This window comes from Homo sapiens, chromosome 11, assembly GCF_000001405.40.
Source record: "Homo sapiens chromosome 11, GRCh38.p14 Primary Assembly".
NCBI lineage: Eukaryota > Metazoa > Chordata > Mammalia > Primates > Hominidae > Homo > Homo sapiens.
Window position 1 is genome coordinate 45,055,769 of NC_000011.10, and position 282,461 is coordinate 45,338,229.

General features: G+C 47.0%; 2 protein-coding genes and 1 long non-coding RNA gene across 21 annotated transcripts, besides 27 other annotated features; 1 reads left to right on the forward strand and 2 right to left on the reverse strand.

Moving 5' to 3' along the window:
* Window positions 18,850-19,465: an enhancer, noted in NCBI's record as "H3K4me1 hESC enhancer chr11:45096169-45096784 (GRCh37/hg19 assembly coordinates)". NCBI's record gives its function as "activates a minimal SCP1, AML or CMV promoter by ChIP-STARR-seq in primed H9 embryonic stem cells {active_cell/tissue: H9 hESC(primed)}" and the evidence as "EXISTENCE:reporter gene assay evidence [ECO:0000049][PMID:30033119]".
* Window positions 19,466-20,080: an enhancer, noted in NCBI's record as "NANOG-H3K4me1 hESC enhancer chr11:45096785-45097399 (GRCh37/hg19 assembly coordinates)". NCBI's record gives its function as "activates a minimal SCP1, AML or CMV promoter by ChIP-STARR-seq in primed H9 embryonic stem cells {active_cell/tissue: H9 hESC(primed)}" and the evidence as "EXISTENCE:reporter gene assay evidence [ECO:0000049][PMID:30033119]".
* Window positions 24,301-24,370: a silencer, noted in NCBI's record as "silent region_3283". NCBI's record gives its function as "represses an Ori minimal core promoter by ATAC-STARR-seq in GM12878 lymphoblastoid cells {active_cell/tissue: GM12878}" and the evidence as "EXISTENCE:reporter gene assay evidence [ECO:0000049][PMID:35858748]".
* Window positions 26,486-27,363: an enhancer, noted in NCBI's record as "NANOG-H3K27ac-H3K4me1 hESC enhancer chr11:45103805-45104682 (GRCh37/hg19 assembly coordinates)". NCBI's record gives its function as "activates a minimal SCP1, AML or CMV promoter by ChIP-STARR-seq in primed H9 embryonic stem cells {active_cell/tissue: H9 hESC(primed)}" and the evidence as "EXISTENCE:reporter gene assay evidence [ECO:0000049][PMID:30033119]".
* Window positions 27,364-28,239: an enhancer, noted in NCBI's record as "NANOG-H3K27ac-H3K4me1 hESC enhancer chr11:45104683-45105558 (GRCh37/hg19 assembly coordinates)". NCBI's record gives its function as "activates a minimal SCP1, AML or CMV promoter by ChIP-STARR-seq in naive H9 embryonic stem cells {active_cell/tissue: H9 hESC(naive)}" and the evidence as "EXISTENCE:reporter gene assay evidence [ECO:0000049][PMID:30033119]".
* Window positions 31,498-32,234: an enhancer, noted in NCBI's record as "H3K4me1 hESC enhancer chr11:45108817-45109553 (GRCh37/hg19 assembly coordinates)". NCBI's record gives its function as "activates a minimal SCP1, AML or CMV promoter by ChIP-STARR-seq in primed H9 embryonic stem cells {active_cell/tissue: H9 hESC(primed)}" and the evidence as "EXISTENCE:reporter gene assay evidence [ECO:0000049][PMID:30033119]".
* On the forward strand, window positions 38,391-179,341 carry PRDM11 (PR/SET domain 11). 14 transcript variants are annotated; one of them, NM_001359633.2, is made up of 8 exons: window positions 38,391-38,426; window positions 39,971-40,133; window positions 125,993-126,117; window positions 126,478-126,581; window positions 127,093-127,355; window positions 148,943-149,010; window positions 163,802-163,989; window positions 168,449-169,320. In NM_001359633.2, exons 3-8 carry the CDS (start codon window positions 125,999-126,001, stop codon window positions 169,138-169,140), a joined length of 1,434 nt encoding a protein of 477 aa, NP_001346562.2. In that variant the 5' UTR covers window positions 38,391-38,426; window positions 39,971-40,133; window positions 125,993-125,998; the 3' UTR covers window positions 169,141-169,320. The 14 variants fall into 14 exon arrangements, with proteins under 14 accessions (NP_001346562.2, NP_001371577.1, XP_011518527.1 ...); NM_001384648.1 differs by lacking the exons at window positions 38,391-38,426; window positions 39,971-40,133 and adding exons at window positions 90,871-91,109; window positions 170,227-179,341 and having other exon boundaries at window positions 168,449-169,075; XM_011520225.3 differs by lacking the exons at window positions 38,391-38,426; window positions 39,971-40,133 and adding exons at window positions 90,871-91,109; window positions 170,227-179,341 and having other exon boundaries at window positions 125,998-126,117; window positions 168,449-169,075.
* Window positions 45,415-45,955: an enhancer, noted in NCBI's record as "H3K27ac hESC enhancer chr11:45122734-45123274 (GRCh37/hg19 assembly coordinates)". NCBI's record gives its function as "activates a minimal SCP1, AML or CMV promoter by ChIP-STARR-seq in naive H9 embryonic stem cells {active_cell/tissue: H9 hESC(naive)}" and the evidence as "EXISTENCE:reporter gene assay evidence [ECO:0000049][PMID:30033119]".
* Window positions 45,956-46,494: an enhancer, noted in NCBI's record as "H3K27ac-H3K4me1 hESC enhancer chr11:45123275-45123813 (GRCh37/hg19 assembly coordinates)". NCBI's record gives its function as "activates a minimal SCP1, AML or CMV promoter by ChIP-STARR-seq in naive H9 embryonic stem cells {active_cell/tissue: H9 hESC(naive)}" and the evidence as "EXISTENCE:reporter gene assay evidence [ECO:0000049][PMID:30033119]".
* Window positions 47,290-47,584: a silencer, noted in NCBI's record as "tiled region #3485; HepG2 Repressive DNase matched - State 12:CtcfO". NCBI's record gives its function as "represses a minimal TATA promoter and a strong SV40 promoter by Sharpr-MPRA in HepG2 cells {active_cell/tissue: HepG2}" and the evidence as "EXISTENCE:reporter gene assay evidence [ECO:0000049][PMID:27701403]".
* Window positions 49,932-50,021: a silencer, noted in NCBI's record as "silent region_3284". NCBI's record gives its function as "represses an Ori minimal core promoter by ATAC-STARR-seq in GM12878 lymphoblastoid cells {active_cell/tissue: GM12878}" and the evidence as "EXISTENCE:reporter gene assay evidence [ECO:0000049][PMID:35858748]".
* On the reverse strand, window positions 50,717-91,015 carry LOC105376652 (uncharacterized). Of its 3 annotated transcripts, XR_931241.3 has the most exons (6): window positions 89,286-91,015; window positions 86,099-86,229; window positions 84,794-84,992; window positions 55,253-55,408; window positions 51,340-51,552; window positions 50,717-50,990 (listed from the first exon to the last, which is right to left on the reverse strand). It is a non-coding gene; the product is annotated as an uncharacterized LOC105376652 (long non-coding RNA). The 3 variants fall into 3 exon arrangements; XR_931239.3 differs by having other exon boundaries at window positions 50,717-51,552; XR_931240.3 differs by lacking the exon at window positions 89,286-91,015 and adding an exon at window positions 87,519-89,193 and having other exon boundaries at window positions 50,717-51,552.
* Window positions 54,870-55,164: an enhancer, noted in NCBI's record as "tiled region #15340; HepG2 Activating DNase unmatched - State 12:CtcfO, and K562 Activating DNase unmatched - State 12:CtcfO". NCBI's record gives its function as "activates a minimal TATA promoter and a strong SV40 promoter by Sharpr-MPRA in HepG2 and K562 cells {active_cell/tissue: HepG2 | K562}" and the evidence as "EXISTENCE:reporter gene assay evidence [ECO:0000049][PMID:27701403]".
* Window positions 71,849-72,349: an enhancer, noted in NCBI's record as "H3K4me1 hESC enhancer chr11:45149168-45149668 (GRCh37/hg19 assembly coordinates)". NCBI's record gives its function as "activates a minimal SCP1, AML or CMV promoter by ChIP-STARR-seq in naive H9 embryonic stem cells {active_cell/tissue: H9 hESC(naive)}" and the evidence as "EXISTENCE:reporter gene assay evidence [ECO:0000049][PMID:30033119]".
* Window positions 72,350-72,850: an enhancer, noted in NCBI's record as "H3K4me1 hESC enhancer chr11:45149669-45150169 (GRCh37/hg19 assembly coordinates)". NCBI's record gives its function as "activates a minimal SCP1, AML or CMV promoter by ChIP-STARR-seq in naive H9 embryonic stem cells {active_cell/tissue: H9 hESC(naive)}" and the evidence as "EXISTENCE:reporter gene assay evidence [ECO:0000049][PMID:30033119]".
* Window positions 91,272-91,351: a silencer, noted in NCBI's record as "silent region_3285". NCBI's record gives its function as "represses an Ori minimal core promoter by ATAC-STARR-seq in GM12878 lymphoblastoid cells {active_cell/tissue: GM12878}" and the evidence as "EXISTENCE:reporter gene assay evidence [ECO:0000049][PMID:35858748]".
* Window positions 91,432-91,621: a silencer, noted in NCBI's record as "silent region_3286". NCBI's record gives its function as "represses an Ori minimal core promoter by ATAC-STARR-seq in GM12878 lymphoblastoid cells {active_cell/tissue: GM12878}" and the evidence as "EXISTENCE:reporter gene assay evidence [ECO:0000049][PMID:35858748]".
* Window positions 125,754-126,485: an enhancer, noted in NCBI's record as "H3K27ac-H3K4me1 hESC enhancer chr11:45203073-45203804 (GRCh37/hg19 assembly coordinates)". NCBI's record gives its function as "activates a minimal SCP1, AML or CMV promoter by ChIP-STARR-seq in primed H9 embryonic stem cells {active_cell/tissue: H9 hESC(primed)}" and the evidence as "EXISTENCE:reporter gene assay evidence [ECO:0000049][PMID:30033119]".
* Window positions 153,632-154,379: an enhancer, noted in NCBI's record as "H3K27ac-H3K4me1 hESC enhancer chr11:45230951-45231698 (GRCh37/hg19 assembly coordinates)". NCBI's record gives its function as "activates a minimal SCP1, AML or CMV promoter by ChIP-STARR-seq in naive H9 embryonic stem cells {active_cell/tissue: H9 hESC(naive)}" and the evidence as "EXISTENCE:reporter gene assay evidence [ECO:0000049][PMID:30033119]".
* Window positions 154,380-155,127: an enhancer, noted in NCBI's record as "H3K27ac-H3K4me1 hESC enhancer chr11:45231699-45232446 (GRCh37/hg19 assembly coordinates)". NCBI's record gives its function as "activates a minimal SCP1, AML or CMV promoter by ChIP-STARR-seq in naive H9 embryonic stem cells {active_cell/tissue: H9 hESC(naive)}" and the evidence as "EXISTENCE:reporter gene assay evidence [ECO:0000049][PMID:30033119]".
* Window positions 155,128-155,874: an enhancer, noted in NCBI's record as "H3K27ac-H3K4me1 hESC enhancer chr11:45232447-45233193 (GRCh37/hg19 assembly coordinates)". NCBI's record gives its function as "activates a minimal SCP1, AML or CMV promoter by ChIP-STARR-seq in primed H9 embryonic stem cells {active_cell/tissue: H9 hESC(primed)}" and the evidence as "EXISTENCE:reporter gene assay evidence [ECO:0000049][PMID:30033119]".
* Window positions 156,452-157,314: an enhancer, noted in NCBI's record as "H3K27ac-H3K4me1 hESC enhancer chr11:45233771-45234633 (GRCh37/hg19 assembly coordinates)". NCBI's record gives its function as "activates a minimal SCP1, AML or CMV promoter by ChIP-STARR-seq in naive H9 embryonic stem cells {active_cell/tissue: H9 hESC(naive)}" and the evidence as "EXISTENCE:reporter gene assay evidence [ECO:0000049][PMID:30033119]".
* Window positions 157,315-158,176: an enhancer, noted in NCBI's record as "H3K27ac-H3K4me1 hESC enhancer chr11:45234634-45235495 (GRCh37/hg19 assembly coordinates)". NCBI's record gives its function as "activates a minimal SCP1, AML or CMV promoter by ChIP-STARR-seq in naive H9 embryonic stem cells {active_cell/tissue: H9 hESC(naive)}" and the evidence as "EXISTENCE:reporter gene assay evidence [ECO:0000049][PMID:30033119]".
* Window positions 163,238-163,799: an enhancer, noted in NCBI's record as "H3K27ac-H3K4me1 hESC enhancer chr11:45240557-45241118 (GRCh37/hg19 assembly coordinates)". NCBI's record gives its function as "activates a minimal SCP1, AML or CMV promoter by ChIP-STARR-seq in naive H9 embryonic stem cells {active_cell/tissue: H9 hESC(naive)}" and the evidence as "EXISTENCE:reporter gene assay evidence [ECO:0000049][PMID:30033119]".
* Window positions 163,800-164,359: an enhancer, noted in NCBI's record as "H3K27ac-H3K4me1 hESC enhancer chr11:45241119-45241678 (GRCh37/hg19 assembly coordinates)". NCBI's record gives its function as "activates a minimal SCP1, AML or CMV promoter by ChIP-STARR-seq in naive H9 embryonic stem cells {active_cell/tissue: H9 hESC(naive)}" and the evidence as "EXISTENCE:reporter gene assay evidence [ECO:0000049][PMID:30033119]".
* Window positions 179,342-184,533: 5,192 nt separating the features above from the next.
* SYT13 (synaptotagmin 13) lies at window positions 184,534-230,573 on the reverse strand. Of its 4 annotated transcripts, NM_001247987.2 has the most exons (8): window positions 230,257-230,573; window positions 213,639-213,740; window positions 202,613-202,728; window positions 199,898-200,123; window positions 198,502-198,636; window positions 196,653-196,954; window positions 190,615-190,744; window positions 184,534-188,588 (listed from the first exon to the last, which is right to left on the reverse strand). In NM_001247987.2, exons 5-8 carry the CDS (start codon window positions 198,611-198,613, stop codon window positions 188,284-188,286), a joined length of 849 nt encoding a protein of 282 aa, NP_001234916.1. In that variant the 5' UTR covers window positions 198,614-198,636; window positions 199,898-200,123; window positions 202,613-202,728; window positions 213,639-213,740; window positions 230,257-230,573; the 3' UTR covers window positions 184,534-188,283. The 4 variants fall into 4 exon arrangements, with proteins under 4 accessions (NP_001234916.1, NP_065877.1, XP_047283295.1 ...); NM_020826.3 differs by lacking the exons at window positions 202,613-202,728; window positions 213,639-213,740; XM_047427339.1 differs by lacking the exons at window positions 202,613-202,728; window positions 213,639-213,740; window positions 230,257-230,573 and adding an exon at window positions 219,120-219,143.
* Window positions 187,863-188,363: an enhancer, noted in NCBI's record as "H3K4me1 hESC enhancer chr11:45265182-45265682 (GRCh37/hg19 assembly coordinates)". NCBI's record gives its function as "activates a minimal SCP1, AML or CMV promoter by ChIP-STARR-seq in naive H9 embryonic stem cells {active_cell/tissue: H9 hESC(naive)}" and the evidence as "EXISTENCE:reporter gene assay evidence [ECO:0000049][PMID:30033119]".
* Window positions 211,157-211,657: an enhancer, noted in NCBI's record as "H3K4me1 hESC enhancer chr11:45288476-45288976 (GRCh37/hg19 assembly coordinates)". NCBI's record gives its function as "activates a minimal SCP1, AML or CMV promoter by ChIP-STARR-seq in naive and primed H9 embryonic stem cells {active_cell/tissue: H9 hESC(naive and primed)}" and the evidence as "EXISTENCE:reporter gene assay evidence [ECO:0000049][PMID:30033119]".
* Window positions 229,968-230,754: an enhancer, noted in NCBI's record as "H3K4me1 hESC enhancer chr11:45307287-45308073 (GRCh37/hg19 assembly coordinates)". NCBI's record gives its function as "activates a minimal SCP1, AML or CMV promoter by ChIP-STARR-seq in naive H9 embryonic stem cells {active_cell/tissue: H9 hESC(naive)}" and the evidence as "EXISTENCE:reporter gene assay evidence [ECO:0000049][PMID:30033119]".
* Window positions 242,923-243,467: an enhancer, noted in NCBI's record as "OCT4-NANOG hESC enhancer chr11:45320242-45320786 (GRCh37/hg19 assembly coordinates)". NCBI's record gives its function as "activates a minimal SCP1, AML or CMV promoter by ChIP-STARR-seq in primed H9 embryonic stem cells {active_cell/tissue: H9 hESC(primed)}" and the evidence as "EXISTENCE:reporter gene assay evidence [ECO:0000049][PMID:30033119]".

Here is a 282,461-nt window from a genome sequence, read left to right on the forward strand (position 1 = left end):
CGATCTGAGACTGAGTAATTTATGAAGAAAAGAGGTACACCAACATGGCACATGTATACATATGTAACAAACCTGCACATTGTGCACATGTACCCTAGAACTTAAAGCATAATAAAATATATATATTATATATATATATAAAAGAAAAGAGGTTTAATTGACTCACAGTTCCACAGGCTTAACAGGACGCATGACTGGGAGGCCTCAGGAAACTTACAGTCATGGCAGAAGAAGAAAGGGAAGCAAGGACCTTCTTCCCATGGTGGCAGGCAGGAGAGAGAGAGAGTGAGGGGGGAAGTGCCACACACTTTTAAACCACCAGATCTCGTGAGAATTCACTCACTATCACGAGAACAGCATGGGGGAAATCTGCCCCCATGATCCAATCACCTCCCACCAGGTCCCACCGCCCCAACACTGGGAATTACGATTTGACATGAGATTTGGGTAGGGGCACAGAGCCAAACCATATCAGACCCCAAAACCTCAAGGCGAGATTTGAAAAGTACTAGAGCTGGGATGGAGCCCAAATATAATCTGTCTTGAGGTTTTAAGCTCTTTTTTGATGTTCACATTCCCTGGACAAAAAGCAGGTGGTAACAGCCCAACACATTAAACAGGTAAAGAGGAAAGGAGCTATTCTAGCTGAACTCTGTAAGGGTCTGTCCTGGGTCCTGGCCCACCCCAGACTTCTGTGGACCCCCAGGGCTTTGAAACCCAGACAGAAATTCCTTTCCTCTCTCCATTCTACAGAGGAGGAAACTGAACCAAGAGAGGATAAGACCCTTTCCCAGGGTACAGGGGGGAGGGTGGATCCCTGGGGGCCCCTGGGAGCCCCTCCTCCTGGCTCCCCATCCTCAGACCTCCATTTGCATAAGTTCCACATTCCTGCTCCTCCAGGCGCCTCACTTCAGCCAGCCCACTTAATTGAAGCCAATTATTTAGCACAAGAGAACAGAGAATGCATCAGCTCATGTCTTTGTCCCCCAAACAGGGCCCTGAACAAGGAGCTCCAGCTGCCTTTGTCTCCCAGAGATGCTTATTAGAGATCAGCTGAGCTCAGCCTGTGGGGGTGACACTGGGCATGCCAGGGGCACAATGGTGTGTCCAAGGCAATTTGTGAAGGACTTCTGGGGCAGGGGCCTGGCTGCAGGCACAGAGTTCTTGACATGGGATAGACAGCTTCTGGAAAGTCGGTAGGCCAGGGATGTAGGAGTCAGAGTGACTGGGAACCTCAGGACAGTCATTCTCCCTGGAAGCCCCAGTGTCCTGACCAGTAAGTTGTTGACAACAGTGGATACGTAGATACCTGTAGAATACTTAGCACGGTACCTGGAATGCAGTACCTGCTAATTGTTAGCTATTATTACCATATTCACTTGTGATGATTATTTGGTTATTATCATTAATGTACAGTGCTCTTAGCTGTGGGGCGAGGAAGATACTATGGGTAAAATCACAGACTTTGGCTTCGGATACAACCGGGCTGGTGTCCTGTTATTGCCGTTTATCATAAACATCACACCTCTCCTCCAGTTTGGAGGTGATTCCCTACCTCAATCCTATGAAGGAAAGGAAGTTACTGATATTGATGCAGGTAGAGGAAATCAGGGTAGTCTTTATGGAGGAAGTAGTATCAAAACCTGGAAGGATGGGTTCAATTTTAATAGTCAGAAATAGGGGAAGGGAAAAGCAGGGGAACAGCATGCAAAAAGCACAGAGGATGAAACTGCTGGCACAATCAGAGGCTGGCACGTGGTCCCTCTGGTGAGGTGGGGATGGAGTGAAGGGAGTCATTCAAAACTAGGAGGCCCTAACAAGCCTGGGCCCCTGAAGCCTTAAGTAGAACCACCTTCAAAGAGACCTCTCCAGCTCCCTTCTTCCTCAGTGTCAGCTGTGACAGCAGCACGTCCATGGGTGCTGGGCCCACTTCTGTATCAGGACCTTAACAGCTGCCTGAAACCCTGACTTGTTGAGACAAAGCCCTCCCTTAATCTAGGCTGGGATTTCTCCACTGCATACTATTGACATTTTCAGCAGGACAATTCTTTGCTGTGGAGGGTCTGTCCCGTGCATTTTAGGATGTTCAGCAGCATCTTTGACCTCTACCCACCAGATGCCAGTGGCACCCTTTTTCAGCTGTGAGGACCAAAAATGTCTCTAGATATTACCAAATGTCCCTGGGGGTGGGGGCACAGGAGAATCACTCCAGTTGGGAACCACTGCTCTAGGGCCTCCCTCCCTGGGCCCGGGCTCAGACCTCCTGGATCCTGAACGCAGGAATAGCATCCTCATACACTCTTAGGGAGCAGCCCTCTTCCCCACTTCCAGTTGCTGCTGGGTGATGGGGCCTCCCCAGAGAACAGGCAGCAACCTTTTCTAGGGCTGACATCATCATCTGCTATGAAATAGACCATAATTGCCTAATTGTAGCGTGCCCTTCCAAGATAGATATACCTCTCTCACCCAAGCACCCACCCTTGCCCTCAGCCATAACATGCAGGGTAAACACACACCACTCTGGGACCTGGGGCATGAATTTTGGTAATGATGATCAATCTCAGTGATTTTCCAGAAGGTTAGCAGGCCTGGGGCAGAGAGGTAACTTGGCTGTTAAACTCTGATAAATCATCCTCATCACTCCACAGGGAGAACAAAGCTTGTTTTTTCTTTGTTGTCACAGTTTTTATCATAAAGGCAGCACTATTACAGAAAGTTTAGGAAGTAGAGAAAGCAGGATCACCCATCATGCCTCTGGGACTGATTCTATTTCTGCATACTCGGCAGGGCGTAGGCCAAGTCTTCCTGTAATTACAGACAAGGGTATAGGCAATGAGGATATTTTGTTTTCTTTCCTGTTTTTATTTCAAATTCCCTATAATACCAAAAACATCTCTTTGTGTTGCTACATGAACACGATCTTCCCAAGAATGTGGCATTTACCCAAAGTGCAGCTCAGGCCAACAAGGGGACCCTCTTCCTGGGTGGGGCCCTTGAGGGTCCGTGGCCTGGTAAACATAAGGATGTGGTGTTTACCCAAAAGCGGGTCTTGGAAGTGTGGTCAGGTCCTTGGGTGGACCCTGAAATCCTGCTATTTTGTAATTACAAAAATGTAGTGCTTACCAGAAGGGGTTTTCAGAGGACCAGAAGGGTGGTCAGTTCCCTTAGGGGAGCCCTTGAATTTCTGAGGTTTCAAGATTATAAGGATGTGCTATTTGGGATCACAAGGCCCTGTGGGTTCTAAATTTAAGAATGGTGCATTTTCCTGCAGGGAGGTGGTTGGTTTCTGAGGCAAGGCCAGAAGACCCTGGGGCTGGAAAGGCCTTGGCTATCAAGTATTTCTGATCAGATACACGCCTCCTGGGGGCCTGGAGAAGGCATGTGATGTGCAGCTCACAGGGATGATGCCAAGCCCGGTGGGAGTGGCACCTGCAGGAGGCACACGCAGCCTCGTGAAGGAGGATGAGTGGTGGCTCTCCTGACCTGGGCCACGCACACAGGCTCCTGCTTCCATGGGGCTGAAGGAGTGAAGTCCAACAGGCCACTCCAGCTGTGGGTTGCTCACACACTTAGCAACAAGTCTGTATGGAACCCTACTGTGTGAGATGCTGCTCCAGACCTCAAGACCCACAGGTGAATAAATCCAACACCGACTTGCCTTAAAGACGTTACAGTCCAATGGCAACACTCGTCAAGTAATGCCATGAAGGATTGTTCCATTGGAATCCATATGAACTAGGCAGGCAACTCATCAGGGGCTCTGATGAAGAGATGGAATGATTTAGGGGTAGTAAGGGGAGCTATATGAGCAGGCGGAATTTCAAACTGAGACCTGAAGGATGAGGAGATGAGAACCGCTGGTGCAAAGCCCAGAGGTGGGACAGGCTTGGTGTGCTGGAGAAAGGATGAAGGGACCAGCACGGCTGGAAGGAGCAAGTGAGGGGAGAGAACACGGGATTCTAGCCAAGAGGGCCACAGGGACAGGCCAAGGAGGGCCTTACAGGCCACTGGGAGCAGTTTGGACTCAGTCCCGAGAGGAACCGAAAAGAAGCAGAAGGTTTCATCTTTTAGAGAGAGGAATCTTGTGCCGGGCGCAGTGGCTCATGCCACCCCAGCACTTTGGGAGGCCAAAGTGCTCCCAAATAATCCCAGCATTTTGGGAGGCCGAGGCGGGTGGATCACCAGAGGTCAGGAGTTCGAGACCTGCCTGGCCAAGATGATGAAAACCTGTCTCTACTAAAAATACAAAAAGTAGCCGGGTGTGGTGGCACACGCCTGTAATCCCAGCTACTCGGGAGGTTGAGGCAAGAGAATTGCTTGAATCTGGGAGGCAGAGGAAGTTGCAGTGAGCCGAGATTATGCTACTGTACTCCAGCCTGGGCGACAAAGCAAGATCTTGGGAAAAAAAAAAAAAGAAAAGAAAGAGAGAGACAAAGAAAGAAAGAAAGGAGGGAGGGAGGGAGGGAGGGAGGAAGGAAGGAAAGAAAGAAAGAAGGAAAGAAAGAAAGAAAGAAATGAAAGAAAGAAAGAAAGAAAGGCAGAAAGAAAGAAAGAAAGAAAGAAAGAAAGAAAGAGAGAAAAGAAAGCAAGGAAGCAAGCAAGCAAGTCTCTGGCTGTGAAGAGGAAAGTGAGTGATGGGGTCAGGGGTCAATGGTGGAAAGGAGGAAGGAAGGCAGGCAACCCCTGGCTTCCTCCAAGTAAGAGAGGACAGTGGCTGGAGGAAGGATGGAGCAGTGGGCTGGGGAAGATATATCAATCCTCATTATTAGTAGGTTCCATATTTGCAAACTCACCTGCTCATCACATTTTATTTGTAACCCCAAAATCAATGCTCGTGGCACTTTCCTGGTCATTTGCAGACATGCAGACATGTCCAGGACGGTGAAAAATCTGTGAGCAACATGCACATTTCCAGATGAAGCCAAACAAGGTGACACTCTGCCTTCTTGGTTCAGTTTCGCATACTGTAAACAAGGGTTCTTTATGCTGTACAGTCACATGCCACTTAACAACAGGGATACAACGTTCTGAGAAACGTTAGGTGACTTCCTCGTTATGTGAATGCTATAGTGTGTACTTACACAAACCTAGATGGTACAGCCTACTACACACCTAGGCTATATGATATTGCCTGTTGCTCCCAGGCTGCAAACCTGTACAGCAGGTTACTGTTCTGAATACTGCAGGCAATTGGCATGCAATTGTAAGTATTTGTGTGTCTAAATATGGAAAAGGTACAGTAAAAATATGATCTAGGCCAGGGCAGTGGCTCATGTCTCTAATCCCAGCACTTTGGGAGGCCAAGGCGGGCGAAACACCTAAGGTCGGGAGTTCGAGACCAGCCTGACCAACATGGAGAAACCCGTCTCTACTAAAACTACAAAATTAGCTGGGTGTGGTGGCTCATGCCTATAATCCCAGCTACTCGGGAGGCTGAGGCAGGAGAATAGCTTGAACTGGGGAGGCTGAGGTTGTGGTGAGCCAAGATCACACCATTGCACTCCAGCCTGGGCAACAAGAGTGAAACTCCGTCTCAAAAAAAAAAAAGATATAAAAGATAAAAAGTGGTACACCTATGTAAGGCACTTACCATGAATGGAGCTTGCAGAACTGCAGGTTGCTCTGGGTGAATCAATGAGTGAATGTGAAGACCTAGGACATTACTCTACATTACTGTAGACTTTATAAACACTTTAGGCTAGACCAAATTTATACCAAAATATTTTTCTTTCTTCAATAATAAATTAAGCTTAGCTTACTATAACATTTTTACTCTATAAACTTTTTAATTTTGTTTAGCTTTTTGACTCTTTCCTGATAACAGTTTAAAACACAAAAACATTGAACAGCTGGGCAAAAATATTTTCTTTATGTCCACATTCTATAAGATTGTATGTATTTTTAAATTTTTTCTTTTTACTTTGTAAGTTTTTTGTCAAAAACCAAGACATGGGCTGGGCACAGTGACTCATGCCTGTAATCCCAACAATTTGGGAGGCTGAGGTGAGTGGATTGTTTGAGTTCAGGAGTTCACGACCAGCTTGGGCAACACGACGAAACCCCCATCTCTACTAAAAATACAAAAACTAGTTGGGCGTGGTGACGCGTACCTGTAGTCCCAGCTACTGGAAAGGCTGAGGTGGGAGGATCACTTGAACCCAGGAGGCTGCAGTGAGCCGTGATCGCGCCACTGCACTCCAGCCTGAGTGACAGAGCTGGGTCATCCATGACTTCTTACTGCTCCCGTAGTACAGGGACAGTGTGTGCTTACTGATATCCTCAAAGGTCCTGGGTTTCCCACTATGTCAGATCAGAAAGGGTTTCCATTTGCAGCCTGCAACATTGTCCCAAGCAAGACTGTAATCCTGTCCTTCAAAGCCTTGAAATCTGGCATTGACTCGGCTTCCTTCTGGATGAAAGTCCTTTCAGGCCTCCTTTTCCAGAATAGGGAGCTTTCATCCACATTGAGGATTTTCTCTGGCAAGTAATTTCCCTCCACCGTCAGTTTATGTTGAGTTTCCACAAATTCTTTAGCTGCCTTCACATCAGCACTCACAGACTCACCACTCACTTTCACATATGTAATGAGTAACAATTCTTGAATTGTTTAAACCACCCAGAGCTAGCAGTAAATTCAACAACATAGTTGGGTCCAGCCTTGTCTTTCAACAGCAAACTTTCTTTTTGGCCATGATCATTAGGATGCTGAGAGGGATACGCTTCTGTGTCTGATCTTCAATTCAGGCTGTTAGAAGTTTCTCCATATCTGATATAGGCCCTTCTCAAGTTTTGTTATTTTCATTGTCTTCAATGAAGCAGATTCTTTTTTTTTTTTTTTTTTTTTTGAGAGAGTCTCGCTCTGTCGTCTAGGCTGGGGTGCAATGGCACGATCTCAGCTCACTGCAACCTCCACCTCCTGAGTTCAAGCGACTCTCCTGCTTCAGCCTCCCGAGTAGCTGGGATTACAGGCACCTGCCATCATGCCCGGCTAATTTTTGTATTTTTGTAGAGACGGGGTTTCACCATGTTGGCCAGGCTGCTCTTGAACTCCTGACCTCAGGTGATCCGCCCTCCTTGGCCTCCCAAAGTGCTGGGATTACAGGCATGAGCCACCATGCCTGGCCCTAAAGCAGATTCTTTAACAGCTTCCATCACTTTGTCCTTGTTCTTCAAGATCATAGCTAGGGTGAAATGAGACATGCGTGACTGTCAAGCAATAACCATCACTGGTTTTCCACCTTCACAATCCTTAATCACTTTCAATTTTGTTTCCAGCTCAATCACTTTATGTGGCCACTGACTGGCAACATTGGCTATGGATTTTGTACACCTAGGAGCCGTGATGAGCAAAACAACATAAGATTAAATCAGGCACAAGAGAAAATGATGCAATCAAGAGACCAAGCAAACATGAGATGCATGTGGCGGCTGCCAGCATAACACGGCATAGTTTCACAGTGAACTTTAAAAAATAAATAAATAGGAGTACACGCTAACATAAAAAGTGTAGTACAGTAAATACATAAACCAGTAACATAGTCATTTATCATCAGGTATTATGGACTGTATGTAATCGTATGTGCTGTACTTTTATAAGATTGGCAGCACAGTCAGTTTGTTTACACCAGCATCACATGAGTAATGTGTTGCACCATGGCAACATTACAACAGCTATGGCATCATTAGGTGATAGACATATTTCAGCTTCATTATAATCTTAAGGAACCATTGGCATACATGTGGTCTGCTGTTTTCTGAAATGTCCTTCTGCAATGCATGACTGTATATTTAGTGCCCTGTTTTTCACGTCTGTGCTTTTTATTGGTAATTTAGCTGTTTAAAATGGTACTCACATGTAGTGCTGAAGTGCTGTCTAGCATTCCTTAGTGCAAGTATTCCCAAGTTCCTAAGTGTCATATGGCTTATGGAGAAAATACATGTGTTAGATAAGCTTCTTTCAGGCATGAATGATAGTGCTGTTGGCCATGATTTCAATGTTAATGAATCAACAATGTGTATTAAATAAGATGTCTTTAAGCAGAAAACACACATATAACAAGGTTAGGTATAGATAGGTTGATGAAAGTGTTGTGACCGAAAGCTCACAGGAACCTAACCCTGTATTTCCCCTAGGAGCAATGTTTCAGTATTCTCCAATTCAGTGTTTGCAGCAACTTTACAGAGGATAAGTGCTGTGAATGATGATATTAACTGTATTTTGGAGGTCAAGTCAAAAGGACTTGCCAACAAAATTAAATGTGGAGGGAGGAAGAAGAACCAAAGAGGTCCCCCACATTCTTGGCCTGCTTGCCAGGCAGTGGTGATACCCATGCTCACCTCTCACGTTTGGGGGCCTGGGGCAAGAGTACCAGTGGAAGCCACTGGATCAAGGGCCACTCCCCTTCCCTTCCCACCATCAGGTTTGTCTCTCATTGCAAGGGGCTCATACACATCACATCCCAGCAATATCCACACACACCACCCAGCAAACAGTCACACTTTGGCTGGCTAACCTGGGCCTAGGATTGAGCACCAGGACAGATGTCTGGAGGCTGGACTTGGGGAAGAAGCCCAGGAAATCCCTGGAAGCTGGCATGGAGCTGATGTTCAGAGTATTCAGAACACCTGGGATTCATTAGGCCCCTAGAGTCTGGCCTAGAAAAAGGTAGTGGGAGCTACAAATGGTGACATCCTTTTTGCTCCATGAATTCCTTACTCCACAAGAGAGATGCAGCTGGAGGGGACCAGAGAAGGACCAATTAAAGCTGTGCTGTCCAATATGGTAGCCAGTTGCCACAGGAGGCCATTGAGTACTTCAGACAAGGCTGTCCAATAGAAATGGGCTGTAAGTATAAGATACATACTGGATTTTGAAGACTTAGTATGTGAAAAATATGGCTCAGTAATAATTTTTACATTGATTACTTGTTGAGATAATATTTGAATATATTACATTTAAAATATTTTTAGCATTAATTTCACCTGTCTCTTTTTAATTTTTTTAAAGGGCCGCTAGAAAATCTAAAACTACATAAGTGACCCATGTTTTATTTCTATTTCACAGAGATGCTCTAAAAGTGTGAATCCAAGGGCAGGGGCTTTAGTTGTGCAGCCCTAAAGTTGATAAAGGTGGCCAGTCCCAGAACTAGAGAAGAGAAGACTGGGTTGAAAACAAGAGGTACAGAGATGACTGTGGTAGTGCTGGACTCTGTGTGGTCACCAACCTGCTGATTGCTGTCCTTCCAGATTAAACAGTTATCAAGATTTTGTTGTATTTGTGTCTTATCCAGGATTCATTGATTTGTTTGACAATAGTTAAGATTTTCCCAGATAACACTTGGATGGGTAGTATGGAGGACTGCAAAAATGGCCACGCAGTCTTTCCCTCCCATCAAGAAGTAGAGTCTATTTCTGCACCCTTTGATTCTGGGATGGCCATGCAACTTGCTTTAGCCAATGGGCATTAGTAAACAAGAGGGTGCTTGAAAAGTGCTTGTGTATTGGATCTTGCTATTTCTTGCTGCTGTTGGAGTACTGCTGCCTTGGGATGAAGCATTGATAACCCTAATTAATATCCTTCCTGTAACCACCCCCTTTGCATGTGATTTCCAAGTTTCTCCCACCAAGAGGTAGAGTTGATTCCCCCACTCCTTGAATCTGGGCTGGCTTTATAATTTTCTTGGATCAACAGAATGCAGTAGGAGTGAGTTGCACCCATTCTAAGCTTCTCTTTCTTTTGAACTCTGCCAGCTGTCATGTGAATAAGACTAAACCAGCTTGCTGAAGGATGAAAAACCATGAGGAAGAGACCCAAGTCAGCCCAATTCTCCCCGCTGAAGCCACCTCAGACCAGCCATACCCCAGCCGACCCACTGATTGCAGATTTGTGAATCAGCCCAGCAAAGATCAGCCAAGCTGAGCCCAGAACTGCCAAACTACCCAGCCAATCTGCAAACTTGTGAGCTAAATAAATGCTTTACATAATTAAGTTTGGCGTTGTTTGTTATGCAGCAAGAGCTAACCAACACAGTGATACAGATACAGATAAGATTTGAACTAGGGTCTGTCAGACCTGATTCCAGAGTTGAAGATCTTAACCACAGCACTCTACCATTTACATCCAAATTTTGCTTATACCCAAAGCTTTGAGTTGAAGAAAGTGAGGGGAAGAAAGCCAGACCTAATGATGTGGGAGTCACCACTTCCCCCACTAGCAATAAGAATGGCTGTCTCATGCTGTGCCACCTTCAAAAGGCACACCATCTGAACTTTTGGTTGAAGGATTAAACATTAATAATGAGACTTCTCTGTCCTTGGAGATGACAATTACTCTTTGAGATGCCAACTTCAGTTATCTTCCTCCTTAGGGATTATTAACCTCATTTCTCTGTGTCTATTGTTAGGACCCAGGAAGGAGCTGCTTTGCCTGTTCTGCCTCGATAATTACCCATCATGAGAACTGAGCATCTCTAATGGAAGTCTTCCTAATTTCCAGCATTTATCAAGTGCTTTAGATTTTATATTTGCAAACTTTCCCAAAAACTTCTATTCATCCAACTCATTAGATTGGCTTTTTGGATGAATTTAAAAATTACTTTGATGATATAATCACTATACTTCATTAGCAATTTTCTCCAGGATATTAGAATAGTTTATAGATAGTTATCCAGTTCACCTCACTGCATCCCTGTGAGACTGGTGGGTAGGAGTCTGGGGGAAAGAAAGAAAGCAGTTTTCTGTTTTTTGTTTTTTAATTCTGTCTTGCCAAAAGTGAAACTTACACAGAGAGGTTTTCTATTGCTGCATAATAAAATACCATGAATTTTGAGACTTAACACTACACACACATTTATTCTCTCACAGTTTCTGTAAGTCAAAAGCCTGCATGTGGCTTAGTGGGGTCTGCTTTAGGGGCTCACCAGACTGTACTCCAGGTGTTAGTTAGCCACGGCTGCAGTCTCATCAGAGGCTCAACTGGGGAGAGATCTGCTTCAAGCTCATTCAGTTTGGTAACAGAATTCATCTATTTGTAGCTCTAGGACTGTGATCACCATATCCTTGCTGGCTGCCAGCTGCAGGCCACTTTCAGGTCCCAGAAGCCAGAAACATTCTTTGCCAAGTGGCCCTTTCCATAAGCCCCCTCACCACATGGCAGCTTACTCACTTCTTCCAAGCCAACAAGAGTCATTTTCTCTTCTCTTTCTCTCTCTCTAGTATGTGATAGAGTCTTATATACCTTTGCCATATTCTGTTCCTTAGTAGCAAGCTGAAGTTCCCATGCATTCTCAAGGGGAGGAGAGATCACAAAGGTGTGGACACCAGGAGGCAGGATATCAGTGGGGGTTCCTTTTGTCATAATAAGCAAAGAGCCCAATGTCACACAGCAAGGTAGTAGTGTGGTGCTCTGGCAAGCATACCACAGCACCTTGGACATCTGTGCTCACTGCTCATGATGGTGGCCTTCTGTATCGGGGCCCACATGCATGAACTTACTCATCCCCACTTATGTAGTCAGGCCACCTGGCACACAGCACGCTCACCAACAAGCATTTCCCAGGATCCAAAGTCTCCTGGTCTCCCTTCAGAAGTCCAGATGAAGCTATAGTGGGGTTGAAGAGTGACCCTCCCCACCCACGTAGGCCTCATGCTGAGCCATGGTCACTGAGTCAATAGAAGCAAAACACTGAGAACAGAACTTGGCACCCAGCAAGTGCTCAGTCCCTGTTCACATTTCTACAAGCTCCTGGAAAGGAGCTTGTAAGTCAAAGTTGGACCAGCCTGACATCAAATGCACAGGAGGTATATACAGGCAGTCCTGGAGTCCCCTTGGATGATTTGACTTAGGATTTTTTAACTCTACAATGGTGCAAAAGCTATAACAAGTTCAAAAGAACAGTGATAAATGACATGAGATGTTCAATACTTTATTATAAAATAGGCTTTGTGTTAGATGATTTTACCCAACTGTAGGTCGATGCATGTGTTCTGAGCATGTTTAAGGCAGGCTAGGCTAAGCCATGATGCTCAATAGGTTAGTTGTATTAAGTGCATTTTCAACTTAACAATATTTTCAACTTACGATGGATTTATCAGGACACGACCCCATCACAGGTGAAGGAACATATGTATAGTAAAGGACTGTAACTGTGGGAGTGACTTTTCTTAAATATATTTTTATAAGGCAAAGTATCACTCCTTTATTTTTGTTTCTTTTGCATTTTCTTGTTGGGGCACTCAGGCAAGTACTCATATTATATTACTGAATTCTCACAGTGACTGTTTTAGAAAGTAAATTGTAATTTACAAAGGCTTCCCAGATAACCCATGAGGCTGAGTGCCTTGCAGAGGCCACATGGACTACAGGTGGCTGAGCATAACCCCAAATCTAATCTAGGCTCTGAAACACACAGCTGGCCTGCCTCTTCCTTTCTTCACCTTCCATCATTCAGATTTTGCCTCAGCCCATCACAGTGAATCTTGTTTGCTCAACCAGCTTCATCCATGGCCTGTTCCCTGACCTTCCTTGGTTAACCTCAAAGAATTAGGATTCAAGCTCCCTGTCTCGGTTTGTATCTCTCTCTCTCTCTCTTTCTCTCTCTCTCTCTCTCTCTTTCTCAGTTTGTATCTCTCTCTCTCTTTCTCTCTCTCTCTCTTTCTCACACACACACACACACACACACACACTCAAATACTTTCAAACACGGCCTCTTTGAAAGAAGACAGATCAGCTAGGCTCAGTGGCTCACTCCTGTAGTCCCAGCACTTTGGGAGGCCGAGGCGGGTGGAACACAAGGTCAGAAGTTTGAGACCAGCCTGGCCAATATGGTGAAACCCTGTCTCTACTAAAAATACAAAAATTAGCTGAGCACGGTGGTGTGTGCCTGTAGTTTCAGCTGCTTGGGAGGCTGAGGCAGGAGAATCGCTTGAACCTGGGAGGCAGAGGCTGCAGCGAGCTGAGATCACACCGCTGCACTCCAGCCTGGGCAACAGAGCGAGACTCCGTCTAAAAAAAAAAAAAAACAAACAAACAAAACAAAAAAAACCAGAAAGAAGACAGACCAAAAGAAGAGTCCTCTATCTTGTTTGTTCTATCAAACAGTCTGAACCAAGTAAATGCAGTCATGACCCATTTTCTTTTTCTCTCATCACTGCCCCAGATCTGCTCTGTCTACTCTCCTCTCAAGACCTTTAATGTAATCCAGGCAGGTCCGACACCTTCCCAGGCACCTTGCACAGCTATAGGGCCCAGCCCAGAGCCACGCAGGTTAGAACTTCAGTGTCTACTTAAAGAATAGCCCAGCTCAGGCTTGGCTGGGGACCTGCCCCTGGAAGAGAATGCGTGGAGGATAGGAAAGTCAGCTCTTCCTCATCCTCTGCAATGCCCTAGTGGAGCCACCATATTTAGCTCAGTGGAAGGACCACCCGTGGAAGGGGATGGAACAGCCATATCACACCCCCGACCCCTGGGCTGATGACGTTCCTCAGAAGAATTCCTCCTGCTTCCCAAGGCTTTGGTTCACATGAGCTTGATGGTGTCTGTATTTGTGTGTGTGATGTGGGTGGGGGCTGTTTCACCTGCTCTTAGTAAGTCTGTGGCCCTCTCTTCTCAGTGGGAGACCATCCAGCATCCCCTGTTTTCAGCTTGGTCCTTTGGGCAGCAATTCCAAGGCCACAGAGAAGCCTCAATCCACAGCCTGTACCCATCCCTGGATGCTCTGCTTTACCCAGCTCTCAGCCCCAAAGGAGCAAATCCAGCTTTTTTCTCACAATGTAGGCACTAAACTCAGCGCTGATTACATCTTTCCTTGGAGGAAGCTTGTCTTGCTGTGCAGGAGGCAATTTGCTGCAGGCAAGATAGCAGTGTCCTGCTGCTTGCCTGAAACTGGCCATTTCCAAAAGAAATCCATGGTGGTCCCGGGTGAGGGCGGAGGTGAGAAGAGTCAAGTGGAACAGTAGAGCCTGGGGCTGGCAGCTTTGATCTACGAGGCTGGTGGGTGTTGGAGGTCCAGTGCTGTGCCTGGAAAATCCAGCTCCTGGATGGCCCCCACCCTGCCATGGACCTTCTGGACAGTGTGGTTTTTAAAGCCACCATTTTTTTCCCTCTTAACAAGAGTTGGGCTTGCCAGGTACCCTGACATGTAGCATTTCTTTGAGTCTTGCTGACAGCTCTGCAAGGCAGAAGTCACCTCTCTCATTTTACAGAAAAGGAGACAGAAGCTCAGAGTAACTTTCCCAAAGGCAAACAGAGCAGGTGGTAATGATGAAGCACAGCTGCAGGTATTGTGTACTGCTCAGCAACCTGGAGTTGTGCAGTGCCGAGCTTGAACAACCATATGTGGTGGTCCCGGAAGCATTTTGCACACTTTGTCTTACTGTTCCTTACAGGAGCCCTATGTGGGCAGTGCTACCCATCCCGATAGGTCCAACACCTTCCCAGGCACCTTTGCACATCTACAGGACCCAGCCCAGAGCCATGCAGGTTAGAACTTCAATGTCTACATAAAGAATAGCCCAGGGCCCAGGCGCAGTGGCTCACGCCTGTAATCTCAGCACTTTGGGAGGCCGAGATGGGTGGATCACCTGAGGTCGGAGTTCGAGACCAGCCTGACTAACATGGAGAAACCCCATCTCTACTATAAATACCAAATTAGCCGGGCACGGTGGTGCATGCCCGTAATCCCAGCTACTCAGGAGGCTGAGGCAGGAGAATCATTTGAACCCAAGAGGCGGAGGTCATGGTGAGCACCACTGCACTCCAGCCTGGGCAACAAGAGCGAAACTCCATCTCAGAAACAAAACAGAATAGCCCAGCTAGTGCTTGGCAGGGGACCTGCCCCAGGAAGAGAATTGGGGGAGGATAGGAAAGCCAGCTCTTCCCTGTCCTATGCTATCCATCCTAATAGCACTGCCCACATAGGGCTATTGTAAGGAACAGTGAGACAAAGTGGGTAAAATGCTTCCAGGATATTAGGATATCCATTTCGTAGAGGAAGAAATGGCGTTTCTACACAGAGAGACTGTGTAGCAAGCCCAATGTCAAAACAGTGAGGTAGTGGCCAAGTTGGGATTCAAACCCAGGGCTGCTTAAACTCTGAGCCAAAGCCTATGCTGCTATGCTCTAATTGCAAGGACCTTCAGAAGGTCACATAGCAGAGCGTTTAAGGTACAGATTTTAAAATCGGCCTCATCTGAAACCAAGCCTGGCTGCACCCAGACCTGGGGAGTGCCAGCTCTTTCCCTGGGCATCCAGGGCCCTCCTGGGCTTGGGACTTTACATACCTTGGCCCTGGCTAAGAAAGCATCATCTCTGGCCAGAGCAGCGAGGTTTAAAGGATCTGTTCCTTGTCGCTGGCACCTCTGCCCATCTCCAGATCCCACCACAGAAGCCAGGGCAATCAGCTGCACTATTTCATTCATCCATGCATTCACTCATTCATTTGTGGACACCTCCAATGGCTTCCCAGCATTTAAAATAAAACCAAACTTTTAGGTTGGCATCCCAGACCCCCATGACCTCTCCCCATCTCTGACCTCCCCGCTTCCATTCTCCCCCATCACTGCCTCCATCACAGCACACACATTCCCACCACTGGATCTTTGCCCATGCAGTTCCCTCAGCCTGGAACACACATTTCTGGGACATCCACAGGGCTGTCTGCCTCACAGGTCTTTCTTCTGACCTTGCTGTCCAAAAATAGCCACTCTCTGCCCCTTAACCAGTTTCACTTTTCCTCCTGGCATATTTCACCACCAGATATTCTGGTCTATATTAATTTGTTTATTGTCTGGCCTCTACTAACATGTACCCTCCAAGACACAGAGACTTGAGTTTCTCCACTACTTCATCCCAGCACCTAAAACAGGGCCTCTGACACCTAGTGGGCCCTCGAAAGCACTTGTTGAATGGATGAAGGAAGGAATAAATGAATAAGAAACATGTACTAACTACTTTTCATGGGCTAGGCAGCATGGCCTGGTGGTGGGGAACACAGGGTCTGGAACTGAGCTGCTGAGGTTCGACCCCACTGCCCAGCCTCTTCTTACACCCGTGTGATAATCTTGGGCAAGTTACTTTACTCTCCTGTCCCTCGTTTCCACACTGGTAAAATGGTGATTATAATATTTTCTTCACACGGTCATTTCTTGGGTTAAATGAGTTAATTTCTCTACAATACTTTGAACTGTACTTGGCATACAGTAAGTGCTCAAAAAAATCTTAGCTCTAGCGCTTCAGCGGTGTTTAAAGCAGACGCAGATCCTGCCCCATACAGGGCTCATAGTCTAGTGGGGGAGGCAGACACGGATCAAATAATAGCACAAGTGTGTGAGTTGAATTATGGTGGGTGCTGTGAACAATAGGAGTTTGGGAGCTCCAGGGAGGTAGTTGGCAGACTTGATCTTCTCCATGGAGTTGCCAAAGTCTTCCCTAAAGAAGTGACGTTCCACTGGGGGCAGTGGCTCATGCCTGTAATCCCAACACTTTGGGAGGTCAAGGAAAGCAGATCATCTGAGGTCAGGAGTTCGAGACCAGCCTGGGCAACACAGTGAAACCCCGTCTCTACTAAAAATGCAAAAATTAGCTGGGCATGGTGGTGCATGCTTGTAATCCCAGCTTCTTGGGAGGCTGAAGCAGGAGAATCGTTTGACCCTGAGAGGCAGAGTTTGCAGTGAGCTGAGATTGTGCCACTGTACTCTGGCGTGGGCAATAGAGTGAGACTCTGTCTCAAAAAAAAAAAAAGAAAGAAAGAAAGAAAGAAAGAAAGAAAGAAAGAAAGAAAGAAAGAAAGAAAGAAAGAAAGAAATGACATTCCATCTAATGAATGGGAGTAACTAGGCAGAGAGGTGAGGAAAGGGTACAGCATGAACAAAGGTCCCCAGGTGGTGGGAACCCGGATCATTCTATGGGGCCTGGCCAAGGCTAGTGTGCCCAGAGCACCAGGTGGGGAGGGGCAAGAGGAGATGGAAGAAGACACAGGTGGGGCTGTTTCGAGATTCTGCTGCTCACTTGGGAGCAGAGGGGAGCCAGTGAACTGTTGATGGAGTTAGGGATTAATGGAACTGCAGGCACTATAGCCTGAACCCTCTCAACAGGCTCTGCCCTGAGGGCTGGACCAGGCTAGAGAGGGATGAGGAAGGCCCTATTCCAGTACACAGTTAGAATCAAAAAGTGCACATGAAAAGGGAGGGAGAGATGGATGGAGGGAGGAAGGGAGGGAACTGCTTCCTCTTTTTATAGAACAGCTACTCATCCCTCAAAGTCTAGCTCAAATGCTAACTCCTTCGAGAAAGTCTCCTTGGACTCCATCAGGTAGAATTGTTTCCTCCTGTGCTCCCAAGGCACAATGTGAGAAGCCCTACAATGTCACTCATTGCCCATAATGATAAGAAGAGCTGTGATTTATTGAGTAGCTACTGTGTCCAGCACTGCCCTCTGCACTTCACATCTGCTGAGTTGGCCTTCTCTTCCAGCATCCACACAGCCAGCATACCTGGATCTCCAACCTCAATACTGCTTCTCCTTAGCCTTCTCTGCTGGGTGCCCTTCTGTTTCTCCAAAATGTAAAGGTATCTAGGATGGGGTCTCAGTCTGTCTTGCTCACCTGTGTTTACAGGTGTGCATCTGGATGTAGGAGGGTCTCGGTGAAGATGCTGTGACCAGCTGACCAGCTGCAGGACTGACCTATTGACTTATGTCATCTTCACTGCAACCTCACAAGGCAAGTGCCCTCATTGTACAAATGATGAAAGCCCAGAAAGGCTTCCTAAGTTACCCAAGGCCCAGGTCTGCCCTCTTCACCACCAGGCCACAAAGCCCTAGGCTGAGTTTCACTTGGGATAAGCAACCTCCCTCACTAGCTGGACCAGAAGGAAGCTGGCATTTGCTGCTCAGAACCAGGACAATTCATTCGAGTCTGTTTCCTAGCATCAGGCTATGGCTTGCCCAGACAGAGCAAAGCGGAGGTAAGAGCCTCATGTGTGGGTCTCTCTGCACAGGAAGCGCTTGTCTATTTCTGGCAGGGCCCTAAGGGAGGGGCAGGGGTGGGAGAGGAGGGGACAGTGCGGAGTCAGCATTCTGAGGCACGAAGAGGCTAATCACAGCTAATCACGGTCCCCGAACCTCATTGGGGGCCAAAGGGTAGTTATAGCCCAATTATGGGCCAGAACAACTAATGACAGCTCCGGGCTTAACTGAATTGCCTCGACTGTGATTCTCAGTCCACCCCCGCCCCAGAGCTCCCTGGGTTGGGCTGCTTCCCACAGAGAGGCAAGAGGCTTGGAGGCCTCTTTACACTCTGGGGCCAGGGCCTCGCAAGCTGTAGAAACATAGCCTGCAGCATCGGCAGCAGACCCAAGGGCCTCAACTGGGCTCCACCAAGCAGCCCATGAACCAGGGCCAGCCAGCCAGGTCCAGCCTCACCGTGCAGCCCAGGGGTCCTCTCTCTCCTCCACACCCAGGAAGGAGAAGGGGTAGAAGACCCCCATTTCTTGAGCACTGGAGTGTGCCGGGGAATTGATTTGGTTCATGGGTGTAATAATCCCCAGGACAACTCTACACAGCTCCATGTTTAAGATGAGGAAACAGAGGCTCAGAGAAGTTAAGTGACTTGCCCAAAGTCACACAGCTAGTGAGTTCAAGGAACTAGATTGGAACCCAGGTCTCTCTGACTCCAAACCCATGTTCTTTTCAGGATCCAGGGTTCTGCAACATCCTTAAGGATTAAGGAAGTCTCATAGTACCTGGATGGAGCAAAAAACTTCAAAGTGAAGAGTCTGGGCCCTCTCTGGATCTGTTAAAATGGCCCAGTTCCTAATGAGACACCAGGGTGAGCATGTCTAGGTGAAATGATTCCCCTCAACCCCTTGTTAGGAAAAACCTGCCAAGCTACATGTGTGAGAGGCAGGGCAGAGGGGCCATCCACTCTCACCTCCCAGTGCAGAGCCAGGATCTGACATCAAGGAGAACGAGGGGAGGGGGCAGAGGAACCTGCTTCCCCAGCTGCAGAGGCACTGGACAAAAATCAAAGGCCTTTAACCACCCTCTCCACCACCCACAGATGGTTCTGCGGATGACAGGGCTGTTTAACATCACTTTCTTCAACATCTTTTCACAAGGATTCCAATCATCAGATATTTACATATTACCTCTAATAATCACCACCCAAATACCTCCCACTTCAGCTCCCTTCTCCTCCCCACACCCAGCCACCTTCCTCATATTGGCAATGCTGTTTTCTTCCAAGTAATCAAATGCCAGCGTCGTGACTGTTTGATGGTCTGGCTGGCTTCAAGGACAAGAAGACCATGGAAGGCAGTGCAACCCTCCCTGCTTGTTGGGCACCTGGGCTCAGGGGGGGCAGCGGGAGGAAGCCATGAGAACACCTGGAGCGATCCTTGGAAGGGTCCCATGGGCAGGGCTGCGCAAGGAAAGGCTACTCCCACTGCAGTCTAGAATATTCTGGAGGCTCCAGGGGAGCTCTACTGTTTGTAAGGTCAGGGGCTGCCTGGCGTGACTTTCGGGGTTTAAAGTAGAGAAGTCACACCAAAAGGGGGTGTCTTCTTCAGGGCTCTGGTTTGAGCTGCTTCACTGCAGGGAGAAGCAGGAGAAGCAGCAGAAAGAGAAAGAAAACTCTCTGTCCCTTAAGGCCGAGCATGGATCCGGGAGCATCAAGTGACAAAATGCTTGTATGATTGGCTTGTATGTGATTTGGGCCTAGAGTGCTCTATACTGAGGATGAAAGAGAAAGTAAGGGAGGGAGAAGGAAGGAACAAAAGAGGTGAAGAGGAGCGAGGAGGCACCATACTGAGTATAATACTTGCTGTCTGGTTTTCAAAAGAGCCATTTTCAACAGGACCTCCAAGGGAAGAGAAGGCATTGTATCTTCAAGCCCACCTGATTCTGTCACTAAGATGTGCACTTGTAGGTAGCTAGGGCTGTGAGATGCTGTCAAAACAGCTGACAGAGCAACCACTTTGATATCAAGTCGAGGAGAGAAAAGAATCCCATGTCAGCTCCAAGGCCATATTCTATGGAAGCGAAATTCCCACCCACCCTCATCCCTACCCTAATCTTCTAGGTCCTGGCTGTGGGAAGAGCCCCTAGGCAGGCCATCATAGGATCTGAGGGAGCTGAGGCCCGAGGTACACTTACCCAGAGCTGGAGAAGATGACGGTCAGTGGGGAAGTGTGTGTGTTTGTGGGGTGGGGGGGTGCCTGGAATGGCCCCACCAAAGATGTGTCTCCCAGCCTGCTCCATGGCATTGCACTGCCCACTGCCCCAGACCATCAGACTCCTCTGAGCCTCTGCTTTGTCAACTGACCTCAACCAACTGGGTCACAGACACTGGACTCGCTTCAATTAATACTCATAACTTCTCATAGCTACAGGGAAAGGAGGGCACCTGTTGCCATTCCCACAAGCCTGCCACTAGGGCAGTAAAGTATAATGAAAGCAGGTCCCACTCCAAATTTGCACACATTTATTAGCAAGTGGGCCCCACATCCGCCCGGTCCAGAACTCCATAAAGTTCCAGCCATATGCCCTGTTAGATGTTCCCGTAATGAAAAATGTATCCAAAGTCCCAGCCATCTCCCTATTAGATGTTCCGTTAATGAAGGGTAGAGGCAACAGTATTCCAGTGCAGAACTCATCTGACCTTCTATGGAGTCAAGTAATTGGCCATGCACAAGACTAGAGGGTGTCCTGAATGTGGAGCACTTCTGTAGGCTATTGGACCATTGCATTCTAAGACCTTGTTCAGGCAAGAGTGACAGTACCCGTATTGTATCTCCAGCTAATTATGCATTGTTTATCCTACTGGATCACCCATGAAAAATCGTTTTATACCCATTATGCAAATGAACAAGCCCTCTTGTGCTGATTGGAAATAAAGACAATGGAAACCCTTATAGTTGTCCCTGTACATTGTGGGCTTCTCATGAGTCTTTCCAATGCTAAACACCCATCCATGGAGTATGTAGTGTTTCTATTCACGTTAACTGACTATCCTAGAGTATCCTAGAGTATAGACTCAAAATATGTCCCACTGCCTATTTGAAATATTTTAAAGTAAATCATAGACAATATAGGCATGCTGTTTCAAGAAAAGAACATGATCTGCAAAGCCCAAGGCATTGAAAGTGGCCTTGGGAGTTGGAAATGTGCCTTCTGCCTAAGGAAAGATACAGGCATGATGCGTCATTTCATGAACATTCCTTCATGTCTTTGGACTATGACTGTTCATATGCATGTTCATCTGAGTTTTTTAGTGTCTCCATGGGCCGTTGTTAATGCCCAGAAAAGACTACTCAGACATTTACTTTGAGTTTAAATAATTGGAGTTCAATTTACTAAACTGACACATTCACAACCCTAATTCTCTCTTAAGTGTTTAAGTCTGCTTACAAATCTTTGTTCTGTTGATATCAAGCGGGTTTTAGCAGCTGCTTCTAAGAAGTCTTCGAACATTTGATCGCGTTTACAAACGTAATTAAAGACATCTCAAACAATTTATATTGCCTTTATAAATGTAATGTTTGGAGTGAGTGGTTTCCCTTGGAGGGGGACTGGCTGCAGGAGGGACCTGCTGAGAGGTTTTCCAGGTTCAAGTATTGTGAGGCATCTTGATCTGGTGCTGGTTACATGGATACCGGTTCACTTTGTCATCTCAGGACTTGTCAGAGTATATGATGTACTTCAATAACATCTTTAAAGTCATCTGTTGGATTTCCTTTTAAACTCATTTGCCTGTTTTGAGCAAAATCTCCCTGGGGACATAACTAATTCATTTACAGCTAGTAAATTAAATGTATATATACTGTGAACCTAAAATGCTCTGAAATATTCTAGGACTGAGCATAAGTTTAGTAAGATTTCAATGTAAACTCACACATCTAATTGCTCAATTACATTTTAAATTAGGATGATTAGATTCTCACTTTAATAGGCAAAATTATCTTAGCATTACAAGTAAGTGTATAACAGAAAAATAAAATACTATGGTTTTAATTCCCATAAGCCTGTCTTAACATAACCCCAAATCTCCTGGAGTGAAAAAAATGTACACCCACAAAGAAAAAACATTATCTCAGTTAACTGGGGTGGCTTAGCCCCCAAGAAGGCCGTTATGAGCCCTTCAGTTGAGGTTGCTTAGGATAGGGAATTTCTCCTGGATGTGGTGGCCTAGGGGGACTCCCTAAGTTCTATGTCACAGGCATAAAAAAAAATGAGGGTTTGTCTCCCCAGCTCTTCAGCCCAATCCCTGGATTCTGGTAATCCACACACTCCTTAATTCTTGTCTATGCCTACACAGGGTTGATCATGTGCCTGCATTTGTAGGTTTCAACTCTGACCATATGCACATGTATTCACCCTTTCAACTCTTAGGATTTTTGGAAGTGGGGGGAATCTTGTATTCTTTTGTACTCTTAGGTCTACCAACTCTTGAAGGCATTTATGAGATAATGAATTGAATTTTCACTTGCTTGGTCACAAGGTCCCAGGTCACTTTTCTGAGGTGAGTGGGGAGGGAAGAAAGAATTTTAACCCCCTAGGGCTCAGATCAGCTTGTTCTGGCCTCCACAGTTTCTGTGACTACTCCTCTCTGCTGGCTAGAGTCCAACTCCATCTGCAATGATTGTGATGGAGTCCGGACCCTTCTGAGGAACCTCCCCGCTGAACCCAGCTCCCAAGCGCCATTAACACTGACTCCCTACACCCTGGTTCATCCCGACAGGCTCTGGATTCTTATACATAGAAGACTGCTCAGCAGTCGTCGGAGAGCCGCCAAGTCCGTGACAACCTGTAGGCCCATCACAGCTGACGACATCCAGACAGGCTCTCACTGGCAGACTCATCTCTCGCCTTTCCACGGCAACTTCTATTTTGACCACGCACTCACATGGATCCTTCTCTTATTCACTCCTACAGTTTCCAGCCAGACTGGCCCATGGCGGGAGGTGGCTCTGCGAAAGTAAAGAAAACAGAAGGCAACCAATAGCCAGTGTGGCTTTAACCTGAAGAACAGCTGCATGTTCATTGACTGCTTAGTGCATGCTAAATGTTTCACATGCACTTACTCGATTCATCTTGACAACAGCCCTGTGACGTGGGTGCCTTAGTCCATGTTTTTTTTTTTTTTTGGAGGAGGAAGCTGAAGCACAGAGAGGCTAAGTAATTTGCCCCAGGTCACACAGCCAGTGAATAGTAAGCCAGGATTGGCACACAGGTCTCTAATTTTAATCACTTCACACTTAATCCCTAAATTATATGCTCTTTAATTAGGAGAGGGTTTAGGATTAGCCCAGAGCCAGGCTGCTGCAGGGGAGAGGCCCCCCCCTGCTTAGGGGCTGTTGGGGGGTGGAGCTCCAGCTGTCTCTAGGGAACAAACACAGCTGAGAAGGAGAAAGGGGAGGAGTGTCTTCATCGGAAGACACTAAAGAGAGGAAGCAGTGGGAAGAAGTCTGTCTTGTAACACTCAGGAGAGCTCACCAAGCGCCAGGCACAGCGCTGGGCCCCTTCCATCCTGTACCCTGGCACTCCTCAAACCTCATAACTCGTGCAGTCTTTGAAAAAAGTGAAACACTCTCTGGCTTTTGTATTCATTAACATCTCCAACAAGTGACTACTGCAACTAAAATGAATCAAAGCAAAGGAGGAAGGCAGTGCTTTGTGAACCTCATGTCCTCTGCCCCTTCTCCGAGATGCTGTCCAGACACCCCGCTCCCCAGCCAGGAGTGAATTTCACTGAATCCTCCCTGCAAAGATGCCGACAGATCTGCTCATTCTATAGACAAGGGCATTGATATGCCTGTGGCAGAGGTGGCTTTCAGTGAAGGTCTGTGACCCCAAAGCACAAGGTTTCTAATCATGACCCTATACTGCCTGTTGGGGTGACATGGGCCTCTAGCTGACAGACCACTCAGATGACCAAGAAGCCACATCCCTTGCTAAGTGTCAGAAAATTTGGTTTAAGCTGGCAATTTTCCAGGTTGTATACACTGGGGGAAGCACAGAAAGGGGAATGGCTGAGGCTCAGAGAGGGTAAGTAACTTACCAAGGCCACACAGCAATGGCCTTGTCCATGGTGTGTGGCCTCAGGACTGGAACATAAGTCCTGTCTGCCCCTGTGTCTTCCCTGCCCCCCTCCCACGCCAGCACACACCCCACACCTCTGAGATACCAGCCTGGCCTGCTGAATAAGCTCACGCAGACTGGATTCTGATGAGTGTGTTTCGCTTTGCCTGGCAGGCTGCTTAGTGATTGTTCTAAACCTGCGTGTGGGCTTCTCCACTCCCCCAGTCTTCTATTTCTTTCTTCGCCCCCAATGCTTCCCCATCCCTCACCCTCCCCCCACCAGCACCCAGTACAGCAAGCCACACTCAGCAGGTGTTCAATGAACACTTGCTCTGCCAACGAGGCATTGGACCATCTGTAGGGGGCCGGAGTGGGTGTCAGGCTCCCACCCCCACCCCAGCGCCAGCTCCAGGGCCCAGGACGGGAGTCCCTCTGCAGGTGAGCCTGACAGCACTCAGGCTGCCGTCCCACTTGGGGGAGATTGTAAAGACTGTGACTTCCGGGAGGAAGTGGTTCAGAGGCCCAAGCTGTGTCTGGAAAGTCAGAGGCTTGCTCCAGGCCAGGAAGTCACCCAGCTTGCAACAGGGCCCTCGGGTCCCATCCTCACCCCCTGCCTACAGTCAGGGAAACTCCTGCCAAGCCCTAGAAGGATGTGAGCCCAGACCCCTCTCCAGTGGCAGGCTTCTAAGACCTGGTGCCCAGGAAAGGGAGTTGGTAAACAGCTCAAACTGCCCCACTTTGAATTTAGAAACTGCGGGGAACGTGTGAGCAGTGTGGGCAGCTGGAGAGAAAGGAGTGAAGACGCAGGCTTGGGCTCGTTCACTGGCACAAACTGTGAATCCCTGGCGTCCCTCAGGGAGTCTGGCAATGGGGTTGGGATGGTACCAAGGATTCCTGGTCCTAAGGGCTTTCCCGTTGCTGTTGCCCCGTGAGTCCCACAGTTTACTAACTCGAGTGTGCAGGAGTTGCTTGGGAAACTTGCGGTTCCTGCACTCCCAGCTCCAGAGTCTAACCCGGTAGGTCTTGTGTAAGACCCAGGAATTTGTATTTTCATCGATGAGCCTCCTGACCCCCACCCCCAGGTGATTCGGCACAGGTAGTCTTTGAACTACACCTTGGAAGCACTTTCTTGAGTTTTCTTCTCCAAGGGCTGGAAACACCGGTGCTTAACTAGAAGCGGTCTAGTTGTGAAGGCTGAGGTCCCATCCGCTTGCCGGAGGCCGGCCAGCAGGTCATATGGTTCCAGTGTCTCTGAAGGCGGAGGCTGGTCACTTTGGAAGTGGACCCATCTAGGGCCTGAAGCTGGTTCCTGGGACCCTCCCATCAAGGGCTAGCTGAATGGCCACCACCCCAGGCTGTAGCTATATCTCCTAAGAAGGAACAGAAGAAAGGAAGGGGCCTGGAAAGGTGGGGAGGAACCTGCCACAGAGATTGGAGATGCACTGGGCCCCCAGGAGAGGGGTTATCGTACAGGATAGCAGGGGGACTGGCCTATGCCCCACCCCCGATGCTGACTCCCCTGGGACAGCCCTGTGGGAGATCCTCACGTTGTGCAGAGCTGGGAGGGCTGGATATCAGCTCTTCCCTTCACAGTGGGCAGATGAAGGTTCCAGGAGTTTCCCTCTTAAGCACTGGGATCCTTCCTGCTAGCGCCTTCCTATGCTGTAAGTCATATGTATTAGTCCGTTTTCAGGCTGCTGATAAAGACATACCCAAGACTGGGTAATTTATAAAGAAAAAGAGGTTTAATGGACTCACAGTTCCACATGACTGGGGAGGCCTCACAATCATGGCAGAAGGCAAAAGGCACTTCTTACATGGCAGCAGGCAAGAGAGAATGAGAGCCAAGTGGAAGGGGAAACCCCTTATAAAACCATCAGATCTTGAGAGACTTATTCACTACTAGTACACTATGAGAGAAACCGCGTGATTCAATTATCTCCCACCAGGTCCCTCCCACAACACGTGGGAATTATGGGAACTACAATTCAAGATGAGATTTGGGTGGGGACACAGCCAAACCATATCATCGTATAATGCAACAAATTCTGGTGTCAGTATCAGGAAATGGTGAGCTCCAGCTCCATTGAGTCACTGAGACCCTGGGAAAGACTTCCCACCACCTGGATTCACTGGCCCCACCACCTGCCATCTACAATGAGGAGACTGGATTAAAACAGGAGAAGCAACAACTGATTAATACGGCTGCCCTGAGCAGTGTCTTGAGAAGCACTGGGGTTAAGTGTGGGTCTAGAAAAACAACCAAACACTTACAGACCACGTGCCCAGTACCACTGCAAGCATTTTACAGATATTTATATAAAATTTAATTTAATCTTGTTTAAAAGCTCATTTAATTCCGCAGCAACAACACCATGAAGTCGGTATTAGTACCTCCACTTTACAGATGAGGAAACTGAGGCACAGGATGATTAAGGATCTTGTCCAGGGATTCCCAGTACATGGCACAGCTGGATTCTGCACCTCTGTAGTCTGGCTCTAGACCCTGCCTCTACTCACCTCATTCTTCCTCCAAAACAACACAAAAGCTCATTATGATGACTTAATGGCCGGTGTCTGCCCCCGGCATGGCAGGGACAGAAGAGTACACAAACCTCTTATCAGCCTTTCCTACCACATTTCCAGTCTGCGGTTCTACCACCCATAAACAAGCCCATAGAGAGTAGAAGCAAATGGAGCAAGATCAGAGTGGGCCAGGGAGCACTGGAGCCCAGGCGGGACTGGACTCTTCCATTTGAGTTCACCGCACCACTTCATGCCTCCCCTGGACTGACCAGCATTTGAGCCCAAACCCACAGGGCACTGCTCACCATTCCTCAAAAAATCTCAGCTCGTTCCCACCTCTGGACCTTTGCACATGCTGATGTCTTCCTCAAAAACATCTCCTTTTCTTCAAATTTCATCTCAAATGCCACCTCCTGCAGAAGCTCTTCTAGATTCTCCTCCAACCAAACAGAGCCTGCCCTTTCTCTGGAGCCCCAGGCCAGGGTCCCATCCCACCACCAGCAGAATAGAGGCCACAGCTTCCCAGCTCTGCATGCCCAGCAACGGGTTCTGGCGCATAAGGGATTGAGCGCTCAGTAGGGGATTGAGGCACCAGAAGGAAATGAAAGCCTTCTGAGTTCTGACTCATTCACTGACTCGTTTATTCTATCAGGCTTTTTTCCTTAATTGAAAAAGAAAGAACTGAATTCCATACCTGCCTATAAATAAGGATTTAAAATCACATCAGTCACAAGAGCCCACTGTTTTGTCTCCCAGGGTCTGGGCTGCTGATCAGTTTCCTTTGTTAACCAGATCCGGTTTGTTTATCAACATCAGGCTGTAGAATTTGCAGGTCAGGCCACAAGGGTGTGAACCTTCTGCCATCCCCTCTCCGACAGTTGAGGAAAGAGGAGAAACTATAAATAATGTTCCTCTGCCCTCCAGGAACTTCCAGGCTAACATACAGGCTGGGCATACAAAATAAGTCCGCACCTGTGTGCCCGCCAACGCTGCAGTGGCAGAGGGGCATGCGGTCCACAGCCCCTGCAGAGAGGAAGTGTCTGGGGCAGACCTTGCCAAGCAGCCAAGAGTCTTCTCCATTTTCCCCTTGCTGGTTTTCTTCTCACTTCCCCTTTGTTAGAACTGTCCTCTTCTCTGCAGATCCTTGCTGGGGAGGATAGACAGAGGCAGTGGGGTAGGGAGGCAGGAAAGGTGGGATTTGAAAACACCAGGCTGAGCCAGAGCCTGGAGCAGCCGGGACCTCAGCAACACTGTGGCTGCCCATGGAAACCATCCCAGGTAAGATGATGGTCCCCGGGCTCAGCCAGCAGAGGGCCTAGCTGAGTCAGCATCTGCGCATCAGTGAATGAAGGTGTGAATGAATGGAGTGGAAGCTGGAGATGGGATGTGAAGTATGTGGGTCTCTGCTGGGAACACCTATGAGTCCTTGCCCTTTGCACCTGGCATTTGTGCAAATGACTCACAATCACAAGTGAGTCCTTTCTTTCTTCTGCTTCCTACCTCATCTTTCAACCCCTGACACAACACTACACCTACACATACACATACAGGTGCACACCTACACACATACCCCAGACACATACAGTTGTACACACTCAGAACTAGCAATAGACTCTAGACAACACTTACACTCAATAATACAATAATACCCATACACTAAACACAATAATACACATGCACAAAGCAAACAATGCCTATATCCTTACATGCCTGCACACACACCTACTTGTGCACACACATAACCTCACAAGTGGCACTCATATACATATATGCAGGCATACATTCACAACAGGCAAACAGACATACCTTAAAACACAGCCATTGAATCATGTGTTCATCTTCTCTTTCATCCAGAGGCTTCTTTCCTTTACCCTGGATCTCGCTTTACAATTCACAAAGTGCTTTCCTTTGTTTACTCACTTCCCTAACCTTTTTGAGGATATCCTCTGTGCTAGGCAACACATGGAAGGTGAATAGGAATCAGACCCTACCCTCCAGGAGGTTTCTAGTTTAGTGGAGGAAACAGACACAGACAGTGACAAACATAATCTGGTGTGATCATTCAAATCAAAAGCTGTTTCACTCGAATCAAAAGCTAATTTTTTTTTTTTAGATGAATTCTCACTCTGTCACCCAAGCTGGAGTGCAATGATGTGATCTCGGCTCACTGCAACCTCTGCCTCCCAAGTTCAAATGATTCTCCTGCCTCAGCCTCCCGAGTAGCTGGGATTACAGGCACACACCACCACGCCAGGCTAATTTTTGTATTTTTAGTAGAGATGGGGTTTCACCATTTGGCCAGGCTGGTCTTGAACTCCTGACCTCAGGTGATCCACCTTCCTCCACCTCAGCCTCCCAAAGTGCTGAGATTATAGATGTGAGCCACCGTGCCCAGCCAAAAACTATTTCTTGAGCACCTACTGTGTGCTAGATCCATGCTGAGCTTTGGGAATACAGAAGTACATAAAGGTCTAGTCTCCCTAGCCTCGAGCAACTTTCAGACTGAAGTGGAAAGAGGCAAAGATATAAGTAGAATATGTGCTGTAATGTACACACTACAGCGGCAGCCCAGAAAAGGGAGTGATTAACTTTGGGGAGAGAATCAGAAAGGGTGTCTTAGTATGTTCAGGCTGTTATAACAAAATACCATACACTTGGTAATTTACAAACTACAGAAATTTATTGCTCATAGTTCCGGAAACTAGGAAGTCCGAGATCAGGGGGCCAGCAGATTCAGTGTCTGCTGAGGGTCTGTTCCTCATAGATACGTTCCTCACAGTTCCATCTTCTATAATATGTGTTCTACATGGTGGAAGGGCAAAATGGCTCCCTCCAACCTCTTTATGAGGGCACCAATCCCATTCATGAGGGCAAATCGCACCCCCCACGCCCCTCACCACCACCCCCACCTGCCACATCACCTAATCACCTTCCAAAGGCCCTACCTCTTAATGCCAACATGTTGGGGATTTGATCTGAACACATGAATTTCAGAGGGACAGAAACATCCAGACCACAGCTGAGACCTTCACAGAGAAGGTAGCACTGGTCTTTGTGGGATAAAGGGGAGTTCACGAAAAACATGGGGCAGTTTGGTATTTGATGTAAAACCAAAGCAGAGACCTCAGAGGGGTTCATCAACAGTTCTCCATTCCTGGACTTCACATGTGAGTGTGTGTGACTGCAGGAGGGAGGGAGGTGAGAGTGGGGATCTGGGGTCGAAGATGAGGCTATAAAGATCATCAGAGGCAGAGAACAACATCTGCATGTTACAGCGGAGAAAATTGAGGCTCAAGGAGGTAAATGAGGATGTCTTATTCTTCCACTGGGCTCTTTCCTGCTCTTGGGGCCTGCCACAAATTCTCCTGGCCTTTCTTTCTGAATCAGACAAAGCTGCTTGCTAGTGGCTGAACAAGTTAAAAGCTCAGCGCAGGTGGGAGGCATTACTATTGACTGTGATGATTATTCTCTAAAATCCAGCTTGGCAGGATTTCTGCCTCGGATAATCAGCAGCTCAGCAGGTCCAGCCCAGGGCAATTTGGGCCTTTGAGGCTGAGGGACTCCCAGCCCTTGCTCCAGTCCCCTGCCTGAAGCTGGGGGCAAGCTGGGGGCCTGGTCAGCTGAGTCCAGGAGCCAGCGCCTCCCCTTGGGGATGCCTCACCCTCCCCTTGCTGCTTTTTACCACGATGTGCCTACCCTCAGTCGCCCTCTCATTAAGCTGACCTCCCCCTTCCATGCCAATCATCTCTCCCTCTGGCAACCAGCATTTGCCTCCTCCTCCGAGGTTTCTCCTTCCCTCAGTCTGTGCTGGTGGAAGGGGCGGAGTCATTTTCCTGAAAGGAGTGTTGATTGAGGAAGCACGCGCCTCCCCCAACCAGCCGTGGGTCTCAGGCAAGCCACTCCCCTCTCCAGGCCTCAGTTTTCTCATCTATAAACAGGGCCCACCATTTCCTACAGTCTCACACTAGCCACCCCACATGGCACCTGAGGGCATCTGAGTTTGAGATCCCTGGACTAACTGGTCTCAAAGGTGCCATAAAGCGAGTCTCTGGGTTTCTGTGGCTCTGGATCATGGGACAGGCAAGAGAGAGATGACTGGGCTGGGCTGAGAGGCCAGGTACTGCAGGCAACTGATCCAGTGCAGGCCACTCACCCAGGGTCTTCCTTCCCCAGTCCAGATTCGCGGCATCTCCCACCTGCATTTTGCCCCGGCCTCCTCCTGCTCTCTCCGCCCCCAGCACCTCCTGCTCTAGTCTGTGCTGTCTCATCAGGGTTCCTCTTAAAAAACTCAGATTGGATTCTGCTATTCTGTTGCTGGACAGCACCACCTATTTGCCCTAACTCCTTACTTGGCATTCAAGGCCCCTCCCAAGCCAGCCCCTGCCTACCTTCCTGGCCTTATCTCCCATTTCCCCTCACCCTCACCCTCAACTTCCTTAGTGCCACCCGGCCCATGAAGCCCCATCCTGTGTGGTGGCCATACCTTTGCATACACTAATCCCCCCACCTGGAATTCCTTCTCAGCCTTCTCCACTCAGAAAAGCCTTCAAGGCCTTGTCCCACGTTGCCTCCTCTGGGAAGCTGTCCCTGACTGTCCCTGGGTGGAGGCAGAGGCATACCTCAGCTAGAACAAGTGCCAGGTGATAGTGGAGTTAGGTGTGTAAGCTCCTCCTCCTAAACAATGAGCACCTAATAGAGGCCACAGCTTGAGCAGCAGGGCAGTAGCCCTGCCCTGGTCACCTTTTGTCTTCAGAGCCCAGAAAGGAGGCTGGACATAGTGAGCAGGTGGTCAGTACACCTTTGCTGTAGGAATAAACAACAAATAATGTGTTAGGCATTGCCCCACTCCACCTAACTCATTTAAAGTTCAAGAGGCAGGAAGATGTACACAGGTGAAGCCCCACACTGCGGAACAGTGATTCCCTTCTTCCCCTATTTGCAGAAGTCTAACCATTTACAAAGCACCTTGCAGCCCTCCCCAGCGAGCCCCTGCAAATAGTGCAGACCTCTCATTTATTATCTCTATGTTGCAAAGGAGGCCCAGAGAAGCAGAGACTGGCCAGAGGCCCCTGACTGGAGGTGGTGGAGTTCTACACAAGCCATGGCCTCCCTGGAGACACTGCTCCCTGCTGCTTGTCCAGCTGCAGGCTGCCTCCCTCCCTCCCTCTCAGGGTGGCTGCGGGCCTCTGTCTTTCTCTTGTCACGCAATGTGTATTTGAATCCATCTGGTTGCTTCTCTGAGTCTCTCTTTGTCTTCTTGTGTTTCTCTCTTACCTCAATTATTTATATTTCTGTCTCCAGCTCTCCGGGCTCCCACTCTTCTTCTGTGTGTTGGCCTTTGCCTTCTCTCTCTCTCTTTCTCTTTCTTTCTCTGTCTCCCTCTCTGTCTCTATCTGTTCCTTTCCCTCCATTTATCTTTTTCCTTCGCCTGAGCCTGTCTCTGTCCACCCTTCCCTCCATAATTAGCCTCACTTCTAGCTTTTACTCTTGGGCCCACTCTCGGGTGGGGGTGGGCAGGGGACAAGGAGGGAACATCTTTCCAGCATGCAGAAAATGGACCAATTAAAGCCACAATGCTGCTCAGGCAACTGAACAAGAAGGAAGCAAAAATAGCCCCAGGCGGGTCGAGCTGGAAAGAGGCACAGAGAAAAAGACAGAACGGGCGAAATGAATGCAGAGGCCAAAGTCACAGTCGGGCCATCGAGGGGGAAGCTCCTTCCCACCCATATCTGGAAGCTGGACTCCGGCTGCAGCATGGCAGGGTGGACCTGCCTCATCCTCAACCCTGGCCCAACCCTTTATCTCACCTGAGGACACCCTGGAGCCTGCCAGACCTCTCTGGAATCCCAGAGGTCCTGAGCTTCCTCCCAAGTTGACGCCCACCTCCTATCTCTGGACCCCTTCCCACCAAGTGGCCCAGGGGTGCTGGGAGAGGCATCCACCCCACCCTGTCTAAGCCTGGCTTTCATCCATCCTCAGGTCCCCAGGAATCCAAGGCCTGCTCTATACGGGATACTCGAGGGTTGTAGACAGAATGGTGAGGCAATGGTATGCTTAGCAAATGCCATCCCCCACCCAAGGAGCTCACAGGCTGTGGGGAAAACCAAGCAAAGAAACAGGCAGAAAAAACACACCTCGCCACACTAAGCACAGCCTGGGGAGTCCAGAAAGGGGGCTCAAGGAATTGATATCTGCCCCCAGCCTGCAGAGCCTGCAAGGGGAGCCTGCGCAGAGTAGGCAGTGAGGGCTGGAGATGAGCCTGATCAGAGGAAAACACAGGGAGCCCTCAGGAAAATGAGAGAACTCCCATGAGGCCACGGAGGAGTTGGGGGAGAAGAATGTGAGGGCTGCGCTTTGTCCAGGACAAGGTCTTGGAAGTTATTCTCAGAGCACTGGGGAGCCAGGAAGGGTTTTATGCAGGGGAGGGCAACATGATGTGCTCCTTTTTCTTGTTTGTTTGTTTGAGACAAGGTCTCACTCTGTGTTGCAGGCTGGAGTGCAGTCATGTGACCGTCACCTCACTGTAGCCTCAACCTCCCTGGGCTCAGGCGATCCTCCCAACTCAGCCTCTGGAGTAGCTGGGACTACAGGTGCACACCACCATGCCCGGCTAATTTTTGTATTTTTTTGTAGAGCCAGTTTCACCATGTTGCCCAGGTTGGTCTCGAACTCCTGGGCTCATGTGATCCACCCACCTTGGCTTCTCAAAGTGCTGGGATTACGGGTGTGAGCCATCACACCCGGCCATAATATGTTCCTTTATGGAGATTCCACTGCCTGCAGGGAGGGGAAGATGGATGAGGCTAAAGCAAGGAGAGCAGGCCGGATGCTACTGCAAAGCACTGGGGAAGAGCCAATGGGCCCTAAAATGGCAGTGGCTGTGAGATGGAGGGAATGCAGGATATGGGAGATGAGGTAAGGTGAGGTCGGGGAACCCAGCCAGAGTGACTAGGCCCCTCCTCAGCTGGAACCACTTCAGTACATAGGAATGGCTCACAGACTTTGAGCCATCTGAGGGCAGATTTCCATCCTTTTTGTACCCAGCCCACAGCCTGTGGCCTGGAACATATTAATGCTAAAAATATTTGTTAGATGAGTGAGTTACTCAATCCATCATTCCCCAGCTGGCCTCCAAGGCCAGGGCTGTGACCTGGCCCAGTTCCTCCCTGGCTTTCTCCCCAGCCCTCTTTCACGTCCTACTCCCTGCCCTCCAGCAGGCTGGATTCCCTGAAATTGCCTGGATTCATTCCATTTCTCTGCCTGGCTCATTTGATTGTGTCCTAGAACACTCTCCTCTCATTTTCACATGCCCAAGTCCTACCCACTCGTCAAGATCCAGTTCCAGTGCCCCCTCCTACATGCAGCCCTACCTTCCTCTCTTCCCTCCAGGTGCTCAGAGCACATGACCTGGGCCTCTCTTATGGCAGGGGCCACAGTGGGCCTCCTGTATTGTTCTCCACGCCTATGCTAGAATCCCTGTATACACTCAGAGCAGCTTTAGGGCAGAAATCTGGGTCTGATTCTACAGTCTTCAGGACAGGCCTGCCCCAGAGAGAGGTCTCCATGAAGACTTAATAGAAGAAGGAAGGAAGGGAGGGAGGGGAGGGGAGAGTAGACGTGTCTGTGCTGGCCATGTGTGTCAGCCAGGGGGCGAGGGAGGCTTGAATTGCTTTAGCTTCTGATGCATAAGCCATTCCTCCATCAGCTCTGCCACTCCCTGCTTGGGTGTGCCCACAATGTGGTTCTGGTTTTCTGAGCCTGATCTATACCTTACACCAAACCTGACATTAACATCAGAAATCCTGATTTTCTTCTTTCGCTAAAACCCACTGCGACTTCAACCTCACTGTTTCTGCTAGTCACAGAAATATATGGATGGATGGATGGATGGATGGACAGATGGATGAATAGATGGACAGATGGATGGCTGAATGGATGGACAGATGGATGGATAGATGGATGGATGGAAGGATGGATGGATGGATGGATGGATGGATGGATGGATGGATGGAGAATTGGTTGAATGGATGGAGTGAATGACCAAATTAATGACTAAGAGGAAATCATCCAAGAACTATGAATGATGGACCATAGGTGATGGGCTACCAGAATTTGGTGAACCTCAGTCAAATTCTGGCTATGTGTTCATTTATTCACCTGGCATTAATGGAGCACCTGCCATGTGTAAAACATTATGGTAGACCCCAGGAATCTAAACGTGGTCCCTGTCCCCATACAGCTTATAGTCTAGTGAAGGAGTCAGACAAAAAAACTGAGGAATTACCAAGATAATATAATGGGATAAAAAATATGACAGAGAACATGTGGGAAGCTGCCTGGAGCATCACTCATTCCAGAGCATCTGGGAAGGCTTCCTGGAAGAAGCGACATCTAAACTGTGAAAGGCAGGACTGATGAGTACAGGGTAGGGAGTGTGAATGAGGCTGGCAGAGGGAACAGTGTGTGTAAAGGGCAAGGAGCAAAGTTCAATCAGGGGCACGGAGCACTGGGGACAGTAGATGAAGCAGAAGAGGAAGACAGGAGCCAGATCTTTCAGGCCCTCGTGGGCTCCAAAGGAGTTCAGGCTCTGTCCTAAAACAGGAGGAATCCCTTGCAAGGTGTCAAACATGAATGCAGGAAGACTATTAATTGGAAAATGTGTATCAAAATTTCTTCTGTTAAGCAGAAAGATTATTTTCTTCTGGTGTTTTCCCATAAATAACACTGTGCTACATCTATAAATCACCTGGGAAATTTAAAAGCAGGAAACCTTGTACTGCTTTTCTTGGCGATGAAAAACCAAGAAAATGAAAACAGAATTAACCTCTTAGCCTGAAATGTAACGTTTCTCATTGACCAAGTTGAAATTGTCCTATTTCCTTTTTCATTAAAATATGACTCCATTTCATATTTATAACCCATAAGGTTAAAAGTTCAGAAATCAAAGCCCATGTCTGTTAAAATAATACTATGCTTCATTGAAAAAAAATAACCAGAATGCCAAAGTTTGTTCTTTTGGTTAAATAATACATTTTCTAGCATGGCTATGTCTCAGAAACAGTTCTCAAGTGTTCACAATAGCTATAATGAGCCTATTGGAGGAGGTATAGTTCACATGTTAAATAAATAACTACATCAAATAGCTTAGGGAAACACAGTTTTAAAATTACCGTTTGATTTTCTGATGTGGCTACAAAAGTAAACTGAAAAAACAGAAGAAATCACTGTTTTAAGATATAGCAGATTCCTCTCCAAAGGAAACCTACAACTACCTATTCCATAGCTTGCAGACTTCATTCATTCAGCGGGATGATGTAAATAACAATCGGGGGTGTGGGAGGGGCTGGTGTGGATAGGGGAAGCATGGTCAGGAAGTAGCATTCACACCTGGAGAGCGACAAGGTGCTTGTCACTAGAAGAACCAAAGAAAGGGGGGCCTAGGCAGAAGGAACAGCAGGTGCCAAGGCTCAGAGGCAGGAAAAGACTTAATAGAAATAAAAACAAATAAGCAGGTTGGCATTCCCACGGTTGTCCCTGATTTGCTGTGGGAATGCCCGCCTGCTGCGTGCTTCTCATGTTCCCTGTCTGGGCCTTGTGCCTTCTTCCTGAAGTGGAAGGGGGGTCCCAAGGCTTTTTAGAAGCTGCCTCCTTGCCTAGCTTTCTGGCTCCTCTGTCCCCCGTCCCTGGACTCCTCCCAGCCCCCTCCCGTCTCTTGCCTGCCCTCCTGCATCCGATGCCCTGGCTGTCAGGGAGAGGAAGTTAGCTGCAGGCACATACATTTTTTAAAAACCCAGCCATTTAAGGAAACTATGCCTCTAAACAAACACTCAAAGGCCCCCACCTCTTGTCCCTAAGGGAGGCAGCACCAGGGCCAGGTCAGGAATTCCGGGCATGTGGGGAAGGCCCTGAATGGAGGGGAAGGCAAGTTGCTGGTCAGACCTCCTCCCCTCAGAGGGCCTCGCCCCAGTCCTGAGAACCAGCCCTGACTCCTCCAGGACCCCAGGGCTGCTCTGCTGGTCCCAGGCCAATGGGGCCCAGGAAAAAGGCCAGAGTCATTCCCTGGGCATCTGGCAAGAATATGGCGTCTGTTGTTGTTTTTTTCTTTTTTATTAACTTTTTAATTTTTACTTCTTTTTTTCTTTTTTTAGAGACAGGGTCTCGTTCTGTCATCCAGACTGGAGCATAGCGGTGCAATCATGTCTCACCACAGCCTCCACCTCCCAAGCTCAAGTGATCCTCCCACCTCAGCTTCCTCGGTAGCTGGGACTATAAGCATGTGCCACCATGCCTGCCTAATTTTTTTTTTTTTGGTAGAGATGGAGTCTCGTTATGTTGCCCAGGCTGGTTTTGAATTCCTGGGCTCAAGTGAACATCTCACCTTGGCCTCCCAAAGTGCTGGGATTATAGGCATGAGCCACTGTGCCCAGCCTATTTTTACTTTTTACTGTGAAACATACATATAAAATAATCTATATAACGTACGCACATTTAAAAGACTATGTTAAATCGTAAAATAATAATAAATGAAGGCTTGTATAAGCCCAGACTAAGAAACCCAGCCTAAGAAACCTTCCCAATGCTTTCCAAGCCCACGCTTGCCCTGACCCTGTGGCTGCCCCATATCCCCCTGCCCAGGTTAACCACTGGGTTCCGTGTTGTGCTGTGGAAGCCCATGGCCCAGAGACCCAAGAACATGATTGCAGTAAGAAAATGGGAGGTTTCGTAAGCTTGTCGCTGCAAGGGAGTGCACAGCGCAGGGAAACCTCGGTGGTGTCTCAGGGAAAGGGATCTGGAAAGCCCCTGAGAAGATCTAGGCTTGGCTGGATGATTCCAAGGAAAACCAGGAAAGCAAGTCCAGTTCTGGACTGAGTGCATGGGCACTTAATAATTTTGATCTTGGAGGCAGGAGGGTTAAAACCGCACCGGCGTTGTCTGGTGAGCAAGCCACTGTCACTCAGAAAGGCAGTGGAGAGGAAGGGGTGTTTCACCGGTGCTTACTCACTGGTGGGGTCTCACAGTTAGCCTGGTCTGTGTCTATGAGTGTGGTTTGTGGTTTCTTGGAAACGTTATCTATCTGTGAGCACAATTTGTCATTACTCAGTGTTAATCATTGTGCAGCTTTTCTTTATAGTTTGCATGTATACTATGTATCTTGTAGATTTATGTGTGGCTAAATGATATGCTGTTTGTCATCACCACCACTACCCCACCACTGCCACTACAACAACCCCACCACCTCCATTGCTGCCACCATCACCACGACAGCTACGCCCTCACACCCACAGAAGCGGCGGTGTGGGAGGCCACATGTGCTCTAGCTGTTCCATGTGTGGGGTGTGTATCTGTGTATGCTGGGGTGGCTGTGGGGGGAGAGAGGCTATTTAGAGAGTTTCAGGCTGAGCAGCACTGAGGAACCAAGAAGTTGGCTGCAAAGATCTGGGCCTACTGCAAAGATCATTGAGTACCTCCTGCGGTCCCAGTCTCTCTTTCTCTCCTTACTCCTGGATTTATCTGAAGATGAGGGCTGAGTGACCAAACAAGCATGGGATCAAGGGCCAGAAAGTAGCATCAGGCTCAGAGCTGGAGTCAGGGCTGGCACTGGGAGGCCCCGACAGCAGGAGCCTCTGATCCACCTTGTTCCAGCTGTCTTGAGGACCATCTCTCCCGGCAGCATACCGTGTGGCTTCACACTGCTCTGCCTCTCTGAACCTCGGTTTCTTCATCTATAAAATGGGAATAAGAGTAAGCCACCTCAATGGACTGTGGGAGGCTTAAGTAAATTGAAGTGCCATGCAAGTAGCTAGCATGCAGTTGCAGCTCAATGAATGTGAGTCCCTTGTCCTCCTCTGGGGGTGGGCTGGAATCACAGGGTAGTGGGTGGCAGGTAGCAGGAGGTGAGACGATGGGGTGCCATGACCTCTCCTAACACCTGATGCTGGACAGGAAACAGGAGGCTTCTGGGAAGGGCCCGGGACAGATGCGACCTGCCACCCAGGCTGCCCCTGAATGTCCTCTGCCCAGTGCTGCCCCAGCTGCATGGAGGGACCCCAGAGTGGGGCATGGGCTGGGAGGGGGTGGGGGAGGCTGAGAGAGCAGGAGAAGGAAGTGAGTCATGGTGGGGAAGAGGAGAAAAGGCAGGAAGGAAGAACATGCAGGAAGAAAAGAGGGAGAGAGGGATATGACGGGAGGAAAGAGGAGAGGAGGGGAAAGGAGAAGGAAAGGGAGGGGAGGGGAGGGGAGGGGAGGACTGAAGGGAGGAAGTAGAGGGAGCAGAAAATGGGAGGGAGGAAAGAAGGAAGGAAGGAGGGATGGAAGGATGGAAGGAAGGAAGGAAGGGAGGGAGGGAGGAAAAGACGGAAGGAGGGAGGGAAGGAGGGAAGGAATGAAGAAAGGGAGGGAAGGAATAGAGGGAAGGAAGGGAGGGAGGAGGGAGAGAAGGAAGGGAGGAAGGAGAGAAGGAAGGGAGGAAGGAGGGAAGGAAGGGAGGAAGGAGGGAAGGAAGGGAAGGAAGAGAGGAGGGAAGGAAGGAAGGGAAAGAAGGAAGGGAGGGAAGGAAGGGAGGGAGATGAGGAGACACTGGCAGCTCAGTACCTGGCAGAAGGAGATAAACAGAGTCTGGAGCCACCACTGCCCTTGTCCAGCCACCAGCACAGGCATGGGGGCAGGGAACTGGGCCGGCTGGCCTTGCCAACTGCTTAACAACGCCCTTCCCCAACCTGCCACCACAGTGGGATCCCGCCAACCTGCCACCCTGTCTGCTGGGAACAATAGGGAGCTGTCTGAAGCTGTGTCACTGGCTGCCTCCCCCAAAAGAAGGTGACAGCGATGTCTCCCTGCCATGGGCCTCAAAGCCAGCTGCCAGCCCTTCTAAGCCGTGGGGACAGGAATCTACAGCTGGGCCTCCCTCTGTAACAGCTCCCCCTTGGAACCCCTCCACACCCACCTCCTCCTTTTATTTCCTCCAGCCCTCAGCTCCCTCAGCCTGATCTCCCCAGGCATCCCCTGACATTTGGCCTTGCTCCCCGCTGCTATCTGCTCATCATGTTGGGGACAGGAGATGGGAAAGGGCAGTAGAGACAGTGCTGGGGAGTCAGGACGTGGGGTTTCAGTCTCGCCTTTGTCACTGTGGCACAGATGGCCAGCCGTCTCTCATCATCTATTCTCCCCTCTTCCTGATGAACGCACCCCTAATTTGGTGTCAGGCACATGGCAGCTGAGAGTAGAGGCCACATTTCCCAGACTCCTCTGCAATTACATGTCACTATGTGACAAAGTTCTGACCAATGCAATAGAACTGCAACCCCTGGGACATGTCCTCTTGGGGAAAGGCATTCTCTTTTTAACCCTTCTGCTTTCTGCTCTGGAATGCAGATTATGATGGCCGCAGATACGATGGCTACAGCTGGGGCACCCATTTCGGGTCACAAGGTAGGGTTCAATGTTGAAGATGGCAGAGCCAATTGCATCCCTGATGATCGTGGAGTGCCGGGCCTGCCTGAGATGCTCACCTCTCTTCCTTTACCAGAGAGAGAAAGTAAGTTGTTTAAGCTGCTAATGTGGGGGCTCCTCAAAACGCTTGCACTTGCTACTACCTCTCCCTGGAATACTCTTCCTCCAGATCTTTATTCAGGCCCCTGCTTGTTGTCATCTTCTCATTAAAGCCCGCATTGTCCTTTCTGTCTAACATTACCACCCTCCACTCCTTCTCACTGTCAAGTGGAAAACTCTTTATAGCACACGCTGATAGCTCCATTTTCTTGTTTGTTACGGGCTTCTTTCTCTTTCTGACTTCTGCCAGTAAAATGAAAGCTCCATGAGAGCAGGCACCTGCCATGTTCACTGCCAGATCACTAGGACTCGGAACAGCACCTGGCACATAGTAAATGCTCAATAAATCCTTGGTGAATAAATATAGGTGGAAATGAAAGGACTAGAAGTGAATTGACATTTATTGAGCACCTATTGTGTGCAGGCACCGTGCTGGATGCTTTAGGTAAACCATTTCATTCACACGTCTTAACATTTTTAGGTACAAATTGTTACTCTCATTTTTTCACATCTAGAAACTGAAGTTGTGAGATTATAGGTGACATAATCTCAGATCCCAGAGATCTAAGCAGGAGGGTTGTGGGGGTGCAGGCAGGGTCCTGGGATGTAAGCTCAGGTGCCTTGAATCAAGCCCAATGGGTTTTCATTATTCTGGCCAGGCTCTCCGAAGATAAAAGACATCCTCAGATGTTCCTAAAGCCTCCCATTCAGCTTATTCTCTCACCTGCTTGCTAAGCAACTCTGCACCACCTCCCAAGCAGCCTCTTCACTGGCTTTGATTTTTAGTGTCTTTCTGATTATTTCCTGAGGAGATTGTGCTAGAAGCCTGTGGAATCACAGAGGCACTGGGTAGCGTGAACAGAAATGCCTTTTTCTACTCTGAAATGTGAGGACTGACTCCTTCAGGAGGGAGAAGGGAACGTTGTCATTTCCAAGTACATTCTCTGCCAGGCCTGTTTCAGGAACTCCTGCCTGCTCATCTCACATGATCTTCATGCCAATCCTGGCAGGGAGGCAGCTGCGTGGCCATGCACCAGTCTCCTTGCTCCTCTGAGCCTCCTTTTTCTCATCTGGCAAACGGGGATAATGAGGCTACCAACCTGGAAATGTGGCTGAGAGGTAAATGGGATGAAGATGAGGCCAGGGAATTTGGTTTTAAGGTTCAAATCAAGGATATTTCCTGCAGCTAAATAGAAAGCACCTTTACCTTCATCCTGTATGCAGCCCCCCATACCTCCAACTTCAGCATCCTGGTGACTTAATGCATCAATAGCTCACAAGTTTGAAGATTCCCCTGCTCTCCTGAGTCCTCTCCCTTACTGGCCATGTGACCTTAAACAAGTCCTTCACCTGGCTGAGCCTCAATTTCCTTGTATGTAAACTGAAGGCACTGGACTAGGTTCCCTTCCAGTCTGAAATTCACAGGCTTCTCTATCAAGTAAAGTCTGAGGAATAGTAGCTACCAAACGTGAGCATTTGTTACATGCCGGCAGAATTGCCAGCACATTTACCTACATTGTCTAATTTTGTCCTCACCACAATCCTGTGGGAAAGCTTTCATCCCTCCCATTTAACAGGTGAGGAAATTGAAGCTCAGGGGTGGAACAAATCACTCAAGATCACACAGGGGTAATGGGATTCAAACTCAAGTGTCGCTCAGATGCTCAGACCATTGAACTCTACTGCACACATAGAATCAGAATTTATTTTCACTACCATTTTTTCTGGCCAGGCTTTTCCTGTTTAGCTTGTCCTTGAGGACGGAGCTATTGGGACACATCCAGGGCTTAGGACCACCTGTAGGTGAGACAAGCAGGCTACGGAAAGCATGGAGCCGCCTTGTTGGCAACTGGGGCCACAGGCTGTGTTCCACTCTCTTCAGTCCACATCTCTGGGTGATACACTCATGTTTGGAGGTGCCTGCAGTGGCAGGAGGAAGTGGGGAGTGGGGAATATGACAGTTCTCCAAGGAATTTGGAAGGCAGGGGAAAGAGCTGCACAGGCACCGTCACGTCATTGGCAAAGGTGCCAAAGAAATGTCAGAACAAAATGTGCTGGCTGGGATTGGAGATGAAAAATCCATTCGTGGCTGCCCTGAAGCAAATCCCTTCACTCCCCAACTACCATCTCAGAAGGAGGAATTAGTCACGTGACAGAGCTCTTCAGCACCATGGACAGTGCCCTAGCGGCACCTTCAGGGAACCCACCCAGGCCTCAGAGTATCAGGCCCAGTGACTAGCACCACAGCTGATGGAGGGGATGGCCTCGTTCCCCTCATCCCCAGGGACTTATCATCTGGGGCCAGGAAGAAGACTGACATGCAAGGAAAACTCACACAGTGCTGGGTGTTCCTGTGTGCTAAGGAAGGACCCTCTGGCCAATGTTGGCCTTGACATCCATTCCTGCATTTGGCCATCATTGAGCAGGGGATGTGTACCTGACTCTGCACCAGACACCAGGGAAGGAAGAGCACAGATGAATGGAGACTGTGCTTGCTCTTGAAAAGCTTGGACTTAGTCGGGGAGACTGGAAACCAATCATTACGAGATAGAGGTTGGCATGAGATGAGGTCAGTGAGGTTGCTACTAATGCTAGTTCCACTTTACAGGTGGGAAACCAGGCCAGGTGACTTGCCCAGGCTCGCACAGCTATGAGGAGGCAGAGCTGGGATTTGCATCCATGTGGTCAGGTCCCAGGATCCATGATTTTAACCACTACCATGACTATGGGGTGGTGGTGGGGAACAATTCAATTAAGTCTAGAAAGGGGCAATGGAGAATTCCTGGAAGGAGTGACACCTGGGTTGTATTTTCCCAGGTGAGGAAGTTGGGGGAGGTCAGAAAGAATAGCACTGTGAAGCCTGAGAAAGGTAGTGCTCCATAGTGGGTATGGGAAAGGGCCACACAGAGGATGTGGGAACAGGAAGGCGGGCGAAGGTGAGGCTAGAAGACCCCCAAGGGTGGGCTCCTGAGGAGTGTTGTACTAAGCAAGGGAGTTTGAGCTGGATTCTGCAGCTCTAAAGAGTCAATGGAGTGTTTCAAGCAACAAAAGAAGGTAATCAGATTCTGGAAAATGGCTGATAGTGTATTGAAGTGGACTGGAGAGGGATCATTGGCAGGAGGGATGTCTAGCCAGAGGGCTACTGCAGGAAGCCAGCTGAGGGAGGGAGGGAAGGCTAGACTGGGGCAGGGGCAGTGGAGCAGCAGGAATGGCACGCGATGCCTGATGGCCTTGAGATTAAGATCACAGGCTCTGGGCCGGGTGTGGTGGCTCACGCCTGTAATCCTAGCACTTTGGGAGGCTGAGGTGGGCAGATTGCCTGAGCTCAGGAATTCGAGAGCAGCCTGGACAACACAGTGAAACGCTGTCTCTACTAAAGATACAAAAAAATTAGGTGTGGTGATGTGTGCCTGTAGTTCCGGCTACTCCAGAGGCTGAGGCAGGAGAATTGCTTGAACTCGGGAGGCGGAGGTTGCAGTGAGCCAAGATCGTGCCACTGCACTCCAGCCTGGGTAACAGAGTGAGACTCCATCTTAAAAAAAAAAAAAAAAAAAAAAAAATCACAGGCTCTGGCCCCACATCTCCTGGGTCCACAGCCAAGACCAGGAGTGAGGAAGCACCTGCCTTACACTGCCTTTTTTTTTTACTTTTTTTATTTTTAATTTCTGTGGCTACATAGCAGGTGCGTATATGTATGGGGCACATGAGATGTTCTGATACAGGCATGCAATGCGCCATAATCACATCATGGAGAGTGGGGTATCCATCCCCTCAAGCATTTATTCTTTGTGTTATAAACAATCCAATTACAGTGTTTTCATTATTTTAAACTGTACAATTAAGTTATTACTTACTGTAGTCACCCTGTTGTGCTATCAAATAGTAGGTCTTATGCATTCTTTCTAGCTTAGACTGCCAATTCTGAAGCTCATGCACTTTACTTGTGAGCTCTTCAGCCTGTCTCAGGACCCAGTTACTCTTACTTCACCCGCTGTTCTGACAGAGCTGTAGGTCTGACTCTCAAATTCACAGCAGATTAGAAGTAGAAAGTTTTATGGGATGGGAGAAGAATTGAGAGGCAGGTGCAGTGACAGCAGGGAGGGATGCTAGCTAATGTCGGGAAACCAAAGATTTTTTATTTTTTTTAAGCATCATAAAATGGCATCATTTGGCAGATTCTGAATGCATCAACACATCCTACATCAATTACACTATGTAATAAAGTCGGGAACTCTATCACATTTCTAAAAATATTTCCATCCAAGGGCTAAAATGAAATTTGAAAGTTTGAGTAATTAAGAGCAATCCCTCAGCCATACTGATTCGCTAATTGTCCTTAAAATCCGAGTGACTGAGACCTCTTTGTACCTTTCAGAACCTTGTCCTATCCATCAGAGTGATGGGGTGATCCTCACACTCACCCCAGGAGAAAAAAATAGGCAGAGGGGCCACCCCATGTCATAGGTGAAGAAACTCATGCTCAGCCTTTCACAGCCTACACAAATGGCTCTTCATTTTCAGAGTCAAGCTGGGAGCCCAGATGTCCTGATTGGCAGCCCTGAACTCCCAGTCCTTCTGTCTGTCTGCTGCTTCTTTCCTCCCTCCCCTTCTCAAGCCATACCCACCCACTGGTGCTCATCATCATCTGCTGCTGCTGATTGGCTGGTGAGATCACCCTGAGCAGCAGCCCTCTCCTCCATAGGTCCGTGGTATGTTGACATCAGAGAGGTTATTTGCATACCCATCAGCCAGTCAACAGCTTCCCATCCTCAACCGGGCAGTTCCTTTCTTTATGGAACTGAGGCTTCTCACTGGGACTGAGCTCATAAGCCACAACAGAAGCCGCCTTTTATTGAACACTTATTATGGGCCAGGCCTGTGCTATATATTTTGCATATTTTCTCTCATTGGATGTGCACAATAACCAGCTTGAGGTAGGAACTGGGTTAGTCCCACTTCTCAGAGAAGAAACTTACAAAGTTTAAGTATTTGCCCAGGGTCATGCAGACAATAAGTAGCAGAGATGGAATCTGCACCCAGGGATATCTAATCCAAATGCTGTATTCTTAACCAGCTCCAGAGTCTTCCAACAGAGGGACAAGTATTGTGGCTTTGTGTGTGTGTGTTGGAAGTGGGGGGGTGGGGATTAATAGGACTTTAGCCAGGGAAAGCAGCTTCTCCCTTTCCCCACACTTCTTGCACCCTAGTCACCTTACTGGGCTGAGAGGTGTGTCTGTTCCATGAGAGGAGAGAGCTAAGGAGAACTTCCAGTTAGGGAGGGGGTGCTGTCAGGCTGCAGAGCAGAGACTTGCCCAGTCCTCAGACCTGGGAGGTCTCCTTCAAGTGTCAAAAGAAGGTATTTGGCCGGTCATGGGCTCACGCCTGTAATCCCAACACTTTGGGAGGCCGAGGTGGGCAGATCACGAGGTCAGGAGATCGAGACCATCCTGGCCAACATGGTGAAACCCTGTCTCTACTTAAAATACAAAAATTAGCTGGGCATGGTGGTCTGCACCTGTAGTCCCAGCCACTCAGGAGGCTGAGGCAGGATAATTGCTTGAACCCAGGAGGCTGAGGTTGCAGTGAGGTGAGATTGCACTACTGCACTGCAGCCTGGGTGACAGAGCAACACTCTGTCTCAAAAAAAAAAAAAAGAAGAAGAAGAAGAAGAAGAAGAAGAAGAAGGCGTTCAGGGCTCAGAGCTAGAGGCTGAGCAGAGGAAGAAGAAGGCGTTCAGGGCTCAGAGCTGGAGGCTGAGCGGAGGAAGAAGAAGGCGTTCAGGGCTCAGAGCTGGAGGCTGAGCGGAGGAAGAAGAAGGCGTTCAGGGCTCAGAGCTGGAGGCTGAGCGGAGGAAGAAGAAGGCGTTCAGGGCTCAGAGCTGGAGGCTGAGCGGAGGAAGAAGAAGGCGTTCAGGGCTCAGAGCTGGAGGCTGAGCGGAGGAAGAAGAAGGCGTTCAGGGCTCAGAGCTGGAGGCTGAGCGGAGGAAGAAGAAGGCGTTCAGGGCTCAGAGCTGGAGGCTGAGCGGAGGAAGAAGAAGGCGTTCAGGGCTCAGAGCTGGAGGCTGAGCGGAGGAAGAAGAAGGCGTTCAGGGCTCAGAGCTGGAGGCTGAGCGGAGGAAGAAGAAGGCGTTCAGGGCTCAGAGCTGGAGGCTGAGCGGAGGAAGAAGAAGGCGTTCAGGGCTCAGAGCTGGAGGCTGAGCGGAGGAAGAAGAAGGCGTTCAGGGCTCAGAGCTGGAGGCTGAGCGGAGGAAGAAGAAGGCGTTCAGGGCTCAGAGCTGGAGGCTGAGCGGAGGAAGAAGAAGGCGTTCAGGGCTCAGAGCTGGAGGCTGAGCGGAGGAAGAAGAAGGCGTTCAGGGCTCAGAGCTGGAGGCTGAGCAGAGTCACAGGCTCTTTGCCGAAAGCCTGTGTGACCTGGGCCGATGTGTGTTTAATGATCCCCAAAGGCTCTTCCTGTCTTAGTTTCTGGAAAGCTGGCTTTCCCGGGGAGATGCTAGCTGGACACAGATGAGGAAAGACTAAAGTTCAGCCTTGCAGCACTCCCTGGGGCCGGCATGAGGGGAAGCACCCCAGCTGGGGCCCCAACACTGCCCTCTGCAATCCAGCCACTCCCAGGAAGGGAGTAGAAGAGCAATAACGTCTTCTGTGGGAGCCTCCTTCACACCGTGCCACAGCCTCCTTCCCCCATACCACCCCAGTCCATTAGGTCCAGCCCCCCTTGCACCGTGCCACAGCCTCCTTCCCCCCTGCCATCCCAGTCCATTAGGTCCAGATGACCTGTGACACACACCCTGGGCCCCCAGCCCTGTGCTGGCCGCCCTGGTGGATGCTGGAAACGCCAGGCGAGCCTCTGGCCACAGAAGGTGGTGCCTGGCCCATTGCACAGGGGCAGCCAAGGTAATCAGTTCAATGCCAGAGCAGTCAGGGAAGGCTTCCTGGGAATGGCAGCAATTGGGCTGGGCTTGCCAAGCTGATTAGTGTGAACTGGTCGACCGAGGAAGGGAGAGCAGGCCTGATGTACAGAAGAGCAGATGCAGAGAGACAGGCAGGACTGTTTACCCTGGAGGGGGAAGGCCCACTCACTGTGTGGGCAGGAAGCTGACTCAGAGTGTGATGAGAGTAACAGAGAACCCAAGTCTCTCTACTCCCAGCCCAGTGCTCATATAATCGTGAGCCCTAGCCTTGCATTTTCATTCTCTTGTCTGGTCATCACTGGACAGTTGCCTCTGCCATGTCTACTGGACAGGACTCAGGATGGTCACCAGCAGCTTTCCCCTGCATCCCTCCCCAAAGCCCAGAAACCCTGACCACCCCGCCGGGCCTGCCTCCTCCCCGGCCTTGGAGCCCAACCTGGACTCTGCAGTTGGTCCTTTGGCGCCATCTGATGGTAGACATATGAAACTACAGCAAATGGGGGGACTGGTGAAGGAGGAAAAGTTGGAGGAGGAAGAGGAGGAAGATGAGAGGGAGATGAGGAAAGAGGAAGAGGAAATAACTTGTATAGCCTATATGGATCACCATGTGCTTTGGTAGAGACAGAAAAATCTAGGCCCTACCGTTTTGCAGCTTTGTGACTTTGAGCAGTTCACAGTTCCTCCCTGAGCCTCAGTTTCCCCATCTGTAAAACCAGGAAAAATAACCCAAACTTAAGTGTTAACCTTTGGCAGGGTATTGACCAAGAGGGAGCTTGAGGGGGCCTTTGAGGGTGTCAGAAATACTTCTGTCTTGATGGTCACACGGTTTTAAAAAGTCATTGAGTTGTACACAAAGTTTGTGTACTTTACTGTATATATAATATATACATTATATGTAATACTATATATAGTATATATAATATAAACATATAATATATAACATATATATTATATATAAATTATATATATAAAAATTATACCTCAACAAGAAAGGAAGCAATAACACTAATCTACCTTTAACGGTGAAAACCAAGAGAAATCATGTAAGAAAGGGGCTTAGCTCAGGGCCTGGCACCAAGTCAGGATGCATTGAGGGCGATGGTTATCCCTGCTGTCACTCAGCACTTTCAAATATAGCTGTGCTTTATTTTGCAATGACCCTGTAAGTTGACTTACTTTTTATAGCTGAGGGATTGAGGCTTGGTGAAAACTTGCTCTAGATGATCTAATTCCGTGCCCTAGACTTTTTCGCCTGGGCATAGCCCTCAAGCTAGGATAGGCTGAGCAGGGCCCAGGGCAACAGAGCTGTGTGGACAGGCTAGCCCTCAAGGGCCACTGCACCTGGCAAAGCACAAGACCAAAATGTTGTCCACTTGTTCCCAGGAGACCTGGCTCTTCCAGGTGATGAGGCACCAGAGGAACTTCTCTCAAGAAAGCAGGCATCAGCTGGCCAGAAGGAGTAAGGGCAGAAGAAGGCAGCAGGGCAGCACAGGGCACAGGGCTGGACAGGCAGATCTGGGTCTGAATTCAGGATCCTCTGGATGAAAGGGGGCAAGCTGCTTCTCATCCATGGGGGTCGGGTTTCTCATCTGCAAAATGGGGACGAGGACACGTGCCCTTCCTGCTGCTCAAGGTTGCTGTGATAGCTGAGTGAGACCATGGAGTGAAGACTCTGGTCCTCCTACTGACCTTACAGGATGGGCAAGAGCCTCTCCATTTTGCAGATGAGGAAACTGAGGCACAGACACTTCAGACCCCACCCAGCTATGACCCATCTCCCACCTGGGACCTCAGCCCCAAGGTGACTCATGGCAGAAACACAGCCCAGGGAAGAGGAACAAAGGTTTTGGGGGGAGGTGGCCTAAAACCTGCCCAGAAACCTCAGTGCTGCAGATGACACAGAACCACCAATACGGCTAAAGGGACTGGGTGGGGCACTTTAGAAAAGCAATAGGAATATCATCCCAGCCCTGAGGTTAATTCAGATCGGGGACCCAGAGTTGGGTTCTCGATGCCTTGTGATGTCCAAGCAGCTTCCCAGGCCTCCTTCCTTCACGGAGCTCCTGGGACCATCTCCTCCTCCTGCATCCTGGACAGGGGTCATGTAATTCCACCCCATTCCCATCACGGGGCCAGTGGCCCCATGTCTTAGTCTGCTTGGGCAGCTATAACAAAAATACCATAATCTAGGTGGTTTACAAAGAGCAAACATGTATTTCTTATAGTTCTGGGAGCTGGGAAGTCCAAGATCAAGGTGCCCCAGATTTGGTGTCTGGTGAAGACCCACTTTCTCATGTACAGATGGCACTTCTTGCTGTATCTTCACAGAGTATAAGTGATGAAAGAGCTCCCTCAGACCTATTTAATAAGGGCACTAATCCCAGTCAACTGTCCTCATGGCCTAATTGCCTCCTCAATGCCCCACCTCCTAATACCATCACATCGGTGATTAGGTTTCAATGTGGGAATTTGAGGAGTACACATTCAGACCATAGCACCCCATGACCTACCTAAGGCCACCCAACTGGTCATAGCCACCAGGTGCTGCAAAAGCCTTGAGCTCATCTAGTGAGAACCCTCATCTATCAGAGAGGGAAAGGGCTTGTCTGAGGCTGCACAGCAGAGCTGGGACTGGAAGCCAGACCTCTGCACACCAGGCCTCGAGGGGAACCACAGGTGCTCAGGCCTTCTGAAAGCCACCTCATCACTGTGAGAGGGCCTCAGCCTCCACTGCTACAGCTGACTCTGCAGCCCCTCCCTCCAGCCGTGGTGACAGCAGAGCCATGGAAGCAGCTGGGCCTCCCAGTCCAGGCCCCTCTGGGATTGCCCTTCCCAACAGCTTGGCATGGCCCTGGCCCGCCACCTGGTGGCCACAACAACAATTGCCAGGACGTAGCCTCAGGCTCTGATCCCACCTCCCTCTCCCTGGGGGCAGCCTCTGCTACAAGGCAGTGGAGGAGCCCATGGCTCTTCCCAGAAGCCCTCTGCTCTAGTGGGCAGCATTTCTGAGACCCCTACAAAGTGCTTGGTGCTAAGCCCCAGGGCCACAGAGGCCTCTCCAGGGGTGAGGGTCACACATCTCTGAGACCATGAAGTCAGGCTGGACCGACCCTTCTAACATGATTTCCTTTAGGCAACAAAGAGTTCCTGGCACCGAGAAGGCTTTTACTTTGCAAACTCAAATGTGCAAGAAATCATCCGTTTTCACATTTGCTTTCAAATTTTCTCTCCAGTTCCTCCTCCTGGGCTCACCCACGCCTGAACTTCCCCCACCTGAGAGAGCACAGATGACAGCAAGTGTCCGTGGCCCCAGAGGGAAGGAAAGGGCCTCTGGGGTCACTGCAGTCCCTCTGGCCTCAAGCCCAGGCTGGCCATGTCTGTAGAGGTAGGAGGTCCCAAGCTCCTGCGCTTCCAGGGGCTCAGCAGTTTACACCCCGTTGGCAGCCCCAGCTTAAGGTGCAGGCTCCCTCGCAAGCCACACAGCCGTTCTCGTTGGAGGCCCTGCCACCTCTTGGGGTGCAGGGATTGGTTTCCTGTCACCCATGGGTCCCACCACCCTCAGGGCCCTTTATAGGCTGGGGTGATTTTTGCTTTCTTTGCTGGTTCTCTCACGAGCTAGATGTTCTAGTTATACTGCTATGCTACAAACCACCCCAAAATTGAGCACATAAGACAGCCATTTTATTATAGCCATGGATTCTGTGGGTCAGAAATTTGGAAAGGGCATCATGGAGACAGTTTACCTCTGCCCATAATGCCTGAGGCGCCGGCTGGAAGATTAAGGCTGGGGTGACTTGACGGTGGTGGCAGGAACCCTCTGGTGGGCATCCTCACGTGCAGGTCTGAGGCCGACACGGGCTGCCACCTGGGACACTGACCCATCTGCTCCACTCCACGTGGTCTGTGAGTTCTTTTTAGCACAGCAACTGGGTTCTAAGAGTGGATGTCGCAGGAGAGCAAGGCAGAAATGCGTGGCATTTTCTAGATCTAGCCTGGGAAGTTACAGAGCATCTTCTGCCATACTCTACTGGTCAAGGCAGTCACAAAAGTCTATGAATCAGAGATGTGGGGTGGAGTTGGGCTCAGATTGAGCACTGAGTGAAAAAGCTTCACTGCAAACAGGGATACCCCCAGAACAAAGTCCAGGCTTTGTGGGGAGGAGAAATGAAGCAGATCTGCTAAAGCCAAAAGATGGAGAACTGCTTCTGTCTGTGAGTGGGGTGGGTTGGCCAGCAATACCTGGGCTTCACAGGTCAGTATGGGGCTGGCTGAAGGCACCCACCTGGTGTTTAGGGGGCCCAGGGGCCTCCATAGAGCAAGATAAGTGCCACGTTAGCACACCAGGGTCACCAGGCAGCCAGGACAGGTGACTATCTCAGGGTCTGATGGAAGCTCAAAGTCCAGATGCTCTGCTCAGCCCACTCCCGGGCTCCACACTGGTCTCCACCATCTGTGTGACCTGGGCTGATGACATCTTCGAACTCCACTTTCTCACCTGCAAAACGGGGCTAATTATAGTTCAATGAGTCATAGCCCATTTCAGGGGCAAGTTCTAAATCAGTAAGGCAAAAATTAGGTACACACAAAACGACCCTTGAGAACCTCTTATGCTCCCCACCAGCATGGATACACATGGTTTTGTGTATACAGTTGTGAAGAGTAAGTCTAATGAATGTCAAATGTGGACAACTGATGAAGCAGAACAGAGGGTGGATGGGGTGCAGTGGGAAAGCCAAGAGGGAGGTCTGGACTTCTGTGCCATCTGCCTTTAAGGAAATGCCCATCTCTAGTTGAGTGGGGGACAGGGCAGGGGTAGGGGTGGGGTTCCTCTAAGCCTGTCAGGTTTGCTGACTGGCTTTTCCGTGTTGCTTTCACACCAATCCTCTGTAGTGTTAAATGAACTGATAGATTTGCGTGGCATTGTACAAATTAAACTAGTTAATATACATAAAGGCTCCAGCACAGTTCCTGGCATATAATAAGTGCTCAATAAATGTGGGTTGGATTTTTTTTTTTTTTTGTGAGACAGAGTCTCGCTCTGTCACCCAGGCTGGAGTGCAGTGGTGAGAGCTCAACTCATCGCAACCTCCAACTCCAGGGTACAAGTGATTCTCATGTCTCAGCCTCCCAAGTAGCTGGGACTACAGGTCTACACCACCATGCCTGGCTAACTTATTTTGTGTGTGTATTTTGTATTTTTAGTAGAGACAGGGTCTCACCATGTTGACTAGGCTGGTCTCAAACTCCTGGCCTTGGCCTCCCAAAGTGCTGGGATTACAAGCGTGAGCCACTGCACCCCGCCCTGGATTCATCTTAATCTCGCTTGATCAGACCCATGCACGTGGCTCATTTTCAGCCAGTGCTGCCATCCTGGTTGTTAAAATATCAGCATGTGTCCACTCCAGTTGGTAAATAGCTGCTGTCTAATTCCCCATGAGTGTGACCCGCTGCCCTGCTGCCCTGGCCTCTTACGTGGGATCCCCGTGTCTCCCCATGATGCAGCAGCTTGAGGGGTGGCCTTGGTCCAATTGGGCCCCTGGGACCTGCTCAAGTACCAGGCCAGGTCTGTTCTGACTGTTGGTCCCATGAGCTTCTGGGGTTAAATATTTCAAAGATCACTCCTGCCCATGTGCCCACTGCTCTGTGAAAAGCTGGAAGCAGCAGCCAGGCACTGCCTCCTGCACTCTCGGCTGGCATTTCCTGCTGGGGCCCACGGATCCCTTGCTCAGCCTGGGCTCTGGCTCCTGCCCTTGGACAGGATTCCAGAGGCAGGTGTGTCCTCATGGTGGGGCCTCACTCCCGAGTGAGGACGAGCTGCCTCCTTTCAGGGAATGTGGTGCCCAGAGGCACCAGGGGCCTCTCAGTGGCAGCTGTCTTTGAAGTCCTTGGACCCATTTCTCCCCAGCCCTGCCTGTAGCTATGTGGGGACCCAGGCCCAGTGCCACTCAGACTTTCTCAGCCTGCCCCTGAAATACCCACTAATGCCAACCAAGAATTAACACATGCACCCGCAGGCCAGGCAGCCTGCCTGAAGCAGCTGACACAAGTGTGAAATTTCTTTGAAGTCTTGGGTTTTGTCTCAAAAAATACACGCAGATTCTGCATTCTGCTCCATAATGTTTCCATTTTTGTTTAAATCTAAAAATAGGGCTTTAAATGACTTCCAGTGAAGAAAGTTGCCTCTCCAGGAAGATGTCGGGGCTTAGCCTGTGAGACTGTCAACACCCCTGGCCACAGGCCTCTGGGCACTCAAGGCTGGAAACCGAAAAATGTTGTCCCCGCCCCTCAGGAAAGGTTGAGTCTGACTTTTCACCTCTGACCTGTGCTTAGGCACCCTCTTTGGGTCACCTCCTATTTCTGTCCCTCTGAAACTGCAGTTGGCCCTGACCCAGAGTGGTGAGGAGTGGCGGTCTCTTGCTACTACAGGTAGGATGCAGGCTTGGCAATGCCAGTGGCCATGGTTCTACCCACCCCTGCCTTGAAAGGAAAATAGCACAGCTCAAGAAAAGGGACACCCAGAGACAGCAGTGCCCTGACAACATCACTCACTCTCCTTGACCCAGCATCACCTTGGATGTCGCAGGGCTATGTGACCAGAAATTCCTCATGTTGCCCCTAAACATGGTGAGGCCCTGTCTCTACCATGCACAGATGAAAAGAGTCCTAATTAATCAACTCTCCCTAGAAAGGAGACCACTCGGAGGAGCCCTACTCATTCTCAAAATATTCAGAGGCTATCCTGCGGAGGAGGGAGAGTATCTGTTCTCTGTGGCTCCACTGGGCCACAACCAAGACTGAGGTGTGGGAGATGGAACAGGGCAGATTTAGGATGGTGGGAGGAAGTGCTTTCTGAGTCAGATCTTTCCAGGGAAAGCAGGGCCTGCTTATCAGGTAGTGAGCTCCTGTCCCTAGGGGTATGTAAGTGTAAGCTGATAACCTTCTGGTAGCAAAAAGGTAGAAAGATTGAAGCACTAGATGGGGAAGGGTGGGCTTTTGTCTCTAAAATTCCTTCCCTTTCTGAGTCTCTGGTTCCATGATACTCTCTAAGCCCTGTTCAGGGATGTTTCCTCCCCATTCCAGTGTCCAGGGTTGCTCACAGTCACCACTCCTTTCAAAGCTGGAGGCACTGCAGCAGTGAGCAGGTGGGCATCTGTGCCCTGTGTGACCTGCTGATAGCATAGACGTGGTTATCAGCCCTCTATATGTCAGGATTCTGACTAGGAAAACTCAGTGACCCAAAGTGACCTTCATCCAAACCTCTCCTTTATTTCTGTAGTTTATACACTTTGCGTGCAAACACCCCTGGGAGGGACAGTACCTACACCTTTGGCAATGCTAAGCTTCACACAAAGAATTTTTCATCTCCTTTCTTGGATCGGGGTGGCTTTTATTTTTCTTCCAAGAACAACTAATCCTTATGCAGACCCAAGAAGTGGCAGCTAAGCTTCGGAGCCAGAAAAATGAGAGCCCTGAGTACATGCCCTTACAGAGATCTGGCTTGCCCACATGTCACCCCCAACCCTAATTGAACTCACCAGGAAAACGTAAAAGGGGGGTGGGGATGAGAGGTGGGGCATTTAGATAGCATTACAATTTTTCTAAAGGGCCAGGTAGGAGTTTGAGGAATTTCTTCTAAGCCAGTCACTGATGGGGCCAGGTAGGAGAAATACCCTGAAAGCAACATGCAGCCGGACCCAACTATCTGTGAGCTGGAACCGCCAAGGGGCTCTCCTCTGACCTGGGGGCTAAAGTGCCCAGAAAGAGGACAGGCCGCTGCTCTGGCCTCCCCGGCGCAACGACCTCACCAAACAAGGCCCCTTCAGGAGTGTCCTGGACCGGTGGCCACGAATTGCAAGGCCTCGCTTGCTCTATACAGGTTGTGCAGGACATAATCCAGGTGCGGGGTGCAAGGAGCTTCACATCCCATTCCCTCACCCATTTGTAAAGGTGTTACTTCATTTGTCCAGCAGATGGCAGTAAAGTATCCCAAACAAGAGGCGCCTTTCTTTGCGTTGCCCAGAAACCACTGGTTCTGCTCCTGGGTGGCAGAAAACTTGGAGAAGACAATCAGCTCTCCAGATTCCAATCTAAGAGTCAGATTCCCCCCTTACCCCCCTTTTTTTCTTTCTATTTCCACAACTATTTTTAATAAAAGCTTTACAGTTTTCGACGTCCAATGGTTCCCCGAGACTTACCATAAAACTCAGCTGCCACCTCCCCACCTCATCTCACCAGCTCTCTGGGACAGGCGACCACTTGCAACTCTGGGAGGTGTCTCTTCTGTTTTTAAATCTCCATAATTCTAAGCACTAGTTCTTGATTTCACCATTTTCGACACCATCTTTGACTTACTGTGATGGAAGATGAAGATTTATCTTTCTTACAATCCATCCCACCCTGTCCCTCCACCACTTCCCCTCCCATCTCTCTCCCAGCATGTCTCCCTATTTTTGGTTCTTGATATTTACTCGTCTTCTTTGCCATCTCTGGACTTACGGGGTGCCCTCTATGCCAAACGGCATTCCACCCAACATTGCTTCGGACCAACGAACCCATTTCACAGCGACAGGACAACAGGGACCTTGGGCCCGTGGAAATCGCTAGTCTTATCATGGACTCTCTCTCATCTGGAAGCAGCTGGCCCAACTGAAGGGTGGAATGGCCATGTGAACACTCAGTTAAGGTTCTGCTTGAGAGACAATGGCCTGAAAGGTTAAAGTTCTGTCTTACAGGATGAAGAATATGCTTTGATGAGGTGACCAGTAGAAGGTATGGTTCCTCCCACATCCACAATAACAGGGCCCCAAATCAGAGAGTGGGAGTGGCTTTCCTCACTATTACACCTAATAACCACATGCACTCGAACCCTCCGGGCTCTGTCGATTTGAAAGGTTTTGTTCCCGAGGGAGAAATGCTTCCATCGCGGAACACAACCAGGGGCCCATTGAGTTGGTCCATGAGACTGGACACTATGGGTGCCTCCTGCCACTGAACTGGCAACATGGGAGGAAGTCACTCTGCTGTGTGGCACATTTGATCCTGGTGATCAAATCAGGCTGATACTGTACAATGGGAGACTATGTCTAACACCCAGACAACTTTCTGAGTACCTCTTTTTTTAGCTTTAATTTTTATTGTAATAGTTTTTTGGGGTACAGGTGGTCTTTGATTACATGAATAACTTCTTTAGCAGTGATTTCTGAGATTTTAGTGCACCGGTCACCCAAGCAGTGTACACTGTACCCAATATGTAGTCTTTTATCCATTACCCTCCCAACCTTCCCCCACAAGTCCCCAAAGTCCCTTATATCATTCTAATGCCTTTGCATCCTCATAGCTTAGCTCCCACTTACAAGTGAGAACATACAATATTTGGCTCTCCATTCCCAAGTTACTTCACCTAGAATAATGGCCTCCAGCTCCAACCAAGTTGCTGCAAAAGACATTATTTCATTCTTATGGCTGAGTAATATTCCATGGTGTATATATAACACATTTTCTTATCCACTGGTTGGTTGATGGGCACTTAGGTTGGCTCCATAACTTTGCAATTGCAAATTGTGAGGCATAAATGGGTGTACAGGTGTTTTTTTCATATAATGATGTATTTTTCTTTGGGTAGACACCCAGTAGTGGGATTGCTAGATCAAATGGTAGTTCTACATTTAGCTCTTTAAGGAATCTCCATACTGTTTTCCATAGTGGTTGTACTAATTTACATTCTCACCAGCAACATAAACGTGTTCCCTTTTCATGACATCCATGCCAACACCTATTGTTTTTTGACTTTTTAATGATGGCCGTTCTTGGAAGAGTAAGGTGGTATCTCATTGTGGTTTGGATTTGCATTTCCCCGATGATTAGTGATGTTGAGCATTTTTTCGTATGTTTGTTGGCTCTTTGTATATATTCCTTTGAGAACTGTGTATTCATGTCCTTTGCCCACTTTTTGATGGGATTATTTGTGTGTGTGTGTGTGTGTGTGTTTCTTGCTAATTTGACTGCCTTGCAGATTCTGGATATGAGTCCTTTGCTGGATGCATAGTTTATGAATATTTTCTCCCACTCTGTGGGTTGTTTGTTTACTCTGCTGATTATTTCTTTTGCTGTGCAGAAGCTTTTTAGTTTAATTAGGTCCCATTCATTTATTTTTGTTTTTGTTGCATTTGTTTTGGGGGTCTTAGTCATGAATTCTTTGCCTAAGCCAATGTCTAGAAGAGTTTTTCTGATGTTATCTTCTAGAGATGTTATGGTTTCAGGTCTTGGATTTAAGTCTTTGATCCACCATGAATCGATTTTTGTATAAGGTGAGAAATGGAAATCCAGTTTCATTCTTCTACATGTGGCTTGCCAGTTTTCCCAGCACCATTTATTGAATACAGCGTCTTGTCCCCAGTTTACGTTTTTGTATGCTTTATCAAAGAGCAGTTGGCTGTACTTATTTGGCTTTATTTCCGGGTTCTCTATTCTGTTCCATTGGTCTACATGTGTGTTTTTATACCAGTACTACACTGTTTTGGTAACTATAGCCTTATAATATAGTTTGAAGTCGAGTAATGTGATGCTTCCAGATTTGTTCTTTTTGCTTAGTATTGCTTTGGTTATACAGGATTTTTTGGGTTCCACAATTTTAGGATTGTTTTTTCTAGTTCTGTGAAGAATGATTATGGTATTTTGATGGGAATTGCATTGAATCTGTAGATTGCTTTGGGCAGTATGGTCATCTTCACAATATTGATTCTTCCTATCCATGAGCATGGGATGTGTTTCCATTTGTTTGTGTTATCTATGATTTCTTTCAGCAGTGTTTTATAATTTTCCTTGTAGAGATCTTTCACCTCTTTGGTTAAGTATATTCCTAAATTATTTATTTATTTATTATTTTGCAGCTGTTGTAAAAGGGAGTGAGTTCATGATTGAATTTCAGCTTGGTTGTTGTTGGTGTATAAGAGTGCTACTGATTTGTGTGTGTGTGTGTGTGTGTGTGTGTGTGTGTGTGTTTTGTTTTTTTTTTTTTTTACAAAAAATCACATTGATTTTGTATCCTGAGGCTCTACTGGATTTGTTTATCAGATCTAGGAGCTTTTTGGATAAGTCTTTAGAGTTTTCTAGGTATACAGTCATATCATCAGTGAATAGTGAAAGTTTGACTTCCTCTTTTTCAATCTGGATGCCCTTTATTTCTTCCTCTTGTCTGGTTGCTCTGGCCAGGACTTCCAGTACTATGTTGAATAGAAGTGGTAAAAATGGGCATCCTTGTCCCAATTCTCAGGGGAAGTGCAATAGAACCACTCATGTCAAAGATGTTAGAATTAGCACAGGGAATTTAAAGCAGACTTTATAAATATGCTCAAGGACTTAAAGAACAAAAATGTTTATAATGAATGAATAGAGGGAAAATCACAGCAAAGAAGTGGAAACTCTAAACAAGAACCAAATAGAAATAGAAATTCTAGACTTGAAAAGTACCATATATGAAATTTAAAAAATTCACTGATATGCATAACAACAAACAAACTGGCAGAAGAGTCAATGAACTTGAAGCTTGATAAATAGAAAGTATCTAATCTGAAGTGGAAAAAGGTTTGAAATAAACTAAACAGGGTCTCAGAAATCTGTAAGATAATATTAGTTTCCTTAACACATGTCATTAAAGTCTTAGAAGGAGAGAAAATTGATACCAGAGCAGAAAAATTATTTGATAAACTGTCCCAAACTTGGTGAAAAACACAACTTATATACTCAATAAGCTCACTGAACCCCAAGAAAGATAAAAATAAAAGGAAGCAGTTCCTAGGCACATCATAGTCTAAAGATCAAAGAGAGAGAAAATCTTGAAAGCAGCCAATGAAAACAAAAACCAAACCAAAACAACCAAACACACAAAAAAACCATATCACACATAGAGGAACACTTGCATGAAGAATGAATGAGTTATCATCAGAGACAATAGAAGCCAGAACATAATGAAATACCATCTTTAATGTGCTGAAAGGGAAAAAAAAACTTAGAATTATATATCCAGAAAAAAATCCATAAACATGGGGAAACAAAGATATTTCAAATAAATGAAAATTGAGAAAACTCACTGCCAGTAGACCTGTTTCACAAGAAATACAAAAAGAAGTTCTTTAGGCTGAAGGGAGATTACACTGAAGGATACTCAGATTTACAGGAAGGAATGAAGAACATTAGAAATAGTACACATGTAAATCGTTATAAAGGAAAAAACTTTATTTCCTTAATCTAAAAAAGATATAATTATTTGGAGCAAAAATTATAACACGGTATTATGGAGCTCATAATGTATATAGCATGTGTGTGTGTGTGTGTGTGTATGTCTATATATATATAAAATAAAATTAACACAAAGCAAAGGTTCTTACTTTGATGTGAAGTGACAAAATATCTATGATAAGGTAAGGACTCATATTAAAATTGCTAGAGGAAATATTACAAATGCAAAGAGGTTTTGCTAATGCAAAGAGGTTTTGATAAAAAGTAATAGAGAAAAGGTTCTTTAAAAAATGTTTAACTCAAAAGAAAACAAAAAAGGAGGAAGACAGGAACAAAAGATTCAGGTGACAAATAGAAAATCAACAGCAAAATTGATAGGCCTATACTCAACTATGTCAATAATTATATTAAATATAAATGGATTAAACACTCTAGTTAAAAAGCAGAGCTTATCAGACTGAGCTAAAAGAGAAAGAACCAATTGTGTTCTCTATAAGAGGCACTCTTTCAATAGAAATATATAGTTAGGTTGAAGGTATAAGAAGACAAAAAGTTATATCATGCAAGCATTAGAAAGCTAGAGCAGGCCAGGTGTGGTGGCTCATGCCTATAATCCCAGCACTTTGGGAGGCTGACGGGGGTGGATCACCTGACGTCAGGAGTTCGAGATCAGCCTGGCCAACATGGTGAAACCCTGTCTCTACTAAAAATAGAAAAATCAGCTGGGTGTGGTGGCAGGTGCCTGTAATTCCAGCTACTTGGGAGGCTGAGGTAGGAGACTCACTTGAACCTGGGTGGTGGAGTTTACAGTGAGCCAAGATCATGCCATTGCACTCCAGCCTGGGTGACGAGTGAAACTCCATCTCAAAAAAAAAAAAAGAAAAAAAGAAAAAAAAAAGCTAGAGCAGTGATATTATTATCAGGTTAAACATGTTTTAAAACAATCAGTATCAGCTGAGATGAAGAACACTTTATCAGAAAGGCATGACAATTACAAACAATTACAAATATCAGAAAGGTGTAACAATTACATACAAATGTGTATGTGCCTAATAAATCACCTTCAATATACATAAAAAAGCAATCCTGACTAGACTAAAGGGAGAAATAGACAAAATGTACAGTCATGTTTGGAGACACTACAACCCCTGTCTCAGAAATTAACAGAACTAACTGACCAGAAATCAGTTAAGGTATAGAAGATTATGAATAACACTATAAAGTGCTTTGATTTAACACCATTTATAGAACACCACGTCAAACATCTCCAGAGTACATATTCTTTGCAAGTACATATAGAACATTCACCAAGACATACCACATACTAAGCTACAAAATAAGCCTTAAAATTTTTCAAAAGATTGAAACTTTACAGAGTATGTTCTCTGTCAACAATAGAATTAAGTTGGATAGCAATGACAATAAGGTATCTAGAAAATCCTCAGATAATTAGATATTAACATATCTTTAAATAACTCCTTGGTGAAAGTAGAAATCAGACAGAAAATTATAAAATATTTTGGACTGAATAATAACGAAAATATATCTCAAAATGAGTGAAGTGCAGCTAAAAGTGCTTAGAAATTTATAGCTAGAAATGTGAGAAAATAATTTTTTGTTGTTTAAGCCACCCAGTCTTTTGTACTTTGTTATGGCAGTCCTAGAAAACTAATATGATGTATCACACTTCAATAAGAATCAGGGCTCCTTGGACAAATGGCTGATTCTAGAACTGGGGAAGGAAATATATGACATGAGCCTGGAACATCTTGTAGCTCTAGAAAGTAGGGAAAGGCTCAAATGCAAGAAAGAAAAAAATACTCACAAATTGATGAGCTGTCAAAGGAGAACAGGAGTCCACTTAAAGAGTTCCCAATGCCTCCGGGTGCAATGGCTCACGCCTGTAATCCCAGCACTTTGGGAGGCCAAGGTGGGAGGATTACCTGAGGTCAGGAGTTCGAGACCAGCCTCACCAATATGGTGAAACCCTGTCTCTACTAAAAATACAAAAATTAGCTGGGTGTGGTGGTGTGCGTCTATAGTCCCAGCTACTTGGGAGGCTGAGACAGGAGAATTGCTTGAACCTGGGAGGCAGGTTGCAATGAGCCGAGATAATACCACTGCACTCCAGCCTGGGCAACAGAGTGAGATGAGACTCCATCTCAAAAAAAAAAAAAAAAAAAAAGAGTTCCCAGTGGCCAACGTGGAAATAATTTGAACAATAAAATTAATAAAGTTCCATTAGATGATAACCCAAAGCATAAAATAAATATCCATAAGTCCATACTGATATAAGTCACTGATGCAATAAATTCATAAATGGGAGAAGGCAGATAAATCTCTCATGCAGAAGAATTCCAAATAATTTATTTAAAGATGCTCAGCCCTCAAAGAGGAGAAGCAGGTTGAGTGTGGTGCTAATGCCTGTCATCCTAGCACTTTAGGAAGCTGAGGCTGCAGGACTGCCTGAGGACAGAAGTTTGAGACTAGCCTGAGCAACATAGCAAGAACCCTCCTCTACAAGAAAAAATATAATTAGACTGGTGTGGTGGCGTGCACCTGTACACCCAGCTACTCAAGAGGCTGAGGCTGGAGGATCACTTGAACCCAGGAGTCTAAGGCTTCAGTGATTCATGATCACAGCACTGCATTCCAGCCTGGGTGATAGAGCAAGATGCCATCTCAAAAAAAAAAAGTTAATTTAAAAAGAGGAGGAGCACAGCTCCCCACTCTTTAGGTATTGGCTGCAAATAGTGACTTCGTTCCGACGAGTACAGTATGGAAAGAAGGGAAAACGAGTAACTGTACTGTGGGAAAACCTGACCAACACTAACTCAGCCAGGTCTCTAAGGCCAACATTAACAGTTATAGATAATGTTGACAATATATATACTTGATATGATGTGGTGAAAATGGCACTTTAACTGTGATTTTCCACCCAATAAACCATAACCACAGTCATGACATTAAAAAAAAATTGAACAAATTCCAACAGTGGGACATCCTACAAAATGCCTGGCCAGAACACCTCAAAACTATCAAGATCATGAAAAAAAGAGAAGGAAAAGAAGTCTTTGAAATTGCCATAACCAAGAGGATCTTAAAGAGACTTGACAGTTAAATGCAATGTGGTATCCTGGATAAAATCCTAGAAAAGGAGAAAAACAACAAAACAAAAAACCAGGTGAAACCTAAAGAAATATGAATGAACTATGGACTTTAGTTAATCATAATGTATCAAAATATTGTTTGATTAACTGTAACAAATATAGTTATGTAGGATAATAGTTAGGAGAAATTGGTTAGGGGTGCATAGGAACTCTGTACTGTTTTCCCAATTTTTCTGTAAATCTAAAACTTCAAAAAATAAAATCTACCAAAAATAAAAAATATTAGCAAATTAAATTCATCAACACATAAAAATGATGACACATCATGACTAAGTGAGTTTCCTCCCGGGAATGCAAGTTTGTTTTAACATTCCAAAACCAATTCACCTGTTAATGGAATAAAGAGGAAATATCATACAATTATCTCAACAGATGCAGAGAAAAAGGATTTGACAGAATTTAACACTCATTTGTGATAAAAGCATTCAGCAAATTAGCAGTAGATGGGAACTTCCTCCATATGATAAATGAAATCTATGGAGATATAATAAAATACTGTAACTCATTTCATATTGGGTTAAGTATGAATGACAAAATGTTTTTCCTCCAAAATCAGCAATAAGACATGAATACTCACTCTTGTTATTTCTACTCAGCATAGCACTGATAGTTCTAGCTAGGGCAATTAGGAAAGAAGAAAAAATGCATGAAATTGAAAAGGAAGGAAAAGAGCTGTCAGAGTTTGTATGGGGTTGAAATAGTCCGTTTTGGGCATGGACTGGCAGTCTGCCTTGGCCCAGTCAGAGAAACTCCACTGAGGGAGAGAAAAATTATAATCCCTTTTGGTGGTTGCTGGGTCAGCTGCAATGATTTATAACCTAAAAGAGGTCCAAACACAAGACCATATTCTTCCACAGAAGTTTTCTGTGTTCTGGAGCTACAGCAAGCTGAGGCTCTGATCTATAATGACAAAGGAGAAACTCTTGCATAGGTGGTTAGGAGACCAAATCACACTAGACCAGGGACCTACTTGCAAGAATCACAAACTAGTTTCCTTCCTGAAACATCTGTCAGATTTTGAACTTGTGAGAGTAGGCAAATGAAAGAGGGAAGCTCAAAACATTCCAAGGTCAGACGGAACTTTCAGATTCTCAATGAAAAACCTGGTAAGGCGGCCGGGCGCGGTGGCTCACGCCTGTAATCCCAGCACTTTGGGAGGCCGAGTTGGGCGGATCACGAGGTCAGGAGATCGAGACCATTCTGGCTAACACGGTGAAACCCTGTCTCTACTATAAAAAATACAAAAAATTAGCCAGGCGAGGTGGAGGGCGCCTGTAGTCCCAGCTACGCGGGAGGCTGAGGCAGGAGAATTGCGTGAACCCCAGTGGGTGGAGCCTGCAGTGAGTGCCACTGCACTCCAACCTGGGTGACAGCGAGATTCTGTCTCAAAAAAAAAAAAAAAAAAAAAAAAAAAAAACACCTGGTAAGGCCATACCAGGAAGAATAGGCAGGTACCAGTGGCGGACTGAGTCTTACTAATACTGTAATGCAGCCACAAGATTATCAGTCCCTTACCCCATTTTCTTAACAGAATAAAAGACTAAACCCTAATTACTGAAAGATATTATCTATAGCCTCTATGGTCCTTCTATGAGCAGCATCTGGCAGTGACAGTGACAGTGACAAAGTAGGAGATGAGCAAGGAAGGGGGAAAATGTGAACAAAAAATAGCAGAGCCACTGCTGACCCAGTTACTGGAGTTAGCAGTAAGGACATAAAAACAGCCATGATCAGCATGTGAAAATAAATACAGGAAAAGATGCGCAAGATGGATTAAAAAGTGGAGAATTAAAATAGTTAGAATATCTCTTAAAAATCCAATGGCCATTCTAGAATTGAAAATATATCAGAATTTTAAGAATTTGTTGAATGTATTTAACAGGAGACTGAACACAGTGTATGACTGGATAGTGAACTGGAACTCAATAGAAATTATCCACACTGAAGCACACAGAAATAAAGCTGGGAGGGAGAGGGAACAGAACAGAGCATAAAGGCATGTGAGGTACTAACAAAAGTTCTAACATACACATATGTGGAGTATCAGAAAGAAAGGAGAGAGGAATGAGGCATAACCAGTATTTGAATAAATCATGCCTGAGAATTTTCCAAATACCACAGATTTAGTTTTATAAAGCAAGGCAAAACCCAAGCAGGATAGATACAATGTAAAACCACATGCAGGCTCATAATAAACTGCTGAAAGACAAAGACAAAGACAAACAGTAAAAAGCTGCTAGAGGAAAAAAGGAACCATTACCTTAAAAGAAGTAACAGTAAAACTGACCACTGGTCTTCACTAGAATCTATGGAAGCTAGAAAAAGAATATTGCCAACTTAGAATTCTATATCCACTAAAATGTCCTTTAAAATTAAAGGTGAAATATATTTTCATTAAAAAAAAAACCACATACAGAATCATCACCAGCAGACCAGTATCACAATAAATCAAAAGAGAGTCTGTCCTTCATGGTGAAGGAAAATGAGCCCAGAGAGAACAGACCACAGGAAGGAGTGAATAGTACCCAAGACAATAAGTATGTAGGTAAACATAAAACAATATTGATTACTTAAACCAGCAATAATGACAATGTATCTTCAGCTCATAATATATGTATGAGTACCAATATATGACAATAATAGCACAAAGGGCAAGAGCAGATAAAGTTGAGTTAAACTGTTGTAAGGTTCTTGCATTGAAGGTTCTTGCATTGTTCAAGAAGAAGTAACAGTGCAACCTTAAGGTAGACTGTAATAATTCAGGGATGCAGTTTAGATCCACTGAAAGAAAAAAAGAACATATAACCACGAAGCTAACAGAAGTGACAAAAATAGTCGATAAGTCAAGAAAGGCAGGAAAGGAGGAATTAAAAAACGAAGAATAGATGGTTCAAATAAAAATCAAATCACACGATGGTAGTTTGATACTACCAACTATATCAGCAATTACATTAATTATAAATGGATAAATAGTATAATATGAAATAATTGTCAGATTGAACTAAAAAAACAAGATGCAAATATTAGTTGTTTATAAGAGATACACACAATATAGGAGGACACAAGTTGAAAGGAAAAGAATGAAAAGATATTGCTGGAAACCATTAACAAAAAGCTGGTGTGGTTATATTACTATCTGATAAAGTAGACTTAAAGAAGTAACTTCCCCATATTAGTATGCTCCTCATTTCAAAGCTTCAAATATGCAAAGCAAAAGTAACAGAATTTTTAAAAAAGAAATGGGCAAATTCAAAATCAGAGTTACAGATTTAACACACTTCTCTCAGAAAATGCTAAAACAAGCAAGCAAACAAAAAACAGTGAAATACTGAATATTTAAACAACACAATTAAGCAATTTTATCTGGTTAATGTATATACAACATTATATTGAATAACTGCAGAATGAATATTATTTTGAAGTGCTTGTGGAACATTTACCACAATAGACTACACAATGGGTCATAAAGCAATTAACACAAATTTCAAAGAACTGAAATTATACAGAATATGCTCTCTAACTGGAGTGGAGTTAATTAGAAATCTATATAAAAAGGCAACTAGAAAATCTCTAAATGCTTGAAAATTAAGCAACACACTGCTAAATAGTCCATGGGCCAAAGGAAACATTACAACAGCAAATATTTAGAGTGGGATAATGAAAATTGTGAGCTGCATCTAAAGGCTGTGGTTACAGAAACATTTATAGCCTTAAATGCAATTCTTAGAGAAAAAGATATACGGAAAATTAATGAATCTAAGCTTCCCTCTCAGGAAGATAGATAAACAACAGCAAATTAAACCTCAAGAAAGTGGAAGGAAAGAAATAGTAAAGATGAAAGCAGAAATCAAATAGGAAAAAAAATACACAGTGGAGAAAATGAGCAAAGATAAAAGTTAGGCCTTTAAATAAGTAAATAAAATGTATAAACCCCTACTAAGAAGAGAGACACAGACAGACACACACACAGACACACACACACACACACACACACACACACACACAGAGAGAAACAGAATATCAGCTAAGAAAGTGGGTTATCAGTACAGGTTCTAGAGACATTTAAAAGATATCATGGTATTTTTTTTATTATTATTATACTTTAAGTCTTAGGGTACATGTGCACAATGTGAAGGTTTGTTACACATGTATACCATGTATACATGTATACATGGTATACATATGCCATGTTGGTGTACTGCACCCATTAACTCGTCATTTAGCATTAGGTATATCTCCTAATGCTATCCCTCCCCCCTCCCTCCACCCCACAACAGTCCCTGGAGTGTGATGTTCCCCTTCCTGTGTCCATGTGTTCTCATTGTTCAATTCCCACCTATGAGTGAGAACATGCAGTGTTTGGTTTTTTTGTCCTTGTGATAGTTTGCTGAGAATGATGACTTCCAGTTTCATCCATGTCCCTACAAAGGACATGAACTCCTCATTTTTTATGGCTGCATAGTATTCCATGGTGTATATGTGCCACATTTTCTTAATCCAGTCTATCGTTGTTGGACATTTGGGTTGGTTCCAAGTCTTTGCTATTGTGAATAGTGCCACAGTAAACATACATGTGCATGTGTCTTTATAGCAGCATGATTTATAGTCCTTTGGGTACATACCCAGTAATGGGATGGCTGGGTCAAATGGTATTTCTAGTTCTAGATCCCTGAGGAATCGCCACACTGACTTTCACAATGGTTGAACTAGTTTACTAGTCCCACCAACAGTGTAAAAGTGTTCCTATTTCTCCACTTCCTCTCCAGCACCTGTTGTTTCCTGACTTTTTAATGATCGCCATTCTAACTGGTGTGAGATGGTATCTCATTGTGGTTTTGATTTGCATTTCTCTGATGGCCAGTGATGATGAGCATTTTTTCATGTGTTTTTTGGCTGCATACATGTCTTCTTTTGAGAAGTGTCTGTTCATATCCTCCCCCCACTTTTTGATAGGGTTGTTTGTCTTTTTCTTGTAAATTTGTTTGAGTTCATTGTAGATTCTGGATATTAGCCCTTTGTCAGATGAGTAGATTGCAAAAATTTTCTCCCATTTTGTAGGTTGCCTGTTCACTGTGATGGTGGTTTCTTCTGCTGTGCAGAAGCTCTTTAGTTTAGTTAGATCCCATTTGTCAATTTTGGCTTTTGTTGCCATTGCTTTTGGTGTTTTAGACATGAAGTCCTTGCCCATGCCTATGTCCTGAATGGTATTGCCTAGGTTTTCTTCTAGGGTTTTTTATGGTTTTAGGTCTAACATGTAAGTCTTTAATCCATCTTGAATTAATTTTTGTATAAGGTGTAAGAAAGGGATCCAGTTTCAGCTTTCTACATATGGCTAGCCAGTTTTCCCAGCATCATTTATTAAATAGGGAATCCTTTCCCCATTGCTTGTTTTTGTCAGGTTTGTCAAAGATCAGATAGTTGTAGATATGCAGCATTATTTCTGAGGGCTCTGTTCTGTTCCATTGATCTATATCTCTGTTTTGGTACCAGTACCATGCTGTTTTGGTTACTGTAGCCTTGTAGTATAGTTTGAAGTCAGGTAGCGTGATGCCTCCGGCTTTGTTCTTTTGGCTTAGGATTGACTTGGCGATGCAGGCTCTTTTTTGGTTCCATATGAATTTTAAAGTAATTTTTTCCAATTCTGTGAAGAAAGTCATTGGTAGCTTGATGGGGATGGCATTGAATCTATAAATTACCTTGGGCAGTATGGCCATTTTCACGATATTGATTCTTCCTACCCATGAGCATGGAATGTTCTTCCATTTGTTTGTATCCTCTTTTATTTCATTGAGCAGTGGTTTGTAGTTCTCCTTGAAGAGGTCCTTCACATCCCTTGTAAGTTGGATTCCTAGGTATTTTATTCTCTTTGAAGCAATTGTGAATGGGAGTTCACTCATGATTTGGCTCTCTGTTTGTCTGTTATTGGTGTATAAGAATGCTTGTGATTTTTGTACATTGATTTTGTATCCTGAGACTTTGCTGAAGTTGCTTATCAGCTTGAGATTTTGGGCTGAGACAATGGGGTTTTCTAGATTTACAATCATGTCATCTTCAAACAGGGACAATTTGACTTCCTCTTTTCCTAATTGAATACCCTTTATTTCCTTCTCCTGCCTAATTGACCTGGCCAGAACTTCCAACACTATGTTGAATAGGAGTGGTGAGAGAGGGCATCCCTGTCTTGTGCCAGTTTTCAAAGGGAATGCTTCCAGTTTTTGCCCATTCAGTATGATATTGGCTGTGGGTTTGTCACAGATAGCTCTCATTATTTTGAGATACGTCCCATCAATACCTAATTGAGAGTTTTTAGCACGAAGGGTTGTTGAATTTTGTCAAAGGCCTTTTCTGCATCTATTGAGATAATCATGTGGTTTTTGTCTTTAGTTCTGTTTATATGCTGGATTACATTTATTGATTTGCATATGTTGAACCAGCCTTGCATCCCAGGGATGAAGCCCACTTGATCATGGTGGATAAGCTTTTTGATGTGCTGCTGGATTCAGTTTGCCAGTATTTTATTGAGGATTTTTGCATCAATGTTCATCAAGGATATTGGTCTAACATTCTCTGTTTTGGTTATGTCTCTGCCAGGCTTTGGTATCAGGATGATGCTGGCCTCATAAAATGAGTTAGGGAGGATTCCTTCTTTTTCTATTGATTGGAATAGTTTCAGAAGGAATGGTACCAGCTCCTCCTTGTACCTCTGGTAGAATTTGGCTGTGAATCCATCTGGTCCTGGACTTTTTTTGGTTGGTAAGCTATTGATTATTGCCACAATTTCAGAGCCTGTTATTGGTCTATTCAGAGATTCAACTTCTTCCTGGTTTAGTCTTGGGATGGTGTATGTGTTGAGGAATTTATCCATTTCTTCTAGATTTTCTAGTTTATTTGCATAGAGGTGTTTGTAGTATTCTCTGATGGTAGTTTGTATTTCTGTGGGATCGGTGGTGATATCCCCTTTATCATTTTTTATTGCATCTATTTGATTCTTCTCTCTTTTCTTCTTTATTAGTCTTGCTAGCGGTCTATCAATTTTGTTGATCTTTTCAAAAAACCAGCTCCTGGATTCATTAATTTTTTGAAGGGTTTTTTGTGTCTCTATTTCCTTAAGTTCTGCTCTGATTTTGGTTATTTCTTGCCTTCTGCTAGCTTTTGAATGTGTTTGCTCTTGCTTTTCTAGTTCTTTTAATTGTGATGTTAGGGTGTCAATTTTGGATCTTTCCTGTTTTCTCCTGTGGGCATTTAGTGCTATAAATTTCCCTCTACACACTGCTTTGAATGTGTCCCAGAGATTCTGGTATGTTGTGTCTTTGTTCTCATTGGTTTCAAAGAACATCTTTATTTCTGCCTTCATTTTGTTATGTACCCAGTAGTCTTTCAGGAGCAGGTTGTTCAGTTTCCATGTAGTTGAGCGGTTTTGAGTGAGTTTCTTAATCCTGAGTTCTAGTTTGATTGCACTGTGGTTTGAGAGACAGTTTGTTATAATTTCTGTTCTTTTACATTTGCTGAGGAGTGCTTTACTTCCAACTATGTGGTCAATTTTGGAATAGGTGTGGTGTGGTGCTGAAAAAAATGTATATTCTGTTGATTTGGGGTGGAGAGTTCTGTAGATGTCTATTAGGTCCGCTTGGTGTGGAGCTGAGTTCAATTCCTGGGTATCCTTGTTAACTTTCTGTCTTGTTGATCTGTCTAATGTTGACAGTGAGGTGTTAAAGTCTCCCATTATTATTGTGTGGGAGTCTAAGTCTCTTTGTAGTTCACTCAGGACTTGCTTTATGAATCTGGGTGCTCCTGTATTGGGTGCATATATATTTAGGATAGTTAGCTCTTCTTGTTGAATTGATCCTTTTACCATTATGTAATGGCCTTGTCTCTTTGGATCTTTGTTGGTTTAAAGTCTGTTTTATCAGAGACTAGGATTGCAACCCCTGCCTTTTTTTGTTTTCCATTTGCTTGGTAGATCTTCCTCCATCCCTTTATTTTGAGCCTATGTGTGTCTCTGCTTGTGAGATGGGTTTCCTGAATACAGCACTCTGATGAGTCTTGACTCTTTATCCAATTTGCCAGTCTGTGTCTTTTAATTGGAGCATTTAGCCCATTTACATTTAAAGTTAATATTGTTATGTGTGAATTTGATCCTGTCATTATGATGTTAGCTGGTTATTTTGCTCATTAGTTGATGCAGTTTCTTCCTAGCCTTGATGGTCTTTACAATTTGGCATGGTTTTGCAGTGGCTGGTACCGGTTGTTCCTTTCCATGTTTAGTGCTTCCTTCAGGAGCTCTTTTACGGCAGGCCTGGTGGTGACAAAATCTCTCAGCATTTGCTTGTCTGTAAAGTATTTTATTTCTCCTTCGCTTATGAAGCTTAGTTTGGCTGGATGTGAAATCCTGGGTTGAAAATTCTTTTCTTTAAGAATGTTGAATATTGGCCCCCACTCTCTTCTGGCTTGTAGAGTTTCTGCCGAGAGATCCACTGTTAGTCTGATGGGCTTCCCTTTGTGGGTAACCCGACCTTTCTCTCTGGCTGCCCTTAACATTGTTTCCTTCATTTCAACTTTGGTGAATCTGACAATTATGTGTCTTGGAGTTGCTCTTCTCGAGGAGTATCTTTGTGGTGTTCTCCGTATTTCCTGAATCTGAATGTTGGCCTGCCTTGCTAGATTGGGGAAGTTCTCCTGGATAATATCCTGCAGAGTGTTTTCCAACTTGGTTCCATTCTCCCTGTCACTTTCAGGTACGCCAATCAGATGTAGATTTGGTCTTTTCACATAGTCCCATATTTCTTGGAGACTTTGTTCGTTTCTTTTTATTCTTTTTTCTCTAAACTTCCCTTCTCGCTTCATTTCATTCATTTCATCTGCCATCACTGAAACCCTTTCTTCCAGTTAATCACGTCAGCTCCTGAGGCTTCTGCATTCTTCACATAGTTCTCCAGCCTTGGCTTTCAGCTCCATCAGCTCCTTTAAGCACTTCTCTGCATTGGTTATTCTAGTTATACATTCGTCTAATTTTTTTCAAAGTTTTTAACTTCTTTGCCATTGGTTTGAATTTCCTCCTGTAGCTCGGAGTAGTTTGATCATCTGAAGCCTTCTTCTCCCAACTTGTCAAAGTCATTCTCCGTCCAGCTTTGTTCCGTTGCTGGTGAGGAGCTGCGTTCCTTTGGAGGAGGAGAGGCGCTCTGCTTTTTAGAGTTTCCAGTTTTTCTGCTCTGTTTTTTCCCCATCTTTGTAGTTTTATCTACTTTTGGTCTTTGATGATGGTGATGTACAGATGGGTTTTTGGTGTGGATGTCCTTTCTGTTTGTTAGTTTTCCTTCTAACAGACAGGACCCTCAGCTGCAGGTCTGTTGGAGTTTGCTAGAAGTCTACTCCAGACCCTGTTTGCCTGGGTATCAGCAGCGGTGGCTGCAGAACAGCGGTGGCTGTAGAACAGCGGGTTTTCATGAACCGCAAATGCTGCTGCCTGATCATTCCTCTGGAAGTTTTGTCTCAGAGGAGTACCCGGCCCTGTGAGGTGTCAGTCTGCCCCTACCGGGGGGTGCCTCCCAGTTAGGCTGCTCAGGGGTCAGGGACCCACTTGACGAGGCAGTCTGCCCGTTCTCAGATCTCCAGCTGCGTGCTGGGAGAACCACTACTCTCTTCAAAGCTGTCAGATAGGGACGTTTAAGTCTGTAGAGGTTACTGCTGTCTTTTTGTCTTTGCCCTGCCCCCAGAGGTGGAGCCTACAGAGGCAGGCAGGCCTCCTTGAGCTGTGGTGGGCTCCACCCACTTCGAGCTTCCTGGCTGCTTTGTTTACCTATGCAAGCCTGGGCAATGGCAGGCGCCCCTCCCCCAGCCTCGCTGCCACCTTGCAGTTTGATCTCAGACTGCTGTGCTAGCAATCAGTGAGACTCTGTGGGCGTAGGACCCTCCGAGCCATGTGCAGGATATAATCTCCTGGTGTGCCGTTTTTTAAGCCCGTTGGCAAAGTGCAGTATTAGGGTGGGAGTGACCCAATTTTCCAGGTGCTGTCTGTCACCCCTTTCTTTGACTAGGAAAGGGAACTCCCTGACCCCTTGCACTTCCTGAGTGAGGCAATGCCTCGCCCTGCTTCGGCTCGCACACAGTGCACTGCACCCACTGTCCTGCACCCACTGTCTGGCACTCCCTAGTGAGATGAACCCGGTACCTCAGATGGAAATGCAGAAATCACCCATCTTCTGCGTCGCTCACGCTGGAAGCTGTAGACCGGAGCTCTTCCTATTCAGCCATCTTGGCTACACCCCGCGCACCCCCCCTCCCCCCGCTGATATCATGGTATTAACAACTTTTTGTTGATACATTTGGCAACTTAGATTAAATGAACAAATTCTTTGAAAACACAACTTACCATATAAAAAAAGTAAAAAATACTGTAGTCTAATATTCATTTAAAAACTGAATCTGTAATTGAAAATTTTCCTACAAAGAAGCTTCCAGGGCCAGATAGCTTCACTGGAGAATTTCCACAAATATTTAAGGCAGAAACAGTGCTAATCTTATTTAAACTATTTCAGAAAAAAGAGAAATAAAAAACACCTCCAAACTTGCTTTACAAGACCAATATAAACCTGATTTTAAAAATCTGACATTTTATTATTATATTTTATAAGAAAGGAAAGAAAAAATTGCAGGCCAATATCACTCATAAGCATAAATGTGAAAATCCTAACTAAAATATTAGCAAATCAAACGTAGTGACATACAAAAATTATATATCATGACCACATGGTGTTTATTCTAAGAATGCAGTTACTTTAACATTATTTTAATGTAATTCACCACATTAACAGAATAAAGGAGAAAAAGCATATAATCATCTTGATAGATATAGAAACATTATTTGACAAATTCAACACTTTTTCAAATTAAACTACCAGAAAACAGGAATAGAAAGGAACTTTTCTAATCTAATGAAGGATATCTACAAAAACCCTTAGCTAACATCTTTTAACATAAACTAGTGAATGCTTTTCCTCTGAGGTTAGGAACAAGACAAGGCTACTATCGCTACTTCTATTCATCATCGTACTGAAGATCCTAGCCAGTGCAATATGGCAAGAAAAAAATTGAAAAGTATGAGACTTAAAACGAAAGAATAAAACTATTATTTGCTCACATACATGGTGATGTATGCAAAAAATTCAAAAGGGTCTATAAACAAACTATTAGAATTAATAAGCAAATTTGGAAAGGTCGTTTAAACAAGGTGACTTTTCAGAAATCAATTGTATATTTATATACTAGTAAAACAAATTGGAAATAGAACCTTAAAAACCACCATTTACAACTGAATTTTTAAAATCAAATAAGAATACATACAATGAAAAATTGCAAGATATCCACCCTATAAAACAGTGTTTAGAGAAATTAAATAAGACCTAAACACATGGATTTACATAAACACTTCATGTTTACAGATTGGAAGAATCAATATTGTTTCTCTCCAAATAGCAATCTCTCTCCAAATTGATCTACAGATTTTGTGACATCTCAATCAAAATACTGGAAGTAAATTGAAAAGCTGATTGTAAAATATACATATAAAAATGCAAAAAAAACCCAGAATAGCCAAAATGATGTTGAAGAAGAATAAAGTTGGAGGACTCGTACCATCAGATATACTTATTGTAAATCTACAGTAGTTAAGAAGACTATGTGGGTTTGGTGCAAAGACAGATAAATAGAAGAATGAAGTAGGATAGAGTCCAACAACAGACCCACACTTACATGGTCAACTGATTTTTGACAGTGGTGCCACTGCAATCCAGTGGGTGGAGAATGCCTTTTAAATAAATGGCCTAATGTCTTAGATCAATTGGATATTCATATGGGAAAAAAATGAAGCTTGATCCCTACCTCACACCAAAATTAATTTGAAATGGATTCTAGATCTACATGTGAAAAACAAAACAATAAAGCTTCCAAAAGAAAATACAGAATCATATCATTATGATATTGGGATAGTTAAAAAGTTGTTAGAACACCAAAGCCATTACCCATAAAATAGGCCTCATTAAAATTAAGAACTTCTGTTCATTAAAAGACATCAGGAGCGTGAAAAGGCAAAATATACACTGGGATAAGATATTGGCAATACATATATCTGAGAAATCAATAAAACAAAAAACAATTAAACTTTGGGCATAAAACTTAAGCACTTCACAAGAAAGGATATTCAAATGGCCAATCAACACATGAGAAGGTGTTCAACATTATCACTCATCAGGAAAAAGTCAATTGAAACCACAATGAACATCACTACAAACTTTCTAGAATGAGTAAAAAGAAAAAGATTGTGAATATTAAGTGTTGGCAAGAACGTGGCACACCTGGAACTCACTCATGTATTGTTTTTGAGAGTGTAAATTGATACAATTACTTTGGAGAACTGTTTGGAAATTTCGTATTAAGTGTACACCAAATTTTGATATTTACAGCTAAAAGCATTCTAACTGTTGCAAATAGGGTCATATTGCTTATATTATTTTGAGCATGTGCTTTCATTTTACAATATACCATGAACATTTTCATCCGTCAATAACTTTTTCCATAATAGGATTTTTAATGGCTGCACTGTATTCAACGTGTTATGAGACGTTTAGGTGTTGCCAGTTTGAATTAAAAATTTAAGCAATTTGAATTGTAGGTAACTACCCAAGATACATTAGAGTACACATGTCCATCAAAAAAGCATGTATGAAACTTTACAGCAGCTTTGTTTAAAATAGCCAAGAGTTAGACACAACTCAAATGTCCATCAACAGTAAAATGGATCATTGGTATAGTCATATAATGGGGATACCACACAGCAAAAAATGGAACAAACCTACTATTCTCAACAACATGAATGAATCACACAGATACAATGATGAGCACAAGGAGTAGGTGTAAAAGTCAACATACATGTAATTTCATTTATGTGAAGTTCAAGAATTGGCAAAACTCACTTGTGGTGATAGAATCTGAGTAATGGTTACTTCTGTGGGTACTGGCTGGGTGGAGGAACAAATGATTCCCCCATGACTCGAAATGCTCTGTTTCTTGATTTGGGTGTTGGTTATATGAGGGTTTTCAGGTTGTGAGAATTAAGCATGATTTGTGTAATTTTCTGTATATACGTTATACTTCAATGCAAAGTTAAAAATAGAATGCTAACAAGGAAAGCTGGTAACAATGGCAGATTACAAATCAATGCAAAGTTTTGGAGGGAAATTTAAGGAAAAGCCTTGATAATATATACAACCATTACCCAATATTTTGTTTCTAGAAAATTACCCCTGAAACCAAACAAATATGCAAAGATTTGTGCAGGGTGTTGTCACACCATTATGTATAATGGCAAAAACTGGCAACACCTAAATGTCTCACAACATGTTGAATACAGTGCAGCCATTCAAAATCCTATTACAGGAGTAAGTTATTGACTTTTGAAAATGTTCATGGTATATTATGAAATGAAAGAGCATGCTCAAAATAATACAAGCAATATGATCCTATTTGCAACAGTTAGAATGCTTTTAGCTGCAAATAATGAAATACCTTTCTAAAATAAGGGCAGATTATTATCTCAAATAACAGGAGTCCAAAGATAGGGCAATTTCAGGGTTGGCTAATGAAGTTGCTCAAAAATGTTATCCGGGATCTAGATTTTTTCTTTGGTGTTGGTTTTTGTTTTCAGCCTAGTTCTTCCTTGCTTGCTGGATGGCTGCAGCAGTTCCCTGAATCTCCACCTTATAGAGCCAAGCTGAGCAACAGAAAGAGGACCATCATCTTCTGTGGACCTCTAAGAGCAAGGAAAACATTCCCTCAAAGTCATTCTTGTGCATCTCACTGGCCAGAACTGTATCACATGTCCAATGTCTAAACTATTCACAGAAAAGGGAAATGGGATCACTGTCATTATCTTAAACCAATCATGATTGGATTCCCTGGAGCTGCGCTGTGCAGGGGGTCATTTTCCCTGAGCCCATGACAACAAGGAGCTTGAACACTTCTACAAAACAAGAGCTTTGCCAGCCAAGAAGAAGTGAGCAGAAGTGAAGACAGACTGCCACTGAATAGGCAACCCACAGTGTTCACCCCATCAAATACATACCAAAAAGGCATAAACCAAGCTCTGAACTTGCTCATAACCCTCACCTCTGGGTAGTAAAACTGTGGTTGATTTATTTTAGTGTTTTGCTCATGGTTTTTGTCACTGGACATGTATTATGTTATAATAAAAAAGTCTTAAATGTTATTTTTAAAACAATAATTTAAAAATAAAAGGGAGCTTGCAGATCATTAAGCACATCCCCAGCACTTTGCAAATTGAAAAGACATGTTCCTGAAAGGTAGAGTAATGCTTATGAAGCCACAGTCATTTCCTTTCTACTTCTGTTTCCATTCTGTTCCTCCATCCTTTCACAATCTGCCTCTGAGCTACTCAAAGTCTGACTTCAAAGTGATGCTGGATGGAAGGGACCTCTAAGGACATCGAAGTCAACCTCTTACAGGAAACCCAGAATGACAGCAGCTTACTCAAGGTCACCCAGCTACCTAGGGAGAAGACCCAAAGATAGTGATTGGCGCTTTAGAAATCCTCTGATGAGTATACTTCTCCAATTCCTAAAGCCAGCCCAGGGACAGCAAAGATTGAGCAAAACCCAGGAAAATACTGATGGCTCAGCCATCTTGCTGTGGAAAGAGGAGCAACACCCTGCTTAAGAATGTGCCACACATACCCCATCCCCATCCCCATCCCCAAATTAAAGTAAAAGTCCTCTTTCTGGTGTTACCTCTCTGCTGTTAACCTTGCCTTCTCTGCCAGCTGCATTCCCATAAGCTGGAAACACATCCAATTTTCTCCCAACCTTTAAACAATAAAAATATTTAACTCTGCCTTCTCTTTCTAACACTTTTCATCCAAATAGCTCAAAAAGATAATCTGTGCTTTCTTTTTCTAATTCCTTACCTCTCATTTTCTCCTCAACTCATTCCAATCTGCTATACCACTTCCATGGGGTAATACCACTAAAATTGTTCTTGTTAAGGACATAAGTGACTCCTATCATGAAATCTGAGGAAATCCTTAAGTTCTTATCTTACTGGACCTCCCTGTTGCATTTAACCCTATTGTCCACTTTCTCTTTCTGAATGCTCTGCTCTCTTGGTTCCCAAGATGACTTGCTTTCCCCAATTCTCATAACTTTCTGGCCATAACTTTTTCTTCATAGGTGGGAAGATGGATAAAGACATATTTCTGATGATATTGTTTTAACAGCTTGATCCAGCCATGCCTGAAGCCTGACCCAGATTTTTTTAGTTATAGGAGCCAACACGTTATTCTTTTTGCTCAAACCAGTGTTCGCTGAGTTTCGGGCACTGGCCAGTGGAGCTCAGCACAGCAGTGGAATCCTCTCCCTTGGTAACTCCTTCCCTTCTTCTACTGGCATGTGCAGCACTAATGATAGTACTAACTAGACACAGATCCCCAACGGGCACATAGTGGAGGCTAGACATACAGTTAGGGAGGAGTAACTCAAGAATGGCAAATTTGGATCCTCCAAACAGAGCAGCTTGCCTCAACATACACCCCAGCTCACGGGTCTCATTTGATGCAGAGAGCAGGCTAAACCAAATGGATTTTGCCAGCTAAGCACTGCCACAGCCATCAGCACTGTTTGAGATGGGCCCCCAAATGCCAATCTGCTTCCTGGCACAGGAACCCTGAAGGGCAATCTCTCTGCCAGCCTTTGCCCTCTGCAGCTGGGTGAAGCTCACCTAAGACTACCCTACATCTCTATACACCCCCAGAGGGCAAGGCACACATGGGAAATCAATGACTCACCTACACAATTGCTGGGAAAGCTCACATCAGCTACCAATGGTGATTAGGCGAGTCCTTTGTTTAAAAATGGGAAGAGACAGTGAAAATTTTCTGGACATGCAAGGAGAGTGAGTCAGTGGCCTGAACTGAATACTCGGACCAAATAGCTCATGCTGAAATAGGGTTAATGCAGGAGATATAGAAGAAAACTTTAGTCTTACGATCATGTTCCTTGAGACTCATAAGCGTACTCCCCGACAAAATAATCTCAGGCAGTTACAAAAAAAGTTATAGAGACTAGTATAAACTTGAGTTCAAAACTAACAAAGCCCACTCACACAAAAACTTAGAATAGCAGACAGGTGTGGAGGCACAAGCCTGTAATTCCAGCACTTTGGGAGGCTGAGGTGGGCAGATCGCTTGACTCAGGAGATTGAGACCAGCCTGGGCAACACAGCAAAACCCTGTCTCTACAAAAAATACAAAAATTAGCTGGATGTCGTGGCACGTGCCTGTAGTCCCAGCTACTTGGGAGGCTGAGGTGGGAGAATCGCTTGAGCCTGGGAGGTCGAGGCTGCAGTGAGCTGAGATTGCACCACTGCACTCCAGCCTGAGCAACAGAGTGAGACCCTGTCTCACGAAAAAAAAAAAAAAAAAAAAAAAAAGAATAGTATTTCAACATTATAATTAGCCACACATTTTTTTTAATTTTTAAAAAATGTATAATAGCAATTTGATGCAGCAGCATATTAAGGAAGAACTTGACATATTTTATCCTAGAAATTCAAAGATGACTTAATAATTATCAAATCCTATAATGTTTTCCATGTTTGCAAATTATTGCAGAGCAATAATCATTACATCTAGAGGTTAATATGGAAAAATAGGTGCTGATACTGATAGATACAAAAAAAGGCATTGGTAAAAATTCCATTTTAGCTGGGCACAGTGGCACACAGTTGTAGACCCAGCTACTAGGGAGGCTGAGGCAGGAGGGTAGTTTGAGCCCAGCCTGGGCAACATAGTGAGACCCCATCTCTAAAAAGAAGAATCCAATTTTAATTATACTCTCTCTCTCTCTCTCTCTCTCCTACTAAAATAGGAATAAAAGGACATTTCTAGAATGTAATGAGATTATCAGAAGGCTGCAGGAAACATCATGAAAACAGGAGAAAACCTGCCTTAGCAAACAAGAATGCTTGCTGTCTCCATTCCTAATCATTGTTTTGGAGCTTCTAGCTAATGCAATAATATAAGAAAATTAACCAAGATTCATAAATATTTTTTAAAAGGAAGGCACAAAGTAATTATTTGCATGAGATACTCTTGTCTACCAAAAAAGTCCCAAAGAATCAACTCAGAACTAATGAAAACAATATGTGAATTTAGTAAGATAGCTGGTCAGAATATACATTTATAAAAATCAATAGCTTTCCAAATCCTAGCTTTCCAACAGCAAGGACAATTTAGAAAATAAATGTAGTTGAAAAAGATCTTACTCACAATAGCAGCAAAAACTATCACGTACCTAGAAATAAACCTAAACAGAAATATGTTAGGTTTATAAGAAGCAAACTATAAAACTTCACTGGAGATCATAAAAGAAGACTTAAATACGATGGAAAAATGCACCAGGTCCCTGAAGGAAAACTCAATATTATGGGAATGTCAATTCTCCTCAAATTAACCTATAAATTTAATGGCATTCCCATCAAAATCCCAATGGCTTCCTCTCCAAAACCCATAATCCGAGTCTAACGATGAGAAAAACATCAGACAAACTACAATAGAGGATTCTTCCACAAAAGGCCTGCCCAGGACGCCTCAAAAATGAGCTATCAAAAACAAGGGAAGTATGAGAAACTGTCCCAGCCAAGAGGGGCCTAAGAAAACAGGATGAGTAAATATAATGTGGATGAGATCCTAGAACAGAAAAAAGTACTTTTAGTAAAAAGCTAAGGAAATTGGAATAATCTATGAACTTAATGTAGGATTTTGGTTCATTACTTGTGGCCAATGTATTGTACCAATGGAATGTGTTAGTAATAGGGGGAACTGGGTACAGGGTATATGAGAACTCTTTGTAATAGCTTTGCCATTTTTCTGTAAACCTAAAATTGTTTTAAAACATAATATCTAGTTTTTAAAAGTTCCATTGGATTTTGAAGGGGAAGAAGAGAAAATGTTTCCATTTTTATTTTAAATGTTACCTGAAATGATAACAGAGTGATAACAGGACAGAATTCCTATTTTAAAATTAATGTGTGCCTAGTAAGCCAAGGTGAAGTGAAAAGGTGTCCATCTCCTTCTCCTCTTGAAAAACCATCCTGGAACAAGCAGAACAAAAAACACAACACAAAATCCACCTTGGATAAAACAAGGAGGCATCTAAAGTATTACCAGATTGCAACATAGGCAGGTGGAAGACAGCTGGAGGAAGGGCTGCCTTAGTAGAGAAGATGGAATCAAATCTGAGTACCCAATGCGGGGCACTGGAACACAGAAAGCCAATTTGCCCACAAGGAATCACAGGAAAGGCTTAGAAATGGCAAGAACCAGGTCCCTTAGAAGGCCGAGGTGAGGGCTGCGGCTGAAAATAGAAGGATCATTTTCCAAACCTTATTAAAGAAGCACTGAGACCCCCAGATTGCCCATCCCAACCCCACCCAAGGCAGTTCCCTTGCTGTCCCTGTGGACCACCATAGTCCTTTCCTAGAGCGATGGTCATAGACAGACTTCTAAGTTGTTTTCACCAGGCACTGAGGAGGGTGGGAAACTGCTGAATCAAAAACAGATGGGGGCCGGGCACAGAGGCTCCTGCCTGTAATCCCAGCACTTTGGGAGGCCGAGGCGGGTGGATCACTTGAGGTCAGGAGTTCGAGACCAGCCTGGCCAACATGGTGAAACCCCTATCTCTACTAAAAATACAAAAAAAAAAAAAAAGAAAAAAAATTAGCTGGGTGTGGTGGCAGACACCTGTAATTCCAGCCACTCGGGAGGCTGAGGCAGGAGAATTTCTTGAACCTGGGAGGCGGAGGTTGCAGTGAGCTGAGATCGCACCACTGCACTTCAGCCTGGGCGAGGGAGTGAGACTCTGTCTCAAAAACAAACAAACAAACAAACAAACAGATGGGGCCGAGGCAGGCAGATCACTTGAGGTCAGGAATTTGAGACCAGCCTTGCCAACATGGTGAAACCCCGTCTCTACTAAAAATATAAAAATTAGCCAGGCTTGGTGGCACACGCCTGTAACCCCAGCTACTCGGGAGGCTGAGGCAGGAGAATTTCTTGAATCCAGGAGGCGGAGGTTGCAGTGAGCTGAGATCGCAGCACTGCACTCCAGCCTGAGTGACAAGAGACTCCGTCTCAAAAAAAAAAAGAAAAAAGAAAAGAAAACACAGATGGGAGGCTGGGTGTGGCGGCTCATGCCTGTAATCCCAACACTTTAGGAGGCCAAGGCAGGAGAATTGCTTGAGCCCAAGAGTTCCAGACCAACCTGGGCAACATGGCGAGACCTCCTCTCTACAAAAAATAAAATTAGCCGGGCATGGTGGCGTGCATCTGTAGCCCTGGCTACTCAGGAGGCTGAGATGGGAGGACTGCTTGAACCCAGCAAGGTTACAGTGAGCTGAGATGGTGCAACTGAACTCCAATCCAGCCTGGGTGACACAGTAAGACCCTGTAAAGAAAGAGAGAAAATAAGCAAGCAAGCAAACAGATGGGTAAGGAGCTGTTTGAGCCCTCCAGTTCCTTCCCGACTCGGGTCCAAAATTAGAGATCCCTTCTGACCCAGCATTACCTTGAAGTCAGAGCAGGACTAGACTTATGACTCTCAACCCTTGTGTCCTCTCTCTGCGTGCACACATACACACACGCACACATACACACACATACACACACGTACGTGAGAAAGTGGAGGGTCATTCTTTGTTAAAGAAAGGAAGACCTACACCACACGGGGAAAACACAGCTTCACCCTCCAGTAAAGCATTCAGGCTGTGAATCCCAACCACCTGGGTGTACCAAGCTTGTTGAGTAACTTGCTCTCAAAAATGAAAACGCAGCCAAGGATCACCAGATATTTGAAGAAAGCCACTGCCTGAAAGGGAGCCCAATGAACAGGGGGGAAAAACTTGAAGAAGCAGGTAATACAGAGAACAGAAGGAAAAAAAGATATTCTTAGAGAAGAGAAAACATTGCAGTCATTCAAAATAATGGAAGGAGGCTGGGTGTGGTGCTCCCGCCTATAATCCTAGTATCTTGGGCAGCCGAGGAGGGAGGATCACTTACACTCAGGAGTGCAAGACCAGCCTGGGGAACATAGTGAGACCCCATCTCTATAAAAAACTTTTAGAAATTAGACAGGTATGGCGGCATGTGCCTGTAGTCCCAGCTACTTAGGAGACTGAGGTGGAAGGATCGCTTGAGCCTAAGAAGTTGAGGCTGCAGGGAGCCATGACCATGCCACTGAACTCCGGCTTGGGTGACAGAGCGAGACTCTGTCTCAAAAATAAATAAATTTAGTGCATGATACACATGGCACTACAAAATAATGAGGAATAGATGGATTATTCTATAATTGGTGTTGGGGCAACTCTCCACTAAGGAAAACATAAAGTCACATCCCTATGCTATACTCTACACCAAAGTAAATTCCAGCTGTGTCAGATATTTAAACAAACAAACAAAAAGAGCAATCAGAAGAAAATCTAAGATTTTTTTTTTACAATATACTGAAGAAGGCCTTTCTAACTATGTTCACAAAACTATAAAGGAAAAACAGAAAACATCTAAATTTCCATACAGCAAAAGACATCACAAATAAAGTTACAAAAATTGTTTGCATTGAGAAAACTGCATTACATATTTCAAACAAAGCATTCTGCTATCCTTAATATGTAAACTACATTTCTAAATCAATAAGAAAAATAAGGGCCCCAATTTTAAATGGACAAAGGACATAATCAAGCAATTTGCAAAAGAGGCATGAAAGATGAGTAAACATATTAAAATAAGCTCATCTTGCTAGTGGTGTCATATAATTTAAAACAACAATGAGATACATCAGTTGCAGAGCAAACCACTGAAGATTAAGCAGATTGATGGTGTTCAGCATAAGGGTGTCGGGGAAACAAGCAGGCTCATACAAAATCAATGAGAACTGACACAGGCATGAACACTTTGCAGGACAACTGGGCAAAATGTTTTAGGACAACTGGGCAAAATGTTTTAGGCAGTGGCTCACGCCTGTAATTCCAGCACTTTGGGAGGCCGAGGCAGATGGATCATGAGGTCAGGAGTTCAAGACCAGCCTGGCCAACATGGTGAAACCCCATCTCTACTAAAAACACAAAAATTAGCTGGGCATGGTGGCAGGCTTCTCTAATCCCAGCTACTTGGGAGGCTGAGGCAGGAGAATCGTTTGAACCCAGGAGGCGGAGGTTGCAGTGAGCAGAGATTGCACCACTGCACTCCAGCCTGGGTGACAGGGCGAGACTCCAACTCACAAAAAAAAAAAAAAAAAAAAAAAATGTTTTTAGGATGTAAAGCAGGGCATATCCTTTGACCCTGAAATTTCATTTTGGGAACTCATCTTAAGGGAATAACCAGAGAAGCAAACAAAAGATACAACTAAGGATGTGTACTGTCGTATTTTTATGATAAAAAATGTGATCTAACCTAAATATCCATTCGTTTATGTGCCTATGTGTTGGTCTTCCTTGGGATACTCTGAGCTTCACATAGGAAGGGACTGTAGGTGTCTCACTCATCTTAGTGGCTCTCGTGTCTGACGTGTCAATCAGTGTTTTAGAAATGGAGGGATGAGTTCAGGGAAAGAGAGAGAAACAATGTTGAAGGTTATTTGGAATCATTAAGCCCAGTGATTCCTATATTTCTTACTTTCATAACTGGAGGGAACTACTGTAGGTTTGTCAACCTTTTATTTTGCCAAGTAGGGTCCCTCAGAAAAACAATAACACCATTTTCATCTTCTACACATGCTATTATTACCCTTGCATAAAAGAAAAAGGACATTTGAACACCAAAAATAGTAGGAAATATATTATCTCAAAATGAAGATCATCCTTTAAATTGAATAGCTTTAGCTTTATGAAAACAATGCTACATTGCTTTATGGTTTTCATCTTCTCAAGGACAAGGGAAATGTTCTCTGACAAGGGTGGCTGTATGGATTGACATGTGGAAACTGGTCCCTCACTTTACAAATTGAGAGAAAACCAGTGAGGCTCTGAGCAGATACAGGATCTGACTGTAGTCCCCCAGGAGTCAAATAACAGGGGTGGGACTAGAACCCACATCTCTTGGCTCCTGGCCCAGATCTCTATTCTTTCACGACAGTGCTCTCCACCAGCAATGTGGCTGCACCATTTCTGGAATCAAGAATATTCCCCTATGGTGGGACTTTGGAGATCATTAAACATAACATCTACCTGGGCATAAATTATCTTCAGAAGAGCCCCCAACCTTGGCTTACACACCTCCAGTAACAGGAAGCTCACCACTTGCAGTGGCAGCCCTTTTTGTTGGGTGGCTCCATTGTTTCGGCACTTCTTATTTTCCTGGAGCTTATCTGTCTCATTGTGGCTCCACCCAGCAGTCCTAAAGCTGCTCCCCAATCTGCATGAAGGTCTCTCAGGTTTAGGAGTGTGTGGCATTCAGGAGTCTTCCTGGAGTCTCCTGGGACAAAAAAAAAAACAACCTCTCTAATGCCCCAGTCCCCATCCCTTTCTCTAGCAACCCTCTACAAGACTGAGAACATACTTCATCTCTTGAATGATGATTGAATCCAACATTCCCAGCCCTATTTACAGAGAAGGAGACTGAACAAGTGCTGGAGAAACCATCAATTCCAATACTCAACACCATTGAGGACTTCCAAAATGGAGAGAGTTGCCCAGAGTCCCAAGTTTGGAAAGAGTACTCCACAACTTGTACTCCAATCAGTGATTTCAACCTCTTTGATTTTACCAGTCTGCCAAGGTCCTGTCTAACAAGGCAAGCTCTACCGCTGGCTCTCAGCTGATATCTGGGGGTTTCCTTTGCCTATTCTCCTGGCTAGACACACTGTTAAGAAATTTTGGTGAATAACTGCATGATCATCTACAAGCTCCATAAAGTCTTGGTTTTAATGTTGCAAGCAACAGAAATTGCTCTGGCTGATTTTGGTCACCAGCCTCCAAGGTGACCACCAAGGATCCCTCCTCCTGGTGGCTGCACCCTCGTGTAGTCCTCTCCCACACTGTACCAGGGTTGGTCTGTGTGACCACAGAATATGGCAGCAGTGATGTCATGTCACTTCTGAAATTAGTTTATAAAGGGCTGTGGCTTTCCTGGCCTGTCAGAAACTGTGTGATAATAAATGTTTACTGTCTTCAGCTGCTAAGTTTCAGGCAATTGGTTATGCAGCAATAGACAACTTGTAAATTGAAAAGGAACACAGTGAAAGGATTTCAGGTAGCTCATGATCCTCTGGAAGGCTGGAGAAACAGGTGTGGGGTGCACACAGCCAGAGCCACAGCCAAGATCATGCTAGAGACCTGATGTGGTAAAGACATTGCTCCCCAACCTGACCAACAGATGCCAAAGCCTGCACCACCAGCCCTAGGCCAAAGCTCTGTTGGATCCAGCCACTGACATTACTGCTCCTGAGAACGGACTGCACTGCACCCCACCCATGCCTGAAAGGACTGTCCATGATCCATGCTTCTATTATCTCTAGCTCCCAATTCAAAGTCAGGAAGATGCATCTGATTGACAGCCTGGGTCATGGACCAGTGCCTTACCTGCAGGGAGGCCAGGGAAGGGAGTTTTTGTTGTTTCAGCTTCTCCAGTGGGCAGGGAAAGGGCACACTCTGCTTCTCCCCAAGGCTCAGAAGGTGGGATGTTCTCCAGCCACTGGAAGGGGAATCAGATGCTGGGAAGCCAGAAAAAAAGACACACGTTTGCTTCAATCTCATCTAGAATTCAGGGATAATTCAATGAGATGGTTTATGAGCATGCCTACAAACTCACTGGGACTCAGTAAATGTTTATCATCCAGATGGCAACCAAGGTGATCTCATGAAAACAAATCAAGTTCCGGGTCTCCCCAGCTTAAAATTACCAGTGGCTTCCACTGCACTTCAAAGAAAGCCAAACTGGAAAACCCTGGCAGAGATCCCACCCACTTCTCCCCACATCTGCTTCTTGTCCTTCTTGCCACACTGCACCCTGGGCACACTAGCCTTCTGCCACTTCATAGAACAAGCCAATTCCATCCTGCTCAGGGCCTTTGCACTGGCTGTGTCCCCTTCCCAGGAATTCTGCTACTCAACTCTTGGTGGAGCTGGCTCCTTTGTATCTAGCAAGACCCCCACTGAAATGCCACCTCCTCAGAGATGCCTTCCCTGTCCTCATGATCTAGGGATGCCCCTCACTCCCACGCCACTATTCCCATACCTCTCCACCTTTCCATGCCTCAACAGGAGGGACTAATGGGGGAGATTTTCTGGAGCACAGGTAGGGGATAGTGGTTTGGGCCTCCCAGGGAGCTGGTAGGAGCAAGGCAAGCTGCTTGTCAGTAGAGCAAAAAATGGCGATGATGATCTGACCCAAGGCATTTTGATCTTAGCCACTGTCAGCAGCTGGATGAGCAATTCCTTGGGCTTAAGCCAGTCCCTCCTTCCTTCCAAGAGACGGATCCCTCAGCTGTTGGGTGAATGGACAAGATCAGAACAGAACTGTGCCTGGCTTAACATGAGGCCTGTGGAATCCAGGTCCCTTCAGCAGCTCTTCCAAATGTGGATTTATTTAAAGCATTTATCTCTTACCATTAAAAAGGGGAACATCTTTAATAAAAGGCAGAGAAAGCAAGGCTGAGCCAGTAGGATTAGAAGCAGTAAAGCAGTAATAAGGATGCAACTGCCAAAGCTGTTAGAAGTGAAGGTGGAATTTGGCTCTGAGCTTCCTGGCAACCCGTGCAAGAAGGGAAGGCTGATCAGTTACGGAGCTCTTCTTATTAGCAAGGAAGATGCTTGCCAGTTCCTTGGGGAAGATGCAGTGTGTTTCAGTCTTAGTTTTTTCCAGGTACTAAATCCTTATTGAAATTTTGCCCTTGTGCTTTCAGGAAAGGTCATATGTGCAATAAACAATGTCCTTGTTTTACAACAAATGTGGAAGTGAATCCCCAGTGACTCTTCCTTCTAGGATCCAGGGGGCATTTACCTTGGAGCTAACAGGAAGTATTTTGCTTGGTGTCATTATTACTAGTAGGGGGTGGAGGGAAGGCCTCAGATGGACTTTTCCTTCTAAAGAGGTGAACTCTATTCATTTAGAGTATCTCAGTAGCCTTCACAGGGACCTGGAGGTGACTGGGATTGTTAGTACATTTTTTGCAAGAAGAGGTCATAATGTACCTGGCCTTGAATCACAAAGTTCTGGTCAGCTCCTTTTTGTGAGATACGCTCAAGGGAGAAATTAAGGAAATATTTCACCACCCATTAGGCTGAAAAGCTGCATTATGGAAAAGGACAATGAACCAGAAATGACTAACAGCAGATGACACTGAGCAATGGAGTCAGGCAGACCTATGTTTGAATCTCACCCTGCCTCAAACTAGCTGTGTGACCTTGGGCAAGTCTCTTAACCTCTCTGAACATGGTTTCTCTGCCTGCAAAAAATAGTGATGATGATATCCTTCTTGGATTATTGAGATTATTGAGTATAGATGGTAATAACCCAGAAGGTGTGTACCATATGCCCTATTCGCTTCAATCCTGTTCTCCTTCCCCTTCCCTTAAGTTCTCAGGAAATGCCAGTGGAGCTCTTATCTCATCCCTACTTCTGACTTTCAGGCCCAACTCAGCCCACAGAGGGAAACTGAGGCACTGCCTCACAAGACGTGCTTTGTCTAGACTGCTTGTCCGTGGTGATCACACTCAGGGTCTGGGACCACTTTCTGCCCACTTTCTGCCCACATTGACCCAGAGCACATGTGTCAACCCTCCAACTGCCTAGGGCTTCCCTTCTGAGATGTTTCCAACAATTCCCCCAGCCTTGTTTCAGATTCCTTCCTGTGCCTTGGCCTTGACTATGTAACTACAGGGGCAGTTTCTTGAGGGCAAAATATAGAACCCCTGGTCCCAACTCTTCATGCCATGCAGGAAAACACTGGCCCCCAAAGAGGACAAGTCAAATGCCTCAGGCGACAGGTTGGGACTCAGACCTGGGTCTCTGGATCACACCGCATCTCTTTGCTCCCCACAGCCCCTGGACAAGTCCCAGTGTGACGCCTGAAGCGCTGACTCCCCAGCCTGCAATGCCTGAGGACCCAGTCTCACCCTACAGATGCAGCTGAGGACCTACGGCTTCCTGGCAAAGGAAGCCAGGATAGAAATGGATGGGGAGATTTAAATAGAAAACCAATGCCACAAGAAATTCCCTCCTTACCTCACTTCCAACTTGCCAGCTCATTCTCTTAAAGATCTTTTTGCTCTCTGGAGGATGGGACCACTCCCCTCCTTTATCTACTTCTCTTTTTGCCCTCATCTCCGATATCTCTGCCTCACCCTCTACCCCAGTCACTGCAGGACACATGTCCAACACCCTGGGTACGTTGACGCCTCGAGGTCTTTGCTTCTGCTCTTTGCCTTCCTGGCAATGCCATCCTACCATTGGTGGAAATTCCAGGCCTACCTCTGACATTACTTCCTTGGTGAATCTTTCTCCTCAAAAGGAACAACAAATGGCTCCTTCCTCAGTGCTCTTTTCTCGGCCGGGCACTTGGCATCCAAAACCATGCTCAGTGCAACTGGAGGTGCATTCAGTTCTGAATTAATTGAAGTTATCTGCGAGTGCCTTCATCTCTTGGGCAGACCAAGACCTGCCTGAAGGATCTTGTCATTCTAATCGTGGAACCCCTCCCCCAACCCCCGTCCCCCAGTACCCGACACTCTGCCTGGCACCAAGCAGAGAAATACTCAGGAAACTTACAGTTGCATTGAACCTCATATAACGATAGGGTTGTTACTGTCTCTTGAGCATCTACTGAGAGCAGCTGGGTGCTGGGCCCTTTAAATACACTCTCATGGCTCCTTACACAGAGCCAGGAACGTGGGTATTACTGTGCACCACTTTGCAGATGTGGGAAATAAAGGCTCAGAGAGGTGAAGCCAGTTGCTCCAGATCACACAGCCAGTAACAGGCATGAGATTCCAAGAAGCTGTGTTTGTGACGCCAGAGTCAAGGGAAACAAATGATGTGGTACCCACAGTGCTCCCTCCCTCATCACCCCCACCGCCTCCAGCTCCACATCCAGATTCCAAAAGCCATGAGCACCCCCATCTGACCATGAACGCCCATCTGACCATGAACGCCCATCTGCGGATCGCCAGCAGCAAGGTTGACACGGAACTCCTTCCGCCTTGGGAGGAGGCTTCCCTGGGGTAGTACCCTCTGGGGGCCGTCTGGGCAACTCTTGCAGGGCTTCGTGGATGTTTGGGGAAAGCACTGGACAGCGCCTCGCCCAGGTGCCTTCCTGGGAATCACCAACTGGGGTTTACTGCCCCAATTTTGGAGCTTGCACAGAGCATCCTCCCTTGGTAGGAGAGACGTCGCCATTGGGCCACAGGACTTGTAGAGGACGCCACGAGAAAGGGGTTGATTGGGGAATGGTTGTCCTGGTTACGCCACCCTGCAGTGTCCCTTGCCCTCCTCCAAGGCTTCCAGCCCCATCGCAACCTGTCAGTTTTCCAGGCGCTCAGGAAAGCATGTCAAGCACTCAAGCACTCTGTGACAATTCCACCCCCGGCCCAGTCTTTCCCTCTTCACCCCCTCTCTGTGATGTCGAATCCCATTTCACAGATGGAGAAACTGAGGAATCGAGCAAGTGAATGCCGCTTAAACATCTTTTCCAAGCCAGCCAGGGACCAGCCCCTCCAGTTCTCAGAATCTCTCTCCCTCTGTAACATATTTTGACTTGAAGAACATGTGCGATTCGTGACTACAAAACCGCAACCCCACATAAAGAGTTAATATTTTTAACGAACCCCAAGCCCCTCACCCTCAGCCTTCGCGGGACGCCTGCGTCTCGCAACTTCAGTTTGTATCTCCAAACTGCTGAGCATTCAAAGGGTTAAATGGGACCGGGAGGGGGCCAGCCGCGGAGCCCTGAAAGGGTTAAAAATCCAAACGCGTCGACTCCCCCCGACTATTTGGTTCCAAATGGACAGCCACGCGACCGGGAGAGCCAGGGAGCCCCCCTCACAATGACTTTATTAAAATTTGAGAACTTTTACTTCTGACCCCAAAAAAGTATCCCAGTTCGAAAGTTCTCTCTTAACCTTTTCTTTTTTTCATCTATTTTTTTCTCGATTTCTCCACGGGCTGGATTATAAAACGCTCCCTCTCCCTTTGGGTTTGGAGAGCCGGGTTCCCCCCTCCGGGCAGGGCGCGGGCCTAAGGGGCCCCGGGAGTTTTCTCCGGGGCCGGGTCGGGACGCGGCTGGTGAGTCCCGGCTCCGGCCCCTGAATTGGGGGGTCCGCGTCTGCCCCAAACGCCGCTTTCTTCCGTTTTCCATGTCATTTCCTGTACTAATAAGATGGTGGTCAAAGCAGGGGAGGAGAGCAGCAGCGAGTCGCCGCCGCCGCCGCGCCGAGGCTGGCGCTGAAACTTTGCCTCGCCGGGGACCAGCGCGCCCGCAGCGCGGCCGCTCCCTCCGCGGGGGCCGCCAGCCGAGGCCGCGCCGCCTCCGCCGAGCCGCCCGCCGGGCCGCTCTCGCCGCCCGGGCCCCGCGGCTGCCGCAGCATTCCCGGGAAGGTGAGTCAGCCCCGGTAGCCAATGTGGCCATTGAAAATGGCTTCGGAGAGCGCTCGGCAGTTTGCCAGCGAGCGCGGGGGCCGCCGGTGCGGGGGCCGGGAGCGGCGGCTGGGGGCGGGGGCGGCCGGGGGTCTCGGCGCGGGCGCGGGGCGGGGGTCCGGACGGCGCCGGCGCGGGGTGGGGGGCGGCCCGCCGTGGCCGCGAGGTGGGTGAACCCTCGGCAGGTAGCTGCCGCCGCCGCGGGAGCCGGGGGCCGCCCTCCGCCTCCTTCCTCCCAGCTCGCTCGCTCCTCGCCTTGTTACAATGTAGCCTTTTCTCTCCGCAAGCGGCGCGCCCGCTGACGGACGTGGCCGCCGACCAATGGGAGTGGCGGCCCGGGCCGAGCGCTCGGAATGAGAACGCGGTGACACGGACGGGGCGGGGCGCGGACGCCGACGCCAGAGGGCTCGCCGCGGCCGCCGGCCTAGTTCTCGCGGACGCCCTCGGCCCCGCGCCGGGGGCTGCTGCGGGGTGCTCGGGGATGAAGGTGGGAGGCGTCCTTTGGGATGCGACGAAGCCTTCTCCATCGCGGTTCGCGATTGCCCGCGAAGCGTGGCCGAGCCGGAGGGCATTTCTGGAATGCGTTTTAAGTGTCAGTTGCGGTGTAGACTCTTCGGGAAACCTCTCCGGAGCGTAGCCTCCACCCCCCACTCGCAGTCCCCAAGGTACTCTCCTATGCAGAAACTGCAGAAACTTAGCGGCCAATGACCTCTCTCCGGTCAAGGCCAGCGTGCTCTAGGCGAGTCGCTGCAAAGAGAATACCAATGTCTTGGGCGATGCTGGTGAAAAATTGCTGGTGTGTGTCTAGAGCCCAGTTGGGAGATGGGGGCTTAGAACCCCCCAGGCTGGGCTGGGATTTAGGGGAGAAAAATGTGAAACGTCTCCTCTTTCCTAGACGTTTGCTTCGTGTGGAGAAAGGCTGTGCTGTATAATTTAGAGTGGCTGTAAGGAAACACACCCAGCCCTTTGTGCGTGGGGCCAGGAGGCAATGATGAGAGATTGCTCTTGGTACCTGGAAACCCTATAAACTTTGGGGGTTTGGGGACAGAAGAATTTTCTGTGGAGCATGATGCCTGTAGCAACCAAGCTGGTCCTTGCCCACATTTCCTCTTGGGAGGGAGGAAGGTTCGGGCTTTCCTAGGGTCATTGTTGGAGGTGTAGGGTCGTAGTTGGGGAGCAGGGCACAGTCTTTGCCCGCCGACTCTCTGAAAGGTGGACAAGCAGAGTTCTATAGGGCACGTGTAGAAACCTTCCCTTCTGGGAATAGAGCCCAGACCTCTTGCTGTATTCAGTTTAATGGAAAGGCTTTCTCTCTTTGAATTCTACCTCCTCCTCATAGTCACTGTCTGACTTTGGACTTCACATCGTTGTCTTTGGCCTCTCTGAGCCTTGTGTCTCCATCCCTGAGTCCAACAAAACCTGCCCGGCAAGGAAGTTGTGAAATTAAATGAGATAGCAAAGATGAAATGCCTGTTCCAGGGCCTGGCATACTGTTTAAGAAGTGTTCTCCCCCAGAATCACGGCAGAAGGTACTGACCTGGGAATATCAGAATTGCCCCCACAGACCCCACCGTGGTCCATCCAGTCTCAAACTGACAGGGCCCCAAGGAACAGCTGGTGGCAGGGTCTCGTTTCCTTCCCTGGTGACGTTCACAAAGATGAGGGACTCCCCTCAGTTGTCCTAGGAGTCCTAGATTGGTCATGATAGCCATCACCTCTGCACTTATGGACTCATTTGACCTGAGTTACAGTTCTGTCGTCTAGACTTCTTGGGTTGATGTGTTCCATCAATTTCTTCTCCTTGGTGTCAAGTAGGATTTCTCCTATTTGGATCTGCCCTCTCCTGGACTTACAGGGAGTTTCCCTGGTTCCAGGTTGTTGGCAAGTATAAAGTAAAGAACACTGGGGTAGGAGTCGGGAGTCCTGCCTGTGGATTCAGCTGCCTTCTTGGCCTGCTCTCTTGGCTGTCTCATAGGCATGACAAACCCACAGTGGCCAAAGGTGTCCATAATCTTCCTCTCTAAACCTCTTCTAGGGCTCTGATCTTGGCCAAGAGCACACTGTCCCACTACTCTTTAAGGCAGAAGCCTTGGTGTCTCTGTCTCTGTCACCCCAATCTACTCCATCTCCAGACCCAGATAACTTTATCCTCTCAAATGAACCCATCCACTTCTCTCCATCCCCTCTTCCCCAGTGTTGTAGTCAAGCCATCGCTGTCTCTCCCCAGGACAACAGCAAGAGCCTCCTAATGTCTACCTGCAGTCACCCCCTCATGGCAGTCAGAGTGATCCATTCCAAATAGGATCATATCAGGCATCCCATTTCCTGCTTTAAACACCTAGAAGTCTTTCCAGTGTGTTGGGGATAAAGAACCAAATTGGTGTAGTGACCTAAAAGCTACCGAATGATCTGGCCCCTGCCCTTGACCTCATCTTCTATCCTCTCCTAGATCTCTCTGAACTCCATACCCCGATCTCTCCTACATAGGCTGGCCTTTCCTCCTCAAATCCTTGAGCTGTTGTCATCTAATGAATAAATTAAGGTTAGCAAAGGGCACAGTGGGATGGGAGTGTCTGGTGGTCCTTAGTGCTTTCCTCTTACTATTTCCGGTTCTTCCATTTCCACAGTAGGTTGACTGGAGCTCTACCTGCGCTTGGGTGGGGGCCCCATGACTGGCTGGTGAATTATAAATGACAGTGATTCACGTCACTTCTGGGCCACAGCATTTAATTGCTGGTGTGAGACCCTCCACAGTGCACTTTCCCTGTGGCATGGCAACTGGTAGTAAGGCGGGATGGTGGTGGCTGCTGCCAGCCTGAGTCCCTGTGTCACTCCGTGCGTGAAGCCCTTGGTGACCCATGATGGACATGCAACATGAGTGAAAACTAAACCTTTGCTGTTTTAAACTGCTGAGCTGTTGGGGCTGTTTGTTACTGCAGCATAACTTAGCCTGTGCTGACCGATGCAGGGACTAGAGAGGCATTTTAGGCAGAGAGACAAGTAGTGCATGTGCAGTTAATGCACAGAGAGAGGACCCTGACTTGGAAAGCAGCTAGGGTGATCTTTTCGACATGCATATCTGAGCTTATAAACCCCTGCCTGAAAGACCTTCAGGGACTCCCCCTGCTGTGAGGAGAATGACAGAAATCCAGCTGCCCTCCAGACTCTGCAGGGACACCATCTTTTGTCCCTCCCATTTGTCATGTTCTGCCTCACATGGGCCTTCCTCATGCTGTTCCTTCTGCCCTGACCTTGCATTCCACCCCCTCTCCTGATGAGGCCTCCTCATCCTTCCTCCTCCATCTTCACATCCCCTCTTCAGGGAAGCCCTCCCTGATTAGGCTGAATTCCCTTCTTTATAGCTTTCTTGGCCCACCTACCTCTCCTTTGGAGCACTCACATCCATAGCAATTTCCCACTTATTGGTGTAATGATTTGGTTGCAGCCTTGCTCTTCCATCAGACTCTACCAGGGTTGCTTTGAGTGTGCTGTTGGGTTTGCACTTGAGAGTTGCTCACCAAACACCTTCTGTTGAATCCTTAAGCATAGATAGAAGGCCCACTGTGTGCTGAGGGCTGGGGACAGGATGAGGGAACACCACTTCCCTGAGCTGCGGGCTGGTGGGTCCAGCTGGAAGGAGGTGTTAGGCATAGCTGGCAAAATGACTGGCTTGTAGAGTACAGATGGTACGTTCCCCATCCTTACTGGTGTCCATGGCCCAGGGGGACTGTGTGCCAGGGATGTAGCATAGGATATTCCAGGAAAGCAAGAGGATGAGATTCAACATTGACTCGAGGTCCCTGCTCATCTGGATAGTATATGATTCAGTGAAGGGGCTGCAGAACAGGAGATCTGGGGAAGATGAAGAGGAAGAAGAAGATGTTGATGATGGCAGCTAATGTTTTTTGAGGGCTTATTGTGTGCTATCTGTGGTTCTAAGCATGTCACATACCCTGCACTGAAAACAGCTCCACAAGGTAGATATTATTTCTGTTTCACAGATTGAGAGACTATGGCTACAAAAGATGAGGTAAGGGACCCAGGGTTAATGGTGTGGCCAGGATTAGAACCCTGGCAGTCTGAGGCCATCTCCTTGGTATGTCTTCTTGGAGTGAGGGCAGAGAACCCCAAACCCATTTGGAAGCATCATGTGGTGTTATAAAGCTGTCATGGGAGAGCGGGCCTCCAGTGGGGTAACACCTACCTAACATCGGGGTTTGAGCATGGGGTTCTTGGCTCAGAGGTGACTGGTGGCCCTGGTGCCAGGGCTGGTCTAAAACTGCCTGGTGCATCTCTACCTCCTGCTGGAGGCTGAGACTCCTTGGAGGCCACAGAGCCCCATGTTCTCAGAGTGAGGCCTGGGAGGGGCTTCCCGACAGCTGACCCTGGAGCTGTGCTGGAAAAACAAGCCGTGCAGAAAGAAAAAAGAAAATTGTGCTGTTGTTTTCTAAAAAGCCTGTTTCCTATTGCAGATTTGTATCTGTGTTGAAAAGGCCAATGTTCACTTAATGCAGCCACATTGCTGGTGGTGTCCCCAGACTGTGGCTCTGTAAGTGGGGAGGCCTGGACCCCCATCTGGGTACCATTCGGTCCTTCATTCATTGACCAGGTGGTCAGGACATGTATGCCATTGCTGTGCCAGGCACTGTGCTGGGCCTAGGGGGTACCACGTGCAAGTTAGTCCTTGCCCTTCCAGAGCTCACAGATCAGCCTGGGAGATAGGCAAATAACCAGGCAGTTGCAGCTTACAGCAGAAGGACGCAAAGGAGACAACCACTGACTATAAGTCAGGGAAAGCTTCGCTGAGGAGGAGGCCTTTAGGTTGGCCTTTGGAGAGTGAGTAGGATTTGGATAGCACAGGAGGGGAGAGGCTTCAGGCCCAGGGCATGGCTTGTCCAGAAGCATGGATGCATGTAAGGGACTGGGGAGGCTTGAGTAGTTCATTCGGGTAGAGAGTAAGTGTAAGGGGAGGAGATGGAGGTGGATGAGGCTGGAAAGAAAATAACAATAATAGTATGAGTAACACTAATCCTGGTCCTCGGCATTGGTTGCATCCTCTCCCTAGATCACTCTTACCCCAGTTATCTCCATGGCATGCCCCCTTGCCTCCCCCAGGACTTCTGCTCAAATACTACCTTCTCATGGGCACATTTATTTATTTATTTATTTGAGACAGGGTCTTACTCTGTCACCCAAGCTAGAATGCAGTTGCATGATCTCAGCTCATTGCAACCTCCGCCTCCTGGGTTCAAGTGATTCTCCTGCCTCAGCCCCCGAGTAGCTGGGACTACAGGCACATACCACCACACTTGGCTATTTTTTGTATTTTCAGTAGAGACTGGGGTCTCACCAGTTGGCCAGGCTGGTCTTGAACTCCCGACCTCAAGTGATCCACCTGCCTCAGTCTCCCAAAGTGTTGGGATTACAGGTATGAACTACCGGGCCTGGCCATGGGTACTTTCTTGTTTAAAATTGCAACCCACCCCAACACCCTCTCTCTGCTTCCTGCTTTTTTCTTTTTAGTGCATAGCACTTATCCCATGCCCCATGTTTTACTTTTTTATTTTGTTTTCTGTCTGCCTCCCATCATTTTAATGCAAGTTCCCAGAGAGCTGGGTTTTTTGTTACTTTTGTTCACTGCTGTATGAATAGTATATGCCATATGGTAACTAGAGCCTCAAATACTTGTGGAATGAGTGAATTAATTGAGCACTTACTGTGTTCAAAGTGCTTTATCTGCTTTGTCTTTTTAAATCTTCACAGCGATGCCCTGATCATGGTATTGTTATTTCCCCATTCTACAGTTTAGGAAACTGAGACTCAGAGAGGTAGCATCACTTGCCCACAGTTTCACAGTTGGTGATGAAATTCAAACTCAGGGCACCTGATTCCTGAGCCCTCCGGCCTAACCCGGATACTTGGCCTTGACTAGGCTGTAACAGGTCCTGACTGCTGTGCTGAGGAGTTTACAATCTGTCTGTTGGGCCACAGGGAGCCTCAGAGGGTTTTATGAGGAGGAAGCTGACATGGTGATCAGATCCATGTTCCGAAAAACAGCAGTGGCTTGGGCATAAGGCTGGAGGCAGGGAGGCCAAATAAGAGGCTTTCGTAGTAATTGAGGTAGGAGAGGATGAAGGTGAGAGCTGAGAGTGACCATTCCCAGGGAAAAGTAGGGGAATTTGGCCCTCTACAGCGAAGGTCAGAGCAGATGGGTTGGGGCTTGGTTCTGGAGGCCAGTTGTTTCCCCGAGTGTGCCTGACTTCTGCTTCTGAGTAGCGAGGGGACCCGCAGATAAAATCCAGCAAAGTGCCTTAGGCTGGTCCCTTGGCAGGGAAAGGGAACTGAGAAGGAGCCAGGGAGCCAGCTGGTGGGGTCCACACTGTTCCCTGGAGAGGGCGTGGGCCCCAGGTTCAGTCCTGCTTCTGGCACCAGATAGCGGTGAGATCTGAGCAGGAGGCTGTCCCTCTTGGAGTTACCCATTTTCTCATCTGCAGAACGGGGGCAATGCCACTACTGGCCTCCAAGGGCTGCATGGACAGCTCCGGAGAAAGACGGAGCACCAGTGAATGGCTTAGGGCCAGTCTTGGGCCATCTCCTGGGTGTGAGGCCAGTGGACATGGGGGAGGCATGGGGGTCCTCTCATGCCTCTTGCTGGCGATGGGACAGCAGTGCCTGAATACAAGACAATGAGCATATCTGCACTTAAAGGTGATCTGGCCACAGCCTCAGACACTCATGGTGCCCCACTGTCTTGTGTTCAAGGCCAAATATTTAACTGCGCCTCAGTTTCCTTTCTGTAAATGGACTCAGTAATATCAGTCCTGCCCTACATTCTGTGGAAGATTTTTTCCTCTGTGTTTGCAGGACTGAGTTTAAGGTGCTGTTATCTCTGGGGCAGTAAACACCTAGAAGGAACATGTATGGAGCACCAGGACACTGACAACAGCCCCGTGAGGTTACTCCCGCATCCACATATGGATGAGGAACCTTGGGGCTCAGAGAGGTTACATGACCAACTGAAGATCACACAGCTATCATCTCATTTTTCCAATCTTCTTAAGAAAACCACATTGATAAAGGAAGTCTTTGAGGTTGCCTATTTGTATTACATAATAATTCCCAGAAGGTTTCTTGGGTGATTTAAAAATAGGATTTGGGCTGGGCACAGTGGCTCATGCCTATAATCCCAGCACTTTGGGAGGCTGAGGTGGGAGGATCGCTTGAGTCCAGGAGTTTGAGACCAGCCTGGGCAACATAGTGAGACCCTGTATTTACAAAAAATGAACAAAATTACCTGGGCTTGGTGATGTGTGCCTGTAGTCCCAGCAACTTGGGAGGCTGAGGCGGGAAGATCACTGGACCCTGGGAGATCGAGGCTGTGATGAGCTGAGATCGCACCACTGTACTCCTGCCTGGGAGACAGAGTGAGACCCTGTCTCAAAAAATAATAAATCAATAAAAGTAGGATTTGATTTATAGAGTGTTGGTTTCAGACCTTCTCCCCATCCCAGGAACCTCACAGGTCAGAAGTTGCGGACACATTCAAACAGACCCGGAGCCTCCGCTGAAATGATACTGGGTACGGGAAGTGGAGTAGGGGTGGGGGCAGATAGCTGCTGCCCATCCTGCTCCCAAGCAGCAGCCTTAGATCAGGGGTTGGTGCTAGTGGTAGGGGGGTCCCTGCTTGCAAAGTGAGGCACCCCAGGCCTCTGGAGCCTTCAGTGCCTTCTAGAGCTTTCCCTTCCAGTCCTGTCTCCCCTACCTCATCCGATCCATAAGAGCAACCAGAACTCTCCTCCTCCCAACTGCACCTTCTCCCGATCCCTGATCACTAGCCCAGGCAGGTTGGCTCTTAAAACCCCCATTTTATAGCTCAGAAAACTGAGGCTCAGAGAGGGGAAGTGACTTAGAGCTCATACAGTTTAGGAAGTAACCAAGCTAACATTCTAACCCCAAATCTAGCACCCCTTCCTCTGCACCCCAGTCCTTCTGGAATCAGAGCAGAATGGGGACCCCAGAGAGTGTTGTTGTAGCCTCTGTACCCTGCTTCCCAAACAGAGAGATTGTCCAGCTACTGCAGGGAGTGTGGCTGGAAGGAGCTTGGGGTAGAAAGGGGGGTAGTGGCCGGTGGGCGCCTTCCCCCAGGCTTGTGTCAGAGTTGAGGGCGAGAGTGGGCCCAGCAGGCAGGAGGATCACTTTGACTAGGGCACTGAGCTGGGCTGGTATGGACGTCACTGAGCAAGTAAATATGGAACCGCCCCCACAATGTCAGCTTTCCCGGAGTGGCTTCTCCCACTATCTCTCACTTTCCCCAAGGGAAAGGGGTGAGGGCCAGGAAAGGATCTGGCTGCCCGATGCCAGGGGATGGAGATGGCCGGCTTGGGAGGCTCCACGATGGCCAAGGGGCATGGGGAGGAGCCCACCAGACCCTCAGCCCCAGAAGGAAGTGAGCTTCTCTTGGGAGCAGCCAACTGGGACCCAGCCAGGGCGGACTCAGCACCGTCATGGCCCAAGGTACAGAGAGGGCGGGCTCTGGGGGTTGCCGGGAGGTGGTTGGCTGGGGCTTGTCCCTGACCTCACAGCCCTTTACTGTTCCAACCCAAACAGAGTGTCATTTTCCCAGGGGCCAGGGGTGCCCCTCTTTAGGCCGGCTGTGTTCCAAGAGAAAGAAAGACCAGCCAGAGGGGGTTTGCATTTGGAGAGGGGGTGCAGGGGTGCCTCAAGGAGGGGTGGAGAGGGAGGAAGGAAAAGCCCCTTAGCCTGAGGGAGGCAGAGGGCAGGGAGGTGAAGTCCTCAAGGGAAATCAGCAAGCTTAGCAGCCAGGGAAACCGGCAGTCTCTCTTGACCCCAGAGAGGAGATATTGGGTCTCCAGAAGAGCAAGCAGAAAAGGAGGATCCAGGGCAGAGTGTCTGGCTGCCAGACCCTGGGCCTTTTATAAACATCAGCGACAGCCGAGCCCAAATGAGTGTGGACGGGCATGTTCCATTCAACCCTCATAGCTGTCCCATGATGCTAGTGTTATTAGGTGCAGTTTACAGAGGTAACATTGAGGCCCAGAGAAGTGAGGTGACTCACCTAAGGTCACACAGCTATGAAAGGCTGAGCCAGGATATGAACCTAGGTCTGTCTGATTCCAGAGTCTGAGCTCTTTATCACAGCATGGGACTGGCTTGCTGGGACTGCAGTGGGAGATAAGGTCAGCCATCCATGCTGGGCAGGAGTTTGGATGGCTAACTTACAGATTCCAAGTTCCTTCCCCTGAGATGATGGGCAGTGTAAAGAAAGTACAGCATATGAGCCACTGTGGCTCAGGCAGGTCACCCTCTCTGTGCCTTTATGCGGCCACTTGAAGAATGGGGATGCCTAGCATAAGGACCGGCCATGTTACAGCATTTTCAAACCTTCCCATCCATTGTCTGGGTCAGCAGATGTTCATGGAGCGGCCCCTTGTGCTCTGGGGTCCAGACGTACACACCTGACTCTTGATGGGCCCTGCACCAGGTTCCTCTTGGAACACTGGGAGCACAGTGGCTCTGCCAGGCAATGGAGACCGTGGTCCGCAGACCTCTGCCCATCCTGAGCTGTGCTGGATGGGTGTATGGTGAGAGACATGCAGACTTTGAGAGAAAGCCTTGAGAAACTTGTTTGGCAACTTGACATTGCCACATCATTTTTAATTTTATTTCACAAAAATATCTGTTGGCATCAGATTGGAAAACTTAAAAAGTAAAGAAGTCACTTCACCTCAAATTTCTTGAGCAGCTCTTGCCTGGGTCTTGGGATTGAAGGTAGGATGCGCCTGGCTTGCTCATGGATATGGGGCAGAGGAGAGCAAGTCATTTCGCCCTGGAGGTGGAGAGGGAGGATCTGGTTAGGCCTCCCAGAGGAGGTGACGATGAGCTGGACCTTGAGGGAGGAGCGGGGGTTTGCCAGGCGGAGGGAGAGGGAAGGGCATTTTAGGCACTGGGAACAGTATGTGCAAAGGCAGGAACAGGAGGACCCCATGGTTCAGGAATGGCAAGCGGTCATGGGTGTTTAGAGAAGCAGTGGAGTTGGCTGGGGAGAGGCAGGTGAGGGCCAGGCCGGGAGGGCCTTGAATGCTGTGTGAAGGAATTGAGACTTTGCCCTGGAGGCACGGGGGAGCTGTCGGTGGTTTGTAAGCAGGGGAGAGAAGTAGTTAGCTTTGCGCCACAGAAACTCTGTCCAGGTGGCAGTGGACTTGAGGTGGCCATGGCTGAGTAGGTGGCTTAGAGCAGTGGTCTCCAACCTTTGGGGCACAAGGGACCATTTCATGAAGGACAATTTTTCCATGGACGGGGTCGGGGAGGATGGTTTGGGGATGAAACTATTCCACTTCAGATCATCAACTGTTCCACCTCGGATCATCAGGCATTCGTTCAATTCTCAAAGGAGCACACTCCTAGAGCCCTCGCATGCGCAGTTCACGGTAGGGTTCGCGTCCTATGATAATCTAGTGCTGCCTGTGATCTGACAGGAGGCAGAGCTCAGGCGTTAATGCTTGCTAGCTCGCCTGCCACTCGTCTCCTGCTCTGCAACCTGGTTCCTAACAGGTTATGGATCAGTACCCATCCGTGGTCCAGGGGTTGGGGACCTACGCCTTAGAGGACCAAAGAGGCCATCCAGGTGTATGCTTCCTTTCCACCGCCAACCTCCCAGAAGGCTGTTCCTCGATTGTGTCTTGTGGAGTAGGTTGCTGATGCACAGGCCTCTCTTTGTCCCCTGAGTCGGTCCTGGCTGATGGGCAGGCAGCCCTCGGGTGTGAGCAGCATGGCCTTTCCAGGCTGGCCTGGTTGGTGGGGTCACACCTGGGGTCATGGGCTGGCCATGGCAGAACTCTCTTGTCCACACTGCCTGCCCTACTAGAGCTGCAGGAACGTGGACTGGTGGGCTGTCAAATGGGTGCTGGGTACAGTTTGGGGTACAGTCCAGAGCCGTGTTCAGGGAAAGCTGTCAGAAGGGAGGGCTGAAGTTTGAGCTGAGGTTGGGCCATTGCCCAGGCCCTGGGTACCTGGTCTCTGATGGCATGGGGTCTGTGCAGGAGGTGAGCAGTGGGCAGCAGGCTGAAGTGGCTTCCTGCATGGATCCTCTGATGGGCCAGGGCTGAGACCTGCCTCTGTGGCCTGAGGAGCAAACATCTGGTTGAGGTAGCGAGGGAAAAGTTAAAGTCATTCCCAACCCAGCCCAGTTCAAAGCAGACAGTGCAGTGTCAGGGAGTCGCTGGTCTTCAACTCTGTCACAGCCTCCTGTCCCTAGAGTAACTGACCTGCCCTGTCCCAGGGCTGCTGGGAACAGACCAAGGTGTGCCTGGGCCTGCATGTGGCCACAAGCCCACGGAGGCCCTGCCTGGGAAGGAACTGTTGGAAGCGCCTCTCCTGCCTGCCCCACCTCCACCCTCCTCTGGGGCCCCAGTTCAGGGTGGCCCAGCCCCTGCCTCCCTCCCTGCAGCTCCCAGACAGGCTGGGCCCCAGCAGCAGGCCGGGCTGTCTGGCTGCTGTTCAACAGGGAGTCCAGCTGCCTGGGGTCCTACAGAACGGGGCTGGGCAGGCATTCTTCTCTGTCCAGGCTCTGGCTTCAGGGCCAGGAAGGCAGGAGTTGTTGAGGTGCCTTAGTTTTAACAGTGGTCTTGGTCATGTGTGGAGGCTCAGGATTAGAGTCCTCACCCTGTCTGCTGTACCCGACTTGGTTGGTCCCACACTGAACTCATGACTTGCCATAGAGCGAGGGCCTCCCTGACGGGAGCTGGGGAGCAGGCCCTGGGACAGCTGAGCCTAACTCAGGCTTCGTCTTTCTGCTCCACCCTTCCCCAAAGCTGATCCTTTCACTGTGCAGGCCTGCTGAGACCTCCTTGCTTCTCGGTGCCCCCCCTTCTCTAAGGACAGACACCCTGAGCCTGTTGTGCATGGCTTCTGCCACTTCTCAGCAAGACCTCCTAATCAAATCCTCCAAGGTTGTCCGTGTCCGGGTCCAGGGGCACAGTCTGGCCCCTTTGCTCATCGCAGCCTGTCTTGGCTTCTCCCGGGGACTGTGCTCCGCCCTCCCTCTCCTTGAGCCCCCCCTTCCTAGTTCTGTGGCCTGCCCTGTCCCAGTTCCCTCAGCTACCGGTGAGGAAAGGACCCACTGGCCCAGCTCCCAGGGGTCTGCTCCCCGGGCTTCGGTTAGAAACCAGACTCCTCCCTGGCACCTGCCAGTGGCTCCCCTGCCCTCCCTGAGCACCCTGGCCCCAGGCCCAGGACAGTGGCCAAGAAAGTCTCCTCTGCCCTTTTAGACTCACTCTCATTTCTTCCTGGACCCTTCCATCCTGGAGAACCCTCCGCCTGCTGCCTCCTGGGCCCAGCAGTGGCCTCCTTCCTGGCTGCCCTGGGCTCCTGGCCTGGCAGCAGTCTGGCTGCTTCTGGAGCTCAATTGTTGCCACCCCCTTTTCTCAGAGCCCAGTGTCTGAGGCGTGGGTGGGCCTCACATGTTGTGGGAGTCCCTGTGGTTCACAAAGAGGCTAAGTGGGCCTGGTCTCATTTCATCTGTGCAGCAAGCTTGGGAGTAGCTACTGTTCGCCCAGTTTGCGGATGAAGGAGTTGAGGCCCCAGAGGGTTCAGCAACTTTGTCAAGGTCTTGTGGGACATCAGGGACTTAGACCCACATGTCCTGACTCTCCTCGTGACCACATAGCTGTCTTGGAGGTAATGGCCTCCTTGGCCTCTGCTTGCTGTATTGTCAGGGTCTGGCCAGGGCTCACAGGCTCAGTCTATGTTTGGGGTCGGGGCTTATGGGCCTGCCTGGGCCTTTGCCTGGGCTTAGTACTAGTCACCGTCAGTGGCAGTTAGCTCTGTGAGCATTTATAACTGCTTTCTTCTCCTCCTTCCTTCCTGAACTGTTGACACCAGTGTCAGATCCTCTTAGGGACACAGCCTTTATCCCTGAAGCATCCCTGAAGCTGGTCACAATTGGCCAGGGCTGGGGGCTGCAGAAACAGAATGGGCCAGGAGTCACTGGGGGAAGATGGCTGGGGCAAGGTAGACTCTGAAGAGTTGGCTTGTGCGCCTCTGACTGCCCAACCCATTTCTTCTTGAGTCACATTGAAGATCCACAACTCCAGCCTCTCCCTTCTGCAGGGTCTGATGCTCTGTGCTTCCTTATAGCAACTCTTGATGCGAGTAGAGAGAGTAAAGGCTTTTGCTCTGACTTCCCTGCTGGGGCTCCCGAGGTTCAGAATGGGTGTTCACCCCTTTAGATACCTTGTGGTGTTTAAATTTCCTCTAATTCCCTCCACCCCAAGAGAGCTGTTGGCATGCCTCCAGGGACTGGTAGCCCACTGGTTCCCAAGGCAGCTCATTGGATCTTTTAATTTTTGTTTTACTACATTTCAATTATATAAGGAATATACAAATACATTTTTACTTTGAAAAAAAATCAAATATTAACAAATAAACTAAAGTCTTTCTTGATGATCACAACATTCCAGATTTCTCTGGAGCGTTGACTGTCATGGTCATGACTCTAGTATATATCCTTCTAGATCTTTTTCTATATGTCAACACACATAATTTATAGGAATACGTACCACTGCAGAGTGTGTGGGTGTGTGTGTATGTGTTTAAACAAATGGTTTCATGTAGTACAGATTATTCTGCAAATTGCTTTTCTCACTTAACATTGTATCTGGGAAATCTAGCCACACAGTAGGTTTTAGAAAGGATCGTCATTTAACCATCCCCCCACCACTGACATTTGGGTAAATTCTGATTTTATTCTAGTGCCTCCTTGCACATATCTAGAGCAGCTACTGCTGGGTCTGGGGAACCTTTTGCACTTTTTAAAGTTTATTGTACAATGTTTAAAATCTGTCTGTTGAGACTGCATAGAACCAAATGTTTCCCTGTGAGTCCTTCACTATTGCTGGTTCTCCATTTTAGAGCCAGAGAGAAAGTCAGCTCTCCTGGCCCCTGCTAGCCCTCAGAGAGTTGAAAACAGTGGCTGTGGCCCCTGGAGCCTTCTTTCCTTCACATACAGGGTTTTCTGCCCTCATTCAAAGGCATGGCTTTGTGTGACGTCTCTCTTGGGCAGCTGTTGTAGGAAGTGAGCTCTGGAGTCATAATGCCGCAGTTCAAATCCTGGCTCAGCCCCTTACCAACTGGGTACTCTGGGAATGCCACATAACCTCTCTGTGCCTTAGTTCTATCCTCTGTCCAATAGAGATAACAGCAGCACCTACATCCTGGCACTGCTGAGGACCGAGTGAGCTAACACATGTGAAGTGTTTACCATGTGCCATGCAGACACACAGTAAATGCCCAGTAATGTTACTTTCCCAGGGTGTCTTCTCTGAATGAGCCCTGGATCCCACCTCCATGGGCTGGGGGCCTGTGCTCCCAGAGGGCAGTCTGCGTGGCTCCGGACTTGGTGACGGCTTTGTCCCGCTGTCCGCTAACATCCTGGTGGAGGCTGCTGCCTGGGAATGCAGCGGGCAATCGGATTTCATCCTGGCTTGGCCCCGAAGGGTCTGGACCAGAGCCTACGGGGAGGGAAGAAGGTCACCCTGACCCCTTGCTTGGCACAGGTGGCCAGGAGCCTCATACCGTAACCCCATCCTTCAGGCAGGTTTCCCGGCTGTCAATGAGGTTCGTTGTGGCTGCGGATTTGATCTCCCTTGGCCTGCAGGGTGGGCAGGAGAAGAAAGCAGTCTGGGGCCAGCCTTTCCCCTGAGAGTCCCGGGACGGCTCTGGGCCACACTGGCTGATCCAGGTCAGGGTTGGCCTCGCAGCCCCGGGGGCAAATTGGTGCAGCTGATGATTTATTTAGTGCTGGAAAGCATGGTCTGTTTGCTGTTTTCCTCACACCCCCCTTTCAGGCTCCAAACCACACTGATGCTGCTGCCTAAGCAGCTCCTTGCAGCCACGCTGGAAAAACAGGCAGCCTGGCCAAGGTCATTTCACAGATGCAGACACTGAGGCTCCAGGAGGTCATGCGACTCTCCCAAAGCCACATAGGTCACCACCGGCAGGGCTGGGAATGGTAGCCAGGCCATCTGGTTCCCTGTCCGGTTCTTTTTCATGAGGCGACCTAATGTGACAGTCTTGGCAAAAGGTTCCTGGCCACACAGCTTGGCCTCCTGCCCTCTGGGCAGTGGCGTGTGTGTTCATTGAGCACAGAGGTTTGGGATTATTTCCTAAGAGGCGAGAAGCACCATGGGTTGCCCTGGGCCCTGCCCTTCCCCAGCACCAGCCCTGGACCCTCTGGGTACCTAGAGGGGGCAGGCAGCAGAGGGTGGCTGCTTCAGCTGAGGCCTGTCTACCCGTCTGGGGTGAGGTATCGCTCTCTACACCTGTCCTGTGGTGTGGGCAGGGGTTGCAGCAGCCCTGGGGGCTCCAGTGCTTCTCCCAGGGAGGCAGGTGAGCAGCCATCATTGGACCCATTTTTAGGCTGGAGAAAGTAAGGCTCAGAGAGGCCCAAAGGGCCTCTCTGAGCTAGTGGATGCAGAAGGAAACCTCAAACCCACCTTCTAATTCTAGATGTAGGCCCTCACAGAGCCTGCTGCTGGGTCACACCAAAGAAACTGACCTGGTCTAGTTTTAAGAACATAGTGTCAGAGGGACACAGGCTTTGGGTTCTGGCTCAGCAATAACCACTCATATTTACTGAGCACTTATGTGGCAGGCACTATCTGTGACATTTCACTTAATCTTCAGGGTAGCATCATGAGGTAGATACAGCCGAGGAAACTGAGGCACAGGGAAGTTAAGTGGCTTCCCAAGATCATATTGGAGGAAGCTGAGATTTGAATCATGGCAGTATAGCTTCAGAGGATGTATGGGAGCCACGATGCTATAAAGCCTCTGATGGTCGGGGGATCATTAAGGTGGCAGTGCGCCTTTCTCACTCCTGGCACCATGCCTGACACATGGCAGGTGCTTGGTAAATGTGTCGAATAAATAATCTCTGAATGAATGGAAAGCTTTGGGCAAGCAACTCCAGGCTCTCTGCATGTCGGTTTTCTCACCTTTCCTTCAGCACTGATGGGGAGGGTCCAGTGTGGTGATATTTGGAAGTGCTGAGCTCAGGGCTTGGGCCCTGGCAGTTGCAGTTACTCTGGGGAGACGGTGCCTGAACTGGGATGCTCTCAACTGTGTCCCAAGGAGTGGGTGGTACTGCTCCCAGCTGTCCACACTGGAGCTCAGCTGTGTGCCCCCGGGGAACAGAGGCAAATTCCCTCTCCATGGGTAGCTGTGTGTGTCACCTGTGGCTGGTCTTGGTCTTCCTCCGGGCAAAACCAGGGGAGCCAGAGGGTCTGAAGACAGGCACTGGGCCAGCATGCGTGCTGACCCTTCAAGTTCCTATGGATCACTCCCAGCCTACTGGGTGATTTAAATGCACACATTTTTCATTTCGATTTCATTTCTTTTCAATAACGAGCCCATCTTTAACCAAGGTCTTGGACAAGGTCCCACAGGCATGGAGCGGGATTCCAGTGTGCCTCACCTACTGCCTTCTGAGGAGCCCTCCTCTGCTGCTCAGGTGGCCCCTGTGTGTCCCAAAGGTGGGAGCAGGTGCTTGAGGATGGGGGGGGGTACCCGGTGGTCCCAGGAAGTAACTCCCACCTCAGCTGCTCCTGATCGTAGGGAATTCCCCCACCTCCACTCAGATTTGCACTCTTCCTAAATAGCTCTGACAGCAGGATCTCTGCAGGAGGACTCAGTTCTAGCCTAGGCTCAACCACATGTTTGCTGTGTGGCTTTGAGTAAGTCCCTTTCCCTCTCTGGGCCTTGGTGCACCACCCTGTAAAGTGAGACTATGGAGCTTGCTGATACCTGTTATTCTGTCCCTCCCATAAGAAGGAGCTGCAGACCAATACTTCCTCAGCCCCTATTTAAGAGATTGGGATATTGAATACCTTGTCCATTGGGACAACTGGGCTTGGAGTTGAGGGTCAGATTCTGGTGTTGGATGGTCCTGAGACTGTGAAAAGCACATGACGGTGTGGTGGGGCTCGCCAGGATCCACTCCCCTCACCCCATGGAGAACCTGAGGTTTGGCAGCCAGCAGCCAGCATGCAGGGAAGGCGCAGCTCACGGAGCTCATGAGATCCAGGTTTGAATCCTGGCTTTGCCACTTACCCTTGGCTACCCACTTAACCCCTCTGAACCTCACTCAGTTTCTGCACCTGAAAGATGGGGGATCTGAAACTTTCCTCCTGAGATTGAGGTGAGGATAGAACAGGTGGGTATGTGTGACTCCCCAGCACCCCGCGGGTCCCCGGTGGAGTGTATCCAGCATCCTTTAGGTCTGGTGAGTGGGCAGCGTAAGGTCAGGGAAAGCGCTGGAAGCCTTGCCAACAGCCTGGGAAGCTGAGTCCAGAAATAGAAGACCCCGGAGACAGAGGCTCCAGTTGGCCAGGCTGCGCTCTGCCAGCCCCTGGGAGGCCAGCCTGAGCTGTCAGTGCGGGCCTCCCCTCCCTCCTGGGGCTGTTGGCTGCATAAATTACTCGGCAGCCTTTGGGCTAATTTTACCTTCTTGGTTTTCATGAATCATTTCCCATCTGGGGGCGTGCAAGAGAAATGGAAATGGCTCTGCCAGCTGGCTGCCAGGGCGCCAGCCACCGTGAGGGCTGTGGTGAGCCCCTCTTGCAGGTTCTTGGGAGGGCCGTCCTCAGGACAGCCACCAGGGCTGGCTCCTTCCAGCCATGTCCCTGTGCCTTTGGGTTATCATGATTTGGGGTAAATGAGCCACAGCAGATCCTGAGGCTGGAACTTGGGCTAAATCTAAAGGGATTTCGAATCAGTGGTTTCACCGTGATGGTCCTTCGGGTGTGTTTTGACCTCGATGGTGGGAACGGCTTGGCAGAGAGACCCCTGAGATCTGCTTGAATGCTTCTTGGGGGCCCAGCTTCTGGAGTTGCATGACCCTGAGTTTCACAGAATGCCAGAGCCAGCAGATCCTAAAGGAAAATCCCAAAGGCCTCATTGTGCAGATGGGTAAACTGAGGCTCAGAGAGGGAAAGGGATTTATCCAAGGTCTATGCCTCTGTGGACAAGGTTGGAGTAACAGTTATTTACCGTCTGCTTATAACTTCACTCACAACAACCTGATTTCACTCTCATCCCCATTTTATGTGGCAGGGGGCGGGGGTAACGAAAGGCACAGAAGGTGAAATAACTTCTCCAGATCGCATAGTTAGTAAGTCGTAGAGCTGGGATTCTCATCCAGGGAGTCCTGTTCCAGAGCCCATGTTCCCAGCTTCTTCACCAAGCTGCCTCTTGCCAGTGGACTGCAGGGCTGCCCTTGTTCCTGCCCTCCTCGCCTCTCCCATGCCCCTTGGGAGTGGATTTACAGGGCTGCTAATGGGGTACTCCTGGAAATCTCCAACTGATGCCCTCTCATTGTCTTCATCCATTCACCAAATATGTATTGAGCCCTGCCGGTGCCAGCAACCGTTCTGGGTGCTGGGGATTTGGAAGCAGCCAGAATGGGAGGGACTGGGGGGCTGGTGAGTCCCCAGCCCAGCACCCTCATCTCCTCTGAGGCTGGGTTCTCAGGGGGTGGCATCTGCACAGCACTGTGGTCTCTGCCACGCAGGCCGCACACTCAGATGCCCAGCCCAGGCGGGGGGCACATGTGAATGACACAGGCTGACTGGAGACCTGGAGAGTGAGTGCCTTGCCCTTGCCCATCTGAGCAGGGCCACCACCCAGCTCCAGGGGATCGTTGCCATGTGGGACTGCCCGCGTGGTGTTGCCAGCCCTTCGGATTTCCCAGAAAAGCTGAACATCCACGTTTTTACATGGAATCTTCTGTTTCTTCGAAGTTGGCAAAAATAAAAATGGAAAAAAAGAACAGTCACCAGTTTGCAGCCTGTGCTTCCTTTCTGCCGTTGCCTCTCTGCAGGCCTGTCTAGGAGGGAGCAGGCTTTCCTTCTAGTTAATGGGCCCTTCACTCCCTGCCGTGGAAGACCCCCTCCCATTGCAGCCTGTCTCCCCGCCATGCTACACTGCCACCTGGGAGTAGAGAAAAGAGTGTGGGCTTTGCATTGCACAGACTCCAGACAGCTGCTGTGCAGCCTTGTTCAAGCCACTTAACCTCTCTGAGCCTCCATTCCTATCTGAAAAACAAAGTAAAACTGCTTACTAGGTTGTGGACAGGACTAATTACAAACTGACTGAAACTCAAGTCAAACAAGAGTAGTCAAAAAATGGAATTTATGGGCTCAGCAGAAGCTCTAGGAGGATCTTGAGAGCTTCAGGTACAGTTGGATCCAGGGGCTTACACTGTCCTCAGGACTTGTTCCGTCCATCCTGCCCTGCTTTCTTAGGTATGGCTCCATTCATGGGCAGGCTGTTGTATGAGGTGGCACAGTGGTTGGCTGTGCCCCTGCCCACAGCAGATTCGCCCTTCTATCCTTTCAGCAATCCCTGCAATGAAAGGGCCCTTCTCTTTCCAGCAGAGTCCCCCAGAGCCCCAGAATTGTAGCTCACAAATTGGCTAGACCCTGTATCCTCTCTTGCACCAATCACTGTGGCTGGCCTGCAGATACGAGCACTGGTTGGTCAGTCCTCAGTGGCACTCTTACCCATGGAGTGGAGCATTGGAGATGGGGGCTCCCCAGGGACACCAGGGGGCCTGGATGCCAGCAGGCAAATGCATAAATATTCTAACTGGGCTGCAAGCCCCCTGAGGGTGGCGACCTTGTTCACCCATGGTTCCTAGCACCTAGGACAGTGCCTGGCACTTGGTAGGATGTGAACACAGAAGAGTGAGTGAACAGATAATGCTTCACAGAGTATGTAAAACACCCGACACAGAGCTGGGCATCAGCCACATCCATGCCCCTTCCACCTCCTTCCTGGAGGACTTCCGCCTTCTGAGCTGCACCTGCCTTCCTGGTCGAGTGTCACAGCTCCACAGTGCCTCCTCCTCCACTTGCTGGATCAGCCAGAGAAGCCCAAGTATGCCCATTTGTTTTGGCAAACTTGACATACAGTAATTATAATCACTAGTGATCACATCACTTTGAATTCACAGATATTATTCTCTGAAATCATCTCATTCTTTGTTTACTTCTTTATTGCTCAGCCCAGCTCATTCATATTGTTTGTTACTCTTGTGAGACTGAGCTGCACTCAGCTTCAATTTCATCAAATGTAGGAAGGGGGTATAATTCACCCTGCAGGGTTATAGAGAGGATTAAGTGAGATCATACAAAAATGGAATTCACTTTCACAAAGCCTGGCACAAAGTAGGTGCTCAAGAAAGGTCAGATTCCCTTTGAATTCTTTTAAGTCAAGGTCTTATTGGAGCTTACATGTATGAGCCTTTCCATGAATACATGAGAAGGTTCTTAATTCTCAGTAATGACCACTAATGACACACACGTGCACACATAAACACACACATACACACTATCACAATCATGGAAGAACCCTAGGTCACATAGTGTAGGTGCTAAAAGTGGCCAAGAGTCAATGGATCAGCAAGACAGTTTATTATTCACAGCAAACATCAGGATCATCAGTAGGGATTACCCTACTCCCGAGTCCCATGGGTTGGCCCAGATGGCAACTATTCACAGTGGGCTGTGTTGCACCAGAAGAACTCAGGGCTGAGGGCTCAGCAGCTTTTGTAGCAAGCCATAAACAACTAAGTTTCCCTTCTCCAGGGAGTGAGCAGTTGCACAGTGTTCACACCAATGTCTCCTTGACCAACTTAATTACCTATATCACTAGCAGCAGAAATGATTCAGAGTCAGAGGATAGTGAGGCCTTGCAGGTGGATATACTCAGCAAGGATGTTTAGGGATGCTTAGGACCCAAGGAGGACTGCCTCTCTCATTTCACACCACACACACACACACACACACACACACACACACACACACACACGCCATACTCGTCCATTGGAATGGTGAGCTGGCTGCCTGATAGTGAGTTCCCTGTTGCTGGAGGTACTTATGCATGCTTCGGGATGATGTATACTGTGGTTTCAAGCATCTTCTGATTTAGACTAGTGCATCTCCAACTTCGATGTGCGTACAAATCACCTTAGGCCAACTGAGTCAGGAGGACTGCGGTGCAGAACTCAGGATTCTGCATTTCAGACAAGTTTCAGGAGATGCCGAGGCTGCCAGTCCACAGACCATAGCTTGAGAAGCAAGGATTTAGATGACTGTTGAGGTGTCTTTAATTCTGAGATTCTGGGCAAGATTGGGCAAATACACAGCCAGTGAGAATAGCAGGGCAGGATGGAACAGCGAGGGAGGGAGGAGAAGGGGATGGGGGAGAAGTAAAGGTTGATGGGGGCAGGAGCTGTGGGCCGTGGTCAGGTTCCCTGGACTCCTTATGCCCCTGCAGCCCCTCCATCTACAAGCCTTCTCCTCTGGGTCCTGTGGTCCAGACAGGGGTCCCCTTTCCTTGTAACCAAAACACTGAAAAAGAACCTCATGGTGTTTCCTCAGGTCCTACATCCCCAAATAGAGACCCCCAACTCCAGGAATTGGGAGGAGTGTAGGTATGAGGGCCTTGCACAATGTTCAGAAGGGTAGGGGCTGCCTGCGCCGAGTGGCTGGCGGTGGGTTCCTGTCTCCCTCTGCCTCCTCCGGTGGCCTTGAGGTTTCCTCCCCTCTGGGTCTCACTTTCCTTGTCTAGAAAGGTGGGGCTTGGGTCAGGGCATCTCTGGGCATCCTTTCAGCTCTACCCAGGTTGGAATCCCAGCCCTGCCCACTAAGAGCCACAGGTGTAATGTGTGGGGAGATCACTTAACACTCTCTGGCTTCCTCACTACATCATGGGGTTAAGGAGCTGGCTAGACGAGGACACACTGGGTCTCCAGCACCCGGCAAGTGGTCAATGCAGGACAGCTCTGATTCTCCTTAGAGGAATCTACACATCCAGGCCTCTTTCAGTCGTGATCTTCCCAGCCGCCACTTTGCCATCTGAAAGTGTGGCTTCAGCCCAGAGACTGCACTCCTGGCAGCCTGACCCTGGCCCTCCACAGGCCACACCCCCTTCTCCCCAATTCTTATTTGGCTGTGGCTGACCGGGTACTTGGAGTTGTGGAGCCAGGTTGGCCTCAGGGAACTGTTAGGACTTCAGGGCCCTCTTCCACAGGTACAGCAGTGGTTGGGAGGAGCCCCCTCTGCCTGCCTCACCCCGAATCACTGACATGCTTGGGGTGGGGGTGGGGGAGAGGCAACCTGGGACTTGTATTTTAATTCTAGTAATACTGATAAGTATTTGTTACTTTTTATTGTGCAAAAAAAAGTAGATAGAAAAGTATAATAAACTTCCACATACCTATCACCCAACCTCAACAATTAATAGCCCCTAGGCATCACTAGTATATTTTTAAAATCAGAAATGCATGCATCTGGTATAAAATTCAGTAAGCAGTAACTACCTCTCCTCCTCTAGCCCTCAGTCTAGGAGCATCAACTGTCACAGCCTAGAGCTGTTTTGAGAATATATGAGCACATCTAAATGTGTATGTCCTTTAACACTTTATGCAACTGGGGCTTGTTTGTTTTATATAACACACTTACCGCTTACTGGCTTTGTGCCAGATAATGTTCCAAGTGTATTACACATGTTAATTCATTTATTTCTCATAACAGCCTTACCAAGTAGGTGCTATTAACCCATTTATGCCTGAGGTTGCAAGTTTTTGAATTTTTGCAATCAGACCTTGGCAATGACCTTGAGCAGTAGGATGTAAATAACTCCCACATGCTTAGCTTTCCAATAATAGAACACTAGGCATAAATGGGTTTTGATATCCCCAGGCCCAGAGAAGTTAAGGAACTCCCCCAGTGTCACACAGATGGTATAATGCAGCTGGAAGTTGAATCCAGGCAGCCCAGCACCAGAGTCCATGCTCTTAACCACCATTTTCTGCTGTCTCTCCCATGACGTGTTCTCTTCCTAACTTTGGTTTTGTTTCACCACCAAATGAGTAATCCATTCGATAAATGTTTATCATGTGCCTATCTTGCACCAGGCACTGCTCTAGTTTCAGGGGATGTAGCAGTGAACAAAACAGAGAAATATCTCTACCTTCCTGGAGCTGACATTCTATTTGGGGAGGCAGACAGAAGTGCTGCTTAAGTTTGATGGTGACACACACTCTGGAGAAAAATAAAGCAAGGGGCCAGGCAGGGTGGCTCATGCCTATAATGCCAGCACTTTGGGAGGCTGAGGCGGGCAAATCACCTGAGATCAGGAGTTCGAGACTAACCTGGCCAACATGGCGAAACTCCGTCTCTACTAAAAACACAAAAATTAGCCAGGCGTGGTGACAGGCACCTGTAATCCCAGCTACTAGGAAGGCTGAGGCAGGAGAATCACTTGAATCCAGGAGGCAGAGGTTGCAGTGAGGTGAGATCACACCACTGCACTCCAGCCTGGGTGACAGAACAAGACACTGTCTCAAAAAAAAAAGAAAAAAATCCAGCAAAGAAGGAGTGGTAGCAAGCATCAGGGAGTTGCAATATTATATAGGGAAGCCAGAGAAAGTAACATTGAGTGAATGCCTAGAGGGAGTAGGGGAGCAAGCCACATGGGTATAAGGCGGAAGAGCATCTCAGGCAGAGGGAATAGCCAGTGCTAAGGCTCATGTTGGAGGCAGAGCAGGGCAGCCCCTGTGGCTGTGATGTGGGGTGGGGAGTAGGAAGGGAGGAAATCTCAGAGGGAGTGGAACAAACTGTCAGGCCAGCACACTGCTGAAGAGCTTTGGTGTTTGCATTGCATGAAATGGGGCACCATGGGGGTTTTGAGTGGAGGGCAGAGGGCACTTGACCTGCCTTATGTTATAACAGGTACACCCTGACTGTGGGTGGGGAATGGACAGTAGGGGTAGAGTGGAAGGAGGGACACGAGTCAGGCTGTCTCTGAAGCCATTCCGGGAAGAGGGAGTAGTGGCTTAGAGCAGGGTGGCAGCCATGGAGGAGGGGTTAGGTCTGTTCCATGGCTTCCTTCTTTGAAACTGCTCACTCTCTGTTGTGTGGCTGTGCTGTGTGGTATTTAACCAACCACCCCATCCCCCTCCATGGGTACATTGGTTGTTGCCAGTCTTTTGCTATCCCAGACAGTGCTGCAAGGAATACTGTTGCACAGATGTCTTGGAGAAATTCCTAGAAGTTGTAGGATTGAAGGTTATGGGTTTTTTGTTGTTGTTGTTGTTGTTTTGTTGTTTTGTTTTTTTTTGAGATGGAGTTTTGCTCTGTCACCCAGGCTCAAGTGCAATGGTGCAATCTAGGCTCACTGCAACCTCCACCTCCTGGGTTCAAGCAATTCTCATGCCTCAGCCTCCTGGGTAGCTGGAATTACAGGCACCCACCAACACGCCCAGCTAATTGTTGTATTTTTAGTAGAAACAGGGTTTTGCCATGTTAGCCAGGCTGGTCTTGAACTCCTGACCTCAGGTGATTCACCCACCTCGGCCTCCCAAAGTGCTGGGATTACAGGCCTCAGCCACCGTGCCCAGCCGGTTATGTGGATTTTTTAAAGTTCCCCAGTGCCAAATTGCTCTCCCTGATGCTACTAGTTTACACTCCCACCAGCAATGCTTTGGAGAGAATGCCCAGGATGTCACTTCAGTGCAGATCTTGGGCTTAAGGGAGAGGGGTGGCTGGTGATGAGATGCTGTGGCCCCACCCTGTTTGCCCCTTTGTAGGCTGAGGCACCATCAAGGCAGATGCTTTACAGAGGCACAGGCAGAGTGCTGGGCCCATCTGGAATGGGACTGGGGATAGAGGGAATCTGCCCCTTTGATAGGGCAGTGTCCCAGTGAGGATGGCTCATGGCTGCAGGTGACAGAAACCCTGTTGCAGACAGGCCCAGGCAATAAAGCAGTGTAAGAGGAAGTGCAGAGGTAGCGTGGATTTCAGGACCTGTTGGTTCAGCACCTCAACCGTGTCAGTTACAGTTTCTGTCTCTGAGATGGTTCCCAACACCAGCCCCTTCTTGGATTCTCCAACCCAACTGGGTGTCCAACAATTCAATTCAATTCAATTCTGTAACTATCTAGAGCTGGTGCAGACCCCACAAGATAAGAGCTCAGTTACACAAGACTGCCCTCAATTCAGACACTGGTCATAAGTCCCAGGGGACTTGTACCTCTGACCAACATAAATCCAGGGCTCCTACAAACCCCTTTCTCAGGTGTGATAATTCACTTGAATAACTCACAAAGCTCAGGAAAGTGATTTACTTACTATTACTGGTTTACATAAAGGCTACAACTCAGGAACGGCCAGATGGAAGAGCTGTGCAGGGCAAGGTGTAGAGGAAGGGACCTGGAGCTTCCATGTTCTCGCTGGACCCTCCACCCTTCCAGCACCTTGCTGTGTTCACTAATCCAGAAGTTTTCTAAATCTCCTTCAAGAGTCTTCACAGAGCTTCATCTCCAGCCCCTCTTCTTGTTGCCAGAGGCCAGTGGTTGGGATTGAAAGTTCCAACCTTCCAATCACGTGTTCTTTCTGGTGACTCAGCCTCATCCTGAAGCTATCTGGGGGGTCCCACCCTCAGTCATCTCATTAGCATAAACTCAGGTATGATCCGGTGGGGCTCCTTATGAAGCACCAAAGACACTCCTATAACCCAGGAAATTCCAAGGTTTTAGGAGCTCTGTTTTATTAGCCAGGAACCAGGGACAAAGACCAAATACAGTCAACCCCTCCTATCCATGGGCATCCATGGATTCAACCAGCCATGGCTCAACAGACTTTCTCCTTGTGATTATTCCCTAAACGATACAGTATAGCAGTGATTTACATAGCATTAACATTGTATAAGGCATTATAAGTAATCTAGAGATGATTTAAAGTATATGGGAGGATATCCAAAGGTTATGTGCATATACTATGCTATTTTATATCCAGGACTTGAGCATCCTTGGACTTTGGTATCAGAGAGGGTCCTGGAACCAATTCCCCTCAGATACCAGGGTGCAAATGAATGTGTGTTTCTTGTCCTACCACCCTGTCCCCCTGCTCTGAGGAACTCGCTTCATGCTGAAGATGCTTCCTGCTGGGGTCCTCTGCAGGACATGGCTCCCATTTGCAACAATGGCTGTGTGCTTTCTCCTTCTAGTCATGAAATAAAAGCCCTTCCCTTCCCTTTGATTTGGTCAAAATAAGTCAAATGTCTGATCTTGGAGGGAAATGTCATGTGCTGATTAAAGGCCAGGTTCCTGATCCAGTCATTGGGGAGGGAGGTGGCATTGCTAGAATTGGCTTAGATGAACCTGAGCCCAGCCCTGGTGCTGGGCAAAGGCTCGGTGTCTCTGAATCTCACTTAGTTGGTCCTATAAGGGAGGTGTGGCACCTGAACAAAGTCCAACTTCCAGTGGGGAGTAATGAGGTAACGGATACCATAGAAGCCACCAGCAGGATCCACTGTGAGAAGCAAACACATAAAAAAGTTCTGGCTGGGCGCGGTAGCTCACGCCTGTAATCCCAGCACTTTAGGAGGCTGAGGCAGGTGAATCACCTGAGGTCAGGAGTTCAAGACCAACCTGGTCAACATGATGAAACCCTGTCTCTACTAAAAATCCAAAAATTAGCTGGGCGTGGTGGCGCACGGCTGTAATCCCAGCTACTCGGGAGGCTGAGGCAGGAGAATCGCTTGAACCCGGGAGGCGGAGGTTGCAGTGAGCCGAGATCACGCCACTGCATTCCAGCCTGGACAACAAGAGAGAAACACCGCGTCAAAAAAAAAAAAAAAAAAAAGTTCTGCGGGAGGGACCGCCTTGGGAGAATGTGTTCCACCAGCCCTGGCCAGCTATACCCATGATGCTTAGTGGCGACTGCCCTGTGGGTAAAAGCTCAAAACCTCATTTTCCATGACCCCAGCAGGAGCCTCCACTGGCTGGACCCCAGTTCCTGCGGCTGCAAAATCAGGGACTGGACAGGGTTAGAGGTCCCCATATGGGAGTTCCTTGCCCTCAGGAGGCTCCAGCAGATGGTTTTTCTTTATGTTTATTAACATATATATATTCAGAAAAGTGCACATATTGTAAAAGCTGGCTGAGTATATTTCCACAAACTTATTATACCCATGGGATGAGCACCCAGATGAAGAAATAGAACATGGCCAGAATCTTAGAACTCCTTTTCCTGCCTTTTTCCAGTTATTCCCAAGAATAACCACAAACTTCACCTCTAACACCATAGTTGTGGCTGGTTGGTTTTTTTTGGTAACTCTATTTAAATGGAATCATACAGTATGAGTCTGTACTCTTTGGGGGTCTCCTTTCTTTTCTTGGCATTATCACTCATCCAGATTATAGCATGTAGTTGTAGTTTGTCTATTCTCATTTCTGCATAGTATTCTATCCACTGAATTTGGTGAATATTGTACAGTATCCTATGATCAGGTAGGACAAGTGAACAAACATGTCAAATTTCTTTGCTTTTGCTTAGGATGACGGCCGCTAACCAGTGTATTAACTCTGCTTATCATGCACCCTGTGTGTATACAAAGAACTAGGAAGATGAATTAATTATTACCTAATGCATGCAGTCTTTTTAGTAGACATGATCTTCCAAAATGGGAATCCTAAACAAAAATAAAAACAGGTATGCTTCGGGTAGAGATATGGGGGTCCTTACCGATTGATTGATTCATTGAGTCATTGATTCATTCGTTCATCAAATATGCATCAAGCGCCACTTGTGTGCCTGATACTCAGTCTCTAATCTGGATTCCTCCTTTCTCCTAACCAATTGGCAGGATCTCAGCATCTAATGACAAGTGGGTAAAGGTCATTGGAATTATCTTCTTTAGCAATTTCTAAACTAAATGATTATGAAGAGGTCCTCTAAAGAATATTTAAGTGACTATTTTTCAGAAGCAAAAAGAAGAAAACAGAAATACACAACCCTCCTCCTGAACTAACCACTAGTGATACCTTAAAATATATCCTCCCAGACCCATGTGTACAGATCTGCATCATTATGTATAGACTTTAAGTGGAATTATTTTGTACACCTGTGTAGTGTGGGAAATTAAAAGTGTTTTAATGGAATTATTTTGTATCTATCTTTTCATAGCTTTCATTAACAAAATCCTTGTTTTTTAGAGCAGTTTTAGGTTCACAGCAAAACTGAGCAGAAACTAGAGTTCCCCATACACCCTGCCCCCACACACATCCAGCTTCCCGGTTATTAACATCCCACACCAAAGTGGAACATTTGTTACAATTGATCAACCTCCATTGAAACATCGTTATCAACCAAAGTCCATAGTTTACATTAGGGTTCACTCATGGTGTTGTACCTTCTGTGGGTTTTGACCAATGTACAATGACATGTGCCTTCCATTGTAGTATCATACAGAGTAATTTTACTGCCTAAAAATCCTCTATATTCCACCTATTTGTTCCTCTCTCCCCGCAACCCCTGCCAACCTCTGATCTTTTTACAGCCTTCGTGATTTTGCCTTTTCCAGAATGTCATATAGTTGGAATCATACAGTATGTACCCTTTTCAGGTTGGCATCTTTCACATAATAACTTGCATTATCATTTAGCAATATGTTGAACGTGTGTTTTCATGTCAATAAATATTCCTCTACAGCATTGTTAATTGCTGTCTGTTATTTCATTGTATGCTAATATTTCATTGTGATATAGCATAGCAATTTCCCCCATTTTGGAGGTTTAAATTCTTTCCTATTTTTTGCTTTTAAAAATAATATTGCAGAGGACAGCTTTGTAGGTAAATCTTTGCACGCAATTTAAATACATCCTTAGGATCCATTCCTGGATGTGGGCTTGCTCCTACAAAGGGTTTACTTACTTTGAGGATTTTGATACATGTGCCAAATTACCCTCCAGAAAGGTTACACCAATTTACACTCCAACCAGTGGGATATGAAGTACTAATTTCCCCTACACTCTTGCCAACTCTGAATAACATCAAGATTTTTCATCTTTGCCAATTTATTAGAGGAGAAATGATATTTATTTGTTTTAATTTGTATTTATTTGAGTATTAATGTCTTCATGGTTTTCCTTAAAGCATATTAGCCATCTATTGGTCTTTGCAGATTGCTTGTTCATGTTTTCTTTTTATCCATTTTTTTTTCTATTGAGGTAAGCATCTTCAGAGCATATATTTATAAAAAGTATTTATTAGGGGTATTCACTGCTTGTAAAGGCCCTCTTCTAATGTCAAACAATTTTTGGCCGGGTGTGGTAGCTCATGCCTGTAATCCCAGCACGGATCCCAGGGCAGATCACCTGAGGTCAGGAGTTCGAGACCAGTGTGGCCAACATGGTGAAACCCTGTCTCTACTAAAAAAATACAAAAAATTAGGCAGGTGTGGTGGCAGGTACCTGTAATCCCAGTTATTGGGGAGGCTGAGACAGGAGAATCGCTTGAACCCAGGAGGCAGAAGTTGCAATGAGCCGAGATCGTGCCATTGTACTCCAGCCTGATCGACAGAGCGAGACTCAATCTAAAAAAACAGAAATTTCACCACCATGTGCACATCTGATGTCTGTTATACTTTTAAATATTAATAAAATGAATGATAATATTTATAGGGTACTTACGATAGGTCAGGCATTATGCTGTGTTAAACAGCCCTATGAGATAGGTTCTGATATCAGTGCCACAGGACGGATGGGGAAACCAGGTAGGCGTGGTTAATGCAGTTTCTCAAGGTTACACAGTTTGTGAGTGGCTGTGCTGGTGTTAATTGATTAACAAAATACATGGTGACATAAGGTTTCTATGAATTCAATAACACTTTTAAATACATTTATCTTTTGTGTTCATCACAAAAGTATTCATTTGCAAATCTGTCTTATACATGTAAGTTTAAGGCATATATTTATGTTCTCTATAGGCATGCTTGCTGAGAATATAAATTCAATAACTCCCTATAATAATTCCAAGCCCTTGCCCACCTCTCACATGGTATACTGTTAAGGACTATGAGTTGGACCTTTTATTTTACAGGAAAGAGAAACTGAGGGCAAGGCAGAAACTTTATCAGGGTCACCTAAAAAACTGACAGCACAGCCAGAACTGAGACCCAGGGCTTGGGATTCCCAGCCCAAGTCAAGGTCAGCATGTGGCTTGGGCCAGCACCCTAACCTCATGTCCTTTTGGTATCAATGGGAACAACAGAGATGCTGTGGTAGGTACCAGAGTAAACCTTCTAGATTCTCATGGTGCCAGCCTCTAGGGAAACCAAGTGGGCACAGATCCCCAGTTCCCTGGCTACACTGGCTCCTGGGCATTCCAGGATCCTGGCACCCTGCCAAGGGTGAAAACAGAGCTGCAGACTCCTGGGCTGCATTCTGCCCCCTTCTTTTGGGTTTGCAGCTCACTGCTGGGTTTGCAACAAGCCTAATCTCTGCATGTGCAGACTTAGAGGAGCCAGCTGAGAGGGAGCATTGCCAGCAGCTTGGAATCCTCCATGAAGCCTGCCGACCCCCCTTCCCCCAAGACTTTTGCTGGGCAGGTAGGACTAGAGCATTCTTCAGAAAAGGCAACAGGGGCTTTACCTGGGCCAGGCCTTAGAGTGTCTGCTGAGATGGACTCAGTGAAGGACACCAGCACATGTTCTCCCTCTCTCTCTCCCCAGTGGAAGTTCATTTGGTCCTGCCACATCCCATCTTCTCCCTCCCTGTCCCTATGGCCTTTATCACAAGCACAAAAGTCTGTCTATTTCAAAGTAGAGATGTCTATGGGCCACTTGAGAGTTGGAATGCACATTAGTCCTTTGAGGCTTGATCCTGGTTCTCCGGGCAGCCAGCTCCAAGAGTAGAAAGAAATTATATGTGCATATAGTCAATAAATAGGTGTCAGATAATAAGGACTCGGTAACTCATTATGTTTCCCTTTATGCTTTGGCTGCCAGGAGGCTCAGAATTGAATGAAGAACTCAATCACTAACCCTTTTACAACAGATTCCCGGCATAACCAACACCCCTCTTTCTCCATGAGGCCTCTAACACTATCTCTGGTTGTTTCTTAACTGTCCTGTTTAGTATGTGTTTGTTTTATAAAACATTGCAAATCTTTTGTGTGGTGAAGGTGGGATGTGAGAGATAGGACATAAATGCAAATGGCCCACAGATGTCTCTACTTTGAGATACAAAGTAATACTTTGCCCACAGGGGGTGGTTTGCTGGGAATGATTTAAGACAGGAAAACGTTTATATGCCTCGGTCCTTCTCTTTCAATCTCCCTTCCCCTCCTCATCTTCTCTTTTCTCCCTTCTCTCCTCCTTCTCTCCCTGTCTTACCCTCCGTCCTTTATTCTCTTACTATTGCCTATCCTCCCTCCAAACCCCTTCCGCATCCCTCTGTGCCCTCCTCGTTTATTCCTAATGGGGACCACCTCCTCCTGGCAAGTATCAGTATTTCCATTTTGCAAAAGAAGACACTAAGGCCCTAGAAAGTGTAAGTGACGTGCCATGGCCACACTGATTATCCTCCCCAACTTATCGTCAGAATCCGGCTCTGAGTCTCATGAGTCTAATTCCATCCTACCCCCTAGTGCTCCATCCTACCCCCCAGTGCACCTCTGCACCCTTCAGTGCCCACCCTGCCAGCATCTCTCACTACCTGCTCTGCCTGGCGGAGATCACTGGAAGAGAGCTCCATAGGGAATCAAACCCCCACCCTGTTTTTCCTGCTGACGTCTCTTTCAGAGTTGAGATTCCCAATGGGACCAGTGGGACACATCAGAGGGACCAGTGAGATATGAAGGGGAACATTTGGTGAATATTTACTGAGAATATGCTGTGTGCTGGGCAAAGTGGAGAGTCAGCCAAGCAAGGTTCTCAGGGTGCAAAATTGAAAGAGGTTCTCACTCTCAGGTGCCAGTCCTGCAAGCGTATGACCCTCAGAGTGAAAGCCTCCTAGTACCTGGCTTGTCTTTCCCTAGTCTTGGCCCTGGTGCCAGGCACTGTTACAGGTGCTGGCAGTTCAATGGTGGCCTGCACCCTGTCCTCGGGGAGCTTACAGTCTATTAAGGGAAACAGATATTAATCAAGTAATCCTGCTAACAAAAGACGGTTATACATGTCACACTGCCATGAAGTGTGACATGGGGCTAGGAGAGGGTGTTTTTGGTGGCAGTTGGAGGGGGGCAGTGAGGTCTGAAGTCTGGATAGGAGTTCCCCAGGTGTTCTGCAGGCTAGGACTCAGCAAGTTCACAGGCCCCATGGCAGGATGGAGAATGGCATACAGGTGGGGCTTGTGGAGGGCAGAGGGGCCAGAGCAAGGGAGCCCCATGCAAAGCAGTCCTCAGCAGTCCGTTCCAATAAAGCGTCAGAGTTTCCAAATGACTGACTTAAAAAAAATAAATCCCAGCCAATGGAGAGAATTTGAAGCCACCCCTTGATGATGTCACTAGCACTCATCTTCCTGATCAGCATTCTTTAGTGGGATGTGCAGAGACTGGCCCCTCCACACTCGTCTGTGTCCACGGAATACAGCTATGTCTGTGATAGAATCTATTATTAGCCACATTTTCTAGATGAAGAAATGAGAACACAGAGAAGTTAGATAACCTGCTGTATTAGTCATCTCAGGCTGCCATGACAAAATACCGTAGATGGGGGTGCTTAAACAACAGCCATTTATTTCTCACGGTTTTAGAGCCTAGGAAGTCCAAGATCAGAATGCCAGCCTATTGGTTCCTGGTGGTGGCACTCCGCCTTGTGGATGGCTGCCTTCTGGATGTGTCCTCATGGTGGAGAGGGCCCTGGTGTGTCTTCCTCTCCTTATAAGGGCACCTAACCCTTATGACCTCAATTAATCTTGATCACCTCCTCACAGCCCCATCTGCAAATACAGATACTCTGGGGCTGAGGGCTTCAACATATGAAGGGGAGTGGGGTCCATAACACCTGCCCAGGATCACACCGCCCATCAGTGGGATTTGAACTCAGGCACTGCCTGTCCAGTGCCCAGGCACCTAACCACTGAGGCTCCACCCCAGGATGTATGGTGGGGGGTACTGCCCATCCCAGTGAGAGTTCCTCAGGGCAGCAGGTGTTCAGGGATCCTTCACAAATCCACAGGGCCTTGCTCCCACCTGGCAGCTGGACTTCTGAGCTGGGACCTGAACCCACTTAAGGGTGATCCCAGCGATTGTTCGGTAGAGGACTGGACTGAGGATACTGCATGGTGAAGCCAACTTGAAACACTTGAATCTGGGGGTTCAGCCAGTTTCCAATTTACTAAGCAGCCATCGGGTGTGGTCTGCATGACCTTCGGCAAGTCGCTTGACATCTTCCAGGCCCCAATTCCTGCGCCCTCACAGGAGGCAGGGGGCCATCCCACAGGCTTTGAGGTCGGTCGAGCACCCAGCGGGGAGTCCCTGGCATAACGCAGCCAGGAGGCAGTAGAGTGGCAGGCGCCCCAGGCGGTGCAGGTGCGGCCGCGGCTGAGCGAGCGGGTGTCCGGTGTCCGCACGGGTGGCAGCGCAGGCCCTGTCGTCGCCGCCACACCAAGGCAGCTCGGAGGCTGGGGACACCCGCCCGGCCTCCGCGGCGCTGTCGCCCAGCCCTGGCACCCCCCGGGCCGAGTGCGCATCGGGCCCCGTGGGAGGCCCTGGAATGCGTCCACCGCCTGACCCGGAGCGACCCCCCGCGGCGCCCTCTCCCACCGCCCCGCCCGGGCGCCCGCTTCCTCCCGCTCCCTGCGCGCCCCCCTCCCGGCCGCCAGCCAACTGCGTGCCCCCAGGGCCGGCAAGAAGCCACATGCCCCCGCAAGGAATGCCGGGCCTGGCGGGCGGGGGGCGGGCGCTGGGCAGGGCCGGGCGGGCCGGGCCGGGCAGGGAGCTCCCCGCCGGGAAGGCTGGCGAGAGGGGGAGAGCCCGCCCGCGCCCGCCCCGGCCGCAGCCTACACCGGCCCGAGACGGGGCGGCCACGGGGCAGGGGGCGGCGCGCCCGGCCTGGGCAGCCCTCCCCTTCCCCACCGCGCGCCCCCGGCCCTGCTGGCTCGGAGGAGGGGGCAGGCCGTCACGTTTCCCCGCACCCCTCCCAGTCGCCGCCGCCGGCTTTGGGGCCCCGGTGGGGAGCAGGGGGCTGATTAGCCGAGGAGCAGGGGTGTGGCCAGCGGGGCCCCGGGTAGTGAGTCACACACGCCGCTCGCCCAGTCCCAGGGCCCAGCGCCGTCCCAGCCCCAGGCTGCGTGCCACCCTCGCCCCGAAGAGTGTCCCCGGGCTTGGCATGAGGACCCCGGGGTGCCGAGGGAGGGGCTGAAGCCCGGCGCGGTGGTGGAGGGCGGTAAGCGGCGGGCTGGGGAGTGTCCCCTTGAGAGAGTCGGGTGGGGCTGGAGCCCTGGCTGGCCCTCGCCAGCGCCCCCAGGCCCTGCCTGTACCTGCTCTGAGCTGGCAAAGGGGCCTGGCTGCGCTCCCGGCAGTCCCAGGGTGAGGGGCTGCCCTGCCAGGCGCTGAGGGCCCGTTCGGTCTGCCCACTACCCCTTGGCCCAAGTTGGGCTTGAGTTGTGAACCCTCCCTTCTCCCCTTTGCAGTTTTGCGCCCAGGCTCATGTGGGATCCTCCTGCCCTTTGCCCTTTGGTCTAGGGGTCCAGGCTATGCTTCCCAGCGCGGCCTCCTGGCCTGAGCTGCTCTAGGCTCCTGACCCCATGGGGCTGGTGGCTCCAGTCGTCCCCAGGACCAGCCCGGGATAGAAACGGCATTTCCTCTTGGCCGGGCTACAGCTGTTTTTGTTGTCTGTGTTCTCAAGTGCTTCCTCTGGGGATGGCAGGGAGGGTAACCAGACTCCGCGAGACCCCCACTTGCCCTCTCCGCCGCTCACTCCTCTTCCCCTGTTTCTTTGATCCTCTTCCTGTGCTGGTCCCACCTCCTGCGTCCCAGGACAGAATGACCGAGAACATGAAGGAGTGCTTGGCCCAGACCAATGCAGCCGTGGGGGATATGGTGACGGTGGTGAAGACGGAGGTCTGCTCACCACTCCGAGACCAGGAGTATGGCCAGCCCTGGTGAGGCCCCTGTGTGGGAACTGGAGAGGGAGAAGTGGGAGTGGGAGGTGCCTGGGCTCGGTTGGTTGGGAACCCTGGGAAACGTTCTCACTCCTTGCCCACCTTCCCTAACCCTGCTCCCGGCAGCTCCTGGGCGCAGGCTCTAGAAAAATCCAAGCAGTGGCCTAGGGAGGTCTGTGCTCGCATCTCAATCCTCCAGTTTTTCCACCACCTCCTGCACTGAACAGCAGGCTGGCTGGGACTCCTCTGCCCACCCCACATCTTCTCGGTCTCCTGGCCAGGTCCCCAGCTTTTGTCCCCACTGGGCTCTCACTCTCTGATGACTTCTTTGCTTTCTTTGCGGGCCTCTGCCCTGGCCAGCTCTAGGAGACCGGACTCCTCGGCCATGGAAGTTGAGCCCAAGAAACTGAAGGGGAAGCGCGACCTCATCGTGCCCAAAAGCTTCCAGCAAGTGGACTTCTGGTGTAAGTGGAGCTTGGGGCTCTGGGCTGCTCCTCCCTTCACCCCCATCGCCCCATTCCTGGCTAGGGAATTCACAACAATGCTACTAAGATAGGTCCTCACCTGCAATATACCAGGCCCAGGTCCAGGCCTTGGTTCGTCATCATCATTAGCCATCCAAATGGCTATTGTTAGCCCCATTTTCCAGATAGCACACTGAGTCTTGGTGAGGGTTAAGTATCCCACGCCTCGAGTCCTCTGGCCCAAAGGGGTACAGTTGCACTTGGACTCCAAAGCCATGCTCTTTCTTCCAGTTTTTTAAAACTTGAGACAAAGGTAGCTGCTGGCCTCCTTGACGTAGGCAGGCCTGTTCTTGGAGCCCCCAGGGAGAGTATGGGTTATTGCTACCGATGACCCTGGGGCCTGCAGCTGGCTGTCCATGAGTGGGCCTCCTGTCAGCCCCTCTACCTCCCCCATGGGGGTCTTACCTCCCTGCAACAACTGAGGCCCTCCCTTCTCTTTCCATCCCTCCAGTCTGTGAGTCCTGCCAGGAGTACTTCGTGGATGAATGCCCAAACCATGGCCCCCCGGTGTTTGTGTCTGACACACCGGTGCCCGTGGGCATCCCAGACCGGGCGGCGCTCACCATCCCACAGGGCATGGAGGTGGTCAAGGACACTAGTGGAGAGAGTGACGTGCGATGTGTAAACGAGGTCATCCCCAAGGGCCACATCTTCGGCCCCTATGAGGGGCAGATCTCCACCCAGGACAAATCAGCTGGCTTCTTCTCCTGGCTGGTGAGTGTGCCCTGGGCTATTCATGGGAGAGGTTGCCAAGAAACATGGAAGGAAACCACCAGGGGGAGCCATACTGGCCCAGCTTGGCCCCAGAACTTTTCTACCATCGCTTCTGGACCTGTCGATGATGGATCTTGCTGTCCCCTGGCCCCGGCTGAGTGGCTGCAACGCTTGGTGTCCAAGGGCAATGCTGAGAGCACCCACCTGGCAGTAGTCAGCAGATCAGGAAATCACCAAGCAGAACTCAGGGCAATTTCCCCATGAATCCTCATGTGTGTGTCTGGTGGACCATTGGGCAGTATTGAACCAACCGATCTTCTAGAGTGGGTGACTCGGAGCTGGCCTTTGGGGATGCAGAGCATGACTTCCCACTTCCAAACCAGTAATATCAGGCTCTGGGCTAGGTGCTGGGGGTAAACCCTTCAACAAGACAGACATGGTTCCTGCCCTCAGGGAGCAGACGATCTGGTAGGAAGACAGGCATTGAACAAGCAGGTACACATGTGATATCAGTTGCAACACAGGGTACTATCAATAGATGGGTTGCAAAGATGAGGAAGAGGGGTTTTCAAGGGTATGAGGAGGAAGGGTTACCAAAGCAACTTTAAGGAATCATGCTTGAGCTACTAGACAGAGATAGGGGAGGGTGGGGTAATAGAGAAAAGCATTCTAGAGGGTAAGAAGATCCTTATTCACTACAAAAACACTTCTTGAGTATCTCCTTTGTGCCAGGCACTGGGCTGGCCCTGGAAATACAGTGGTGGGCCAGATAAGGCAATCAGATAAATCCTGCCTTCATGGAGTTCTCTGTGGGAAAGATAGAATTAATCAAAGACTAAGACAAATCCATGTCAAATAATAACTCTGAGGGTGATGGAGAAACAGTGAGACTGGGAAAAAGTGAACAACCAGGGGAGGTAATATGGGTAGAGGTCAGAGAAGCCTTCCTGCTAGTTGAGCTGTGATTGAAGGAGGTGAATGCCTACCAGGTGAAGATTGGAGAGGTGCATCCAGATGCCTTGGACAGCAAGAGCAAAGGCCCTGTGGCAGGAGAGCATGGTACATCTGAGCTACTGGATGAAGGTCAGTGTGCCTGGAGTGCAGCACACACAGGGGCCTGGAGATGATGGAGGCTTGATTTTGTAGGGCCCAGTGGACCAAATTAGGACTTCTGTCCTTTTAATAATGTAGGAGTTGGGGGAGTGACTTGGTCACATTTATGTTTTGAAAAGATGACTTTGGCTACAGCCTGGAGAACTGATTGAGCTCAGGGGTGCTGGTCAAGAATGGGTACCCACACCCCTTTCCCCAGGTAGAGCGTGTGGGAGTTCTGTAGTCGGCAATGGTGGAAGACTGGGCTAGGGTTGGGGCAAAGACTTGGAGCCAAACGAACTGCTTTGTGAACTGTATCAGAGAGGAGAGCTCTGACTTAGACATAGACTAACTGGCCTAAGGAAGGGAGCAGGAGGTATCAAGGACATCTGCAGTCTCCCAACAGGTTGTTAATGGTGTCTTTCTCTGAGAAATGGAGGAGGCTGGAAGGGGACTGGGTTGAGGGAAAAATCATGATTTGGGTTTGGGACTTGTTGAGTTTGGAGTAACAACAAGATATCCAAGTGGTGATGTCAAGTAGGCAGTTGGATATATGGGTCCGAAGCTTGGAGAGGAGGCTTGGAGATGTTGCTTAGTGAGTCACCTGTGCATGGGTGGTCAGTGGGGGTGTGGGTGTGGAGCGCAGAACCTAGGGAGAATGTGCTGAGTGAAAGGTGGAAAGGCCTGTGAGCAAGCTTTGAGGGACTTTAGCAGTTCATGGTCTAGAAGGGGAGCTTGATCCTGCAAAGGAGACAGAGAAGGTTTGCAGCCAGAGAGGTAGGAGGGAAACCAGGAGAGTGGGTGACCTGGAAGTCAGGGGAGAAGAGAGGTTCTCCAGGCCACAATGTCTGTCAGTGCCAAGTGCTGCTGAGAAACCAGCCAGAAAGACTGAAAAGTGTCCCGTGGATTTACTACCAGGGATGCCATGGGTGACTTTAGCAAGAGCTATTGTAGAAAGCAGTGGGTCTGAACCTGAGGCAATTTTGCAGCCCAGCCTCCTGTCCCCGGACATTGGGCAATGTCTGGAGACCTTTTGGTTGTCACAGCTCAGCATAGGGGTAAGCTGCTGGCATCTAGCAGTTGGAGACCAGGATTACTGTAAACATTTTACAATGGACAGAATAGTCCCTCATAACAAAGAGTTATCTGCAGAAACCCTGCTGGAGAGTGATGGGGGTGGAACCTGATTAGCATGGAGGTGACCAGGCATAGTCATTTCCTAGAAGTTTGGTTACAGATAAGATCAGAAGTGGAGGAGAAAGATAAGAGTGAGGTGGGAGGGTGTGTGGTCAAGAGAGTTTGTTCATTAGAAAGACTTTAGCATCCTCAAAAAGCCAAGGGAGGGGTTCTGCTGAAGTGCTTGAGTGTAGAGTAGAGATAAGGCATGATTCCTAACCTTTTACATCACCTCAGAGGGTTCACATGGAGATACTGGACAAAAAAGGGGGTGGATCAGCATCATTTCTGTCCCTACAGGGTTAGCCCAGAGGATTAGAGCAGATAGAGATAGTTAGGTATAGTAGGCCACATAATGTCCCCCCAAAAATGTCCCTGTCCTAATCCCTAGAACTTGTAAATATACTATCTTCATGGCAGAAGGGATTTTTTGCACATGTGATTAAGTTAAGGATCTTGAGATGGGAGCGATGATCTTGGATTACCTGGGTGGGCCCAGTGTAATCACAGGCATCTTAATAAGAGGGAGGTGGGAGGCTCAGAGTCAGAGAGAAAGGGATTGGAGGATGCTGCTCTGCTGGCCTTCGAGATAGAGTAAGGAGCCGGGAGTCAAGGGATGCAGGCAGCTTCTGGAAGCCAGAAAAGTCAAAGAAACACATTAATTCCCAGAGCTTCCTGAAAGAATGTGGCCCTGCCAACACCTTGATTGTAGGACTTCTGACCTCTAGAACTATAAGGTAATACATGTGTGTTGTTTTAAGCCACTGTGGTTTTGGCAGTTTATTGGCAATTTATTACAGGAGCAACAGGGAACTCATATAGGAGGCTTTTATGTTTGTGGGGGGACATCTACTAAAATATGCAGGGAGGTGGATTGAGGTGGCCTGAAATCGAGGAGATCAGAGAAGGTGAGTTCTGCTTGGGATGAGTAGAGTTCCTGGTGCCCGTGAGATGCTCAGGGGAGCTGTCCAGAGCACTCTGGTGTGTGTGGCTCTGCAGTAGAGAGATGCTGGGATGACAGGGAAAACTAAGTATATAAATTAATGCAGCTGAAGCCCGGAGAAGGGAGGGCATTTCCTACAGAAAAGGTGCTTGGGGAGGAGAGAAGAGGCATTTCCTTTGGAATATGAGTTTGAGGAATCCTTGGAGGGAGAGGAGTTGAGGAGGCATGGAGCAGTAGGAGGAGACAGTAGGAAGTCTCCTTGGCCCCCTTGGCAGGAGCAGTCTCATGGGCGGAAGCCAGATTGCCATGGATTAAGGTGTCAGTGGGAGGTGAGGAAAGGGAACTAGCAAGGGTGCATGGCTTGTTTTAAAAGTCTGGTTGCCCACTGAGCAATTATTATATGCCAGGTGCATACTGGACACCTCTGGCATCTCATACTCTTCCTCGAAACAGTCCATAGGGTGGGGGTTGCTGCCCCTCTTGTTCTGACGAGGAAACACAGGACTCCCACAGCTGGTCCACAGTAGACCTTGGGTTCCTTCAAAGATAGTGTCCCTCCACCATGTGAGGACTTCCCTTATTGGGAGACATTGCTAATGGGGTGGAGCAGTTAATAGCTACCCTGAGCCAGTTTTGGTTATGTGTCCAGGTTCAACCCAACCTCACATACACAGAGCAACTCCAGAGCACTAGGTCCTGAGCAGGGAGCTCTGGGGATAACAGGGCTGCGTGAGGTTTGCTGTCTGTTCTTATGGAGCCTGTGGTTCAGTTATGAGGAGCAGGGGCCATGGTGGATAGGAGGGGAGGAAGCTTATTCCCAACCAAGTAATACAGAGGCAGAGTATTGCTTGGTGATCGCAGTGCTGCAGAGGGCTGTAGCAGTAGGGAGAGGGGGATTGGTTTCAACAGGGCAGATTGGAGATGGATCTTGTCTTGAAGGATGGATAGACGTTCAACAGAGGAAGCCTATGGCTTCACAGCCTATTGGAAAATTGCAGGAGAAAAAATCTAAGACTGTGCCCAAGGAATGGCTATTAGGATCCCTTTCTGCAGCTGCTAGAGTCTGTACCTTGGGACAGCCCAGCCATGGAAAGTTGAGAATCTTTAAAGCAGATGAACTTTCCCAGGTTGGCTGCCTGGCACAGGTCTACGGTGAGAAGAAAGGAGGAATAGAAGGCCCTGGTGTTTGCAACCTGGTTCTAGACTAGCTCCACCAGTCACGAGTAGGCGTGGCCCCAGTTCAGGAGGTGGGACTGGTGGCCTGGAGGTTATTCCCTCTGAGGTTTCTTCCTAGGGCCTTAGCTGCAGCCAGCAGCCAGCAGCCAGCAGCCAGCAGATGGGCACAGGGAGGCAGTGGTTAGAGGCTGCAAGGCCATATGGGGGCTTTGACCTTTGGGAACCCAAGAGGTGAGAGACATTGAAGGCCTAGAGCCACCAGATGCTTAAAGTGGCTCAAGAAAAGTTCGTGTGTGTGTGTGTGTGTGTGTGTGTGTGTGTGTATGTGTGTGTTGGGCATGGGTTTTTGGCCTCCACTGGGGAAAAGCAGGCGTGAAGAACGGCCCTGCCTGCTCTGCTGATGGGTAGGCCAAATGGTGGGAGAGTACGGGGAAGGTGGGGTGAACAGTGGTGCTGATTTTTGGACCAAGATCTAGAAGCCCCATATCCTAAATAAACTGCCCTCATTTGTCAAGTCCTGTCCCAAAGCCATACTGGATATCATCTTCTTTGGACCTTCTGCCTGCCTGCAAAAGCTCTGGCCCCCATTCAGCACAACACATTTCCCTCCACACTCCCTCCCTCAGTATATGCACTCTACTCTGTAGAAATGATGGTGGTGGTCATGACAAGCATAGCTGTTAATGTTTATTGAGCACTTACTATGTGTCTGGGTCTGTGCTCAGTGCTTTATAGCATAATCTCATCTGATCCTAACAACGCTCCTGTGACATAGGTATTATTCCATCCATTGCACAGCTGAGAAAACTGAGGCCTGGAGAGGATGAGTCATTCTGCACAAAGCTAAACAGCTGGTGAGTCACTGAGCTGGGGTTCAAACCTGTGCAGTCTGACTCCAGAACCTACCCTCTCATTCCGCCTCTTGGCCCTCTAGCCTCCCTTACTTAGCACGCCTCTTCTTACCTCCTTGCCTGGGTAGACTCTATTCTACTCATTCTTCCTGCCCAGCACAAGTTCCCTCTTTGTCTTCGCTTAACCTGGAGGAAAGCTGGCCTGACTTTGGGCAGAGTGGTACAAGGCATGGGCCTGGGTCATAATGGACCGAATGGCCATTTCCACTCCACAACTCTCCTTCGTGGCCTGGCTGACTTGGCAGGAGTTGGACACTCACCTCTGCCTGTCTAGGAAAGACATGCCCCTTGCTCTGCTTTTTCATCCTATTGGAAATTATAAATGCTGTGATTCATTGCCAAGATCACCCAGGCTACCCTCAGACACTGCAGGCCAGGAACCATGCTGCTGGCACGAGGCATTTGGGGGTGCTGCGCAGCCATGTGGTTTGGTAAAGAGGCAGAAGACAGAGGAAGCCAACATGGGATTTTTTGTTTGTTTGTTTTTTTGTTTGTTTGAGATGGAGTTTTGCTCTCGTTACCCAGGCTGGAGTGCAGTGGTACGATCTCAGCTCACCGCAACCTCTGCCTCCTGGGTTCAAGCAATTCTCCTGCCTCAGCCTCCCTAGTAGCTGGGATTACAGGCATGCGCCACCACATCCAGCTAATTTTGTATTTTTAGTAGAGACGGGGTTTCTCCATGTTGGCCAGGCTGGTCTTGAACTCCCGACCTCAAGTGATCCGCCCACCTCAGCCTCCCAAAGTGCTGGGATTACAGGCTTGAGCCACCACACCCGGCCGCGAGCACAGGGTTTCTATGTAAGTTTTTCGTTCAGACCTTGGCTTGTTCCAGAAGGGATTTAGGGTAGCCTAGCAGTATACATAAAATATACCACAATGGCATATTAAAACTGGGAGAGAGAAAGAAGAAAGGAAAACAAGGGTGGAGACCCTAAGTGAAGCCAGGAATGAAGCTAAAAATGCATACTATAATGACCTCTATCTGCACTTTTAGCTATACAGGCTCCAAATCTGGCAGCCACTGGGAGAGTAGCTGGTACATTCTGTCCATAATGTGAAAAGGACCAGGGAGCTCCTGAGGAGGTCCGCCCTTCTGGGCGCTGATACTGGATAGGTTTCCCAGGGGCCCTTATAAAGAGGACACTGTGTGGTGGAATTGTCCACTCCATGCGAGGCAGCCTCCCCACCTGCCAGACTGCTACCGTTCTGGGGAGAAGCAGATATGAAATGGTGTTTTAGTGTTTCCCATTTCAGCTTTTATAGTAAATTGACAATTTCTTTTAAAACTTGAAAGTGGACGTGCCAGAGCTCATGGCACATCCTCCAGAAAAGCCTCTGAGAGACCCTGAGTGCTTAGCTAGATGAAATAAGCAGACAGTTGCAGTGCTATGACATGTGGTGGGGACAGGCAGGTGTTACCAAGTTCGGGGATGCTCAGAGAAGTGAGGAGTAACAGGTTTGTTCGAGAAGAAAGAAAAGGGGCGTTTGAGACAGGGTAGTCGTGCAGTGTGTGAGCATGCACGAGCAGGTGCTTTTCATGCTTGCTTGTTAATTTCTACTCTTTATTTTGAAAGTTGCAAACTCGGTTGAAAAGTTGCAAGAATAGTGTAATGAATACCCTCACACCTGCCTGTAGATTCATCTATTGCTAACACTTTATACCCATTGCTTTATCTCACTTTCTACACTTACACCACCTACACACACACGTGCACACACACACACACTTTTTTTTTTTTTCTTGAGATGGAGTCTCACTCTATCACCCAGGCTGGAGTGCAGTGGCATGATCTCAGCTCACTGCAACCTCCACCTCACAGGTTCAAGCAATTTTACCACCCCAGCCTCCCAAGTAGCTGGGACTACAGGCGCACACCACCATGTCTGGTTAATTTTTTTGTATTTTAGTAGAGATGGGGTTTTACTGTGTTACCCAGGCTGGTCGCAAACTCCTGAGCTCAGGCAATCTGCCCGCCTCGGCTTCCCAAAGTGCTGGGATTACAGGCATGAGCCACCGCGCCCGGCCATACATTCTTTTTTTTTTTTTTTCTGAACTGTTTGAGATATAGTTACAGAGACATCATGACACTTTACCTCAAAACACTTCAGCCAAATTCCTAAGAGCAAGGTGTTCTTCTATACCAGGGTGAGCAAACTTTTTTTTTTTTAAAGGCTACCTGGTAAATACTTTCGGCTTTATGGACTGTGCAGCCTCTGTCATAACTACTCCACTCTGCCTTTGCACTGCAAAAGCAGTCATAGATGATACATGAATGAATGAGTGTTGCTATGTTTCAATAAAACTTTATATGAACACTGAAATTTGAATTGCATATTATTTCAAATGAAATTTGAAAGTCATAGAAATAAAATTACATAAAAATAATTTTTTAGTCATTAAAAAAATGCAACATGATTCTTAGCTTGCAGGCTGTATAAAAACAGACAATGGGGGCTGGATTTGACCTACAGCCATAGTTGGCTGACCCCTGAGCTATTTAACCACCATATAATGATTACACCCAGGAAATTTGACATGGATACAATACTGTCTCAGCTATAGTTCGTATTCAGATTTCCCTAATTGCCATTAGTAACATCCTTTGTGGTTTTTTCCCCATCCAGGACCCGTGCAGGTATCACACATTGCATTTAGTTGTCACATCTCATTAGTCTCCTTTATTCTAGAAAAGTCTCCCCTGTATTGTTTTTTTTCTTCATGATATTGATACTTTTGAAAAGTTCAGGCTAGTTGTTTGCATAATGTTCCACAGTTTAGATTTGTCTGATTGTTTCTTCATGGTGGATTCCGATTACAGCTTTTTGGCACAAGCAATGTTAGGTCTTTCTCACGGTGTGCCATCAGGAGGCACCTGGTGGCAGTTTGTCTTGTCTTTTACTCAATGGTTTTAACAACTATTGATGATTCTTGTCTGTATCAATTATTATTCATGGTTAAAATGATTTTTCTATTTTTTCTCTTCTACATTTATTATTTGACATTCTTCTGTTTAAAAAAGATAGTGCTCAACCTTCACCCCCACTCAATCCTCATTTAAAGCTATTTTTAGTATTCATATGAACATGAATTCTTTTTTTATTCAATGTGTTGGAATCCATGTCTGTCATTATTCATTTTGATGTTTAAATTGCCCTAGATTTGGCCAGTGGGAACGCTTTCAAACTGGCTCCTTGTTCTTTTGACACATCCCCATCATTATTTTAGCACTTTTTCCTTACTTTCTGGCACAAAAAGATATTCCCACTGTCTCTCGTAGGAGCTGTGATTCCTTTCAGTGGGAAATGGTGTTTAGGAGCCAAAATCTCTGAATGGTAGGTGTGCAATTGCTACTGGGGTGTCCTTGCTTCTAAGCCAAACTAGGTTTTATTATTATTATTATTATTACTATTATTATTATTTTATTTTACTTTGAGTTCTGGGATACATGTGCAGAACCTGCAGGTTTATTACATTGGTATACATGTGCCATGGTGGTTTGCTGTACCTAACAACCCGTCATCTAGGTTTTAAGCCTCCCATGCATTAGGTATTTGTCTTAATGCTCTCCCTCCCCTCACCTCCCACCCCCGCAACAGGCCGCCGTGTGTGACTTTCCCCTCCCTGTGTCCATGTGTTCTCATTAGCCGAACTAGGTTTTGAGGGAGGGATGGATGAGTTGATGCAAATGTCCTACCATGTCAGAAACTGAGGGAACGCAGCATAGCAGTGGTCATGGAATTTACAAAGGCCCTGGGGCACACACGTAACAGTCAGGTGGGGATGGTATTAATATTAGGGTATAACAGAGGTACCAAGTGTGTTTAGAAGGAAAAGTGGAAGATGAGACTAGAGTGAAAGTCACTTTTCTTGTGTTCTCAGATGCAATGGATCATAAAACACTGTTGATTCAATATCAGCTTTTCCAGGAGTAAAAATGAATACCTCAATCCAAAGATTCTGAATATCAGAAGCATTAAATGGGCTCAGCTTGTGTAGCTGTTTTATAAGTGCTGGTAGTTTAGTTATTGAATCACAAACCAAACCAAAGATTTCCCCAGGAAAATGTAATATGCTCATGAACCAGTTCTGGCTGGAGCCAAGTCTGTACATCTATTGTATCAGAGCAAAAGTAGAACATGAAAAATTATTCTGAACCTGTATAATATTTCCAGTACAGACCAGCTCCTAACCTGACCTCCTCTATTTCTTGGCTTTCCAGTCCATTCTACTGTAGCTGTGTTTCTCACACCTGAACAGTGTTAAGTTCAGGTGATTTTTAATGTTCCTGGAGTCTTCATGTTACATTAATTTTATTTTCATGTTACTTAAAAAGGTATAAACATATAGCTTGGTAAACACAAAGTGTCTTGTACTTATAACTTTTAAACAACTGTAAAGCCAAAACAAGTTTACACATATAAAATTAACTACAAAAACCTCAACATAATACACATTAACAAAGTCATTCTAATGGGATAGTTGATGATGTGTCACTGAAACAAAATTGCTATTTATAAGGCGAATATCGTAGTGACTACTGAGACACAGCAAGAGTCTTTGGAGTTTGGAATGCCTGTACTTTTGTGTTCAGTGTGATATCTTTACTTTCCTACTATTTGTCTCTATTTGAAACACTGGGAAATCTTTTATTTATGTATGTATTTATTTATTTAGAAATGGGAACTTACTCTATTGCCCAGGCTGAGTGCAATGGCAAGATCATAGCTCACTATAACCTCAAACTCCTGGACTTAAGCCATCCTCCTGCCTCAGCCTCCAGAGTAGCTGCGATCACAGGAGTGTGCCATCACACCCATCTATCTTTGTTATTGCAACTGCCATGATGTGTCTTGGCCTTTGCTTTGCCGGAGTGCAACATTTACATATTAAGTTTATATCTGTTCTTTTTTTGTTGGCTCATAGCAAGTAGTCATAATTGGGGTTGTATGGTCAACTGTTGGGGTAAAACAAGCTACCTAAAAACCCAGTGGCATAGAACAAGGGTCAGCAAGTGTTCTCTGTAAAGGGCTAGATAGTGAATATTTTAGGTTTTGCACACTATACAGTGTCTGTCTCAATGACTCAATTCTGCCATCATGGTGCAAAAGCAGCCATCAGTGTGCCATGTTCCAATAAAAGTTTATTTATATATAGTGAAGTTTGAATTCCATATAATTTTCACATCATGAAATATTGTTTTTCTCTTGATTTATTTTCAACAATTTAAAAATCATTCTTAGCCTGGTGGGCCATGCAGAAACAGGTGGTGGGCTGGAATTAGCCCACAAGCCGTAGTTTGCTGAGCCCTGACATAGAACGACAATCATTTACTCTTGCTCACGTATCTGCTGGTCAGCTGCCGTTCCTCATTTCTACTTGTGTATCTGCTGGTTGGCTGCAGTTTGGCTGACATAGCTGGGCTTGCTGGGCTGCCCGGACTCCAGCTGCTGGGGGTTCTTGGCTTCTCTCTCTGGAGCCAGGTCTGCTCCAGACACTTGGAGCATGTCTGTTCTGGGCCCCAGCTGAAGGAGCAAGGGCTCCCTGGGGGAGCTTTTCTACATTTTGAGGCTTTGCTCATATCATGTTTGCTAATATCTCATTGGCTACATCAATTTCACAGTTGAACGTAAGGTCAAGGAGCAAAGAAGTGCAGGCTGCCTGTTAAACAGTCTAGTTCAGAATCCTGTGGCAAAAGGTGGTACGGATGGCTGAAGAGCTGGGGCCAGGGATTCAATCTGACACGGATGCCACCTCAGCCATAAATGCAGTACTCTTGCGGGTGCAGAAATCTCATGAGGATTCCCGCATATTGATTTTTTTAAATGAAAACATGGAATTAAAAATTCTTAGAGAAAACATTCAGATCCTGAGAATATATCCAAAGACCCTAGTTTGAGAGACACTAATTTTTAGTAAACTTCCTGGCTTTGCCGCAGAAGATTTGGGGTTTCTTGGTGTTTGAAAATTCCCCAAGGAGAGCTCTTGTTGAACTAGGCTCTCTGAACCTAATTCAGCACTCCAAACCCCAGTGGGTCCTCCAAAGATGCTAGTTAGGGTTGATGAACAACAATAACAACAATAATAGTAGTAACAATAATAGCTGCTGTTCACTGAGTACTAAATGATTTGTATATCTCACAACAGTACTGTGGGATAGTTATTATCTTCTGTTTTTTTTTTTTTTTTTTTTTTTTGAGACGGAGTCTCGCTCTGTCGCCCAGGCTGGAGTGCAGTGGCGGGATCTCGGCTCACTGCAAGCTCCGCCTCCCGGGTTCACGCCATTCTCCTGCCTCAGCCTCCCAAGTAGCTGGGACTACAGGCGCCCGCCACTACGCCCGGCTAATTTTTTGTATTTTTAGTAGAGACGGGGTTTCACCGTTTTAGCCGGGATGGTCTCGATCTCCTGACCTCGTGATCCGCCCGCCTCGGCCTCCCAAAGTGCTGGGATTACAGGCGTGAGCCACCGCGCCCGGCCAGTTATTATCTTCTTTTTAAAGATTGGGAAACTGGGGCTTAAAAGGCCATGTTACTTATCTAAGGTTATACAGGTCATTTATGGGGCCAGGACTTTTAACTAGATCTCCAGTTCATCATCTCCAGGCCTCAGATGTGAATATCTAGAATGCCTTCCTGGCATCCCATTGCTGGTCTTCCCACTTGCATGGAAACCTGTTTCTTTAGGGGGTCACTGTTCAAGCATAGGATATGTAGGACGTAAGATCGTTCCCTTCTCCTTGTTTGATTGGTAACAATGAACCTTTGGCAGATTTTATTTTTTAACAGCTTTATTGAGATGTAATTCACATACTATATAATTCACCCATTTAAAATGTATGATTCAATGATTTTGACTATATTCACAGGTATGTGCAACCATCATCACAGTCGGTTTCATCAAATCCTGTATCCTCTGGCTGTCGTTCCCCTCTTCCAATCCCCTTAACCCACATCTTCAACCCCTCACCCCCACCCATCCCTAGGCAACCACTAATCTACTTTCTGACCCTATGGATTTTTCTATTCTGGCCTTTCATATAAATGAGATTATGTAGTATGTGGTCTTTGTGACAAGCTTCTTTCACTTCGCTTCATGTTTTCAAGGTTCATCTGTGTGGCAGCATGTATCATTCCCTTTTACTTTCTTTCTTTTTTTTTTTCTTTTTTTATCTGAGACATCATCTCTCTCTGTCACCCAGGCTGGAATGCAGTAGCTCGATCTTGGCTCACTGCAGCCTCTGTCTCCCAGGTTCAAGTGATCCTCCTGCCTCAGCCTCCCAAGTAGCTGGGATTACAGGTGTACACCACTATGCCCAGCTCTTTTTTTTTTGTACTTTAGTAGAGATGAGGTTTTGCATGTTGGCCAGGCTCGTCTTGAACTCCTAGCCTCAAGTGATCCACCCACCTTGGCCTCCCAAAGTGCTGGGGTTACAGGCATGAGACACCACACCTGGCCGTATCATTCCCTTTTATGGCCTAAAAATGTTCCATATATTGTTGATCTCTTCATCCATTGATGGACAGTCTCTGCCTTTTGGCTATTATGAATAATGCTGCTGTAAACATTTGTGTACAAGTTTCCATGCGGACACGTGTTTTTATTTCTTTCGGGCATAATACCTAGGAGTGGAATGGTAACTCAAGGTTTCATCATTTGAAGATCTGCCAGGCTGTTTTCCAAAGCAGCTGATCAATTTTGCTTTCCCACCAGTTGTATATGAGGGCTCTGATTTCTCCACATTCTTGTCAACCCTTGTTTTTCTCTGACTTTTTTATTCTAGCCATCCTAGTGGATGTGAAGTGATACCTCATTGTGAAGCATGAGGGTTTTGCTCTGCCTTTTTTCTATCTCTTGTTCATTTCAGTGGTTATTTGGGGAGAGCTACCCAGGATGGATGCGCCGGTTGTGTACTTAACAGCTCCATGGGGTGCTTTTCATGTCAGCCCTGTTAACTACGTTCTTCTGCCAGGTTAACTTGGAAGACTCTTCCAATCTGCAGCATGATAATTAAAGTGTATTTCTATCTGATTTCTCTCTGGCTCATTCCAGTTTACATTTTTGCTGCCCCCTAGATAGGCAGCAAACTCCTGATCCAGATACTCCTGGATCTCTCTCTCACCCTTGCCCAAGACCATTCATAAAAAGGCATAACTAAGAGATGGGATTGAGGCCAGTCTGCTTGACAGCTGCTTCTCTAGTTCTTCCCCAAGGGTCCAAACTAGTACTCAGAATGCTATTGCCTTTCACCAGGAGCCTGCCTCCTTACCAAGGAGAGCAAGGCTGTGTGTGGTCAGGGTAGCGGGTGGTTGGTCCTGAGGCTGGTCCATAGTCCTGGCACCTTTTACAGGCAGAAAAGAAGGACTTGTGAAGGGAAGAGCTGTCTGAGTTGGTTATAGGCTCTGTTCCTGGATTCCGATCCTGGCTCTACCACCTGCGAGAAATGTGTCTTTGGGCTGCTCACCTATTCTCTCGGAGCTCCAGTGGTTTTATCCATAAAATGAGGATGCACAGTCTAATGGAACACACCCCTATGAGTTGTTGTAAATACTAATGCTTGTTGCATGCCTAGTACTTAGCATGTGATGAGCAGATCACAGCCAGCTTTAGTATCCACAGTTATCATCAGATGGGTTTCAGGAATGGTTGAGGGTGGGAGGTGAAATCAAAGTGTATAAAACCTGGATGTGGAATTTAGGATTGTTTGTCAACATGCCTCATTAACTAGGTCTCCAGAGTCTTTTTAAGCAGTAAAAAGAAGGAAATTCTGCCATTTGCAACAACATGGGTAAACCTGGAGTACATTATGCTAAGTGAAGTAAGCCAGACACGGGACAAATACTACCTGATACCAGTTATAGGAGGAATCTGAAATAGTCAAATTCATAGAGACAGAGAGTAGAATGGTGGTTTCCAGTGGCTGGGAAAGAGGGAAATAGGGAAATATTAGTCCAAGGGTATAAAGTTTCAGTTATGCAAGATGAGTAAGTCCCAGAGATCTACTGTACAGCATAGAGCCTATAGTTTACTGTATTGCATGCTTAAAAATTTGCTAAAAGGGTAGATCTTATGTTAAGTATTATCACAATAATAATAATAATAAGAGCAGGAGGAATCTTTTGGAGGTAATGGATATGTTTATATCATAGTTTGTGGCGACGGTTTGACAGGTGTACACTTATTTCCAAACTCATCAAGTTAGATATGTTAAATACATACAGCTTTTTGTATGCCAGTCATACCTCAAAAAGCGGTCTAAACCGAAAAGAAATTTGAAAAAAGGACGAGTTCATGTCCTTTGTAGGGACATGGATGAAGTTGGAAACCATCATTCTGAGCAAACTATCGCAAGGACAGAAAACCAAACACTGCATGTTCTCACTCATAGGTGGGAATTGAACAATGAGAACACTTGGACACGGGGTGGGGAACATCACACACCAGGGCCTGTCGTGGGGTGCGGGGAAGGGGGAGGGATAGCATTAGGAGATATACCTAATGTAAATGACGAGTTAACGGGTGCAGCACACCAACATGGCACATGTATACATATGTAACAAACCTGCATGTTGTGCACATGTACCCTAGAACTTAAAGTATAATAATAATAATAAAAGGAAGTTTTGGATTAATAAAAGGAAGTTCTCATTTCCTTATCAGTTAAATTAGGGCAGATGGGTTAAATCATGGTTCTTGAGCTTTTTTGAATCACCTAGGAAGTTATACTCACGTGCCAATGTTCACAAAATGTTGCACACATTTTAAGGGATGCCCCCTTTCCCAGACACCAGGTTAGAAACCTAGAGCATGGATAATCTCAGATGCCCTCATCTAGCTTAAGTATTCTTCACTCCATGTCTGTGGCCATAGCAGAGGCCAGAGTTCAAGTTCAAGTTCAGGTTATCTCTATCTCTCAGGTCTTCAGTTGGCTGGGCTGGGGAGTAGCTAGAGAAAAGAAGTGATGCCATCTGCCTCCTGGGGCTTGGGAGAGGAGCATTTGAGGTATGCCAAAGTGCTTCATCAACTGTGAATGGCTTCACCAGTCATTCTTGTAACTACTTTGCTCTATGAAGAAATGCAGGATTGAATTATGAATGCTTTATGGATTCAATGAATTCCTGGAAAGTTGCAAACAAATCAGGTTTTTGAAAATCCATCTCTGCAGCATCTGGTCATGACACCATTTAGAGGAGCCCAACAGTGAATCTTCGACTGGGGCAGACAGACATTCTGTTGCAAAGCAGAGCATTCTTCCCTATTAAAATGCCAACCTGCAGATAGCAGATTTGCTCAGAGGCAAAGCTGGAAGTTCAGAGAGGGGCCCAGAAGAGTCCTGGTTGATTCTGGGTTTCAGGAATGGTTGAGGGTGGTTAATGGAGTCATTAGGAAAATCTTGGGGCTAACATCCATTGCTCTACAAAGTGGTTAAAGCATGGACTGTACTGTCAGAGACCCAAGTTTAAACTCCAGCTTCCCGTGTGGAAAATTCCTTTGTGGCCTCAGGCAGGTTACCAACAGCCCTCAGCCTCAGTTTTCCAATCTGTAAAAGGAGGATAATCATAGTAGCTGTGAGAATTAATAGTGTGTCAAAGCACTTGACATAGTGAAGGTACTCCATAAGTGGTAGCTGTTAATGAGGCTTTATTTTTATTGTCTTTATTAATTATTACCATGGTCTAAAATAGCATGTGGATCCACCTGGACCATGCTTCGCTCAGGGGGCCAAACTCCATGCTTTTATGTTATTTTTATGAGCATCTCTCAGTCTTCATTTTAGACAGAACTTTGAGGTCATTTAGGACAGATTTCCACTGAGTGAGGAAGTCCTTTTTTCAGCCTCCCTGCTAGCAAATCATCCCCTGGTTGAACACTCCCATTAACAGGAAGCTCACCACCTCACAGGGTTCTTGTCCTATCTTAGGACTCTTCTGCATGTTAGACCATCACTTTTTGTGCTGAGTTCAGGCCTGTATCCCTCTAGATGCATGCGCGTTCTAACCATCCTGTCCCCACGACATGGTCGTCCTTCCCACATCTGATGATGATGGCTCTGCTTTCTCAGGCCTCTTCTTCTCCAGGCTAAGGGAGCCTCTCACCATGCAGGTTCCCCAGGTTATCAGCCTGGTTCCGGGTTATCAAAGGCCTTGTACCACAATGCTCAGAGCTTCTGGGCTGGTCCAAAGTGCTGAGTTCAGAGGGACCAAGGAGTTGACCTTGAGGGATAAGGCAAGGGAAGTCACTGGGAGACCAGTCTTCTGGGGGGCTTGTCCTGAGCATCTGGCCCTGCTGTCATTCCTGGACCCATGTCAGTCCCAGAATAGGAAGCCCACAGCCTGCTCTCTACTCAGGATGGCCTGGGCTCATCAGTGGCATGTAACGTGGTCCACAGGCCCTGCGAGATCCTGCCTGCCCTGCACCCTCTGCCTAGGGCACCATCTCTCTCTTCTCTAAGATCTCAGCTTAGACTCCATGTCCCCAGAAAAGGTCCTCAGTAGATTCCCAGGTCCAGGGCTGCAGCTCAGAGATCCCATAATCCCACATAATTCTCCACCATGGGACTGGCCATGCCATATCACAGTGGCCTCTCTTCTGCGTCCCGCTAGGCTGTGAGCTTTCTAAGAGCAAAGACACTCTCTGCCTGGGTCAACATTTTATCCCCAGAGCCTGTCACTGTGGCCTCTCCCTCCATGACATTTGTTGGTTGAATGAATGAATGAGTGAATAAATGCTTGATATGAGACAATCCCAATTGGTGGGAAAGATAAGCCAAAAACACCTGTCAGAAAAGCTCTAGACCTGAACCCAGCAGACAGTGGTCTCAGGCGGTTCCTATGTCCTTCACAGCCCTCACCCAGTCCTCTCTGTCCAGATGAAACTGCCAAGACTGATTACAACTCAGTGTTGAACCACAGGCCTCCCACCACCCCAAATTAGTAATTAATATTTGAACTCTTAATAATCCCGATTATGATCACAGTGCTAACAGTGACTGTTCACTGAGTGTCTTCCACTTCCATTATGACAGCAGTGCTACAAGGTTGGTTTTTATCCAATTTTATAGATAAGGAAACTGAGGCATGGTCAGCAAAGATCTGCCCAAGGCCACTCAGCTTGTGTGCAGTGAAGCTGAAATTCTAGCCAATTCCTCTGGCTCCATGGCTCTTACTACCCTCCATGTGCTCCTACTACTGGCTGTAGGAACTAGAGATGCTTCTCTTTTCCCCCAGGAGACAGGGGAGCAATCAGAAATGATAATGTAGGGGGAGTAGTGTTATGATAAAATCCAGGGTTCTCTGAGATTCCAGGGGAGGGTCCCTGCAGACTGGAGCATCACTTGGGGAAACTGCCATGGAAGGGGAAGCTTGAGTTGCATGTTTTCTCTTTTTAGTTTTCTGAGATTTTTAAAACACAAAGGCAGTACAGTCTTATAGACAAATTAAGCAAAAGCATCCCTGCTTCCCTCTTTCCTCCCCTCCAGAGTAATGAGAGTTGAGATTTTGATGTGTATCTCCTAGACTATCTATGCTCATGTAAACATGCATAGTGGTGTGCTGGTAGATGTTTACAACTGATGGTGATGGTGATGGTGATGGTGAGGCAATGTGCCAATTTCCATGGTGTAAATGCTCCCCCCATGGCTGATTTCAAGCTACTAGCATGAAATCACTGAATGTGCAATTGGGAAGAAATATGCAATCGCAACTATTGTATGGTATTTCTACTCTGCAGCTACAGTAGAGGCCAGTACCCTAGAGAGCATAGAAAATCATCAGTCAAATGTAGTAAAATAATTGGGAATGGTTAAGTTTTGAGTATTTATTGCCTTTTAAAAATATATCATTTATTGAATTGTAAGTTTATATCATTTAGTTTTTCAATAATGGCTGTGTTTGACAACTGGTTCACAAAATTCCTGAAAATTTAACAGTTGGCTCTCAGTCAACATAAGCTGGCTCCAGCATAGCACTCATTTCATTTTTACTAAAATCTTAACATTTTATAATTTTTTCTTCTTTCTTCCTTCCTGCCTTCCTTCCTTTCTTGTTTCTTTCCTTCCTTCTTTCCTTCTTTCTTTCTTCTTTTCTTTTCTTTTAGAAACAGGATCTTGCTTTGTCACCCGGGCTTGAGTACAGTGGCACAATCATGGGTTACTGCAGCCTCAAACTCTTGGGCTTAAGCAATCCTCCTGCCTCAGCCTCCTGAGTATCTGGGACCACAGGCGTGCACTACCACACTTGGCTAATTTTTTAAAAAATTCTTTGTAGAGAGGCTGGGCGCAGTGGCTCATGCCTGTAATCCCAGCACTTTGGGAGGCCGAGGTGGGCGGATCACGAGGTCAGGAGATCAAGACCATCCTGGCTAACACGGTGAAACGCTGTCTCTACTAAAAAAAAACACAAAAAAAATTAGTCAGGCATGGTGGCAGGCACCCATAGTCCCAGCTACTTGGGAGGCTGAGTCAGGAGAATGGCGTGAACCTGGGAGGCGGAGCTTGCAGTGAGCCGAGGTGCACCACTGCACTCCAGCCTGGGTGATGGAGCGAGACTCTGTCTCAAAAAAAAAAAATTCTTTGTAGAGACAGGGTCTCGCTATGTTGCCCAGGCTTGTCTCAAACTCCTGGCCTCAAGCAATTCTCTGGCCTCAGCCTCCCAAAGTGATGGGAGTACAGGTGTGAGCATCACACTTAACCAATTTTTTTCTCTTTAACTTGCTTTTTACTTAAAAGGCTCTTTTTCCCATCATTCTTTCATTCAACCAGTATTCCACCATGTGCCATGCCCTCCCTGCGTTAGGAACCAGGGCCACCATTGTGATCAGGGCAGCCACGTGCTTTGCACTCATTAGCTTACGGTCTAGCCAGGGAGGCAGTCAGTTACCAAATCGACAAATAGATATCAACAAAATGCTCACTGCAATTAGGGCTCTTAAGGGAAGTTACAGGATGATGTAACAGAGATAATGCCATGATAGACCAGGGATGAGGTATGGCCAGGAAGAACTTCCTTTAGGGTCAAGGCTAGGAGAGGCTTCTTCTGTCAAACTCACATAATCTGAGACCCAAAAGCTAAGAAGGGACCACATATTCAAAGCTTAGTGGGAAAAAATTGAAAAAGGATATGTTCACTTGGGTGCCATTTCTGTAAACTTTACACACATGCAAACAGTCCTGTATGTTGCTCTTTGAAAAGTCCTTGTGTCATAAAAATGGGAAGGCTTCCCACCATCTCTAGGATGGTGGTTACTCTTGGAGGGAGGAAAGGAAAGAGAAGAAGTTGGAGGCAGAGAGGGTCTTCCACTGCATCTCAGCATTTTCTTGAAGCAAAAGGAGAGAGAGGCCTGAGACAAATATAACTCGTGTTAATTTTTCTTGGCTTTAGCTGATGGGCACAGGGTTGTCAGCTGCATTCTTCTTTATAATTTCTGAATGCTTGAAATATTTCATGATTATTGTTATTTTTAAGGGTAGATAAAAGAGGCTCTAGGCTCACCCTCAGGGCATCAAGGCTGCAGAAAAGTGAAAAGGAAGTGAGAGGCCCAGGGTAAGTTCGGGGGCAGGCCTGTAGGGTATGAAGGCTGTGGCCATAAATATGAGTTTTATTGTAAGTGCAGTGGATGCCATTTTGAGCTGGTGCGGGACATGATCTGATTTACATTGATAAAGGGCTTCTCTGCTGCTTTGAAGAGAACGATGGAGGCTTATGAATGGCACTAGGTTAGGTAGGAGTCTAGGCATGGTGACTATCCATCTGTTTCCCATCTCCCAGGAGTTCTCCCAGGCTCTGCTTCACCAAGTCTTCAGGGGACCAACCCTGATCTAGCTCATGTGTCAAAACTTATCAAGTTGTACCTTATATGTCAATGATGCCTCAATAAAGCTGTTAGAAAGGAAAAAGAAGGAACATGTCACTATGAAACAGAAAGAGGCAGGATGTATAAAAGGGTGGACCTGAAAAAAAAACTAATTAAAAATTCTGGGAATGAAAAATATTCATCAAAATAAAGGTACTCATTAAAAAAAAAAACAAAGAAAGTTGGAAAAACCTCAGTAGATGGGAGAAACCCCGGATTAGACACAGCCAAAGAGATAATTAGTGGACTGGAAGAGAGCTCTGAGATATTTTTCCAGAGAGTGCCCAGAATAATAAAGAGAAAAATATGGAAGAGTAGTTAAAAGACATGAAGGATATATTGAGCTACTCCCATAATTTTTTTTTTTTTTTGAGATGGAGTCTTGCTGTGTCACCCAGGCTGGAGTGCAGTGGTGCCATCTTGACTCACTGCAAGCTCCGCCTCCCGGGTTCACACCATTCTCCTGCCTCAGCCTCCCAAGTAGCTGGGACTACAGGTGCCCGCCACCACACCCAGCTAATTTTTTTTGCCATACGTGTTTAACAGAAATTGTACTGAAAGAGAATGGAGAAAATGGCCGAGAAGCTGTATTCAAAAGCCTAATGACTGAGAATTTTCCAGAATTGAAAAGGATATGAGTCTTGGAGTTGAAAGGTGTTCATCAAGTAGTAAGGAGAATTTCAGGAAAGTAAATCTTCACTTCAAAACCACATAGCAAAACTGCAGAAAATCAAGAGTAAAAGGAAAGTCTTAAAATTTACCACAGACAGATTATCCACAAAAGAACAACATTAGACTGACAGCTGTTGCTTTTGCGCCGATGGCAGTCTTTTTAGCAGTCTTCAGAGTGCTGAAAGAAAATAAAACTTAGCCTAGAATTTCATACCCAGCTGAACTCTGATTAAAGAGTGATGATGAAATGAAAGAGAAACCAGCCAGCTTCAAACCCTGAGGCTCTTGAACATTTAGAGGTTGGGGAGAGGAGGAACCCTCTCAAATCACATATATTCAGTCATCCAGCAGTGGCCTCTGTCTCCCACAGAAACTGTAAGGAGAGAAGGATTGGTTTAGCCTTTGTAGTTGCAGTGCGAGGCCAGTGGAAAAGCCCCTTGTCAGCCATGTTGCTGAGTATTCCATCAAGACAGAGGAGGGAGATGGTCCCATCTGCTTCCCATCTTCCAGGAATTCAAAACACCTCTGAAGGGCTTTGTGTGTCTAGGAGAATAGGATCTCCAGTGTCTCTAGAAGAATGGGAATGGGTGGAGGGCAGGTAGCAGAGATTCTGAACCCAGCCTGCATTTCAGTTCTGTAGCAGTGGTGACATTTCAGGGGGAGGGGGAGGGAGCAGGTGGGACCAGGCCCTGGGCCCTGGTTGGGAAGGAGCCCAGGGACATGAGAACCCCTCTAGAATGGCCCATCCTAGACTCTTTCTCTTTCTTCCAGATTGTGGACAAGAACAACCGCTATAAGTCCATAGATGGCTCAGACGAGACCAAAGCCAACTGGATGAGGTGAGCCCTGCTCTGCTGATGTCCCGGGGGTCTTGCCTGGCCTCTGGAAAGGAGCCAAGGGAGTGTGTTGGACCTGTGGGAGCTCCAGTGGTGGAGACTTCTGGAGGCTGCCGTTTGCAGGGTTTGGATGCATCTAGCTCTGAAGGACCCACCTTTTCCCCTAGGCCTCCATCAGGGGGCTCTAGAGGACGGCGTGTGGTCAGGCCGTTGGGATGCAGGGACCGCTCGGGCTGCTCACTTGCCAGTGTGTCTGGAGGTCCTGGGCCCCAGGCTCCTGGCAGCATTCCTAGGGAGGAGGAGGAGACTGTCCCCCACCTAGGACTGTGACACCTCAGAGCAGGCTCCTGCAGGGGTGGTGTGAGAATCGTCCCAGTGCAGCCCCAGCAGTTGTTTAAACAGCCTCCATGGAAGAAAGGGCTCTGACAAAGTCTTCAGCTCAGTTTTTGACAGTGTTGCTGCCTATGTTTGAGTACTTTGAAGTGTCAACTTTACCCTGTTCCGGTGTTTGGGACAGAATTTTGCACCAGAAGTTTTCTTAAATGCCAACCAGAGGAGGCAGGAGACTGGCCCCAGGCAGGGTCACCCAGGGATGGCTGAGCTGAGCCCAGAACCATGGGTCCAGCGTGATGCTGATGGTCTGTGCCATGTGCGAGGGACTCTGCCTGGTGGGGTTTGTGGACAGGGGTGGGAGATCTGACATGCCTTGTTGCCTGCTTGGTGGCCTCTCTCTGGGACCTAGGAGCACTGGCTGGAGATTTGGATCTGGGTGGGAGGGGAAGGAAGCCTCAGATGTCTGGAGTCAGGGGCACAGCCACACCATGGGCCTGGGGCCCTCTGCCGGCATTTGCACAGTTTTCTGACCCATGAGGCCTTGAGGCTGATGGTGGGATTGTACTTGGAGAGAGGGCAACTTCCTAAAAAGGAGTGTGCTGTCTTAAACTCGGAGACTTTCTAAGCAAATGAGGAGAAGCAGGTTTGAGGCGTAGAGTATGTGATGAGGGCTCCTGTGTCCTTCCCAGTGGCTCCACTGCCCACCTATACTCCTATCAGAGAGTGGCTGAGCAGCAGTTCACACCTCCCAGATTACTTTAGCGTTCGCCCTCTTATGGGTTAGGGAAGGTGTTCTCATTGCCGTTTGATGGGTGCAGAACAGAGGCTCCAGAGACCAGCGGGCCCCCTGCCTTGCAGTGTGGAGAATAGCACCGACTGCCCCCAACCTCCTTGGACACAGCTGATCCGACACTGCCCTGAAAGTGGCCCCAGGGAGGTGGCTTGACACCCTGACTGCCTTCTCTTCTCACTGCCACGGGGTCCAGGTCAGCTGAGCACTTACAGTTCATCACCTGTGTACTGAGCACCTAGTTTGAGTCAGACTGTGAAATGGGTACCAGGGTGGATCACCCAGCCCTGCCCCACCACACCCCATGCCCCACCCCCGCTGGCCCTTCCCGGGCTCACACCTCCTACCACAGAGGTGACTTTCCAGTGTAGTTTTTGCACCGAGGCACAATGTGCTGCAGAGGCCCAGATGAAAGAGGAGGGGTTCGTTGACATGGGCCTTCAAAGGGGCCAGGATTGTGTCTGGGGACACTGGGTTGTGGTGTCTAGTCAGGCTGTTGGGCGGCTGCTCAGTTTGGACCCCAAGCCTGTGCTGCTGTGCTGCCTGCCCTGTGGCTGCAGCCTGGCTCCAGGCAAGCAGGGGAGACCGTGCGTGTGTCCACTTGGGAATCAGGCTTTCTGTGCTATTGCTTTTAAGGCGCCGGGAGCTTTGCCCATAGAACCGAATCTGTTCCACTCTTTCACCCATCTCTGATCTTTCCCCCTGGGGACAAGGCCTTCTCAAAACCCCAAAAAAGGGGAGCTATCATCCAAACTAACTTATCTATCCTCTGGCACCCCGCAGATTGTGACTTAATTGGGCTGGGGATTGGCCTTGGGCCTTGGTATTTTTAAAGCTAGTGATTCTGATGTGCCACTAGCATTGAGAACCACTGCTCTGTACAGATCTTCATGCCACAGTGGTCAAGCTGAGAGCAGGGCAAGGTCTTGCTTAAGAGCATACAGTCAGGGTAGCAGAATCAGGATTTGAACTCCTGGCTCTGTAATCCTAGGTCGGTGTTCTTCCTGCTTGTGCACAAGGGACCAGGTGAAGCGTGGCTTCCTGGGCCTGGATGGGCACTGGTGAGCAGGGGTTTGGGGGTTTCTGCTACTGCCACCTTGCTAGCATGGTTTCTGTCCTGTTCTGCTCCCAGCCTGTCCTGATTCAAGATGGCATCTGGGTAGTCACAGCTGGTGGGCTCTCATCTTATGACCACTCAAAGAGCAGGTTTGGGTTAGGGATGCAGTTTGTTGCCACGGAGACGCCCCTCCTGTTGCTGTTGGAGTGACGGGAAAGCTGTTAATCCTGGGAATCCTCCTTTCCCTTCATGTCCAGCTTCCGTGGTGTGGCTCTTTCTGACTTGCAGATGCTCTCCTTTGCACTGTCATGGCACCGCTTGGGGATGATTGAATGGACTCTGTTAGTTTCTTAACAAAATTAATGGTGGGCCAGGAGGCGAATGGGCACTGTCGTGTTGAGCTTATCTTTATGACAGCCCCATCTAGGTGATCTGTCTGTGGTGGTTCTCAACCGAGCACTATTTTGTGCCCCTGGGGGCATTTGGCAAGGCCTGGAGACATGTTTGATGGTTGGATGCTATCAGATAGAAGCCAAGGATGTTGATAAAATCCTGCATTACACAGGACACCCCTTCCCCCCAACGAAAAATTTTCTAGCCCCAACTGCCAATAGTGGCAAGATTGAGACACCCACATTAAGTCCTCCTGATAGCCCTGGACAGTGACACTAGAATTGTCACCCTAGTTTTATGGAGAAGGAGACTGGGTTCACACGAGTCCCATGGCTTGGCCCAAGGAGACTCAGTCTCTAGTTCCAGGTCTAGTCCCATATTCCTGCCACCATCTTGGACTGGGTAATGAGGCCCCCAGCCTTCTTCCCATCTTCTGGGCCCTGGTGTTTTGGGTGCTTGAGTAGGAAGGTGAGGGCTGAAGGATGTTGGTGCCGCCGGCCTTCCCCTCTTGGTTTCAGAAGGAAACCAAGGAGTGAATGCGCTCTGAGCTTTCCTCCATACCCTCATGTCCTCTCTTGGGTGGATTTTTTCACCTTTTATCACTAGTTAAAAGGGTGACAGAGCCACGATGTGGAGAAATCAAGTTCCAAAGCCAGAGCAGGAGCCAAGTGGGATGGAAGGGCCATGCTGTGCCCCTTGCCCAGGGCCTCTGGCTGCTCAGTTGAGAGGGAATCCCAGGTCCCCCTGGTGTCCACCAAAGTGGAACTTGACTCCCTCAGGACAGTCGTGGGCTTCTCAAATTCTACCAAAAAGTCACAGCAGCCCACCCCCGAAGAAAGCACTCCCATGGGAAGGAAACCTGTTTGCCTGCACATATGCAAAGGTGGGGGCTTGGAGAACTGACCGGGACGGGGAAGGGGAAGAGAGCCACTAGGCAGAATAAGCTTTCTGTGGCCACACCCTAATCATGGCATTGTCACTGCTACACCCAACGGTAGCCAGTGTAAATAGTTTCCCTGGTTACGTATTCTTCCGAGCCATTCATTCAGCTGTAGGGCTGTAGGTAAATATCGCTTTATAGAGGCAATGGGCTAATCCTAATTTCAATAAGATCCTTTACTGCTATCTTTAAGAGATTTTAAGCCCCTTACATCATGATGTGTTTCCCTCCTTAGTAATAAACCCGAAGAGTTGTGGTTGTTATTCTGGACAGGGAGAATAAGGTGTGAAAGGTTGAACATGAACTGCCCTAGCTCTCACCGCTAGTAAGAGCTAAAGCAGGCCCTGAAACCAAGGCCTTCGACTCTGAGTTCAGTGCTCCCTCCCATGTAACGCCGTCTCTTCTTTCCACCCTCCCCTCCGAGGAGTAGTGGAAGGGACCTCTCAGTAGGAGGAGGGTGTGGTGGGGGCCAGGTTGCCCCAGGTGCCTCCTGGCTCCCCAGCTGGGGGCCAGCAATTAGGAAGGAGAACCACCTGCATTGACGGTCATTTACCCAATTGTGCTTTGTGGGATATTCAACCCAAGGAATGTGGCACACCTGGCTGAGCGTAAGAGGAAGCCCAAGTTCTCCAAGGAGGAGCTGGACATTCTTGTCACAGAGGTGACCCACCATGAAGCAGTGCTCTTTGGGAGGGAGACCATGCGGCTGTCCCATGCTGACAGGGACAAGATTTGGGAAGGCATAGCCCGGAAAATCACCTCCGTCAGCCAGGTGCCCCGCTCCGTCAAGGACATTAAGCACAGATGGGATGACATGAAACGGAGGACCAAGGACAAGCTGGCCTTCATGCAGCAGTCCCTGTCGGGCCCTGGGGCCGGGGGCCGGGCCCCCACCATCGTGCTCACGGCCCACGAGAGGGCCATCAAGTCGGCGCTGCTCACGGCCCGTGCAGGGCGCGGCTTCCCCAGGGCGGAACTGGATGGCACCGACAGCCCTTCGACCAGCTGTGAGTATCACCAGTCCCCCCCGCCACCCAGCCGGCTGCCTGCCCCCCAGCTTACAGTCCACAGTCTCCCACCGACTTTCCCTCTGGTTCTCTCCTGTCCCTCTCTGTCCAGCCCACTCTTTCCATCCTCCCCTCCTTCTCCCACTCTTCTCCTCTCCATCCCTTTTTGCATTCATTCTCGAATATTTACTGAGCATCTCCGTGCCAGAGCCGTGCTAGGAGCTGGGAAGACAGCTGTGTGTAAACCCCACGCAGGCCCTGCTCTTGGGGAGACCCTGGACTCCTAGGAATAAACCAACGTTAAATAATTGCACGAGTAAACTGGAAACGAAGGGATGGAGGACACAGGAGTCCAGGAGGTCCCGAGAGCAGGGCTGACTTCATGAGCATGCAACCTGAACAGTCACAGGGGCCGCGGGGTTTCAGGCTCTGCTGTCGCCATCTGGACATTCTTCATAGTTTTTGAGCCAGGGGCCCCACGTTTTCATTTTGCATTTGACCCTGCAGGTTATGTAGCAGCTCTGTCTGAGAGTTAAGGAGTGGGTAAAACTGGCTCCACTGGGGACTGGGGAGGGCTCCCTGAAGAAGTCCAGCGGACTAGGATGTGAAGAGTAAGAGTTAACCAGGCCAGGCAGCAGCGTGGGGCGCGGAGAAGGGGAGGGGAGGCGCGCAGGCAGAGAACAGCATGTACGAGGCCCCGCATCAGGAAGGCGCTTGGCACGTTCCAGGAACAGTGAGAAGCCAGGAAAGCCCAAGTGTAGCAGCGCGGGGGAGGGGGCTGGAGACGAGGCGGCCAAGCTGTGAAGGCCCGGGCCGGGCCATGGAAAGATCAGTTCCTTTCTGTGTCTGGTCCTGACTGCTTTGTTCCTCTATTATTACTCCCCTGCCTGAGCCACGCTGCCTGCCCCCACTTTTCTGTGTGCTGCCTCTCAGCTCCCTCTCCATCCTCCTGGCTGCTCCGCCACCCGCTCCCCACCCCTCTTCTCCCTCTGTACTTGTCCCTGCCTTTCCTCTCTACTTCCTGTGTCTCACATGCACTTTGAAGCCAGGGCCCCAGCGGCCGAGGCGGGTGTCCCTTGGGGCTGGAGTTCTAGTTGGGGCTCAGCAGAAGGGGGAGCACTAAAGGCCTCCGCAGGGACTGCAACCCTTCCTTTCCACTTCTGCACATCTCCCCCGTGCCCCGCCAGCTGCAGTCCCCACTAGAGGCCGTCTGCCTGACCGGCTCGTGAGTGGTGGGAGCCAGGCAGGAGGGGCCCCAGGGAAGCAGCCGTGGCTCAGCCCATGGGAAGGTGCTTTGCAAAGACTCACTTGCACCTTCCCTTCCCGGGCCCCCTGCCATTGTGATCCACTTGCTTCCTGTTTGGCTGGGGCTCCTGACAGGTGGCAGTTCACAGAGTCAGATGTTTAGGACTGGAAAAGAACATGGAGACCATTTAGTTCAACTTCCTTGCAATGCAGAAAGTAAGCTCTGAAAACCAAGGTGGCCCTGAGCTCAATTCAGAAGCAGGACTTGAACCCGGGTCTGCTGGCTTCCTGTGAATCAGTGTTTTCCTAAGTCTTAAGAGGATTCCACCCCGTGATAAGAAAAAATGGGGGGGTCAGCATCCAGTAAAGCCTGTTCCCTGCATCCTGCTCCGCTCACCCCTCCATCTCCCTGAGACTGAATGTAATGAGGCCACCAAAGGTAACCTGGGCTGGCAGGGAGCCCGAGTGTGCCATCAGGCAGAGCCCGCTCACCCCCATGGCAGGCTCACAGCCCTCCTTTTCCTGGCAGTGGCCAGCTGCGGCAGCACTCGGCCAGGGGCTTGGCAGAACGGGGACCTGGGAGGGAAGGAGCAGCATCACCTCGCCGGGTCTCACTCCTTCCAACACTGGCCATGCTAGACAGGTCTCTGGGATCTCAGGGGATGGCTGCTGTCCCACCAAACACTGCCAAGAGACACAGGACTCTTACCAAGCTGGCCCAAGTGAGCCCCCAGGACCCCTGGGAGGCATGAGGTAACTGTAAGATAAACCTGTCTGTCCTCCCCATCACCTTCCTGGGGGGTGGTTCTGAGTTGAGTCCGCAGATCCAGGCAGGGAGGGCTTGCCTGTCAGTAGGGTCAGCCCATACATCATTTAATCCTGCCACAGGGATCAGCCCATACCCTTGGTCACCAGAAAGCAGGACCCACATGTGCAGAGGCTGGGCCCCCTCCCTGTGTCCGGCTGCAAGGAGCAGTCTGTCCGATGGCCCCTGTGGATGGGAGCACGATGTGACTGAACTGGAAGCCTGCCTTGGGGGACAGGGGGACAGCAGGGCTGGTTGCAGAGGTGGCTCTCCTGCTCTGCACTGTCCTGCCAGTTTCTTCAGCCTGTCAGCATGTGCTGCAGTGATTTAAAGATGCAGATTCCATATTAGTAGTCTTTTATCCCTCACCCCCTTCCCACTCTTCCCCCCAAGTCCGCAAAGTCCGTTGTATCAATCTTATGCCTTTGTGTCATATGGCACAGTGTATACTGCTTGGGTCATGGGTGCACCAAAATCTCACAAGTCACCACTGAAGAACTTCCTCATGTAACCAAACACCACCTGTACCCCAATAACTTATGGAAAAAAAAGTGTGCAGATTCCAGCAAGGCCACAGGATGGCCCCAAGCAATGCAGACGTGGCCTCAGAAAGTCTGGTGCTCAGAGGGCCAAGAGCGTCTTAGTACCTTTAGGCAGGTGCCGCTCCTTCAGCGTTACAGAGCACCTTCATGTTTGTCATCTTGTTTATGACTCTTCTTAACAACCCAATTAGGTAGCCAAGCGGTTCGATGTGTAGACAGGGCAGTCGTTATCATTGCAGAAAGTGAGGTGCAGAGAGATGAACTGACTGCTGAGGTCAGGAGCTGCTGGGTTGGCACGCAGCCGGTGGGCCACGGTCTCCAAGTCCCCTGGCCTGGGCTCTTCCCCACTAGAATAGAGCTGTTCCGTTGAGAGGAAGAGGAACTTCCCCCCAGGGATGCTGGGCCCACGCACCTCAGGGATTTGGGGAACGTGGATTTCTCTATGGGCGGGGGCCAAACTAGACCGCAGGGTGGCAGGGCAGGGGGATACTCAGGTGTTTTTCAGGGGCAGGGCCAACCCCTGGGCCTCCCTCCTTCTCCCTTTTGTAACCACTTTTCCATCTTTGTTTCTGTCCCCCAAGATGATGAAGATGAGGAGGCGCCTGGGCCCTCAAGGCAGCCTCTTCGGGTGCCTCTGCAGCGGTCTCCGGAGGAAGAGGCCCACCTGGCCAGGCCCGCCCTGCTCCGTTCATCCTCCTCCTCAGACCAGTCTGAGACGGTGGGCCCCAAGCCAGAGGCCCTGCCCCATCCCTCGCCCCAGGCCCAGGCTGCCTGCAGGACCCCTCGGCCGCACCCCAGCCCACCCACCACGGGCCTTGACTGGCAGCTCCTCCACGTCCATGCCCAGCAGACCGAGGTGTTCCGGCAGTTCTGCCAGGAGCTGGTGACCGTGCACCGGGACATGGCCAACAGCATGCACGTCATCGGCCAGGCCATGGCCGAGCTGACCAGCCGTGTCGGTCAGATGTGCCAGACGCTGACAGAGATCCGGGATGGGGTTCAGGCATCTCAGCGGGGGCCAGAAGGGGCAGACCCTACGGGCTCCACTCCCCAGGCCACCCAGGCCCAAGCCCCCCTGCCAGAGCCCCCACCAGCTTCCCCAGCATCAGCCCCCACACGGACTACCAGGTCTCGGAAGAGAAAGCACAATTTCTAACCCAGCTAGTCTGCACTAGGAGGAAGAGTCATGGAGGAGGGATGTCTGGCCTCACAACAGGGGCCAGTCTTTCGTGTCCAGGAACAGGATCGATGACCCTTGTAGGACACTGGGGGCGCTGTTACCTCCTCACCGAGCGCAGGTCGCTGCCCTGTGGTCTAACAGAGCATGTATTCAGACCCGCACCCTCATCTTTGGCGGATGCTGAAGATGCAAGAAAAGCCACCTGCTTGATGCTTGCTTGGCCTGGAGATCGTTCTCCTCTTGGTCTGTGTCCCGTGGTGGCAGGCCTTGCAGGGAGGGGGGCGCAACAGTGGGGAGCATCCGAATGGAGTCCCACTTTCCAACCTTGGGGCTGCTGCATCGGCCTCCCACATGTGACCTCCCAGGCCCTGATGCTGCTTCTTTTGAAGGGGGTGAGGCCTGATGGGCAGGTCAAGTCGGTCCTTCAGGGAGGGGTCTACCCTCCCTTGCCCGGGGGTGGTGCCCGCCTTGGCCCTCCGCTTGCCCTTGTGCGCGTGCTCAGCTGCTGTGCTTGCCTTTTTTGGAGTGGGGAGAAGAATGGGATGACGTCGGAGGAAGGAAAAGACTGTCTTGCATTCATAGAGAGCACTTTATGCTTTTCCTCGCCCTTGCAGAGTCTGGGTGGTCTCAGTGGGGGCTCAGGACAGTCAGCTCAAGACAGCCAAGTCAGGTATTATTATGATCATTTTTATCATCATCATCTGTATAAGACAAATGACACAGCCAGTTAGTGAGAGGGCCAGGACTGGAAGCCAGGGTATCGGTTTTCCCAGCTCCCCTGTCAGAGGCCAGATCTGGAGTAGTGGGAAGAGGAGGCAGGGGGCAGGTCTTGCCCCTTGCCAGGCCTCTGCCCCTTGCCAGGCCTCTGCCCCCTGTATCTCTGCTTCTGCCTCAGCTGTCCTGGGTGAGGTGGGAGGCACCTAGCATTTAGCAGGTGATTCTCCCACCCTGCCCTGGCTCTATGGCTCATAGCCAGTGGCTTGGAGAGGCAGGGCCAGATCTCAGGAGTGGAGGGCAACCTCTTCCCTGGCTTCTAAAAGAATCCAGAGCCCAGTGGGGCTCATGTCCCATTCCAGGTTCCAGCATGCCTTGCCTCTGCTTGCTCGGGCTGCCTACGCACTAGCTACATACACCTCTAGCTTCATGTTTCATGTTGGAGTGTGGGGAGAAAACTGGGTTCTTAGCATTAGAGAGGGAAGTGGCAGGTGGCAGATACAAGCTTAGCTCTGACCTGGGTGCACCTCAGCTCTGTGTCCTTTTTTTTCCCTGACCTGAAGCTGACCCCAGCAGAAGTCCCCCAGCCAACCCCTCCACCCAACAACCCCCCACCCTCCCATCCTGCCCCCAGCCATAGTGGGAGCTGGGAGGATTGCAGCATCTAGTGCCTTCCAAGGCTGTTCCTGGAGCGCTGCTTGTAAACCCAAGCCAAGCTTTGTCCCACGTAGGGAGAATGGAAGGTGACTGCAATGTCCCTGTGCCTTTGGCTCCATCTCCCCATTCTGTGGTTCTTTGGGGGTTCCTGCTTCCCTCAAACTGAACACTCTCCTGTCCAACAGCCTGATGGCTTAATTATTGCCTGGAATTGCCCGGCCTCCGATGCTGGAATCAAAGATTGCCTTCCGAAGTATTTTTGTTAAGATGGCAATAAAAAGAAATCAATCTCACTCTTTGAACACACCCAGTGTCCAGGATCTTTCTTTGGTGTGTATTCTCTTTCTTCGTTTCCTGTGAAAACCTCGAGGACCCCAAAGCAGGGGTTAGATGTTTAAGGAAAAGCAGGTTGGTGAGAAGGGCTCAAGTGCCCCTTGATTTCCCTGATTCTATAAACTGCCAGATTCCCTGTATCCAGCACCATGCCAGGCCCTCGGAGGAAAGGAAGGGCATGCATGCACGAAACCACTCAGTTATATTTCATTTCTCTGCTCAAAAGTGAGGTGTTGCTAAGTCAATTTTACCTTTTGTTCCCTAAAAGTAAGCGAGAAGTTCTGGAAAAACAATCACCGTTTCGGACAGGAGGCTTTAGAAGGGTCAGGGGCTGTCCATGTGCCAGTGCACTTTAGGGGCCACCTGGAGGCATGACCCTCCCCACCAATCCAGGTGTCTGTGTGTCTGGCACTGGCAAGGCTCTGCCCACCTAGATCTGAGGCTTCTCAAAGTAACCAAAGCTGCCTCCTCTGCCAAGAGGAAGCCTCCTCACCTGTGCATTGCCCTGGCTTAATACCAGTCTCAGAGAGCTTCTCTCAGGCAGGAAATCCCCTAGTCTTGCCCACAGATCCCCTTTCTAGAAGGTTCTAACTTGCCATCCTCCACAGTTCTTGGCCAAAAAGCATGGCCATAGAAATGGAGGACTACCCAATTTCCGAGAGATGCAAAGATGTCGTGAAACCATTCCCAGGGCCTTCTCTCCCAAGGTCAATGTATGAAGCAGTGACTGGCTGGCTGCTCTCTCTCTTCCTGGGGAGGGAAGGAGCCAAATTGGAAGCTGTAAAACTGAAATGGAAGTCAGAGCAAAAGGGACAGTGAGGACTTGTCAACTTGGGATGGAAAAGATTTTCAGTTTCTGTTTCTTGGCTTCAGTGGGGATTGTTGGGCTAGCACATTAAAACAGGAAGAGGAAACTTGGGTGAGAGACAGAAATGAATTGGAAGAGGGAGGCCTCTAGCCATGACCAGGTGACCATCTGGTGGGTGGATGTGTGACCCAAAGCCCCTCCTAGCCCGGAGACCTATGCATGTGAGAACACAGAGCCCAGCCTCTTCTCAGTCGGTCTTTTCCTAGTTCTGCCTCCTTAACTGGGGCAGCTTCCTTTGTATTGAAGATACCCACTATGCAATAGTGTCTGAGCCTGGCCTAGTCAATTCCCTCCAGCAAAATGGATGCCCTGTGTTATGTTTTCTTTGCGTTAGAAACAATAGTCATGTGCTGACCCAGCTAGAAAATATGATGCACTTGATAAGACACAGTGGGTGAGGTCTGAGAATTGTTGTCTTAGTACTTACCTATCCAGTCCCCAAGGTCAGCTGGGAGGTTGGAATAAAAACAATCCAGGATCATCATGACAGGTTTAGTCCAGAGCTCTCCACCGCCATCAGCAGCACCACCACCTTCCCCTTGATTGCTCCAAAGGTCCCAAATTCTGTGGGTTGGAGTTGAAATGCCTCAATAAGCACTAGCATTTGCAGAACAGTCTCAGCCAGGCATTCTCTGTGCCTTCTCTCAAGAGGTAGTGACCTGGTAACTCTTCAAACCTCCTTGCAAAGAGCTGCTCAGCCACAGTGGATAGATTTTGCCCCTCCTGGTAGCCTTCCACTCCTTGGGGAGGGCTTCTGATTTCTGCAGCCATGTAATGAATGGAACAGGCACAGTTCTTCATAAAGGGGTTGTTGTGAATGGGGACAGAAGGGTTCTGGGGGGTGGTCGAGCCAGCAGGTGTTAAGGCAAAACACTTAAAAGCAGGAGATCTAATCAGAGGTAACAGGTCTGGGGACCTAGCTGGCTTCATTTAGCTTTACCTCTTAAATGGTATAACATAAACATCTTGTCAGGGGAATGGGTTGTGATTCACCAAGAGTTGCCATATACATTGTATTTCAAATGCTAAGTTTCAGAACAACAAATACAACAAAATCTGAATAAGCATTGATCTGCCTTTGAAAATACTTTGTGATTTATACAACGCCTTGAGGTTAGCTTTCCAAATATTGATTCTTGATGGATAGAAAAAGACCAGAAGATGGAAAGTTAAATTGACTTGAGTCTTTCTAAACCTTTTGACACACCCTAGAAGTTGCTCTTTTGAATAAATAAATCCCAGATAGGAATGTATTTCTCATCTAGCTTTTTCTCTTGATGTCAAGTGTCAGAGAAATAATTCTAGCTTTTAGAGGTTGGTGGTTGTTTAGAAACTGGAAGAAAAAAAGGAGAAGACAGTATTCTCCAATCATAGTGCTATGATTCAAGTGAGTCTTGTGAGAAAAAAGACGAATGAATGGTTTCCCTTTTGTATCTGGGAGCAGGAAAGTTTGGAACAACTTCTATTCTGTGCTAACCGCAAGGTTGATTATTTTTGGATGTCAAATCCTAGACTCTCACTAAATTGGGGACTGGAAATATTTTGCATATTCAGAAGAAATCTCAGCTATGGAGAAAAGACTGACTCACAGTTGTAGAATTGAGATTGGGAATTATTAATTTGGAGTGACTTCTCTCACTCCAAATTAAAGGAAAAGGGGCTCTTTTCCTTTCTCTTAAGTCCTTTGTTAATAACATCCTGGCTGGGTGCGTGGAAATCACCCTGTGGTCTTCACTACTCAGGGATAGCGATGCTTATATCCGATGTGATAAGAACACCGATGTGTTGGGGCTAACAGAGAACACAGACCTAGGACAAGATGCAAATTCTGGCGGATCTAAGCACCGTAAATCTTGCAAGTTCTACACCTCCATGGTGGAGCCTGTGGCTTGCTTCTCTCAAAAGGTTGAAGCAGCCAAAGCCAGCATTTGCTCTCCCATCTGCCTTGGTCTTACTCCTTCTGAGGTCTTGCAGCATCCTGTTGCCAGAATGGATTGTTCCCTGGACTCCAGTGATCCTCCTTGGAAGGCAACAGCCTCCTCCCAGGCTCTCCAGATGAGCAAGGCAGGATATAGATGAGGGGCAGCTGGTGCCATCCCTGGGACCTCTAGAATGTAGATTCTCCATGCTGCTAGCTGCCACCACTGTCACCTCATACTGGAATTGGCATTCGTATATTTCTTTTCTTTATATGTGTGTCAGGAGTGAGGTGCGTGACAGTAATAGTTGCTTATTGAGGGAAACTTTGAAAGTATGCAAAATTACAAAGATGATCCACCTGTAAGGGGTTGTCACTGTTAAAACATTGGTATATTTCCTTCAAGTCGTTTACTGGGGCTTGTTTTTAAAGCATTATTGGAACCATAGTCTACTTCCAGTCCTATTGTTCTCACACTATCTTATTTCAACACCATTTTTCCATGTCATAAAAGATTCTTTGAAAACATTTTTCTATAGATGAATAGCATTCCATTATATAAATGTAACATCATTTACGAAATCTTATCTAGTATTAGACATTTAAATGTTTTGCCTTTGTACTGCTATACACAATGATACAAGTCAGCATATTGGTATGCCGGGTTTGCATACTTCATCCATAACTTATGTTTCTTGAGCCATATTGCCAAATTGTTTCCTAAAGGGTTGCACCTGTTAATTCTGCATCATCAGTACAGGAGACACCTTTCTTACCACCTTTACCAATAGAGATATTATCATCTTTTAGAAATCTGTGCCAATGAGACAATGTACTACGCTGTGTTTCTGTTATTAGTGATGCTGAATACTTTTCATTTGTTTATTATCCATCTGAATTCTTCTGTGAATTTTTGTTTCCCCTGGACTTTTCCAGATATAATTCATTGGGCTACACCAATCAGACAGACTTTGATTTTTGTCCCTTGTTTTTGAGACAAACCATAACATAAAGAAGTTTATTTTTTACTACAAATTTCCTAGGTGCTTGTGTAGCTCAGAACCCTAAAACGTCAACTAATTTCCTCTTGCCCTCTGATCTGTACACCTTCACTCCTCGGCAGGTGTTCCCTCATCCCACCTTTTGGAGGTGGGTAGGGTGGTGGGCTGGATGTCGCACATGTTGTTTCAGTGAGAATGGGCGAGGGCCATAGATTCTGAGGGTTTGACAGAACTTTAAAGGTTTTCTGGGCATTGCCGAGTTGGTGCTTTACATGCCCACATAGGAGCCATGAGTTACAGTGGGAAACGTGCATAGGACTCAAAGCTCCATCTCCCATTTATTAGCTGTGTGACTTTGGGCAAGTTGCTTGGCCTCTCTGAGCCTCAGTCTCCTTACCTTAAAATCATTTAGTAAGATTAACCAGTGGTTGTCAACCTTTTGTAGTCTGTTATTTACCTTCCTCCCCTGTCCCCACTGGAGCCCCCATTTTTTAAAAGATTTTGATCTTTAGCATTTATTAATTGATCTCTTGGACACCTTGTCACAGGGGCTATTTCAGCAAGGCTTTGTGAAATACTGGAAACAGTTGAAGGACCCCAGCCTTACCACCTTCAGAGGCCTGTGGGTATCTGGGAACCCCAGTGGTTAAAAGTTAGTGAAGAGTAGAAGAGATAACCTTTCAGTTTTTCAATCACTTATAATATTTAGTTGATATATTTTCCATATGGTGTGAGGCAGGCAGGGCAGGTGTCATATCCAGTCTCAGAAAACAGAGATTCTTAGAGGTTTGGAGATCTGCTTGAGGTCCCACAACACGGTGACGTTGGGACAGGGATGGGTTCTGGCTGGTGCTGCTTCTCCGGACAGGGCAGCTGCTCTGCTGATGTTCACATGGGCCCACGTGCCTGTGGACTTCTAACCATCCACACTTGCCCAGCACTGTGCCGGCACCAGCGGGCACTCAACAAAGGGTGGCCCGTGCGTTCTCACCTGTCTCCCCTCCCCACCAGGTACGTGGTCATCTCCCGGGAGGAGAGGGAGCAGAACCTGCTGGCGTTCCAGCACAGTGAGCGCATCTACTTCCGGGCGTGCAGGGACATCCGGCCTGGGGAGTGGCTGCGGGTCTGGTACAGCGAGGACTACATGAAGCGCCTGCACAGCATGTCCCAGGAAACCATTCACCGCAACCTGGCCAGAGGTGAGTGCCATGCTCCACATGAGCTGCGCCCACCTCTGAGCCCCAGGGGAGGCCTGGATAGCTTGTTTTGGAGCTTCCTGAGAAATACGGTTCCCAGCAATGGGAAGACCCAGAGTGATTCGGGGGAACAGATGGTTGAGGTCTGAGCAGCAGCTCTGGGCCAAGCAGGGGCCACCCCAGCATGTTATCGACCCCTAGAAATGGTCTCAGAAATCCTTACCACACACATTTCAGAGTATTCATGAGAGAGACGCCCCCAAAACCGAGCAAATATGTTTAATCAAAATGTACCCTATTTCCCCAACTCCAGTTGATGAAAAGATGTTACAAACTGCCACTGCCTCAATAATGATCGTAATAATAGGTAACATTTACTAAATACTCAATATGTGAAATACTGACAACAGTCCAAGGACCCCACTCTACCACCGTCAGAGGCCTGTTGGGTATCTGGGAACCCCTGTGGTTAAAAGTTTGTGAAGAGTAGAAGAAATGACCTTTCATTTTTTCAGTTACCTGCAATATCTGGTGTTGATATATTTTCCATAGCCTGTGAGCAGATTTTCTGCATGTTCCCATGTAATTATCATAGCAGCCATCCCTACCCTGTCAGTGCACCCTGAGAAGTAGATGGAGTCATGGACATGTGGCATTTAGGACAATGCCCACCTCCATCATCAGAAGTCCTCAGCTATAAACTTTTAATACTCATGATCCCACATGCATTCTTTTACCCATCTTACAGATGTGCAAACCGAATATCAAATGAATACAGTGATTCATCCAGGGCCACCTGGCTAGGAAGGACAGAACTAGGTTTCTAATCCATATTGGTCTGACTTCAAGGTCTAAGTTCTGACCTGCAATGTTACCTGATGTCCCAGACAAAACCAGTCCCCTCCTGGGTTCCTCCTGGTGTCTGTACTGCAGTCCTAATGAGATGAGGTGAAAAAACAATCTCTATCAAAAGAAGAAGGTTGGCAGGAGGTGGGATGGTGACTTAGGTGTGGGAAGCCGGGTGGGTTCGGTGTCCATCCAGAAGCAGTTTTAACTACTCTCAGCCCCTAGTCCTTTACCCTTTTATTCCATCCTCATCCTGACCAGTGTAGACTGGTGAGTCCAGGCCCTTCTTTCAAGGGTGTTTTTTTTGTTTGTTTGTTTGTTTTTTTCCCCACTAAAACCACGCATCCAAACACCTAGAGTCTATCTGGTGCCAGGAACCAAGGCTGTTCCCAAGCCTCACCATATCGTGTTCCTGACCAACTTACTAATTGGAAATAAATCTTCACTTGGAATATGAGGGGAGAAGATGAAAAGGGGGTGGGAGTGACTTATTCAAATTAAGCTATCTTTAAAAGCAAAACAGAGCAAAGCAAATTGTGGACATTGAGTGCACAGCTGCTGCCTGACTTGGTAAAAGGTATCTGGAGATGATGGGCAGTAAAAGGAGACCCCATAAACATACTCATTTCTTGTCTTCTTTGGATCTCAGGGTTTGGCACATGTTGGTTTCACTTGGCAAGGTGTGCTTCCATGATGAGGCTGCAGTGGTTTCCATGTGACCTCTGGAGATGCCTCATGTAAAAGTGCCTGATACATAGTAGGGACTCAATAAGTCTTTGTTGAATGGATAAAAGAAGAAATGAATGAAGACAGCCAAGAAGCTTTCCAAAGAATCATACCACTAGAAGAAAAGAAAACCCAGAGAAATCATATCTGAGAACACAGATTTCATCCCTTGGTCATAACCTTCTTGCATTCTTCTGGATTTGTGATGTCCTTTTCTTCCCCTCAGTGGTCTTCTCCAGAGCACCTGAAGCTGCATCATCCTCCATGAGCCCCAAGACCACAGGGGATTGCTCAGAGAAGGGTGTGAGCTTTCTGGAGTGGTTCAAAGGAGGCGTGTCAGACAGACTTGAAAGGAGATACACCGAGACATATGAAGATACAGGAGGGAAGAGGGTCTATTCCTGGTCAGGCTGAGCAGTAAGAAATAGGAAGGAAATTGAAAGTCACAGTGGGGCAGTTTCACAGCTGTGGGTGATCCTGAAGCCCTTGGGAATGGTCATGGAGCTCAGTGGCTTTTAAATGTGTGCCTCTATAGCCTGTAGCTTCAGCGGACTCTGGTTAGTGGTGTCCCAGATGGGTGTGCCATTGCTGCTCTGAAAGGGAGATCCCCTATGCCCAATCACTCTTGGTCTTATATAGAAGGAGGTTTCTTTGTAATTGGAGGTAGGCACCCTGATGGAGTCCAGAGCATGAATTATTAGTTCTTATTAAGTAGGGATATTGGTTGTTGCCAGAAGTCTTCCTGAAGAGAGTGTAAACTATTCCTTTGTGGTTACCTTTTAAGAATAGATTGCATCTAAAGCTCGCATTCAAACAATTTATGTTATTTGACCTACTTTGATTCACTAATTTACTTTGAGGTTTTCTTTGTTTTTGTTTTCCATGTTGTATGGAGGCTTTGGAACCAATTTCATGATGCTTAAAGGTCTCTTTTGGCCTGTAGATTTTTCTGAAAGCCTTAAGTCCACAAAGATCATACTAAGAAATTTGAACAACGTTGTTTTCAAACAATGACGAGGAATCTCTGGTGATTTCTAGGCTTGATTTCCCGATGTCCTCAGTTGTTTGCTGCCTGATTGTCCCATGAGGAAAGGAAAATGTGGCTCTTGATTTTTAGAGATTTTCAATGGGCAAGTGCTGCATCTGATCTGTAAGACATACAGGTGGCATTTTCAAGTTATCTCCATCTCTCCCCTTTCTGTAGCTCAGCTGATATAGAAGTGCAGGCTGTGGGGAGCTGCCTGGGTTCCAGAAGCCTTGGAGATAAAGTTGTTCCTTAGGTATTCATGTGAGGACAGAAAAGGTGCATCCTGAATAGATAACTCCCTTTTGTGCTGTAACCTAAAGGAAACCTGAAGTCAAACATGGGGCAGGGCACAGCACCCATACCAGCTATGGGAAACCAGACGTGGAACATCTGGACTGCTTATTGGCAAACCCTTGGCCTTCAATCAGAAGTCTTTTGCAAATGGAGCCATCAGAAGCCTAAGTACGTTTTAGTTCAAGTCATTGTTCAGCGGCACATCACCTAGGGCCCCTGCACCTGGTCTAGGAAACCTTTGAGATTTCTGAGTTCCATAGGCTACTTTCAGGACCCTCTAAGGGCTGAAGAGATTCCTCTGCCTTTTTAGCATCTCTCACCAGCAAGCATCAGCACTTCTGTGGCAGTTTATGAAACTATGTTGGTAATTTTTAAAGAATCAGGCTAGCTGGGTGCCATGGCTCATGCCTGTAATCTCAGCACTTTGGGAGGCCAAGGTGGGCAGATGGCTTGAGCCTAGGAGTTTGAGACCAGCCTGGGCAACATGGCGAAACCCTATCTCCACAAAAAGTACAAAAATTAGGGTGTGATGGCTTGTGTCTGTAGTCCCAGCTACTTGGGAGGCTGAAGTGGGGGGATCACTTGAGCCTGGAAGGTGGAGGCTGCGTGAGCACCACTGCACTTCAGCCTGGACAACAGAGTGGGTCTCTGTCTCAAAAAATAAAAATTAAAAACAAGGAATCAGTCTAAAATAATTTATGGTTCAGGAGCTCACCAAAGTCTTTGAAACAATTGAAAGTAATTCAAAGTGAATTGAGGTAATTCACATGATAGAAAGAAATAGGCAAGGAAACGTCCTTTGAATTGCCAAGTGAGGAGACATGGCTATATTTCCTGACTGCTTTGGGTCATTATGGCTACCTTGTCCTTTATCTTGTCGGAGGCTGCCATGTTGGAGCCCTCAGCGCCATAGGTCTCCTTGTCTTCCCCTTTCTTCTGCCCTTAGTCGTCAGTGAGAACAACAGAAGTTCAGATCATGCTTTCTCACATGTTCCTAGTCTGCTGATTGCTGGGAGAATTAGAAAGGACAGTTGCCATAGGATGGACTTTGCCTTAAGTAGGCTGTCTCCAGAGCAACGAAGGAGGAGGAAGGAGTGAGGCCTATGGTGTTTCATGTGTACCTTTTACCAAGTCGAAGCAGCCATCTTGTCATTGCTAGGGCTGAGGGGAAGCTGCAAAGGTTGGGGGAGTTGATACTCACTTGGCTCTGAGGTATGTTCCCACCACCCAGTGTGATTAAGTGGGATGTTGTTTTCTAGGGTCATAGGAAAGAATGTTCAATTACTCTCCCTTATAGATTTCTCTTAACTTATAACCGTAGAGCTTGTAGACATGAGGCTTCTTGGAAACTGTCTCTTTCTAAAAGGTCTTTCCACCGTTCAGGTCCTATGAGTCTAGCTCTGATGGACCACTGAGTGATTCGTATCTCCCCTTTGCAACACTTGCCCCAAAAGCCCAGATCTAGAGGGATGTGTCAGGTGACCTAACAGGAGGCCTGCTTTGTTTTCTGTTGGTTTCTCCAATTTGGGGGTTTTCCCCATTTCCTTACACCCTGGTTTTCCTTCCTAGGAGAGAAGAGGTTGCAGAGGGAGAAGTCTGAGCAGGTTCTGGATAACCCAGAAGACCTGAGGGGTCCCATTCATCTCTCTGTGCTGAGACAGGGCAAAAGTCCCTACAAGCGTGGCTTTGATGAGGGGGATGTACACCCCCAAGCTAAGAAGAAGAAAATTGACCTGATTTTCAAGGATGTTCTGGAGGCCTCACTGGAATCTGCGAAGGTGGAAGCCCACCAGTTGGCCCTGAGCACCTCACTGGTCATCAGGAAAGTCCCCAAATACCAGGATGACGCCTACAGTCAGTGTGCAACAACAATGACCCATGGTGTGCAGAATATAGGCCAGACCCAGGGGGAGGGGGACTGGAAGGTCCCCCAGGGGGTCTCCAAGGAGCCAGGCCAATTGGAGGATGAAGAAGAGGAGCCTTCATCATTCAAGGCCGACAGTCCTGCCGAGGCCTCCCTTGCATCTGACCCTCATGAACTTCCCACCACCTCTTTTTGCCCTAACTGTATTCGCCTAAAGAAGAAGGTTCGGGAGCTCCAGGCAGAATTAGACATGCTTAAGTCTGGGAAACTTCCTGAGCCCCCCGTATTGCCACCACAGGTACTGGAGCTCCCAGAGTTCTCGGACCCTGCAGGTAAGTTGGTTTGGATGAGATTATTGTCGGAGGGCAGAGTACGCAGTGGGCTGTGTGGAGGGTAGCCTAAAGCTCTCTGTGGAAACCACCTTCCGGGAGACCTGAGGAGTGTAACGTGGAGGCGGCTACCTCCGTGGGTGGGAGCCCAGGTCCTCAGTGTCTCTGGCAGACCCATCGGCAGCTCTGCCAGGTGCTCCATGTGTTGCCCTTGTATCCTCCTTGTCAATAAAGGAAGTTCCGCTGCAGAAGGGGTGTGTGCTGTGTTCTTGACCCGTTGCCTTTCTCTGGTACTGGTGTCTTACCCCAAAGCCCAATTTCTAAACCCAGTCTTTCTCTGTCCCCAGTCTCAAGCAGGGTGTCCCACTGGAGAGATCTCTTGGCTTCCCTAACTTAGTCCAGGAACACAGCCTTGTTCTTCTCTTCCTGAATCTCTGTCCTGCCACACATGGTCCCAGTTCCCTAGCCTGGAGTTCTAGAAGGATGGAGAGTGAGGGGATCCAGGCCATTCACCTGCATGGCTTTGCCCTATTCTGTTGGCTACCTGGATTTCTAGAGTTGGTTGACAACTAGGCAGGTGTTCTAGTTCATATCTGCAGCTGAGGGAGACTGTTTACATAGCACTTACTCTTTTAACCACATCCCTTAGCTCAGAATGAGGTGTTTCTTGTATTCAAAGCATGCGTCTGAACTAAACTGCATTTTGATCCTGAAATCACTTGGGGCCATATCCAAGATGCCTTTGTTCACATTAATGAAGGGCAAATGAATCCCAAGTCCTTGCTATATAACTTTGGAATGTGTGATGTGCTTTTCCTCCTCCATTAGATCTACTCTCCTAGCTTGAGCTGTCCAGTTGATAGGGGGCATTTAAATCCCTCAAACACCCACACATGGAGGGCAAGGGCAGGCAGCCTGAAATCTGGTGGGTGTGACAAGGCAACCGTGGACAATCACAGGGAGAGTAAAAGTCACATGGGCAAGCAGGAGTGCTCATAAACTAATTCTGGGCTGGGATTCAATCCATCATAGGCTTCCACGGACTTCTGTTTCCCATGGTGTGGCACCTACCTTCCAGGAGTGTTTCCTGTGGATTTTGGAAAAGCCTGTTTTCTCCCCCAGGTATAAATGTTTCTTTCCCATTTGTTTTTCAGCCTCAGAAAGCATGGTCTCCGGCCCCGCCATCATGGAGGATGATGACCAGGAAGTCGATTCAGCAGATGAATCTGTCTCCAATGATATGATGACAGCGACGGATGAGCCCTCCAAGATGTCATCGGCCACCGGGCGCCGAATCCGGCGCTTTAAGCAGGAATGGCTGAAGAAGTTCTGGTTCCTGCGGTACTCCCCAACCCTCAATGAGATGTGGTGCCACGTCTGCCGCCAGTACACGGTGCAGTCCTCACGCACCTCGGCCTTCATCATTGGCTCCAAGCAGTTTAAGATTCACACCATCAAACTTCACAGCCAGAGCAACCTGCACAAGAAGTGCCTGCAACTGTACAAGCTCCGCATGCACCCGGAGAAGACAGAGGAGATGTGTCGCAACATGACCCTGCTCTTCAACACCGCCTACCACCTGGCCTTGGAGGGCAGGCCCTACCTGGACTTCCGGCCCCTGGCGGAGCTGCTGAGGAAGTGTGAGCTCAAGGTGGTGGACCAGTACATGAATGAGGGAGACTGCCAGATCCTCATCCATCACATCGCCCGGGCCCTGCGGGAAGACCTGGTGGAGCGCATCCGCCAGTCACCTTGCCTCAGCGTCATCCTGGATGGGCAGAGCGACGACCTGCTGGCCGACACGGTGGCTGTCTATGTTCAGTACACCAGCAGTGATGGGCCCCCGGCCACAGAGTTCCTGTCCCTGCAGGAGCTGGGATTCTCTAGCACAGAAAGCTATCTCCAGGCACTTGACCGGGCCTTCTCGGCCTTGGGCATCCGGTTGCAGGATGAAAAGCCAACTGTTGGCTTGGGTGTAGATGGAGCCAACATCACAGCCAGCCTCCGTGCCAGCATGTTCATGACCATCCGCAAGACGCTGCCCTGGCTGCTGTGCCTGCCCTTCATGGTGCACCGGCCCCACCTGGAGATCCTGGATGCCATCAGCGGGAAGGAGCTCCCATGCCTGGAGGAGCTGGAGAACAACCTGAAGCAGCTGCTGAGCTTCTACCGCTACTCACCGCGCCTCATGTGCGAGCTGCGGTCCACGGCGGCCACCCTTTGTGAGGAGACAGAGTTCCTGGGCGATATCCGGGCAGTGCGGTGGATCATCGGCGAGCAGAACGTCCTCAACGCTCTCATCAAGGACTACCTGGAGGTGGTGGCCCATCTCAAGGAGGTCAGCAGCCAGACCCAGCGGGCAGACGCCTCGGCCATCGCACTGGCCCTGCTGCAGTTCCTCATGGACTACCAGTCCATCAAGCTCATCTACTTCCTGCTGGACGTGATTGCTGTGCTCTCGCGTCTGGCCTACATCTTCCAGGGCGAGTACCTGCTGGTGTCCCAGGTGGATGACAAGATCGAGGAGGCCATCCAGGAGATCAGCCGGCTGGCTGACTCCCCGGGAGAATACCTGCAGGAGTTCGAGGAGAATTTCCGAGAGAGCTTCAACGGGATCGCCATGAAGAACCTCAGGGTGGCTGAAGCCAAGTTCCAGTCCATCAGGGAGAAGATCTGCCAGAAGACCCAGGTCATCCTGGCTCAGAGGTTCGACTCCCGCAGCCGGATCTTTGTGAAGGCCTGCCAGGTGTTTGACCTGGCTGCCTGGCCCAGGAGCAGTGAGGAGCTGATGAGCTATGGCAAGGAGGATATGGTGCAAATATTTGATCACCTGGAGGCCATCCCGACCTTTTCCCGGGATGTCTGTAGGGAAGGGCTGGACCCCCGGGGTAGTCTGTTGATGGAGTGGCGAGAACTCAAGGCTGATTACTACACCAAAAATGGCTTCAAAGACCTGATCAGCCACATTTGCAAGTACAAACAGAGGTTTCCACTCTTGAACAAGATCATCCAGGTTCTTAAAGTCCTCCCCACTTCCACCGCTTGCTGCGAGAAAGGCCGCAATGCCCTCCAGCGAGTTCGCAAAAACCACCGCTCCCGCCTGACCCTGGAGCAGCTTAGCGACCTGTTGACAATCGCTGTAAACGGACCGCCAATCACCAACTTTGATGCCAAGCGAGCCCTGGACAGCTGGTTTGAGGAGAAGTCTGGGAACAGTTACGCGCTGTCTGCAGAAGTCCTCAGTAGGATGTCTGCGCTGGAGCAGAAGCCAGCACTACAGACCATGGACCACGGGACGGAGTTTTACCCCGACATTTAGGGAGCTGGCGCTGCAGAGTTCACTAAGCTGTTGAATATTTTTTTAATCTATACTCATAAGCTTTGATATATTATATAAATATATATTATATTATATTATATTATATTATATATATATATATATATAAACTCACACTGAAAATTTTTAAAAACCAAGGTGACGCGTCCACCAGAAGCCACTGGGAGATTTCAGAAAGGAAAAATGTTGGAAACTGACTCTTGTCTACAAAATTTGGCAGCTGCAACATACATGGCAACTCATTTTCACTCACAGAAGCACGTGCTGGGGCCTCCTGTGTTCCCACCTTACTGTCCACCAACAGCATAAGCTAAAATGACAGGTCTCTGTCATCACCTTTAGGTAGCTCATTTTGTTTATGTTTTCATTTGCGGGTGGCGGGGCTCTGGGTTTGGGTTTATGTTCTTGCCTTTTCTTTTTTCATTTGGTTTTATGATGGGAGGGAGCTCCTCAGCCTCCTCATTGACATTCTGGTCCGGCTGAATCAGATCTCTGACTTAAGTCAGGGTGGGTTGTCTGTCTGCATTTGGGAGGCAGGGGGGTTGACCTTTCTCCCTCCCCACCTGACTTCAGCTTGAGATCTTTTTTTATTCATTTCCTGATGAGGGTTCCTTCACTGTCCTACAAACAAAAGTGTCGGTCAAACTGTGACACTGCCACACCTCACCTCTGTTGCCTCGTCCATCCCTGGGTTGTGGATCCCTTCCTTCCAGCCCCCCCTGGAAACTCACAATATTACCCATTATACTGAAGGCAACATTGCCTCACCGCTGAGCTTGAAATCCTGGGGAAGGGAGAAGGGGTAAGCTTTTAGCATTCCTGTTTTTACGAGGTGGAGGATAAAACAATATAATTCCATTCCAATCCAGGGCTTTTGGGGAGATGAAGAGCCAAGAAGTCCAGACCCCAACAGGGGAGTGATTTTTGGCTAAAAAACAAGGAAAATGAAAAGTACATATTCGAGTTACATGGATTATTTATACTTTTTCTTTATAATCATATCATGTGTTGAGGGTATTTTTTTTCCTTTAATAATCAAGAAATGCCTGCTATAGTTCAGTGGCAGGTAGTGTCAATGCAAATTGTGCCCTAAGTTATGCATAACTCAAATGAGAGTCTGTAGAGATGTGGTCCTCCTTTTGCAACAAGGCTGATAACATGCTACATGGTCATAGGAAACTGGGGAATGTGTCTCTGCCTGTAAACTCTTCCTTTTTTGAACAGGGTAGAGATGTCCTAAAGAAATGGAGAAAAGAAGAGAGGACTCTCAAGGCATCAGCCTACACAGACACACACACACACACAGACACACACACACACACAGACACACACACACACACACAATCACAATATACAATATAAGCTTTAGAAATAGCCACTTGCCTATTCCCTGGGGCAAGTAGTGGTTTAAACTAGAGGAGTCTGATCAATGCTCTTTCATTCATTTAACTACCGGTATACCTCGCAAGGGAGTTTTAAAAAATGTGCGTGAGCTGTTAAAAACTTCTGTTCATGTTCCTACATCTGATTTATGCATATTTTATATGCAGAGATCCTATCACGTGGATGCAGGTCATTTTGGGGGAGGGAGGAAGATCTGAATTATATACATGTGGTCAGTTCTGCTGAGAGCTTCATCTCTTGGTTGGCAGAGGGTGGTGTTATCTGGCCACAGGCAAGGCCCCAATGTCTTCAGCCTGCTTGGTTCAGACATTATAAAACTGTGGTGGCTTCCTTCCTTCTTGGTTTATGTTGTCTCTGAGGCCTCATGCCACCGTTGAGAACCATAGTGGAAATGTCATCAACACTGAACATGTTATAGCCCTTTCTTGGTTCCACCAGTCCCTTCATCCCCTACCAATCCCTTCCCCTTCACCTCCATGGTCTTGGTGCTAAGATAACTTTAGAATCATTGCTGCTAGTCAATAGCTTTTCATTATATAAATATATTATATATATTATATATTATTTTTGAAATATTTTTGTTTGTTTTCAACAGTGATGTAGCATGTTAAAAAACAAAAAACAAAAAAAAATGGGTTCCTCCAACTGTCCCACTGCCAGGCCTCATATGCTGCCTTCTTCAACAAATCAATGCACCCCTGCCTGGTGACATCCACCCCACCTCCCACCCCAGTTGCACACATGCTTCCCTACCCTCCTCTGAGCAAGAAGACAGTTAGCAGGAACTAGCAAGGAAAGGCTGAAAGCCTCCTTCTGAGGCTTTGAGATTCCCAGCCCCATTCCACTTCCCCACTTTAAACTGATGTCTCCCTCCATCTGCTCCTCCCATCAGGGTCAAAACCTAACTGTGGTCAAATGGGATGCTGTTGCAAAGCACCAGGTCCCACCTGGCCCAGCCCCAGCCTTGGGACTTCCTCTCCCCTCACACACGCAAACTGCTGTGTCTGGGGAGTTTTCACTGAACATTGCAGAGACTAAGAAGGGTTGAGGGCAGAGATGGCTAGCAAGACAGGGCTTGGTGAGGGCAGAAACAGTAGGTTGAGATCCTTTCTTCTAGCCAACAGTTGCCTTACACCTTACATTGGGTAATGGGTAGGGAGGAGCAGGCTAAGGCTCCCGCTCATTTGAAAACCAGGAAGAGAGAACCAGTGTCTTCCTGAGCACCTGGTCAGTTGGAGCTACTCTTTTTCCTCTCAAGAGATCATGGCCAAAATGAGCTAAAATCTTCAGCTAGAAGGGGAAAAGCTTATGGGCCAGTGCCAGTGCCTACCCTGTAGTTCCTGAGAAAGCTGAGAGCAGGTGACCCACTTCTGGCCTAGCAGAATGAGCTGCTATGCACAGCATGCAGCTGCAGGGGTCACTTCCTGAGCTGGCCACCAGACCTCGGAAAAGCTAACCTCTCAGGTGGTCTTGAAGTTAGGTTAGGGCATCCCTAAAACTCTGGGTGCTTGTGGCTTCTGCTGAATTTAGCCATGCCAGGGCTGTGGCAGACACTCTGTAGGCCACACTGCCATGGGACAGGGAATAATTTGGGTGATACACCACTGCAATTTACACGGGGTCTCTTCTCAGCTTGGATGCTCCCTGGGAGGCCCAGTGCTTCTGTCCTGTGAATTCTGCATGTGATTACCCATGATTTCTGTCATAGGCATTTCCCACTCTTCTGCTTGCTTGAGAAGGACTTGGACTGATGGGACACTCAGGGTCTAGCCCAGGGAGCATATGCTTGGCTAACCTAATCTCCCCTTGATGTGTATACAGAACTGTGGAAAAGCAGTTGGTGGATCCCAAATGTTGTTACTTCAGACAAGACAGAGCCCTTTAACTCAGCCTCTGGCTTAGGAGTGATGACTACAGGCTTAGAATGAAGTGTGTCTCTGGGGCTGAGACTTGGCATAACTGGGCTGGCTGATTAGTGACTTTCTTTGGCTCGTAGGGTTGGTGGGAAGTGAGATCAACCTTGAGGCCCAGGTTTGTGGCCAACTGTGCCAAGGTGATACCTGGCAGAGCCTGGGAGCCAGAGCCCTTATGATTAATATGATCTGCTTTTCCTTCATGGAGGACAAAGAAAAAATCCACTGCCATCTAGTATCTGTGAAACATGAGGACAGCGCAGTCAAGTCTGTAACTCTTGCCATGTCAGAATCCCCAAGTTTTGCCTGCCTGGTTGAATATGAGAGTCCAGGCATCAGAAACAGCAGCCTTATTTAATTTAATTTTTCTAATGACTGGCCTATGACACCTTGTGATGCTAGGCACATCCTCATTTCCCCATCCTCACTTGGGACTGAGAGCAGGCTCAAGTTCCAGGGTCCCTGGATGGCAAGGTTCAGTGCTGGGCCCTGGAATCTATGGCACTTGGGGGTCTCTGACCTCAGCCTCTGCCACATGTTTCCAAGTTGAGTTGTTTTGCTGAGGTGGTCCTCCCCTTGAGTTGCTTATGCCAACCCTTTAATTTAGGAAAAGTACCTTGTAATTACTTAAGGTAATGTTTAAATGTTTTCCATTCATTTGGAGGTGGTGCCAACAGGGGGGAAAGCATGCAGAAGGCTGGAAACAATAGCTGAGACCCTACTGTGGGCCCACAGCCCTGGCCCAGCCGGCACTGAGGGGCTGGTGCCATGTTACTTGATCACCTGGAGCCTGATGGGACCCAGGAGGTGGCCTGAGGGGTTGAAGTATAACTTCCCTCTTCTGGATCCCCCCTTTCATTTTCCTTCTACCCCCTCTAGGAATGGGAGTTCTAGACCTAGGTCTGCTTTTGGCTTTCAGTCTGGGTTGATTTCCAAGTCGAATTCATGCTTTTTCTTGGCCCATAGGTCCAATTTTGGCAGAAGGCATTGGACTTGTGCCCCCTCCCTGCTTCAAGAGGCAGATCTAGCCAGGCCAGGCTGAAACAGCTGAAACAGGCAGGCCAGTCCTCCTCAGACAAGAAAGGGGTTTTCAGAGGGCAGTGGTGTGCCCATTCCAGACACCAGTCTTCTGGGGAGGTGGTGCCGTGTCATGGGTTCTAGTCTGGCCTCTTCCTCAGTCCTCAGGAGGACCCAAGAGACTGGCACGGCCCTTCTCCTGCTTGGAGGGAAACCCATCTCCCACTTGGTGGGGGCCCTTCTCTTGCCATCTGTTGGTTAGGGTGCTTGAGCTGAGTGGATGGTGCTGTGATATTTTTAAGGAGCCTTTCAGGCAATGTTTGCATGTTAGCCAGAGGGAGAAAAAGTGCCCTTTTGGGAGGAAAATGGTACGCCCCTCCACTTCCATCTGGCACTCCCTTCCCCCCCACCCCCTCAAGTGGTATCACCCTGGAAATACCTATGCAATCCAGTCTCCCTAGGAGAGAGTGCATGGAAGCAGGGGTATGTGCAGTGTAGAATACAGATGCTACAGCATATATGTTGTATATATGGACATATACAGTACGTATACACACAGAGTAAGAGAGTAAATCACGTCTATATATCTATAAATAATATCCTATATATTTATACATTTCTATGTTTTAAATAGATATAAAAATAGAGTCTATAGAGCTGGGAGAGCAGTGGGAAGCCTGGCGCTGTGCTGTGCAAAGGGGAAGGGAGCACGGCCTTCGGAGAGGGAGCCGGGGAAGGCCAGCAGGCAGGGTTGGCTGGCAAGGGGGCCTCCTACCCGGAGTGTTGGAGAGGAGAGTGGCTGGGTCCCGGCTCGCTCCATGCACTTTCTCTCCTTTTCCACAGGCTTGGTCTGAGGTTGGAAGGAGATACCCCCTGAGCTCCAGCTGAGGTGCCCCCTACCTCTCCCCACCCCCACAGCCCACGCTTAGGCGGTCACTGCTGCTTGGCAGTAGGACGTGGTCTCTGACTCCTGGTGGAGGGACCACTGCACAAACTCCTTCAAAACCCTCCCGCACCAGGACTGAGCAGCGTCAGTGGCAATAGGAAAGGTCCAAACTGGATCAAGAGCTGGTCCAGGAAAGATACCGCCCCTGCCCTGTTAGATGCTTCTGCTGCCCCTAGAGGCCAAGCCCCTGAAGTGCAGCCGTCCTGGCCTCCCTCACTTGCTCAACCACTGTCAGGAGGAGAGGATGTGGGCAGCATGAGCATCGCCAGGCAGCGCTGCCCACCATCCACAGGCTTTCTGGCCAGGGCAGGGGGCATCAGCTAGCAGGAAACGGTGGGAGAGACATATCTGCACACTCATAAATTCAATGGCTACTCCAGTCCAGAAGCAGGGCTTTGGCCCAGCCCGCTCCGCGCAGCAGCTGCTGCTGGCTGTACTCAGGACAACGCTGTTCCCCCTCCCTCACAGAGGCCCCGTGGCCCCTACCCCACTCCCGCCGTAACAGGCAGGTTTAGTTCACATACACTGTTCGCATTCTGTGACTTGAGGCAGAGGCTGAGCTGGGATACCCCAAGCTCATCCACTTTCGTTGGGGAGGGCCCCTCCCTGGGTTTATCACCAGCTCCTAGCCCGGGCCGGGCGGGGATGTCTGGGGGCCACGCGGGGGCACTGGTGCAAGCTGGCAGCATGACAGAGGGCTTGTGCAGCCCTGACGGGACCCAGAAGCCCATTTGCTCGCAGTTTCCTCTCTCTGTTTTTTTCCTCCTGGAGGTAGGAGAGAGGGCCTGACCAGGCACCAGATGATGGAGCAAGGGCAGCTGCATGCTCCCTCTCTCCAGACCAGCCTTCTGCTTTTGGGGTCCGAAGGGGCATTTGCTCCCATCCTGAGCCTCCTCTGCCCCTGTCTTGCTCTTCCCCACCATCCTACAAGTACCTCAGTCTCCAGCAGGCCCACCCCTCCACCTGCAGCCCAGGGCGGGTCTGTTCTGCCAATGCCCACCTCCTTGAGCCACAGTTAGCTGCCAACTGGGTCTTGGGACACCCTCCAGTACCTGGCTCAAGAGAGACCAGGCCGGGCCGAGCCTTCTTCCCACTGCAGTGGACTAGACCCACGGCCAGGGGATGGGCATCCCCAGGTAGCAATCCCACAATGCACTGTACCTCAGAGAGAGAGCACGCCAGGGGCACCAAGGGACCGAGCCCTCTGTCCAGAGGGGGACAGCGGTCACAATACTGCTCACCAAAAGACAAAGGCCAGGCTGCCCTCGGGCACCTCTCAGTCTTCACTTTTGTCTCTCCGGAAGAACCAGCAGTCTGATTCCGTCTATTTCAGCCCCCGTCTCTCTCTTCTCCACCCCCACGCTGCTGAACCATTTTCATGTCAATCACAAAGGAAAAATAAGTGGGGATGGGGGGAAATACCTAGGAGTCTATTATCACATACATATTAATATGTTAATACTTTCTTTAAAAAAAACCTCTTGATGTTATTATTTTGCAGACTACGCTTTATAGTACCTGTGTGACGGGACCTAGAACACTGGATACAAATAGAGCTATGTTGGTTTATCATAATATGTACGCAGAAACTTTCTTTTTGTCATATTATCCTTGTAATGTAAGAAGATTGTTAATAAAAGCATTTAAATTTACTCACCACTGTTGAATTGCTGCCTCCTTGCCTCTATCCCCGGCCTGTGCTCTGGTTGACTCAGAACGGGCCCCACCACAAGGGCTCAGGTGTCAGAATAGGAGCTTGCCTGCTGCCAGGTTGGAAGGAACTAGAAGAGGCCACTAGCCCCTTCTTGCTGCTCTCATTGTTCCCCCATTAGAGTCTCTTTCCAGCAAGTAACCTACGTGCCTCGCCCACCAGGCAGGCCAAAAGAGGTGTGACCGAAACCGTTTAAAATAAATCTCTCTGCCCCCATATGCATTCATCCCACAAGAATCTCCTGGAGGCAGCACACAAGGGCTGTTGCAGATAAACTGTTGTTCTCATTCTCCCTCAAGCTGTCTGGCATGGTTCTCTACTTGCAGACCTGTCCCTGGAGAAGGGTCTTTCCTCAATGGTTTGTCATTGGCACTGGTATAAGGGTGATGAGTGATGCTTTCCCCACATTGTTTTACAAAAATTAGTATAAATCCAGTGAAGACACATAATATGTTTTAATTTTTTCCTCCTGAGCTGCTCGGTCCTCCTACTCCCAGTTTCCCTGCCCTGCCCATTTGTCTTCCTTTTAGGAGCCTTCCTAGTTCCTTTTTCTTAACCTCTGTCTTCTGCCATTTTCCTCCCAGCCCTTGAAGGCTTCCTTCCCGTGGTTGATCACTCAGAGGCCTCCTGTTGTGAAAGCCACTCTACAGACCCATGGAACAGTCTAGTTTTCTTCTTCCCAGAGGAGGTGTAGGGAAAGAAGGAGCAAAGAGACATAGCTGTCCACACCAAATCAGCCCAAGTGAACCAGGCTCAGGCCCGCCCCCATGCTGGGCTACACAGATTTGACCCACCTTTGCAGCAGTATCTGGAACATGTTAATGATTTCATCACCAGGAAGCAAGGGAAGGAAAGACTCCCCATTTGCACTTCACCATGAAATTGGTCTCCCCAAAGTGGGGCTTGTAGGAAATGATAAGGAGGTGAGGTCTATTCCATTCCCTTCCTCCCTCTTTTCCCCAGCTTCTCCTGTCCCTCCTTCCCCAAGATTCAAGGGCAAGTTGAGTCCAACCCAGAGAGGACTTAGGAGAATGACCAGCTGCCTGAAGACCTGAAAGGCTACCATGCAACAATTTCTAGAATGATCTTTTAAAACTTAGATTCAGTCATGGCATCTGCTCTGCCTAACACCTTCCACTGGTTTCCCATTACCCTTATAATTCAATCCAAACTCCTAATTATGACCCATCAGCCCCACACAGTGCAGCCCTGCCTACCTCCCAGCCTCATCTTGTCCTCCCCTGCATTGGGCTCCAGCCACACTGCCTTCAACTCACTAAGCTCTTTTCTACCTCGGGATCCTCTGATGCCATGAGCCCCCTGCCTGGGATAGCTTTCCCAGATGGTTACATGACTGAACTCTTCTCCTCTTTTAGGTCTCATCTAAAATGCAGCCTCAAAGGGGTCTTTCCTGGCCAGCCTATCTAAACTGTATAATTACTCTGTGTGTGTGTGTGTGTGTGTGTGTGTGTGTGTGTGTGTGTGTGAGAGAGAGAGAGAGACAGACAGAGAGAGATAGAGAAAGACAGAGATTGTTTTATGTCCGTCTTCCCCTTCCATATGGTAACACCCACAAGGGAAAAGCTACATAGTGGGCATTTAATCAGTGGGTATTGAAGGGGTGAATGAACTTAAGCCACTCCTGATAGAAGTGCAACTCCTGCAATGCTGTCTTGGTCACAGCTGAGGTCCTAGGTTCTTCCATGTTGCCTGTCTCTATCTTGGTTTCCTTCCTTGATCAGAAAGACCCTGCGCCTGACCTCTGGTTGCATCTAACCTTGACCCAGCCCCTACTCCACAAAGCTGGAGGTTGTTCCCATGGTACTCACTTGAGTTCCCCTCCATTCCAACTTGCTCTTGCCCCTTGGACAATGTTCTGCCCAATCCAGCCAGGTGCCTCCTAGTTCCTATAGGAAAGAGAACTTTTCCAGTTCCTTCCAGCTTGGTGATTCTCAGAGTTCATGCTTCCAAGTAGCATTTTTAAGCTACTGCCTATGCATGTAAGTGATCTTCCAATAAAGACCCTGGGCTACTGGCTGTACCCCAGAGCCTAGACCTTTTAGGTTTAGACCGTCCCAGACTGAAATCCTCCTGTGCCTCTTTCAACCTATGGGACCTTGGATGAGTCACTTATCCTATTCTATCTCTTCAGTGCTTAGCCCAGAGCCATGGTTTACTAGGTGCTGATTATCATTATCATCCTCATTGCGACCGCTAAGATCAGGGTGAATGAGGTGCTAGGAAGCGTCAAGGTTTCCTGCTGCCATCCTCTTTCATCCAGAATCCCTGGGGCTGCCTGGGGTGACTTTTAATACAGAGCCACTTACATCTTCAACTGGCGTGGATGCCTCTACCTAAATGGGAATCACCATTCCCCTCTCAGAGAGATCCTCAGGGCACCTTGTTCTGCTTCCTGCAGCTCATCTCACCTGGCCCCCGAGAAAGGGACTGCAGAGAGGTTCTGTTTGTTCTGGCTAGAAAAGCAGGTTCCTCCTTGCTTGTCCCTGGTTGTAATCCCTAGGTTTCTGAAACAGGATTTCTGCCATTGCTCACTTGCCAACAGGCTGTCCTGAAACACCAAGAAAGGGCACTGGGAAACTGAGCTGGGGAACTATATGCCCTAGCATGGATAGGCTGCACTGACAGGAGACCAAACCTGGCTGGGGATGAGCGAGCACAGGGGCCAAATCACACAGTGGCCACCAGTAGCTCAGTTTCCATGGCAACGTCTGGCTTCTAGAGATGGAGGCGCCTATCTGGGAGAAAGTCTGGCTTCCTCCCATCCTCCTCCAAGGTAGGGGTCTTCTTCTCTGGCTTGAGGAAGCTGCTGAGGTCCCTGCCAGGGGCCATCTGTGCTGGCTCACCTGCAGGAGATGAGGAAGTGGAGCAAGGGGACAGTTCTCCAACACTTGGACTAAGAAAATGCCCAGCTCCCTAAATCCATCCACAGCCACATCCTGTGGCTTTATCCTTGCCAGGCGTCTGCCTCAGGAGGGAGACAGAACAGATGCTAGAGTTCAGAGCTCCTGAAATGGTGATGCTTCCAACTGGCTCTAAAAAAAAAAAAAATGAAACTCTTGGATGGAAAATTACCACCAGCTCCATTAGCAATTAAGCAAATGAGAAGAGGCTGACTTGAAGCCTCAGGTGCCATTTCAGGTTGTCTAGAGGAGTGGGTAGCTGTCAGGAGGGAGTGTCAGGAGATACCGGGGGACATTGCCAGGCAGGCATGGGGCAGGGAGGGCAAGTACACATGTATGTAGGTTTAATTTGTTTTATGCACAAGATAGAAGGCTAAAGGTATGTGTAAAAAGTAAGTTGTTGGCTGGGTGTGGTGACTCACACCTGTAATCCAGTACTTTGGGAGGCCAAAGTGAGCAGATCGCCTGAGTCCAGGAGTTTGAGATCAGCCTGGGCAAAACGTAGCAAAATCCCATCTCTACAAAAAATACAAAAAATTAGCCGGGTGTGGTGGCATGTGCCTGTGGTCCCAGCTACTAAGGAGGCTAAGGTGGGAGGATTGCTTGAGCCTGGGAGGTCAAGGATGCAGTGAGCCTAGATTGTGCCACTGTACTCTGACCTGGGTGACAGAGCCAGACCTTGTCTAAAAAAGAAAAAAAAAAGCTGTTGACAGTCTAGGTCATAGAATCACAAAATGTTAAAGCTGGAAGGAGCCAAAGCTGTTGACAGTCTAGGTCATAGAATCACAAAATGTTAAAGCTGGAAGGAGCCTTAGTGATCATTTGCTCCAAATTCATTTTACAGTGGTCAGTCACAAAGCCAAGCCGGGTTGCAGATTCCCAGCTTCTGAGGCAATGCTCTAGACATGAGTCAATTTTATACGCAGGAACAGTGCTTGTTATTCGAAGCATTTCAATGGAAAGTCCATGTATAAAGTGACTCATGAACTCTGCTTCCCTCTTCCATTTCTCTTTTACATCAATCCAGACTCTTAAGTATGAGTTTTGGGTTCAGGTGGGCCATATTCATAGTTACCTGTGAAACATAGTCTGCATAACATTCGACTATGTGGGATAAAACCAACTGATCCTACTTTATTATGAAAATTTAAATGCTAGTTGCCATTACAATAGAATGTATGTGTATACATAATATAAAATAGGGAATTATGTGCAGACTTGGAAAGCAACGACATCTCATGGCTTTCTTTATGGATTGTTTATCCTATTTAAGAACCTTCTATTTTAATTCTGTGTGACCTGGCTAATTTTCTACTAGCTTGAAAATTCAGGCTCTGCCCCTTGCTTAATCCCTCTTCCTCCAGAGGCCAGGGCTGTAGTGGCCACCAGGAAGGCTTAGGATGACAGGACTCCAGGAGTGCCCTTGTCCCTGCTTGCCACCAGGAGTTCATGAGTACCACTGGCTGCTACTAGACCCTTCCATTGATGGAGTATTTCTTTGGGGAATGTTAAAGAAAGAGAAGTTAGTAGTTTCCACCAAATTTTTCTCCCCAGCAATGAAGCCAAATCCCTGAAAAGCTTCACCCAACCTTGGCATTCCTAATTGTATGTAGCCTCTTTGATTCAGTACTCAAGCAAGGCCACCAAGGTACACACACATGCACATGCACAGAGTACTCTATGACTCACTCCTGGGTATATATCTTAGAGAAACTCACACAAGCGCACAAGGAGACATGCAGAGGAATGTCATAGCAGCATTTCTTGTAACAGTAAAAAAAAAAAAAAAGAAAAAGAAACATGTAGATATACATCAACTGCATAGGACTGTGGCATATCCATACAATGGAATATCATACATCAGTGAAAAAGAAATAAACTGGAGCTGCATGTGTCTGCACAGATGAAACTGAAATATTTAATGTTGAGTGAAAATAGTGTGATACAATTTAAATGAAGTTTAAAAACACTTTATGGAACTCAGGGCTTACAGAGACATGTAATAAAAGTATGAGGGAATGCCTGGGATGATAAACCCCAAATCCAAGGTCATGGTCTTCTGAGTAAAGGGCACTGAGGGTACTTCAATTGTAGTTGTCAAGTTTTATTAAACATGGCAGTGGCTCATAAGTGCTTATCAGATGATTTCTTCTGCATTTTATATGCCAAAATATTAGGTAAAACGGAAAAAAAGAAAACACCAGGCAGCTGACCCTGTTGGAAATTTTTTATTTACCACTGCAAGGTTTTTGCTCCAAAGTGTCACACCAGACATATGACTACAATGTCTCATGCATCTTTTTGTGCTTTAGTTCATGACTGCAAAACACACACTTAGCATTTGACAACAGGAAACACAGAGGGCAGAAACAAATCACAAGGACTAGTTGGTTTAGGTTACAGCCACATTTTACCCAGGACTCCTTTACATCCAAGAGAAATGGACCCTGAATAACTGGTCTCCTAGCTGATTCTCTGTGCCCAGCTTTGTTTGGAGTGATTTGTCATTCAACCCACACAAAAAGTTGTATCTCAAATCAAAATGGACAGACATATGCAAGGTCTTAATCAATAAGTGCTCAACAAATAGATATTGATTTGGTGCAAGAGGTGGAATCACAGATTAATGAGGGCAGACTCCCGATTTTCTATCCCCGTAGAAATCTCTGAAGAAAGAACCAGATCACCTTTTTGAGCAACAGTGCATTCTGAAATGGTCTCTCACCTTATTTTTACCTCTACCTCACACCCTTTTTAGAAATGCTCACTGGCATCACACAAGGTGTTCCTTTCGAAAATGATGAGATACTTCACACAGGCTCAGTTACTATAATTTGATAGTAAATTGGAAATGTTTCTGGTACAAGGTAAGCTGATGCAAAGACTACTGAAATATTTTTATTTGGCAGTTTGACATCTCTGGATAATTTAAAATTCACTAAGATGGAGTTTTAGTGGAAAAGCAGAGCAATTATATTCTCTTCATCTGTTGATTACATTTACATGGAGAGCAATGAGTTGCCATTAGGCAAATAGTAATACTCATTGTCATGAATTTCTAGCTTGACTGCTAAGACATCTGATGCCTTTACCATTGAGAACTCAGCTAGGACTTTAATTTTTATGCCATTTGCAGTGTCTTTTTCTGCCTACTCTGCCAGCCACTCTTAATTCATTAATTCACTCAACAAATATATATGAATATATATGGAGCACCCATGAGACAGCTTTATCCCAGGCACTTAGAATACAGTGAACATAACAGACAACTCTCCTTCAAAATGTATCTCATTTCTGTAATCCCTGCTAAGTGAGGTCAAGGCTGACATCTAAGATGTTCTGTGGCGGAACCTGGCCCCCATCAGGGGCAACCTTTAATTTGGATTCTGGAAGACTAAAACTTTGAGATCCCTCCCCCGCCCCGCCCCCCCAAAAAAAAGAAGAAGAAGAATGAAAGGATGCTTCATGACCAAATGATGATGGGTGGAGTTGATAATTCTGGGATCGGGGCCCCGCCCAGCCCACCTGAAATTCCTTTGATGGTACTATAAGGCAGCTGCACAGATTTATAAGGAGCCATGTTTCCTGATTTTTGGTCTAGAATCCAAATTTTCTAGATTGGAGTAGTAGATGTTACCAAGAAGAGAATGCTGGTCAGCTTTCAGCTTATAGGAAATGTTTTGTTTTCTTTTACCCACACCAACCAAAGAGAAGAAACCAGTATGGTGAAGAGATCTCTAAAACATTTCATAGGAAGCCACTAACAAGTGCTTTGCCTACACAACACTTGGCAGGGGCTGGCCAACCTCAGTGATGAAGGTTTCCAATTATCCAAAAGACTTCTCATGAAAGAGGGATTCGATATTTTTTCTGTTTTTTCAGAGGATGGTTAGAAGTTATTTCTAATGCTTTTCTATTTCTGTACAGAAAGAAAAAATAATGACCACAGGTTATAAGGCTCCTGCTCAGATTCTCAGGGAGAGGCCAAGTATGACTTGACTTGTTGAAGGAATGAAGCCCTTACCCATCTTGTCCAGAAATTCTGTCTTAGGGAAGTGGATTAGGGTGACATCTGAAGGCCCAGAGTTTTAATATTAATAGAGAGGGGTCCAAAGGCAGAATCCATGGTTCTGGAAATGCCACGATGCTTCTGGCACTTTCTGGGCATTCTCAGCTGCCAAATTAAAGTGAAAAATAGGCCGGGCGCGGTGGCTCAGGCCTGTAATCCCAGTACTTTGGGAGGCCGAGGAGGGTAGATCACCTGAGATCTGGAGTTGAAGACCAGCCTGGCCAACATGGTGAAACCCCATCTCTACTAAAAGTACAAAAATTAGCCAGGCATGTTGGTGGGCACCTGTAATCCCAGCTACCCAGGAGGCTGAGAGAGGAGAATCGCTTGAACTTGGGAGGCGGAGGTTGCAGTGAGCCGAGATCGTGCCACTGCACTCCAGCCTGGGCAACAAAGAGCAAAACTCCGTCTAAAAAAAAAGGTGAAAAATAGTAACTTAGCTTAAAGATGATCTGCTGGTGGCCTCAGAGTTTGTTTTTAGCCAGAGAGTGCCTACAGGTTTTGAACACTATTTCATCTAGTATATCATTCATTGGGGTAGGCTTCCTAGTCATTAGTCCTATCTTACACAGCTGGCCAAACAGGTGCTGAAGGGCAATGTCAACAACAGAACCCAGGAATCCTGGTTCAGGTGTAAGTACCGTATCCACTCAGCAAGGCTCATAATTTAGATTTAATTAACAATGTGGACATCTGTTTAGAATAACAAGGTAGGAATTCAAAACCTAGCTGCTGGTTATTTACCCATTCAAGTGAAAACAGACAGAGGGAGGCACAGTTGCAAAAGACCTGATTTCCTTTTTAAAATTATCTTTCTTCTCTACCTACATGTAGCCAGATGTCATAGACTAAGTCAATAACTAAATTCCTCCTGAAGTGACTGGAACGCTGAGAAGGGACCGGTCTATCTCAGAGTCACTTTGGTGATGCTGGTGGGTGTGACATCTAGCAATCAGAACCCAGCCAATGACTCACAGGAGATCCCACCTGTACTTTGTTAGGGATGGTCTCCCCAAGGATAATAGAAACTGATTTTAAGATAAAAACAATAAAATTCTTCAATAAAAAGCACAAAATTCAGTCCAAGAGCAGGGGGCTTATGAAATGCACAAATTAAAGTATTAAGAATTAAAATAATTAAATTAAAAAGCTGAGGCCCCAGATTTCACCCTGATGGTTGAGGTGTCCAGCATTGGAACTGGCTGCACCATGGTTTTGGGACTCCATCAAGGACTGTGGCCAAAAACCTGTGTGGAATATTGTAGAAGGAATTTCTCCACATACAGTGCTCCACCCTCTACATCAGCTTGTTAAAAAGGAAGGCTCCTGGGCTTCGACCAGGAATACCGACTAGGAATGTCTCCAGGCGAGCCCAGGAATCTGCTGGTGACTCTTCACATGCTAAAGTTTGAGAACTGCCGGGTGACTGCCCTGCATGGTGAGCTTGATTGAACGCTGGCTAAGGTTTCTTTCCACCTGGGCAATCTCTAACTCTAGGAGTTGATCCAGGATACTTTCACTTCCTTCATCATTTTTGAAATGCTTGTTTTTCAAAAAGCCAAATTCTTCTTTGCATCCATGATTCCCACATTTAGCTTTCTCTGCATCTGGCCTAACCCCACCTATAAAACAGGCATAGGAACTGTATTTAATAAGCACCTCCTTCAATAACACAGATGAGCAAAATGCATTCCTCAGTGTGACCCGCATATTCCATTTCCTGCTCTGTCTTGCTTATTTCTAAGAAACAAGAGTATGATGAGAGAGCCATCCCAGCCTTGCAAACACATCTGTCACTGTCTTCTGGGTGTCAGAATGAGGAAAGGGGCACAGAAAGGAGGTTGCAGAGGACGGGTCAGGGCTGTCCAAGAAGGGAGGCAGCTGGGCAGCTGGTTACAGGTGCAGCTGGTGCCACATGGCAATCTGCCGGCGAGGGTTTTTGAGCATCTCCTCCCAGTGGCTGCGCTCAGAGCCCGAGGTGTGCAGGCCCAGGCTGCAGTGGCCAAGCGCACAGCTCTGCCCTGAATCGTCCTGGCCCAGCACTTCCAGCTCCACACTGGAGGCCTGCAGCAGGTCGTCAGGCAGCTCAAACATGATCATCTCGTTCCACACGGGGTTGATCTTGTGCTTAGCTCGTTTAGTCTGCTTCTTCTTCAGCTTCCGAGCCTGGTGCTTCAAGGTCACCTTGACAGAGACATCTGGGGAGGGGCAGAGGGGAAAAAGAGACAGAGAGAAGGGACAAGAGTGAGTTTCTGGGATCTGGCAGGGCCCAGGACAAAGCTCCCTCCTGGTGCTGGAAAGATGCTCAAGAGTTCGGACATCTGTGCCCCATATACCCAAACATCTTAGAGGCCTCAGTTTTTCCTTCTGGATACCCCAGCACAGGTCCCAAGTCTATGTGACCATAGAAGGCTCTGCTATACCAGCAGGAAAGCATCCCACCCGGACAATCTATAACTCTAGGAGTCGATCCAGGATGCTTTCATTTCCTTGCATTGGGGATTATTCTCCACTCCCCCACTAGGCCATGCATTCATTCAACAAATATTAAGTGCCTACCCTATGGCAGGCACTGGTCTAGAAGTGGGGATGCAGCAGAAGTTCTTGCCTCCATAGAACTGACACTAAAGTGTAGGAAACGGCCAATACCATGATATAGAAGGCTGGCCACTGGGTGGCCTGTGATTGGGGCATGTTAGAGTACCAAGAGGGAACCACCTTTGCTACATGACTTCATATCCTCACATCAAACCAGGTCCATGACAACAGCTCAGGGGTCCTGCAGCTGGATTTTAAACTCAGACCAGAAAAATGAAGCCAGCTCCCAACTCTTCATCCCCTTGATTCTTGGTGTAAGCATGTTTGTCTGTTATCAAAATAGGAGATCCCCTGCTGGTTGGTTGAGTTCTTCTCATCCGTACTTTTTAAAGTTTTATTTGAAGACCCCCAACTTCATGTGGAAGAGGGATGAAGGCAGACTGCCTGTTCCTGCACGCTCCCCCAAACCCAGGGCACTGCACCAAGAGAGCTGGCCCCAAGGAAATCCACAAACAGGTCACCAGGCGAGCTTTCATGTCACATCACAAGGCTGGACTGGATTACTTAGTCAATGTTTCCAAAGCTAATGTGAGAATAATTGTTACTTTGTATTTATTGCTGTAATTATCACCTCTGGGAGGTTAGTTTGTTATTTCTACAGAGAGAGTTGAGAGACGAAGTGTTGTACTGTAATTGTCCTGACAGGAGCTATAAAAGAGAGCAAGAAGCAAAGAATTGTCTAAAGGGAATGAGATAAAAGCATTGAACTTTGACCTTTGACTCAGGAACCTGCCAGCAAGACCAACTCTTCTGATTCCATTAGCCCCAAGTCTTTTGCTCGAAATTCAGAATGCAGTGGCAATTCTTTATTTGTACCCTGCTATAAATAGAGACTTATTTATATCTTGCTAGGCGCATGTGGCTTCCAGTCCAGGTATTATCTGGCTAGCTGAGGATGCTTTCCTGCTCATATAGGAGAGCTTGTTTTGGTCTCCGAGATGCTGGACCTGGGCTGGGGTATCCAGAAGGAAAAACTGAGGCTTCCAGGGTGTTGCAGAAAAGCTTATTTGGGTATATGGGGCACAGACGCCTGAAGCCTCAGGCCTCAGCCCATGTACCCACACACCTTCTGCCATCACCCACACTCAGCTGGTGTGAGGGTGGCAGTTGGCAAAGGCTGAGAAGAGAGAAGAGACTGGGGTGGGTGGCAGGAGTGCAGTGGTGGTGAGTTCAGACAGGAGGGGAATAACCTGGCCTTCCTGACATCTGCCTGAAAGGTGGGTCCAGCCAGGTGTGGGTGACAAGGGCTGGGCCAAGTTTTCCCGACAGCCCAGGCCCTTCACTCCACGGCTATAGTCTGACCCTTGGCTTCTTGTGCTCTGTGGTTAGGGCTGATGGTTCTCATAGTGGATCTCCAAGGTAGGGAACCCCAGGTAGCTCACACTGGGGTCCTAATGGATGGGATTGATCCAAGAGTAAATGGATGGGAACTCATAGAAGTGAGTGTGTCCTCGAAAATCAATTTGTGAACTTAGGGTGAAGAACACCGCTGAGCATGGCTCCGTAGATGTGCTCATATTCCACCTCCCTGCTTACCTGTGACCATTTCCTCCCAGGCACCACCTCCCTCAGCACACACTCCCGGTAGCTGGAGGGGCCTTGGCCATCCTCTCACATCTCACTCACCCTTCCCCAGGAGCTCCTTGGACTGGTTAGAGTGGAGGTTCTTGGCTTTAATCAGCACCACCAGGAGGCGGTTGGCAGCCGGGAGGTAGCTGATGGATAGTAGGACCTCTCCAGCTCCTGCAGATGGCTCCTGAAACAGAAAAGGAGATGCAGGAGGGGAGTCTCACCTGGGGACGCCTTCCAACCCATCAACAAATGCTGAAGCTGGAACCATGCTGGATTTGCATCCAACACGCATCCTTGAAACCATTTACCCGTCAATGCTGGGGTGTCCACCCTTGCAGAAGAGAGCAAGGCACAGAGGAATTCCATGCGGCATGCGCTTCAATAGCAGTTTCTTTGTTTGCCTCAAAATGTGATTTTTCATATACCATATACTCAAATCCAACATACAAAACAGAACAAAGAAAGGCTACTCAGAATGCAGCAGCGGGGAGGAGGCCAGAATTCCCCATTACCCTTCACCTTCTGCCACCCCCAAGCTCCTGGGACACCTCTGTCCTCTAGGGCCTCAGAGAACAGTTTCAGAATCCCTGCATGGACCCATCAGGTTCCTGGGGCAGCGGGAGAATTGTAATTCATTACTATGTTTGAAAAGATAGTTCTTTCCAGCTCCAGGAGGTTGCTTCATCAACAGAATGACAAGTAATGTCAATGAAGTGCTGGGGTGTATGATGGTAGATCATGCCCAGAGGCAACTGGCAATAACCACACCTTGAAGGAGGTGCTGATGCCCCTGTGAGGCATCCAAACAAACACATCTATCCCTGCACGCAGCTTTAGAGTAACTCTCCTGAAATTCGTACAGGAGTTTATTTGGAATTTCAACAAATCCGTCAAGGGACAAGAATGACCGAAAGACCCCTCCTAGGAGGTGGGTGTTTGGTTGCAATCCAAGCTCTGGGGAGACCTGGCAGGAAAGAGAAGGGAGTGTGTGGGCAGGGATCAGCTGAAGGTCAGAAGTCTCCTCTGTTGAGCAGGAAGAAGATGCCCTTCCCTCGAAATCCCAAGGAAGAGGCAGATGTGTGGCCTGCTGTGCCAAGATGGAGTGGGGAGTGGGAGTGGGGGAAGGCCCCATGGAAGCTTGTCCCTCCAGATGTCACAGCTTTCAGTCCTGTGGCCCTTCCCTCCAGCTTTGTCCCTCTTTCCCAGCTGTGCAATGAGGGTAATTCAATGAGGTCTGGTACCAGGCTGGAGCCCTGGCTAACAGCCACCGTGACTCCCTAAGCTTCCTCCCCTTCTGTCACACCCAGGATGTCTGTTCATCCATCCTGGACCAGGCACTCAGAAGGGTTGAAATCGGTTTTTCTTTGCTCACTGTGGCCTCTAGTGGATTCATTCATTCAGCAAGCATATGCAATGCACCTACTATATTCCAGATGCCATAATTAAAGCCATGAACTAAACAGAATCAGTCTCAAAGAAGCTTGCAGTCACATGGGGAAGACAGAAAGGAAGTGATTAAATATATAACATCGGGCAGCATTAAATGCTATGAAGAAATATAGATATCAGAGGATGAAGTGAGAAAATGCATATAGCAAGTTCTTAGTAAAGGTCATAAATTACAATTCTAATGACAACAGTCAAAACAACAATTATTAATAACCCAGAATAAGAGTAATGCTGAGAGCATAGACTCTAAACCAGATTAACTGTGTCTGAGTTCCAATCCTACCATTTACTACCTCTATGACCTTGGGTAAGTTACTTAACTTTTCTAAGCCTCCATTTCTGCATGACCCCAATGATTCCACAAGTCTTGAGGGACTGGTCATATGAAGAAATGATTTGGGAGCCTCAAAGGATCTTGGCAATGAAATGAATGGTAGCAGCTAACATTTATTAAACACTGTGTGTGAAGTGCAATTACATTGTCCATCCCACTAGAAAGTAAGCTCCACTGTGGCCTCCATTCACACTATGCAACTCCAGCACCTGGGACACAGTGGGCACACAATAAACATTTGTGAAAAAAGGGTAACACATTCCATTTATAATCTTGATGACAACCTCAAGAGGGCTACTGATTTTGTTCCCATTTTAAGCACAAGAACCTCAGATTCAGAAAGGGAACATCATTGCCAGAGGTCATGTAGGCAGGAAGTGGCAAAACCAAGCCTTGGAAAGGAGGTCCAGTCTGACAGCAAAACTTAAGTCCTGAATCCATGGCTCTCCAGCTTTCTCAGTTGACAGCCCTCCCTAACCCTCTCATTTCACAGTGAAGGAACTGAGGCCCAGGGACTTGTACCAGGCACCCAGAGAGGTGACTGCAGAGTTGGGATGGGCACCAGCCTCCTGGCTCATCACTGATTATTAGAGGGCCACAGGTAGCCCGGGCTATAGCCACAGGGTTACCAGACTTGAGTCCTCTGCTACCTACAGACCAGGTGAGAGGAGTCAGCACCTGTCAGCCTCTGCAGGGCTTTTCACTTTTGCATAGGGTGAGGTCTAACTAGCCTAGCCGGCTGCACCATAGCCAGACAATTTCAACACCTGCTCCCTGGGCACTGCTGCTGAAAGTACCTGCAGACTAAAGTAATCCTTTCTTTCTTCTTCCTTTCCCTGGTTTTCCCTGCCCCTCTCTTTCTCTCAGGTCTTAGTGAACCATGCAAGACTACCCTTGGAGGCTAATATCCAGAATCTACAAAGAAATTAAACAAATTTACAAGAAAAAAAACAAACAGCCCCATCAAAAAGTGGGCAAAGGATATGAACAGACACTTCTCAAAAGAAGACATTTATGCAGCCAACAGACATATGAAAAAATGCTCATCATCACTGCTTATCAGAGAAATGCAAATCAAAACCACAATGAGATACCATCTCACGCCAGTTAGAATGGCGATCATTAAAGTCAGGAAACAACAGAAGCTGGAGAGGATGTGGAGAAAAAGGAATGCTTTTACACTGTTGGTGGGACTGTAAACTAGTTCAACCATTGTGGAAGACAGTGTGGCAATTCCTCAAGGATCTAGAACTAGAAATACCATTTGACCCAGCCATCCCATTACTGGGTATATACCCAAAGGATTATAAATCATGCTACTATAAAGACACATACACACATATGTTTATTGCAGCACTATTCACAATAGCAGACTTGGAACCAACCCAAATGTCCATCAATGATAGACTGAATAAAGAATATGTGGCCCATATACAGCACGGAATACTATGCAGCCATAAAAAAGGAATGAGATCATGTCCTTTGCAGGGATATGGATGAAGCTGGAAACTATCATTCTCAGCAAACTAATACAGGAACTGAAAACCAAACACCACATGTTCTCACTCTTAGGTGGGAATTGAACAATGAGATCACTTGGACACAGGGAGGGGAACATCACACACCAGGGCATGTCAGGGGTGGGGGCCTGGGGGAGGGATAGCATTAGGAGAAATACCTAATGTAGATGACTAGTTGATGAGCGCAGCAAACCAACATGGCACATGTGTACCTATGTAACAAACCTACACGTTCTGCACATGTATCCTAGAACTTAAAATATAATAATAATAATCAAAGACTGCTCTTGGAGTGGATTGCCCTGTGAGTCACTCTTGATGCACATGGCACTTTTGGCTGAGTATCTTCCAGCTAGAACTGGGCACCGTGGGCAAGTCTGTTAACCCATCTGGCCTAGAGAAGAAAAACATCTGGGCTGCAATGACTGAGGGCTCCACTCACCTTGTTCAAATCAGCCCACACCCTCTAGCTGGGGCGAGGGGCTGCCTGGCCTGGACTTCCAGCTTTCTCCTGCCCTATACACCCAGAAAGTCACCTCCTACTTCTGACTCCATGCCACCCTCTGAGGTTGTTCACATTTGTAGTAAACAGGTCAGTGATCAAAGTGGTTGTGAGTACATATTTGCAGAACAGAAACAGCTACAGAAAGTATGATAATTATTAGGATGGATGAGCTGCAAGGTCAGGGCTTCATCTTAATTACTGTTGCTATGTCCCCAGCTCTTGGCACAGCGCCTGGCACATGGTAGAAACTGGGCAAGGTATTTGCAGAATGAATGAATGAGTGAATGATGGCTGCTCTTCTAGAGGGCAGTGAGAGAAGCTGCTAGGTGCCTGAGACTTCTGCCTAGATTGGCTGGATTTCTGCCCTTTGGGGCTGTACCAAGTCTCAGAGCCCAGCAGGGGAGTCTCTGCATCTCGAGAGAAAGCTAGTTTACTAGTTTAATAATCCTAAGTATTGATGCCTTCTCCCAGGATCCCCATCTGTGATTCCACAGAAGTCCCAAATCACACACTAATTAGAGAGTGGGCTTTGGAACAGCTGAGTTCCATCTGAGAGTGGCTGTGATTTTTCTAACAATTTTCTGAGCCTGGGAAAGAGGAAAAAATGGAGCAAGGAGGAAATCATAGCAAAAAGAGGAGCAGACAGCGGGTGAAACGTACTCTTCCCTCCTGCAGTCTGGGTGTCTATTAGGAAAGGTGCCTGCTGGTCACACCTCATATTTGTCAGGTGGCTTTCATGGCAGGTAATGAGATAGCACAGGATTTCGAGTCAGACCAACCCGGCCTCAAGGTCTGCCATTTCCTGGCTGTGGGACCCTGTGTGGATTCCTGAACTGCTATGACCCTGTTTCCTCATCTGTAAGAGGGATAGTCATGGTGTCTCTCTCATCTGGTTGATTTGGAGAGTGGCAGCACTCAGGTAGAGTCCTAAGCATAGTAACTGATGGTGAGCATTAAAAAATAGTACCCTTGGCCGGGTGCAGTGACTCATGCCTGTAATCCCAGGACTTTGGGAGGCTGAGGTGGGGTAGATCACAAGGTCAGGAGATCAAGACCATCCTGGCCAACATGGTGAAACCCTGTCTCTACTAAAAATACAAAAATTAGCTGGGCGTGGTGGCGTGTGGCTGTAATCCCAGCTACTCAGGAGGCTGAGGCACGAGAATCGCTTGAACCCAGGAGGCAGAGGTTGCAGTGAGCCGAGATCGCGCCACTGCACTCCAGCCTGGCAACAGAGCGAGACTCTGTCTAAAAAAAAAAAAAAAAAAAAAAAATAGTGCCCTAATCAGTATTTTGCTTTTTGCTTTAGCATGAGGGTTGTCAAACATTTTCTGGAAAGGGGCTAATATAATAACACCTATTTGGGGCTATGCAGGTTATACAGTCTTTAGATCAGTATAGCACTGCCAATCTGGTTGAGAGACTAGTCACCCAGAAGGTTTCCTCAAGGAACCACAGTGCAGGCCCTTAGATGAGCTTTGACCCAGGGGCCTAAGTAACTACATACCATCTTGTAGCCCTGACCTTCCCAGATCCCCTTGCTGTCCTGGCGCATGGGAAACAATGATTTTCTCCCCAAGGGTCCCCTCTCTTGAGGGCTGTGGCATCTCAGAAGACCCTTCTTTCCCACTTGTGGCCCCCCAACAGCAGATATGGGGAAATCATCTTGAGTCTGGGGATTGCATGGACCACCGGGCTCTGGGCCTGCCCCCAGCCCTGATTGCTCCTTCAGAGCCTAGCACACGGGGCCTTCTAGAATTCTTTATCAGAGCACATTGGTTAGGTCTCTCTTACATGGCTCAGGGTGGAACACATCAAATATCGTCATCATTTGTCTGTGCCAATTTGTCCCCTAGTCTGTACACTCCTGAGTGGTGGGGCTCCACCCTTCATGCTCACCTACACAAACGGAGGAAGGTAGAGTGTCCTGCAGTGTCTGCCACATCGTAGGAGCACACAGAGTATAACTGGATTGAAATGGGGACAGTACTTCATAGCAGTAAAGGTAATACACACAGCATGGCATTTTCCATGACGGCAGAGAGAGTCTTTGCATGGCAAGTTAGAGCCAAGACTAGGAGCAGACACTAGGAATCCCAGATCCTGGGCTATGGGTCTCCTCTAGCCCTCTGCCCCATTCAAGATTCCAACCTCCCTTCCAGCCCCAAGCCAGGGAGGTCTCTGAGGCTTGTTCCCTAAGACTGAGTTGCTGGGAGGACACCAGGTTCTGCCATCCCATGCTGCACGGGCAGGTTTTACCTTTCTAACCCAGGGGTTACCCTACCTTCGCTGAAGTCTTCAGCTCGCCCCACTGGGCAGCCCCTAGAGGCACAGATGTCCCGTCCAGGCCCAGGCGGAGCTCCCCGGCCACGCTGTGACGGGAGAAGCGGTCGCAGGTCCTCAAGGTCAGCGTCAGGGTGGCTGTGGGGAGCTCCTCCTCCGCCAGGGGGAGCACCAGGCCCTCCTCCCAGGTGGTGTGCAGCTGCCGCTTCTTTAGGGCTGTCTGAGCCTCCACAGAGCCGGTCCTATTGGCCACACTCCCTTGGACGTAGCAGTCACAGCCTCCGTCGTGGTTGCTGGTCACAGCTGCAGGCAAGGAGAACAACACAGGCGTGGGACTTTCTGAGGACAAGTGGAGGGGGCAGAAGCACGCCTTGCTTAGGGCTGTGGAATCCAGCTTAACGACGTGACCTTGGGTGTCAGAAAGGCTGACCACCCTGGGCACCAGGGAATCGCCTTTCAGTGAGACATTTAGAAATAGATCATTTGAGGGGGCTGGCCTCAGCACATGCCGATTCTCTTTCTTGGAGAGCAGGGACAAGACTTGGCATTTCCTGGAGCCCTCTGAACTCCGGATTCTGAAATTTTGCCAAGGTGCCAAGGCTTGCTGCTGGGGGCCTTTATTAGTGGTGCTGCTGACATGTAACCATTTGTTCTGAACTTTAAATAGTCACCACATAACCATTTTCCATGAGAATCACTTGGCTCTTACCTCATGAGTGAGTGTGGCTTTATGTTCTGAACCTTGGTGTTTTCAATGCTTCACAATGTGTGGCTCTGCCCAGAAATGTACACCTTGGGTACTTTTCTGACTGGCTCTTCAGGGATCGTTTGGAAAGTGGTAGCTGACATTTCACAAGAAGAGAAGATGAAGAACTGAGGCTATGTGTCTTAACAGCAAGAGCTTTCCACTGAACTTCAAGGGACTGCTTAGTCCTGGCTCTGTCACCAGTTAGATGCAGTGATCTTTGACAAGTCATATGACTTGCCAGACCTCAGTTTCCTAATCTGTAAAATGCGCTAGTGTGAAGACCAAACATAATAAAGTATAGGAGGAAGGTGCTTTAAAATCTTAAAAGATAATACAAGGAAAAAGCCTCAGAAAATAGAATTATATACAAAATTCCAATTTATCTGACCCCATTGCTAGCCCTGATTCCTTTGCAAAGTCTTAGCTTTAGTTGCTGACCTTAAAGTGAATTGTCAGGGCAGAGAAACCAAGGACATCCTGCCACCCTCAGGCCGCTTGGCTCTTAGATTGTAGAAACTTTTCTGACCATTCGGAACATGCTGTGTGTCCAGCACAAAGCCCTGTCCAATTTCAAATTCATCTATGGCAGAGACGACTAGTTCTTCACCCCAAACTCATTGCCTTTCCTTCCGGGGCACCTGTCGGCCCACATTTCCCAGCCCACTTTGCAGTTGAGTGTGCTCATGTGACTGAGCTACGGCCAATGGGATGCAAGCGGAAGTGACGTCCACCAAGTCCAGGTAAAGGCTGTTAAGGAATGATTACGCCCTCTCCTTCTCTTTCTCCTTCCATCTGCCAGATACAGATGGCAAGGATACAAATGACAAGGAGAGGGGGGTTATGGAGCCACAGCTGGAAGGAGTCTGGTCCTTGAATCACCATTTGGAGAAAAAACGTTTGTCAACCAGGAATCCCCACTTTGGACTGTTGGGGTTGGGAGTGTGGGAAATCTTTGTGTCTAAGCTCCATGTGTTCCAGGGTCTGGTTGTTAGAGTCCTAATCCAGTGCTCTCTCCAGCTGCAGATGATCCCATCCTGCCTGCACAGCTTCTCCAGGGGAGATAGACACACAGAAGCCCACGAGAGTCAAATAAGAGCCATACCTTCCAGGCGAGTCACAAACAATTCTGCCTTCTGACAGTCATAGTCCAGGCAGTAGTGGAGTTTGGGGGCCTGGTTCCAACTGGCAGCCTTCTCTGGGTTCCAGGTCTCCATGACACAGACATCCTCCACCACACCTGTTAAGAAAGTCGAAATCGTCACTGCCACCCACACTGGGGTTCTGCTTTCCTGATTACACCTTTCTCATCTCTATCACCTATGCCAGGAACCCAAACCCAAGTCTTCCCAGCTGTGTGCAGAATCACAGTGGCCACACCAAGACAACAGGTGGGGTCAATGTCACAGCCCATTAGGCTGCATCTGTGTCCACTGGCTCCCTCATCAACCACACAAAACAAAACAGAGACTACACAACAATCTACTCTCCCTGCTTTATGTTTTGTCTTTCTAAAACGCCTACATATTCTTTGGGTCAGGGACGATCATGTCTCTTCTTCCCATATCTTCCCCAGTGCCCAGCAGCAGCATAGTACACCTAAAGGTGCTGCACTCTTGATGTGGATGCTGATGAAAAGGAGAGTAGAAATAATAACAATATGTTTCGACGGGGCATGGTGGCTCATGCCTGTAACCCCAGCACTTCGAGAGGCCAAGGCAAGAAGACCACTTGAGCCCAGGAATTTGAGACCAGCCTGGGCCACATAGTGAGATCTCATGTCTACAAAAAATAAGCAAAAATTATCTGGGCATGGTGGCATGCACCTGTAGTCCTAGGTACTCAGGAGGCCGAGGTGAGAGGATCACTGGAGCCTGGGAGATTGAGGCTGCAGTGGCCCACGATCATGCCACTGAACTCCAGCCTGGGAGACAGAGCAAGACCCCATCTCAAAAAAAATGTGCCTGGGACCTTATCTCAAAAAAACAACAAAAAACCCAATATGTTTTTTGTTACCTCCTTTGTGCCAGGCTCTGAATTAAGCATTCTATGTGTGTTATTTTATCTACACTTTACAACTCCCCTACCAGACAGATAATAGTCTAGTCTCATTTTATAGATGAAGAAACCGAGGTTCATGGAGTTACAGCATGACCCATGCCACACAATAAGTGTATGAAAGGGCAGCAAATTAAACCCTTGACTCTGAAGCCCATGGTTTTAACCATGGCTCTTTATCCTCTCTCATAGTTGCACACATATGACTAGAAAGGGACTCCATTTTCCAGTGGAAAGTTGGCGGTCTGGGGGAGAAGTGGTATGGCAACATGTTGTCAGGAAGAAAGGACCATAATTCTGAGGCCCAGTGCCCATCTGCTTGGCCAGCGTCAAATGCCGGGGCACTCGGCCTCCTCATCAGGCCACACACAGCATCTACAGAGACATTGACAAGCCCCACTGGAGTGCTGCCCATGGAAGTGCAGGGGGCAGGAGACCCCTACCATTCTGAGGGAGGATGAACAGCTCCTCTGTGACCTGCCTCTTGAGGCGACTGTCATTCGGGGGTTGGGGGCTGGCAGGTGCAGTGGGCTCCTCCGTAGACCTCAGTGAATAGTCTGCATAGTTGATGACCTCTGGAGCCGTCACAGCTGGCCTGGGTCCATAGATGTCTGGGAACTTGAGGAGGGCACGGGGCTGAACAGGTTCCGTGGACTTTTTAACATTGAACTGCAAACACAAATTACTCTGATTAGTCCACAAAGGAGCCCTCTTGTCTGTTTCCCCCCATGGAAGGGAGAAACGGTGAACTGACCTGTTGTAGGATGCAGAGGGAGAGTTGTGGTTTCATTCTGCTCTGAAGAGCACAACCTAGGAAGGTCTAACATCATCTCCAAACCCACTCAAATCCACAATCCACTGAGATGTGGGCCTTGTTCATCCATACCTCCTCCATCCATCGGCCCATCCATCCTATGGCTGCGCCCATGGATATTGCCTGGACCTGCTGCAGGTGGTCCCCACTCTGCTGCTCTCATCTGCTCCCCTTGCCTCTTCCTTCTCCCTTCTCCCTTCCTCCCTCCTCTTCTCCACCTAATGGCTCAGAAATGCCAGTGGCTCCCACCACACAAAATCCAGACTCCTTGCAGCTTGCCTAGCTTGATCCTGCTCATCTCTCTGATATCGCCCCCAATCCTTCCTTTGCTCATCTCCAGTCACTGAGCTCCCTGCTTCTCAAACAGCTTGGGCTCTTTCCTTGGTCCAGCTTCCAGCCCCTAACTTTTCCTCCCAAACTGTCCACCCCTACCTCCACCTGTTTTTGCATGGCTGGCTCCATCTCACACCTGAAGTCTGAACCAAGGAGTCCATCTCTAACCTTACAATCTAAATTAAATCCCTCCCCCAAGCCTGTCCCTCCCTATCACCACATCCCACTCTTTGCTTCACAGCATCAATCTCACCCTATATTGTTTTGGTCATAGGCTGGCCTGTTTGTATTAAGACTCTCCCACTAGCATGTGAGATCTATGAGCACAGGAATTATGTCTTGTCTTGCTCCTGCCTAGATTAGCCTGGTCCAAAGCCCACTGCCCCTATGGCTCTCGATGTTTGTCCTGCCTTCAAATCTTTCCCCAGCAGAGCAGTCCCCATCGGAAATATTTATCATCTTATTACACACAGCAACTAGTCACCCTAGGAGAGACATGTATGACTTGCAAAATCAATTTCCCTTTGCACCTCCACCCCCAGTAAGAGTGTCACTGGGCATCAAGTTGCTGTGTCCCTTGTGCCTAGCATGGTGTCAGCTCACAGGGAGCATGCAATCAATACCTGTGACTAGGGCTGCCATATTGAATGGTTTGTGCACTGCACAAAAATCTCTGGATGAGGACAGAGTAGAAGCCAAAATGTAGCCTGTGTACCACTTGCCCAATTGTGTGCTCTAGGCTAGGCCCTTTTCGCTTGGAACGAAAGGGAATCTTTCTTTTCAAAAAGACCCACCTGCTTGTCAACCCTTAAGTATATGGGGCTCCTCACACAGCATCTACAGAGACATTGACAGGGATCTTCTGTCTTTCCCTCCTATTTGAGAGACTCAAAGTTGTATGACAGGTAGCAATAGGAGCCTTCCTGGTCCTCAGGATTGAAGGCCAGGTCTAGAGCTTAAACTGCTGGCACTCTGGGTGGGCAGCCCATAAAAAAGCCCTCAGGTTAAGACAGGCGGATCTGAAGACTGAGGTCTATGACTGAGTCTCCCAAGAAACCTCCTGCCCTCCATGCTAGCCCTCCTGGCCCTCCCATCTCCATGGCTGAAGCGAGTAGTGGGTGCAGATGGCTGGCAGCAGGACTCAGGCTGCCCTACCCAGTGGCAGCAGTGATCCTGCACTGTGTAGGGGAGGGAGTGGACGTGGTCTGGCAGGAGAGGCAGTTAACAGTTTACACTATTTCAAAAAGTTGTGTTTCTAATTTTTGTACCCTCTTTATTTAATTATCCCAGGATGAATCCTGGACATTCTGCCCTGGTTGAGACTCTGTCCCCAACCATTCCTGAAGGAGACCGGACCTAGGTGACAGGGGCATTCCTTAATTAGTTTCATCCATTGGACAAACAGAGGGGATGTGGATAAGAAGCTGCAGCAGGGCCCAAAGGGGCAGGAAGCAGGGGCCGGACTCTCGGGGACCTCTTGGACAACCACTTCCTGCCCCTGCATTTCCAAGTGTTTTCTTCTGAACTTCCCTAAAAGGTAGAGCTTACCCCTCTTGTACAGATAAGGAAACTGAGGCTCGGAGAGATAAGAAACCCTCAGTTCTTCTCTCAGAAACACTGCACAGTAGATTATAAGGTAACCCAAGCGAGGACCTGATTCTAGCCTGATCACCACTGAATGTGCCTGGCACGCATAGGCTCTAAAAGCATTTCTGACTTCGGTGGAGTGAAGTCACTTGGAATCATGCAGCTGGTGAGGGCAGCAGCAGAGTAAGCCTAGATCAGCCTGGCCCAAAGCCCACTGCCCCCATGGCTTTCGACATTTTTCCTGCCTCCAAATCTTTCCCCAGCACAGCAGTCCCCATCAAAAACATTTATCATTATCTTGTTACACACAGCAACCAGTCACCCTGGGAGGGACATGTATGATTTACAAAATCAGGTCCCCTTTGCACCTCCACCCCCACTGAGAGTGTCACTGGCATCAAGGAGGCTGGCTTCCAGTACCAACCCTGCCGCTGGAGCTGGGTCACTTTGGGCAGGTCATTTCACCTCTCTGGGCCGTCACCTTAAGTGACAAGTGATTTGCAGGCTATCCCACTCCACATTCTGAGTTGCTTTTTTAGGCTGCAAAGAGATGAGAGACACCATTGCTTTATTTTCAGGTATAGGTGAGTTAGGGATGATCACAAACAGGTGAAATAAATAAGTATATTTGGCCACTCTGGACCACAATACAGAAGCAGACGGGAGGCAGTATGTGTAAATAACACATGATGGCCAGTGCACAGTACATGCAGGGCACAATCAGGGGTGCCTGGGAGGCCGAGCTGGCCTTCAGGGAGGAGCCAGGGCATGACTGAGACCTTGAAAGAGAGGGGGATTTGGAAGGCAGAGGCGAAGACCGGGCTTGGGGGAGTAAAAGTCTGTGCTTCTGACAGCAGATGCTCAGGGTCCTTGGAGGAGACACACAGAGCGATGACTAATGTCCCCGTCTTTCTACCCTACACAAAGTCACCTCCACCTTCAATATCTCATATAACTCTGTATTACCTTCATCCTACTGTTTCACAATGAGGAAACTGAGGCTCAGGGAAGCTCACGATCATACAACTGACAAGTGGTATGTATCATCCAGCCTCCAGATGTTTTCACTTCAAATTTCTTGTCATTTCCATTGCCCTGCAGCTGCTTCTCAACACCACCCCCTTGCCCCCTGCAAAATCCCTGTCGGTCTTGCCACTGGATTCTAAATGGCAATCACAGCATCTCAGGGGCCCACCCACTGCCACTCCCTCCCATTCATCGGCACAAAAGCGTTCCCAGAGGCTGCTGGGCCTCAGCACACACCTGACTTAAAGTCACCCTCTACTGTCACTTGGTTGGGACCAGAACTAAGACTGTTTGGGTGGTCTGGGAAACATTTTTGTGTTTATATTTGGTTTCATCCCAATTCAATCGTCTGAGAAAAGGGCTGGGCTTCATTCCCAGTTTGATGCAATTTGGATGAATTTGCATTTTCAAGGGGGAAATAATCACTGGGCTCAGCTCTGAATGAAGTTCACTCTGTGTTGCCTCAAGTCTTGACACTCTGGCTCTGCCTTCCTCCCTCCTCAGTGGATCTCAATTTGTATGTCCCTGATAACCTCAGGAGCTTGTTACCAGAGCTTAAAATGCACCCCTAGAGCAAAAGATTGGGCATTTCTTGGTTGTCTACCAATATCCATTCCCTCTCCCATCTACCCGCCCTACACAACACCAGGTTGTCTAGGTTCCATCCCATCCCCAGCTCCCAGGAAGAGGTCAGATCCTTCCATTTCTTGGCATTATCTTGGTGACTGATTCCCAGGGGTTGGCACCAGTCCTGGGGAAACCAACCCAGATGGAAGGGAGGGACTTGGATTCCACAGTAGTAGAAGTCCCCTCCTCCCTGGACAGGAAGCGGGTGGCCCTGCCTTGTGACTGCAAGGTGAGTCAGCCTTGGGGCAGCAGAGTGGAGAGACAGAAAGAACCTGTGTCCTTGATGGCAATGTCATTAAGCTGCTCAGCCAACCAATCCAGCAATCTGTCTTGCTTCTGCATTTCAAGTTACGTGAGTAGTACTGTTCTTATTGTTTAAGCCAGTTTGAATTGGGATTTTTGTGCCTTGCAGCCAAGAGCATCCCAAACTGATGCATTGCCTTTTTCAAGCATCACAGGAGATCATGACCCTGGTGTAGAGAAACTGGGCCTAGGGTAGAAAGAAACCCTCTTGAATCTCTGCATCCAGCCCAAGGCATCCTCATTTGCTGTTTATTCTTATCCCACTTTATCCTGTGTGGCAAATGGCTGGCTTTAGCTGGGAATGACTTACAGCCTTTGCCCAGGCCAAGAGCAGAGTCTGATGACAGCTACATGAGTCTTTTCAAGGAGCAAAAGCAGCAGCTGATTACCTATCTCCTTCTCTTGTGCAATCTTATTTATTGCATTTCAAACCTGGTTCCATCACATCTTTCAAATGCATCTATATTTGCACTTAAATAGCTGAAACTTCAGTGCCAGAGAAACAGAAAATAGGTTCAGGGGTTGAGAGAGGGAGCCTGGGAGAGGGTTCTAGGTGAAGAACAAGAATGTCTGGGGGAAGGAGGTGCTCAGGGTAGCAGGGCCCTAGAGAGAGACCTTGCTCCAGCCTTCCACCATGGGTGCAGGAGGGACAGGACTTAGAATCAGATATTCTCTGTCTACGTGTCCCTTGAAGCCCAGGAATAGAGCCTGGGAAGTATATCTGCAGGATGAATGAGGGAAGATTTCCAGTGGAGACAGGCATTCAACAATTAGAGGATGGGTGCACAGCTGTTCTTGGCATTGCATGCACATCTGGATAGAAGAATCACACCCTCAGATGTGCATCAGACCCCTCAAATGCCTCCTTAGATTCTCCGCCTCACCTGTCCCTGGGACCTTTGGCTGCTTGCTCCCCCCACTGTGTCCAACCAGCTGTCCATGGGCACAGCAACACAGGTCCTCACACTGGGCTCAAGCCATGCCCCTCTTGCCTTCTGCCCTGGGACTTCTCCATGCCTGCTGAGTTATGAGACACCAGGGACACTCTGTCCACTCAGAAGCAACCCAGATGTGCAGAGAGTTAAAGCTCCATAGGGGAACTCAGCAACAAAAACCCAAACAACCTGATTCAAAATGAGCAAAGGATTTAAATAGACACTTCTCCAAAGAAGATATGCAAATGGCCAATAAGCACATGAAAAGATGCTCATCATCACTAATCACCAGAGAAATGCCATTAAAACTACAGTGAGATACCACCTCACACCCATTAGGATGGCTACTATCAACAAAACAGAAAATAACAAACATTGGTGAGGATGTGAAGAAATCGGAATTCTGTGCACTGCTGGTGGGAATGTAAAATGTATCACTGCTGTGGAAAACAGTATAGTATTTTCTTAAAAAATGAAAAATAGCCTGTAATCCCAGCACTTTGGGAAGCTGAGGCGGGTAGATCACTAGGTCAGGAGATCGAGACCATCCTGGCTAACACGGTGAAACCCCGTCTCTACTAAAAACACACACACACAAAAATTAGCTGGACATGGTGGCAGGCGCCTGTAATCCCAGCTACTTGGGAGGCTAAGGCAGAAGAATGGCGTGAACCCAGAAGGCGGAGGTTGCAGTGAGCTGAGATCGCGCCACTGCACTCCAGCCTGGGTGTAGAGCGAGACTCCGTCTAAAAAAAAAAAGAAAAGAAAACAAAAGGAAAGAAAAATAGCCAGCCACGGTGACTCATGCCTATAATCCCAGCACTTTGGGAGGCCAAATCAGGTGACTTACTTGAGGTCAGGAGTTCCAGACCAGCCTGGCCAACATGGCAAAACCCCATCTCTACCAAAAATACAAAAATCAGCCCGGGCTTTGTGGTGCACACCTGTATCACAGCTACTTGGGAGGCTGAGGCAGGAGAATCGCTTGAACCCGGGAGGCGAAGGTTGCAGTGAGCCAAGATCATGCCACTGCACTCCAGCCTAGGTGACAGAGCAAGACCTTGTCTCAAAAAAAAAAAAAAAGAATAAAATTGCTGTATGATCCAGCAATTCCACTTCTGGGTATACACTCAAAATATTCGAAAGCAGGGTCTTTGAAGATATTTACACCCATGTTCATTGCAGCATTATTCACAATCACTAAAAGGTGAAGCAATCCAAATATCTATGAACAGATGAATAAATAAACAAAATGTGGTATATCTATATAACGGAGTATTATTCTGCCATAGAAAGAAGGAATGTTCTGACACAGGCTACAACATGGATGATCCTTGAGGACATGATGCCAAGTGAAATCAACCAGTCACAAAAAGACACATATTGTATGATTCCACTCAAATGAAATACTTAGAGTCCTCAAAATCATAGAGACAGAAAGTAGAATGGTGGATGCCAGAGGCTGGGGCAGGGGAAAATGGGAAGTTATTATTCAATGGGTATAGATTTTTAGTTTTACAGCACAAAAAGTGTTATGGAGATGGATGGTGGTGATGTTTGTACAACATCCTGAATGAATTAATACCACTGAACTGAGGCTGGGCGCGGTGGCTCATGCCTGTACTCTCAGTACTTTGGGAGGCTGAAGCAGAAGGATGGCTTGAGCCCAGGAGATAGAGACAAGCATGGACAACATAGTGAGACCCCATTTCTACAAAAAATACAAAAATTATTTGGGTATGGTAGTGCACGCCTGTAGTCCCAGCTACTCAGGCGGCCGAGGTGGGAGGATCACTTGAACCCGGGAGGTGAAGGCTGTAGTGAGCCGAGATTGCACTGTTGCCCTCCAGCCTGGGCAAAGAGGGAGATCCTATCACACACACACACACACACACACACACACACACACACACACACACACAAATTGAACTGTACACTTAAAAATGGTGAAGATGGTAAATTTTATGTTATGTTCTTTTACCATAATAAAAAAAAAGAGAGAAAAAACCCCAAACATCTCCATGGGAGGAACTCGAGCCCTGTGAGCAGGAAGACAGGCAATGAATTCTCCTTCCTCCTCCTCACTATTCCCAGAAGTGCCTTCAGTCGCCTTTTGGAAGATGACCCCTGGAAATCCAGCAGTCACCCTGGATGCCAAGTGGCAGTGACTCAGTAATGCCCCTGTGCTTGTCCTCTCTCCTCCCAGGCCCTGCCCACCATTCCCTGGCTCCTGCTTCCTCATGAAGGGTAGCACAGACGCCTCCGGCTCTGCCTCCAGTAATAATCCAGGCAGAGACAGATGGCACGGGGGGTGGAACCTGAACCTTCATTAATGAACAAATATTTACTGAGCCCCACTACAGGCCAGGTCCTATGCTAAGTGTTCAGAATATGGGAGTAAACAGGACAGATGCTGTCCTTCCCTTATGGGGCTTATGTTGGAAAACCAAAACTTAATTATGTAGTTAATGATCTGTAAACAAACGTTTAACCTTACCAAAGATGCTAGGTGACCCCTTTTGTGACATGATTAATTTTTCACCTTAGGGCTGTTTATTAATTTGGGGTTTCATGCTGGGACATCCCTCTTACAGTAGCACTGCACCACCCAGGAGGTTGCAGGTGGGGGAAGCAGATCCAGCTGAAAAAGAGGTCATCTTTGCTCCTTAAACTTGAACTTTAAAAAAGGGGAGGGCAGAGAAGAAGCATCCAGTTGAGCATCCAGTATTCAGATGATGCCAACCATGGGCCACTGCTGCTGCTGGGGTCTATAGTATAGCTAAGCCCCCGCCAAGGGGGTAGTGAGGCCAGGGCAAAGGGACCTGCAAGAGTCTGTCGCTCTGGCCTCTAATACTGGCGATTATGCACACTAACGTGTATATAATGAAATATATCCTGCTGGTCAGGTATTCAGGCTCTAAAACAAGACAGCTTAGTTGGAGTCTGGGCTCTGTCAATTACTTGCTGTGTGACCTTGGGTCTGATTAATTAACTTCTCTGTGCCCAGTTTCTTCATCTGTAAAATGGGGATGCTAACAATAGCATCTATCTCCTGGGGTTGGATTGAGGCTTAGATAAGATAACTCACGCAGAGCTCTTAGGACAGAGGCTAGCCCAGCCAACCCTCGACAAATGTCGGCAATATTTATGTGACCCTAGGGTCTAGTCAGGTGCTACAAAAAGTGGGGTTTGTGTGTAGGGACCAGTTGATGAACTACTTTTTGTTGTTGTTACTTTTTTACTCATTTGTGATAAATATAGACATTGAGTGTGAGCATTACAACAAAACTAAACTAAGCTAAACTGGATCCTCTCTCACAGATGGTTGGGGAAGCTCTGGTCTAGATCAAGCATTCTCACATCAGAGCCACCATGGTAGGTGCCTCTATGATGAGACCTCTCAGTGTCCCGTCCCTTGGTGTCCACGCCCTTGTATAATCCCCTGTCCTTGAGTATGGGCTGGACCTAGTGACTTGCTTCGAATGAACAGATTATGCAAATGTGAGAAGACAATGCTTCTAAGATTAGATTACCAAAAAAATGACATTCCATTTTCCTTGCTCTCTCTCACCCACTCCCTCTGATAAAACACACTGCAATGTTGAAAGCTTTCCTATAGAGAGCCCCATGTGCAAAGACCCGAGGGCACCGCAGGAAGAACTGAATCCTGCCAACAACCACAAGAGCAAGCTTGGAGGTAGAGGTTGCCCCAGTCAAACCCTGAGATGAGCACAGCCCCAGAGGACACCTTGACCACAGCCTGGCAGAGATTCTGAGCCAAAGGACCTAGGTAAGCCATGACTGGATTTCTGACCCCACAGAAACTGAGATAATAAGCATTGTTGTTTTAAGCCATTGTGTTTTGGGGTAGTTTGTTACACAGCAATAGATAACTAATACAGCTGTTTGTGAGAATTACCCAGGAAGATGTTAAAAAAAATGTAGACACCACTACACACCCACTAAAATGGCTAAAATCAAAAAGACTGACAACACTAGTGTGGACAAGGATGTGAGACATTTGGGATGGTCACTAGTGCCGGTGGAAGGGAAAATGGCAAGCCACGTTGGAAAACTGGAAGTTTCTTAAAAGTTAAACATAAATCTACCCTATGACTCAACAGTTTTTATCCACTCCCACGTATTTATCCAAGAGAAAGGAAAACATGAATCTGCAAGAAGACTTAGACATGGCTACTGAGAGCAACGTGACTCATCCTAGCCAAACGCTGAAAGCAGCCCAGCCTTCCACCAACAGGACAATGGAGAAGTCCATTGGGGCATATTCTTACAATGGAATATTCCTCGACCAACAAAAGGAATGAGTTTCAGGTACACTCAACAATAGAGAAGAATTACCAAAACATGCTGAGGAAAAGAAGACAGCTGTCTACGCATACATACTGCATGATTCCACTGACAGTGCTGGATCTCAGCCAGGGACAATTTGGCCGCTCAGGCGACATTTGCAGTGTCTGGAGACATTTTTGGTTGCCACAACTGGAGGCAGTGGAGCTGCTATTGACCACAGTCACCATGGGGGTTGGGAGCTGTTCCTGGAGGCCAGGAATGCTGCTAAGCATGCCACAACATCAACCCCTATCTCAGTTTGGATAGCTATAAAACTTACCGTAAACTGGGTAGCTTCGACAACAAATGTTCATTTCTCACAGTTCTAGAGGCTGGAAGTCCAAGATCAATGAGCTGGTGAATCTGGTATCTGGGGAAAGCCCACTTCCCGGTTTGCAGAGAGCCATTTTGTTGCATCCTCACATGGTTGAGAGCAGACAGCATCTCTCTCACATGTCTTCTTCAAGGGCACTAATCCCATCATGAGGGCTTTACCCTCATGACCTGATCACCCCTCAAAGGGCCCACTTCCTAATATCATAGCCTTTGGGGTGAGAATTCCAACATATGAATTCGAGGGCACACATTCGTTCCCTAATTCCCCCACAACAAAGAATTATCAACCCAAAATGTCATTAGGGCTGAAGTTGGGAAACCCTGATTTAGATGAAGTTCTATGACAGGTGGAACTCATCAGTGGTAATAGACATCAGAACAGTGACTGCTTTTGGGGAGAATGGACTGGGAAGAGGCATGTGAGGGGTATGGGTTACAGCCTGAGGGATACATATTTGTCAAAATTCATTAAGCTGTAAACTTAGGATGTGTATATTTCACTGTATGCAAATTACATCACAATAAAAATAGAGAGAGAGATAGATACTTGTACACACATGCACCTCTGAGTAACATGCTGAATTGGGCTTTCTGGGGTGGTTGAAGAATCTGTATGCTCAGCAAGTTTGCTGAGTGATTCCTGCACACAATCAGCCCAGAACTTGGCTGTGGACCTACATTTAGGATCCACTGGTCTCTAAACCAGTATTTCTCAAACTTTCTTTCCAAATAGCCTCAGAGGCAGAAGCTGACACGTACTCTAGGGAAGAGGAAGCAGTCAGGAGCAATTGGGGATCTTTCTCCAAATCTCCAATTCTATCTTACAAATTCATATGAGTCTTTGTATTTGATTCCATATGATTGTTTTAGTATTAAAATGTTTTAAATTACTACCAGCAAGGAAAAGTTTCTTTTGTTTATTTTATGACTTCTAGGTCTGGTACCATAATCCTTCCACTCCCTCTCAAATACACACACACACACACACACACACACACACATACACACATCCTAATGTCTGGACAACAGGCATTAAGTCCATTACATCAAGCTGTAAGAAACTGAGAGAGATCCTCATTTTGCTCATTTTGCCTCCAGAGAAGGACCAACTCCTAGAGGCTGAGTGGGAACAGCCTCGCTATCCTTTGAAGATAGCTTAGAAGTTTATCAAAATTTCACTTCCAACTGCAGAGAAAATTTTCCTGGAGAAAATGTGGGGCACAGCTCTTAACCAGTCCAAAGGTTTGATCTGTGCCCATTCCTTCTGTAGAGGAAGGCACACCCAACCAATTGTGTCCTAGCAGATACTGACAACTAACTGAACCTTCATGGCTAGCCAGTCACTTATTAACAGACTTGTATTCATCAAGGAAGGCCAACTGCTAAACCTCAAGGCTGAACACAATAAAAGTTGATTTCTCACAGTCTGAAAAGGGCCGTTTATTTTCAAACTTAGGGTCCCAGCCTCTTCCACCTTGTGGCCTTGTTTACCTGTGCCCTGCACTGTTCAAACATAAACTTCTTAAATCCTCATAATAACCTTATAGGAAGTACAAATATTGTCAACTTCATTTTACAGACGAGGACACTGAGTCCGTAGAGTTCAGTTCTGTGCCAAAAGTCTTGGCCCGCTAGGGGGCGGTAGAGGGTGCATTCAGACCCAGGCTGACTCGCCCCAGAATCCCCTGCGGAACCACCAGGCCCTGCTGCCTTCCCGCCACTTCAGCCACCGCCTCCCATTTCTAGTGAGCCTTGACCATTCCTCCACGTTTCTGTGCCCCTAAGGCGGATGCCCAGGACGCTGCCTGGTCCCACCACCCACTATGCTGCCCCTTCATGCCCATCAGTCAGGGAAACGGGACTGTCAGCGCCAATTCCCACACTTTGACGTGCATCAGCTTCATTTGGGGAGTGCACAGTTCAGATTCCCAGGCCCCCCAGAGGTTTGACTTGGTGGGTTCTAGGTGGAGCCTAAGGACGCCTTGCTTGGGAACACCCTGATTTGGGGGAGCCCCAAACATCCAGGTAGGGTAGAGGTAGACACCCCCTCTCTCATGTTAAGCTGCTCACAGGCACGGCCTCCTGTCTCAGAGTCCGCTCAGCTCCCCCCGGCAACACTGATTTGCCTGCTAGGCCTCCATCTCCTAGGAAGCTGCCAGCACCAGGGTCCTCTACGTCTTGCCTGCTTGAAGAATTGTGAAGCCATGTGCCCTTAGGCAAATCCACAGTTATTTCTGGGAGTGGGAGAGAGGTGACACAGTTCACTCTGCAAAGGGGAAATCCACCTTGAAGAGGAGGCTTGGCTTCCAGTCCAGGCGGCGCAGTGTTTCCATGGCGACATTACCCTTGTACCATCTTTTGTTATCCCTTCCAACACCTCCTCTCCTGTTTGTTCCGAGTCTGTGCCCCCAATCCTTTCTCAAATCCGCCTCCCTCGTAGCTCACCTCCTCCTATTCTCCTTTTCCCTTGTGATTATTTTGAAATCTAAAAAAGCCCATTTGTGGTTGGCCCAGGGCACTCACTGCCTCCAGCCGGTACTTGATGTGACCGACTTGGAGATTTGTTGGTGGGTAAGCCCTGCTGGCAGCTGCCCCTCCCAACCCGGCCAGGATGAGACACAACAGGAATACCAGCCAGCCCTAACGCAAACGTTTTATCTGCTGTTTGTCATTCAACAATGATTAAACCTCTCAACAATGGCCAACTGCCCGAACAACACTGTCTGATCACTGTCCTTATGGAGTGGACATTTCCAGTGGGGTAGACAGCAAGAAGCCAGGGGACCCAAAAAGCTATTTCCCTTAGGAATAAGTGCTGTCGAGACCGGGACAGATGGTAATGAGGTCGGTTGAGTGGTGGGGGGTGGGGGTGGGGCGCAGGAGTTGTTTCTACTAAGAATTTGAGGGTCAGGGAAAAGTCCCTGAGCTAAAATTTGAAGAAAAAGAAAACCCATCATATGCAGCTTTACCATGTATCAGATACAAGTCTGAGCATTTTACCCATTCGGTTTCATTTAAACTTCACAGCCTCATGAGGAGGCATTACTGTCATCCCCACTTAGAGGAAGAAACTGAGGCACAGAAGGGTTAAGTCTGAAGTCACATGGTTAATAAGATGCAGAACTGGGAATTGAACCCAGGCACATGACTGTGGAGCCCACAGGCTTTCCAGCTTGGCCCCATCCTTCCCTTCCTGGGAAGACACAATGGTCTGTTGTCATTCCCAGGTCTTGAGTAGATATAAGGAGAAGCCAGTGGGGCTGGAGGAAGGATGTCCCATCTCTACCCTCCTAGCCTAGCCATTCACTCATTCACTCCATCAATCATCATTCAACATTAAGAGCCTTTTATGGGATAAAAGGCATGGCCAACACTGATTGCTACCCCGACGCACAGTCTGTATGTGTGCTGGTTGCAGGGAGTGGGGAGGAGGGGGATTATTAGAGTAATAACTATGATGGAGAACAGTAAAACACCAGGCAGAGTCTGTAGAAGCAAACCAAGCTTTACCTGGAGAAGGGGAGGGTGGTAGGAGAAGGAAGGGAAGAAGGGAGAGCTGCAGGAGGTTTCATAGAGACGCTGACTTTGGGTTGGGCACCCTGAAGTCTGACAGGTAGAGAAATTGGAGAGGGGCATTCCGCCAAGATGGCAGAAGGAAAGTTTGCACTGTGTCCAGAGTACAGTCAGTCCGCAGGTGCAATACAGCTAAAACCCAATGAGAGGAGGAGGGTGAATGTTGCTGCAATCCCAACATTTCTGGCGGAAACTAAATTTTAAAACAATTATTAAAAAAACAAACAAAAAAACAAAACAAACAAACAAACAAACAAAAAACTCCGTGGGACTGGAAACCCCAAGATGGCAAGATCCTACCTAGAGATTTCCTTCTTGTAGGTGGCCCCTGCATTATTTCAGCAGTCACATCACAAAGCCCTTTGGCCACCACCTCTGTAAACTTCATATGTAACAGATGCTCTGCAATGCACAACACAAACTTTATTGTATTTAATCTTCACGCAACTATAGATAAGTGCCTAATATTTTCTCTATTCTATATACCCTAATATTAACAAATAAAAAATAACCTAATTATTTTTACTACAGAGGAGGAAACTGAGGCTCAGAGAGATTGAAACATATCCAAGCTCACATAGCTAATATATGAAAACATTGGGCTTTGAACCTTTGTCCACCCCAAAGCTAGTGCTACTAACCTGTATACTATACTGTCTGTGGTTTCTTGGGGTTGTGTCTCTGGATAACAACTACACAGTTGAAAATGGAAAAGTTTGAATCATTGTTTTTGCTTTTCTGGCAGGTGTCACATCATTAGATGTCAAAACATTCTTTGTGTGGGAAATGTGTTTCATTTGTGCCCTGAACAAAGGCAATGTCAAGACCATGTTGTAATCTCATCAACACTCATAAACTGATGTATTTTAAAAGGTCAGTAATCTGGACTTGAACACAGCCTTTTCACTCCAGCCACCCTACCCTTATTTTCCCATCTCCAGTGGCCACAACAAGGCTGTCAGCAATGTGTTTCACCTCAGAGCATGGTCTCTGTGACTCCCAAAATTTGAGTTTGCTTTCCAAAATTTCCACTTCTGCCCCCTCTCCTGTCCCACTGTACTGGTTTACTAGGGGCTCACATTTTTCCTGTTAAACTGAGTCTGTGTATAGAAGCATCTCAGCTCTGCATAATTGAAAACTTCTGTCAGATAGGAACACAATTGTTTAATATTGGTTCATTTGAATCCTTTAGACTTTTTTTTCTTAGTTTCTAATTTGTGTTTCTAATTTAATGTTCTTTTCCCAAGACAGTCACTTTTGTATTAAAGGCTGAAAAGTTTGTTTTTATGTCAGTTTCCTTGGCATTGAAATTAGGGTGTTCTTTCAGAGAAGCTATAGGATTACATGATTCTATGGTGTTCAGGCAATTGATGAAACCATTAACTAGGCCAACTGCTATAACCATTATTGTGCCAATATATTATAAATAATAAAGTACAAAAATTTGAGTTTGTACCCATTTAAAAATTGATTAACATATATTCAAGGTTATCCTTATAATAAGACCTCTTTCACACTTTTGCATTTTGATAAGCTTTTCTTCATGGAAGAGAAAGGAGGTAAATCTACAAAACCATCAAACCCATGTGACTATCACCCATTAGAGGTGATGCAGTGTAGAAAAAAAGTGCAGGGAACCACTAATCTAAGACATCCATCCACTTATATGCAGCACTTGAAAAGCACATCAATCTCTAACCTGGAAGTTGAAAAAACAGCCGAGATATAAAGTGCAATTTCAAAACCAAGACAGAGGCTGTTTTAACTAGATTCTCCTTATATATTGGTTTTAAGTCAAACCGCTCCACATTATATTGCTGTCAAACAGAAATCAGAACATACTTGTTGCCTGCCAATCACCTGTTCACCCACCCTACATACCATGGGAGACACAGGAGTAAGTCCCCACCCTCAGAGAGTTTACCATCCCATGGTAGAGATGAGATATTCCATAAAGGGGAGATACTAGGTGCTTATGCTACAATTCTCCTACCCTGTGCTCAAGGCAGATTCAGCTAATTGATCGAAGCATTCTTTCCTGCTGAGCTCAGACACAGGGTGTTTGTTCAGCTTAGGGCTCCAGGAAGCTACTATCCATTAATAGGAATTGATATGGAAGATGAAAGACATTTGCTATTTCTGATTCAAACTTATGAAAAGATAGATAAAAATAGAAGACAGTCTTAAAAAGCCAAATACCTGGACTGTAGGCTACATAAGACCTAAGGAGGAACTCTTCATTGTTGATGTGATCAGAGAAGGCTTCCTGGACGAGGGGCTTCAATGCAGCATTCAAGGATGATTAACAATGAGAGAGAGAGAGAGGCATCTCAAATTGGGAGGACAGCAGCAGTGTGCATCCAGAGGGGAGCATGCTTAGGACATGGTGAGTCAGCTGGAGAGGAAGGCTGGGGTTGGAGAAATGGAGTTGGAAAGGAATGGTGAGGCTAGGTCATAAAGGGCCTTGAATGCCAAGCAAAAAAATCTTGAATTCTATCTTATAAACAATGGAGAAACGTTGACAGTTTGTGAGTAGGAGAATGACATGAGCAAAACAGTGTTTTCAGTAAATGAAACCAGCAGGTTCATACAGGAGGGATGGACGGATGTGGAGGAAACTAGGTGAGAAAACCAACCTGGAGACACAGAGACACAGTGAGGGTAACCCAGGTTGGGGGAACCATGTGCTGGGGAAAGGGAGGAATCCAAGAGTGAGAGCTGCCTCAAGAAAAATACACTTCAACTATAACTTCTCAGGCTTCCCTTTCCAAAAAAGACACCTGCACATGTATGTTTATTGCAGCACTGTTCACAATAGCAAAGACTTGGAATCAACCCAAGTGCCCATGAATGGTAGACTGAATAAAGAATATGTGGCACATATACAGCATGGAATACTATGCAGCCATAAAAAAGGAATGAGATCATGTCCTTTGCAGGGACGTGGATGAAGCTGGGAACCATCATTCTCAGCAAACTAACACAAGAACAGAAAACCAAGCACTGCATGTTCTCACCCATAAGTGGAAGTTGAACAATGAGAACACATGGACACAGGGAGGGGAACATCACACACCAGGGTCTGTCAGGGGTGGGGTGGTTGGGGAGGGATAGCATTAGGAGAAATATCTAATATAGGTGATGAGTTGATGGGTGCAGCAAACCACTGTGGCATGTGTATACCTATGTAACAAACCTGCATGTCCTGCGCATGTATCCCAGAAATTAAAGTATAACAAGAAAGAAAGAAAGAAAGAAAAAAGCAGAACCCCTGTGTGTCACTGGATGTCTGCAGTCTCTGCCATGTTTGGGCGACAAAGTGATTCTTCTGTGTGAATTTCATGACTAGTCAGGAAGCAGATTTCAAGGGATGGCCATTAAGGTGCTGCTTCTAACATTCTTCCACCAGCTGACATTTTGGCAGATTCAAAGCCAGTCAGTATCATCCATAGATCTAGCTGTTCCTTCTTTTAAATGAGATGCAAACCTAATAGATTTCCTTCTGTGTTACATGGGCTGACAATCAAACAGTCTACAAAATGTCCCAAAATATGATTTGATCATGGAAGGTCAGTGATATCAGAGTACCTGGCTCCAAATTACTATAAATGAGAACTATTTTTCCTCAGCTCACTCCAGGCTTTTTGAAATGAGAATAACAGCCCCAGAGCTTCCTACCTGCAGGTGTGTCTGTTTGGCAAGCAGATATTAAAGGCTTCAAGACGCACAAAGCATCAGGCTAGATGCTGAATCAAATGGGAAAACGAAAGTGGCTTCTGAACAATAGAACCTTGTGCAAATAGAGGGTGTTATCACTGTTGGTCCTGAGTTTTGCCAATTTCATTGGCACACTTCCTCTGACTCACAGACTCTTCCTTTATTATTATTAATCATTAGGGTTGGTAATAATAGCTAACATGGTTTGAGTATGCTATCAATAAGGGTTTTTGCAGGAAGAGATGGCACATTATAACTGGGTAATTGAGGAGAGTTTCATAAAGCAGGTATTTACAAATGTATGGAGGGTTAAGGAAAGCAACAAGGAATGGCGAGTATGTAGGGACTGGGAGAGCTGGGCACTCTTACCATCCCTAGGCCTGAAGGGGCAAGAAGCAGGAGAGGTCACTGGAAACAGGACAGGGTGCCGAAGGGAGACAGTGGCCTGACAGGATCTGAGCCTTTCAGCTGAGGATGTAGCCAGCCCCCAGGCACCTAGCAGGGAGGGAGCAGGGGTGATGAAGGCCCCTCACACTCCTCTTGTCCTCAGATCTCCTTTGGGCCAACTCCACCTGATGCCAAAAGGCAGAGGAGTTGGTCAATGCAGCTGATAGGTGGGGGCCTTCTGGGGCCAGGGTGTGGAGGGGGAGAAAATGGGGATAGGCTTGGAGCAGGGGGTGGGGAAGAAGTAGGTTTGGGGTTGACGGGGGAGCATTTAGGGGGTTCTGGAGGCACAAGGAGATGACTTCTAGCACTTACTACATTCTGTGTATAACTGTGTGATGAACATCTCTCCCTCTAGAATATTAACGACATGAGGTCAGGGATGGGTTCTGCCTTGTCACTGCACTGTCCCGAGGACTAACTCAGTGCCTTGCACATAGCAGGTATGCAAGACATATTTATTGAATGAATAATCATCCTAGAAGTGGAATGTTCATGTTCCCCTTTTCATTCTAACAGACACGTTTCATTTATCACGTCTGGAATACTGTTAATGAATTTTTTCTTTCCCGCATGGTGAATAGACAAGTCATTGCTTTGGTAAAGGATAAATAAGAAAATAATTAACAGATTCTTAAAAATATCCTTTGATCAAAGGCAAGTGCTGAATCCGTTGGGTGCTTTCATACGTGTCATCTCATTCATTCTTCCATATAACCTTAGAGAACCTTGTAGAATCCCTGTTTCATGAATGAGCAAAGTGGGATTCAGAATGGCTGTGGTGATTTGGCTAGGAGATGGTGGAGTCTGAATTCAAATTCAGGTTTTTGAGTCTCATTTGATTCCCATTTTAGCTCAGCATCTTGATTATAAAAGTGAACATTTTCATTCTGAGTTAATTTTTTCTTTCGAGTAGTCTCAAAGATTGTTACCTAAAATTAACTCCAATGGGTACCCAAAAATCAAATGCAAGGCTACAATGTGGTGGGATTAGGCTAGGCACCTAACCTCACGTTCATTCCTTTCTGTTCTTTGTCTCTATGTGTTTTGTATGGAGGCTGTTTTGCAAAGGGTGATAGTCATGTTGCCACTTAAAGAATCTGCTCCATTTGTTAGTAAGTAAGAGACGAGATCATTAGATGATGCATTGCAAAGAATGTGCAAAGAAACCCTCCAAATCATGTGAATATTTTCTCCTCATGTCACATCACTGCCTTCACTGTATTCCTCTCTGATAGCTTCCCCTTTCCTCTATGTGAAGTGACTGTGCTGGAAATCAAAGTGTATTTTAAGATGCTCCGCGATATGCTCTGAGAAGCAGGGTGCAGGGGGCATTCAGAAATGCAGAATAAGCTTAAAGCTAACAGAAGATATTCTACACTTGCAGCTGTTTCAATCAACTCTTCCAGTTGCCTTACCAAACCGCTTTTACCCAACCTTATCTGCATCTTCAAACACCATCTTTTCCAAAACATCCTTCTTAATTCTATTTGAAAAGCAAAGTCTTTGCAATCCTGCCTCAATAAACCTACAGCCTTTACATCGTGCTGTTCTTACCAGAGAGTCCAACCTGTGTGGTTTATAATGCTCTTCCAAATAAAACATCTCCCTGGGTATTACCTCATTGGCCTTGCAGGTGAAGATTTAAAAAACTCTCTCTAACGTTAGCCAGATGAACAGAGACCTGAAAGGAGAGAAACCTGTAAAAAGTGAAGTTGCCACATGCTTCCTGCTGGTCTTGATTTCTTGATATATCACTAAAGGCAAGCATAGAGATCCTTCGGTGGACTCAGCACCCTCCCCTGCTTCTCTGTGCCTGTGGTTTTCATTTTGGCTACAAGCAGAGGTGGCAGCCCCACAGATCCCTACCTCCTCATTTGTCTACCCATCCATTCATCAATGTATTCAGTCATTCAACATGTCTCCTCACTTCTCTTTGCCATGTGCTAAGTCCTGCTCAACTTTCTGTGACAGAAAAAGCATGTCTTGGACTTAATGAGTGGAGGTGGGGATAGGGAGAGGAATCAATGAAATATGTCAAAATATTCTAGGGTCTATGCCAGATGGACTGACTCAATTTCGCAGAATTCTCACAGGACCCCTCTCTCCTTTACGCTTGTTTTCATTCATATTCATATATGCAACTCCCCCTCATTATTTGACTCTGATCTGTTCCTAAAAACATGGTGATTAGCAGATTTCAGAAAGCAGGCACTGGTACTCCATTATTTTAAGGGAAAAATTATAATGCATTCCAAGTCTACCCCAAAACCACAATCAACTTCCCCAAATATCATTGTAACATTCTTAAGCAGTGTGTAAAAATCTCCCAGGACTTTTCTATAACATAAGGCAATTACAGCACCCTTTATCTAATGAATTGGGACTTATTGAACTCCTCCTGAAGGTTCATTGTGTGGGCAGCAACTGGCCCTGGAGAGGGGCAAGGCTCCTCCAGGCATCACACTGGCCTGGTAAGGAAATATTGAAAGACCCTAAATACTGCCTCAATTAGATGGGGTTTGCAGGGCCTGGGTATTGGGGGGAATTTTAGTGGGACCCATGAGGGGCTAAAGCTTGGGGGAACAGAATGGGAAAGATGACAATAATAACATATTTGACAGACAGAGCAGCAGGTGCAAACTTGCTGGAAGAACAGGGCAGCCAGGACTACTGCACACACACTCCATTCCTCTCACGAGACTCATGAACAATGAAATGTTTTTACGGGTTGCCCATGTGGACTCATTTTAATAGTTGCTCAATACAGACAGCAAATGTTTGTTGAAAACTCGCCAGCTACTGTGGTTTTTGGATATATACCCAAAGGATTGTAAATCATTCTTCTATAAAGACACGTGTACATGTATGTTTATTGCAGCACTGTTCACAGTAGCAAAGACTTGGAACCAACCCAATGCTCAGCAATGATAGACTGAATAAAGAATATGTGGCACATATACACCATGGAATACTATGTAGCCATAAAAAAGGATGAGTTCATGTCCTTTGCAGGGATATGGATGAAGCTGGAAACTATCATTCTCAGCAAACTAACACAGGAACTGAAAACCAAACACCACATGTTCTCACTCATAAGTGAGAGTTGAACAATGAGAACACATGGACACAGAGAGAGGAACATTACACACCGGGACCTGTCAGTGGGTGGGGGACTAGGGGAGGGATAGCATTAGGAGAAATACCCAAGGTAGATGACAGGTTGATGAGTGCAGCAAACCATCATGGCACATGTATATCTATGTAACAAACCTGCACGTTCTGCACATGTATCCCAGAACTTATAATAAAAATTTTTTTAAAAAAACTTGCCAGCTACTGATGAATATTTTAAAAGTGAGAATTTGGGGTTTTTTTTTAGATATTAAAAGCTCAGAAAATACCGCAAAGAGATACTACTTTGCACCCAGTAGGATGACTTTTTAAAAAAAAAAAATAAATAAAATAAATAAAAATTAAAATACCAACTGCTAGCAAGGAGGTGGAGAAATGGGAACTGTCATACATTGCTGGTGGAGATTAAAATGGTGCAGTTGTTGTGGAAAGCAGTTTAGCGATTCCTCAAAATGTTAAATATAGAATTACCATATGACCCAGCAATCTCACTCCTAGGTATATACTTGAAAGAATTGAAAACAGTTACTCAAATATTTCTACAGGAATGTACTTAGCAGTACTATTCACAATGGCCAAAAGGTAGAACCAATCCAAATGTCCATCAATGGGTGAATGGATAAACAAAATGCCATGTACCCATACAACAGAATATTTTTCAGCCATAAAAAATAAAGTACTGATACATTCTATGATGTGGATGAACCTTGAAAACATGATGCTAAGTGAAAGAAGCCAGTCACAAAAGACCACATATCATATGATTTTATTTATATGCAGTGTCCAGAATAGGCAAATCCATAAAGACAAAAAACAGATTGGAGGAGGGCGGAATAGTGACTGTTTAATGGATGAGGGGTTTTCTTCTGAGGTGAGGAAAATGTTTTAGAACTAGGTGGAGGTAGTGGCTGCACAACAATGTGAATATACTAAATGGCATTGATCCTACACTTTAAAGTGATTAATGTCATGTGAATTTCACCTGAATAAAAAAAGCTTTGAAAATAATGGTAACCTTCACCTTATCAGTACGTAGCTCAATGCCCCTCCTGGAGACATTAATAAATGTTTGATTTATGAATGCATGAATAAATAAATCTGTCTATGGTCTACAATGCCCTGCTCATCCAGGCCCCTTCCTATTTCCCCAGCCTCATTGTTCACCAGGATCTCCCTTTCTCTCTACTCTTCAGCCACACTGGCTTTTCCCCAGGCCCTCGTAAATGTTAGGCTTCCTCCTGCCACAGGACCTTTGCACAGGCTCATTTCTCTGTGTGGAGCCCCCAACATCCTTCCCTTTTGCCCTGGTTAAGATCTTCTCCAACTCTAGCTCGCAGTTTGGCCATCACTCTTTAGGAAAGCTTTCATCTTGTAAGGTACTCTTGTAAAAGCTCTTCATCTTACACTTACAAAGCAACAGAACCTTCTGTTCAGGTTACCTACCACCAGCACACATTTTCATTTATTTGCCCTCTTCTTCTATAAACTCTGGTTTGCCCCATTATACCATAAGCTTTGTGAGAGCTGAAGATGGGTCACTGTGTCATTGGGAAGAGGGTAGTTACCACTGTATCCTCACTTCCTAGCACAGTACCTGGCACACAGTTATTCAATAAACACAACCAAGGAAGAAAGAGGGAGGAACCCACCTTTTTCACCTGTTTTCCTTTATAACTCTATTAGTTCCATTATTTCTTATCAAATTAGTTATAGGGGACCCTTTGTGTGCACGTGTGTTGATTCTGATACATACGTATAGAATCTCTTAGTTCTTAAAACTTGCTTCTATGAAGCTATTCTCCTCCATCCTCAGAGCAGATTTTCCCTTTGTTTCTTAGCAAGAAATAAGCCCTGGGAGTACTGAATACAGTAAGAAGAAGGTGGAAGCGGGAGGTGAACTGCTGCTGGTTATTGGGAGATTGTAGGTCAGTGTGGACAACAAAGGGACTGTCTCCACATATTCGGATTGCTCTCGTAGGTCTTTGATCCTGGAATGGTTGTGTCTTATTTTTTCTCCTCTTTGTCTTCTGGGTCTGATGCTTCCCTCTCCTGCTGGTCTCTTCTCTTCCTTCTGCCTTTGCTTGGGCCCCCTCTGGTTTGTCTTTCAGGTGTTTCCTTCGTCATGATCCAATGGCCTCTCTATCCCTCCTCCTGTGCCCCAGGTACCTCCTCACAACTTGACTAGTATCTGAAAATCTGGAAAGGATGCAGCACTGTTTTCTGCTAGAATTAACAAAAGGTGCTAGTGAATCATCAATTCCATGAAGAGAAGAGCCATGTATCTGAATTATCTACAAACTGTACCCAAAGAAGGAACTAGGGGAGGAAGGGAGATGGGACAGGTCAGACCTGTCACTGGAAAAAAGACTGAGGGACACAGGCTTAGGGGTCCACATGTGAGTGCTTTGAAGAGTATTTCCAGCGGGTATGTGCTCATCTCCCTGAAAGAATCTATGCTAATTTCTTGATGAAAAATTCATACTGTCTTCCACGTTGCTAAGCAACCAGCCCAAACATGTTTACTGTGTAAAATTTCTGTGGAGGGCCCTGGGCTGCACCCAATGCCTGAAGTGTGATGGCGGCAGCAAAGCAATCGAAAGCATTGGGAAAGGTTTCTGAAGTTGACCTACAAAGATGTGTATTTATAGACACTTTTATGCCATATCTGGGGAAACACAATGGCTCAAATAAAATTTTGACTACTTTTTTCTGCTAATCTTCAACCTAGTCGTCAAAAGTGTGGGCTCTGAAGCCAAATTTTGTAAATTTGATTCCCAGCTCTCCCACTGAATATGTTACTTAAGCTTTCTGTGTTTTACTTTTCTTCTGCAAAATGAAAAATAATAATTATGCATATTTCATAGGGCTATTGTGATAATTAAAATTAATATGGTTATGGCCATGTGCAGTGGATCACACCTGTAATTCTAGCACTTTAGGAGGACAAGTCAGGAGGATGGCCTGAGCCCAAGAGTGCAAGACCAGCCTGGGCAACATAGTGAGACCCTCTCTACAAAAAATAAATTTAAAAGAAATTAGCCAGGTACGGTGGCACATGACTGTATTCCCAGCTACTTGGGAGGCTGAGGTGGGAGGATCACTTGAGCTCAGAAGATCGAGGCAGCAGTGAGCCATGACCACGCCACTGCACTCCAGCCTGGGTGGCAAAGTGAGACTGTGTCTCAAAAAACATTTTAATATGGTTAAAATGCTTAGAACAGTGATTGGCACATATAAAGAACTTGATAAATGTTAGCTATTCTATCACTATTATTTATTACTGTATGGAAATACTTCATTGTGGTGGTGGTGGTTTATATGAATGGGTGAGTTCACCAGGCAAGAGATGAGCTAATAGTAAGCTAGAAAATGAGTCCTGTAAAAGTCTGAGAATCCATGGAGGTCAGACCTTACAGCCTTCCAGAGTTGAATCAGTTCCAGGAGTGGGGTTAGCAATTCATGGGGCGTCCTATCATCATTAAGGTACAGGGGAGACTTCAGGAGAAAAAACAACCTGCACTGGAGAAAATTCTACTTTAGGCTGAAGACGGAAGTAATATCCCCCACCCTGGGTTTCCCATGGCACCCTGTGCTTCCCTGATCATGGCAATTGCTTGTTTTATTGTCTGTCTCCCCATTTATCAAGAAAAGCATATGTCTGTCTTTCCATTGCCATATCCCAAGGCCTAGCATGTGCTCATTAATCTTTGATGAATGAACTATTTAACTAATGAAATGCAGCATCTGTCCATCCTCACTCTTACATGTGTGAATTAAAAGAAACAATCAGAGAAGGCGTTGCTCTAGAGGACTAAGGAAGAGGAGAAGAGGTAGGAGGCCTAATAGGACCACACTGATGGTCTTAACGTCCCAATCCCCAGGGGGAATCCTTTATGCAGCACACAGGAGGTGGCCATGGGAGAAACAGCAGAAAGCAAACAGGGCCGAAGAAGCAATTTATTAAAAAAAACACAAAAAGGAGGCTCATGTCTCTTGAATATGGCCCCAAAGTCCTCCTGGCAATAAAAAAATACTGGCCTGGTACTCAATTAATGTTCACAAACATGTCACAATATGACACTTTTTAATAAAAACCTTACTGACGTATAACTGCAGACAGAAAAGTACATAAATCATAAATGTAGAGCTGGATGCATCTTCACAAAGTAAACACACCTCTGTAACCAGCACCCACGTCAAGAGGCAGAGCATGAACAAAGCCCAGAAGCTCTCCTACCCGCTGCAGTCATTTCCTGTCCCCCAGGGTAACACCATAAATAAACTGTGCTGGCTTCAAATCCTGTGTCAGTGGAGCCCTAACAGTATGCACTCCTTTGTGTCTTCCCTCTCTTATTCAGTGTTAGGTTACAAGATAATGATTTAATTCAAAACACTGCCATGTGCTCAGCACCATACCAGACATTGTCAAGAATACAAGGAAAATGAAGGAAAAATTCTCTGATCTTAAGGAGAAGGCTCCACTACACATATATTGTTTGATAGAAATTCAGGCCATGAGGGCTGGCTCACGCCTGTAATCCTAGCATTTTGAGAGACCGAGATGGGCGGATCACCTGAGGTCAGGAGTTTGAGACCAGCCTGGCCAACATGGTGAAACCCCATCTCTACTAAAAATACAAAAGATTAGCCGGGCATGGTGGTAGGTGCCTGTAATCCCAGCTACTTGGAAGGCTGAGGCAAGAGAATTGCTTGAACCCAGGAGGCAGAGGTTGCAGTCAGCTGAGATTGCACCATTGCACTCCATTCTGGATGACAGAGCAAGACTCTGTCTCAAAAAAAAAAAGAAAGAAAGAAATTCAGCACTTATTTATATTATTTTGTAAAACCTTAGAACTAATCTACTAGAGTTCCACTGAAAGCCACTTCAGTGATCCCGACTCTGCTGGAAAGAGGATGGGATTGTAGAGTTTGATCACATGTGACAGTGGGTGGCTGGGGATATGGACAGAAGGGGCCTGGGGGCCAGACGCAGTGGCTCACACCTGTAACCCCAGCACTTTGGGAGGCCGAGGTGGGAAGATGACATGAGCTCAGGAATTTGAGACCAGCCTAGCCAACATGGCAAAGCCTCACCTCTACCAAAAATACAAAAAAATTGCTAGGCGTTGTGGTGCACACCTATAATCTCAGCTACTCAGGAGGCTGAGGCAGGAGAATCACTTGAGCCCAGGAGGTGGAGGTTGCAGTGAGCCGAGATCATGCCACTGTACTCCATCCTGGGCGACAGAGTGAGACTCTGCCTCAAAAAAAAAAAAAAAAAATTGGTGTGGGAACTCCTGCTGAGGGCCAAGCAATTTCAATAAAGCCTTTGGCCATGTGTTAGCTTCAAAGGTACAGCACTGGGGTCACCCAGGGGACCTCTCTGGCATTTGAAAAGACTCACTTAAGTGCACAGCAAGGTAAACACTGTGTTGGGAGAAAACTAGGCCATGAAAAAGAAGGCTTTCTGAAAACAGGAGGCGGGTGCCTGCCAAATGGTAGGGGTACAGGACTGAGCCGTGGGGCAAGGGGAAAAGAGCAGTTCTCCTTTCTTACTCCCAATTCTTTAGGTTGGGCGAAAGGAGGACTTTCTATGAAAGGTCCCAGAAGTGGGCTGAGTGGCAGCCTGTGCAGACAAGGGTGATGAGGAAATTCAGAGGCAGGAACCCATGGGTCTGGCCGCCGCTCACTAATAGATTCAGAAGTAATGGTGAAGGAGAAACCATCATTCTCGCTTTGCCTCCCTGGCTCTTTCTCCTTGCTCAAGCTGCCAGGTCACTGCCTAATAATCAAGCTTCTAGAGGTAGGCTGATGACAGAGAGGTCCCAGGTGACCTGCCAGGCCAGGAGTGGGCGGCGTAGTAAAACTGAATTCCTTGCATACCTGGAAGGGCTGCACATTAAGAGTGAGGCACTGTCTAAGAAGGCAGGATAAAGGGTCCAGAGTGTATATTTCAGAAAAGCAAAGAACTGTGACTTGAAAACAGCTGGAAGCATGAGAGGTAATGAATGGCCGAGGGCTGCCTAGGGACACTTCCTCTGAATTGTTGGAAAAAGCAGAAAATAAAAGACAAAGGGCTGCAAAGCACTGTCTAATAAAACCAAATTGTGAAGTAGCTATATGTTTGCTTCTTTATTAATTCATTAAATAACAGAGTCTAGCAGGAGATTTAATAAGTACCATAATTTAGAATGAGAGATGAGTGTAAATCTAATGTGAACCATCTGCAACAGCTGTAATGTGCTACCAAGCTATCTGTGATTTCCCTTGGGGACAAAGTCACAGGTATGGATGATACGCTATGGTTTTTGTTGCTATTCCTAATTACAGAAAATACTGCTTCAGTTAGAGGTAAGTGAAAATAATGATGTCATTTTTTTCCTATCCAAGACCACAAACCTTTTAATGCTATCTACAGACCCTTTGGTGGGAGGTTTGTGGACCCAGATTAAGAACCCCTGGGGGCAAAGCACAGTGGTTCATGCCTGTAACCCTAACAGTTTGAGAGGCTGAGGCAGGCAAATTGCTTGAACCCAGGAGTTTGAGACCAGCCTAGGCAACATGGTGAGCCTTGTCTCTACAAAACATAAAAAAAATTAGTCAGGCGTGGTGGCACGTGCCTGTATTCCCAGCTACATGGGAGGCTGAGGTGGGAGGATCACCTGAGCCCAGGAAGTCAAGACTTCAGTGAGCCGTGATCACACCACTGCACTCCAGCCTGTGTGATGGAGTCAGACCTTATGTAAAAAATAAACAAAACTCCTGGGAAAACTCCAAATTTCTTTTCAAAATCACTACAAACTTCAACTTCATCCAGCCATTCAGGGTCAGAAATCAGATTTCTAGGAATAGCCTCCAAACCCAAAGAATTTTTTCAGCAGCCAAAACTAGTGAGTTACAGAGACACTGGCTATTAGGCCTTGGACACCTCTGTTGTGATTACAGTCATCTAGACCCCTATTTTCCAGCCTCCATACCTTCTTTCCTCAAGGAACATCCTCAGAGAGCTTCCCTGGCTCTTGTCCTACTTGTCAATAGGTGCCATGTACATCACCCTCCTGTCATCTGTCACCGCTAATGGTTGCCACCCTCTTTACTTGCTTTGAAATGTCAATTGGTTGTCTTTTCTCTATTTACTTCATCTGGGCCAGTGGCTGAATGAATCTGAGAACAACAGCAACCAAGTCATTGTGAGATCTCAGCTTCAACACATTCACACCCATAGATTCAGCCCCAAGTTGCCCACATCTTTGTCACTGAGGGAACCAGGTAAGGGAATGTGGATGGGCAGGTATCATGTATCAACAAATATTTATTGTGCCCCTATTGAGCTTGCACATGGTTACAAAGACATGGTGCATGCACCAGTATTTGAAGATGATAATCCCCATTGGATGACCCCTGAGATGACTTTATTCATCTACAATTTCTTATTGGACACCTACTACTTTCCAGGCACTGAGAGGGTGCTGGGAATAAATATTATACACCAGTAAGTGAATATGAAAGATTGCATCCTAATGTAAAGAGTGCCATAAAAGGATTTGTTAGAAACAATATGGGAGAGAATAACAGGAAGAGGGTGTTTTGTTTTATGTGTCAGTAGGCAAAATCCTCCCTGAGACTTTAAATGGAAAAAGACCTGAAGGATGAGAAGGAGCCATTTGTATGAAAGGCCAGAGAAAAATGAAGGGGCAGAAAAGGGCTTGGTGTTTTAAAAGAATGATCGTAAATCCAGGGAAGCCAAGACTGCTGATGAAGAAAGAAACTGGCATGAGCTTGGCTGGAGAGGCAGGCACCTTCCATGTTAAAGCAGGTGAGTGGGTGGAGAGGAGTGGCTAATAGTGTGGCCACCAGAATCAGACAAGCTCAGCTAGAGTCTGGCTCTAAAACTTCTCTAGCTGTGCAGCTCTAGGCAAGTCAGTTACCTTCTCTAAGCCTCAGTTTCCTCATCTTTAAGTTAGGATCATTCTATGGCTCCCTCACTGGGTCAAGAAACACATTAATTAGTGTACTCTGAACAGTGCGCCTGGCACACAGTGTATGCTATGTCATGGTTTGCTATGACCTCTTCCAAGCTCAGTGAGAAGTTGTGGAGGATTTGAAGCAGGGGAGAGACACAACCTGGTTTTTCTTTAACAGATGATCAGCCGTTCTGTGGGCTACTGGTCATCAATAAGACAAAGAGTTGGAAGAGACCCTAGAGGTCATTTACACCAACTAGTTTCCCAGTGGTTCTCTCTAGGAAGGGGAGGGGGCGGTGCCTGGAGAGACATCACTGAAAGGCAGAAGAGTGGCTGTTCCTCAAGTGTGTTGGGCAGGAAAGAAGGTTGAGAGGCGGCCGACCACGACTTGTGGAGAAGGACTCCCAACACCTGGCCAGTGGAAAGCCCACTATTCCCCTTTTCCAGATCGTCCCAAGTCCCACATTCTGCTGTGCAGCCGGCTCCTATTTAGCCACTGTCAATGTCACTGTTCTTGGATTATAAGTGCCTCAAGGACAGCAGCCATTTCCTTTCCACTCTCACTGTACAGTGACTGACACAGGCCCCACACAACTGGGTCCTCTGAGCTTTTGAATTATTGATTGGAAAAAGGAAGATGGAGTCACAGCATTTTAGTGCCACTCCTGGAACCATACAGTCTATAAGGGATCTAGAGGGCCTTTAGGAGGTCCTTTAAGTCATGCCCCTGCCCCAGGGCCATCCTTCCTCAAATCACTCTAGCAGGACTCTTTGCCTCCTGGTTCTCCAGAGAACATTCTGCATTCTGTACTTTGGAAATGCATCCTGGAGGTCACAGCCTATGCAGGGAAATCCTTCCAAACTGCTTCCCCAGACCCCTTCTGCTGCTCTTTACAATGGGAGCACGGGCTATTTCCTGCACGAAGGGGCTCTGGCCATGAGCAAATGCATGGGATAAAAGCCCTCCTGTCTCCAGGGACGTCTGCAGAGACATCTTGGGGGAGGCCATACCAACCCCCTCTGACTGGCTGGAGCTCAGAGCTGCTAGGGGGTGGGGAAGAGTCCTTCAGGTTCCTCCCGGATTCAGCTCTCTAGACCCCGCTAGCTAGCTTCCCAGCTCCTGCGGGACCGCGGCCACCTCCCCTCTGGCTTTGCAGGCATTACCTCTTCTCAGCTCTGGCAGGACTTGCCCTACCCTGGCTCCACAACCACCACCCATCTCCCTCTCACAGACCCCAGTCTTCTTCCCAATTCTGCAAACTCCTCATTCTCTGGTACCTCTCAGGGTCTTCCCTAACCCTGGCGATTCCCCTCCCAGCCTCCCTCTCCTCTTACCCTTCCCAGCCCTAATTCTTATCCAGGTCCCCTTTCCTGTCCCCTCCCTTTAGGTCTCGCTGCTGGCCCCCATTCTTCTCTCAGTCCCCACAAGCTCGCCGCTCCCTAATTCTCCTTCAGGTCTCGTCTCCCCCATCCCCTAGCCTCCCCCATCCCCCTACCTTTTTGACTCCTTGACCTGTCCTCCAACGCGTCTGCTGTCCCCTCCCCGCCAAGCTTTGTCGCGCAAAGATCCACGACCGCCTCCCACCCCAGTTCCCCCTCTGCAGCTGCCCGGCAACCCCGCCTTGCCCGGGAAGGGCCTGCGCGCCGCCCCCGCTCACCTGTTGTGCAGACCCGAGCAAGCTGGGCTTCGCCTTCTCCAGGTCGGGGTCCTGGTCCCGCGGCAGCAGCCCCTTCTTGGGGTGCATGTGCCGACACAGGCAGGTGACCCCGCACAACGCGAGGATGCTGGTGGCTGTGCCCAGCGTGGCGCCCAGCGCGATCACAGGCACCGACAGCACCATGGTGCCCGCTCCCGGCGAGGGGCTGGGTCCCGCAGCCGCTCACCTTCCCCGGGCCGGGCCCGCCTCCAGGCAGCTCCCGGGATCCGGGCGAGCCAGCAGCTCTCCCGCCGCCAGAGGGGCGGGGACGGAGGGAGGGAGGACGGCTGCGAGGACGTCAGAGGAGGCTGGACCCGCAGCCACGTCAACCGGCAACCCCCTCCCCGCCAACACGTGACCGGACCCCCACCCCAACAGGAGCCGGAGCCTTCCAGGTGGAAGGAGCCTTGGGGTTGTTTCAGGCCATTCTTAATGCTTTGTGTACAACAGGGGACAACTGGGCCCAAGAAGTGCTGGAGCTTGCGGAGGTCACACTGTGTTAGAGGACAAACCTGGGCTCCAACCAGATCTGCGACTCTAGGAGTCACTTTCCCAGACTACTAGCTCCTTGCTCACCCTTCTACCCCAGCAGCTGGCCAAGCTGGCTGTAAAATTGGGTCTTCCGGGAGCTTTTTCAAACACAAAGCTGGAGATTTCCCAGCTCCCCAACCTGGGAGATGGTTCTTACAGGGAAGAGGAACAGGCCACAGGTAGAGGGAACAGATGGGATGTTTGGGTTGAGGCTGTACCTGTGTCCTGCTGAAGATGGACAATACAGCTGCATCCCCTTAAGGGTTGCCCAAGAGTTCACCTTTATTACCTAATCAGCAGGTATTCGCACCTTTATATATAGTTGAGGAAGCCGAGGCTCAGAAGAGAGGTGCACAGGTAGAAAAATCATCACCCTGAACCCAAGCTTATGTTTGCAGATTCCAAGTCCACACTCAAACGGACTTGTCTTAGGAGGATAAAGAAGATAAAATGCAGCAGCTAGGAGTACACACTTGATTCAGAGAGGGTGAGCATAAAACTATGCTTAGAACAAGGGGAAATTAGAATTCCGGGCATGAGGACTGTCTTAGCTCAAGAAAACAGTGGCTTTTTAGTGTTCTTCATTATATGGAGTGTTGAATTTAATTCAGCAGATATTTGCTGTGGGTTGGCTGTGCTCTAGGTGTGCTGGGCATGTGTGAAAAGGGATGTAGGTGATTTCATCCACAACAGAGCTTTCACATTTCTATGAGCCAATGTCTCCTAAATCTATAGCCTCTCCAGCCAGACCTTTTCCTCTGAGCTGTAGCTGTGACCACCACCTGGGAACCCACCCGTCCTCCAGTTTTTCAGCTATCTACACTTGCATAAAAACCCACCGATGACTTACTGGCTTAGACCAGTTATTGTGTTACTTGTCATGATTTCATGGGTTGGCTGGGCTCAGTTGGGTGGTTTTCCTGCTCAACATGTTGTCTTCTGGGACTGCAGTCATCTAGGGGTTCAGCTGGACTGGGACATCAGCTCTCCAGACACCATTGCAGATGGTGCAATGGTGAACTCACGTGGTGAGCAGTAGGTGCTGGCTGCCACTGGGATCACAATGGGGCTGTCAGCTGGTGCATTTTGGTTGTCCTCTATGTCACCTCTCCATGGTGCTGGAGCTGCTCACAGCATGCTGGCTGGATTCTAAGAGGAATGAAGCAGAAGCTGCCAGTTGTCTTAAGGCCTGGGTTCAGAAATTCTAGAACACTATTTGATCAAAACAATAGTCTCCCTCTAGTTCTTTCCTTCAGTGACATCAAAAGGAGGTGTCCAAAATACAAAGCTGATCATGTCACTCACAGCTCTCAAAGGTTCTCCAAGAATAAACCCAAGAGACTCAACCTTTATCCAAATCCCTTTGTGATGTGGTCCCTGCTAAGCCTTCCAGACTCCTCTCTACACACTTCCCAATGTGCCCCTGAGCCTCAGCCACCCCATGGACTTGGGATTCCTTCAACAAGCTAACATCTTTAGAGTCTCCATGTTATCACCCATGGGTGCATATAGCAGGCACTCAGTAACCGTGGAATAATTCATATGATCATCTTATGCAGAATTTCCAGTGTTTTGAAGGAATCCCATTTGTGATATGAGCTCCATTTTAGTAAACTGACTTTTCCACAAGTATTTATTGTGTGCCTGCTGTATGCCAGGCACATTTTCCTACTGATCCCCATTTGCTGCAAACTGTAGAGCTGAAGCACTGCAGTCCCTGGTGACAGCCTTAGCAATCTCTCACATAAGAGCTGCCCTGGGAGGTTTTCTTGGCTCCGGGCCTGGCAATGCAAAATGTTTTGTGGAAATAGAGGTTTAATTAATGCTGTCAGCTCCAGGTCTCCCATGCTCAAACGGCTGCCCTGGGAGACCATCAATGCCACTACTCATAACAGGATCTGGGGTGGGGTTAAAGGGGAAGGATGAAGAACACTTAATATCAGAAAATGTCTGATGGGGAATCAGACACCTGTCACATGATCCATTGTTACTATGGTTACTGGGATGACAGCAGCTGCAGTGGCCTTCATTTATAACAGGAAGAGGGACCCCAGCCCAAGAAGAAGAGCTTGCCTTGTGCCTCTTTCACACACAGTGAACCTATGGCAGAGCTAGGAATAGACCCCAGGGGATCCAAAGCCCAGTTGAGTGATCAGGACTCTGGGCTACCTTTGCTACCCAACCAGTCACCCTCATATATCTCATCAAAGATACGATGTTTGCTTCTTGGCTACTGATATGCAGACAGTGGCCTTTAATGACAACCCACAGAAAAAAGGCATCACTAGGTTCCTTTGAAAAATGAGAGTATGCCTATTGGGAAAGGCAGTTAACTGAGTCAGCTGAGTGGATCAGTTAAGACAGTCTGAGGCTGGGACCCACAAATAATTGGAAGTGCTGAGGCCACATTTCTAAGAGCAGACAGAGCAAGATGCTTAGGAGGCATCTACGAGGCTGAGGGATGGATCTTTGAAGGTTCCCCAGCCTCTTGATGAAATGTTCCCATTGTTATTTTGATCAATATTGTACATGTTAGATGTTTAAATATTCTGAATAATCACTCTGAACTTCTAAGGTACTAAAATGCTTTTATCTGGAGAAAAGGATTTCAAATATAGGAGGTTCTCTTATTTAGCAAACATTTGTGGTGTCTACATATGGTGCTATGCAGGAGGGAGGAAAATATACCAGCGGAATAACTGAATTTTAACATTGCAACGATTTCAGATATCACCTGTGGAATCCTTTTATTTTACCAATAAGGAAACGGAGATTCAGAGACATCATGGCTTGCCCAAAGAGTAGGAGTTAATGACAACTGGGATGGTGTTTTAGGTCAGGGTAAACTGGATTCTGCTGCAGTAACAAATAACTCAAAATGTCAGAGATGAACTCAATAAAAGCGTACATCTCCCTCCTTTCTCAATTGAAGGAGGGTCAGATGACTCATTTGGTCAGCTCTTCTCCAGTTGGTGACTCAGGAATCTGGGCTGCTTCTGTCTTGTGATTCCTTCACTTCCAGCCATGCAGGGAAGAGAAAGAGACTTGAGGACTACTTGTGGCATTCTAGAGGACATGGCTGGAAATGGAGGACACAGAGCACCCCATTCCACTGGCCAGAATTTGGTAACAGGACAAATGTAACAGCAAGAGAGGCTGGGAAATGCAGAGGAGAATGTGGAGATGTGTGAGCAAAAGTACTCCTGCCACAGAAGCCAGAGCCTTGTCTAGTGTATATTTCTCTAATTTATTCACTCATTCAGCAGATGTGAGTTTCTATGACCAGGTACTGTGCCAGGTGATACAGCAAAGAGAGTGAGTAAAACCAGGCATGGTCTCTCTTGCCATGGAAAGTTTATATTCCCATGGGGAAGACGGGTGCTCATCATTCATCACACGTGTCAAATTACAAATGTGATACAGGCTAAGAAGAAAAGGTGAATGTTAGAGACTTGACTTGTTCAGAAATATCACAGAAGGCTTCCTGGAAGAAGTAAGAATTGAGCTGAGGTGTTGAAGAATAGAGTTAACTCAGCAAAGAAAGAGGGGAGAGCGTGCCAGGCAGAACAACAGCATGTTCAGCGGTCCTGTGATGGAACAGCACAGTGGGGATGGAGCAGCGGTGGACTGACCAATCAGCTCTCCAGAAAAAAAAAATAGGATTTTTAGCATTTGTTGATTTTTCTGGTATAAAGTAACCCCACCATGGTCGATTTCCAGCTACCAACAAATTCCTGAATATTTCCCATTGGCTCTTGTGAGCTTGGAGGAGCCAGTTTCAGCACACAACTAGGAGAGTGTGACTGAGCCTGAAGGAAGAAACAGGGGCCAGACAACAGGGCTCAGAGGCCATAGTGGAAAGCCATTGCATGTTTTTAGGCAAAGGAGTGTGATATAATCAGAATTGTGTTTTTAAAAGATTCCTGGCCAGGTGCAGTGGCTCATGTCTATAATCCCAGCACTTTGGGAGGCTGAGGTGGGCAGATTGCTTGAGTCCAGGAGTTCAGTATCACCCTGGGTAACATGGGGAAACCCTGTCTCTAAAAAAAAAAAAAAGATTCCTCTGGCTAAAGTGTTGGAAGGATTGGGGAGGAACAAAGTGACAAAGTGGGTGCTGGTGGACTAAAGAGGAAGGCATAGCGGGCACCCAGGGAGAGAGGCCATGCTTCCCTTCAGGAATGAGGAGTTCATGGCAGGCTGAAATTGTTGACAGCAGAAGGAGAGGGCAGGTACAGTGTGGGCAAGTTACTTTTCCTCTCTGGCCCCCAGTTTTCATCTCTGTGCTGCTAGCTCTCTCATTTGATGACTTTGCAGGTTCTCCAAGCTGGACCATGACTGACTGGGTGTTCCCCAAGCCCAAGTCCCTTGCCAAAGGTGAGATGTGCAGGAGGAAGTTGCCTGGGATAAGGGGTGGAAATTCTGAGCCCCACAGCAGGTCTTGCAGAGCCCAGGAGAAAAGAGATACTGACAGTGAGGAGAGTAAGTAGCGCAGCTCAGTCCAGACCCAGGTGTGAGGTCCGCTCCCAGAACTCCCGTTGCTGATTCTGAGCAATTCTGGGCTGTATCTTAAGGCACAAAGGAGAAAGGGGAAAAAGAGACTGGGGAGGCCTGATCCAGAAATCCAAGTCTTTGAATAGCAGGAAACTCTTCTGGTGTTGCAGCAAATTAAAGTGTTACTGTATTAACCACTAGGTAATCAGCTGCCCTGGAATGGACTTTTCAACAATGCAGGATTCTTTCAAATCCTAATTCCATCTCAGCACAAGATAAAGCCACACTTTCTAGTGCTCATGGGCATGGCTCCTTGATTCCCTTCCATTTATTCTGAAGCTAATCTAAAGGCTCCAGTTGGTTATAGGCTTCTGGAGTGTACAACAATTACAAGACATCGTCTGAAGGATTTTGCCTGCCATATGAGAAGGAAGGTTAGCATTTTTTTTTTTTTTTTTTTTCAGAAATGAGGTGCTTAACCTGGTGGGGCTCATGTGAATATAATAAAAGCAATTCTCTTTTCCAGAAGAATGTCTGAATGTTATATATATATAATTTCGTATGTAACTCTAAATTGTTCAAGGATCATATGATGCCTTGAACCGCAGATTAGAAGTTTCTAGAGTGGTTGAAAGAAGAGTGGACTTGAAATAAGAAGAAATGGGTTCAAATCCTTTGTCTTTGTGTGTACTAAGCAGTGTGATTCATTGGCAAAGTAACCTTGATATTTTGGAGCCTTACTTTTCTTATTGGTAAAATAGGGGCAGTCATCTCTACTTTATAGGGATGTTGTGAGGATGGCCTAAAGCGTAGTGCTGTACAAATAACAGGATTCTCAATTAATGTTAATTTTAAAATTCAAATGATCTCATTTGTTCCTGACCCTCTAATTTCTTAATAAAGCATCTTGGCTTAGTGAAAATAGTGGGTATTGAAGTCCCACAGGTATGTGTTATTCTAGCTCTATTGCTTATTAGCTGGGAGTCTCTGGATGGACGAATTAGCTTAAACTGATTAAACTTTCATTTATTTGCAGAAAGTGGGTGATAAATGATTTGGAAATGTGGTTGCAATTATTCCCTTTCCTGTGTCCACACCCTTTTGCAATGTGACTTTGCAAAGAGGTTGAGTCTATTGATCCACTTCTTAATCTGGGCTGGCCTTGTGATTTGTTTTGGCTAATTGACTGTGGTGGAAGTCACATCGTGCCAAATTCTAAGCCTAGGTCTTGAGAGATCCTGGAAGATTCCATTCTCCATCATAGAATCCTGCCCAGCCACCATGTAAAGAAGCCCAAACTATCTTGTAGGAGGATGAGAGATTAAGTGAGCTTGTTATTCCCATGACCCCAACGCAAGCCAGTTCCCGGAATCAGAGCTCATGACTGAATCCGGATAAAACTAGAAAACCCACCCCGCTGAGCCCAGCCAAAGAGCCAACCCACAGAAAAATGAGCTAAATTAAAATTATAAGTCATTTTAAGCCACTAAATTTTAGAGTGCTATGTGTCAAGGGCTGATACAAATGGGGAGATGATAGTCTCCTTGACAGGATTGCTGTGAAAATACGTAGCGCTAATTTCTGTAAGCGTAGGGCCTGGCACATGGAAGCTGCACAACAAATGGCTTGGATTATCATTCCTGGTTCCCAAAGGCAGTGTTACCAGTACTTCCAGCAATGCCTAATAGATACACCAGCTCATTAACAATTGTACAAGAATCAATCTTACAGACTCCAACACTTGAGAAGGGTACAAAATTAGTTCTCTGAACCAACCTCCACTCAACCAACTTTCCAGATTGGCCCAAGCTATCCACTCCTTCTGGAGAACTTGCTGCCTGATGCCCTCAGCCTCTTCTCTCATTGCTCTTTTTCCCCCTCCAATGGAGTCGTCTACTCACTCAAAGAGTTAGTTGTGTCTGTCTCAGTATCTTTTTATGCCAGTTGATCTCATTATTGATTTATAGACTTTAATTAACTGATATGTAAACTAATGACATAGAAGTATAAAGGAAAGTTAGTTCTGTGAGAACTAAGGTGAGTGCTTTGCAAAGACCCATTAGGGTAAGTTGCTTTTAGAACTGCTGTTAAAATAGATATGAGCAAGTTATCTGTAAAAGGTTGGGACAACTCACAAAATTCTAGAAGGACGCTGCCATCAGATTGCCAGGAAAGTGTCTCCAAGTTCTTCCTCTACTGCAGAGAATGCAGGACTGGAAATCATAAATGAGGCATCATGGATATGCACACAAGGTAACAGTGCTAACGTTTATTAAGTGCTTCCTACACATCAGGCTTGGCTCTGAGCATTTTGTCTGTACTAATGTATTTAGAAATTTAAAACGTTTTGACACAGAGTCTAATCATCAAAATTTGGGGAAACTAATGCAAACTATGATTTAGATTAAAATACAATGTTTAAAGTGTGTGTCATTTTGAACTTACAGAAGTATAACCTACAGATGAAAAGTGCATAGGTCATAAGCATAGCATGGTGGATTTTCAAAATGTGAACTCATCTGTTTACCCAGCGCCTAGATCAAAAAATATAATAATAGTCACATCCCCCAAATTCTTCATGTTTTGTTTCTAGGATTCCCCCATTTTAAACGGCATTTTTAGATAGACTGAGCAAGAATACTCTATGGCGGGGAGGAGGAACCACCAGCACTGCCCCACGAATTGGAAGATGCTGCCACCCGGAGGATGTGGAGGGAAATGAATCCTCCCCTAGGTCTTGACTCCCAGTCCTTTTTTTTTTTTTTTTTTTTTTTTTTTCCTTTTGAGACGGAGTCTGGCTTTATTGCCCAGGCTGGAGTGAGTGCAGTGGCACGATCTTGGCTCACTGCAACCTCCACCTCCTGGGTTCAAGCAAACCTCCCGCCTTAGCCTCCCAAGTAACTGGGATTACAGGCGCCTGCCACCACCCCCAGCTAATTTTGTATTTTCAGTAGAGACAGGGTTTCACCATATTGGCCAGGTTGACCTTGAACTCCTGACCTCAGGTGATCCACCCACCTTGGCCTCCCAAACTGCTGGGATTATAGGCGTGAGCCACCATGCCCGGATGACTCCCAGACCTTTACCTCTCCCTATGAGGCCTTCTTTGCCCTTTATGTAAAATTACCAGCTCTCCACCCATTGTCCCATCGCTCCCTGTTCCCCATCGCCTTACTTTTTCAAACCCTTAGCACGTGTCATTATTTAATATTCCTTCTAATTCTCCTTACCTGTCTAATTTATCTTGCTGATGATCTGAGTTCCTCTTCTGGAATAGAGGCCCTAGGAAGGCAGGCGTAGGGCCTGAGTTGTCTAGCAGTGTATCTCCAGCCCTAGAGCAGTGCCTGGCACATCACAGCACTTCAATACATATGTCAAGTGGACAGACAGGAGCCCTGTCCCTGACCCACAGCCCTGCCCTGTGGGCCCTAACCCAAACCCTGAGGCTTCACTGCACCTTCACACACAGCCCCTTTGCAAGCTCACACCACTGCTCCCCTTCTCCCCATACCTTGTGGTGGTGGGGTGGGGGGGCAAAGGGAGAGTCCAGAAACCCCTGGCACTGTGTAAACTGCTCCAGGGCTGAAATGGGAGGAGCCGTGGCCAGAGCCCCTGGCCACTCTATCCTGTGTCATAGCCTGCGCTAGTGGCAGGCAAGCTGGAAACTCTCACTGTGTCGTGGTTAAGCCAGATCAGTCTACCCTCCAGTGAATTCGAGTTCCACAAAGGAACCAGCTGGGTGGCCTCTGACAATGCACTTTATCTTGGTGGGGCTCAGTTTTGCCATCCATTAAATGGAGAGAATGAAGTGATACAATGGGCATGATGTGGTTCACACAATGCCTGGCATGTGGTTGGCACTGTACTATTGGAAATTATTACCACTATTTTGAAGGGTTAGGGCTGAAAGGAAACCTCAAGGTCCTATAGTCCAGGAGAGGCACTTTTCATTGTTATTTGAAAACTCCGCTATAGTTTTATGTGGGAATTCAGAATAAAAGACAGGGTGCTGTGATGGAAAGAAGGTGGGGGAAAGAATCCCCTGGGATCACTGCATCCCCGAGCCCTCCTCCCCACTGTACACACCATCAGCCTCTAGGGACAGTCAGAGCCACCCCCAAAGCAGTGTGAGACCACCGATGGTGATCTACAGCCTCGTTTTACAGATGAGAACACCAAGGTCAAGAGAGGAGATTTCTGAGCTGGCTCCCAGGCCTCCTGACTCTGTCTAGGGTTCACTTCAGGCTCTCTGCTACTTCCCAAGCCATTCATGGGTTTATTTCTCAGCTGGTTAGTGAAGGGCCCAAGGGGAAAGTGAGCTCTTTTCACCTTACTCAAATCAGGGTGGGCTTCCAGATGGAGCAGGAGGAATTTGGGAGACTTTTGACAAAGACTTAATAGCATGTTGGAGAAGGAATCTCAGACCCAAAATCAAACTGGTGAATTTGTGGAACTTTATAGGCAAAGCCAGGGCCAATGTGGTGTCATGGAGCAGATACCAGAGGCAGTTGGGGAATTATTGTGAAAACAGAATCAAATAATCAGTGAGAAGTACTTTGAAGATTGCTTAAGTGCTAGATAAATGACAAGATGTTTATTGTAATCCATATCATCATTACACTTTATGTTAATCAACCGGCCTGGAAGTTAATTCTAATTAGGAAGAGATTCAACACCATGAATAAACATTACTTGGAGTGGTCTGCAAAATGCTGATTTCCAGGCCCCAACTCAAGAGAGGCTGATTCAGGGATCACCCATGGGTCTAGTGTTGAAGATTAATAAAATCTGAACCTTCATCCTTTGCTCCAGTTCTGTCATAAAAACTGAGTTATTTATTTATTGCTCATAACACTAATGACATTTCAAGTCTTGGCCTCAAACTTTCAAGTGTTCATAATTAACATAAACGTCTCAGGAATGAACAAAGGCAACATTCCCTCTCTTTGACAGCTACAGTGAGAGTAAGTTCTTTTCATTTTTTATTTTTGCAAACAATCTGATTAGATGCAGTGTAAAACTGAGATCATTTGTGAGAACATCCATCTTAGTTTCTGTGCAAGATAGAGACATGTGGAATGTGGCTGACTCTCTTCAGGGATGGCCGTGGATTCCTTCACTCCCTTTACATGGAGAGGCAGTGCCCAATTTCCCTCACTTTTGGTGCGAACTGGCCTTGGTGATTTGCTTGGCCAACAGAGTGTGGTAGAAGTGACGTTCTGAAACTTTCTAAACTAGTTCATAGGAAGCCTCTCAACTTCTGCCTGCCTGACCCCACTGGCACCCTCACTCTGTGTGTTCTTTCTCAGAGTTCAGCTTCTTTTTTAAAATTTTTATTTTTATTTTTATTTTTTTGTGGGTAAATATTAGGTGTATATATTTATGGAGTAAATAAGATGTTTTGATATAATATAAGCATGCAATATGAAATAAGAACATCATGGAGAATGGGGTATTCATCCCATCAAGCATTTATGCTTTCAGTTAGAAACAATCCAATTATGTTCCGTAAGTTATTTTAAAATGTGCTATTAAGTTATTATTCACTATACTCACCCTGTTGTGCTATCAGATAGTAGGTCTTATTCATTCTTTCTACTTTTTATGTACCCATTAACCATCCCCATCTCCTCCTTAATCCCCCACTACCCTTCCAAGCCTCTGGTAACAATCCTTTTACTCTATCTCCATGAGTTCAATTGTTTTGATTTTTGGATACCACAAATAAATGAAAACATGCCATGTTTGTCTTTCTGTGCCTGGTTTATTTCACTTAACCATAATGATCTCCAGTTCCATCCATGTAAATGACAGGATCTCATTCTTTTTTATGGCTGAATAGTACTGCATTGTGTATATGTACCACATTTTCTTTATCCATTCATCTGTTGATGGATCCTTAGGTTGCTTCCAAATCTTAGTGCTGTGAACAGTGCTGCAACAAACATAGGAGTGCAGATATCTCTTCCATATACTCATTTCCTTTTGGATATATACCCAGCAGTGGGATTGCTGGATCATATGATAGCTCAATTTTTAGTTTTTTAAGACACCTCCAAACTGTTCTCCATAGTGGTTGTACTAATTTACATCCCCATCAACAGTGTAGAAGGGTTCCCTTTCTCCACATCCTCACCAGCATTTGTTATTGCCTGTCTTTTGGATATAAGCCATTGTAACTGGGGTGAGATGATATCCCATTGTAGTTTTGGTTTACATTTCTCTGATGATCAGTGATGTTGAGTGCCTTTTCATATGCCTGAATGCCATTTGTATGCCTTCTTTTGAAAAATGTCTAAAATGTCTATTCAAATTTTTGCCCATTGTTTGATCAGAGTATTAGGCTTTTGGTGTTTTGTTTTGTTTTGTTTTTTGTTTTTTGTTTTTTTCCTACAGAGTTGTTTGAGCTCCTTATATATTCTGGTTATTAACCCCTTGTCAGATGGGTAGTTTGCAACTATCTTCTCCCATTCTGTGGGTTGTGTCTTCATTTTGTTGATTGCAGGAACTCAGCTTCTATGTTCTCAGAATGCCAAGTACATGGTGAGGTATTGTATAGAAGCTTCAGTTGACAGCCTCAGCTGAACTTCTAGCCAACAGCCCCCACTAACTGCCTTATGAATGAGCCATCTGGTACATACAGCCCACTCTAGCCTTCAGATGACACCAACCCCTGCCACTATTTGAATACAACTGTCTGAGAGACTCCAAATGAAAACTGCCCAGATGAGCCCAGTCAATCCTCAAAATCATGAGGTAATTACACATTATAGTTGTAAACCACTAAGTTTTGAGACAGTCAATACATCCATTACCAAAACGTGTCAATATTTATGTCCCTGTTGCTAGTTTATTCTGTCTTCTGTTGATATAAATCTATCTGCAGGAAAATAATCTGAATGAAAGGGTCTTATAAAATTCCTAAGACTTTAGAGATTATTGCTATGTCCTGGGAAAATAACCCTCAAAGAAAAACCTGCAATTCTGACCAGCCATTTCCCTAGCAATAATGCTATAAAGGACATCTTGGTATTCTTAAAAAGTATAAATATTGGATGGGCGTGGTGGCTCACGTCTGTAACCCCAACACTTTGGGAGGCTGAGGCAGGCAGATCACCTGAGGTCAGGAGTTCAAGACCAGTCTGGCCAATGTGGTGAAACCCCGTCTCTACTAAAAATACAAAAATTAGTTGGGCATGGTGGCAGGCACCTTTACTCCCAGCTACTCAGGAGGCTGAGGCAGGAGAATCACTTGAACCCAGGAGGTTGCAGTGAGCCAAGATCGTGCCATTGCACTCCAGCCCAGACTACAAGAGCAAAACTCCGTCTCATTATATATATATAGATAGATATATAGATATAGATATATATAGTAAGATGCTCTGTCAAATCAGGGCAGGACTATTGGACTCTCTCACATACATGATCAGGGAGAAAAGCCTTTGGCTCTGTTAGACTTCTTATTTTAATAAATAAATGAGGAGGGGTTTTTTTGCTTTTTGTTTTGTCTTTAAATTAAGATGGGAAATCGACGTTTTTTAACAAACTTCCCACATGCTGCTGGTGTGGATGGGCCATGGAGCACAGTTTGAGAAGCATCAATAATTTGGCTGTGCCTCAAGAGGAGGGCAGGGCCTTGAGTTCTTTTTTTGCTTCCCCGGAACCAACTTTCTAGCGACACCTACCTGCCCTGCAGAAACTCCCCCCACTGAACTCCGAGGCTCTGTGGTGTGCAGGTGAGCCTGAACCAGCCCTGGCTCTGCAGACAAGCCTCGCATGGGACCTCGGCAAAGTTACTTCCCCTCTAGGGGCCCCAGTTGCCTTAATTAACCCCATAGGGTTTTTGTAAGGATTGAGTTAACACAGGCAAAGTGCTTAGAACAGCAGCCATTGCATGTGAAAGGGCCTATGAATACTCGTTATTGTTGTTGTTAATCAGAGTTTTTCCGCCTTTCCCACCATATCTAGTAAGGGCCTGAGGGCATGAAGTGATAGTGGTGAACATGCACTTTCTTGCAAGTCTCTGTAGTTTTACCATTTTAACAAAATGAGTCTGATTTTGTATTCTCCTCCACCATAGATTTTTTTTCGAGACAGCTTCTCGCTCTGTCGCCAGGCTAGAGTGCAGTGGTGCAATCTCGGCTCACTGCAACCTCTGCCTCCACGGTTCAAGTGATTCTCCTGCCTCAGCCTCCCAAGTAGCTGGGATTACAGGCGCCTGCCACAACCCCCAGCTAATTTTGTATTTTTATAGTAGAGATAGGGTTTCACCATATTGGCCAGGTTGACCTTGAACTCCTGACCTCAGGTGATCCACCCACCTTGGCCTCCCAAACTGCTGGGATTACAGGCATGAGCCACCATGCCTGGCTGACTCCCAGACCTTTACCTCTCCCTATGAGGCCTTCTTTGCCCTTTATGTAAAATTACCAGCTCTCCACCCATTGCCCCATAACTCCCTGTTCCCCATCGCCTTACTTTTTCAAACCCTTAGCACTTGTCATTATTTAATATTCCTTTTAATTCTAATTTTTGTATTTTTAATAGAGACAGGGTTTCACCATGTTGGCCAGGATGGTCTTGATATCTTGACTTCGTGATCCACCCGCCTCGGCCTCCCAAAGTGCTGGGATTACAGGCGTGAGCCATCGCGCCCGGCTTCCACCATAGATTTTATCAGCCCTGAAATAAAGTGTTTTAAGTCACACAAGGAGGAAAAACAAAAATTGGTCCTAGGTTTGTTTCTAAGGTTCCTGTTGCAGGCCCAGCACCCCTGTTTGAGATGCTCAGCTTTAAATTGCATATCTCTCTAGATAGCTCCCCATGCTTCCCAATGAAGCATCTCATTACATCTTCTTGATTGGCATTCTGGAGGCACAGGTGAGGCAAACACACCTACAGAGTTATAGCGTGCATCCTGGCTAATAGGGCTGAGTCTGGCTTCCGACTGCCTGGGTTCCAATGCCAGCCACTCCACTTAATAGCAATGACAATTTGCTGGATTTCTTTTAAGTCTCAGTTTCCTCATCTGTACTATGGGAGGGGGGCAGAAGGGAATAGCTATGTTATAAGGAATAAGTTAGGTCATCTAACTTGCCTGGCAACAAAATAATATTGGCCCTAGTTAGGTGGGGTCCTGATGGTAAATACAGGAGCCCAGAGCTTGTCCAAGGCACTCCCTTCAGTGAGCTCCCTGTTAACTGTATGTTAAGGGGTGTGTGCGTGCATGCGTGTGTCTCCTGGTTCAGAGGTTCTCACCTAGGGATAATGCTGCTCTCCAGGGGACATTTGACAACATCTGGAAAGAATTTTGATTGCCAAAACTAAGAGAGGGGGAGTTATCACTGGCATCTAGTTGGCGAAGGACAGAGATGCTGCTAAACATTCTACAGTGCACAAGACAGCGTCTTCAAACCAGCACAGAATCATCCACCCCCAAATGTCAGTAGTGCCAAGGTTAAGAAAGTCTACCCTGGTTAGAAAAGAAGCCCCACGAGAGCAGTGTCCATTATTCTTCTGTTCACTGCTGTATCCCCTGACCATAGCAGAGTGCTTGGTCCTCAAGAAATACTTGCTGAATGAATGAGTGATTGACATGAATGAGTGATAATCAAGATTCTTCGAAGGTAGAGACATCCATGGAGCTGGGTGAGCACAGGGTTTGTCTGTGGATCTGTTTCCCTCCCTGAAGAATCACTGAACCTTGGAGAGAGGGTCCCAAGGCTGGGTGAGATCCAGGATACAGGGCCTCTCTGGGGGCTGGATGGTGGATTGCAGGATCATGCAGTACACACCAGGCATACCATTCCAGGAAAGCAATCAGAAAACTCGGCCAGCAGCCGCCAAGAGTGGATACTCCCCTCAATGTCTCTTGGAGTCAGAGACCATGGGAGCCCTCCGGACCACAGGTATCTGGGAGTCAGGTACTTTGTTTGTACCTGACTCAGCCAGGATAGTTTGTCATCAGCAATTTTGAGTCATTTTGGTGGGGGCTGCAAAGCACTTAGAGTAAATCCTTTGAGGGCCTGTTGACAACAAAATAGTTCTTATTTCAGGGCCAATAATGCAATTCCCTTGCATCTCCTTTTTTAAGGTCATCATTCCCTGCCCTGGAAAATGCTATGTCCCAGTCCCAGCATTTCTGCAATTTTGAGAAGAAGGTCCACATCAGCAAATTCCAGCAACTCCCTGACTCTGGCCCCACATCCATTGGCTTCCCTGGTTCTGAGGCCTTTGGTCTTGGACAGAACCACCCTGCTGCCTTCCCTGGTTCTCCAGCTTGCAAGTGGCCTGTCGTGGGTCTTCTCAGTCTCCATAATCATATGAGCCAATTCCCCTAATAAATCCCTTCCTATATACCTATAAAATTTAAACAATTGATATTGTAATAATCCATTCTTTTATTTAACCCCTTTAGTGGGGCATATCTTTCCTCATCTTTTTTTCCTAAGCAAAAGAATCACTAAATCCTCACTTCCTTGGAAAGCAAAAACCAACAAAACCAAATGAACCTAACTTAGGCCTTGCCACTCCTGCAATTAGGAAGGGACTTAGGTCAGAGTGTGTGGTGGAGACACTTCGTTGGGAGGCAGGTGAAATGGATGACTTCCTTACCTAATATTTGTTTAGTACTTTGGCCTATGGAGGGCAGTGGAGTCTCTAACTGAGCTTAATTGTTATTGATGTTTAGTAAGCCATAAAACCCCAATTTCCTGCCTGCACCCCCAGCCATAAAATAACCATCTGCAGCAGCCCGTAAACACCCCCTGGTCACCAGGCTCCATTCGCAGCACCTGTGGAGCTGGTTAATGAGCATGAAGCCAAGGCCTCCTGGACAGTTCTTTCCTCCCCTCCTTTTTGCCTCAGTAGTTCCTCTGACCTGCTCCCCACCTGGGGCCTCCAAAGGCCTGGCTTTGCCACTGAGCAATGGCTGCAGCAGCAGCCCTGTACCCCAGGAAAGGCGAAGGGTCTGGGCTGGGAGCCAGTGGTCCCAAAGGCCTGATGTGCCTGGCCCTAAAAGTGGAGCATCAATCTTCTCCCTGAGCACACGAAGCTCAAGGGGCCCATCTCAGGGCAAAGGGAGAGCAGGAGCCCCGACCCCAGTAAACACCTCCTCCCAATGGACTAGGCCTTGCCGAGGGTGCAGCTGATGGCCTCAGTCTAGGAGGGCCCATTGCCATTGCTGTGAAAGGGCTCAGAAGCTGGGGCTCCACTTTCGGGCTGAACATAGAGGCTCAAGAGCCCTGTTATAAAATTTTCTGGGGTTTAAATACCCTTTAGAGGTTTCCCATTGGCCACTTCGTGTACACCCCATGTAAATGAAGTAGTGGCTCACAATCAGTCCGATTAGTTGGCTTGCAACCAATCAGAGGCTGAAGTGAAGTTACAAAGGTTACACTCTATACCAGCGTATTTAGCCTTTGACTGGTTGTGGGAAGCAACCAATCAGAGGCTAAAGTGAAATTACAACGTTGCACTTCCATGCAAAGAAAGACTTGGCCCGCAATCAGTCTGACTGGCTGAGGAAAGCAACCAATTAGAGGTCCTTTCAGTTTTCCATCTGCAACGCAGAAAAGGTTAGGGGGTGGTTTGCACAGAGAGTAGCCTCCAGTCCTTTCGTTACTTAGGTGTGGAACGTTGGGGTTTTCCCTTCGATTTAGTTCTAGGAAGGTGTGAATCGGCCTTAGGTTCCCTGCCTCCAGACCCTATATTCCTGCCTCACCAGAGGCCTGATTTAGGTTCCTGTGGTTTACCTGTCTCCTGCTGCTGGATGGAGGGTACCTTACAGGCGGTGAGCATGTCATGTTCATCTCTGCATCTCTGTGTACCTCACACAGGGCCAGGCCTGGACCAAGGGCTCCGTGCCTTTCTGAGGAAGAAACAGATGGAGAAAGGACAAAAGACAAGGAGGAAGAGAAGCAGGGAAGAGTCTGAACTGGAAAGGTTTCTGAACCTGGAGATGGCCCTCATCCCATCACTGCCCAGAGCCCAATGGAGCAGTTTGGAGCACTTTGGCTTTGGAGTCAGGCAGACCTGGATTAAGTCCATCTCCACCCCTTACCAGCTATGGGACCCTAGCAAGAAGCTTTTCTTTGAACCTCAGTTTCCTCATCTATAGAATGGAATAATATCTATTTCACAAAATTGTTGTCAGGATCAAAGGAGAAAATATATGAAAAACTCTTAGCACATGACGTATCCTGTGGTTAGCACTCAAACAGTAGTAGCCAGTAATACTAGCGGTAGAGGTAACTGGACAATGTAGGGGAATGGGGCAGTAGGTGTGTGATAGGCCTATAGAGCCTCCTACCTGGGCAGCTGGGATGAGCAAAATCATCTTTGAATTCTTGCAGACCCTCGGAGACCTGCCACCAATATCTTTTTGCACACATAGCACCAGCCAGTGTCCTGACAGTAATGAGAAGGCAGGTAGCGGAAGCCAGAGGACATGAGGAACATTGAGAATTAGGCTTGCAGAGTGGGAAGAAGAGGAAGCTGGGGGCCTAGTGCTCCAGACAGTTGGAGCCACGTGGACTTTCAGGGTCCCTGTGTCCACTGGGATGCTCCTGCAGCTGTCTGTGTCAGCCTTTCCCGAGGGTGAGAGATAGATAAGATTTTCTCCATTCGCCTCCAGAGGGGTTGGGAGAAAGTGATGAGGGAGGCAGATTCTGCCTCATTCAGCCTGAGGAAATTTCCTACAATCTGAGCAGCCATCTAACAGGACACTGTCTACCTGTGGGCAGTGAGTTCCCTGTTGTTTTACGAGACAAGGGACAGAAACCCAACTTAACCTAGTTTAAGCAATCCAGAAAAATTGTTAGCACACCCACCCAAACCAAGGAAAGGTGAGGGCCAGATGATCCCAAGGTCCGCTGGATGCAGGACTCAAGCTTGGCCAAGTTCCTTTCTCTCCGTCTCTGTATGTTTCATCTTGACCTCTTGTTCCTTCAGTATCCTCCGGCAGCTCCTGGGGCCTATCCTGAAGCTTATGGTTTAACTAGAGAGAAAGTTCTCCTCTTTTCCAACATTGATAAATATAAAATTCTGGGGGGGTGCCCGATTGGCCCAGCTTGGGTGGTGCATCTGCCCCTTGGACTGATCACAGGGGCCTGAGGGAGGCAGAGGTGCAGTTGGCCTCCTCATGAAAGACGCGGGCTGGTGGCAGAACCAAACCCATGTTTTTTGCCTTCACTAGTCAGAAGGGACAAGGAGTGGCGAGCAGACGGGAGCAGCAGACACGACCATAAGCACCTGTGAGGAAGCTGCACCAGGGTTTCTTCCAGGAGAGAGGTTGGCCTTGACAGGCTTAAGCCCCCTTTCATCACTTGCAGTCTAGAACTGCTTGCAGAGTCAGGCCTCCCGACTTCACATGTGGGACTCAGGTGTGGGCACAACTGCCCTGCATCTGCCCTGTCACCCCAGGGACTAAGGGCACCTCGGGGTTTTGTGGATAAATGGATGGCCAGATGGCTGTGCTTGTGTCATAGCCAGAGGGGAGGCAGGAAGCTCAGGGACTGGGGAGGCAGTTCCACCTGAAACCCTACGGGTCTTCACAGCAGTGAGACATGAAGTCCGCAGAGGTCAGTGTGTGCCCGCCACGAGTTGTACGCCCAGTCCAGAGGAGCCAGGAGCTCTGCAGAAGCAGAGGTACCCGCAGGTGCAGGGCCCCAACATTGCTCCAAGGGTACCACCCACATCACGGGGTATGAAAGGAGCTGTGCCTGAAGTTCAGAGCCTGCCTCCACCACATGCAACAGCCCTGCTCTCTAGAACCCCAGCTTTTGGTTTCATTCTCAAAGCCAGTCAAGGTGACTCCTGTGGGGCCCCAGGGGCCTCTCTTATGCTCTAGAGCCAACAATGGCAAAATCAGTGGACTCATTCTCTTTCATTCTCTTTCTTGGACCCTCATTCTGGCAAGTGGGTGGGCTTTTTTACAAGGCTGATGTGTTCGATGGGTAATTTCCATCTACAGACAAGCAGGTGGCCATGCCAGGACACATTCTCCTATCCTTGTCGTGCACCCAGCCTCTCAAGCTGCATTTGTGAGTCTTGTGAACTGGTATGCGACTATTCCTGCTACTTGGAAGTAATGCATGTTGAGTGTATCTCATGGCATCTCACCAAGGTGTCCAGATAGCCTTTTCCCGACAAGAAAGCAAGTTGTTCAGGGCAGGCTTTCTTTGCACACACATTCTTTCACCAAGCATAGGTCCCAAGGTGGTTCTGGGAAGACCCTAAATCTCTGCCTCTCGAGTGGCTAGGATTGAACCAGCAGCCCCTGCAGGTCTGGTAACTAGCAGTGAGAAACGCTGGGATGTCTTTAGGTATCCCCATGAGACCCACAGCGTCAGCTCTTGGTAACCTCCCCGACTTTCAACACCTTTAACTCAGACACCTGAGACTCTTCCTTTCTTGCTCTCAATTTCAGCTCTGTATTCCTCAGAGATGGGAAGAGGATGTCTTTATCTAGCACTCTAGGTGTTTGATGTGGGAGCAGAGTTCCAAATGGGAATTCAGGCCACCATATTGACCAGAGCTGTCTCTAATCACTTCTCCTTGAGCAGCCAAAGTGATTTTTTAAATTTATTTCTTTTTTTAAATTGAGGCATGATTCATAAACAGTAAAATTCACCCTTTGGGGCATGCGGTTCTGTAAGTTTCAATAAATGCATACTACCAGGTAGCTCCTACCACAGTCGAGATAGAGAACAGCTCCAAAATATTCCCCAGTGCCCCTTTGTAATCACCTCTTCCCCACAGCCTCAGCCCCTGGAAACCACTGGTCTGTTTTCTGCCTTTTCCACAATGTCACATGAATGGAGTCAAACAGAAGGAAGCCCTGTGCATCCCATTCCTTTCATCTAGCAAAATGTGTGAGATATATTCATGTTGTTGTCTATAGCAGGAGACTGATTTTTTATTGTATTTTATTTGCTCTATGTGTATGTACCCAGATTGTTTATCTATTCACCAATCCAAGGACATCTGGATTGCTTCCAGTGCTTAGTGATTATGAACAAAACAATAACGTCCAGGATTTTGTGTGAACATAAGCTTTCACTCCTGCTGGGTCATATGCATGTTTAACTTTATAAGAAAGTGTCGAGCTGTTTTCCAGAGTGGCTGTAGTGTTTTGCATTCCCACCATCAGTGGAGGAGTGTTCTAGGTGCTCTGCAGCCTGGTCAGTGCTTGGTGTTGTCAACAGAGTGAACTTCTAAAGATGCAATCTGCTTATGTCAGAATGATTCAATGCCTTTTTATTGCTCTCAGGCTGAGGCTCTTTCGGTGTGCCAGGAGGCCCGGCACAGTCTTGCTATGCCCCTTTGTGACTATGCCCCAGCCCCATCACCCCAACCCCAGGACCCCCAGGATCCTGGGGGAAAGTGCGAGGTTTCTCCTCCCCTCTGACTCTGCTCTTTGCTGGGTAGCCCCCTTCTCAACCTACAAACTTCAATGCTTCTCCCTCCACCAACTTTCCTGACTCCAAACTCCAGCTGGGTGACTTGCATCTTCCCTTAGCACCCTGTGGTTTTCCTTCACAGCACTTGTCACAACCTGGAGACACATACTTCTCTCTGTGATCATGAGATTAAGGCCCATCTCCTCCTCCAGCTTGTCATCTCGATGATGGCAGGAACCAAGTCCATTTCATTCACTATTGTTTCTCTAGTTTCTTTAGCACATAGTGAGTAGTCAATAAATACTTGTCATAATCTTGAATAAATGACTGGTGGAGATTCTCTGCAGCTGGGATGGTCCAGGGAAGACTTCAGGCTTTCCATGATCTCTGGCAGGTGTCTGAACTATGGTGTAGGACAAGTTTTCCACAGTCCCCAGGACTCTGGTCAGCCATTGTCACACCCATCAAACACCCACATCAGATAAAGGGTGTGAGCTCAACGCCACTTCCTGGAGCCCCCATGCTACTTGAGGTGGGGCCAGTCATCCAGGAGCACCCTCTCCATTTCCTTCCTGGTGGGCCCAGTCTCTGGTATTTACAAGTAGCTCTGCTTGTTTTCTATCATGCTTTGTATTTTATTTTATGTTCCTCCTTTTTAAATTATGAAATATTTTGACATAGCAAAAAAACAGTAGAGAGGATAATATTTAATACAGTGGGTATCTGGGCTCCCACCACCCAGAATAAGAGAGAAACCATTATAGATATAGCTTAAAGCCCCTCCTCTCTGCCATCTTTTTCTTCTCTCTAGAGGTAACCTGGGAAGTCTGGAATTTGCCGGTTATTTATTTTCATGTGTGTTTTGTGTTTGAAACACATATGTGTGTTTTTATATACTGTGTTTTTCATATTTTTAAATTCTATATATTAATTGTATGCATTCTTTATTGTATGCAGTCTTTCCAATTTTATGTTGGTGGGATTTATCCATGTCATGTCTATAGCTCTAGTTCACTCACTCCCAGTGGTATATGGTATGTTATTAATATTATTCAGATATACCATAAGTAGTTATTTGTTCTCCTGCTGATGGGTAATAAAAGTTGTTTCCAATTTTTACTGTCATAAACAATGTTGAATTGAGTATTCTTATATGTCCTCTTTCTGTGCCAGAGTTTGCTCTAGAATGTACCCAGGAGTGGATGGCAAGGTTGTAAGAGATGCACACCTTAAGTTATCATAAACCAAGCTGCACCCTCTAGCATTGAAAGAGAGAGTTTTCACTGTTCCTTATCTTTACCATCACTTGGTGTTATCTGACTTTTAACTTTTGCCAATAATGGGGGTAAAATAAAAACTCATAATGAGATTGATTTGTATTTCCCTAATTATGAAGGATACTGATCATCTTTTCATAGATACGTTTCATATTGCTGCTTCTGAGAAACGTCTTTTTATGGTTTTTGCCAAATTTTACTATCTTTTTCTTCTTTGCTTCGTAGAAATTCTTTATATAACACTGATCCTAGTTCTTTGTCATTTATATGGAAGATTTCCTCTCCCAATTAGTGACTCATGTCTTCTCATTGTTTATGGTGACTTTTGCTACACAAACACTTTTAGTGTGAAGACAATCAAATCTATCCATTTTTTCTTTCATAGCTGTGCTTTTTGTGTTTTAAACAATTCTTCCCTATTTGAAATAATAAAAATATTCTATATTTTATTCTGAAAGTTTTAAACTTCTGTTTTTCACATTAAGTCATTAATCTGTGTGGGAATTTTTTCTGTGTTCGGTTGGAGGTAGGGAGCTAATTTTACTTTTTCCATAATCAGTCTTCTGTACGTGGTTGATTGACGAGTCCATCCTTTTCACATTGATTTGCAATGCCATCTTTGGCAAGTATAAAGTTTCCTTATTCATGTGGGAATATAATATTTTCATCTATGTTTCTGGACTCCCTATTCTGTTCCGTTAATCCATATGTCCTTCCTTGTTCTCGATCACACTGGGTTTCTATTAAAATCCTAATACCTGCCAAGACAAGCTTCACTAACTGCAAAATTGTCTTGGCTATTCTTGCTTTTTCATATCTCTATATATTTAGAATCCATTTGTCAAGTTCAATAAAAAGCATCTTGGGGATTTGGACTGGAATTGAATTTAGAAATTGATTTGGGGTGAATTGATATATTTATGTGGTTAAATCTTCCCGACTATGAACACAGCTTATCTCTCCATCACTGTGGCCTTCTTGAATGTCTTTCAATTAAGTTTTATTGTTTGCTACCTAAAGATCTTGTATATCTTTTGTAGTCTTTAATTATTTTGTTGTTATATTTAAATGAAATCTTTTAAAAATTTCCTTTACTAGCTCTATGATGCTAGAATGTAAAAAGTGAATTTTATCTTTGTTTATTTGTCTTTTATTTTTTTCTTTTGTTTTGAGATGGAATCTCACTCTGTCGCCCAGGCTGGAGTGCAGTGGCACAATCTTGGCTCACTGCAACCTCTGCCTCCCAGGTTCAAGCGATTCTCCCTGCCTCAGCCTTACCACGTCCAGCTAATTTTTGTATTTTTAGTAGAGACGGAGTTTCACCATGTTGACTAGGCTGGTCTCGAACTCCTGACCTCAAGTGTTCCACCCCCCTCGGCCTCCCAAAGTATTGGGATTAGAAGCATGAGCCACCTCGCCAGCCTTATCTTTGCTTATTTATTTTATATGCAGCAACCTTGCAAACTCTCTTAGTTATAATTTGTCTGTAGATACTCTTGGGTCTTCCATGTGGATAATTTTTTCTTTCTGTTCCATCTTTACTCATTTCTTTTTCTTTTATTACTGTGCTACCAGGAGCTCCAAATCAATATTGAATAAAAGCAGAAATAGCAGATATTCTCAATGGAGTCAATGTTTTTTAAAGGAGAATCTATTTGGATTTTCTATATCTTTTTCCTCTTCTTTATATTTTATTTTACAAATTTTCTCTAATTGGTGTGCATTACTTTTATTTTCCCTTTTATTTTCTTTATTATTATTATTATTATTATTTTATTATACTTTAAATTCAAGGGTACATGTGCACAACGTGCAGGTTTGTTAAATATGTATACATGTGCCATGGTGGTTTGCTGCACCCATTAACTCATCATTTACATTAGGTATATCTCCTAATGCTGTCCCTCCCCCTTCACCCCACCCCACGACAGGCCCTGGTGTGTGATGTTCCCCACCCTGTGTCCAAGTGTTCTCATTGTTCAATTCCCACCTATGAGTGAGAACATACAGTGTTTGGTTTTTTGTCCCTGTGATAGTTTGCTGAGAATGATGGTTTCCAGCTTCATTCACGTCCCTACAAAGGACATGAACCCATCTTTTTTTATAGCTGCATAGTATTCCATGGTGCATATGTGCCACATTTTCTTAATCCTGTCTATCATTGATGGACATTTGGGTTGGTTCCAAGTCTTTGCTATTGTGAATAGGGCCGCAATAAACATACGGGTGCAAGTGTCTTTATAGCAGCATGATTTATAATCCTTTGGGTGTATACCCAGTACTGGGATGGCTGGGTCAAATGGTATTTCTAGTTCTAGATCCTTGAGGAATTGCCACACTGTCTTCCACAAATGGTTGAACCAGTTTACAGTCCTACTAACAGTGTAAAAGTGTTCCTATTTCTCCACATCCTCTCCAGCACCTGTTGTTTCCTGACTTTTTAATGATCACCGTTCTAACTGGTGTGAGATGGTATCTCATTGTGGTTTTGATTTGCATTTCTCTGATGGCCAGTGATGATGAGCATTTTTTCATGTGTCTGTCCCTTTAATTTTCTTTAGAAAAAAATTTTAAGCTCCTAGAAAAGTAGAAAGTGTACCTCCTCACCTATATTCACCAACCTTTAATATTTTGCCATGTTGGTTCTGTCTCTCTCTTTTTAAATACACACACTTTCCTCTCATCAAATCATTCAAAATAGTCTACAATTATCATGATATTCACCCCTAAACACTTCAGTATGCTTCCCCTACGAATGGAGGCATTTCCCTACACAAGCTCATTATCATTACCATATCTAGGCCAATAATTCAATTACTTTATCCAACATATGGTCTATTTACAAATTTCCTCAGTTATCTTCCAAACATATGCCCTTATGTGTCTTTGATCTCCTCCAATTTAGAACAGTTTCCCCCATCTTCTTTTGTGTTTGATTTAGCTTCTTTCAAATAAACATTATATTAAGAATTTCATCCATACTAACAACATGTAACAAGAGTTCATTTATTCTCATTGCAGTATAATATTTTATGGTGTGTGAACCCATTACAATTTATTTACTTGTTCTACTCTTGGTGAGCAGTTGGGTAATCTCTAGTATTTTGTTGTTATTAATAGTGCTGATAATAATATTCTTGTGTACATCTCCTGGTGAACACATGTATTTACCCAAATGGGGCATCATCACTGGGTTATTGGATGGGCACATGTTCGGCTTTATTAGAGACAGAGCTTTTCAAAGTATTTCTACTGATGTATTCTCCCACTAGCAATGTATAAATGTTCTGTTTGCTCCAATGGGTATTGAATCTTTTAAATTCTGCCCATTCTGGTAGGTTAGTTATGGTTTCTTATTGTGCTTTTATTTTGCATTCCCTAGTAATGAATAAAAGTCAAATATCTGGCCTGGCACAATGGCTCACGCCTATAATCCCAGCACTTTGGGAGGCCAAAGTGGGTGGATTGCCTGAGCCCGGGAGTTTAAGACCAGCCTGAGCAACACAGCAAAATCCCGACTCTACAAAATAGGCCAAAAAGTAGCTGGGCATGGTGGCGCATGCCTGTAGTTCCAGCTACTCAGGAGGCTGAGGTGGGAGAATTGCTTGAGCTGGGGAGGCAGCTGTTGCAATGAGCCGAGATCACACACCATTGTACTCCAGCCAGGATTACAGAGCAAGAACCTGTCTCAAAAAAAAAAAAAAAAAAAAATAGTTGAACACCTTTTCACATGTCTATGATCAAGTTGGGAAAAATTTACATCTTTGCAATATTTAGGTCTTCTTTAATCTATTCCAATAATATTTTACATTTTTAAGTGATGAGGTCTTGCCCAACTTTCATTAAGTTTATCCCTAGATGTTTGATGGTCCATGGTACAGTAAAAGGATTCATTTTAAAATTTTTGTTTTCTATGTATTGTTGCTGGAACATAGAAATACAATTAAGTTTTTATGTTAGCTTTGAATCTAGTGGCCTTGCTAAACTTGCTTAGAAATTCCAATAGTTTCTCTGTAGATTCTTTGGAATTCTCTACATACACAATCACATCTTTTACAAATAATGGCAGTTTTATTTCTTTCCTCATACTAACACTATTTATTTCATTTACTTGCCTTATGCCATTGGTTAGAACCTTCAATATGATGTTAATAAGTGTCATTATGGTAGCCATCCTTGTCTTATTCCCAATCTCAGAGGGAAAAGATTTTAACAATTCAGCATTAAGTATAATGTTTGCTGTAGGGTTTTTTTGTAGCTGTTCTTTATCAAATTTAGGCAGTTCCCTTCCAGTCCTAGCTTGCTAAGAGTTTTCTTTTTTATTATAAATGGTTATTAATTTTTGTCAAATGAATTTTAATGTGTCAAAGTAATCATATGGTTTTTTCTCCTTTCATCTATCAATGTGGTGATCTACATTGATTAACTTTTTGTGTTGTGATGTGATATTCCTTTATATATTGCTGTACTTGATCTCCTACTACTTGAAGATTTTTGTATAAATATTTACAAAAAGAATTATCTATAATTTTTCCCTATAATGTTCTTTTCAAGTTCTGATATGCAAGCTATACTGGTCTCATCAAATGAGTTGGGAAGTATCCTCTCTTTTTCCACTCTTTGGAAGAATTTATGCAAATTTGTATTATTTCTTCCTTAAATGTACGGAAGAATTCTCCAGTGAAGCCATTTGAGCCCAAAATTTTCTTTGTGGGAATATTTTTATAAACAGATTCAATTTACTTAACAGGTGTAAGAAAATTTAAATTTTCTATATTTTCCTTCTTCATTTGCCAAGTCTATTTCTTTTTAAAAGAAAGTTGTCCATTTTATCAAAATTTTTAAATTTTTTAAAATAAAATTGTTTATAATGTCTTCTTCTTATACACTTCTGTCTAAGATCTGTAGTGACGTCCTCCTTATATTAATAATTTGAGTTTTATCTCTTTGTTCTTGGTCAGTATTGACAGAGGTTTATTTTACTAATCTTTTCAAAGAACTAACTTTAGGCTTTATTGATTTGTCTCTATTGCATGCTTTGTATTGCACTGATTTCTGATTTTTATCTTTATTATTTTCCTCTTTCTACTTTCATTGGATTTAATTAGCTTAGGATTTTTTTGATCTTATTGAGATAAGAATTTAAACTATTGACTTCTTTTTTTTTTATTTCTAATATATGTACCAAAGACTGTAAGTTTTTCCCTAAGCAATGCTTTGGCTTTATCCCACATATTTTATATGTCTTATCTTTATTGTCATTCATTTCAAATTGTTTTCTAATTTCTATTGTAATTTCTTTTTTTGACATATGGATTTTTAAACATACATTGTTTAACTTCCAGGCAGTTGGTAATCTTCTAGTTGTCTTTTTGATATTAATTGCTAGCTTAATTCTAGTTATCAGAGAATATACTCTGAATGCTTCTAATCTGCTGAATTCTTTTTTGAGACTTTTAAAAATAGACTGGCATGTGGTAAATTTGGTAAACATGCCATGTGCACTTGAAAAATGTGTGGATTTTGTCACTGTGATACTGTGATTTACAATAAGAAATATCTATTTCAGTCTTTGTCCCTGGTTCTTGGCACAGAACTCCTAAAACCCTTGTAATTTCCTGAGCAGTAGGAGTGCCAGGAGCCTCTTTTGCTCTACTATTTGGTCTTTTACCCTGGTTCCTAACACACAGCTTTTAATTCCCTGGAATTTGTGAAGTCTTTTGCATCTTTTGCTCTAATGACTTGTCTCTTGCTGGTTCCTGAATGAGAGCTGGTCACCAGAGATAGAAGCCATGATTAGAAGCTTGGAGCTTCCAGCCCCACCTCACATTCTCTGGGATTGGGAGAGGGGCTGGAGATTGAGTTAATAACCCATCATGCCCAAGTGATGAAGCCTCCATCACAATCTCTGCACTCTGGGGTTTGGAGAGCTTCTAAATAAGCACATCCATGTGGCAAGAGAGTGGTGCGTGCCAGCTCCCTGGGGACAGAGGCTCCTGCACTTGGGATCCTTCCAGACTTCATCCTTTGTATCCCTTCAACTGTCTGTTCATTAGAAATCTTTATCATATCCATTAATAATATAATAAACCAGCAAATGTGTTTCTCTGACTTCTGCGAGTTGGTCTTGAAAAGTAATTGAACCTGAGAAGGGGGTCTGGGAAACCTCCAGTTTGTAGCCAAGTTGAACAGAAGTTGTGGGTAACCTACCACTCGGAAGTGATATCTGAAGTGAGGGGCAGTCTTGTGAAACTGAGCCCTTCACCTGTGGGATCTCACTGTAACTCCAGGTAGATGGTGTCAGAATCTGGTTACATTGTAGGACACCGTGTTGGTGTTCACTGGAGAACCGGTTAGTGTGTGGGGAAAACCCCAAGCACATTTTGGTAACCAGAAGTGCTTTGTGCTGTGTTAAAAGTAGAAACAAAAGTTTAGTTTTTTTCTATCTCCTACACAGTTGTCAGTTGCAGTGGTGTTTTTTGTTTTGTTTTGTTTTTGAGACAGGACCTCACTCCACTGCCAAGGCTGGAGTGCGTGGCATGATCTCAGCTCACTGCAACTTCTGCTTCCCAGGCTCAAGCAATCCTCCCTCCTCAGTCTCCTGAGTAGCTGGAACTACAGGTGAGTGCCACCATGACTGGCTAATATTTTTTTTTTGTAGAGATGTGTTCTCATTATGTTGTCCAGGCTGGCCTCCAACTCCTGAGCTCAAGTGATCCTCCCACTTCGGCTTCCTGAAGTGCTGGGATTACAGGCATGAGCCACCACACCTGGCAATTTGCAATGTTGTGTGTGTGTGTGTGTGTGTGTGTGTGTGTGTGTGAATATATATTAATTGGGTCAAGTTTAAGGTTTTTTTGCATATCTATATTCTGCATGTTTTTTGTCTGATTGTTCTATCAGCAATTAAATAAGTCACATTAAAGTCCCCTGCTATGATTGAGGCTTTGCATCTTTCTTTTATTTTTTAAGTCTTACCAATTTGTGCTTTAAATATTTTCACATTATGATACTGGGGGCATGCAGATTTAGAACTGTGATATCTTTCTGGTGCATTTACACACCTGCATCCTTATTTATTTCCCCTCTCTCTAGTAATGCTTCTTTCTGCAAAGTACACTTTGTCTGACATGTAGTCTTAGATATATGGTTACCTCAGTGTTTATTTGGTTTGTATTTGCAAAATGTATCCTTTTCAATTCATTTAAGGTTTCTTCTTATGTTTAAAGTATATCCTAGATCACAAACTCCCTTTTAAAATTCTGGCTTCATGTGAGTATCTTTAGGGTGACCTCCCTACTGCCCTGGTCCCAGGCTCTATGTCCTGTCTTGGACACCTCCTGCGCTGTTAAAACCCAATTGGCCACCAGGGATGAAAAGATGTCTTTAGAGCAAACATCAACTCCAGCAATTTCTTGCCCTTCTAGTCAGCATCTCTTGTCATTTCTGCCCTATGATTGTTTCCCTGACTTTCATGCCAGCTCAATCGGGCTTTTGAAAAATATTTTACTTCTACTCTCTTAAGCATTTTTAGATCTTTCTGTATGGAGAAGAGTTTCTTGGAAAACTCATTCCAAAATATTTCTGAAAATGGAAGCCTCTTCTTTGTCCGTTCCCCAGCTGGGCTGTTTGTCATATTCTTATCAATTTATATTGATAAGATCTCTTTCTATTAGGGATATTACCCATTTACTCATCATTTGTTTTATACTATGTCCTCCTCGAATAGACTTTGTCTTTTGACTTTGTTTGTGGTGTCATTTTTAGAGAGAAAATGTTAATACTTATGAAATTAAATCTGTCCATTTTTTCTTTATGGCTTGTGTGTCATACCTTACCTAATAAGGTATTTCCCACTTCTACATTTTATCTTTTTAGAGTTTTAGTTGTTATATTAAGTCTTTAAAACATCTGAAAATTGTTAATGTGCACACTGTATAGAAAAGATCTAACTTTATTCAATCCAGATGCAGAGCCAATTTAGTAAATAAACGGCTCAACCCACTGAGCTGAAGCATCACCTTTGTTATGATTACATTCTCACATATTTTAGGTCTATTTTTGGACTCTCTTTCTTGGGCCAAAGATATATTTGTGTATTTTGGTGTCAAAATTAGACTTATTTCTCTTCTAATACCTTTAGACCAAAGTTTTAATTATTTTCTGGGGCAAGTTTCTCCTCACTACTACTTTTCAAAAATTTTCTTGGCAATTCTTGAATATTTATTCTTCCATCTGAATTTTAAAATTATTTTTCCTATTCCAAGGAGAATTATATCATATCGTTACATTTTTACATTATACTTTATGCTAATTTAAGAAGGATTTTTCTTTTCATTTTCTCTTTTAAAAATATTTTTTCTTTTTGAGATGGAGTCTCGCTCTTGTAGCGCAGGCTGGAGAGCAGTGGCAAGATCTCGGCTCACTGCAACCTCAACCTCCCGGGTTCAAGCGATTTGCCTGCCTCAGCCTCCTGAGTAGCTGGGACTACAGGCGCCCGCCACTATGCCCAGCTATTTTTTTTTTTTCACATTTTTAGTAGAGACGAGGTTTCACCATGTTGTCCAGGCTAGTCTCAAACTCCTGACCTCAAGTGATCCACCTGCTTTGGCCTCCCAAAGTGCTGGAATTACAGACATGAGCCACCGCGCCCAGTCTAAAAATATTTTTTCTATGCACATGTAGTTGAAATTGCAGAATGAATATGCTTCTTTGCAAGCAATATGCTAAGTCCTCCGTATATGATTTTCTTTAATTCTCACAACAAGCTCTAGGAAGGGATTATTGATATCTTCATTGTCGGTTAAGGAAGAGAAGGAAGCAAAATGAAATATCGTGCCCAAGATCACAAGTTCAGAGCAGCCAGCCGTTTTATCCCTGGTCTTCCATGTGCCATGCCCATAAGGTCATGTGGGAATCTGAGAACCCATTTCCTATTATTTTGGAACCCTTCTCAGCCTCACTTTTTTTTTTTTGAGTCTTTTTTTTTTTTTTTTTTTTTTTTGAGACGGAGTCTCGCTCTGTCGCCCAGGCTGGAGTGCAGTGGCGCGATCTCGGCTCACTGCAAGCTCCGCCTCCCGGGTTCACGCCATTCTCCTGCCTCAGCCTCCCGAGTAGCTGGGACTACAGGCGCCCGCTACCACGCCCGGCTAATTTTTTGTATTTTTAGTAGAGACGGGGTTTCACCGTGTTAGCCAGGATGGTCTCGATCTCCTGACCTCGTGATCCGCCCGCCTCGGCCTCCCAAAGTGCTGGGATTACAGGCGTGAGCCACCGCGCCCGGCTTTTTTGAGTCTTTAAGACTACTGTTAGGTAAGTAATAGTCAAATCTTCACTCTGCTTAAAATAGAAGATTTGCTTTGGCATCTCTTGGAACACGGATTTCATCTCAAAGCCCAGCCCACCTGTCTGCTAGAGCCTGGTCATTCATTCATTCTTTCACTCAGCCAGCAGGTATGTGTGGGGTGCCCAGTGTTGGTCTTCATATGTCACTGTGGAGCCACTGTCAGAGATCAGAGAACAAGGCTTTGCTCCAATGAGCTTACAATATATTTGAAGAGCTATAAATGCACATAGAGAGGGAAAGACTAAAGCACAGACTAAAACATCCAACTCTAGACTAGTCTCTCTGGTGTCTGTTCAGGCCTCAGGCCCAAAGCCTGGCAGGTGTAGCATCTGCTTGCGGAAGGAAGAAATAAATAGAATCAACAACACAAGAGGCTACGGGACAAATGGAATGACAGAAGTTTATTTTACACATCCATGGAGAATAGCTGTCTCCATTGGGAAAAGAAATGCAACTAAGTACATGCCCAACTGAGGTCCTTTCTGTAAAATCACCTTTGAAATAAAGGAGGTGTCTTTTATAACAATATTCTTGTGATGATGAAAGGAGGTCACATTCTGGGGCACTGGGCAGAAATGAAAGCAGCTCTTTCTCTCATTCTTATTTGCCTTGTCCAGATCCTGCTTGAGATGAGGACACTGTTCTGGGGGAGGGTCCTGGGAAAGGAACTGGGAATGACGTGGGCTTGTTCCGGTTCTGCCTCAGATGGGCTGGGCTCCTTTTACCACCTGTTGGACTGCTCTAGTCTGGGGTCTTCACTGATGCTTGTTCTGTTTTATCAACTGGCTCATTTCTCTTTTAGAGAGTTAATTTTTAATGGAGATTTTATCTCCTAATTTAAGTCTTCTACTTTTTTTTTTCAAAATGTGATGAGTTTAACAGGAGGGGATTTTAGCAATAGCTCATTCATCATTTCTGAGATTAATCCATTGAAGATTATATGCCTCAAGATCTTAACTGATTTTCCACTGAAAAAGGAGGGGAAGGTTCTGTGGTTAAGACAGTTCAGGAATGCCAGATTAAAGAAAATTGAAGAGGCTTCTTGACCACAGGACTTTCCAGGGCTCTGAATACCCTGATTTTATTTGGCATGTGTCTTTAAATGGCAAAGAGAGGGCTGCAATCAGAATCTCTTTGACTCTGGGACTTTTGGGTTTACCATCTTCCATGTTCCATAGGACTCAATTTGGAAAACTTTTTCCAGCCCAACCCTCTTATTTTACGGACAAAAGAGCTGAGCCTCAGAGCAAGGAATGACTTGCTTAAGGTTCCCTATTCACTGATGGCCAGAGCTGGAATCCTGACTCTGAATCTAGGCTCTTTTCAATTAAATAGAGCACTATTTCTGAGCCAGGGCAGGTTGAGAGGTGAGCACAGTTAATATGGGGGTTATATGTGAAATAAATAGAAAATCATGAAGGCTTTGTCAAATACGGCCACCTAGAGATGAATGGAGGGATGCAGTAAGCCCAGGAAGCCCTGGGCTTACTTAGTAGGATCTGCTAGGCTGGATGGTGGTGGTAGGAGCTGTGGGCTCACCTCCTCTCTGTGTCTCTTCTGCCACTCCCAGCCCTCATGAGAACCCTTTGTAGCTGGGCCACAGCTCTGTGATGCTGGCCACAACTCTAGTCTCCAGTGTACATGCCCGGGGCCCAGCTGCCTGAGGGAGGAGTGGGCTTGAAGTGATGGGAGGAATCTCTCTCTTTTTCTGAAGAGGCCTAGAGTCTCATGCTGAGGTCAAGTCTGACTCCCTGGAGCACCAATTCTATCTTTTACTTCTTATGGGGTGAACTCCTCCTTCTGTTTCTGTAAGTCCTACAGAGGAATCTATTTCGATCACTATTGAAGAAAATTGGAGACATAGAAAGCCAAGGTCCAATCCCAGCAAAGAATGAATCTTGTCCTTGTAATCAGCCAATGGGCTCTTCTTGCCCACTGCACAGATACAGCTGATTCACTGAGACAGCTGTATTGCAGTAAAGAAAGGGTTTAATTAATGCAAAGCTAGCTACATAAAGGACAGGAGTTTATTTCTCATATCAGCCTCCCCTGAATATTCAGAGACTGGGGTTAAGGATAATTTGTTGTGCAGGGGACTAGGGAACAGGTGCTGCTGATTGATTGGGGCTGAAACCATGGGGGCATGGAAAGTAGTCCTTGTGCACTGAGTCAGCCTCTGGGTAGGGCCACAAGACCAGATGAGTCACAAGTCACGGGTCCAGGTGAGAGTCAGCTAGTCACCAGAAATGCAAAAGTCTGAAAAACATCTCAAAAGACCAATCTTAGGTTCTACAATAGTGTGTTATTTGTAGAAGTAATTGGGAAAGTTACAAATCTTGTGACCTCTGGAACAAAGGCTGGTTTAATATGCCTACATCTTAGCAGAATTCAGGCCCCTCTCATGATCCTAATCTTATAGACTTATATTAGTTTTTATAAAGGCAGTTTTCATCCCTGAACGAGGAGGGGCTAGTTTTGGGAAGGGCCATTTTCATCCTTACTTTAAGGGTAAACTATAAACTAAATTCCTCCCAAAGTTAGGTTGGCCTACACCCAGGAACGAACAGGGATGGCTTAGAGGTTAGAAGCAAGCTGGAGTCAGCTATGTCAGATTTCCCTTAGCGTCACAGTTTTGCAGAGGTGATTCCATTTTTCTTCCTGCTTTTTGAAATTATTTGGTGCAGAGAAACATCTGGGATTGGAACTCTCAGGAAAGATTAGAACAATATTCTAAGGAACAGGCAGGGCAGGGCAGGGCAGGGGTTGGCAATAGAAGCTGTGAGCTTCTATTGAGTCTCACAGACTACATCTGAGGATGGCAGAAAGCTCCAGGGTAAGATGCCAAAATGGGTGATTCAGTGATCATAGATTGGATTATTATTATATTATTATTATTATTAGTCAGAATCTTGCTCTGTCACCCAGACTGCAGTGTAGTGGCACAGTCTTGACTCACTGTAACCTTTGCTTCCCAAGCTCAAGCGATTCTCCTGCCTCAGCCTCCTGAGTAGCCGGGATTACAGGCACACAGCACCATGCTCGACTAATTTTGTATTTTTAGTAGAGATGGGGTTTTGCCATGTTGGCCAGGCTGGCCTCGAACTCCTGATCTCAAGTGATCTGCTCACCTCGGCCTCCCAAAGTGATGGGATTACAGGTGTGAGCCACCACCCCCAGACCATAGATTGGATTATTAAGAGAGTTTAGGACACCTGTATGGGACAGAGTCCCACCACTCTTGCTCATTATCACCTTTGCATCTCAGGTGTGTCTGTGTCGAGCCTTTCTTTTGCATTAAGACTGATCTGGAGACAATGCTGGACCTGTGGAAGCCTCTCATTAGATGCTCTAGCAACACCTTCAAAGGGGAGGTTCCCAAGAAGTGACTCTAGACTCTGCTCTGCCCATCCAGAGGGCTGAAAGAACCACAGAGCTGGCAAGGGGCCCTGCAGTGGGGTGGCGCTGTGAGAGGTGGAGGAGGGACTAGTGGTTGGTTTTGGAGGACACGTCTCAACTTCCCCTTTGAGGTGACATCTGGTCTGCATCCCCTACCAGGCTCCCAGGGATACTGCATGGGAATACACTTTGTAAATGACACAGTGCTATACACGCAAGAGCCTTACCATTACTGTCACTGGCCATTATACTCCCTAATTCCTAGTGTTCTTAGGGCCTAATCTTAAAGGGTCTCCCCTGAAAGGAACATTCTCCTCAGTTTCCTACCCATGCCTAACCCAGGCTCTGGCTTGCATAGCTGGTCTGGAGAAGCTGAGGCAGCATGGCACCTGCTTTCTCTTAGGAAAAGGTGGTGTATTTCTCCTTCTTTCCTGGTCCTTCTTCCTAGCATGATCTATGCAAGTCTAGGGTCCCAAGACAGGGCGATGTGGGAGGTGAAACCCACAGGAAAGGTGATGTGAAGGAAAATCTAGGGGTGAGGGATATAAGGGTTGCTGAAGAGCCAGGGATGTGGGATGTGGCCCTGCCCATCCCCTGCTGGACCCCATGCTGATCCTGGCCCCAACTTAGTGTGAGGCCTGTCTCCTGCAGGCATAAGGCAAGCTCCTTTGGGAGGGCGGCTTTTTGCAACAGTTGCAGCAAGCTCACTGCTGCAGGTTATGATATGTGACTGTCTGCTGTTGGGGGAGCCTGGGATGAGGCTGCTCCTGCTGGGTCCCTGGTGGCTTCCGCTGCTCCTTGGCCTGAGCCTGCACAAGCGCTGGCCTCTTTTCCTCCAGGTTCCACCCCCTCCCCGGGCCCAGCCAGCTTCCACTCTGTTTTGTTCTCTCCTACCCCTTGATGCCTCTCTTCCGCCAGAGCCCTTCTAGCTCAGGACCCCACATTCTTCACCCCCATGACTTGACTTCCCCCCTCCTCCCTTGGAGCACACTCAGATCCTAGAGTCTATTCCCCGGCCAGACCCTCTTTGTCTCTGGCCTCCACCTTCTCGCTGGACCCCCAGGCAGGGACACTCCCTCCTGCAGTATTAACTATATTTTCTCACTTTCTGTATTCCTGATGCTCTAGCCTCACTGGTCAGGGCTAGCCAGTTCTTAGAGGTAGCACATGATTGCCTGTGAGCACCCTTTTCATATACAAACCATCCAATCCACAGCCCATACCTGCCCCCTGCCTCCTTAATCGAGCTCTCATGGGTTAAGCCAATATTCCCCTGTCCTCGTCACCCCAGGGCCAGGTACCAAACAACTCAGGACAGCCCCTATACCCTGGAGTCCACCGAAATGATTCCAACTAGTCAACTCCGAACCTGCTGAGCCTGATGACCCTGCCGTGCCCATGCCTGTCCGCAAAACTCCAGCAAGGGCTCCAGTCCATGCCCTCCTCTCTCCTTCTATCTCCTGACTGCCACGTGGCTCTGTGTGGTGTGCAGTGCCTCCTGTTCTAGGGATCTCTGGATATAAAAACATCTCCCTTTGTGACAGTCATTTCTAGGTCTATGTGTTTTACCACACCTGATTAAAACAAATCCCAGGCACGTTTGAAAGCACCTGCTCATGTTGGCCTTCTTCTCAGCGTAGACGTCTGCTAAGGGCGCATTCCTGTCTGCCTCTCAACGTGCTTCCTTCCCTGTCCACAAGAAGCCTCTCTCTTGGACATTCTGCAGCCAGGCATTTGGAGGCCGGTGACATCTTCTTCCTCAGTCCTGATATCCAGGAGCTCCTGGAGATATGAGTCAGAGAAAGAGTGGATCTCCAGATTTGGGAGAAGAAAGAAGAGAGGGCAGGACCATTTCCCAAAAAACTGAAGCCAGACCGCAAGCTAGATTCTGGGACATCCTTGGAGTCCTTTGCTGACCAACAGGGTCCCAGAGTCCCTCAGTGCTTCTGGAGCACCAAGGGCAAACCAGAGAAGGGCACTGTCCTTGGCAGCCCCCACGCCATGCCATCTTGTGGGACTGTTTGCAGTGGAAATGGAGCCAGCTCTTTTGGGGTCTCCTCTCTCTAAAAAGCAAGTCCTGGTGGCTACTGTCCTAGTTTCTGGTAGTAGTTCCCCACTAGAGTTTTCCTTTATTTCTCCAGATCCAATTTCAGGCTAAAGAATCCCCCACCCCAGCCTCTGGCACACCCGAAGACCCAGCCCCAATCCTTTCCTGGAGCCTTGTGCCAATTGGAGCTCTACTGCAGGCCTAAGTGCAGCCCCAGACCCCCTTCAGTTCTCTCTCCCATTCCCACTGCCCTCTTCTTCACCCTAGACTAGGGCCAGTGGGATGCCTTCCCTTAGAGTCCAGAGTGAGGTTCAGTCTCTCACCTTGGCTGACATTCAATACCTGCAATGGCACTGCCTAGAGAAGCAGCTGGAAAGTTTGTGAGGTTCACCCTCTGTGGTCTCAAGAGTTCAGCAAACCTGTAGCCCTCCAGCCCCTACCTTCCCCAGCGAGCCTGGCGTCCCTGTTCTAGTTGCCAGTCTCCATCCCTCCTGGAGAACCTTCTATCCAGAATGACATCTCGAAGCACCTGGGGCACCACCTTCAAAACAGAGTTATCCAACACAGGATCCAGGAGCCTCTGCCACGATGCAACCTCAAGACACAACCTGGGACATCCCAGCCAAAGGGTGAACATGGCCTCGGGTGGCCCTCTGTGTTTACAGGCCAAGGAGCAAGAATCAAGGGAAGATAGCATTGAGGGACCAGGAGGCTTCATGAAGGGGTCCAGCTAAGTTTCTGTTAGGGTGGGATCCAGGGAAGGGCCTGGGGGACACTCTGAGGAGGGCCCTAGAGCTCACTTTCCAGGGGCCTCAGAAAGTTTCCCATGCAGGGCCTGGCAGCTGAGCTCATTTTCCAAGGGCCTTGGAAAATTTCCCACACAGGGCCTGGCAGCTGACTCTGAGAAGGAGACAAAAAGGGATTTGGTGAGCAACTCGGAGAAGGATTCATCAAGAGGCTCACTCCAGTTCCAGAAGCAACTGGAAAACAAAGCTGGGGCAAGTTGATCCGGGCTGAGTCCCTGCCCACTACTCATGATGCACTTGGAAGCTGGAAGCTTGGTGCCCTTGGTGCTCAGGAACGTCACCTGCCTCCCTCGTGGGAGTTTTCCTTCCTTGATCCAGGCCCTGGGCAGGTGTGAGAAGTCTGTAGGATACGGTTTTGGATGAGACAGACATGGGGCTTCTGGAAAAGCCAAGTCAGTGTCAGCCTCTGGGCAGATCCCAGGCCAATGGAAACCAGAGCTGTCTTCCTGGGCGGTGGGTACCCTGGGGTGCAGGTGGACATGCAACCCTCAGCCTCCTCCTAGAGAACCTGAGCCTTAGGTAGGGACTTGGTGTATGGGAGGGAAGTCAGCAAGAGGAAGAACTCAAGGTCTGGGCAGAGCCTGCAGATGAGCATTCCTGCAACAACAGGGCTCCCTGCTACCCTGAGCAAGGATTGAGACAAGCGCCTCATCCTGCAGCTGCCTAGCAGGCTCAGAGGGCTTGAGTTGCCCCAACAGGGATGGGTGGATCAGGCCCCGACCAGGACAGACATGCCTGGAAATCTGAGAGGTGCAAAGGGCAGCAACTGTGTCTGGATTCCTCGTTTCAAGTCCACCAGGGAGCCTGTGTCCCCAGCCTGCACCCAATAGCGTGGGCCAAGGATGCCAAGAACCTCTGGCCACTCCATCTACTGCCACAGGCTCTGTCTGTCAGGCGGCATGTCTTCTACTCAGCAAGAATGTTCTCCTCCATCCTCTTCTAGGAAGAAAGGTTCAAAGGAAAAGTATCAATCCATTTAGAGAAGATCTGCAAGTCTCATGCCATCACGCATTCTCTGAAGAGGGTGGCCTCTCTTTCTCAGAATGAAACATAGAGATTCTTCCCCATGCAGCTGTTTTCTTCTCATAGGAGAGTGGTGTCTTCCTTCTGTGCTGTGTTTGGAACATAGGTTTATAGTATCCGAGGGGCTTGAGCTTAGAGGAATTCAGAGCCAGCTTCAGCTCTTACTGAGTGCCTGCTTTGGCTTCTAAAAAAATGGCTGAGGTCATGGAGAGAGGTTTCACACCTAACGACTGTTGTGATTTCCTTCATTTGCACCTACTCATATGTCCTATTTTAAAAACACTGGGCCAGATACAGTGGCTCACGCCCATAATCCCAGAACTTTGGGAGGCCAAGATGGGTGGATCACTCGAGGTCAGGAATTTGAAATCAGCCTGGCCAAAATGGCAAAACCCCATCCCTACTAAAAATACAAGAATTAGCCAGTCGTGGTGGCACGTGCCTGTAATCTCAGCTCCTCAGGAGGCTGAGGCACAAAAATCCCTTGAACCCAGGAGGCGGAGGTTGCAGTGAGCCAAGATCGCACCACTGCACTCCAGCCTGGGCAACAGAGCGATGCTCTGTCTCAAAAACAAACAAACAAACAAACAAAAACAAAAAACAAAAAACACTTAAATTTTTCATAAGAGTCATTGAAAAACATACAAAAGCTAAAGTTAGTATTAAAAACACTAATAGGTTAGTCAAAGTTAGAAAATCCAATACACCCCACCCCGAGATGTGGCTTACACAGAACTTTCTCATCTAAAACAGCTGTAGGGGTAGTTAGGGTTGCACAAGAAAAATATGAAGAATACCTTGTTGACATTGACAAATTTAGAGTTTGCCATATTTCTTAGAATTCAATGTTAATATATTGAGTTGTCACAAGAGTTAATGAATTTACTTATCTTGGACATCATTTGAAACCTTTATGATTTTATTTCAAAGCCAAATCATTCTTCTAAAAAACATGAACCAGTTATGTCAACGTAGATGCATATATTAAAGAAAAAAATAAGTACTCAATTAAGTTATTGGAAATTTTTGGTGGTAAAAAAGTGATAAAATTTACCATTTTAAAAGCATACAATTCAGTGGCATTAAATACATTCCCAGCATTGTGCAATCATCACAACTACCTGGTTCCAGGACTTTACCTTCATCTATCAAGGAAACTCTGTGCCCATGAAGTGGTTACTTCCCACTCCTCGCTCCCCCCAGCCCCTGGCAACCACTAAGCTGCTTTCCATCTCTATGGATTTTCCTATTCTGGACATTTCATATGAACGGAATTATACAACATGTGGCCTTTGGCCTGGCTTCTTTCACTTAACATAACATCTTCAGGGCTCCTCCATGTCAAGGCATGGATCGGTACTTCTCTTTTCATGGCTAAATAATGTCCCCTTGTATAGATACCCCACCTTTTAAACAAATTCATTCATCTATTGATGGATACTTGAGTTGTTTTCACCTTTTGGCTATTGTGAATAGTGTGGCTATAAATATTCATGTACAGGTTTTTGTTTGAACATCTGTTATCAATGTTTTGGTTATATATCTAGGAGTGGGATTGCTGGGTCATATGGTATTCTATTTTTAACTTATTGAGGAACCACTAATCCATTTTCCACAGTGACTGCACCATTTTACATTCCTAGCAGTAATGTATAAATGTCCCAGTTTCTCCACATCTTCACCAGCACTTGTTATTTTCTGTTTTGTTTTTATTATACCATCCTAGTGGGCATGAAATGGCATCTCATTGTGATTTTGATTTGCATTTCCCTAATGACTAATGACATTGAATATCTTTTCATGAGCTTACTGGCCATTTGTATGTCTTCCTTGGGCACATGTCTATTAAGTCTTTCACCCATTTTCTAATTTATTTTGTTATGCTGTAAGAGTTCTGTACATATGCTGGATACTATATGATTTGTAAATATTTTTCCCATTCTGGAGGCCATCTTTTCACTCTCTTTTTGAAAGTGTCCTTTGATCCACACAAGTTTTTAATTTTGATAAAGTCCAATTCATACCTTCTTTTGTTGCTTGTGCATTAGGTGTCATATCCAGGAAACCATTGCCAAATCCAAGGTCATGAAGGTTTACTCATATGATTTCTGTTAGGAGATTTATAGTTTTAACTTGTATATTTAGGTCATTGATCCATTTTGAGTTAATTTTTGTATATGATGTGAGGTAAGAGTCCAGCTTCACTCTTTTGCATGCAGACATCCAGTTGTCTCAGCAGCACTTGTTGAAGAAATGCTTTTTTCCTCCATAAATGGTTTTGACCACCCTTGTGGAAAATCGACTTATCATAGATACATTAGTTTATTTCTATACTCTCAATTCTATTACATTGATCTATATGTCTATCCCTATGCCAATATCACACTGTTTCGACTTTTTGACTAACATAACTTGGTAATAACTTTGGGAACCGGGAAATGTGAGTCCTCCAATCTTGTTCTTTTTCAAATTTTTCTGCCTATATGAGAACCTCTGGAATTTCATATGAGTTTTAGAATAAGGTTTCCTATTTCTGTAAAAAAAAAAAAAAAAAAGCAGCTGAAATTTTGATAGCAATTGCATAGAATCTGTAGGTCACTTTGGAGATTATTGCCATCTTAACAATGTTAAGTCTTCCAATCCATGAACACGGAGAGCCTTCCATTCATTTAATTCTCCTTTAATATCCTTCAGCAATCTCAGTCCAATTCCAAAAATTAGAAGAGGAGTGAACACTTCTTAACTTTTCCATAAGGCTAATATTAACCTGAAACTAGAGCCAGGCACAGACATCACAAGAAAAGAAACTACAGAGCAATATTCCTTATGAATATAGATGAAAAAATCCTCAACAAAATATAGCAAGCCAAATCCAGTAGCGTATTAAAAGTAATACACACTATTATCCAGGGGGGATTTATCTCAGGAATGCAAGGTTGGTTCAACACGTGAAAACTGATCAGGGTAATACATTAAAATAATAAAGAAAGAAAGCCACATTGTTGTCTCCATTGGTGCCAAAGAAAAATTGGCAAAATCCAACACATTTCATGATTTAAAAAAACTCAGCAACTAGGAATATGAGGGAATTCCTGAAACTGATAAGGAGCATGTATGTAAAACTCACAGCTAACATGATATTTAAGGAAACACTGAAAGCTTGCCCCCTGAGACCAAGAACAAGAAAAGAGTTCCTGCTTTTGCCACTTTCAACACTGCACTGGAATTTCCAGCCAGAGTAATTAGTTTGGCTAGAAAAAGTCAAAGGCATCCAAATCAGAAAAGAAGATGTAAAACTATCTCTATGCTTGTGCTGGGGGCCTGTTGATAACGAGTGTTCTCTTTTGTTTTAAGCATTTGTGCTTGACAGTTTCACTGGCTGTAGAATTCTAGTTGGACAGTTATGTTCTTTTAGCACTTTAAGACACCATGCTATTGTCTTCGGGCTTCCATTAGGGTTTGAGAAAGGTTAGGTCCCAGTCGAATTGTCATTCCTTTAAAATGATCTTCTATTCTCCCTGACTGCTTTAAGACATTCTCTTTGTGTTTTGAGTTCTGCAGGTTCACTGTGATTGAACTAAGAGGTTGCTGTGAGAGTGATCTGAGCCTCTCAACTTAAAAAAAAAAAGATAATTACACTGGATCAAGCGGGAAGTTTTCCAGAAAAGGGAGCTACCAAAGTCATTCTGAACTCATGGAACAAGAGGAAGAGCTGTTAAAATTATACTTGCTTCTTAACTCAAGGATTCTTTCTTCATCTTGGTGAGCAAACAGCTTTGTTGAAAAATAAAGCTCAGACCAGCCAAGATTGGCCTCAAGGGGAGGAGAGTCTCAGAAGCTGGTGTGGTAATGGCCTCCAGCCTGGGGAAGGTGGTGTGGACTTTCCTCTCTGTTGGGTCAGTTTTGTGCAGAGCTGGGGAATACTGGGGAAAAGTGCTCCATCCCAGGGTGACCACCCAGCTCCATCAGTCCAGGGACAATGACACCATATTGATGTTGCTTCTGGCAAGGACCTGACCACTAGTTATTTCTGGGATTCTCTGGGGGTAAAAATAGGGTCACAAAACAGTTATAAAATATTACCTTTCTAATTATACTGCCAGCCCGTAAACTGTGGAACAGAACACGCTTTGTGGGGTTTAAGAACCAACTCTCCATCAGCACAAAGACCTCCCCTCTCTGCTTTCCGCACACTGTAAGTTTGCCCCTCTGGCTTCATTTCCAGCCCAGACACAGGCAGGTCAAGCTTGGAGATCAGGTCCTTCTGCTGCCTAGATCTGAACCAGTCACCCCTAAAGGGCCTTGGCTGCCCTTTTGTTCCTTTTGATGCTGGTGGGAGTATCAATAGGCATCACTTAGCACTGCCTGTGTACTTGCAATGTGCTAAGTCCTGAAGGCACAGGTCCCACTGTGATCCCATTTCACAGCTGAGAAAACTGAGGCTCTGAGCAGTCCTGTGGTCCTTCTCTTCCACAAAGCTGCTGTAAAGTCTGAAGAAAAGTCTGGGCTCCCTCGGTCTCTCTCCACCTTTGCAGCCTCCTTGCCCTTCTCCTCGACCCAGGCCATTCTTTTTCCTATCCTTTCTCCAACCAGATGTCACCCCAACACCTGTACACACCCCATCCAGCTCGGCCACAGAACTGACTCTCACTCAGGATGAAAGCAGTCTCCTTTCTTTTCAGTGAAAACCTGCCTTGACCCTTAAACCTGATGCTTGGCATTCCCTGATGCAACCAAACTGACTTCAGCCTGAGATCCAACATGAGGCTGAGCCATCAGGACTGCCTTGGCTGGACATTTCTCTCCCTCCTGCCAGGTACCCTGTTCTCAACCTCTGACTGGCTGTCACCTTCAGACTGCTTTTAATGGAGCAAAACGCAAGCTTTGCAATAATAAGGGGCTTCAACAAAAGCCTGTTCAGAACAGAGAGAGAATTTGAGGAATCTCAAAGCTGAAATCAGTCTGGTTAAGTTGGGAAATGCAGTGCTACAAGTTGGGCCAACAGCCCTAGAGGCCTACAGGGACAGAAGGACCCAATCTTTCTACACTTGGGTTTCTGTTCTTGTGTGGGTCCAATTTCTAGAGTTAAACTTCAGGCACAATTTCTAGATGTGCAACAGTAGTAGCTCTTATCAATGGAGCACTTCCAGTGTGCCTGGCTCTGTGCTGACCCCATTACATGGATTCATTATTTGGCTTCTAGAGTGGGTAGAATGGTGGCCCCCAAAAGATACATCTGTGTCCTAATGCCCAGAACCTGTGAATATGATCATATTTGGAAAATTGATCTTTGGTGATATAATTAAGAATCCTGGGTTGGAGTCATACTGTGTTATCTAGGTGGGCTCTCTATCCAATGACAAGTGCCTTTATAAGGGATCCATGAAGAAGAGACAGAGGGACAAAGATTGGAGTTCTGCAGCCACAACCCAAGGAACACAAAAAGGCAAGAATAGATTTTCTTTTTTCTTTTTCTTTTTTTTTTTTCGAGACAGAGTCTCGCTGCTTTTTCAAGACAGAGTCTCGCTGCTTTTTCGAGACAGCGTGTCGCCCACGCTGGAATGCAGCGGCACGATCTCAGCTCACTGCAACCTCCGCCTCCCGGGTTCAAGCAATTCTGCTGTCTCAGCATCCCAAGTAGCTGGGACTACAGATGCACATCACCACGCCCAGTTAATTTTTGTATTTTTAGTAGGGATGGGGTTTCCCCATATTGGTCAGGCTGGTCTCGAACCCCTGACCTCAGGTGATCCACCTGCCTTGGCCTCCCAATGTGCTGGGATCACAGGTGTGAGCCACCATACCCAGCCTAGATTTTCTCTATAGCGTTTGGAGGGAGTGCAGCCCTGCCGACACCCTGATTTCAGACTTCTAGCCTCTAGAACTGTGAGTGTGTAATTTTCTGTTGTTATAAGCCACCCAGTTTATAGTAATTTGTTACACCACCCAAAGGAAATAGAGGAGTCTCCCATCAACTCTGGAAAATAGACACAGTCATCTTCCATTTTATAGATTAGGAAACTGAGGCACAGGGCTTGGATAACTTGTCCAGGGTCCCAAAGGCAGGAAAAAGCAGCACCAAGATGAAAAACCAGTTAGAATGACCCCAGAGACCATCCTCCCAGCCACAGTCTGTGATGCCTCCTGCTCTGCTAGACTGCTGGAATGTGCCTAAAATAAGTAGGCATTTGTCCCCATTTTGCAGATGAGAAAAACAAGGCAACCGTGAAGTAACTGTTGGGGAAAATAAAACTGGGATGGAACATTGAAATTCAAAAGTAGTTCCTTGTATGCCTCTTTTCTTCATGCTCACAACCAGCCAGAGAAGTGGTTGTTACAACGTCCATCTTCCAGATGGGAAGATTAAAACAGTAGCTCTTTGAGGGAGGGACTGTTCACCATTGCTACCCTGAGCTAGCCCTGAGCCTGGCTGAGGTAGCTCAGGGAGGTGTGGTCATTCATCCAAGATCATGCAGCCTGCCAACATGAGGCCAGGGACTCAAGCCTGGGTTTTCTAATGCCAAAGCCTGTGTTTTCCCTCTGCTGAACAAATGCTGACCTCTGTTATCTCCAGACTATATGAGCAAATGGGTGGAGGGCAGAGAGACACTGTGAGGCCTGGAGAGAATGTTGGTGGCAGCTTTGAGACTGGGGTTGGGGGTGGTATGCCTTGATGACTAGAAGGGTTTGGACAGGTGAAGGAAACAGGACAGAAGAGATAAACTGACACCCAGCATGGGGATGCCAGGGTCTAGAGGCAGGAGGGAGGCTGGGAACCAAGGCTAAGGAAGGAAACCCAGATTTACTCTTCATCCTCCCTCTTCCTGAAGCTCTCCATGTACCCCAAAGCCCAGCCCCCAGTGATAACACTACAGGCCTGTGCCCTAATGGCAGGCCATGCATCAAAAGTCAGAAGATAGTGGGGCAGCCATGCTACTGCACACAACTTGATACATTTCCCAGGAGCCCTGGAATGTCGGCTCAGCTTCGGGAGTCACATCTGACTTCTCTAAGCTTCAAGGCAGTGTTCAGAAGTGAGAGGTGTCCTTCCTCTCCTTCTCATGAGTCTGTGTGGATGGTCAGAGAGCCGTATGTTCTCGTACACACCGTTTTCGAAAGGAGACAGTCCTTGACTTGAGTTTTAGGAATTCTCTTCCCAGTCTTTAGTCATTGATTTCTAGAAAAAAACCTTTTCCTCTTTATTATTTAACTTCTGCCTTCATCCCTGCCACCCAGGCTGAAGAACTGACAGTGAAGTATGCTTTCCTCAAAGGCAAGAGAAGGACAGGGTTATGGAGAGAGTCCTGGCCACGAGACGGGATCTCAGGGGTTTAGTATTAGCTCTGCCTTTAATTGGAATAGTGAGGATGAGTTTGGGTGCTGGAGTCAGACAGGTGCAGGTTCAAGTCCCAGCTAGACCACTTTCAGGCTGCATGGCCTTGGCCAAGTGGCTCAACCCCTCTGAGGCTATAAAATGGGAGTAATTGTGTTTGCAAAGCAGAGATTTGTGGGGAGGATGCATGAGCAAATGCACCGGCTCCGTAGAGCTCGGTACATAGTGAAGCTTCAGTGCTAATGATTATCATGACATTAGGTCTCTTACACCCCCTTCCTTCCCTGACTCAACTAAGTCATGCTGCTGGTCCTTGTCTGCCAGGCTCTAGCACAAGCCAAGAAGTCTCCCTCTTGTGGTTCCTTATTCCTGGAATTCTTGGCCCCCAGCTCCTTGAAAGCCTGGCTGCTCTTCATCTTCAGGCTCGGGGGAAATGCCACCTCCACACAGATCTTGTTCCTGTCCCTCCATCTCTTAACCCCCTCCCCACAATTGCTGATAATTGTGTTGATCTGATCACTTCTCATTGCCCCTGTGCTCCACTCGCCTGCAGCCTTGGTGTGGGAAGGGGCCACGTCTCTCCTGCCACTCTTGTGTCTCCATCACCCATGAGTGTTTGTGCAGTGACATGGATTGACTCAATGAACATTCAATTAACATTTGTTGATTTAATGAGTCACGATGTCTGACCCTGGGTAAACAACACGACACTTGTGGGATTCCGTTTTTCTCATCAGAAAAATGAGGAGGTTGGAATAAAAGGCTGAAACATATTATTTCCCCTAAGTTTCCCATGAACCTGTGAATGAATTCAACGGAACCAGGGAGTTAAGGTGCAGAATTGTTACAGAAACATGGCCTCTTTCTGCCCTCTAGTGGACGAGATGGTGAATGGCACTTCATCATCCCCACCGCCGCCCCCACTCTCCCGCCACTGTTTCTAATATATTAGCCCTGCCAAGAACCACTTCAGAAAGGAAAATATTCAGTGGCCAGAGAAAAGGGGCCATGTCTTCTTCATTAGGGTACACCCAGAGTCGAGCAGTGAAGCGTGGGAGACAGCTAGATTCAGCAGGAAGGGCACTGGTGGGACTGGGACCACCACCTACTCCCTGGGTGAAGTTGGGCGTGGTTCTGTCCTCTCGGAGCCTCTATTTCCCCATCTGTGCAGTGGGCATAATAACATCTACCTCACAACTGTTGTAGGATTAAGTAATGTAAAGTGTCTGGAATGTGGTAGGTCCTTAATCAAGGTTGGTAGCCTCTTGGCTCTTTATACACTTTGTATGAATGAAACGCAGTCACAGACACAAAGGAAAATGTTACAGCCTAGAAGAAAAAGCAAGAAATGTGTGTAAATGAGTAGGAAACGGGTTTATGTACCGGGGAAACATCCTCGACTTGATGTTAGGAGCTTTGAGATTTAGATTTATGAGCTCTGACACTAACAAGCTCTGGGACCCTGGGAACGTTCTGTCTGTCGCCTCTCTGGACCTCAGCGTTGTCATCTGGGAAACAGAAGGTTAAATGACAGCATCATCCAGAAGGCACTCAGCTTCAGGAAACAGAAAACACAACTGACGGTGAGTAGATCCAGGGTCGGCAAACGACAACCCACTTGCCAAATCTGTTTTTGTGCCGCCTGTGGGCTAAGAATGATTTCTACAATTTAAATTGTTGAAAAAAATCAAAAGAATAAATAATATTTTGTGACACATGAACATTATATGAAATTCAAATTTCAGTTTCTATAAATAAAGTTCTGTTGGAACCCAGCCACACTCATTTGTTTATGTACTTATCTAGGGCTCTTTTCCCGTGACAATGTCAGAGTTGAGTGGTTGCGGCTTGGAAAGCTGAAAATATTTACTATGTGTCCATTTGAAAGAACAAGTTTGCTGACCTCCGACTTCACTAATAAAGATATTTAGCTGTCTCACATAACCATAACATTCCCGCTGTTCTCTTGGTCTTCTCTCCTGATCACAAGATGGCAGCCTCGATTCCATGAGTCACATCTACACACAGCCTACATTTAAGACAGGAAGTAAGGAGCAGGGGGAGAGAAAAGACTTTCTTCTGCCGTGATTCCTGTGCCCAGAAAGAAAATATTTCCCGGAAGCCCTGCAGGAGGCTTCTCCTATCTCATTGGCCGGAATGAGGTCACATGGTGGACCCTGGACCAATGCCTGCAAAGGACCTACCCTTCCTGAGATGAAGGGATCTGGCCTTCTAACAGAGACAAAAACCAGGGCTCTGTTAGCATGAAAGAAAGGGGGCAGGGGGCACGTGCCGACCAAAATCATTAAGACCCCTTGCCTAATAGCATCTCCAGGTTCCAGTTGCATGAGCCTTTTCAGAACTTAAATTTGAAAGCTTTTCGTTGACATATTTTCTCCACTTCAATCCTCTCTCTGGAACTCAGGATGTATTTCTGAGCGATTTTCTTCATTTATAATTTTTTTTATTTGGGCTTCCTTATTTATATTTATTTATTTGTTCATTTTTTTGAGATGGAATCTTGCTCTTTTGCCCAGGCTGGAGTGCAGTGGTGCGATCTCGGCTCACGGCAATCACCACCCCCGGGTTCAAGCAATTCTCCTGCCTCAGCCTCCCGAGTAGCTGGGATTACAGGCACCCACCACCATGCCCAGCTAATTTTTGTATTTTTAGTAGAGACGGGGTTTCACCATGTTGGCCAGTCTGGTTCTTGAACTCCTGACCTCAGGTGATCCACCCACCTCGGCCTCCCAAAGTGCTAGAATTACAGGCATGAACCACCGCGCCCGGCCCCTTCCTTAAGTTGCTTGATTTGAGATGTTGCTGTTCATGATGTTTCTCCATACCAGTCCTTAATTTTGACCTCACCTCTGCCTCCATGTGTGAGAAGGTTGAGTAGGAGGCGGGAGGTGGTAGAACGTTCCAGGGCTTCAGCACAGCCGGGCCTGCTCCTGGCAGGGCAAAATAGATGAGGCGTTCACCAGGACGGTTAGACTGAAATCCTGTTTGGCCACTGAAAGCTGAAGAGGCAACCTCGTGGACTGTTTTTCAGTTATGTACCAGTCTGAAAGGCATTGGAGGAAATGTGGAAATGCATCCAGCAATGCAGCTACTGTTCACTTGAGTTAATAGAAGAGGGAGCAGAGCTTCAAGTGCCAAATGGAAATAATTTTGTAGATGACTTGAAAAGAAATTTAGTAAGGACTTAAATCCGAAATCATAGCCTCCTTGTTGTTAGAAAGTGAGGGAGTTGCAGTTACAGACACAAAGGAAAACAGCACAAAAATGGAAGGAAAGCCAAAAGGGCCCACGCAGAAAATTTAACACAGGATCAGAGGCCCCAAGAGAGAAGCAAAATCCTAATACACATCCTCTATCCGAGAAGCAGATGGCAGCTTAGAAGGAAAATGCGGTAAGAGATGGCAGGCCACAGTGTTTCTGGAAAGGAGGACCGTCCTTGAATTATGACCTCTTCTTAATTTTGGGGTGGATTTCCTGATGGAGGGTGCTTTTTGAACATTCTGTACCTGAGGTCTTTTTTTGTGCTAAGGAAAAATAGGAAAATGAATTCGAGTTCCCCTAAACCAGAGTGGGGTCGCTCATTCCTAACAATCAAGATTCAAAGAGAATGAAAAGATGCAACCCTCTGTACCTTAGTTTCTGCATCTGTAAAAGAGAAATTAGTGCCTGTGTGACTCAGTTGGGCACACATTCCTATTCCTTCTAGACTACCTTCCTGCACTCTAGAAACTGCAAAACTGAAAACCAAATTTGAGACTCCTTTGCAGCTAGAGTGCAGGCACATGGCCTGCTTTCCACCAACCAGTTACACTCATTCAGGACTTGCATGTGGAAGTGAGTGGTGCAAGAAGGCTGGGAGCCTGGACCTGCTGGAAGGCACAGAGGCAGGGGTGCTGGGTGTTCTGGGAAATTGGGAGGAGTTTTGACTTCAGTCCCAAACATCATGAGTGTCAGTTAACAGGTGGAAGCAGCAGAGGGCTCTCTGAACAGCTCTGCAGAGAGTGGGGGCATTTTAAGGGCTTGGCTGACTCTGTTGTCCAGGTCTGTCCTGGTCTGAGTACCATTTAAGCTTGATTCTGTGGTCCCCCCAAAAAAGTCCATTAAGTATTTAATAAATACATTTTAATAGATCTCTGTCAGCATGAACTTGCTAATGTGGACTCTGTTGCCTGCAACCAAGGACCTTGGCCTTAACCACACATAAAGCATTAGATCAGTTCCTGGCACGTGGCAAATCCTCACTATATATTAGCTACCATTCTGTATTATTTGAATGCTCTACAAAGAGATGGTACATCTGCTCTTATTTAGCAAGCATAGGTGTTAGAGTTCATCAATTTCTTTCAAAAGGAAGTGAACGCGCACATTACTCTCCCCTGGGAGTGCAAAACTCAATCCTGCCAACTCAAGGTAAACTGTCACTGTCAGGTGCTCTCAAGCTCTGTCAATTAAGGCTCCTTCCCCTCTGTCCTCTCCAGGCATTGGTGGTGTGAGGGGCACTCCCCTTCCCCTCATCTAGTTCCCTCCTACGGAGCATCCGAGGTTGATGTAATTTGCCAGGCCTGTGTATTGATGTCTGATATCATCTGCATTCACTGCTGTCACAGCCACTGCCACTCTGTCTTCCCTCATCAGGTACCTAAGCGTCTGCACCCCCTGCGTCCCATTGCTAGGCCTCTCCAGGTTCACCCACCAGCTTTCTGCCATTTCTATCCCTCCTTGAGGATTTGGGGATGTGAGTGTTTGAGGCCCTCTCATTAACAGGTCCATCACAGGAGTCCTCACCTGGCACAGTGTGGTGGCACAGTGTCCACCACAGCTTTTCCTGGGCAGAGAGGCGCAGGTCTCCTCTGCTTCACTGTCTCCCACCCACCCGCATCCCAGGCTTTCTCACAGGTCCCTGGCATCTGTGGGTTCTAGTTCCAACCCTTCGATCCTCCTTCCACCTCCCAAAACTGAACTTTTGTCTCCTTTTGAGTAGGAACTTTATTCATTTACTATTGAATATTCTTTCCTACTCTATGGTGTGGTATAAAATCTATGCTGTCAGTCCCCCAGACTACCTTTTTTACCTTAAAAAACATGTTTTCTTCTCAAGAACAAAGTCCTGGCTTTTTCTAAATGTATTCAAGAATTTCTTCACCAAATATTGTTGGAACACTTGCTGGGGGGGGGCAGACACTCTCTGGGTTGTACGGACAGACAGACAGTTGCCTTCCAGTTGGGGAGATGGGCGATAATCATATGCAAAAGTCAATTGCCTAATTTCTTTTTTTTTTTTTTTTTTTTGAGACAGAGTCTCGCTCTGCCGCCCAGGCTGTAGTGCAGTGGCGCTATCTCGGCTCACTACAAGCTCCGCCTCCCGGGTTCATGCCATTCTCCTGCCTCAGCCTCCTGAGTAGCTGGGACTACAGGTGCCCGCCAACACGCCTGGCTAATTTTTTGTATTTTTTTTAGTAGAGACAGGGTTTCACCGTGTTAGCCAGGATGGTCTTGATCTCCTGACCTCGTGATCTGCCCGCCTTGGCCTCCCAAAGTGCTGGGATTACAGACGGCCGTCAATTGCCTAATTCTTTTCTTTCTTTTCTTTTTTTTTTTTTTTTTTTTTTTGAGACAGGGTCTCACTCCTTCACCCAGGCTGGAGTACAGGGAATGGCATCATCATATAGTTCACTCATAGCCTTGAACTCCTGGGCTCAAGCCATCCTCCTCCCTCAGCCTCCCAATCAGCTAGGACTACCTGTAGGTACGTGCCACCACACTTGGATAACTTTTATTTTATTTTATTTTATCTTATTTTATTTTATATTGTGTAGAGATGGGGTCTTGTTCTGTTGCCCAGGCTGGTCTCAAACTCCTAGCCTCAAGTGATTCTTTAGCCTTGGCCTCCCAAAGTGCTGGTATTACAGGTGTGAGCTGTGGTGCCCAGCCACCTATTTATTTTCAATAGAGCGAATGCTTTGCTGGAGTATTAAGTATAAACTATACTTTATATTCAATATTCCAGCAAAGTATTTTATATTGAGTATAAAATGCTGAGTATCAATTTTATATTGAGTATAAAAAGGGGTAAAGTGACAGAGCGCTGGGCAGTGGGAAGGGGTAGTTATGAAACAGACTCACTGTGCGCTAGTTACCACTTCAACCCACTTGATCTTGGGTTGCACGTTCACTACTTGCCCAAGTTCTGTGAAACAGAACACTGAAATACACAAGTTACATGAGGAAATACACAAGTTATTACTTATAGATAGTCAGCAAGGGACAGCAGCAGCCTAGAATTCATGAGTATCAGTCTCCAAGCCTCAGGAAAGCTGCCCAGATGGAGTCTTGTCTGCACATGCCCCACTTGCACCACAGCTGCGGAGCCCTGAAGGCAACCAGCCCTGGGTTTTAGACCACGGGGTACAGGACTTGCTGGGTCAACGCATTGAAGGACACCTTGTTTCTAATAGTGACTGAAGCAGAGCCTGGCCTGCTCAGACCAGTCCCGC

Bases quoted from the DNA above. Each gene is read 5' to 3' on its own strand.
- PRDM11 (NM_001384648.1), top strand. From the start codon at position 125,999: ATGACCGAGAACATGAAGGAGTGCTTGGCCCAGACCAATGCAGCCGTG. The intron at 127,356-148,942 runs GTGAGTGTGCCC...TCTTTCTTCCAG, and splicing joins CTGGCTTCTTCTCCTGGCTG to ATTGTGGACAAGAACAACCG. The intron at 169,076-170,226 runs GTAAGTTGGTTT...TTTGTTTTTCAG, and splicing joins AGAGTTCTCGGACCCTGCAG to CCTCAGAAAGCATGGTCTCC.
- SYT13 (NM_020826.3), bottom strand. From the start codon at position 230,439: ATGGTGCTGTCGGTGCCTGTGATCGCGCTGGGCGCCACGCTGGGCACA. The intron at 198,637-199,897 runs GTAGGGGTCTCC...CTTTCTTAACAG, and splicing joins GTTCATCCTCCCTCAGAATG to GTGTGGTGGAGGATGTCTGT. The intron at 190,745-196,652 runs GTAGGGTAACCC...TTTCTGTTTCAG, and splicing joins AGCTGAAGACTTCAGCGAAG to GAGCCATCTGCAGGAGCTGG.